The 258,928-nt window shown below is 31.3% G+C and overlaps 31 protein-coding genes, 6 long non-coding RNA genes and 1 other non-coding gene across 75 annotated transcripts; 15 read left to right on the top strand and 23 right to left on the bottom strand.

Moving 5' to 3' along the window:
- Window positions 1-6: 6 nt before the first annotated feature.
- LOC128386949 (all trans-polyprenyl-diphosphate synthase PDSS1-like) lies at window positions 7-826 on the top strand (the record flags this gene model as incomplete). Its single annotated transcript, XM_053346065.1, has 1 exon — window positions 7-826. A coding segment is annotated over one exon (561 nt), but the record flags the coding sequence as incomplete, so codon positions are not given.
- A 1,395-nt stretch (window positions 827-2,221) lies between these two features.
- Window positions 2,222-5,819, bottom strand: LOC128387049 (protein glass-like). The gene is given in 5 exon segments (XM_053346185.1): window positions 2,222-2,723; window positions 3,273-3,433; window positions 3,436-4,681; window positions 4,876-5,205; window positions 5,452-5,819. Coding segments are annotated over 5 exon segments (2,226 nt in total). The 5' UTR covers window positions 5,610-5,819; the 3' UTR covers window positions 2,222-2,392.
- Window positions 5,820-10,012: 4,193 nt separating this feature from the next.
- LOC128387195 (S-phase kinase-associated protein 1-like) lies at window positions 10,013-10,933 on the top strand. Its single transcript, XM_053346377.1, has 2 exons — window positions 10,013-10,440; window positions 10,635-10,933. The coding sequence occupies exons 1-2, from the start codon at window positions 10,123-10,125 to the stop codon at window positions 10,809-10,811; spliced, it is 495 nt and encodes a 164-aa protein (XP_053202352.1). The 5' UTR covers window positions 10,013-10,122; the 3' UTR covers window positions 10,812-10,933.
- LOC128387196 (uncharacterized) lies at window positions 10,875-11,533 on the bottom strand. The gene is made up of 2 exons (XR_008324992.1): window positions 11,205-11,533; window positions 10,875-11,112 (listed from the first exon to the last, which is right to left on the bottom strand). It is a non-coding gene; the product is annotated as an uncharacterized LOC128387196 (long non-coding RNA).
- A 14-nt stretch (window positions 11,534-11,547) lies between these two features.
- On the top strand, window positions 11,548-13,063 carry LOC128387194 (charged multivesicular body protein 4c-like). Its single transcript, XM_053346376.1, has 4 exons — window positions 11,548-11,763; window positions 12,043-12,457; window positions 12,607-12,712; window positions 12,779-13,063. The coding sequence occupies exons 1-4, from the start codon at window positions 11,678-11,680 to the stop codon at window positions 12,838-12,840; spliced, it is 669 nt and encodes a 222-aa protein (XP_053202351.1). The 5' UTR covers window positions 11,548-11,677; the 3' UTR covers window positions 12,841-13,063.
- A 51-nt stretch (window positions 13,064-13,114) lies between these two features.
- Window positions 13,115-15,036, bottom strand: LOC128387191 (beta-catenin-like protein 1). The gene is made up of 3 exons (XM_053346373.1): window positions 14,448-15,036; window positions 14,152-14,369; window positions 13,115-14,079 (listed from the first exon to the last, which is right to left on the bottom strand). The coding sequence occupies exons 1-3, from the start codon at window positions 14,917-14,919 to the stop codon at window positions 13,168-13,170; spliced, it is 1,602 nt and encodes a 533-aa protein (XP_053202348.1). The 5' UTR covers window positions 14,920-15,036; the 3' UTR covers window positions 13,115-13,167.
- A 97-nt stretch (window positions 15,037-15,133) lies between these two features.
- LOC128387189 (ABC transporter G family member 23-like) lies at window positions 15,134-18,079 on the top strand. Its single transcript, XM_053346369.1, is given in 3 exon segments — window positions 15,134-16,290; window positions 16,293-17,864; window positions 17,947-18,079. Coding segments are annotated over 3 exon segments (1,923 nt in total). The 5' UTR covers window positions 15,134-16,028; the 3' UTR covers window positions 18,036-18,079.
- On the top strand, window positions 18,035-20,226 carry LOC128387190 (DNA-directed RNA polymerase III subunit RPC3-like). 2 transcript variants are annotated; one of them, XM_053346372.1, is made up of 3 exons: window positions 18,069-18,209; window positions 18,296-18,546; window positions 18,632-20,226. In XM_053346372.1, the coding sequence occupies exons 2-3, from the start codon at window positions 18,338-18,340 to the stop codon at window positions 19,911-19,913; spliced, it is 1,491 nt and encodes a 496-aa protein (XP_053202347.1). In that variant the 5' UTR covers window positions 18,069-18,209; window positions 18,296-18,337; the 3' UTR covers window positions 19,914-20,226. The 2 variants fall into 2 exon arrangements, with proteins under 2 accessions (XP_053202345.1, XP_053202347.1); XM_053346370.1 differs by having other exon boundaries at window positions 18,035-18,546.
- A 49-nt stretch (window positions 20,227-20,275) lies between these two features.
- Window positions 20,276-20,348, bottom strand: Trnaa-agc (transfer RNA alanine (anticodon AGC)). The gene has a single exon. It is a non-coding gene; the product is annotated as a tRNA-Ala (tRNA).
- A 222-nt stretch (window positions 20,349-20,570) lies between these two features.
- On the bottom strand, window positions 20,571-22,315 carry LOC128387193 (5'-deoxynucleotidase HDDC2-like). The gene is made up of 2 exons (XM_053346375.1): window positions 21,876-22,315; window positions 20,571-21,432 (listed from the first exon to the last, which is right to left on the bottom strand). Exons 1-2 carry the CDS (start codon window positions 22,180-22,182, stop codon window positions 21,062-21,064), a joined length of 678 nt encoding a protein of 225 aa, XP_053202350.1. The 5' UTR covers window positions 22,183-22,315; the 3' UTR covers window positions 20,571-21,061.
- Window positions 22,316-22,452: 137 nt separating this feature from the next.
- On the top strand, window positions 22,453-26,344 carry LOC128387192 (beta-1,4-N-acetylgalactosaminyltransferase bre-4-like). Its single transcript, XM_053346374.1, has 5 exons — window positions 22,453-22,979; window positions 23,075-23,307; window positions 23,956-24,143; window positions 25,212-25,430; window positions 26,013-26,344. Exons 1-5 carry the CDS (start codon window positions 22,619-22,621, stop codon window positions 26,146-26,148), a joined length of 1,137 nt encoding a protein of 378 aa, XP_053202349.1. The 5' UTR covers window positions 22,453-22,618; the 3' UTR covers window positions 26,149-26,344.
- An 11,694-nt stretch (window positions 26,345-38,038) lies between these two features.
- On the bottom strand, window positions 38,039-52,852 carry LOC128387149 (uncharacterized). Of its 12 annotated transcripts, none has more exons than XR_008324974.1 (7): window positions 52,685-52,852; window positions 46,466-47,022; window positions 45,609-45,924; window positions 44,993-45,518; window positions 39,465-39,505; window positions 38,819-39,341; window positions 38,039-38,515 (listed from the first exon to the last, which is right to left on the bottom strand). It is a non-coding gene; the product is annotated as an uncharacterized LOC128387149 (long non-coding RNA). The 12 variants fall into 12 exon arrangements; XR_008324975.1 differs by lacking the exon at window positions 52,685-52,852 and adding an exon at window positions 47,291-47,421; XR_008324973.1 differs by lacking the exon at window positions 52,685-52,852 and adding an exon at window positions 47,109-47,335.
- LOC128387142 (uncharacterized) lies at window positions 47,764-49,809 on the top strand. The gene has a single exon (XM_053346321.1). The coding sequence runs from the start codon at window positions 48,726-48,728 to the stop codon at window positions 49,545-49,547; it is 822 nt and encodes a 273-aa protein (XP_053202296.1). The 5' UTR covers window positions 47,764-48,725; the 3' UTR covers window positions 49,548-49,809.
- Window positions 52,853-53,149: 297 nt separating the features above from the next.
- Window positions 53,150-54,592, bottom strand: LOC128387153 (uncharacterized). The gene is made up of 3 exons (XR_008324984.1): window positions 54,157-54,592; window positions 53,692-53,979; window positions 53,150-53,567 (listed from the first exon to the last, which is right to left on the bottom strand). It is a non-coding gene; the product is annotated as an uncharacterized LOC128387153 (long non-coding RNA).
- A 282-nt stretch (window positions 54,593-54,874) lies between these two features.
- LOC128387152 (uncharacterized) lies at window positions 54,875-59,028 on the top strand. 4 transcript variants are annotated; one of them, XR_008324983.1, is made up of 4 exons: window positions 54,875-55,016; window positions 55,119-56,899; window positions 57,309-58,269; window positions 58,334-59,028. It is a non-coding gene; the product is annotated as an uncharacterized LOC128387152 (long non-coding RNA). The 4 variants fall into 4 exon arrangements; XR_008324981.1 differs by having other exon boundaries at window positions 55,119-56,331; window positions 56,441-56,899; window positions 57,309-59,027; XR_008324980.1 differs by having other exon boundaries at window positions 57,309-59,027.
- Window positions 59,029-61,497: 2,469 nt separating this feature from the next.
- LOC128387127 (homeobox-like protein HDP1) lies at window positions 61,498-67,007 on the top strand. Its single transcript, XM_053346288.1, is given in 4 exon segments — window positions 61,498-63,468; window positions 63,471-63,976; window positions 63,979-64,951; window positions 64,954-67,007. Coding segments are annotated over 4 exon segments (5,235 nt in total). The 5' UTR covers window positions 61,498-61,610; the 3' UTR covers window positions 66,852-67,007.
- A 5,049-nt stretch (window positions 67,008-72,056) lies between these two features.
- On the bottom strand, window positions 72,057-75,884 carry LOC128387131 (GATA zinc finger domain-containing protein 14-like). Its single transcript, XM_053346291.1, has one exon. The coding sequence runs from the start codon at window positions 75,379-75,381 to the stop codon at window positions 72,409-72,411; it is 2,973 nt and encodes a 990-aa protein (XP_053202266.1). The 5' UTR covers window positions 75,382-75,884; the 3' UTR covers window positions 72,057-72,408.
- A 10,978-nt stretch (window positions 75,885-86,862) lies between these two features.
- On the top strand, window positions 86,863-93,417 carry LOC128387145 (uncharacterized). The gene is made up of 4 exons (XM_053346325.1): window positions 86,863-87,430; window positions 89,807-90,028; window positions 90,394-90,492; window positions 93,151-93,417. The coding sequence occupies exons 1-4, from the start codon at window positions 87,296-87,298 to the stop codon at window positions 93,244-93,246; spliced, it is 552 nt and encodes a 183-aa protein (XP_053202300.1). The 5' UTR covers window positions 86,863-87,295; the 3' UTR covers window positions 93,247-93,417.
- Window positions 93,418-94,775: 1,358 nt separating this feature from the next.
- Window positions 94,776-95,314, bottom strand: LOC128387151 (uncharacterized). Its single transcript, XR_008324979.1, has 2 exons — window positions 95,129-95,314; window positions 94,776-95,016 (listed from the first exon to the last, which is right to left on the bottom strand). It is a non-coding gene; the product is annotated as an uncharacterized LOC128387151 (long non-coding RNA).
- Window positions 95,315-97,686: 2,372 nt separating this feature from the next.
- LOC128387139 (transcription factor Ken 1-like) lies at window positions 97,687-105,562 on the top strand. Of its 4 annotated transcripts, none has more exons than XM_053346318.1 (5): window positions 97,687-98,167; window positions 98,463-98,612; window positions 99,195-99,427; window positions 100,322-100,522; window positions 101,806-105,562. In XM_053346318.1, exon 5 carries the CDS (start codon window positions 102,576-102,578, stop codon window positions 103,986-103,988), a length of 1,413 nt encoding a protein of 470 aa, XP_053202293.1. In that variant the 5' UTR covers window positions 97,687-98,167; window positions 98,463-98,612; window positions 99,195-99,427; window positions 100,322-100,522; window positions 101,806-102,575; the 3' UTR covers window positions 103,989-105,562. The 4 variants fall into 4 exon arrangements, 2 of the variants coding, with proteins under 2 accessions (XP_053202293.1, XP_053202294.1); XM_053346319.1 differs by having other exon boundaries at window positions 97,687-98,185; XR_008324966.1 differs by lacking the exons at window positions 100,322-100,522; window positions 101,806-105,562 and adding an exon at window positions 99,503-100,259 and having other exon boundaries at window positions 97,694-98,167.
- Window positions 105,563-106,432: 870 nt separating this feature from the next.
- LOC128387132 (catenin delta-2-like) lies at window positions 106,433-113,606 on the bottom strand. Of its 2 annotated transcripts, none has more exons than XM_053346294.1 (5): window positions 112,860-113,606; window positions 109,786-111,968; window positions 109,359-109,613; window positions 108,447-108,680; window positions 106,433-106,853 (listed from the first exon to the last, which is right to left on the bottom strand). In XM_053346294.1, exons 2-5 carry the CDS (start codon window positions 111,955-111,957, stop codon window positions 106,659-106,661), a joined length of 2,856 nt encoding a protein of 951 aa, XP_053202269.1. In that variant the 5' UTR covers window positions 111,958-111,968; window positions 112,860-113,606; the 3' UTR covers window positions 106,433-106,658. The 2 variants fall into 2 exon arrangements, with proteins under 2 accessions (XP_053202269.1, XP_053202267.1); XM_053346292.1 differs by lacking the exon at window positions 112,860-113,606 and adding an exon at window positions 112,332-112,614.
- Window positions 113,607-113,808: 202 nt separating this feature from the next.
- Window positions 113,809-116,009, bottom strand: LOC128387140 (putative tRNA (cytidine(32)/guanosine(34)-2'-O)-methyltransferase). The gene is given in 9 exon segments (XM_053346320.1): window positions 113,809-114,150; window positions 114,243-114,406; window positions 114,409-114,535; window positions 114,662-114,715; window positions 114,812-114,943; window positions 115,038-115,134; window positions 115,199-115,268; window positions 115,344-115,651; window positions 115,731-116,009. Coding segments are annotated over 8 exon segments (891 nt in total). The 5' UTR covers window positions 115,465-115,651; window positions 115,731-116,009; the 3' UTR covers window positions 113,809-114,024.
- A 245-nt stretch (window positions 116,010-116,254) lies between these two features.
- Window positions 116,255-118,311, bottom strand: LOC128387144 (uncharacterized). The gene is made up of 2 exons (XM_053346323.1): window positions 117,221-118,311; window positions 116,255-116,679 (listed from the first exon to the last, which is right to left on the bottom strand). Exons 1-2 carry the CDS (start codon window positions 117,672-117,674, stop codon window positions 116,516-116,518), a joined length of 618 nt encoding a protein of 205 aa, XP_053202298.1. The 5' UTR covers window positions 117,675-118,311; the 3' UTR covers window positions 116,255-116,515.
- Window positions 118,312-123,366: 5,055 nt separating this feature from the next.
- LOC128387147 (putative tRNA (cytidine(32)/guanosine(34)-2'-O)-methyltransferase) lies at window positions 123,367-124,083 on the bottom strand. Its single transcript, XM_053346327.1, has 2 exons — window positions 123,802-124,083; window positions 123,367-123,709 (listed from the first exon to the last, which is right to left on the bottom strand). Exons 1-2 carry the CDS (start codon window positions 124,066-124,068, stop codon window positions 123,584-123,586), a joined length of 393 nt encoding a protein of 130 aa, XP_053202302.1. The 5' UTR covers window positions 124,069-124,083; the 3' UTR covers window positions 123,367-123,583.
- Window positions 124,084-124,783: 700 nt separating this feature from the next.
- LOC128387146 (uncharacterized) lies at window positions 124,784-126,123 on the bottom strand. Its single transcript, XM_053346326.1, has 4 exons — window positions 125,740-126,123; window positions 125,583-125,670; window positions 125,358-125,476; window positions 124,784-125,284 (listed from the first exon to the last, which is right to left on the bottom strand). Exons 1-4 carry the CDS (start codon window positions 125,876-125,878, stop codon window positions 125,124-125,126), a joined length of 507 nt encoding a protein of 168 aa, XP_053202301.1. The 5' UTR covers window positions 125,879-126,123; the 3' UTR covers window positions 124,784-125,123.
- Window positions 126,124-127,182: 1,059 nt separating this feature from the next.
- Window positions 127,183-131,441, bottom strand: LOC128387130 (retinoblastoma-like protein 2). Its single transcript, XM_053346290.1, has 9 exons — window positions 131,222-131,441; window positions 130,727-130,869; window positions 130,448-130,654; window positions 130,089-130,282; window positions 129,759-129,987; window positions 128,579-129,672; window positions 128,099-128,499; window positions 127,727-128,017; window positions 127,183-127,635 (listed from the first exon to the last, which is right to left on the bottom strand). Exons 1-9 carry the CDS (start codon window positions 131,357-131,359, stop codon window positions 127,252-127,254), a joined length of 3,081 nt encoding a protein of 1,026 aa, XP_053202265.1. The 5' UTR covers window positions 131,360-131,441; the 3' UTR covers window positions 127,183-127,251.
- Window positions 131,442-131,814: 373 nt separating this feature from the next.
- Window positions 131,815-132,351, top strand: LOC128387148 (DNA-directed RNA polymerase III subunit RPC10-like). Its single transcript, XM_053346328.1, has one exon. It carries the CDS (start codon window positions 131,905-131,907, stop codon window positions 132,232-132,234), a length of 330 nt encoding a protein of 109 aa, XP_053202303.1. The 5' UTR covers window positions 131,815-131,904; the 3' UTR covers window positions 132,235-132,351.
- A 274-nt stretch (window positions 132,352-132,625) lies between these two features.
- Window positions 132,626-136,418, bottom strand: LOC128387128 (FACT complex subunit spt16-like). Its single transcript, XM_053346289.1, has 4 exons — window positions 133,790-136,418; window positions 133,535-133,704; window positions 133,174-133,436; window positions 132,626-133,072 (listed from the first exon to the last, which is right to left on the bottom strand). Exons 1-4 carry the CDS (start codon window positions 136,298-136,300, stop codon window positions 132,777-132,779), a joined length of 3,240 nt encoding a protein of 1,079 aa, XP_053202264.1. The 5' UTR covers window positions 136,301-136,418; the 3' UTR covers window positions 132,626-132,776.
- Window positions 136,419-136,855: 437 nt separating this feature from the next.
- On the bottom strand, window positions 136,856-149,937 carry LOC128387133 (NAB transcription cofactor mab-10-like). 5 transcript variants are annotated; one of them, XM_053346300.1, is made up of 12 exons: window positions 149,231-149,937; window positions 144,308-144,409; window positions 143,800-143,937; window positions 140,303-141,192; window positions 139,313-139,489; window positions 138,751-138,870; window positions 138,467-138,600; window positions 138,229-138,400; window positions 137,940-138,145; window positions 137,803-137,879; window positions 137,580-137,702; window positions 136,856-137,330 (listed from the first exon to the last, which is right to left on the bottom strand). In XM_053346300.1, the coding sequence occupies exons 2-12, from the start codon at window positions 144,402-144,404 to the stop codon at window positions 136,945-136,947; spliced, it is 2,520 nt and encodes an 839-aa protein (XP_053202275.1). In that variant the 5' UTR covers window positions 144,405-144,409; window positions 149,231-149,937; the 3' UTR covers window positions 136,856-136,944. The 5 variants fall into 5 exon arrangements, with proteins under 5 accessions (XP_053202275.1, XP_053202272.1, XP_053202270.1 ...); XM_053346297.1 differs by lacking the exon at window positions 149,231-149,937 and adding an exon at window positions 145,868-147,629 and having other exon boundaries at window positions 140,303-141,150; XM_053346295.1 differs by lacking the exon at window positions 149,231-149,937 and adding an exon at window positions 145,868-147,628.
- Window positions 149,938-152,902: 2,965 nt separating this feature from the next.
- Window positions 152,903-154,961, bottom strand: LOC128387137 (26S proteasome non-ATPase regulatory subunit 3-like). The gene is made up of 2 exons (XM_053346312.1): window positions 154,376-154,961; window positions 152,903-154,239 (listed from the first exon to the last, which is right to left on the bottom strand). Exons 1-2 carry the CDS (start codon window positions 154,823-154,825, stop codon window positions 153,184-153,186), a joined length of 1,506 nt encoding a protein of 501 aa, XP_053202287.1. The 5' UTR covers window positions 154,826-154,961; the 3' UTR covers window positions 152,903-153,183.
- A 780-nt stretch (window positions 154,962-155,741) lies between these two features.
- LOC128387143 (uncharacterized) lies at window positions 155,742-157,249 on the bottom strand. The gene is made up of 3 exons (XM_053346322.1): window positions 156,252-157,249; window positions 156,012-156,173; window positions 155,742-155,927 (listed from the first exon to the last, which is right to left on the bottom strand). The coding sequence occupies exons 1-3, from the start codon at window positions 156,700-156,702 to the stop codon at window positions 155,911-155,913; spliced, it is 630 nt and encodes a 209-aa protein (XP_053202297.1). The 5' UTR covers window positions 156,703-157,249; the 3' UTR covers window positions 155,742-155,910.
- A 575-nt stretch (window positions 157,250-157,824) lies between these two features.
- Window positions 157,825-168,502, bottom strand: LOC128387135 (protein kinase C and casein kinase substrate in neurons protein 1-like). Of its 10 annotated transcripts, none has more exons than XM_053346306.1 (9): window positions 165,349-165,787; window positions 165,010-165,139; window positions 164,183-164,645; window positions 163,308-163,445; window positions 162,383-162,730; window positions 160,933-161,043; window positions 159,881-160,077; window positions 158,368-158,525; window positions 157,825-158,278 (listed from the first exon to the last, which is right to left on the bottom strand). In XM_053346306.1, exons 3-9 carry the CDS (start codon window positions 164,594-164,596, stop codon window positions 158,169-158,171), a joined length of 1,476 nt encoding a protein of 491 aa, XP_053202281.1. In that variant the 5' UTR covers window positions 164,597-164,645; window positions 165,010-165,139; window positions 165,349-165,787; the 3' UTR covers window positions 157,825-158,168. The 10 variants fall into 10 exon arrangements, with proteins under 10 accessions (XP_053202281.1, XP_053202283.1, XP_053202285.1 ...); XM_053346308.1 differs by having other exon boundaries at window positions 165,396-165,787; XM_053346310.1 differs by lacking the exons at window positions 165,010-165,139; window positions 165,349-165,787 and adding an exon at window positions 168,360-168,502.
- Window positions 168,503-168,714: 212 nt separating this feature from the next.
- On the top strand, window positions 168,715-175,809 carry LOC128387138 (protein kinase C and casein kinase substrate in neurons protein 1-like). Of its 5 annotated transcripts, none has more exons than XM_053346315.1 (9): window positions 168,715-168,928; window positions 169,504-169,779; window positions 170,062-170,526; window positions 170,982-171,119; window positions 171,261-171,608; window positions 172,504-172,617; window positions 173,310-173,467; window positions 173,763-173,920; window positions 174,005-175,809. In XM_053346315.1, the coding sequence occupies exons 3-9, from the start codon at window positions 170,107-170,109 to the stop codon at window positions 174,115-174,117; spliced, it is 1,449 nt and encodes a 482-aa protein (XP_053202290.1). In that variant the 5' UTR covers window positions 168,715-168,928; window positions 169,504-169,779; window positions 170,062-170,106; the 3' UTR covers window positions 174,118-175,809. The 5 variants fall into 5 exon arrangements, 4 of the variants coding, with proteins under 4 accessions (XP_053202290.1, XP_053202291.1, XP_053202292.1 ...); XR_008324964.1 differs by lacking the exon at window positions 168,715-168,928 and having other exon boundaries at window positions 169,038-169,779; window positions 174,005-174,400; window positions 175,177-175,809; XM_053346316.1 differs by lacking the exon at window positions 169,504-169,779.
- Window positions 175,810-175,884: 75 nt separating this feature from the next.
- LOC128387134 (inactive dipeptidyl peptidase 10-like) lies at window positions 175,885-180,980 on the bottom strand. The gene is made up of 13 exons (XM_053346301.1): window positions 180,140-180,980; window positions 179,173-179,287; window positions 178,890-179,074; window positions 178,561-178,773; window positions 178,369-178,489; window positions 178,000-178,294; window positions 177,806-177,932; window positions 177,495-177,727; window positions 177,019-177,423; window positions 176,745-176,939; window positions 176,521-176,675; window positions 176,238-176,449; window positions 175,885-176,156 (listed from the first exon to the last, which is right to left on the bottom strand). Exons 1-13 carry the CDS (start codon window positions 180,158-180,160, stop codon window positions 175,980-175,982), a joined length of 2,454 nt encoding a protein of 817 aa, XP_053202276.1. The 5' UTR covers window positions 180,161-180,980; the 3' UTR covers window positions 175,885-175,979.
- Window positions 180,981-190,017: 9,037 nt separating this feature from the next.
- On the top strand, window positions 190,018-192,017 carry LOC128386802 (uncharacterized). Its single transcript, XR_008324928.1, has 3 exons — window positions 190,018-190,685; window positions 190,774-191,382; window positions 191,587-192,017. It is a non-coding gene; the product is annotated as an uncharacterized LOC128386802 (long non-coding RNA).
- Window positions 192,018-193,050: 1,033 nt separating this feature from the next.
- On the bottom strand, window positions 193,051-194,295 carry LOC128386800 (putative methyltransferase DDB_G0268948). Its single transcript, XM_053345878.1, has 2 exons — window positions 193,927-194,295; window positions 193,051-193,815 (listed from the first exon to the last, which is right to left on the bottom strand). Exons 1-2 carry the CDS (start codon window positions 194,209-194,211, stop codon window positions 193,267-193,269), a joined length of 834 nt encoding a protein of 277 aa, XP_053201853.1. The 5' UTR covers window positions 194,212-194,295; the 3' UTR covers window positions 193,051-193,266.
- A 1,473-nt stretch (window positions 194,296-195,768) lies between these two features.
- On the bottom strand, window positions 195,769-199,247 carry LOC128387048 (target of rapamycin complex 2 subunit MAPKAP1-like). Its single transcript, XM_053346184.1, is given in 3 exon segments — window positions 195,769-196,953; window positions 198,924-199,118; window positions 199,238-199,247. Coding segments are annotated over 3 exon segments (630 nt in total). The 3' UTR covers window positions 195,769-196,528.
- A 481-nt stretch (window positions 199,248-199,728) lies between these two features.
- LOC128386807 (homeobox protein extradenticle-like) lies at window positions 199,729-256,636 on the top strand. Of its 2 annotated transcripts, none has more exons than XM_053345890.1 (3): window positions 199,729-200,203; window positions 255,301-255,554; window positions 255,668-256,636. In XM_053345890.1, exons 1-3 carry the CDS (start codon window positions 199,999-200,001, stop codon window positions 256,205-256,207), a joined length of 999 nt encoding a protein of 332 aa, XP_053201865.1. In that variant the 5' UTR covers window positions 199,729-199,998; the 3' UTR covers window positions 256,208-256,636. The 2 variants fall into 2 exon arrangements, with proteins under 2 accessions (XP_053201865.1, XP_053201866.1); XM_053345891.1 differs by having other exon boundaries at window positions 199,731-200,203; window positions 255,304-255,554.
- Window positions 256,637-258,928: the final 2,292 nt, after the last annotated feature.

Raw genomic sequence — 258,928 nt, 5'->3', positions numbered from 1 at the left:
GTCCTTTCTCAAGTGCTGCTTGACCTGGTTCAAGGTGAATTCATGCAAATGGGATCAAAAGGAAAGAAGACGATTCTCGAGAGATTCAGTGACTACATTCACAAGAGCTTCAAAAAAACAGCTTCGCTGATTGCGTACACTTGTAAAGCTGTTGCGCTGCTTTCGGGGGCAGACACGCGTTGCCAAGAAGCCGCTTTTCAGTATGGCCGAAACTTGGGAATAGCTTTTCAATTGGTGGACGATCTTTTGGATTTTGTTTCCAGTCAATCGGAACTCGGGAAACCAGCGGCAGCCGATCTGAGGCTGGGCCTCGCCACGGCTCCAGTTTTGTTTGCGAGTGAAAAGTTTCCCCAATTGAATGTGATGATAGAACGACGATTCTGTGAACCCAATGATGTCCAGGCCGCTTATGCCTTTGTCATGGAATCCGATGGACTACAATCAACCAGAATTCTGGCCAAACAACATGCAGACGAAGCTCTAAGATACATTGATCCATTTATCGATTGCCCGGAGAAAAGGGCGCTAATCGAACTTGCGAAAATGACACTTGAGAGGAAAAAATAGTGGTGCCAAAATCTTCACAAAATCAAATCATTTCAAGTTCCATTAGTCACCAGAATTAACCCATTGATTAATCAAAAGTAAATTTATGACAATTAACTTACAGAATGAAAATCAACTCTAACTTCATAATCTTACATGTTAAATATTTGGAAGTTTATTTTAATTGTTACTTTTTATTCAACAATCAAATTTTATTCTCAATCTCAGCTTATTTATTTGTGATAAAAATTTCAATAAGAAAACTTGTCCATCCAAACAATTAACTTATCGACTCAAATTGTTATTTGATTAAAAGCATTTCTTTTAAATTGTCCAATCAACAATTCGGGTAAGCTTAAAGCTAATTAATAATAACACAAATGAACAATTAACTTACCCGTTGGAAAACATTTCACAATCAGATCAATTCGAAAGGACGAACATTAAAATCACACTAAGAATAATGAAAGAATCACCGACAATTAACTAATTTCCCTGCACCGGCCCATAGTAAGCACCAAGGCTGCAGGAGTGAATTGAATATACCCATTTAATGTAAACACTCCTGCGGCGCTAGTACTTAGAACAGGGAGGTGGTGGTCATTGTGAGAGATCCTAATGGTCACGACGGAGAAAATGAACATTTCGAAGAAGAAAAAACAGTTCGAACTGGTGAAACAATTGAACTCGAGAAAAGAACAGAAAAAAAACTGAGAAACTTGAATTTCGTAAAATGAACAGAGAGTTAACTTTGTCTTGATTATCCATTTATACTAAACTATGATTAAATCTCTCACTCACTCACTCTCTCTCTCTCTCTCCATCACTTAGATTAGTTGATTGAACTAAATTAACGGAACGGGAGTCAATTGGTCATCTCCTAATCATCCTCCCATCAAAAAGAATGAAAGTAAAAAAAGAAAGAGAAAAATTAGTTCTCTTTGATTAAATGATAGAACCAAATTATATTTAGAATCAAGTTGTCCCTTAATTGTGATTACAACCGAATTGACGGTAATGAGGAAGTCGATAATTGGGAAGGTTGATTAGTTGATAAATTGTTAACTTGACTCTTATTTGATCAAATTGATCTTCATCTCATCTTCCTCTTTCTTTTTCTCTTTCTTTTCTCTCCTTCCCTTAACCTTATTCAGAAAATTAATTTATCCGTTTCCATATCTTATTATTATTGTATCAATGATCATAATCACAATCATCATCAATGATAAACCTAAATTAAGCGTCAAAATAAACTATTAAACATAATTAACCTAATAAACGTTGAACAACGCCCAGTTAATTAAACAGTTAACTCATTCACTTAATTAATTTTGATTGTTCAACATGATTTATCATTACAATGTAACAATCAAGTAAAAAACGTACGACAATTAAAGTTTAATAACAATTATCGACCATTAAATCAAAGTAAATCAATTCAGTGTCTTAATAAATGATAACAATTAGTTGATTCTAATTCAAATCGGTTGAAATTGAATAAGAATTGAAGATTTCTGATTAATCGAAAGTAATTATTAATAATTAATTGTAACTTCAACCATTTAGTTAATTTGATTTACAACGATGATGAGAAGACAGTTAAAAGCATGTTGAAAGATTTGAATTAAAATAATTAGTTAATTTAATTGATTGAAAAATAATAATCATTGTGACAATTGAAAGGAGCATTAGTAGCAGTTTAATTGTTGGTAATTAATTAAATGTTAATTGTTATTGACCAGAAAAAAAATGAAGTTAAAGGTTAACACACAGACTCAGGGAGTTGATTTGTTTTGTCTTGAAAAGTTAATTACAGTTAAATTGTTGAGAGTTAATGGTTAATTGATTAGGTGATGTTGGTATGAATTCTCATGTGTCTATTAAGATTACCTGATTGTGAGAATCGCAGTAAACACAATTTACATTGATAAGGTTTCTCTCCGGAATGAATTCGAAGGTGTTTAGTTAATGTCGACGAATCGGAAAATGCCTTCCGGCAACTTCCACAACGATAAGGTCTCTCGCCGGAATGAGTTCTCATGTGGGTTGTCACCGATGAACTTTGGGAAAATCGTCGATCACAAACTGGACAACGAAAAGGTTTCTCACCGCTGTGCGTACGAATATGAGCCGTTAGATTAGCGGCCTGAGAAAAGGATTTATGGCACGTGCTACATCTGAATTAAGAAAAGAATAAGAAAAAAAAATCAATTCCATCAATCGATCAATCTAATTAATCTTATCAATGAATTTAGATGAAAAATTTCATTCCAAATTCCTATCAACCAATTGATAAATTTACGATAATCAATTCTCACTCTAATTAGTTTCAATCAAATTACAATCTATTTCTAACTATTAATATTTACAATTTACTAACTAAATTGTTGTTATATTTTTAAAAAGTCGAGATGATTTAAATTATAATCAAATATCTGATCAATTTTTTCAACAATCAAAGTTTTTCAACTGATAACTAATTAAACTCTTGTAATTAACTTTCATCCTTTGATTAGTATTCAGCTTTCAATGAAGATAATTAATTAGTTTGATATAAATTAGTTTCCAATATCAAATTAACCTATAAAATGAACTAATAATAATAAAAGATTGTAACAGAATCGATAATGATAAAAGAAACAATCTGACCTATAATAATAATAGAACTGAACAATTTGAATCAACCTATAAAAAGGTTAGTTAATTGTTGACAATTTACTAATTACCTGTAAGGTCTTTCACCAGAATGAGTTCGAAGATGAGTTTTCAATGTGGATGGACGAGCGTAAGTTTTGCCGCAAATGCGACACAAATTTGGTGAAGATGAACCAGAATTATTTAGATTATGATTAGTGTGTTGATTAGTTGATAGTGATGAGGTTGTTGAAGAGGTTGGTGAAGATGAGGTTGATGATGAGATGATTCTTTGTAGTAAATTGTTTCATCTGATTCTTGGCTTATCTCTTGAAGAGCTGCTAATTCCTGGGCAATTTTACCTTTATGACGATAAACATGATTGTGATCATGATTTAGATGATTGTTGTATCTTGAATAATCAGAGTGATGATCGTTAATCTCATTCTGAGTTTGTTCAGTTAACGGGGAAATTGATCTGATTGTAGTTGAACTATTGGAGTTAAAGTTAATTTTAACATCATCGTTATCGTTAAGATTGTTACTGTTTCCATCATTGTGATGGTTTTGATTGTTAATTGAATCATTATTGAGATTATTTGTCGTTTCAATAATATCTTCAATTTGATAACTTTTATCATCTGATGAGATTTGATTGATTGTTGATATTTGATTGTTGTGATGATGATTATGATTGGGATCTTGTTGGTCTTGATTGTGGTGAGGTTGATGGTGAAAATGATGATTTATATTGTGCAATTGTTGCAGTTGAGATTGATGATGAGGATGATGAAGATTATGAGGAACAGGCTGATTTTGAATTAGTAAATTATCTGAATGATGATATTGAAGATGATGAGGATGTTGATTTGTTGTAAGAGGCGGTGGAGGAGGAGGAGGAGGAAGAGGTGGAGGAAGAGGTGGTGGAGGTGGATGGTGGTGAAATGATGAACCAGGAGATGTTGGGTAAGTCGGACTGTATGGATTATCAAAGAATCCAGTTAAATTGTTGAAACCGTTGCTGGTAATTAGCGGTGAACAATTAGTTAATGTTGAACAGCCTCTTAGTTGATTGGGATTTACTGTTGGAGTGGAAATGTTCAAGTGATTATTTACTCCGCCTCCGATTTCATAAGCTACAGTTGATTGAGATGTTGATGGTGATGATGTTGTTGTATTTGACCAAACAATTGGTTGACTTGATGCCGCTGCAGCAGCCGCAGCTGCGGCAGCGGCTGCTGTTGCCTCCGCTGAAACAGGGGAAGTAGCAAAGCCCATGGTCATGTTCATAGATAAATTAACACTCATTGAGGTGGGAAATAATCCACTCGCTGGTTGTGGCACTGAAAATCTATGATTATGATTGGTGTTATTATTAACATGATGATTTGAATTGTGATTATGACTAGTCAGATAATGATTTGAATGATGGTGATGATCAGAAACAATTTGATGCTGATTGTGAGTATAAGGGGTTGTTGTTGTGGTTGTTGTTGTTGTGATGAGTGAATATTATGATTCGGTAAATTGTTCATCTGATTAATTGATCCATTTGAATTGTGGAATGAGTATGCAATACTATTAATTGAGTTTTGATTGTTGGTCAGTTGCTGATTAGAGTTGATTCCAATATTTGACGTTGTTGCTGTAGTTGTTGTGGTTGTGGTTGTCGATGATGATGATGATGATGATGGCATTGTTGTTGTTGGGAGTGGAGGAGGGTGGGGAGGTGGTGGTGGTGGTGATAAAGGTGTAATCATGACTTTTGAAACAGTGAAACCGTTACATTGATTGAAATAATTCAAATCAACTGAACCTCCTCCTGATTGTGATGAATTATTTGTATTGTAAATATTATTATTCCCATAAGAGTAATTAGCATTTGATTGATTAGTGTTGACACTATTTGATTGTGATATCATTGGTTCTGGAAAAATTTCACTTGATTCAATTGGAAGTGATTTAATTGAGATATTATCAGTAACGTAATCATTTGATTTAACAAATGATGAACTTGATTCCATTCTTAATCATGGCAATTAAATAGGGGGAGGAAAAAGAAACACGATTAAATTATCATAATAATAATAATAATAATCTATTACAAGATATCATAAAATTAATTTAACTTTGTTGCATAATTAACTAATTATAACCAATTGATTTAATATTAACTTTACTTTTACAGGATCAAATCAACGTGCTCAAAGTTTAATTAAATGTTTGATTAAATTTAAAGTGAATAATTTGTATAATTATTAATTTTCTTACCTTTGTAAGGTCAGATTGTTGTGATTAAGTGTTGGACAATTAAGTGACCAGAGATCAAACTCCATTGAATTTAAATCAATCCCAGAATCACTTGGACAAGGAGTAATTGTATCATTAAGATTGTATCCAAGGCACGAAAGGAAATCTTCGTCATTCATTTTGATTAATTGCAATTAAAGATACAATATAATGAGTGTAATTGAAAGAAACGATTGATTGTTATAACAATTAACAGGCAACAACAACAATTAAGACAGACAGACGGACAGATTAACAAATGTACAATCAAATTGATACCAAAGATGCTGATGATTAGTAATGAACATTATTGTTTAATCACAATGAACGATAATTAAATTTCAATCCAAGAAAAGGAAACAATCACAATTGACAAACCTGAACTTTTCTGTAATTAAATCATATACATATTTAGATAATCAATCGATAGATGAAAATAATAATCAACTATTAAGAAAGCAAAGAAAAAGTTTGTTTTTTGTTGCGAAAAAAAAATATCGAGTCGAAAATGATTAAGTTGATTATGATGATGATTAAATGAGCTCGTCTATTGACTGATGACAATTAGAGATGTTGATTGTTAAAGGTAAGTCATAGGGATGGCTTATGTCAATTAGTTTTCATTAATGATTTTAAAATGGACACATAACAAGAAGGAGGATACAGGATGATAGAGGAAGATGAAAGGATGACAGAGAGAGAGAGAGATGATGATCATCATCTTTCTATCAATCTTGTCACTGGTCTTTGTCTCAAGAGGTGAAAATGATGAGAAAAAAGGATGAAGATAAAAATGCAGATGCAGATAAAGATGATGAGGATGTTGTGGATAAAAAAGTCTCCCTGATGCTCTTAAGCTACTTTGTTATCATCATCCGACGAAGATGATGATCCATTCAGCGGAAGTGCTCGGGAGAAGAACGAGGTTATGATAGTACAGTTAATCGAGAGAGAGAAAGAAAGAGTGGGAGAGGAAGTGAACATTTGGTCTCGTGGTAGATAGAAAGTGAGGTGGAAATGGATGAAGATCGAAAAAGAGAAGAAATAAAAACAATCGAAAAAGAGGAAGATTAGGTAAGATGATATTCTAAGTATCGCTTTCAACATCCGATCATAAATGTATCATCATTCTAATCACTTTGTCCATAATCATTTCCGATACGAACATTTGGTCAGCTCAACGATTTACATGCGATAATTAACTCGAGAAACAATTAATCAAAAAGATTATCAAGCAAAAGAAAAAAAGTTTAAAAAGAAAAATGAATCAATCGAAATGAACGCAAAGAAACTGAAAATTTAATCAAACAATTTACAACGAAAATAATACAATTCATGCAGAAAAAAATAATAACAATTAACAATTAATTACGAGAATATAATGAAATGATTACCAAGATATTAATCTCTCTCTTATTTGTTTTGCTTTTGATGGGAACCAAACTAAATCACAATTGAAACAAACAATTTAAAGGTTAATAGTTGATCAATCAGTTAAATCACTTGTTTGAGTAATTAAATGATGAGCATTGGAAATGAGAAAATTTATCAACAATTGAAACTCAATTTAAAAGATATTAAGATGATAAAATGGTCTGGGAGTTAAAAGTTTGTCCTGAGTTGATGATGATAATGAATCGCAGTGAAATAGTGATGATGACGAAGGATGAAAAGGTAAGAAAAGGTGAAGATGATGATAAACTAGAAAGGAGGAGTTTCGTTTATATAGAAAATAGTTAACAGATTAGCTTAAGAGGAGGAGCCAATTTGTGATAACTTTCAAGATAGTCCAATGGGAATGTCGATTCTCACGTGATTGGTTATGATATTAGTTGATATTTTGATTCCATCATGGATATTGGGAGTGGGGAGGGTGAAAGGAGTGTAGGTGGTGGTGGTGAATGAACAGTTACTTTACTTACCTAATAACAATTTCAATCGAAATGGTTAAAAGTAAATTTGATTTTCTATGGTTTCGTTAATTGACAAGAAACATTAGTATGGATTCAATTTCTTATTCTCATCTTTTCTTTATCATTTATTATTTCATTTCAAAGTATATATTGTGTTTTTAATTCAATTATTATTATCATAATTAACGTTTACAATTAAAGGTAAAGAATTAAATAATCAGTAGAGTTGATTAGAGAAAATTTCATTTAATTCAAATTATCTTATTTATCCTTCTCTTTGGAGTTATTATTTTTTTTCTTGTTTCGTGTAGATAATTAAATCAGTCTAGTTGATTGTGTTAATTGATAACAAGGATAATTAACTTGATTATCTAATCTTTTGATTAAAATGTAATTACAATTGATATTAGATTAAGGATTGAGTTTCTACTCTTCTATTAGTTTGATTATTTGGACTAATTGTTGGTGATTTGTTTGTTTATTAATTTGCAATTTCAATGGAGATACAAATAAATATCTCAATGAAATTGAAACCTTATAAATTAACAATCATCCATTTTTAATCAGATAATTGTGATTTTTTTTCCTATTTCAGGATGAATTTCAACATTCAATGTGTTTATCATGACCTTTAATCCTAATCAAGTAAAACAGTTTAGTTAGGAATTAAGGAGATTTTAACTCTTAATGTTTATGATGAAATCGGGTTAACAATTAACTGTTTCTTAAAGTATCGCAAGGGAAAATATCAATTGTTTTCTTTGCGTTGATTATAATGATAATCACTGTGTTTATATTAGTCGAGATGATCAAGAAATTTAGCTTTTTTAAAAAAAAAGGGAAATCAGTTGATTAACAACAATTAACAGCTTGATTATCTTCATTAAAGACAATTATATGTCGGCAACGACAAACAAACTTGATCAGCAGAATAGCCAATAACTGGATTGCTTGTGACATCAAGACTTTATGTTTTTGCATTTCGAGATCCTAATCAAGGACAAGAGATATTAACAATCAATTATTTGAATATCCTTAACGGCAGATTATCAGATGACACAAAAAAAACTGAAAGATAACATCAGATGATCAGGAAAAAAAAAGGTTGAATGAACACGAGAAAAAAATGACAGTCAGAGGATGAAGAGACCATGTAATCCAATATCTATTTAGTTGTTACTGTCTGAGAGCAAAGGTGAGCCTTTGTGAGGTCAAAGTTCCACTTATTTGGTGTCCATTTAATCCTAATTGTGTTTGAGTTTTTTTCCGAGACTATGGAGCAACAGAAATTGATTGAATGTCATGATATGATATGGAAAATGTTACCATTAAAAACCTGTAGAGATGATGATGAAAAAGAGGGAAAATGACAAAAAAAGAGATGATATTAAATGAGGATCATTGGATTTGCAAGTATAATGATTGAAAGTAAAGTATCAAATTGATAAACTATTGATTGTGTTGATTATTATCACAATTTGTTGATAAATACCTTTCATTTTCTAATAGAAGTTAATCCAGTTAAATGTGATCAGAATTTGAGAGTAATTCACTTATTTTCTTTGTTGCTTGTTCCATTTTGACATCAATACTCTTGCACCATGTTGATAGTTTTTCACTTATTTTCCACCTAAATTGAGGCAAATAAATCACTTGTTGTCGTAATTAAACTTTAAATCAGATCAATTACTTAACATGATCGCAAAAAATTGATCCAAATAAAGTGAATGCGTTTACACGTGTTGAGGGAACACGCGTTCTTAAAGGGGGTTAACAATCAAACCAGAAGCTTTTCAACAACAAACCATCAAACCCTTTACATCCTAAATTTGACCAATTAATTAATTAGTGGAAATTTTCACATCCAGTCAACAGGATGATTATGAGATAATCTTTTTGCCAATTAAACATTACAAAAAGCCCGTGTAAAGCCAAGTACCAGTGGAAAGTGGATGATAATAAACCAAAGGATCCATCCAAATATAAAATCGGCCAGTCCAATAAAACACCCAAATCAATTCTAAATAGTAAAAGAAATTTGAATTTCCCAAATGTAATTGGAAAAAAATTCACTTTTTTAAAAATACAAACAACATTTAGAAAAAGGATTTTTCTAGAACTTGTCATCATTGACAACCAATGATAAACCTTGAAACAGATATCATCTGAAGGACAAACATTGGGTTAGTTAAATTTTAGCAAACGATAGATTAAAAAAATGAAACAATTTACAATTAATCAACTTTAAACACTGGAAGATGAAAACAAGAAAACAATGCTAGAGGCAAGTAAAACATTTCCTTAGAAAAGAAATCAAATCTTATAAACTGACAGATACGAAGAATACAATCTGCTGATAAGGCCAATTCTCTTGTCCTTCATAAACAATTAGACAAATTATCACCAAAAATTATTAATTAAAATGCCAAACAGATACAATTTAATTCCGCCATTAATTAATCACTAAAATATTGAACGAGAAAAAGGAATAAGAAATTAATGAAAAAAAAGCTTAAAAAGAACAAAATTCAAAAAAAAGTTCTCCTAATTACCAACAGATGGAGTTACTTTCTATTCGCTAGAGGGCGTTGATTGTGTTTCTCTATTTAAAGAGTCGATATTGAGAGAGAAGAGTCAACAATTGTTTATGTTTAGAATTGTTAATTATTGTCTTACTGATTAACTTTGTCTCTTTTAAATTTAATTTTAATTTTCATTGTTCCTTACATTTCATTTAACCATGCCTACAATTAGATTGATTAGCTCGGATGGTGAAGTTTTCCCTGTTGATGTAGAAATTGCCCAAGTCTCGGTCACCATAAAGACCATGTTAGAGGATCTTGGCCTAGATGAGGAGGAAGGAGATGATGATATGGTTCCTCTTCACAATGTTAATTCAACCATCTTGAAAAAGATTATTACCTGGGCTACCCACCATCACAAAGATCTACCACCACCAGAGAACGATGACTGTCGTGATAAAAGAACCGATGATATCAGTACTTGGGATGCAGATTTTCTAAAAGTCGACCAAGGAACTCTCTTTGAGCTCATTCTTGTAAGTATACAATAAGTGTATCTCTATAATAGGACAGAATTTCTATATTTCATTGTAATCTCCTTAACAATGCGCATTTTCCTTTATTTGTGATTCTTTTTTACGTTTTTTTTTCTTCTCTCCAATACTAATTAATATTCTATTCTGTTCTATTTTTTTCCCTCTCCTTTTCTCAATCTCATTTCCAATCACAGGCTGCTAATTACTTGGATATCAAAGGTCTATTGGATGTATCATGTAAAACTGTGGCCAACATGATCAAGGGTAAAACTCCCGAGGAGATCAGAAAGACGTTTAACATTGTAAATGATTTCACCCCTGCTGAAGAAGAGCAGATTCGTAAAGAAAATGATTGGTGTGAGGAACGATAAGTCTCTAATGAAAAATCATCTCATGTAATTCAATTCAATGATTTATTGACAATTGTATTCCCCTTCAAAAGTCACCATTATCATTCTTTATTAAAATCATCTAATTTCGCTTTATCCATTTACATTTTGCTTGTTAAATATTTTTTTTTCTATTTCTCTTATTTACAACGACCTTTTCTCTTTAATTTAAATTCAAAAATCTAGAAAAACAATTACAATTTATTAGTAGAAGATGAAACATCCGTTGGCTCTAAATCATCAAATAGCTTTTCTTGTTTAATAGTGTAAATCGTGTAACCATCTTGAGAGAGAGAATAAAAAGAAGAACAAATGTAACAAAATGATTAGCAAATTGACCAACAATTAAAAGAAAATAATCAAAATTATACTCACAAATTCCAACAGAGATCATTGACAAAACGAGCCCAGCGATTCTCGCACGTTTCCTTTGCTGAACAAAAGCAGCAGCTCGATTTGCGGCCGATCGATCGATCTTACGGCGAATCAGCTCTTCTAATTGGTTGGCTTCGTTGTTGAGGACATAATTAACTATTTGCCGTTGAAGAGAGTAAATTAATTAAATAGCGAAAACAATTAACAAGAAAGTCAATAAGTGTTGCAATTGAATTTTCTGTTTACTCTTTTTCTCCTTTTCTATTCGATATTCGATATTCGAATCCAAGATCAGATACTTTGGTTTACGTTGTTTTCTATTGAATGTTTGGACTCACCAGAGTAATTGAGTCTCTTAGGCCTTGGTTTTGTCAATCATAATTTGATTGTTTTCTTAATTTACATTTGTCTTTGGCTCGATTTGATCTGTTTTGTTAGTTTTTTTTCTTTTAATTAAGTGTTAAATTGTAATTATGTCTTTTCTAGGTAAATTATTCGGTGGTGGTAAAAGTGAAAGTAAACAAGATGAAAAGGTTTCTCCATCAATAGCTATACAAAAGTGAGTTTTACAATTGACACTTTCCATCATTTTGTAAAAATGGTCTCATTTAGATTAATGAACAATTATTATTGGAATTTAATTATTATTTTTTAATTTTAGTTGTTCGAAAGAATTCCATTTTTAAAATGGTTACTGTCAATAGCGGTATTATCATTGAATTATTTGAATGAGTCATTTGATATGTTTGGCTTGTTTGAATTGGCCTTTATTCATCATTACTCTGTGTTAATTATTCAATTTTTGTTTCTTTTCTTTTCTCATCGTTCTATTTTACAGGTTACGTGATACAGAGGAAATGCTTTTGAAGAAACAGGAATATTATGAAAGACTTATTAAGGAACAAGAAGCTATAATCAAAGCCAATGGAACCAAAAATAAGAAAGTGGCTTTGGCTGCACTTAAAAAGAAAAAACGTCTAGAGAAACAAATGGAGACCCAGGAAGGGACATTAACTACATTAGAATTCCAAAGAGAAGCTCTTGAAAATGCTAATACCAACACCGAGGTTCTTAAGAACATGGGATTGGCTGCTAAGGCATTGAAAACTGTACATAATAGTATGGACGTCGATAAAGTGGAAGATCTCATGGAAGATGTTAGAGAACAACAACAAATGGCCGAAGAGATTGTTAACGTTATTACCGATAAATCAGCATTCGGACAGAATATCGATGAAGATGAACTCATCAAGGTAAATTTTCTCTTTCATCCAATAAGTTACATCTGCTCGATTATGATTCATGTTGAAATGATCAACCCATTCTAGATTTTTATCATCACGTATATGGTTGTTTAATTATCTTATCTTATATTTTTTTTTCGATGATAAAAATATTACAGGAATTGGAAGAGTTGGAACAAGAGGAATTGGATAAACAATTACTGGATGCTGGAACTCTCCCTGAGGCTCCACAAACAGAGCTTAAAGAGGCAATCGCTGCTACAAGTAAGTTAATTAACGATAATCTCTTGATATTTATCTTCTCATTGATCTTTTTCTATTCCCCTACAGGTTCCAAATCCAAAGATGCTGAAGAAGATGAATTAGAGGCTTTGAAACAATGGGCCACTTAAATTTATAATCGATTCAAATTAACTTTGTTCCCTTTTTCGATCAAATCCTTTTAAAGAAGCAAAAAATCTGGATTATTCCTTTCATTTCTCTATCGTGTCATCATCTATCCGAAAAAGCGTAAAGACACAACTTGTATTAATTGGAGAAGATCATGATGATGAAATAATTACTATATATATAAATATACATAAAATTCATATATAAAAACTGATTGAAAAGAAAGCTGAATCCTGATGCTGTTGATCGTTCAATGTTTTTCATCCGAATAATTAGTTAGAAAAAAAAATCATCACTTTATCTCGAATAACAATTAAGTTTTGTTTACATCAAAATTCTTCGACCAATTGTAAAATTCGTTCTTTTTCATCGTTATCTTGTTCTTCGGCCATTTCTTTCATTACACTTTTGATCAATTTGTAGTGATTAACTGATGAAGATGCATGAATATTCAACAATTTGATGACCGTTCCCTTAATCGATTGATCTTTAGGTTGTTGTGGCTGTTGATGACTCGTACTGGTGCTTGTTGATGGTTGATTGTTTTCGCTTTTACTTGAAGGTTCTTGGCAAATGATTAGAATTATTTGCTCGACTATTTGAAGAGTAAAAAGTCCTCCTTCAGTTAATCTTCGAATAAAAATCTGTTCTTCATCGATATTCTCATCATTCGCCATTTTCTGTGCTCTTTCTTTCCTGATTAACGAATCGCATCGAATTAATCTATCGGCGTATTTAAAGTGCAATTCAACCAATCGTTCAGTTTTCTCCATGTTGTTTTCTAGGAATTTATTCAACACTCTCCTTTTGTTTTCCACCTTGGAATGTTTCAGAAGTGCGAGAATAATCGAGCAACAATGTTCTTCTACATCGTCGATAACAACATTTGCTTCTTTCTTTTTTTGTCCTAATGTTATGGATTTCGGCTTGAGGAAAATGGGGAAAATCGAAGCGAGTCCAAAAATTTCGATGAATTTGTTACAACAATCTTCTAAAACACTATCACGTCCTTTGTCTTCACTTAGTAGATGATTAAGTACTTTGACAGTTCCCATTCTAAGAGAACCTGATGTTCCTTTTTTCTTTTCTTTCAATATTAAATTCATTAGTTCGATACCTTCACCATCAAAGAAAAGTTTCCTATTTGAGGAACAGCAAAGAAGAGCAGAACATAAACAATCGAAGACATTTTCCAAATATTCTCGCTCATCGGCACTAGAAACATCATGTCGCTTGAAATACTGAATCGAATAAAAAGAAAAGACAAAATATAATTATTCAGAGTTGACGAATCTTCGAAATGTTTAACCTACGGCGATTTGTTGAAGAAGAGTATCAATTCCCCCAAGGGATCCCAATTGTTTACGATTCTCATCATTGTTTTGCAACAGAATACATAATATTTCCGACGCATACAATTTATTACCATCGAATGGTAACTTCGCTTTCATCCGTTGAAGAAGCCATGACAATAAAGATTGACAGTCTTTGGAAAGCTCAGGTTTGTAGTCGAGTAAATTTTCAATGATCGCTAAAGTGTAAAGAGAACGGAAAAAGATTGATTAACACAAAACCGATCAAGTTTCATGAGATTGACAGAAAAACCAACCTAAAGAATTGTAAACTCCTTCTGATTCTTCTTTGACACTTTCATCGAGTCTTGTCATGTTAAAGACAAGTTGCTGAATAATTTGTGACTCAATAAGAGAATCAAGGAGAATTGAAACTTTCTCATAATCATCAGAATCATCGACATCACCCAATTCTTGGAGTAGAGAGACAACAGCACAGGAAATATCGGTATTCTCATGAACCAACAGTCCAATCAATGTAGTCAAAACTTTAAGCTCAATTAGAACATGATAAAGCTCTGGTTGAGTACTGGTTACTTGTAATTTCTTAATAATCTCAAACAATTCAACCTCAGTCTCCATGAATTTAAGAGCATCGTTAGAATATTTTATTCGATGTTCCTGATTCTTCAACACTTTCCTTTCAAATTGTAATATCATTCGTTTCAAAGAAATTTCGTCAAACGGAGCAGGAACATCAGAAGTATCCATGATAACATCATTATCCATTCTGTCAACAATTAAAACGAATCACAAAAATACGGAAAACAAAAGAAATTAAATAAAATTGAACATACAATTAATCCAACAAATGGAAACAAAATCAAATTTGTCAGATGAAAATTCAAAATCTCAAGCAGCTTGAACATCGATTGTTTCGATATATCGATTGACCATATGTTCACTTTTTTTGTTTTGGTTTTTGTTTTTTGTTTTGGAAAACATTTAAAGCGACAAAACCAATTGCAGGTGATCAGCTAATTGTTATTATCTTTTTTTTAATTGTTGTAAAATGACTAAGCAAACGATTAAACTGTGCTCTTTGTTATTAAAGGAATACTACCAACTACCATTGAAACCGAAGATGAGTTTAGAGCTATGCAGAAAAGTGCAATAAGTGGCCTGGTAAAGTCAGAGAATGAAACATCAGAACCTGCAACTAAAAGACAAAGGAAAGAGCCTCAGGCTAAAGAAGATGTTTACTATATGGTTAATCCCGATCAATTTCATCTTTATTTACGTGATATGACAATTTTAGAGGATTAAAGGCTCATTATGACGATGAGAAAGCAGCTCAATTGGTCCAAGTTATGCTTCGATTAAGTCAATCGTCTCCCTGGACAAAGGAAACAATTGCAATCAGTAAAAGCGATATTGTCTCTCATTGTCTTCGAGAAAATTTATTCCCATCTCGAGATATTGTTGATGAATATCTTCTCTTCCTTACCGATGATGATACTCGATTTGTTGTCAAAGTCGATGAAAGATCTCACAATTCGAAACTCACTAATCAGTTTGATAATCCGATTATTGGTATTGTGCTGATGCAAAAGCGGGAAAACCGAATGTCCTCCGTCTCTCTTAATCACTATTTTCTCCCTCTCTTTTTCTCTCTTTTTCTCCCTTCTTTAATCTCCCCTCCCCAAACAGCGTATTTACCATGAGATGAGAATCTTTGACCTCCATGTAAAGTGAATATCTTCTTGAATTTTCCTCTTTTCCTCAACCTCCTACTTCCTACTTTCTTTTACCTTTTATTTTCCCTCAGCGGGGCTTTCCCGCCTCTCAATTTTTCCCCTCTTCATCCATCGTGGACACAAAATTGAAACAAACTAACCATGAGTTCATCGGTAGATCCATCAGTGAATACAGTGACCCTTCAAGTCGTAGGTCGTCCACGTTCCCATACAATAGTAAGTATGGTCAACAAGTGTTTGGTCTTCGGTATCAACGCGATCAGCTCAAGTGAAAAATCAGCCGTTCAGGCTAAACAAGTTTCCCTCGTTCTCATGAATGGATTAGAACCCGTGCCAATATTAAATCGTCTTAATCTAAATGTTCAAAGAGGAACAATTTATGGGCTTTTAGGTCCATCAGGCTGTGAAAAACTTCATTCCTACGATGTCTCATCGGTTTCCAGGCCATTTCATCAGGTAAGATAAGTGTCTTTGGTTACCCTCCAGGCGATGAAAGATCAGGTGTTCTCGGGAGAGGTTTAGGTTACATGCCACAAGATTTGGCTCTACACGAGTACCTGTCCATAGGTGAACTGTTGACATACTATGGTAACTTGTACCTAATCGAAACGGAGACACTTAAAAAACGAATCGATCGTCTTATAACCTCCCTTGATCTTCCGGATAAAGATCGTCTTGTGATCAATTTAAGTGGTGGACAACGTAGACGTGTCTCTTTTGCACTGACCATTGTCCATAAGCCAAGATTACTCATCTTGGATGAACCAACAGTGGGCTGTGATTCAATACTTCGTGAACGTATTTGGGAATTGTTGACACACTTTTCAACCGTTGACAGAATAACGGTAATCATTACAACCCATTATATTGAGGAGGCTCGACGTTCCCATCGAGTCGGTTTCATGAGAACGGGGTCAATTCTAGTTGAAGATTCACCCACTGAGTTAATGGACAGAATGGGTTTTAATACATTGGAAAAAGTGTTTCTAGCTCTTGTAATGGACAACAAAACAAAAGACACATTTATTAATAATAATCAAAAAAATCAACTAATTGTTAACGTTCAACAACAACGAACATCATTTGTTAATGTTAATCTAGAAGATGAAGATGAAATTTCAAGTGATGAGATTAATTATGATGATAGTGATTCAAATGATTGTGCCAACGGTAAACAAAGACCTCGATCAGTTTCATATACCTTGACAATAGCACCGATTAAATATCCAATGTCCGAAGTGTCCGAGATTATGGTTGATTATAAGAAACCAATTCCCGTGAGACGGAAAAATTTAGAGACTCGATTACTATTCTGGTACTGCACTTTGATCATCGTAATTCAAAACTTCGCCATGCAAATTAAACGCACACCAACAACGATAATTGTTCAATTTGTGATTCCGTTAATTTCCTTAATGTGTTTCTGTATGTTTGTTGGTCAAATACCTTACGATTTGAAACTTGGTGTGGTCAATAATGAATCTACCGTTAATCGGTATGTTTTTACCCAAGTGCCTTTCGATTCGGCTGAGAAGGCGAAAATTGCAGGTAAAACTCAATCGATCGTCGGTTGGATTGAGATTCCTGAAAATTTTACTTCCGCTTTGATTCAACGTTATCGTAAACCCGATGAGTTTACCAATAAAACTCACGATGATTCAACCATCTTATTACATCTCGATGTTACTAATTGGCCGATTTCCTTGACCATTGAAAGATCGTTCCAACAAGCTTACCTTGATTTCGTTCAGAAAATGATGACCCACCTTGGTCGTAATCGGGCAATCACCAAGATACCTGTGGATGTACCTGAGGTTGTCTATGGATCGTTGGAGACCAATGATTTCTCAGGATTTCGAGAATTTGTTTCCGTCGGGATTTTGGTCATCATTTCGTATACGATCGCTTTTGATGTGACCATTTTGATCGTGCTTTTGGAGAAGGTCAGTCTCATATTCGAGAGAAACTTTTCCGCAGGTAAGAACAATTAATTAATCACTTGATCCTCAAAACAATTGATAGAAAAGTACATTTCATTCAATTTCGTCAAACGGAGCAGGAACATCAGAAGTATCCATGATAACATCATTATCCATTCTGTCAACAATTAAAACGAATCACAAAAATACGGAAAACAAAAGAAATTAAATAAAATTGAACATACAATTAATCCAACAAATGGAAACAAAATCAAATTTGTCAGATGAAAATTCAAAATCTCAAGCAGCTTGAACATCGATTGTTTCGATATATCGATTGACCATATGTTCACTTTTTGGTTTTTGTTTTGGAAAACATTTAAAGCGACAAAACCAATTGCAGGTGATCAGCTAATTGTTATTATCTTTTTTTTAATTGTTGTAAAAATGACCAAGCAAACGATTAAACTGTGCTCTTTGTTATTAAAGGAATACTTTGGTGAGATAATCTCAACTGTTGGTAGTTCTGTGATGAGTCTAAGTAAAGCTCCATTGAGATTGATTTGTCTTGAGTCTGGAGAGAGTGTTAAAAATGTGAAAAAATCTCTCGCCGTTCTCATCCACCATTGTTTAATTACTACATCTAAACATGCGAGAGGTTTCATTGAATATAAAGCTGAACCGGAGAGAATTTTATATTTACTTAGATATCCAAAATATATCTACATTGCCAAGAGTGTGTAAGTACTTTGATTGTGACACTTTTGTTCATCTTTACTTATTTTTTTTTTTTTCTCTCTTTTTGTTTTTACTTTGGTTTATTAGGTTTGGAGATTTTGGTGAACAAATAGTTGAAGAGATACTTGGTGAAGGAATTATGACCCCTGATGGAATAGTGAGCAAGGTTTATAATCGAATGAAAAATACTAGTGAAAATCGTGACACTGACAATTATCCAAATTTAATCTTTGAAGTTTTGGCTCGAATGGTTCAAGCTAAATATATTGTACGAGCTTGTGTCATATCAAATGAAACCAATGAGACTGATTGGTTTCCAAGTACCATTGAAACCGAAGATGAGTTTAGAGCTATGCAGAAAAGTGCAATAAGTGGCCTGGTAAAGTCAGAGAATGAAACATCAGAACCTGCAACTAAAAGACAAAGGAAAGAGCCTCAGGCTAAAGAAGATGTTTACTATATGGTTAATCCCGATCAATTTCATCTTTATTTACGTGATATGACAATTTTAGAAGGATTAAAGGCTCATTATGACGATGAGAAAGCAGCTCAATTGGTCCAAGTTATGCTTCGATTAAGTCAATCGTCTCCCTGGACAAAGGAAACAATTGCAATCAGTAAAAGCGATATTGTCTCTCATTGTCTTCGAGAAAATTTATTCCCATCTCGAGATATTGTTGATGAATATCTTCTCTTCCTTACCGATGATGATACTCGATTTGTTGTCAAAGTCGATGAAAGATCTGGTGTTGCCATGTATCGAGTAAACATCTTACTTATCCATGATAAACTAATCCAATCATCAATATCGACAATTGTTACCGATAGATTTGGATCACAGTGTGGACGAATATTTCGATTACTTTTATCACGAAAATATCTTCATCAGAAACAAATCGAAGAACTTGCAATGATCCCCGCTAAAGATGCCAAAGAATGTACTTATAATTTAATGACCAATAATTTTATTCGATTACTTCAATATCCCAAAGGATCAGAATATCTTCCTGCTCATACTTTTTTCATTTTCAACGTTAATGTTGAAGAAATTGTTCGATCCACAATCGAACGATGTTATCAAGCCGTTTACAATTGTATCGTTCGACGTAATCATGAACTCGAAACCCATAAATCACTAATTGAGCGTAAAGCAATAATCGATGCTGTTATTACCAATTTAAGATTATCAAGTGAACAAGCTGATATTGAACAACAAATTGAGGAACTCAATCAATCCTTTTCCACTCATGATAAAGATTTACTTGAGAAGTTGAAGAAACTTTCTCATCGTTTGGAATTATGTGAATTACAGGTTGATGATTCTCTTTTTCTATTCCAATCTTACCTTTCAATCTCCATGTTTTCTTGATTAACAATCAATTCTCATTTTATTCTGAAATCAACAAAAAACTTCTCCTCTTATTCTGTAAATTATTATTATATTCTCATCATTTTATTCCAAACAATTAACGGCAATAATTGACAGTCAACTTTATCTAATCAAAAATCCATCCCAACCATCAACAATTGAGAAGAAAAAAAAATTAAATTGTTGTGAAGAAGTAAAAAAAAAACTGAAACTCATCAATTAACTTTTTAAATGTTTCAAAAATTCTTGTGCTGTTATAATCATGCAATTCTTGATTTACCTGATGAATTAAATGTTATTGATTAGAAAATAATTTCCATGCTCAAAATGATTGATTAGAACGAATTGGAAAAAAAATTAATTGGAGATGCCGAGTATCGATCTCGGTACCTCTCGCATGCTAAGCGAGCGCTCTACCATCTGAGCTACATCCCCTGATATGAATTCTTGAGTCGAAAGTTCAATATTTAAATCTAAAGTTCGAGTTTTGTTCAATGTTCAAGCTTCATTTTTGTTTAGAATAAAATTTTGATTCAATTGGAAACTGGTTTTCATGTAATACTTTTTAATGGTGATTTTGAGCACGTGGAAAGCGAACGCATGCTCTCTCTCTCTCTCTTTCTATTTTTGAAACAAATGGATTGATAATCAATCTGATTAATGGAAAACGTCTGGACTTTTCACCTTCTTTTAGTAGTTGGAAAAGTTCAATTTTATTTAAAGGATGTTAATTATTTAGTTGACTGAAAAGGATACAGTTTTTATAAGAATCTGAATGATTGATTGAGAGTTTGGTTCAGTTTTTAGGGGGGAAGCTTGACCAAAACTTGTCGAATAAGTATAAAGGTGTAAAAAAGAATTTCTTTTTGATTTATAAAAGAAAATCGTTTTTTGTTGTTGTTGTTGTTTTCTATTAAAAATGATGGTTATTAGCATATTATCTTAATCCCATTTGAGGGTTTGGTGGTGGAAGACTTGATTTGAGACATTGTATCACTTTTTTTTGTTGCACAAGTTGATTTAGAGACGATCAACTTTAAGTTGGAATAGCTGATTCAGTCTTTTTTAGAGTTACCTTGTATTTGTTTAGATATTTTAATGATAATCCAGATTAGATAATTATGTTTACGTGGATATTACGAAAGTGGTTAAACTTGAATGTTGACAACTTGATCTCCTTCGATTTGAGTTGAATTATCTTTCTCCTTTAATTGATTTGGTAGATTATTTGAATTGTTCTCTTTCCAAAATTTGTCTCGTTGATTGACTATTTCACTGACCAGATCATTGACTTCTTCATTTTTTATCCGAGATAAAACTTTATTTTGGCAGAAAAATTCACTTAGATCAGGAATTATACCGGTTCGTACGAATTCAAGTTTCTCATACTCAAAAGCTTGATGAACCATATCGAAAATATCAAAATCTTTGGTTAATTGAGCTTCTGGGGTCTTCTGGTCCTCATATTCATCAAAAAGCTCTTTCAGCTCCGCTGACTGAGTATTAGGCAATAGAGAAGCTATGAGAAAAAAGTCAACAGAAAAGAAAAGAAGAAAAAAAAACGATTTTAATCATCATACAATAAAGAAAGTGTTCCTTGAGCAATTGAAACATTCAAAAGGTTAACATAAGCTTTTTTCCCAAACAAAAATAATCCCAGACAGTTTGACAAAGAAAGAAAAATAGGATGGAAAAAATTTACTCAGGATATTGAAATGATATTAGAATACACAAAAAATTCTATCGTGTATATTTTATCATGAAACAGACTACATGTGAGGGAATAAAAGAGGTAATCGATTAATTCTGTTTCAGTTAAAACCTTGGGAATGAAAACAAAATAACCTAATTCAACAGAGAAAGAGAGGGAGAGGGAGAGAGAAACATCTAAATAAACCATGAATAACTCAATTGATTAACGATTAGTAGGAAGAAAATAAATGAAAATAACCTCGTACTTACCCAGATAATTAATTGCACTGGTTTCCCTTTCATGTTTATCTTCTTTGGAAACATTGTCATGAGGAGTAATATCACCAACAATACATTCAGCCAGATCATGAATTAAGCAAAGTTTAATAATCTTATCCTTATCCATATCACCAAATTTGTCTAAAATCAAAAGTGGCATAAGACTCATACGATACATATGACCACTAATTGTCTCGGGTTTATCAATACCCTTAATTATCCAACCTCTTCTATCCAATCGCTTCAATTTTCCAGCTTCTTCAAGAAAACACAATTTACCAACAGCCATTGGAGCCATAATATCACCAAAAGAACAAAATAAAGATGAAACAAAACGAAACAAAAAACACTAATTAACTCGATTGATAGATAATTAAAAAAACGAATCAAATTTAAAGTTTAAATTTTGAATTTTGGTCAAAAGAAACAATTTCAAAATAGAAAAGAAAACAAGAAGCGAAAAACACTAACTCCATCTACCGATGAACTAAAGAGAATAATTTTTGGCTCAACTTGTGACAAGATTTCCATTCGGAATGATTCATATTGAGTTTGCTCACCATCATGTAAAGTTCAGTTTCTTGTGTCTCAATGTTTTCTTTTTGTTGATCGAAAATGAATTTATTGATTTATCTGTAATTTTGTGTTCTTTTTTTTTAAATATAAATTTATTGTATTTAGCTAATCAATAATAATTTATTAATCTCTCTGTTGATGTTAATTTTTTAATAAAAATGCTTGTTAAATTGATTGAGGTGCCGGTGCCGAGTAAGAATCATCCAGGTTATACAATTTTTGTAAAAAGTCATTTATGCAAATTAATTGCTGTTTTACTACTATTGTTAATGTTATCTTCATCAAATGTAAATAATAGTGCCTCAGAGACAATATTTCCATTGATTAACAACTATGGTTCCTCAACAATCAACATTTCTAGTCAAAAAAATCACCATCAACAACATTCACAACAACATTCCCAACAACCACAATCACAACCACAACCACCACAACAACAACAACAACATCAACAAGAGCAGCAATTACAGCATCATCAAGATCATCAACAACTTTGTCCTTTAATCCCTCCTAAATTGGGTAAGAAACGACAATTGTATTAATACAATTTAAACTAATATAATCATTTATAGTTTACCATTAATCTGATTGTCTTTTTTTTGTTTACCTTTTAGTTGGCCGTTTGAAGGTTATGACCGAGATTAAAGATTGGACTGAATTGGAAGATGAATTACCAAACATTGAACCAGGTGGATGTTTTCACGTTAAAAATTGTACAGCTCGTCAAAAAGTTGCCATCATAGTACCATATCGTGATAGAGAGCTCCATCTACGAATATTAATTCATAATCTCCATCCTATGTTACAACGTCAGCAAATAGACTATTGTATCTTTATCATAGAACAGGTAAAGTACATTCATTAGAGATTAAATTTACCTAATCTAATCTACTCCTCCCTTTTCATGATAAGAATTAACACCCTTTATAAATCAATGAATCAAATAGTAATCAACCTCTCCCTTTTTCTTATAAGAATCATCTTCTTCATTAATGTCACTTGAAAGTAGAATAAGAAGAAAAAAAACAGAAAGAGAAAGAGAAAGAGAAAGATATTGTAGGTTGAAGGTAAAAATCGAGTTTCGGGACAATAGTCACTTGACTTTCTCTCTTTAATTTCTCTCTCTCTCTCTCTCTCTAATTGTTATCTTTTCTGGAGCCTCTCCTACTCTTTACTACGTCAACCATCAAACACTATTATTTACTCAGTAACTCACTCTAATTTTCTCTCTCACTTGTCTTTCCAATGTCTTTTACTATATGGACCTGAAAAAATCTCTTACGCATAAATGTGAAACGCCTACAAAATGATACAACATCCACAATTAACGCAACTATGTGACTGCTGCTCGTTTCCAACAATTTGAAACAATTAAATTTATCATCATGGAATCACCATCATCATTATCATGTTATTTCTTACAATGGGCCGCAAAAAAAAAATAATACAATTGTCTAACCTTCACCATGCTGATTAACCATCACCGTAACAATAGATGAAAGATACGAGATTCAATAGAGCCAAATTGTTTAATATTGGATTTGTTGAAGCATCAAAACAACAAGATTATGATTGCTTTATTTTCCATGATGTTGATTTGGTTCCTGAAGATGATAGGAATCTCTATAGATGTGCTGAACAACCAAGACATATGTCAGTTGCTATCAATACGATGAAGTACAAGTAAGAGAAAAAGAAAAACAAATTCATCTTCCTTTTCATCATCAATTCACTTTCTCTCTTCATCTCTATCTCATTTAACATTCAATTCTACCAATTGAACTTACGACCTTTTTTCCCCTTTCCATTTAACAGCAACAACAATTATAGAATTTTAATTTTCTTCTTCCATCATCATGAACAATAATTGCGATACAATCTCACCAACAGTCTCATTTATCGTTGCTTCTTATTTTTTTTTCTCTTAGTCTATCTAATGATCATCTCTCCATTTGTTTGTATGCAAAGATGATTATGATTATTGTTGATAGTTAACTGTTTTTCTTTCCTACAATCAACTTGTTTAACTTTTAAGAACATGACCACCGGGCTTTGTGTTATTCATCTTCTTCCTCCTTCTCTAATTTCTCATTTTGATATTAGTAATAATAATTAGAAATCATCTCCGTCTCTTCATCTAACAGGATTGAAAGAGATTTAACTGTGAAATTAAAGATGCGGATGATCAATGTAATAGGGAAATAAGATCATCACAAGGCAAGAATTAAAAAAAGACAGTTAACAAAAATAAGAAGCATCAAGATCAAGGCTTGCCCAGAGGCTTTATAATCAGCAAAATGATGTTTACAATCAAATCATCGTCTTCCTAATGCTTTTGCTTTTTTGGTGATTATCATGATGAAAATGATGTTGGGTCATCAAGTAAAGATGAACCGGTTATACCTCTTGGAACTTTTTTTTTACTTCCCTTTCATTTCTCTCACTCTTTCAACTTCTTATCCATGTTTTCATCATCATCGTCATCATCAATCTATTTATCCTTTTTCATACTAGTTGTTGACTGTTTCAAATTGTTGAATAATCTCAATTCCTGAGTTACTGTAGTTACGACAAGTAACAAATTGGAATTTTCATCTCGACCTCTCATCATTTATCCCTCTAAACATCATCCTTCATGATATTTTCTTTCTCTCTCTCTCTCTCTCACTCACTCACTCTTCTCCATTCATCTTTCATCATCTTTTTTTCTGATTTTTTCTTGTTTCTAATTTTTTTCTTTCTTTTGTACAGACTTCCTTACAATGGTATCTTTGGTGGTGTCAGTGCTCTTTCAAAGAGTCAAATGAATGTTCTCAATGGGTTTTCAAATGAATATTGGGGTTGGGGTGGTGAAGATGATGACATGTCTCATCGTATTAGTTTTCATGGATTCCGAATAACCCGTTACCCTGAAACAATTGCTCGATACTCAATGTTAAGGCATCGAAAAGAAACACCAAATCCTGACAGGTTATCTTTTTCCTCTCTCTCTCTCTCCCATTATCAATCAAAATCTATTCATCCAATATAATAGAAACCCTTCTCATGAGACAAGTCACCTTATTGTGGATATTTTTTGCCTTAGATTTATCCTTTTTTTCTGTCATTATTATTATATTATCATTTTATCATTTTTTCTTTCTCATACCCACTTTCTCTTCCTGATGATGATGACTCTCACAATCATCATCATCACCATCAGGATGAGCGTCATCATAATCAATGAAACTCTAACAAACATCTCTCCTCTTCTTTCCTCATTATCTATCATCTCCATTTTTCTCTCACTTAACTTATTCTTCTATCATCATCTAGTATCTTCATCATCTCTCTCTCTCTCTCTCTCTCTCTCTCTTCAATTTCATCTCGTTTTTTTATCTCCCCGATTATCGTTATCATTTCATTTACTCTCTCACTCTATCTACTTATCACACGTTATCTTATCTGTTGTAAACATTGGCCTCTTCTCTTTTCCTCCCTAATCTCATCCATTTAATCTCATTTTTTATCTTCAATTGTTACTAATCTATTTTCTTCTTCTCCTTCATATAGATACAAAAAACTATACTCAGCTAAACGACGATTCAGAACCGATGGATTGAGTAGCCTTAAATACAAAAAACTTGATACCATCTATCAGAAACTTTACACTTGGATACTCGTTGATGCCCTACAACCCAAAAAATAATTGGTGATGATAATCACTTCTCAATAATATCTAAATCAAGCAAAAGGCAAAGAAAAAGTTTATATACACAAATATATATAAATATATAAATAATATAAATATTAATATGCATAAGATGTTTATGTACATGTAATTTAACATGTAATTAATAAGAGAAACATTGATAATTGATAATTAGTATTATTATAATAATTAATACCTATGGTCAATAAATTGATGAGAAAAAAAAACCAATAACATGTTAATAGAAAAATAGTTGAAATCAATCAATTGATTAAAATCATTTTTCTTTTTCTTTTCTCTCTGGGATAATAACAATCAACAATATATCGATTAGATTGTGCTAATTAGTTTGTTTCTTTTGTTTTTCTTGCCCTCGAAAATTGATTGTTATCCTTTAGATTTTTTTTTCTTCATTCTTCCCCTTTCGCCTCTTATACTTTTCCATTGAATTAACAATTATCTAATCTCAAGTGATTTGAGAATGAAATTGTAACAAATTAACTTTTAAACTGAAACAATTAACGATAGTAAGGAAATGTCATTAATGATCGTCCATCGAAGTGAGTTATAGTCTCACTCTTCCGTTGAAAAGGTTGCAAATTAGACAAGATTTAATTGTTCTCAATTAGAATTTGCTATTAACGGTTCGATGTGTCCTCGAGTTACTATCAAGGCTCTAACCATGTCGGACAAATTTTCTCACCAAAGTAAAAACAATGAAAAGGAAATTCAATTGACAAATGAGTTACAATTAATTCTAGAAGTTGATAAATTAGATTAATCATCAATTGTAAGAGAAATAATCACATTTTCATTAGTTACATTAACTTAACCGTGAAATTAAAATGTCTAATTAACTGATTTGGGTAATAAGAATTCACTTCAAGTAAATCATCTCAAATCGTTGAACAATTAAATACTATGAGCATGGACGAAGTTCAATTAGCCTATTAATTATTTTGACGATTTACTGTTCGCATTAATTGTTGTTGGTGTAAAGTTAATCACAGTAGAGAAATTTTTTCAGTAACGACAAGATTTTGATTCAGTTCTAATTTGTTTTTCTAATTTTTACTTCTTAACAGATAATCTCTATTTAATTGCCATTTAAAGATCGGATTATCATAATAATAGCAATGGTTAACAATTAGGATCAAATTGTTATGGAATTGGATTAATATCCAATTTTAATTGCCTTCGATTCATTTGTCGCCAAGATTGATTCTATTCTCATGAAACCTGATAGATTTTTACTTTGATTGGTTATTTGAAGTTGGTTTTTAATTAGGAATTCACATTGATCACTTAATTGTTTTCTTTCATTCCAAATTAATCTATTTAATTGTTGAAATAATTTCGCGCTCTGAACTTTAGTTCAGCCATTTACCCGATAGATGGAAGCAGTGACTTCGAAATTTTTTATTTCTAACCAACTTTCAACTCGAAACTTTCTTGACAATTAACTGATTATTATCATCTGTCAGCTTTAATTTGATTGGAAAGTAGAAATTATTACTTGAAATATCAAGAGTATACTGTAATTTGCTAATTTAGTCTGTAAACTTTTTAATTAATGTGACAATTTGTTTGTCACATAAAGTTTTTTACTTACCTTTGCAAATTAGAATCCAATCAATGTCAAATTAATTAGTTAATTTATTATTAAAAAGTAACTAAAAATGTAATCGTCAAGCTATCATAAAAATCATGAAGGTGATTGAGTAAAATTTTTAATTGAATTACGAAGAGTAATTAAAAGAAAATGAGTTAATATCAATGAACGAAATGAACGAAACCCGTTAAGCTTAATTTTCAAGCCTCTTGACCTGAAATCGAAAGGAATTATTATCATTACCTTAATCATCATTAACAATTATTAACTAAATATTAACTTACCTATCAAATTCCGACTCATTTAATTTCTATCTGGTCAGTTAACAATCAAGCAACAACAACAACAATCAAAAATCAAGATAAACAAATTGACTGAATAGAAAGCAAAAAAAAAAATAAATAATAGTCACCACAAAAAGCACAACAATCAACAGCATTTGATGATGATTAAAAACGGAACTGAATTAATAATTGCTACTGATTAAATATAATTTGCAATCAAATTATCACAATCATAAATAAATCAACAATTAAACCAATAAAGTCAATGAAAACCTTTTGAAACTTGGTTACACTTTTGTTGATAGTTTATTATAGTTAACTAATTGTTGGCCAATAAATTAGTTTACAGTTAAATTGTTAAAACTGATCATTTATCTTGGTTATTTATCAGCCTTGATTTGACCACCATGTTGACCTAAATACCAACAATCAAATTCAAATTGTTACCTCAATAATATAAATAAATGCTTATTGGAAACCGTTGATTTAATTTAGTCATTTTTATCATCAATCCAATACTTTATTACTGTAACTAAATTGTAATCATAATTTAAATGCTAAATACTGATGATTATGATGATTACAATGATAATTTGTCTCTTGTGTCTACAATTTAAAGGGGAAATGATTATAAAAACAGGAAGATTAAAATTATCATTCAACTGCAAGAGTAAAAAATTTAAATCAACACAATTTGCTTAATACAATTTTCAATGGAAATCACAATTAACCAAATCACAAAAACGTCAGTAACAAAAATCAGTACATGTTAATAAAGAAATCAATAGATTATCAATTAATGATTAATAACTTAATCATCGCTAAATTTACACTACATGGAGACAGTTAATTGTTGGTGAATTTATATTATAACTATTGGAAGATAATTAACTTAATCATGAAAATTTTTCGTTTTTCCTGTTAACCTTTATAATCTGAGGATAAATTTAAATGTGAATTTGTCGCACAATTTGTTAATTGCTGATAGTAATTTTTTTTTGTTGATTAAAATGACAATCGGTCTTTAACCCTCTCTACCTTATTGGACTAAATCATGATTTAATTAACCCTAAGGCTAATTTTAAATAAATGTAAATTTAGATATTAATTTGAGTGAAAAAATGATAAAACTTTTCAAGTTTTGATAATAAGTTAATGGCAAGCAAAAGGTAAATTACTTAATCACTCAACGATAATGATGTTGATTAAATGCAAATTAAGGATGAGGATAAAGTGATTAAAAGGGAAAATAATAATTCTTGCCCTGATTATCATTAATTTCATCAAATTCAATTGATTTAATTGATTGATTGAAACAAGAAACAAAAAAATTTCGCCCTCTTTTTTAATTATCAATAGTTTCAAGTTTTAATTACAAACAATTGAAACAATATTTCAATGTTAAAATAACAGTTAAATTGTTGTAGTTAATTAGTTTCGGTTGTGTTTATCATTATTATTAATCAAATGATTAACTAACAAGAGAAGAAAAAAAATATTAATTGATTGGCCAAATGATTCCAATGAGCCTTAACCATTAACAATTAAAAATAAACTTGGACAAACTTTACTTTCACAATTAATCAAAATATCAAATCGTAGTTGTAATCATATTTCATTAGCAATTAACTGAAACAAAAAAAAACAAATCTAATCATCAACAGGATTCAATTGAAAGGGAAAACAGTTTAATTAGTTAATTACAATATCTTGATTGTTACTTTACCTGTTTGATAACTTGCTTTTTGGTTACTACAGGAACCGGAAATACGTGCTAAGATATACGTTTCAATAATAATGATAATAAATTGTTATGAATTTAAAAAGATAAAAATAAATCAATCATTTCGTTTTCGTTGAAAGTTAAAAATAAACTCAATTCTCAACACCCACTTACAATTTTGACTTTTAAATTGTTGACAAACTTCCGGGAATAGTAATCAAATAAGTAACATAATTGTTGACCAACAGGGTGACCTTAATTAAATCATAATTAAAACATATGATTGGCTAATTTCAAAGGTAATTAGTAAATATTGTGAATGAAAAAAAAACTACTACGAGTAAACAATTAGATTGTTTTTAACTTGAACTTTTAGGTTTCAGTTTAATAGTTAATTTTGTTTAGTTTTCACAATTAAATTGATTTCTGTTTGATTAATGGATTAGTTTGATCAATCAAATTGTTGATTGTTAATGAATTGATGATTGTTGGTTTGTTTTGATAAACATCAATTTAGTGATTAGTTGATTTAAAGATTTTTTTTGCTTGTTGTTTGGGTTGATCTGTTTTCTTGTTTTGTTTTTGTAATAATAAATGAATTGATTGTTTTGACTTAATTGTGATTTATGTGAATCAAATTATCTCAATGAGATTCAGAGAGTTACAACAATTTGATTATCATCCTTGATGATTAACTTAATGTTCATTAATTTGATGAGATTTCATGTACCTGGAAAAAAAGTGTTGATCATTTTAATTGTGATTACGATTAAGATGATTTATCGTTAGTGATATGAAATGATTATCATGGTTAAATCGGTCAAGCAGTTAGTTAACTAATCAATCCTTTTGATTTAATTCCCATCAACATAATGTGTATATTAAAACAACAATTAACATCCCTCACAATCAAAGGATGAAAAAAAGCCTCTCAATCAATCTAATTGTTAATTGTTCAATCAAGAGCTAATCAGAGTCTCGTTTAACAATCAGTTGCACTTTTTTTTACACTTTCACTTTAATTATTACCTAATCAAATAATTAATCAATCTAATTGATGAAAGTTTAAGTTTGATCGTTGTTGATTAGGATTAGATTAGTTTATATTGTGTAAGGACAATTAATCCAATTGTGAAAAAAAATTAGTATAATGATCATTCAAGTTGAAAAATTTTCCCAATCAAATCAAATCAAATCAAAAGTAATGATTATATTTTTTTATCAAAAATTAATCTTTCAAATCAACAATTGTCCTAAATCATGTACTAATGATTAAGAGACACAATTTGTTACAATCAAGATTAAATTTACTCCCAATCTAACTCAGTTCAATTTAATCTCAATGATTAACCAAAATCACCACGAAAAAGTATCAACTTTGATTTGATTGAAACGATTAATGATTAAATAACTAAGGGAATTGTAAAAAATGATACCTAATGATGATCAGTTGATTAACAATTAACCATTGATTAAACTTTTACCTTAATCAATTAAGATGATAATGAATTAAAATGATTTAATGTCAAACCCGGATGTGAATATGAACTCAAATATAAACCAGACAGAGTAAAGTTAATTTTGTTAATGTTTAAACATTATTATGAATACAATTTAGTTAATTGTTGTTATCGGTTGTACTTTAAACAAATGTGTCAATGAAAACACAGTCATGATCATAATAATAACAATTTAACAACAATTTAAATGGTTAAATAACTTTATATTTATACTGAACATTATGATTACTGGAATTAAAAAACATTTCATCAATTTATGATTGTTGTAAATAGTAATTCAGTCAATGAATTAATTGTCACAATCAAAAACAAAACGTTAAGTGTAAAAAGTTGTGTGATTGATTAGTTAAACTTTTCATATTTATCAACAATTAATTAACTATTATTATTAATATCTGAATGGTAATCAATAAGTTTTCACCAAAACTATTAATATAATAGTTTTAATTATCAGTAACTATTGATAATTAAGGTTAACTTTCATTAATTGATTGGAAAGTTAAACATCATTATGATTGTAAATTAGTAAATTGTTGGTTAATCATAATTATCCGCAATGATATTTGAATAAAAATCATTAACTTTGTCTCGATTATGAAAATGAATTAATGAAAGTTAAACAATCAGGTTAATTGCTTGAGCTAAAAAGTTATAAAAACGTAATCAACTTTCAAATGATCACAATTAAGAAATTATTTTTTTATTTATATTGATAAAAAAAACTACAATTTAATTAGAAACTAAAAGTGTAAATGAAATTAGGATAATCAATAAGACAAAATCATCCTAGTTAATTAATTAATTACAATTATACAGCACAATCAGGGTACCAGGTCTATTTGATTATAATTAATTTAATAATTGTCATTAAAAACAATGATTAAGCGTTAAAATTGTAATTGATTATTCATTGAATTGATGATAAATTGCCCATCCAGAAAGTGAATCAACTTTTACAACAATTAACAAACTGCTCACCAATTTACTGGCAAAAATATCCCATACAATTAATCATCAAGTTAATCATTGAGCTTAATCAATGATGATGATAGTTAATAAGATCAGAATCAGAGTGATGATAATAGGATGAAGATGAAATTGATTCTTAATTGTTGATAGCTTGACGAAAAAACTTTCATCTTATTTAAGTGTCAGATTGTTAATGATTAAGGATGATAAAGATGAAGACAGGGTCATTTGACTCATCATCTTATCTTCATCCTCATCTTGATGATGGTTCTCTCTCTCTCTCTCTCTCTCTCTCTCTCTCTCTCTCTCTCTCTCTCTCTCTCTCATCATTAATGTCAACAGATTAATGACCTAAGCCCTTGATCGGACTTGATCCATATGATATAACTTTTAATTAGATAATTGTTACTAAACATAATCACGATTACGCCACTAATTGGACTCATCATGATATCCAAATAGAGATAAATTTAATTATTAGTTATTGATGAGAACTAATAAAGTTACGCAATTAACTGCTATTGATTGAATTTCGAGAAGTAGTTAAATTTAATGTTAATCATTGGATGTCAATTAATTAGTCCTTCTTATTAATCATTTCAAACTTTTTCCATTTCGAAACTTGAGTAAAAGGGAAAGTTGATGAATCGAATAAAGTTTCAAGTGATTCGTTTGATCGCTTCGATTTTAGTCCAAAACGATTGAAATTCGACCTCGACACAAAACTTTGCTTTCGATCGGTTGTCAGTTGATGGTCAATATCCTATTGGAATATCTTATCATTTCAAATCGACAATTTTTTCCCAATAATAATTCTGATTGACTGATTTTCGCCAAATCTCAAATGAACATCTAGATTTCTGGGTAATCTGTTAAAAAGTAATATTTTCCACCATTAGTTGATTGAATTTAATTGAATTGATTTGATTTTTATCCTTGATTTTACAAAAGATAATAATTAACAACAACTTGATTAGTCCAACTCTGAGTATCATCAAGAATTGAGTACAAAAAACATTAACCTTTATTTTTCATCCTTTCCTTTTTTATCTTCATCATTTTTTATTTGCTCATCCTCATCATCTACATCCTCATTCAGATGATGACAAATCTACCTGTTGAAACTCAAACAAGTTAATCCAAGGCCAAAGATCCTATTGACTCGTCGAGTCCTCGAAGGTTGTTGCCATGAGAAGATGAAGATAATGATGATAAACCCACCACAGAACGAGATGATTACTTTCATTGGCACACCCAATTATCATCTTCATCTTTCTTATCATCATCAGTTTCATTATCATCAAACAATAATCAGAATCAAGATTACCTTTGATTTTTGGATAAACTTTTTGATTGTGAAAATAAAAGTTAATAAACTTTCATTGATGATTAAATAACCCGTTCAACTAACCAGTTTAACAACCTAGGCAATTTAACAATCAATGTTCAACAATTAGTTGATTGTCTTCATCGCATTTAACAGTTTCAATCCTGGATTAACATGTAATAAGCAATCGGCTTGTAATGTATCAACAGTAATCAAAGATAAATTGTTAGAATGAATCAAATTAATCTTGCCCCCTTTTAATTTTTCACAATTTAACTTTTAACTGATCAGATTGTATAATACTTGGATTGATAAATAACAAGTTGATTAACTTTGTTTATAATATTAAAATTGATTATCAATCATTTGAGTTTACCAAAAATTTGATAATCAGTTTTTAATTGTGATTCCAAATTAAATCATTCATTGATAATCAAGGTTTGTCCAGTAATTACTTAACTGTAATGACCAGTTAACCTGAATCAAACTGGTTTCAACAATTTAACAAAAATATTACTGACCAACATTTAAATTGTTCATGTAATTATTTAACCAATTTTAATTTCCAACAATTTAGTAATCAAACAGTTGATCATTAAACAACACATAAAAGCAACACATAATCTACTTCCCTTTGACAATTAATAACGGTTACTATTAATAACAATTTACACAACAATCAATCTAATTTCCGCTTATAATAATATCCTAATGATTTCCATGATTTAAATTGTAAATATTGTTACGATTCTTATACCGATCAACCTTATTCTTAAAAAACTGTCTACCGTTGTGAAATAAACACCAACTTTGACTCAAAGTGACCTTTAACCGAAACGGTCTTAGTTAATGGCCCAAGGGACATTATCATCATGCGGCAAACCGGCATCATCACGACGAGAGTGACAGAAACTATTGATCTCTTTGGTCCGAAGCTTATTGAATTCTGGAGTTCAAATAATAAGATATTAGTTGGGGGAAGGCTTTTAATTAGTATTAATATTTAAATCTTGTTACAGAAGCAAATTTGCTTTAATTGTGCCTCTAAACTTTACCATTGATGTTTGAAGTCCAAGGCCACAATAAGGGACTATTAGCTATTATTAATACAGCAAATAATTAGGTATTTTCTTTAATTTAACTCTACATCTTTGTATATTTCTTCTATTAGGGTGATTCACTCAAAGGTACGGACGTTTGAATTTAAATGATTTTTTGAAAACTCATCTGATTCTAATTATATTGTACAATTTGTGTTCACAAGAATCTAGTTTGATAATGTAGGGTGAAATTCTCGATCTAAATTCACTAGTTTTCGAAAATTCGAACTTAACATAAAAAATCGAGAAAAATCACTTTTTCTGAGTTTGGAAGGGCCTAGAAAATCAATTAATCAGTTGATTTTTTTTCTGAAAGCTTAATTATAATCACCTAAGTCTTTTTAATAGATTAAGGTAATTAGAAATTTTACAATTGATAGAATAAAGATTTAGTGGACAATCGAAGCGAAAAAGTCCAAAAGTTTGCCGAGCAAATCAAAGGGGGGAGTATTACTTTTTTTGGAAATTTGTTATTTTTGAAAATTGACTTTTTTCGACTTTTTTACAATAATTAATTAATTGTTCGATTTATTAATATTTTTTTAATTAAAATAAAATTCTTACTATCTTCTCGCTAGTTTAAGATAGATATTAAAAAAATCGTACCACTAATTAAATCAAAAATCAAAAATGAAGTTCCGTAACTTTGAGTGAATCAATCTAATAGATAAACAATTCTAGGAAACGAAAAGTCCCAGCCTATAACCAAGAAGGATCTAAGAGACGGAGAACGCCACCTCAGGTCAATTCAACAAATCAGGTTTGGCTACATCTCATTCCTCCAAACATTTATATCATTCAATCATTATAACTCTTTCTTAACATTTTCTTATAGGGACCATCGAAAATGATCCCCGACTACGTCGAGAATCCAAGCCGTCGGCTAAAATTACTAGAAAATTTGGGATATGTGAAGATTTCAACAAAATTCGTTTTAGAAAAGGTATTTAAAAAAACCGCCGAAATACTAGATACACCACCTCTTTTAGAATCTCTAGTGTTTACATTGTGTTCTTGTTATAGCTCTACTAAAGTTCTATTATATTTCTAACTTAACAAATTCTATTTTATTTTATTTTACTAGATAAATATGACCTTTTTCATTTTAGGTCAAAACACCACAGTGAGTAGCAGAGTTTTCGATAACATTTCTAGATTGATTGTTGGTGTCCATGACCGCAAACCGGGATGCCATATTGTTGCTGCTTTTCAAGAGCTCAGTGTATCCCGCATCCAACATCTCAAAAGAGGAAAAGTGTTTTTACGTGATAATGCGATTCAGGATGTGCCTGGCTTTATCAAAAAAGTTTGGATGACCGAACTCATGACAATTTACGATGAAGACCATTTCGAGAAAGTATGGCAATTCGATACCGATCGCTGTGACATCCAATACACCATTGGAGTCAGTAAAAATGGTCACCGTTTGGGTGTTGTTAACGTTCATAAGCCATCCCATAATACAGTGGCCTTGGATCGAACATTTTTCGCCAATCTGTGTTCGGTCTTAGAAAGGGGTTATTTCGGTGGATTGGACAATACCCATTGTCATTAAGATCCAGTCGATAGTATGATTTTGGTGGGCGATTTCAACTTACGCAACATTTTCAATAAATGTGTTGAGGAGACAACTGAGAAAGAAAGACGTTTGTTGGCCATTTTACTAACATTCAGTTTGTTTCCTCATTCGGATCTTCCAACCAGAAATGGTCTCTGCATTGATTATATTTGTCATTCCAACAATATGGAATGTAAGAAACCTTTCGAAATAAAATCGAATGGATCTGATCACAAACCTGTTGCTGGACTTTTTCTGGAAATATAAGAAAATATCCACAATACGGGACTATTAGGTGATTTGTAGAGTAAATAATTAACATAATCAATTATCTGTTACTAGCAAACAATTAAACATAATCAGGTAAAAACTTTAATCGCTATTTGTACCGAATTCAATAACCTATGGCCAATTGATTGAGATTATTTAAACTTAAAGTTAATTTGTATAGTTAATTTCATAGAGTTTGGCTAACTATTGGTTAACATTGAACAATCAAACATTTAATTGTAATTTGCCTGAAAACCTTGAGGAAAAAATTAAATTAAACAAACAATTAGCCGAAAACAATGAGAAAAAATTTGATTAAAGTCAACATGTTATTATTACAATTACAATTAGCTAATCATTAATGAGATAAATGATAACCGTTATATTACAATTGACTGTCAGCAATCAAATAAGAGTTTGTATTTAGTTAATCAACCAGAAAATTGATCAAAAACTTAAACAATTTAAACTGAACATGAAGAAAAACTTTAAATTTTTCCTTCTAATTCACAATTTATTCCGGTTTTTTTTTGGTTCCTTTTTGATTATTTATATTTAATCAGTTAACCAACAATCAAGTAAAAAATATTAATTGTTGTGATAATAATGAGGTGAAACTGTTGACTGAATTATTATATTAAATAAAAATATCACGTATTAATAGTTGATATTATATCACGATTGTGAACGTGTTGGGTTCATGTTGCAATTTAAAGTTGTATCAACTTTAAGATAACAATTTAGTAATTGTTATGTTAATTGTTAATTGTTAAGAATCTGGTAACTTCTTCATTTGTATTCACATAATTATCTAATCATCAATTAACTTGATCCCTTTCTAATCAACTTGAGTTGTGAGTTTCTTGGTTGACATAAATAAAAGTTTTTCCTTTTGTTTTTTTTTTCTGGTTAATTTTTTCAGTTAATTTCCTCTCACTGATTCTCTTGGTGATTAAATGATTTTCTAATCAATTAATTGCACTCCGTTATTTATCAATGATTAATTAACACACCAGTTTTTGGGGCTAAAAACAATCAATTGATTGTTATTATGAGACGGATTGAAGAAAAGGTGTCATTATTATTATTAAATGTTCATCTGATTGTTGTTCTGATTAACTTTAATATCAATCAGATCGTATTGTTAAAATGTGATTAAGATGATTGTTTCACTGTCTATTATTTGGATATTGTTTAGTTGTTTTCACGTTGATTAGATTAAGTTAATTAGTGAATGTGTGTGCGTGTCCAATGTTTATATCAGTTGATTATAAGTAAATGTAATTTTCCAATACATATCATTGTCTTTCCCACTGCAATTAACTCAATTGTTGGCTATTTACAAATATTACGATTATAAAATTTACTGTCGTCATCAATTTCGTCATCGTAATTAATCATTAATCATTGATTAAAGATGAGAGAGAGAGAGAGAGAGAGAGAGAGAGAAATTAAATCAACAATTAACGTATACAGAACGATGAACTTGAAACAAGAATTAATAAATCATAGAAATAGATTAAATTAGTAAGAATACAATCAAATGACTGGTGAGTTATTAAAATTTATCTTAGTAACAATTTAATTAATTGGTATAGTTGATTTTCCAATGTAAATCAGCCATTGACAGTCAGATTTTGACACAATTGAGACACAATTTTTTTTTTCAATCAGCAACAATTAAACCTTGAGAATCACAGGATTGAAGTTTGAGAGACTGGGAAAAAACAGATTAACTGTATTAATGAATAATAGTAATAAAGATAATCAACTAATCATCATGATAGTAATGAGATAATAATAATGAGAAAATACAGATAATGTTATTAAATGGAGCCACTAGAAGACGTAATAATTATTACAATTACAAGGGATACAATCAATTCCATTGTTATTCAGTCAACAATGGCGATAATCATGATACATAATCAATGGAATCTTTCATCAGTTCCACCAGACGATTAACCAATGAATAACCATGAAATGGACAAAGGTCAATTCCTTCAGAAAAGAGAGAAAGAGTGAAGAATAAGAAGAAAACAAAAAAAAATCATAAGAATACAAATATAACTGTTACTGAGTTGGTTCAGCTTCAGTTCATTTATCTCGATATCATGTTAGCTTTTTCTTTCTCTCAGATTTGTTCAGATAATAACATATTAATATGTGTCCTTGTCCGTTCCTTACCCTGTTCATCTCTCAGTCTATGGATCATTGACATTCACTTTCCATTTTCTCATTGACACCAACACACAGTCAACGAAATGAAAAACAAGACAAGAAAAAAAGAGTAACAATTTTTACCTTTCAGATTCCATGAAATGAACTTTCAAGGGCCATAATTGTCGTCGAACGATCTCTTGGGATAGAGAAAAAAAAGTACACACTCCTAATTGTAAACGAATTAAGTGTTGATAATAATAATTCTCATCTTAATTCTGGTAAAATCTGGTTGAGTTAACATACAAATGATAATCTTGTCATCTTCCTTTTTTTTCATCATCATCATATGTTGATTGTCTTTTCCCTTGTTGCTTAATTTGCTTTTACTTTTTCTCCATTATTGGTTCCTTTTCATCAATATCACCATTTTGTGTGTCTTTCCATCATCAACATGTGAAAGTATTACAATTAATATAATCATAACCATCACAATTTGATGCTGTTACATGAATGCCCTTCTTCACGACGATCATCATGATAGTTGAACTTGTCAAAATTTCAACGTTAACTGATATAACTTGAAATGTGATTTACTTTCTAAATGATGATTATGATCACATTATATTCCATTCATTGGGTTAATATGATAGGTGTTGATATAAAGCTATAAAAGAAAGAGAAAGAGAGAGAGAGAGAGAGAGAGAGAGAGAGAGAGAAAATAAAATCACGTTACAAATCTGATATCAGGTAAATGGAAACAAGAAAAAGCTTCTTGAATTTACTATACATCTAATGGTAAGATATTGACTGTTGATTTAAAGGTTAATCCTGAAAGAGAAGAGAGAGAGAGAGAGAGACCAGATTAAAGAAATGAAATATTGTTACTGTAATTGTCCAATTTACTTTATAGACAAAAAAAGGTAATTAAAAGGTAAACAATTACTTACTTTATGATGAAAATAACAATTATGATCAAGTTAACTTGTCATATGTTTGAAGTAAAACAAAAGTGATTCACTTGATTCTTAAATATATTAAGTTCACGTCTATTAATTGGATCAACAATTGTGAAACGTGATTAAGTTATTACTTTATAATATGATTACAAGTTGATTATAACCAAAAAAGGAAGAAAAATGAAACAATTAAAATCTTTTCCAAACTAAGGTAATTAAAGATTTTTGAAAAAAAAGAATAAGAAAAGTCTTGGAATTAGCTACTAGGTGTCTCTATTGTTCCATAACATATGATTTTCTTTTCGTTTTTTTTTTCTTTGTTAATTTGTTTTTCTGATTAAATTGTGGGTTTAATTGTGATTCCTTTCCATCTTTCAATTTAAATTATTTCGATTTACCTTCTCTTGTTTAGGTTGTGTTTTTACCTTTCTACCATGAGGTAAATTTACTCGAATTCAATGGTCTTGAGGATTTGACGTTCGATGAAAATTGGTAACATTAACATTTCTGGTTTGTTTTGATTTGGAAAAACCCTAAACATCAAATCAATTAATCTAATGTCAGACCCTGATGATTATCAAGGTGACCCTTACTGTTCACCCATTGACCAATTTGGTTCTACTGATGATGTAAAATTTGAACCAGAAATGGACGTACCCAAATTCATGGAGAAACCTTTCATCATTAAATTGGATCTTAATTGTTTATAATTGTAAACATTGTTAACCAAATACCATTAGTACATGTACATGTGTATTTGTGTCTGTTTAATTGGCCTTTGTTTAATATATTTACTTGATTATGATTCGTATATTTAGTTAGCAAGTATAATATGCTTACTAATTATGTTTTATTTTGACAGTTTAAATTGAACACATTAAAATTGTCTCCCATAAATGATAACAATAATTAACCACCTCTGTATTGAGCAACATGAAACTTGTGATATCTTTTTGACAAACAAGAGACAAGCCAACAAATCAATTGTTTTAATCATCAACAGTCACAATTATTAGTCATGAGAAAAAGTTTCATTTCAACTAAATGAATTGATTAAAAAAGAAAAACAATTCGATTATATTCAATATAATTCTAATTTAATCTTAACGGAAGTTTTTTCTCAAATGAAATTATTACGATCAAATGGGAAAGCGAAATGAATAGTAAACAAACAATTCTAATGAAAACAACAACAAATTAACCTTCAGATTTGATTAATAATTAAGAAAGAGAACAATTAATTTAACAAAGCTAATAGTTAATCAAATGATACGATGATGAAAATTGATCCAGAAAATTACAATCTTCGTAATTATCAAAATCGAAAGAAAAAAACTTTTTTGTTATCGAATTAAAAAGTTTAAAAGGAAACCAATAACGAAAGAGAGACAATTAATAATCAATTAAATTTGATTATCGAGTCAAATGAAGCTGTAACAATCAAGTTAATGTCAAAATATAGTTTCAAGTGAAAACTATCAAGGTTAATTCTGGTTTCTTCCCAATATAATAATGTTAAAGTGACTTTTTGATTATCGTTTTTATTTCCACTTCGAAGGTTGAATAATATTGTTTCATCGTTTCATGAAAATAGCTGAAGCCTTGGTGAAAACCGGTTAATATGACGGATCAACAGAATCAACAGTAAACAAGTTAACAAACAGCAACAATCAACAACGAAATGATAATCATAATAAACAGCAATCAAGAGAGAGAGAGAGAGATAATCAACCATCGTTTCAAGATGATAATAATTCAGATTAACCAGAAAGAAAGAGAAAAAGAAAGAGGAAGAAGATGAAAAAATTGTCGAAAACTGAAATTGAGAAAACTTTCAATTCTTGAAAAAAACTTTTAGAAAACAACAAAGTTTAATTGTAGTTAATTAACTGAACATTAATCATCAATTATGCTTAATTTTGACTATCATTTAGTATTTTGTTTTCCAGGTCCGGATTCAATTGCCCTACAAACAATTTAAACGAATCAAATTAAATTGATATTTATTTACAATTAGTTAATCATTTCTCTTTAACTTGAAAGTTTAAAACAATCAACCCAAATGATTAAAACCGGATAAACTCAATTTATGATTATATTATTGTTGCGGGCTAATTGTTTAACATTGAAACAAAGTGTCACTTTTAATTTGGTTAAATTATCTGATGGTAACAATTAACAAATTACGAAACAAAATCAAGGTGAATCATTATTTAAAACCAAATAATCATCTGATTAATTCACCATTTCAATTGTCATTGGATTTTATTTTCCAATCGAAATCAAATCAAATGATTAACTGATAATTAAGCTTTAATAGTAAATCATTGCTCTTTAATTGTGATTTTTTTGTTGTTAATTCTCGTGATCAGATGATGATTTAAATCCAACCAAACCCCTTTGATAATCAATATAAATAATCAATTATCTTGTTTACTAATTATTTCACTTCAATTGAATTAGATTGTAATCAAAGTTGATTATATTATAATATGTGTGTGTGTGTGCAGTGATAATTAACTGATTAGCTAATTATTTGAGAGGATTGGCTGATTAATTTACTGATTACTATAATAATAGAAGTTGTAAAACGGAAAATTGAATAAACTGAGTTAACGGCGATTCTTAATTATTGACTGATGATGGTCACTGATTAAGTAAATATCAGGTCATCGAAAGGGAAAATTAGAAATCTAATTGCTAATCAGATTTAACAATAGATACGAAAAGGTAAATTAATTGTGTTGTACTTGATTGAAATCTATTAGATCATTTAAATTGTACAACCTTGTTTACCAGGTAGCTTTTTTTTTCATTTAATTTGATTGCTCAGAATGTGTTATTATGATTAGTGTGCTGATGTTAATTGTAGTGAACACAATCAAGGCTCTTCATCACAATCCAAACCCAATTAAGCTTAAACCCAAAAAAGTAAAAGTTGTTATCAAAAAAAACTAGAATCTCAAAGTCATTTGAAACTTGATAATTGCTTGAACAATTTAAATTGTTCACCTTCATTTTTAATCACTATCATCAAAATGATCGGCATCATTGTTGTTATTATTAACAATTAAAGGTAATTATCACATTGTTAAGGGTGATAATCAATATATTGATTCTCATCCAATACAATATTCAATAATCACGTTGATTTGGTTAAAATTGATTTGTCTCCATTTAAAAACCAAATCAAATTAAAATCAATGTGATTTAATTGTTACATATTCACATTGGAATTGAATATGAAAATTGTATAATTGGACGATGGATAATTAATCATTTTTCTTGATAACAGTAAAACTGTCAATCGTTTTAGATAAATGTAATTAGATTAATAATAAAAGGTTTGGTAATGTGTTAGTGTTAAAGAAGCAATTAACTTGATTAATAATGATCAAACAGCCAGCAAACAATTGACAGTTATAAGTTTAATCAGGTAATCAAGTTGTAATTATCATTAATAATTAAAACACTGAAAAGTTAATCAAAAAAAAAACAAACAAACAAGTGAGACACAATAAGACAATCAAGTTAATCAACAATCAATATTATCAACATCAAGAGATTCAAATAATATTTATAAAAAAAAATAGAGACAAAAACCAAGACACAATCAACTAATTACATTTTCAATTGTTTTCAACAATCAAAAGTTATTCAAGTTTATTGGATTCAAGTTTAAATACCAATGAACTTTCAATAAACTCATAGAGAGACAGAGAATTGATTATATTATTTGATTGTTGATGGAAAATAATATAATATTATCATTCAAGTAAATCAGTGAACATTTAAAAGAAGAAGAAAATAAATCTAAATTAATCATAAGAATAAAAATAAAGAAAAATCTATTACATGATAAACATGATCATGATTTAATTTCAAGTTCAAAGGCCTGAGAAAACCTTGGAATTGACTTTCAATAAACACCAGAGATCAACATGATTCATGTGATTTGTAGCAACTCTTTCTGATTACTTTTACCTTTATTTACCTGACAATCAGTAGATAAAACTGAAACAATTTACTAATCATAATAATAGTTAAATGCTAATAAACCAGATAAATTAAACAGAAATGGGAAACAACCTTTTTTTTTACACCGATAACAGGGGAAACAAATTGAATCAACACCATGGATGGAAACGGTTTCATGTTAATAACAATAACGATAATAAGTAAACAGAAAGACTAATAAACATCAACAGTTGATGATAATAATTTGTTGATTGTTTACAATTTTCAACAATCAATATATTGTAATGATAAATCCTTGAGGATCACAAGATGATGTTTGTCAATGTTTTCTCATTAATTTTACATTCGATTAAATATTTTTCCATCTCAGTTACTTAGTAACCTTTTATCAATTACTTTTTTTCCTCTCTCACTCTCTATTCACTTGGTGCTTGTGATCATGATAATAATTACTCTGATTGATTGATTATAATAATTAAGTGTAGTTCGCGATTCCAACCAGTTATGGTGAGAGTAAGAAATTCAATCAGAGCAACAGGACACTTTGGAAACATTTCGGATCGGTGATGGTAATTGGGTTATTATTGATCATGATTAGACCAACGAGCTGATTCATTGTGATTTGTTGATTTCCTTAAAATGTCAATTGTTGATAGAGAAAAGTAGTAAAAAGTGTGGGTGGTTGGGTGATTTTCAGAGCATTTATATATCATGGAAAGTGAAATATCTGCGAAACTAATTGTCTAACCTATTTAAGGATCTAAAAGTCTGTTGATTTACATCAGTTAATTTAGATGAAAAAAAAAACATCGAACTGATTTTCGTTGAACTTTTTCCTCTCTCTCTCTCGCTATCCCTCTGTCTCTGAATCTTTGATGATAAAGAGAAGAGGAAGAGAGAAAAGTCTTCATGTTTGGCTTCAATTTCATGAAACTGGCAACAGTAAAATTCTGACAAACACCAAGAACAAAAACAGTAAACATGCTGATTCAAGTGAACACGAGAAAACAAAACTGTCAAACTTTTCTATCCCTCATCATGTTATCCTCTCAGATTTTATCTCATCACACTCATCAACATTTCTCTTCTCATCCTCCTCTGTAAAAGTATCACAATTTAATAAACTTTCTGCTCTTATACCGATCACATTGCCACTATTCTTGTTTTTGTGAACGATATTTCCTAATACCAGAATTTTCCTCTCTCTCTCTCTCTCTCTTTTTCCATCTTTGTTTATCATCATCTCGTTCTTCTCGCTCTCAATTATCTTTCCTTTTTGTTTACTCCCCCATTTAAATCTCTCACATAATAATAACAGAAAAACTTGTAATCTCAAGGTAGTTTCAAATCACGTGACTTGTCACATGAAAATTATATTTACCTGGTGATGAAGAAAGAGATAAAATATTGTTACTGGTGAGATTACGGCTTTGTGGATGAATAAGAAGATGAAGAAAATGAATTGCATAAAGAGAAGAGGCCAGTGGACATTATTAATGTGTAACTTCATTCTGCTTCTTTCAGATGATGAATAAATATCTTGTTTTCATGAAGTTCACCTGAATGAACTTGAACAGAATCTCTAGATAAATCAAATCAGGTTTTTTTCTTCATTTAATTTTACACTTTGGTTGAGGGAATTTGATGAAGATGAGGATGAAGATGAGGACCTGTCTTTCATATATTATCTTATATTCACTCGTTTTGCATTTCCACAATTATCAGGAATAAATTTCATCAGATTGATTCTCTTTCTCTTTCTTCATCTTCTTTCTTCTGGTTCTCTACTTGAAATTAACATCATTTCTTTTTTTTTTCCTACGAAGTGGATCCACCTTTTGACAGAAAATTTCAGGAATAGGGAACATACATTTCCAGGGCGTGGATGATAGATGCTAAATAGATACCTTTAAAGTAGTTATAAACAGAAAGAGAGAAATTAAGTTCAATAGTAATCATAATAATAATCATCGAGTATAAGAAATAATGATAATTACTGAAAAGAAAAATGACCAATTTCAATAAGAAGATTATTTTGGAATAGCCTCTAGTTTCTTTCATTAGTTCTACTGGTTATCCTTGTATCATTTGCCATCAATTTACCTCAAGGCGAAAATGGTGAAAGGTCAAGTGGACAAGTTTGGAGGTCGATTATCGATGCGAATGCTTTTTTGTTTAATTAACCATTATCATTGAACTTCATCATCAATTGATTAAGTAACTGTTTTGTTGTTTTACTTTGCAAGTCCTTCGGTTGAGATTTTTTGTGAACGTTTTTCAATAATCATCATTTCAATGGCCATTTCCCTTGGACTGTTGAGAAAAAGAGATAAAAAAAAGTTTAAAAATCAAGAGAATAGAAAAAAAACATGATTGATACAAATTCAGGATAAAATATCCCGATAGTCCTTCATCAAGACAAGGGTATCGTTCAGTTCAATGCAAAGGGAAAACTCAACTGAACCCAGGATAAGGAAACAAGAGAAATGAGATTAGAGAGAGAGAGAGAAACAAAAATTGGCAATCTGATCAAAGAGATAGAGAGAGAGAGAGAGAGAGAGAGAGAGAGAGAGAGAGAGAGAGAGAGGAACATGTATCTATCTCACTATTCTGTTACTCTCTTACAAGGCACCAACCTTGCAAAGTGAATGTACATGTAAGAGAGAAGCAAAAAGTATCAACTCGATATTTGGGTTTTGAGAAAAAAAAGAAGAGAAAAGATGAAAAGAAAAAGACCAAAGAGAGAACATGGTAACAGATGAAGCATCACCATGAAATGTAGGCAATTAACTTAATCTTAAAACCGTAGGGGTAAAACACTCACTCACTTAGAGAGAGATAGAGAGACACTCACAGTGGTTAAAACGTTTGTCAATTCAATGATCATGATAGTTGATAGAGTAACATGGAGATTTGCCAGATCCTCTCTTTTATCTGGCTTCTTTATTCACTTTCTTTTCTTACCTTTTTGATGTTTTTTCTCTCTCTCTCTCTCTCTCTCTCTCACACACACACAGATCTCACTTCTCTTCTTAACATGATTGCAATATATGCATAAAATTCATCTTGCATATGTGAAGATGATGATACCATTGATCCCAAATGATTCTACTGAGTGAATATTATTACATGACTTGACAGAACATGAGTGGAACCTCAGACATCTCTTTGTAAATACTACGTTTTCCAATTTTCACTTTATCTTCACGATCGCCATTGTGTTGATATCGTTGTTTTTTCCATCTCATCTTATTCGTCTTTTCATTTTCTTCCTTCTTCCTTCTCCTGTTCGTTTACGTTGTGAGTTACCTTCATTTCTCTCACTCCACTCACTCTCTTCCTTTTCGTCTTCCTTCCTTCATCTCCAATCCAAGGTTTCCAATTGGTTCAAACATGATACCGTTGAGTAACCTTCATATATGATCATTTGCGAAACATGATTAGGAAAAAAAAAGAGAAACAACAAATTAGTGAGTAAGATACAGTTAACTACTTACTCAGATAATGGAAGAGAACATAGAAAAGATCAAAACAGAGACAACGAGAGTGAGACAGACAAAGAGAAAGACAAACAACAAACAGTCTAATTGCAATTAAATAAAATGAATAAAAAAAAATGATAATCGATCAATTGTCAAAAAGAAATCAAAGTGACAATGTATTGAAAAAAAAGCGAAACCTTGACGTGAGGTAAACACATTCAAAAGGTTAACTTAAGGTTGTTGATGATTTTACTTTCTAATTGTTTACAATTTATCAGTCACATTAATCTAAACAAATTAAATCAACAGAATAATTGTTACAACTAAATTGTAAATTAGAGATAAGAAAGAGAAAAATTAAAATATCAATTAAAAAGAGCAATTAAAAAGCAACAATTAACATAAAGAACCTTGGACAAGACGAAACCGGAATAAAATGATTCCATTAATTAGAAAAGCGCCAATTTCAAATTAACAATTAATCTCTTAATTATGATTAACTTTAAATGCGAATGGAACGAAAAAATTAACAATTATCTTTAGCAATTGTTTAATTATTACGTTAAGTTAAATAATTGATGTAACAATTTAAATATAAAGTGTAAGATTAATTAACCTTGAATTTTATTTTTAATGTTTATTATGTTTACAAATTGGATTTGGATTTAATTTGATTTAATTTGATTGATTTAAATTGTTCCCTATTGATTAGTTTAAATGAGTAAATATATTGACATACAATTGTCTTAATTGTTGTTTAAATACACACAATAAAAAGGTCAAAAGTTTTCAGATAGATTGGTCTAAATAATTGTAACAATTAAGTAATCGGATTTTCATATTAACTGATTAAAATGAAAATGTCAAAAAGTTAATCAAGTATTAGTTTTATTTAATTTGATTATCTTGCACTTAGTCAATTAAGAAATTAAATTTATCCTCAAGAGTCGGATAATTACATGATAATTGAACATTGTAATTGTTATTAATTGTTATAAGATAAGGTAAATAACTACAATTAAATTTACGTCAATGAATATTAATAATTATCTCGTTACAAGTTTATAATGAAAACATGTGACTTTTGATTAACTTTTTGATTAATTTAGTTTGCTAACCAATGAATCAACGAATTGTATATATTAATTAGTCAATAGACAATTAAAGATATTACCAAAACAATTAAAAAAAAAGTCCACCAATTTTGATTAACCAATCAAGGTTAAGATATTGATTAATCAATCAAATCCCAAGTTAATTGTAAACAAATAAACAACCAACAAAACTAATAATAGCTGATCAACAATCAACAACAACAATTTAAATAATTGCAAGTTCATCTCAACGTAAATTCAATTTTGTTGATTGTTAGGCCTTAATATTAATTGTATTAAATCAATGATCATGTTTTCACATAAGGTTATTGATTAATGATAGTAAATAATTGATGAAGAAAATGATGAAGAAAAATGGAAATTGATTTAATTGTTAACAAGTAAACCCAATGGTTAGATAGAAAAGCAAATTAACTTTGAAGCAATTAAACAGTAATTTAACTTTGTTATTAAATAAGTAAATTTGGTAAAGTGATTAGTTTGTTTGTTAATCAACAAGAGGAAGAAAAAAAAAGTTATGGAAATGTTTAAATTGTTAACAATAATTGTGATCATTGTCTCTTCCTGTCTAATTAGTGATCATTATGTTTCCACTCATGGATATCTAATCAGCCCGGCGGGTAGACCATCAGCTTGGCGGGTCGGCTATAAGACACCAATTAACTACAATGACATGGAAATGTGGTGCGGAGGGTTGACAGTTAAACGCGCTAACAACGGGAGGTGTGGGGTTTGTGGTGATCCATATAATGGTACACGTACCAGTGAAGTGCCATCAGGTAAATGGGTAACCAAACCTCCCACCTTGACCGGAGATTATGGTCAAGGTGATTGGATAAATGTAACAGTTAACTTGACCGCTGCCCATAAGGGTTACTTTGTATTCCGATTGTGTCCAAGTCAATCAGATGAAATTGAGGTAACCCAAGAGTGTTTAAATCAACATCCATTAGAAATTATAATTAACTCATCAACATTGGAAAAACGGTACAAATATCATCTTGGTAATCAAGGTCCTAATCTTTATAATTTGACCCTCGTACTTCCGGTCAACCTTACCTGTTCTCGATGTGTCCTCCAGTGGGATTATACCTGTGGTAATCAGGGAACTACCGACATGGAAAATGAAACATTCAGAGCTTGTGCTGATATTAGAATAACAAGTAAATTAACTTCTAATAAAACGAGTGAAACAATTAACCAAAATCAACTAATCAACTCGACTGAATCAACTATTAATATAAAACCATCAACATCATCATCACCACCGACAACAACAATCATCAACAATTATAAAGATATTGATCCAGCAGAAAATGAAATTGATCAATTAATTTAATTTCCATACAAATGAATTAATTGTTTAATCAAACATTGTTAACAATTTGTATGTGTGTATATTTTTTTTGTATATTATATGAAATCTGTACAGAAAACAAAGACTAATTGTCTTATTTACAATCTTAACAATCAATGAATAGAAATTGAGAAATAAATTTAGATAAACAATTGTTGAAACAATTAACTAATTGGTGAGTTGTTTTTTTTTTCTTGCTTCTCACTAAAACAATTTACCTTTCGATGGGACAATTAATTTCAAGTTTACCTAATAACAAACGCACGTTAAATAATCATCATCAAGCTAAATCAACAATACTTTGAATAGTTAATTGTTGATACGCTTAACCGATAAAAAAACATTTCAAACTTAATTGAAAATCAACACATTCCAAACAATTAATATAACGGTAAATCTTAATGTTCAAGTAAATGATGAATTAATCATGATAATAGTAATAATAATCTAGATACAAAAAAATAGTAAGATAAACAATCAACATGAGATGAAAAAAAAACAAGACAATCAGTTAATTGTTAAGTTGGTTGATATGATGAAAGGAAAAAGTTGTTCAATGATTAAGGATGATGACATTTTGCTTCAGTTGATTTGTCTTCTCTTACTTTTCATCATACCCCCTGAAGGGTATTCATCATCATCTTCATCTTCATCTTAATCATCTTAATCATTTTTGTCTTCCTCCTTCAAATCATAATTGTTGATATTGATTGTGAATCATTTTAATTGGTTAAGTTGAATAAACTTTTTGGTAACCAAAAAAAAAATTATCATTTCCCCAACAATCAACTAATATTAACATACAATTAAATGAAACATTTTTTTAATCAGTCAACGTGCTGATAATCAAAGTTAAACCAGTTCTGATTAAAAGTAACAATCAAGTAATTTTAATAACCAGAAACAAATGATTAACTTTCATTCACATTTCAATTGGTGTAAGTTGATCAGTAGTTGATAATTAAAACTAATTGTGGTAAAAATTACTTTTTCATTGCGACAATTTATTAATTGCTGATCATTTGGAAAATGATAATAATTATTTAGTTAATCGGATAATATTTTTAGATGATTATTATCATACTAATTAACTGACCATGGATTTAATTGTTAAATCAACTAATCAACAATCAGACAAAAATCTTGACCTCAAATGTTAATTGTAAACTGTTGATTTACTTTGAATCATTAATTAATTATTGAAATACTGTTTTTGATTCACTTTTTTCCCCTTGATTTTTAGGTTAATCAAATACACAATTAATTAATGTTTTTGTTTACATATAATCACAATTAACTTCATTGATTAATTCAATTGCAATCATTAATACCAATTAGTTGATCTAATTGATTGTTACAATTGAAAACAAAACAAAAAAGGTAACTATTAATAAATTGTTTCCTAATGAATAATAGATGAATTAATTTCTAGTAAAAGTTAATCAATTAACATAATTATCATCACAATTTAGTACAAACTAAATTAAAATAATATAAACGGATCTGAATTAAACAAAATTACAATTAAAGAGGAATGGAAAATGTTTATCACAATCAACTGGGTTAAAACAGTGACAATTGTAGTTAATTGTTACCACAATTATACAACAATTTAAAAAAAAACATCTACATGAAGACAACAATCAAAAATTAAACTTGTTTAAATTGATAAATGACAATGAAACTAAATTATAATGATAACAGTTAACGATAACTAGTTAATTTGATTATTAAACAATCAAAATGAAAAAAAGTAATTGTAAACTTTCACTGATTGTAATTAAATATAATTACTCTCAATTTCATTTGATTGTGATCTCTTTCATCACCTAACTAATTAAGTATTAATTGTTGAGTTAATTTTCTCAATTCTAACCCACCAGGTAATGGAAACAAATTGTTAACTAACTTTTTTTTTGTAATTTCTCTGCAACAATCAACTGATCAGAACAATTTTTTTTAATTTGATTGTATTATTATTACAATAGTGATACGTTGTTGACATTAATATAATTACATTGATCAGCATCGGTTAATTGTTTAACTTTCCAATCTCTTAAAAGCTCAATAAGATTCAAGCAATTTACTGATTGTAGCAAGTTCAACTTGATAAGTTTAATGATTTTGATCGTTAAGAAGGTAAATTGTTAACCTAATCAGAAAAAAATCACTTTTGATTGAAAGGTAATCAATTTTAACAATAATCATAAGAAATGATGATGAAAGAGATTGTGTTTTATATCATCATCGCTTATCCTTTTAACTTTTCAGTACAATTAAGTAAATTGTTGTATTATTTTTCCTCATTGACCAGGTAATACAGGTAAAAGTAAAAGTCAAGGTTAATTGTTGATATAATTTCTCTTCATTTTCTTTACAATTAATCCCTCATCTTGATAATATATTCTGTAATTAGAGCATAGATGAGACTAATTATCAATGATGACCAGAGATATAAACTAATCGGAAGATGAAAATGTAACGGTAAATTGTACCCAATGATAAGGAACAGTAAGTGAATCAGTTAATTGTTGAGAGACAAAATAAAACCTGAAATCAAGAGATATTAAAGGAGAGAGTTAATTGTTGTAAGATAATCATGCAAAGATCTAAGGTAAAAATGGAGCAAAAAAAAAAACATTGTCAATCAATTGATTGTTGGAAACTTTTCGACAAGTTGATCAATCATAAATACATTAGAATATAAGATTAACAATTCAACTTGATTACAATTAGATTTTTTCTCATATGAAATAGATACAACTCTCCTTCTCTCTCTCTCTCTCTCTCTAACCCTGACCGTTTTCAAGCTTACACTTGACAAGCTTTGATAAGCTGAAAATTAAGTTGATGATAATCATCTGATTGATTGTGAACAGCAATTTAAAGAGATGTAAATAAAATCAACAATCATCTAGAGAGAGAGAGAGAGAAACAAAATTACATTTCAAATTGATTATTATTATTTGTTCCCAATGTTATTTATCATGGTGAGAGATCCAGGGGAGAGAGAGAGGGAGAGGAATCAGCAAAAAAAGTGAGTAAATAATTATCAATGATCATTGATTAATAATATATGATAAACTATTCAATTAAGATTATTAAATGATTGGTATTACCTTGGACCAGATTTTTCCATACATATACAATATAAACATATCTCCATCTTTGATTGAATTATAATTTCAATAATTGTTGATGTTGATCCAGTAATTTGCGTTTTCTTTTTCAATATTTTTCCACCTCCTCTCACTCTCCACCCTCTCCCTGTCTCTCTCTCTCACACACACACACACTCTCCTCCTTGAAAATGGTTCCTTCGGCAAACTTCAATTGATTTGCAAAGCATAACAAAAAACAACAACAATAATAATAATAAGAAAAGGTAAGAAACAGAATCAAAGTGATAATGATAATAGTTTGATAATCATAATGAGAAAATGATAATATGCATAAAGTAATAATAAGAATAGAGATTTTTTTTTCTTAAATATTTTGTATTTTTTGTTTTCTTATAGTAGAAAATGAAGAAAAGTAAAAATCAACGAAAAAGAGACAAACGCTATTCCATCGAAAGATGAGAATTGGGTCGAAAGGTCATTTAATTGTTGCAAAACAACGACTCAATTATTCACTATCATCTATCTTATTAAACATGTACATGTATATATACTCATTTTCTAAGCGTACTTACACTCGCTCACTTTTGGTGTATATTCATCATGTAAGAGGAATTAGTGAGCGAGAGATTCAAGAAAAAAGTATTCACACTTATATGTGTATGTGTGTGTGTATTCATCAGGTAGGAAAAGAACATGTAAAACTAAATATATTTGAAATTCACTTGAAAACAGAACCTTGAGCATGATCCTCAGGGTGAATCGTCTAAAGATCATTTCGTCGACACGATGACTTCTGAATGAATATCTGATTGTGACTCAATTTGTATATTTCAGCTTTTTTTTCACATTAAAATCAACCGAGCTTGTAAACAGGTTATCACTGTAAAGTGGAAGGAATTAAAATTAATAGTGAATTAAAATAATAATAAACAAATTTCAATCTTAAATTACATGAAATTATCAAGACAATGATCAGAAAAGAGAGAAAAAGATAAAAGTTTTACCTGTTGAGAAGGAAAAGTTTTTCCTTTCTGACAAGTTGTCAAGTGAGAGTAAATTGTAGCAACGAGCCAACAATTAGAGTTAATCAATGTTACCCTTTCACTTTCTTCTACCCTTTAGAATGGAAATTAAATTTTAAAATGGTCACTTTTGTTTACACTGATTGTCCGAAGTGAAAATAAGATGGCACTAGTTGCTCATATTTCCTAAGGTAAATTTTCTCTTCTTTTCCTATTTGGTCTTCTTGTTTTCCATTTATGGATTTGGGTTCCTTGTCCATTGTGACGCTACTTTGAGGATAAAAGATAAAAGATAGGAAATCAAAATGGTTGACACAATAATAGAATGAATGGTTAATTGTGATAATCAGTGTATCTTGTTTACAAAATAAATTGTTCAAGTGTTTGGACAATCAAGCGAATTAAATCACAAGGTTAATGAGTATTGATGCATAATTAACGTTTTACCTTTTAATGGATTTTCCTCTTTTCTTCAATGTTACACCGACCATTAAAATAGCCAACATATTATCTTGTTTGAACATTTGTTATCATTAGGTTACCTTTCGCATTGTTTTACGACAAAAGAACAATTTATCAAATTCCAACAGGTAAATTTTAACACAATTAACAGCTCCTTAAATTAGACGTTAAAACCACCACTACTCTTGGAAAGATAACAAGTCCATGTTATTGTTTCTTTTTCGGTTATAAAATTTCCTATAACAAAGAAAGAAAATCTCATCTTATCTCAGGAATTGACCTTCTCTATTCAATCCATTTGATGACAGAAATTGATTAGAAAATTAGAATTCAAATCTAATCCAATTTAAGGACAAACCACCAAATTGACTATCAAAATATTGACCAAAAACAATCAACCAAAACTCAATAATCCAAGAAGTAAGATGATCAAAAAACGACAAAACCATGAGAAAGTTAAAAGAATTCACTTTTAAACCAACTCAGTACCTTTTAATTAATCACAGTCTTCATTTTAATTAATCAAAACAAAGAGACAATTAATTAAACTAATTGTCAACAAAAAGAAAAAAAGAAAATTATTAATCCGATCCAGAGAGTCAATCCCGATATCGATATTTTTAATTAGATAATAAATGTTGGCGGTCAATGGAAGAGATTTAATTGTTTACACTTTTCTTTATTAATCATTAGCTAATTTTTTCCCCAATTAAATTGTTTAAAACTTGAATTCTAATATTTAAAGTGATCAATCCATCAATCGAAATGCAAAAAGCTCTTGGACCAATCTTTGTGAGAATATGAGATTTTGTTTTGTTTTTCTTTTCTCTTATAGCTTCCGAAAGGTAATTAATTCAACAATTTGATTCTCTCTCACATTGATTGGCACGTTTTTCTATTATATAATTGTTTTATTCTCCTTGTTTTTGTTCTTATTTCTCTTCTAGTTGTGTGTTCTCCTTGGAATTCAATAATTTCCCTAAAATGTGTATTTATGAAGACAAATTAAGACACTTTGGATTTGGCGTGTAACCATATTACCTAACACTTATTTGATTACATAGACAGAGAGATACATGTATAGAGTTTGAGAGAATCAACAAGCAATCAAGTTAAACATTTGATAAACAAACGAATCAAGAGGGAAACAAATGATGAAGAAGAGGATAAAATCAAGAGAATCCAATCAAAACAAATATCTCTGGATAGTGATAAGAGTGATGTATATTTGATATACAGAAATGTCTTAAGTTACAATTGGTAAACAACTTACAATTTAAAGTAAATTCAATGGATTCAAATATTTGATTGAAATTGATACAATATCAACAGTTGTTGAAATAACAACAACAACAACAACAACAACAAAAGCTTTGTTACCAATGGAAAGGAAATTAAGTTTCAATATTCAAACAAATTTACTCTTTAACATTTCAATTCAATTGTGGATCAGCTGTTGATGGTATAACGATTTTGATACATTTCTCCTGTTGAAGAAAAATAATCCTGACGAAAAAAAAAGGATTCAGATTGAAAATTATATCCAATTGATCAAGGAAAATCAAGTCAACAAGTGAACAGATTTTGATACAAGTTAATTGTGTTAAACTGTAACGGATTTCTCACCAAAATTACCCACACACATACACACTTACATTGAGACATGAAGAAATGGAGGAGAAAACAAAAAAACTCTTACCTATTAAGTGCAATTCACCATGATACCAGTTTAATGATATCAGAAAACGATTTCAATTGAATCGTAATGATATTTGTTTCACTTAAGTGTTTATCTTCACCCCACCACAAACTGTTCACTTGCTGTTTTATTGGGGCTTTTGGTTTTGTTTTTACTCATTTTCTACCACAATACCTTGTTATTGTTCAATTACAATCAAATAATGTCTATTGATCCTGCTATCATCGCATCATCAACATCATCAAGTTAAACAGCAAGAAAAGTACAACAGTGGTCACAAAATATGAAAATGACCTCAATAAGTGATTAGAATTGTTGTTGTTATTCTTGTTGTTAAAATCGAAAGGTTTTACAAGATGGAGAGAGAGAGAGAGAAAAGTAAACGAACAAAGTAAAACAAGAAAAGAAGGTAACCAGTACCGGGTAGAATTATAAGTTCTTCAAAAGAATTGGCACAAACCGTAAAGTTTCTTTCTTTTCTTCTGTCTCTTTTTTCATCTTTTTTCTTATACTTTTCACCTTAATTTTCTTTTTTTTTCTTGTTAACTTATCTTTATTTTCTTTCTTCAGGTTTCATCTCCCCTGCGCTCTCTCTCTCTCTTTCTATCTCTCTCTTTTGCCGTCTTCCTCCATTTCACTTTCATCCGGGTCACTGAAGTTGTCTTTATTATTTACGAACTTGATCAGCAAAAGTTTTACGAATCAATTTGGGCTCAAGCAAAGTAACAAGAAAACAAGTAAAAGGATCAACAAGGAAAAGTTTTCTACACCTTTCGCTTCTAATAACTTCATCTTTTTCTCTCTAATTTTCTTCCTAAAATATTGGTGTGTCGAATAATGAAAAAGTAACTCTCTCTCTCTCTCTCTCTCTCTCTCTGGACCAAATAGGAAAGGTGATAATATGCTCTTTCACTATGCATTTGCAGGGAGAGAAAAAGAGAGCAAAGATATGAGTGGAAGGAAAATTCTATACCAGAAATGTAAAGAAAAGAGGGAGGAGGAGGAGAGAGAGAGATGAATAAGATTAAGGTACAGAGAAATAAATGTTAAAAGAGAGGGAAGAGACAAAGAAAGTGGAGAGGGAAAAGGGAAGAGGGAAGAGGATAAAACGTGATCTCTGTTAGAAGTTCAACTAGCAAGGTGTAAACGTTACATTTTGACCTCAGGATTCAACGGATGTCAAATAACAACAACAACGAGGAGTTTTAAAAGCTACTTCTTTAAAGACACACACGAGATTCTCATTCATCTTTAAAAAGATTTACTATTTTCCCTCTCTCGTTCTCCCTCTCCATCTCCCTTTCCCTCCCTTTCAATCTTTCCCTCTCTTTATCTCCCGGTTTCTCACTCCATCTCTCCTCTCTCTCTCTCTCTCTCTCTCTCTCTCTCTCTCTCTCTCTCTCTCTCTCTCTCTCTCACTTTACACGACTCAATCCAGGCCAATTTTAAACCAATTGAAAAGAAAGAGAAGAGCCCGTGCTCCCGCCGTTTCCTCCATATCATCATTCACTCTCCCTCTCTTTTCATCCTCTTTCTTTCCACCACCTCTGACATTCACATTTAAGCCTCGTGGCCTACCGATAGTCAACGTCTGTAACGTGCTTCTTGTTTATTGTGACCTCATGCGGAGGGGAAAAAGAGGAGAGTCAATGGAAAACATCTCGGGAAGGAAAAAGGAGAGAGTTCAACATAATTTTGGGGGGAAAAAGATAATGGACTGAGGGAGAATGAAGAGGGAAAAGGCCAAACATGTGATCAAAAACAAGAAAGAAAGAGAGAGAGAGTAAAACAATTTCCCTCAAGATGTCAAAGTGTGACCTTTTTCTCTGCGTATGACCTGTCGCTTGTTATGATGGCATTTGAATGGTGATGTTAAGCATCTTTATGATGATAAAATGATCTCGAGATGATATCGACCTTTCAAGACTTTAAATTATTGGAAAACTAATACCAAACAATTAAATCCGCAGGAAAAACACAGTTTTGTTGATTGTTTCCATTTAGAGGTCAAGGTTTACATGGATCAAGACACAGACACAATTACTGAGGATACGAGAGATTATCACAAATAGAAAGTAATTCATCTTTATCTTCATCTTCTCATTGTTAATTTAGATTAAGGACAAACCAACGTTCACATTGAGTTAAATGGATAATCAAAGAGCAGAAAATGTTATCAACTAGACTCATTTGTTTTACTTTTTTCTCATCATCATTTTTTCATTTTGATCTAAATTCTATTTGATCAGAAAAATTATATTTCCTTCCTTCCAGAGCACGTCGACTGTTAAGTGCTATTACGTGGATGGAATCATTCATAATCATGATTAACCACCAAACACCATCGAGAGAGAAAATGATTAACTACAAGCCAATACTGAACAATATTCCAAATACAAGTATGAACAACAATCTGAAGCTTAATCACAATTAACATAATCTATTGGTTTCAATGATTATTAGGTTACATCGTATGAACAATTTAACAATTGATTACAAAGATTCATTGGATTTTACAGTTATACTATTTACCGTTATTGTTTTGTGTGTTTCTGCTTTTATAACTTCAATGACAATTAATCAATCACTTGTTATTATTTTCTCTTTACCATTAATTAAATGATTAATATTATCATTTACTTGTTAGAAATAGTGACGAGATATATTTCAAAATAGTAATTTGAAATAATCAATTATCTCCCATGAAAATAAGTTGAATTCATTGATATTATAAATCAACAATAAATGAACTAAATTGATTACGAATTAAATTGTAGTTTTTACTTTCGAAAGGTAAATTGTTAAATCAATACACATTTTGAATGTTAATAATTTTTCATTGGGTTAACAATAATTAACATTCAATGATTAGTTTTAATAACCTGAAGCTTTTTTGATTCACTTGATTAACTGATTTGTTGATTAGTTGTAATCATTGTAATCAAATGATACGTTAACCTTTTTTTTTGTTGTCAAATGTAAATCCCAACGATTAAAGTGTAAATTGTTATCATTTTAATTGTTACAATTAAGCAAAAACCAGGAAAACAAAATGAATCATCATCATTATTAAATCACAATTAAAAAGGACTAAATTGATTGGATGCAAAAAAATGATCAATGGAAAGGAAAAGTAATTAAAGAAAAAGGGAAAACCAATGGTTCTAATCGTTTGATACAATTAACTAATGATAATTGTTGAAAATGGACTTGGGAACAATTAAAATGATACAGAAATTAACTGATTATCACGTGATACGGAAATGAAGATGATGATGAAACTATTTCTCGATAGTAACTTGATTTGGTTGATTAACTAAATTCAGGTGAAAAGACATTGAAGCCTCAAAGGGTTTACCTTTTTACTAATTATAATTAAACATAATTTTCCTTCCTTCCTGAATGAGTGAGAGAGAGAGAGATGATAAATAGTGAAAATCACCAAGGGTCATCAATAAATAATAATCATCATCATCATCGTTGGGAATCAACGTTATAATTAATGAATTGAAATGAGAATCATCAACAATCAAAACTGAAAACTGGAATCAAATTAATCGGAAATGTTTTTTATCAATGGAAATCAATGGAAATGAATCAATCCTTTCAATTGTCAGAAATTAATCATGATTATGATTTAAAAATTTTATATATGTCACAATGAGCAACACTAATTGTTTGGTAGGTTAAACTAAATTGACAACAATTTAAATTGATTAAGCAATCACTTCGTTACTTTCATGGTTCATAAGACATTGAATTAAAACCCTTTCAAAACTAAATCACTCTCATTGTTATTGGTTAATTTAAATTGTTACTTAATCATTACTATTAACTAGTAATTAACTTTTCGTGCTATTTTATTATTGTCTAAACATTTTACCTTTTAATTAAAAATCAAATTGACAAACCAATTAGAAAGTATCGAAAGAGTTTCCTAATTGTTTGGTTTTTTAATCAACAATCAACACTAATCGTTAACCCATAGAGTGTGTGTATACTTTTGATTGTTAATTAGATTGTATTTAAAGGGCATCACCATTCCGATCAACAATCATAAATACATATTAATAATTGTGATGATAAAGAAAAAAAAAGTTAATCAGTTAAACAGCAACAATCAGTTAATTGGGATCACAATGATCAATTGTGATCTCCAAGCATAAAAACAATTGACTGTCAGCTTTTTGTTGACAATTTATCTTTGGCAAAGAAGCCTCTTCAAGAGACTGATTAACTCACTTGTTAATTACAATTAGCTTAATCTGATTGTAAGAAAAAAATGATTCTTAAATTGTTACGTTAATCAAATTAAGGTAAAGGACAAGAAGAAGAATCAAATTTAAGTGAATGGAAACACCTTCGCATTTATAATACATGAAAATAATAAACTTGTAATTTAATTTAATCATAACAATTAAATGAGTAAGATGATTAAATTAATCATCAATCTATTGGAGACAAGGTTGTTTATGTATATTAGCAAGTGAATTAGTTAATTGTTGTTGTTGTTGTTTTAAGTTTTTTCCTTTCAACTTGAACCTTTTTCACTTGACGATTTAATCGTGAGTCTAAATTGATTGAAAGACTTTTTAATTGTTGTTAAGTCTTTTGTTTAATTATTAATCTGATTTAGTTAATCATAGATAATTAGTGATCAATTTAATCACCATAATTTTTATTAAATCTAATTACTTTTTGTTTCTGCTTCAATAATAACAAACCTTGGATATTTTAAATTGCCAATTTGGGTTTGGCTTGATGATGATTTGCTTTTTCACTATTAACTAAATCGTAACAATTTAATTCACCTTCAATAATACAATCAAATAAAGGAGCATTAATTTAATTGTGAAAGTGTTAAATGAAAAATGTCAACAATTAGATTGTTAATAATACAAAATTGATCATAAAAGTTTGAGTAACAAAAGTGTAACAACTTTGATCGTAACAATTTATTTTAATTGTTACAAAGTTTAAAGACATTAAAATGATAACCAAGAAAAAAAATACGAAAATTTAATAAACAAATTTAATTAATTAAAAGTGATTTTTTTTTACAATTATAATCATAATTAAATAACACTGATTATGATGTCGTACAATTTGATTGCAATATAATAATAATAATTTTACCAAATTGACGCAAATTGTAATTGATTAATTACTTAAATCAATGGGTTAACAATTAATCTAATTGTTAACCTTGTATATTTATATATTGTTTACTAAATTATCATCTACAATTAAAAGGCAAACGTAGACATTTAAATGTACATAACAATTAACTCAGGTAAATAATGAATTTTGATTTAATAGGATAGTCAGAAAATAATTAATTAACTGATTGTTTTGGCGATCAAATCAATCGTAAGTCACTAAATAGGATAACAAAATAATTAATCACAATTAGCAGAATGATCAAAGATGATTAGGATTGTGAAAATCAAAAGAAAAACAAAGAAAAATAATGTATACATATTTACGTAAATAGAGTAACATAGTTTTTAATTGTTGCAGCTGATCGCTAATTGTTGATCACAATTAGCAGGCTGATTGTCGATGATTAATGACCAATGTCAATTTCTATTTGGTATATAAGGTGAATCTCTGGTATTCCAAAGATCAGATTCACATTGACATTCGATTAATACAATTGAATTAAGTGGGTGAAGAAAAAAAAAGTCAAATTAACTCTCGAAAATATAACAAAGTTAATTATCGAAAGAAAAAAATAAAGATGAACAATTTAGTTATTACAATCGTTTTACTCGCCTCGGTGGGTTCCCTTCATGGTTACATCGTTCCTGGACAAACCTCATCTTCCTCATCTTCACACAAATTTGAATCAAGTTCATCAAACCTCGGACCCAATGGTGAAAAGGTTGTCACCTCTGAATACCGATCATCAGTTAATGGCTCACCTGTTGTCTCATACAGTCAATCATCTTCATCTGGTTCTGGTTCTGGTTCCTCACTTTTGAGTGTCGGTGGTTCATCTGGACAACAAAAAGGGTCATCATCCCTCTTGTCAGTCTCTTCAGTCGCTCCCGTCATCTCTGGTTCCTCTGGTTCCTCTGGTTCATCTTCAAGCCAATCTTCATCTTCCTCTTCCTCATCAGGCTCATCAGGATCTCCAAGACCCTTTATCTCCCTTCCCTTGATCCCCGTTGGAGGAATTACTAACTCTGGCTCAGATTCTTCATCATCTTCTTCAACCGTTTCATCATCAAACTCTGGATCTTCATCAGCAGTCAAAGATTCATCTTCAGCTTCATCAACCGCTGTTGCCGTTTCAGAAGAAGAAGAAGAAGACGATTTATCACTTGCCCCACCCCGAGGACCTCATGGACACCCTGGACCCTGTGGACCAGCCATTGGTTGTGATGATAAAGTTGTTGTTATTGTTGTTGGAGGAGGTAATGGACCACACAACCGATGGGGTCGATTTGCTCGAAATTCATTAGGCCGAGTTGGTGCTCGATTATCTGCCGCTTCTGATGATGAAGATGAAGAAGAAGAATACCGACGACGATTCCGAGGTTCACGACGATCAAACTTCAACTCCCGACGATCAGACTCATCTCGATCTGCTTCAAGTTCAGACTCATCAAACACCCGATCATCATCTGTCTCAAATAACTCAGACTCACGACGATCAAGTTTCGACCGAAATGATAACCGACGATCATCTTCATACGAAAACAACAACCGATCAGAAAACAACCGACGATTTGCCCGATCACACAGCTCAAACGAAGAAAATGTTTCATCAAATGATTCACGAAACTACAACCGACGATCATACAACTTGGACAACCAATACGATTCAGTCAACAATGTCAACAATGTAGTTAACAGAATCAACCGAATTAACCGAATCAACCACGTTAACAATGTAAACAATGTCGAAAACCAAGTTGATATCAACAAATCATCATCATCAGTCTCAAAAAATAGCTCAGTTAACAATATTAACAACGTTTCAAAGGTCTCAGATGTCCGATCATCAGTTAACAACCAAGCCTCATCTTCAAATGTCGCTAACACCAACAACGTTCACCGATCAAACAATGTCCACAATTCCGTAAACAACCAATCATCAAACAATCACGTTTCACGATCATCTGATGTTCGATCTTCAGTTAACAACAGTAACAATGTCCAACGATCAAACAGCAACAATGTTTCATCAAACAATGTCCACAAATCCTCAGATGTCCGATCATCAGTCAACAACCAAGCTTCATCATCAAATGTCGCTAACACCAACAACGTTTCACGATCAAACAATGTCCAAAACTCAGTAAACAACGTTCACAAATCATCTGATGTCCGATCTTCAATCAATAACTCAGCTTCATCATCAAACGTAGCCAACAGCAACAACGTCCAACGATCAAGCAATGTCCAAAAATCTGTAAACAACCAAGTTTACAACAACAATGTCCAAAAATCATCAGACGTCCGATCATCAGTAAACAACCAAGCTTCATCATCCAACATCGCTAACAGCAACAATGTCCAAAACTCAGTCAACAACCAAGATTACAGCAACAACGTTTCAAAGGTCTCAGATGTCCGATCATCAGTTAACAACAAGCCTCATCTTCAAATGTCGCTAACACCAACAACGTTCACCGATCAAACAATGTCCACAATTCCGTAAACAACCAATCATCAAACAATCACGTTTCACGATCATCTGATGTTCGATCTTCAGTTAACAACAGTAACAATGTCCAACGATCAAACAGCAACAATGTTTCATCAAACAATGTCCACAAATCCTCAGATGTCCGATCATCAGTCAACAACCAAGCTTCATCATCAAATGTCGCTAACACCAACAACGTTTCACGATCAAACAATGTCCAAAACTCAGTAAACAACGTTCACAAATCATCTGATGTCCGATCTTCAATCAATAACTCAGCTTCATCATCAAACGTAGCCAACAGCAACAACGTCCAACGATCAAGCAATGTCCAAAAATCTGTAAACAACCAAGTTTACAACAACAATGTCCAAAAATCATCAGACGTCCGATCATCAGTAAACAACCAAGCTTCATCATCAACATCGCTAACAGCAACAATGTCCAAAACTCAGTCAACAACCAAGATTACAGCAACAACGTTTCAAAGGTCTCAGATGTCCGATCATCAGTTAACAACCAAGCCTCATCTTCAAATGTCGCTAACACCAACAACGTTCACCGATCAAACAACGTCCACAATTCCGTAAACAATCAATCATCAAACAATCACGTTTCACGATCATCTGATGTTCGATCTTCAGTCAACAACCAAGCCTCATCATCAAATGTCGCTAACACCAACAACGTCTCCCGATCAAGCAATGTCCAAAAATCAGTCAACAACCAAGCCTACAACAATAACGTTCAAAAATCCTCAGATGTCCGATCATCAGTTAACAATCAAGCTTCATCATCAAACGTCGCCAACTCAAGCAACGTCCAACGATCAAGCAATGTCAACAACTCCGTCAACAACCAAGCTTACAGTAACAATGTCTCAAAGGTCTCCGATGTCCGATCATCAGTCAACAATCAAGCTTCATCATCCAACATCGCTAACACCAGCAATGTCGCCCGATCAAGCAATGTCCAAAACTCAGTCAACAACCAATCTTACAGCAACAAAGTTGCCAAGGTAAATGATTTCCGATCATCAGTCAACAACCAAGCCTCATCATCAAATGTCGCTAGCACCAACAATGTCCAACGATCAAGCAACGTCAACAACTCAGTTAACAACCAAGCTTCATCCGTAAACATCAACAAATCATCTGATGTCCGATCTGCTATCAACAACTCAGCTTTCTCAAACAATGTCGCCAAGAGCAACGTTCAATCCTCAGTCAACAATGTCCAAAAATCATCTGATGTCCGATCTTCAATCAATAACCAAGCTTCATCATTGAACGTTGCCAACAGTAACAACGTCCAACGATCAAGCAACAACCAAGTTTACAACAACAACGTTTCCAAGGTCTCCGATGTCCGATCATCAGTCAACAACCAAGCTTCATCATCAAATGTCGCTAACACCAACAACGTCTCCGATCAAGCAATGTCCAAAACTCAGTTTCAAACTCAGCTGTTAACAACAATGTCCAAAAATCATCTGACGTACGATCATCAGTCAACAACCAATCATCAAATGTTAACGTCAACAAATCAGTCAACAACCAAGCTTACAGCAACAATGTCTCAAAGGTATCCGATGTCCGATCATCAGTTAACAACCAAGCTTCATCATCAAACGTAGCCAACAGCAACAACGTCCAACGATCAAGCAATGTCCAAAACTCAGTCAACAACCAAGCCTACAATAGTAACGTTCAAAAATCCTCAGACCTCCGATCATCAATCAACAATCAAGCTTCATCATCCAACATCGCTAACACCAGCAATGTCGCCCGATCAAGCAATGTCCAAAATTCAGTCAACAACCAAGCCTACAACAATAACGTTCAAAAATCCTCAGATGTCCGATCATCAGTTAACAACCAATCATCAAACGTTAACATCGCCAACTCAAGCAATGTCAACAAATCAGTCAACAACCAAGCTTACAGCAACAATGTCCAAAAATCCTCAGACGTCCGATCATCAGTAAACAACCAAGCTTCATCATCCAACATCGCTAACACCAGCAATGTCCAAAACTCAGTCAACAACCAAGCCTACAACAGTAACGTCCAAAAATCGTCAGATATCCGATCAGTCAACAATCAAGCTTACAACAGTAACATTGCCAAATCATCTGATGTCCGAAGCTCGATCAACAACCAAGCCTCATCAAGCAATTTCGCTAACTCAGTCAACAATGCTTATTCATCAAACAATGTTGCCCGATCAAGTGACATCCGAAATGCCGCTTCATATGTTAACAATCAAGCCTCAAGTAACATCGCCAACTCAAACTCTGTTAGTCGATCAAGCAATGTCGCCAATTCAGTAAACAATGCTTTCTCATCATCTGATGTCCGAGACTCACGATCATCAATCAACAATGCTTTCAATTCAAACTCAGTCAGCAAATCAGTCTCTGATATCCGAAACAGTCAATCATCAAGCGATTACCAAAATTCAGTAAACAAATCATTCAACTCACGAAACTCATTATCTGATGTCCGAAACTCAGCCTTCTCTTCAGACTCTCGATCTTCCTATGATGCTTCCCACTCTGCTAAATCACACTCATCTTCCTCATCAAGCTTTGACGCTTCAAGCAAATATGCCGCAAGCCATTCAGCTCTTAACCAAGTCAATGGATTAGCAACTTCACTTACCTCAAGCACTGGCGATCTCGCTTCATCCGTAACTAACACCGCTTCCAACCTTGTCACTGGTATCACTGGATCATCAAACAGCAACGGTTTACTCGGTGGTATCCTCGGTGGAGTCTCAAAAGACGGACTTGTCGGTGGTGTCTTAGGAACCGCTTCAAACCTTCTCGGTGGTAATTCAGGATCATCTTCATACAGCTCATCCCGAAGCTCATCATCAGCCTCAGGAAATGGACTTGTTGGTGGAGTCTTAGGAACCGCTTCAAACCTTCTCGGTGGTAATTCAGGATCATCATACAGCTCATCCCGAAGCTCATCATCAGCCTCAGGAAATGGACTTGTTGGTGGAGTCTTAGGAACCGCTTCAAACCTTCTCGGTGGTAATTCAGGATCATCATCATACAGCTCATCCCGAAGCTCATCATCAGGTAACGGACTTCTCGGTGCTAATTCAGGATCATCATCATCTTCTTACAGCTCAGGAAATGGAGGATCCCTTAATGGCGTTGTCGGAGCCGCTTCTAACATCGTTGGAGGTGGATCACGATCTTCATTCAGCTCAAGCTCAAGCTCAGGATCAGGATCAGGATCAAGTTCAGGACTTGTTGGAAATATTTTAGGATCTAACTCAGGCACAGGTATTCTTGGAAATATCCTCGGTTAATTAAATAGTAGTAGAAACCAATCAATTCAATTGTAATGAAAAACCAATGTGATAAATTAAGTGAAAAATGTAATCCGTTAATCTTAAGCCTTTCATTTTTATCCTAAAAATGATTACCAATAAACAGACAGGACTGTAAACTCCTTTACAACAAAATCTCACTAATTGTCTCAACAATCAATCGGTAATCCAATGATTGGAAATCTAAAAATAACAATTAATCAACACCCAATAATCAATAACAAATCAGTAAAAGTTAATTCAAGTGAAACTGGTTAAAACTATCTGATCAAATTAAGTAAACTAACTGAAGAAATGAAAAGATTTACATTGAACATGCAACTTGATTAAGATAATACCCTGATTATTATCAAGATACAATGAGAAAAGTCAATCTTAATCAACTTTTACAATCACAAATTGGATAACAACAATTACCAGAAACAATCAGAATGAACCAGAAAAACAAAACAACCAAATCAAAAATGAAATATAATCAAAGTTTTTCACTGTTTCTTTTTGGATTAACATTTTTATTAGAATTAAAATTTTACCAACAATCAAAATGACAATAAAAAAGTTTATATAAAAGTCTACAACAATTAAATCAGTCAATTGTTGATTGAATTCATTTGTTTATCAGATTGTTTCCTTAATAGTGAAAGTTAATCAAACAGAAACGACAATTAGATTGAAAACTTTTTTTTTCTCAACTCAACTTTTTTTTCAGCTCATTACATGATTATAATTGAAGTGTAGACTTAATTATTGACGGTTTAACCAAAATGATTGAAAGTTGATTGTTGTTGATCAAGTAAATTGTTGATTAACCAAAAAAACAAGGAAGCCAACTAATTTAACTTTCCAATTCAATTTAATCAGTCTCAATGTTTTTCACTGTATCAACTTTTTATTTACCTTTAATCATAACAATTGAGTAAAAATTTGTTTAGTTAATTTAGTTTCAGCTATTTTTCATCATCCATAGATGATGATGATGATGATGATGATGATGATGATGATGATGATGATAACCTTGATAAATCAGTGAGAGTTGAGTTGATTCACCATTCAGATACATTATAATAGGAAAAAGTTTCATAGATAGAAACTGAATTCATCATTTAGTTAGCTAACTAATGTTACTATTAACAACAATTTAGCCTTTCAGTAAATAATGATAATGATACAAGGTTATCAAGATTAATTTTGACAGTTTAACAATTTGTTTGAGGTCACAATTAACTGGAAAGTTATTGTATTGTTAATCAACGCAGTTGATTATGGTTTACTTGATTTAGATAATAATAAGATTTAAGCCAATGTTAAGCTCGCTAATTATTGTTAAATTACAATCAATTAACGCCTGATTGTGACAGATTTACCTTTAATTTTGTTCTTGACAACACCTTAATCATCTGTCAGAACAATTTACTAATTTTACTTATAAAATTAAATTCTTTTCAATTGTTATTCAATTCAGTTAATTGAATTGTGATAATCATTTATATCAACTTTGTTCAATTTGAAATGATTGTTGGCTAATTGTTGCTAATACAAAATCATTATTACAACTTTGAAACAATGTTTAACTAATGATGATTAAAATCAAGTGATTAACGTGATTAACTAACTATTAACAATCATAATCACAATCAAAATCATTGGCATTAGTTTGTTCATAATGATTGTTGAATTGATAACATTTAATTTGATTAAGTTACGAGATTAATTTGAAGATCGACAATTTAAAATCGCATTAGGATAATCAACTTATCCTAATTAAGTCAACCAAATCATCATTAGGATTATAATGATAATTTTAAATGATTACAATTAAAATAATTGAATTGGATTTTTTTCCTACAAAAAAAAATCGTAAAATCATTAATCACTAATCAATAATTAATATCAACTGATTATATCAAAAATATAAGACTTAAAAAAACAAGAATTAAAAGGAAGATAAAAATAATCACAATAATGATTAGTATTATTAAGATAATCAACAGTTTAATTATTAGTTAAATATATCAAATCAACTTTTATCAATCATTATTATTCAGTTAATTTTATTTCAATTATCATGTTGGTACTTTTTTACCTTAATGTTTATTAGCTGAATCTCAGGTTTTCCCATTTCAAAACTGATACGTCATGAAGATGGATGAAAATCCTGGAATCAGAATGAAAGAGAAGATGAAAAGTAAGAGAGATAGAGAGAGAGAGAGAAAGAAAGAAAGGGAGAAAGAAAGGGAGAGAAGAGAGAGAGAGAGAGAGAGAGAGAGAGAGAAACTTTATCGAAACAACAACATCCGAACGAAAGACAAGAACCGTCAAGATGAATAGTCGAAGAACGAAAAGAAGGAGAAGATAAGAGAGAGAAGATAAGGAAGATAACGAGAGAGAGAGAGATGATAATGATGAGTGAGAGTGAGAAGTTATTTCTTTAAGGATAAGTAAAAAATAATAATAATCAAAAGCTTCTTGATAATAGTTTGAATAGTATTGATGATGATGGAGAAACCAGTTTTTTCATCTTTATTTACCTTCTCTCCCTCATCATTATCATCATCATCATGAGTTAATTTAACCTCCTTTCCCTCTCTGATTTTGCTTTCTTTTAACTTGGTTACTTGATAATGAAGAAGATGAAGATGATGATGGGGATGATGATGATGATGATGATGATGTTTGATTGAATTTGTTTCCTTTTCATGAAAAGATATTACGAAAAAAATATATAACACAAAATGAGTTACATATTATTGTTATCGACAAAACTGTTAATTGTAACTGTTGATAGGGAAAAAGGATCTTCACTCGTCAATTGATTAACTTTTTTTCTTGATTGCTGCTTCGATTAACACAAACAATACGATCAACGTCATTATTATCATCGTTATTATCATTATCATCCGTTGTCATCATCAAGTAAACTTTTTTTTTCTTGTTAATGACCAGAAAAAAAAATCTTACATTTGATTGCTTTTCTGTTATTGTAACTATTATATAATCAAATGATTATGTTAACTGTTTATGATTTAAAATGATGACAATTTATATAAATAAAAATGGGTGAAATTGGATTGTTGTTGTTGTTGATTGTTTGAATTGAACAATTATTTTAAACTCTTTCTAAATGATTTAATTGTAATGAGAAAAGCGCTGAAAACAATCAAGAGTAACACAAATACCCTGAAGGGTAAAACCAACAAATAATCAAATTAGACAACAGATTAAAGGGAAGTAGTGTCAAGATGATGAGAAGATGAAGAAGAAGAAGAGAAAAGGAAGAGATAAGATGATGATGATGATGACAAGAGGAAAAAAGAAAAAAAAATATTCCAACAAGTTGTTTATTCTTTTTTTCCATCAACAAGCAACTTCATTTTTCTGACCTTTTCCTTCCTCTTCTTTCATGTTCCATCTAAATCATCGTCGATTTAGTTAATCAATCAGTGATTTCAATGGAATTCTGCTGGTTAATTGTCGACAATTAACTAAATCAATAGAGAAAAGTGTTGAAAGGACAAAGAGTAATTTTCAATTATTCCAATAAAATGAAACCCATTTGATTGCTGATTTGTTTGTGTCTCTCTGATTCAATAAAACATTTACTATTAACTGATCTGTTTAATTGTTTAACCATTTGGTATAAAGTTGATTTAATTAACACAGTTGATTAAAGTGAAATTGAAACAATTGCTTTTAAAAGGTAAATAATTGTCAAAATAATAAATCAGGTAACAAACCAATTAGATTAGGATGAGAAAACAATTGGATAAATTATTAGCATATTATGATAATCAACACTCTAAATAAACACAATTAGAATGTATAATGTTGATTAATTGTTACCTTTCAAGGAACCAGAATATAATACAGAAAGAGTATATTTATAATTACTTTTAATTGTAATTAGTTAATTGATATCAAACTGAAAATAACAACAATTGAAAAGTAAGATGAAGATGAAGAAAGTTAAGAAAAGTGAACAGAATAATCAACAACAATTATAAAAGAAATTATTGAAAATTGACTGTTACAATTAAGATGAAAGTAATCAAATCGCAAAGCAATTAAAAAGATAACAATTAAAGTTTATCTTGGAATCTTAATTAATCTTTGATAAATCGACTAAGAACTCAATGGTTACCATGAAAATCGTTTTCTCATGCAACTGATTCCCTTTTGGTCTCAATTTTTTTCACTATTTTCTTTTCTTGGTTCAGATCCCTTTGGATTCTTGTTACTCATCCTCCTGATCATCTCCATCATCATCATCTTCTTCATCTTCATCTTCATCTTCTTCCTGATATTTGGCGAAAGAAACAGAAAGCAAAAAATTAGACAGAATTGATAAAAGAATCTTTTTCATCCTCATCTCTCTCTCTCTCTTCTTGATACACATTGAAATCGACACAATTGATTGTTTTTAGTTGATTCTTAATGATTCTAATCAATGGTGATAATATTATTGACATTTAGCGAATCAGCTGTTGATTATATTGACTTTTGGTAAATTGTTGACCTTTATACTAATTACAATTTGATACTTTTTGCTATTTTTTGCTTAATTTACTCCAAGAGCTTAACAGAACTTAAATCAATCACATTGATATTGATTCCTAATCCAATATCAATAAATAATATACGTTTTTTTCTTGATAGTTTAAAGTTGAAATGATAATCAAACAAACGACCAGAATAAAATTTGATGATAATTTAAATTTTCTCAATATTAGTCACATTTTCCTTCAATGTTTCCTTTCCTCTATTAATCATCTTCATTGATCATGCTTATTGTCATCGATTAATAATCAACTTGTTTTTCCCCTTATTCACTAAGGTACTTGATCTCCACCATTAGGGTGTAAATCAGATTAAATGTATAATTTAAAATGGCGATCATCAGATTAGTCTCTTTAAATCCCCGTTTAGAGAATTTTATCTTGTCAACCATTTTGATTGATTTTTGTTCACCAATGGAGATTGTTGTTGATTGAGAAAAACATTTTATAATCAAGTGTGTACATGTTGAAGAGAGAGAGAGAGAGAAAGTTTTGCTTTAATCATTTGTTATTAATTAGCGATGGCACGGTTTCGTTTTGTTGTTGTTTTTTACGCGATTTCATGTAAAATAAATTGGGTTAATTGAAAAGGAGAGCGAAATGAAAAGAGATTGAGCAAGAGAGAGAATGATTTTAAGTGTATATGCAATGTATATTATTTTTTTGTTGTTTTTTGTTTGCTTGCAGAAAGAGATGGGTAATAACTCTAATAAATACTTAGGTCATTGTGAGAACACAATGGCAAGAGAGATAGAGAGAAAAGCAGAGAGAGAGAGAGAGAGAGAGAGTGATAAAGGTAGAGAGAGAGAGAGAGAGAGAGAGAGAATAGAATTAATCCATTTGTTGATTTTTATCGCAGACAGTAGAGTGTGTGTGTGTGTGTGAGAGAGAGAGAAAAAAACAGAAAGAGAAAAAAGAGCAAAAAAAGTAAAGGGGAAGATCTCTTTTAACATACAGAAGTAATCAGGCAATGGTATTACCATTTATGAATGATGATTTGATTGTTGTTTGTGGTGGTGGTGGTAGTTATGGTTATTGTGGTGGTTGTTGTAGTTGGTGTGGTGATGAGACATGGTTGTTGTATTATAATGAGTAGAGCGATGCCCTTGTGAAGACTTGTACTCTTGGATTAATTTTTTAATGTGAGATAATTTCTCGTGTAAATAGGCAACCCGTCGTTTGGATTCCATGAATTTGTAATCTTTCTTGATTGTATCATATTCCTTGAAAACTTCTTCTAATGTTTTATTCCATTCGTCAGATCCTTCCGGTAAACTTTTCAATTTAGCTTCAAAGGCGGAAAACTTTCGTGCAACTTGGTCAATATTACGATGTAAACGACGATATTCTTTATATTCACTATTAAATTCTTCTTTATATTTTCGCGATTGATCATCACTTGTAATCTCTACAAATTTAATGGCATAATCAGGTAATTCACAATTTATGGAAGACAAGGACTTAGAAGAAATCGTCGATAGGTTACCATCATTACTACCTGTTCCACTGTCTGGACTTGAGTTTGGTGTTGAACAATTTGATCCGTTCACCATGGAACCGCTGTTCAATAAGTTGACCATTCCACTTGAATGATGAGAATGATTATTATTATTATTATTCATGTTACTATTATGATTACTATGGCTGTTGTTATTATTAACACTGTTGTTGTTGTTGTTGTTGTTGTTGTTGTAGCCATTTTTAAGCCTTTTCCGACTATTGAGACCGTTACCGGAATTTGAATTGCCACTGCCACTACTATTATGTAGATCACCATTATAATCACTTTTTGATGTGCTCATGGAATTACCATGATGATGATAATTATTATTACTATTGTTGTTGTTGTTGTTGTTGTTGTTGTTGTTGTTGTTGTTGTTTGAAGAGTAACGATTATTATTATTGTTGTAATGATGACCATTTACTGTTTGATTACCACCTTCACTGGAGTTTGAGTAACCATTGGTTGTACGATGAGCATCATGTGAGGAATGACCATTTCCATGACTATTATCATATTGGTCAAAATCCGAGAGATTGTTGACTGTTGATCGACCGCTATAATAATCACTGGCATTATGGCTTGAACGATTTTCATCACTACCGTTCTCATTAATCCAACTTTTGGACATTGAACCAGAATTATTTTCACCGTTGTTAACAGAATTGTCAACATTATGATTTGAGGCACTATTAGTATAATAATTTGGTTCCGGACTCCTTGGTTTCATAGACCACTCACTCATTATATCCGGTAGGTCATTTTTACCACTATTGTTAAAGTTGTTACTATTATTGGTAGAGTTGTTCATCATGCTGTTGGTATTATGATTTAAGGCGACATTTGGCGAAAGTCCTCTTTTGGAGGAAGATTGATTATTGGCATTAAGACGTTGCCTTTTATTACTAGAACCAGTTTCAGCAGACCTTTTACTTGTCGATGATGATAAAGATGAGTTGTTGTTGTTGTTGTTGTTGATGCTGTTACTATTATTGGTATTGGTGTTATTGGTTGATGAAGATGACGTTGCGACTGAACTAGCTGATGGTGACGAATCCTGGAGACAAGTTAAAGGAGATAAACCATATTTACCCGTTGATGACCTTTGTTGAATTTCAAGAGTTTTCCGCTTTCGGACAATCTCTCTTTGTTCGGGTGTATAGAATGGCCAATCGTCAACTTGTACCTCATGCCAAGCATGAGCAGCCAAATTGTATGCATTCTCTTTTAATTTGGATATTGTATTGAAAACTTGACTTAAATTTTTCTTATCTTTCTCCTTGATACCTTCCTTGTTTAGTCTTGCAAGCAGCTCCGGTTTCTTATAAGGTCTTAAAGCAAGTAAATGGATAACTCTTTCTCGAAGAGATTTCTTCATAAGCTCAGGATTGCAGGCCAATGTTACCTTTGAACCACTATTGGCATTACGACTATTACTGGCATTTATATTACAATTGGGTGTACTTGAATTTGAATTGTTTCCCTTAATTGCATCTCGGTTCATCGATAAATTGGATCCATTGATCGATGATGGCTGTGAGTTTGTTAGGGAAGAAGAAGTATTTGAAGAAGATGATGAAGATATATTGTTGGCCAGACTGTTTGACGAGGAAATTGATGAGGAATTTGTTGACAAGGAGGAAGAAGAAGACGTCGAGGTGGTTGTTGAGGTAAGACCAGTTCCAGAGGAAGAAGACAAGGAAGAAGAAGAAGAGATTGTGGTAGAATTTGATGATCCATGGTATAGATTATATTTATTCACACCACTAGAATTACTCTTTATAACTGTAGGTGAGCTAGATTTATGATGATTATGGCTGGATAAAGCACTTGAATGGTGAAGATGGCTACTATTATTACTAATGGTTCCACCGCCTCCACCCGAATCTCTAGTACCATTATCTCTGGAACCGTTAACAATAGATTGACTAAAACCAGTAATTTTCTTTACTTTACTTCGTCTTCCAACAGTTGAACCAATGCCCTTGATAACCTTTGTACAATATTTCTTTGATTCATTTTGACTTTCCGCCATCCTTTCCTTTGTTCTTTCATAACTATCTTCACTGGCATGAATCTGCATCTTGTATTGTATACTACCAAGACCTTTTAATACTCTAGAATCTGTTTGCCGTAAACATTCAAAACTACCTTGGGGTCCACCAGCTTCAGCATTTGATAAATTAAAACTGAAACGCCGTTCACTAGGTCCACCACCAGAGTTTTCATTGTTAACATCCGGATGTGAATGGTTTGATTTCGGAACAGGAAAACTAAGGACACCATTATTGGTATCTGACTTGAATGTAATACTTGGCAAGGCTAGAGAATTAGATGAAAGGTGGTTTTCAATTGCATTTAAAGCTGAATCAGTTAATTTGACAAGTATACAGGTCTTGTTACTATCACCATTAGAGTAGTACACATAATGTCCATTATCACTTGGTTTGGCCATTTTACTATTAATTACAAATCAAATGTGTGGTTTGGTATATGTGTGATCTGGAAACAAGGTTTATGTATATATAAATGTAGTAAACAAGAAATATTTGTTGGTGAGTGTGTGTATGTATGTGTGTGTGTTGTGGTTGTGAATATATAGGTATGTGTGAAACACAAGAAGACACAGATGAGAAGCAAGACAAAAAAGGAGCAGAAAAAAAAACACAATATACAATAAAGATTTGTTGATGATGATGGTTTTTAGGGCCAAAGCAGAAGAAGAGAAAATTAAGAAATAGAAAAAGATGAATCTCCTTATTGTGGTGTTTTCTATTTCTCGCGAATTAAGTTCAACTGATTTAAATTACATATAAACATACACCGAAATTATAGTTAATTAATGTACATGTGTCTGTAAATATTGGTTAAATTAAATAACAATTTAGAATACGCATTAAAGAAAGAAAAAGAGAGAGAAAAAAGAGGAAAAACTAAAAGGTAAATCTGGCTCAGAACATGATATGATATTTTGTTGTCTTCATCATTTGGATGAAGTGCTGATTCAACAGCTATTCCCACTTGAGAAGTGGCTCCCTCATTGGGAGTGGACACTTTGTGTCTCAACGAGGTTGATTCAATTTATAAATTCATGATTTATGATTTTGCTGCTTGTATATTGTTGAAAATATTTCCAATTAGTCTTTTAGTTTCATGGTAATTATTATTATTCATGTTCCAGTTTCCCCATTTTGGTTTATAGTTTGGACATTCTTTTAAGTGTGTGTGGGTCATTGGCATGGCACATTCATGAATGAGATAGTTAATGTTAATGTTAATATAATTTATCTTGTACATGAGTGCTGTTTCATAGTAGAAGTGAGTTTTGGTGGTTCCGTATGGATATAAGATCTTTAGGAGGTCAAGATTTCTTTTTCTGAATTGTTTCATTTCCATTGATTTTAGGAATTTTCGAATTTTGGTTTTGATTTGATTTAGTGTCATGTAACCACTTTCATGTTCAATGTCCTTTTCATCCAGAAGGCATAGTTCTTTGTCCATAGTAATTTCATATTCAATTTCATTTATCATCATTATGGTTTGGAGTGTCTTTAAATTGTATTTGTTGAATTGAGTTGGGAGTATTATTATATTTTTGGTTTTCTTTTCAACTGTGTTATCAATTATCTTGATCAGCATCCTTTCTGTATCAAATTGACTTCTCTTAGGGCATATAGTGGTTATATGTCTATGTAGATTTGTTCCAGTTTTTTGAATACAGAAGGTGTTGTACATGTTGGTAACTTTCAGGATCTTGATAATGGTCTTTGTCTGTGAAATTGTTCTAGTAGTCATCCCATCAATAGGTCTGTTTACTGTTTCAGAGTATTTCTCATAGTGCGTTATATATTTTAACTCATCTCGTCTGAATATCTCATCAAGAATGTAGATAATAGGAAATGATTTGGGTTCGACTTCATTCGTCATGCATTTAACCAGCATATGAGTCATGTACTTAATTGCTGGATTCGGCATGTCCAGTATGAATTCAAACCAGTAGTTTCTTAGTTTGGTTTGATTCATTATTCTGCATGTGATTTTCCTTCCAATTTTGAGTAGATGATTAATCCTGAAGGTGTATAGTTTGTTGTCTAGCCAAGGAGCCATACCTAGGTGATCAAGCAGGTGAGCTAGATGTGAGTTGTACATGATCTTGACTTGATCGAGACTCATTTGTTTCATGAGTTGTATTTGAAGTTCATTTAATTTACATCTCGATATGGCTTCATTAATTATTCGTAGTTCATTGTTTGAATACCATAGTTCATATCCTACCACCGGATTTTGCTTCTTATTCGTTGGTTCGATCGTTAGTGGCTTTGTTTTTTCCATGTTTAGAGCAAGACCAATTTTGCTCATTCTGATGTTCGTTTCAGAAAGAGTATTTATTTGGTTATTCGACATAATGATGAGGTCATCTGCATAGGCTAGGAGTCGTTGTTTATTTGGTCTATTGTTTAATATTTTTAAAGTTTCATCAAGTCCTAGAACAAATAAAAGTGGCCCAAGACTGAGTCCTTGCAGACTTTCAGGATCATCCTCTGTGATGAGCTTGCCATTTTGAAAAGTTCTTAGTTGTCTGCCAATCATAAAATTTTCAATAAGCCAGCAGGTTTGTTTGTCCATGTGCCTGATTCTTGACATGAAAGCTTCTCTGTCAATCTTATCAAAAGCTTTAGTTATATCAGATATAACAATAGAGGAGTAGTCACTAGAGTACTTGTACAGCTCCATCAGAAAATCAATTCGATCATGTTTCAGGTATGCAAATTGAAGATCCATGTCTATTCTGTCTTTCATCCATTTTTTTAGTCTTCTTGCAAGAATCAGGTCTATTATCTTTGCAATAAATGCTTGGGTTCTTATGATTCTGTGTCCCCCATTTGCTTTGGGGATTTCAGTTCCACCACTGATTTTTAGTTGCTTGGGTATAAAGCCTGTTTCGAAGATGTTGTTTATCAGTTCAATTACCGTGTCAGTGTTGTTTTCCCAGAACTTGTTCCATTTGTTGACCGTAAATGCGTCAGCATAACCCGATGACTTTTTAAAGTTCATTTTCTTAAGGTTTGTTATTTCATGTGGTGTTAGTGAGATGAAGTTTTGGTTATCATATCGTTGATTTTCATTGCGCCATTTGGAAAAGTAATTTCTGTTTTTGATTAGTAACGGATCATTTTTGTAAACAGGATCAAATTTTTTCTCGTTCATGAGTTTTTGAAGTTCCAGTGTTGATAGTTTAATAAGTTTGGTTTTCGTGATTTGGCACTTTCTTTGAGTTTGTTCATTACAGTATTGTACCTCTCATTTTTCTGAGGGATTTCAGTGTAGTCAATTTCTTTTTGAGTTTTCGAGTCCTTCGATTATGTTTTCCATGTGAGTTACGATATGATATTGGTATCGCATGATTTAATATGTTGCATGTCATTTGTTCGATGTCATGTGAGATTAGGAGAGTTTTATCATAGATCGGTATTCGAGGTGTCAGGTTTTTTAGTATATTCATGTTGAATTTGATGGTGGTGCGACACTTTATCATGAGATGATCAAGGTTCTCAAATTGTAAATATTCACATTCATTTGAAAAGACTTTCGCATTGGTAAGTATTATATCAATGTTGCTGCCTTTCAGTTTGGATTTTCTGTTCACCGATTGTCTAGTGTAGCTTAGTCTGTTTCTCAACGTTAGACTTTTGAATTTTTTGACATTTAGTGTAGTTTCAAGTTGAGTAACAGTGGCTTTCGGTAAGTGTTTTTCCAAACGAGGGCAATCAGTCCAGATATGTAGTTCCATATTTATGTCACCTACTATAAAGGTGGGATTATCAAGATTCATTAATAGTTCAGTTAGAGTTTGTAGTGGTTCAATTTTCGATGGTGGGCGATATATACAGATGAGTCTTATTATACATTTTCTTTTTTATATCAGCAACTATGATGTTGTTCACAAGTATTTTACTATTGATCATTGTCCACTCCTTAGGTATAATCAGGCTTATTCTCGAACCTTTAATCTTGTTGGTACCAGGTCTGTAGTCCTCGTCTTCTGAGGCTACAACTATTGAGTTGTGTTTGTTCACTAATTCATATATATGTTGATTGTTTTTTCTTGAGTGGCAATTAATACAAATAATTCGAACATCCATTTGAATTGCTGGGAATTTTATTATCGTTGATTTAGGAAACTGTGAAGGTACAATTGTAGTGAATTACAGATATTAAACGGAATATATAGGGATATAAGTATATTGTTTCAGTGATAACAGTAATAGTAAGTGTTTGCAGTAGTTATTAAGTGTGGTGTTTTGTGATGCTTCTAGTTCAATAAGAGTAGAAAAGTAAAGAAGGAAAATGGTGAGGGGAGTGAGGGCGGGTTGTTACATATGTCCTGTGAGTGAGAGCCAATCAGGGAATGATCATGGAGAGTGACCCACGAATCAGTTGGGTACAATGGCAGCGAGATGACGCTCGATCATTTCTCTTTGAACAAGTGATTTCACAAATAGACGGCCCGATCTTTTGAACCATATGATGTTGTGTAGTGTGGAGGCAAAGACGTCACTTCTGATTGTAACATAGATGTTGTTGTTGATCTCGACTTCGTGCCAATTCCATATTTTTTGAACATAATCATTATGTATGTAGGTGCCAAGAATTGCGAGTTGAGCTTCCGTCTCAGGAGGTATTCCAAAACCAATGTCTTCATCATCAGTGTCAATCATTATGACGTAACTTTTGTGAGTTAAATCATTTCTGGTCAATACGTTGTCGTTAATGATGTTATCATTTTCCTCGATTGGCACATTACATTCAAAAACTGTTTGTTCAGGTTGTTGGAGGTAAAATAGAACATGTTGATCCTCATAGAACATGATAAATTAAAGTTAAGGAAATTTTATAGAGTTTCAGTTCAGGACAGTTAAAGAGTCGCTAGATACTAGTGAATTTGAATTAATGGTGCTGCTTTTATATAATGTGTCTTATGTAATTTGAGTGAGAAGGGGGTGATTGGATTTGGTAGTAGCCAATCATAGTGTTTGTTTTAATTAATTGTAACTGTTTAGTTTTGATTATTTGTTAATCTGCGAATGTTGATTGTTTATTGTATGATATTTATTTAATTTAGAAACAATTGTGTAATAATAGTTTGTTAGTATTAGAGTTAGTTATTGATCGAAATATGAGCTAAATTGGTTATAGGTTAATGTAATTGAAATTGAGTAGTTTAGTTTTACAGAAATTTTAGGAATTGAGAGGGTCTGAAGATAATTAAGATAAGTTTGCAATTAGGAATGAGAAAATGTGAAAAGAGAGATTTTTCTTTAGATTTTATAGTTTTATGATCTATAGATAATTCTTAGTATAATTACTGTTTAGTTATTGTTGTTGGGCTTAGATAGGCAGCAGAGAATCTGTTTTATTGTTGTGATTCTCAAATCTTTAGTTGTAAATCATTGGTGAGAAGAGAGCTAGTCTTAGGCTTTGATAGTGTCTTCCTTTGGTTAGTAGGCATCGCACCACGTAATCTGAGAGGGTTATACAGGCGAAGTAATTACTAGGATGATTGTCATCAATTCTGGTGCCATTAAGAAAGTTCGCTCTATAACATAGTCCACATTTGGGCTGATTTGAACAGTAATTAGCTGTATTAGTTCTGCCATGAAAGTTGCCGTTGCATACAGAGCATTTCGGAATGATCATATTACAAGAGCAGCGATCATTTTTGAGACCAAACAAGTTACAACAGAATACACATTGTTCAAGTCCAATGTAATCTGCAATAATACAATTCTTCCCCCTGATTGTGATTTTCCAGTCCAACTGTCTTATCATTTCTCTTTCTTCACATTCGAATATAATAGAAAGTACATTATCTCTGGCTTTGTTTGTTTTAATCACTCTGGTATCCATGTTATTCCATTCTTCCGATGAACTGCTTCGAATAAACTCTTGAGCTTTATCATTGGTGTCAATATCTTCATTATTATGAAAGAGGATAAATTGTGTCGGTTCCTCACTTAAATTCAGTAGATTATATATTTCATCATCCCACCAGTCCTGATCCAGAATGTGATCTCTAACAGTGTATTTGTTTTCAGTTTGGGTGGAGTAGGTGACTGTGAGATTAGCCCATGATATGGCGATTTCAGAATCATAGCAGTTATCGGCAAAGAAGGAGTCATAGGTGAGAAGAGTGATGAGTCTAGTTAGATCAGCTTCATTCAATGCAGTGATGGCCACTTTGGAATATTGAACAAAATTGTCAAAATTGCTGAAAAATCTTAGACCAGGAGAAGCACTTCTAACACCGTCAACCATTACATCATTTTCACGAGCCATTTGGGTTGTAATTTGTATGTGTTGTTAGAGAACTACAATTATTAATTTTGTTCGTTTTTTTGAAGTCGATTGTAATTGATTTATACACTTTGGGGAATAGACACTTAATAACTTATAGTATTATAAGATGGATGCTTCTATTGGTAAGTCACAATTGTAAATTTAGATTTGATTTGATTTGGGGAGCTGTATATGATTAGTATTAGTATATGATGATATATGGTAGTTTTTATATTAGTCATTCAGTTCATTTGCTTGTTGTTAAATTAAAATGGGTTTAGCTTTTAGGTTAATCATGTGAGTGATAAGAGCGGGTAGTTTGTTGTTGATTATACTGTGATTGAGAAGGAAACATTTTTTTTTCATCAATATAAACGAATTCCGATTTTACACCCACTAGATTTACTTTCTCGATCGTGAGAGATCCAAGCATTATCTTGTGTTCATAACCGAATTTGATAGCAGCTTCCTTAATTAGTTTCACTCTGGTTTTTAAGTCTTTCTCCAGTATCTCTGTTGCTACCTCCCCAGGGAGTTTATCGATGGCCATGTATCTTATTCCCTTAAGCATGATCCAGAGATTCGTTTTAATTACAAGGTTGTTTCTCATGGTGATTGACATAGCTATCTCAATTTTCTGAAAATTTTTTGTTTTATATAATTTTACATTTGAGATACCATTACCAAATTTCTTGTTATTACCAACAACAGCATCCTTAACAGCCTTCGGATTTAACCTAGTAGATAGCGGAATAAGGAACATTACAATAACTTCACCAGGACCAGGCATCAGTGGAGTAGTTTCATAGTCTGTTTCATTGTATTCTTCAAATTGTATTATCTTCTCATTGGGTTGTAGGCCTTTGAGATTAAGAGCCTCAATGTACTCTTTTGCAGTTGGTTTCACTATTTTTCTGGAAGTAGAGAGTTCCTGATCAGCCATACTAATCAGTTGTACAAATTGATGATTTTATATAAGGTAATAATGAGTACTTTTAATAACTTGGTTTATTTAGTTGGATACACAGAGAAAGTTAAATGATTTTGGGTGATAAATAAGACAGGTAAGTGAGTTGTTTACGTTGTTTGTGTTGAGGTGTTTAAGTAATTTTACTTCAATTAGCTCCATCTGGCGAAGAGTGTGTGATGCGGTAAATTCATATTAATTATGGATTTCTATTGTTGACAATTACATGAGAATAGGTATGGTTGATTCTTTGTATATTGAGTTTTATTTGTCTCATTAGCTCTGGGCATTTCAATGACCAGACAGAGTGTCCAGTTTTCCATTGCATGCAGAGCATCGATGTCGTTCAGAATTGTTTTGTGTTGACAGTCTGCTGATCTGTGAGGGCCAACACAACCACAGCATACTTGATATTGACAGTTTTGATTTTTATGACCATATCTGTTACAGTTATGACACAAGTTCAGGCCAATGTTATCAGATATTTTTATCTTCTGCCATCCAACACTGAGCTCACCCTTGAGTTTGTTCGTTTCGAGGAGTGACCTAGTTTTAGAGTCTATTTCATTAGTATTCTCTTATGAGTGATTCTGTTGTCCACACTTATAACTTTGAGTTTGCTCTCCGCCGATAATGAATTCCAGATTTTGACTCTTTGTACCCAGGAGTCCCATTGTTCTTTATGCCAGTTGTCACAGTCCAGTTTTATGTCAATTGAGATAATTATGGGTGATAAGGTTGGTTCAGTTATTTTAAGATTCCATTTTTCCTCTTTGATGATTTTTTCAATAAGATCTTTTACCATTGAGCGATCCTGAGAGTTATCCGTGACGATCTTGCATGCGTTTTTTAAAACTGCAATGGTGCTTATTTTCCCGGCAGCAGGATCTTCAATTGTTTGAAGAGAGGTGGTAAGTTTGTGTTTAATTGTGAGTCCATTTTCCCGATTGTTCAGTAGAGTTGATCAGTAGTACAGGTTCAATTTTATATTTTCAACCCATATCCAATTATCAGGTTTGGTCCATGGAGTATCAGCTACTTTTTTAAGTTGTTCAGTGATTTCATTATCATTGGTTTTGGCCACAATTCTGACACTGTTTTTACGTTTGAGTTGTGTGTCATGAAAAAGTTCAGATCGATAGTAACCTAACGACAACTGAGGATAATCATTCACTCACCAACTTGACAGCTGCTTCCACTTTCTTATTAAGTGTTTCCATCTATTGGAAAATTAATTACTCAAAATCTTCGATGATTAATCGAAAAGCGGTTAATTTAATTTAATTTGATTTCTTTTAAATTCTCAATTGAAATTAACTTGGAAAATTTTCTATTCTAATTTCATTGTGATGATTGATTGATAATTGATCGAAATTTACTCTCATCTTGTTCAGTTCTTTTTCTCTGTCGATGTAGAAACATGAGTAACTTTGGGTTGTAATCTTTTCGATTCGAGTTTCAATTTGATTGTTTTCTAGTTTTCTCATCGTAATTTAAGACAATTAAGATAACTGACCATTCATTGTGTTAATCAGTTAAACTAATTAACTCATCATAACATAGTAAATCTTTAGTTTAATTAGTTTATTGAATGGATTAGTCATCCATTGGATTTTTTTAGCTAATCAACAAAATTTTTTCATCTTTTTGACTCATTTTGTATAATTGAACTTTTTCTTGATAGTTTTTGCTAGATTTTAATTAAACTCCAACTAAATGTTGATTAAATTACCACAGAGATAATTAAAAGAGTTTTTTTCTGAGTTTATCGTTTGAATTGAGGTTCAATTATTCAAAAAGTTCAATGTTAGACTAATCTTCCAATAGATGTCACCTTGAGGTGCGTCCATTTAAAGTTCACTTTTTTTACCGGTAAAATTGTCTCCTTGACCATTGTGGCCTCAGGGGACTGAAAGGATTAACAATTTAAAGAGAAACAATAATAATAACAACGGAAAAAATTAAAATGGATTATCTTTATGCTTATGGAACTTAAAAAAATAAATAATTCCCATTATAATAGAGTAAATAGCGATTATTTTTCCATCGAAATTTCATCAGCTCATTTAAGGTCAATGTTGAAGAAAGAAAGAAACAAAAGTAGAGAGAAAATGCTAACCAATGTTTTTGGCATTTTCGAACAGAAAAATTCTATAGAAATAATCTAATTGTCATCTTTTTCGATAGAAATATTAAAAATTTCCTACAAGGGAAATGTCCGCGATGTGAAATCGCTTTTGATTCATTATTGGTACCGATCGATGCTACAGGTCAAGATTAGCTAAGAATCAGTCCACAGATCTGCCCATAGCTCAATTTCCGACCGCTGGTGCTGTCCCAAGTTTGTATTTTCCATCATTTATTAGCGAAATTTTCAGCTTTTAGATGTCATATCTTCAGAATACAAACTCTGATTAAATTAACAAGCACACCAATCAAAAGATCTCAACTCGAACTTCATTATTGTTCCAAAAAAGTCCATAAATTTTTTTTTGTACACGCAAATGTACCACTTTTTCGACTTTGTGAGACTAGTGTTTCAAAATGACCTTTCTGGTGATTTGACTAATTACAGCACAAAAGACTTACACATTTTCTCTAAATATTAGCAAGAACAGATCACAATCAAGCAAGTAAGCTCGAAGAAATTAGCACTCGAAATGGAAACTGATGACCGGTACTTCCATTGCACGACTCAAATTGGGCAGCCCTTGTTACGATTTCTGCAATCCTTACAATAGCCATTCCAAGAAAAAATGGTAATTTGAATCAAATCGATTTCACATCGGGGAATGTTTCTTAAGACCTCAGATTTTCTGTATTCGGTTGTTCTAAGTGATTTGAAATTCGTATCTCCTGAACATCATAATGTCGACAAACCAATAGATGGCATTACTGGGATCTCTTTTTCCCTCTCTTTCTTTTTCTCTCAATAATCGTTGAGATAATCAAATGTTCAAATTCGCCATCAGATCAGCTAACGAACATTTTGTATATTCAAGAATTTGTGAAATCTTTCACATGGAAAAGTTGAAAATAACCGACGTTTAGAAAGCCGATTATCAAAGAGAAGATAAGATTTAATTTTCTAAGGATAATCAAAGATTATCATCAATTCTAATCCCACAAACAGAGATTTATCATGAGAATAGCGATGATGCGATAAGATGAAGTAAAAAATAGTCGAAATTACCAAAACTCCAAATCGGATAATCCAAACCATAGATCAAATTTTACTCTTTAATCTGTTAACCTTTTTATTTCGTTTCAACGAACGAATCTGTTGATATAAACCAAAGTTCAACTTGGAATATTGAGAAATCAGAACGATCAGAATGTTCAATGAATATTCAGAACAATTATGGTGATATAAGTGAAGAAAACAAAGAAAATGAAAAAGGTTCACAATGAATTTCTCTTTTTTTTGCATTTCAATTCTTTTATCTCCCTCAACTACTGTCAGAATTAAAGTTCATTGTAATTATCTATAATGAACAAGTCATATTATTTGATATAATATCATGAGGTCGTTGTACCATTTGACCCAGATCGTAAATGTATCGCTGGAGAGAGAGAGAAGGCATGAAAACAGCATCTTTCTACTTTTCTCCATCTTGTTTGCACTTCTTTTTTTTTCTTCATCTTCTCTTTCTTTTCTTTCTCTTCTCTCCGCACTTTGATAACTTCGAGTGAAGTTATTTTTGAAGGTTGTACCATCATAAATTCAGGTCATTCATTGAACTTATATCTTGGGAAGCGAAGAGGTAAAACTCTTAAAGAGCGAGAATGAGAAGACAAGAAACAAGAAGAACAAGAAAAAAAGAGAATGATGAAAATGATGATCAGAGAGAGAGAGAGAGAGAGAGAGAGAGAGAGAGATGAATTTAGGAGGTAAGAGGTAAAGAAATAAAAGAGACTGAGTTACATGTTACGATCCATTGAACTTGTCTAATATTTTCCCTTCTCTTCATCGCCATCACCCTCATCATCCTCATCATCTTCCTCTTCACTAATCTATTATTCTCGACATCTTTTCATTATTATCGTTATTATTTAAGGTACACACTTAACAAAAGGTATTAATACATTTTCCATTCACCAAGACAATTAACTAGATTCGAGTACGATCGTTAATTGTTAATCAATTAAGGTAAACCATTACATCATTTCATTAATAGAGTTAAACTCTCTTGATATAATTAACGATCAATGTATCAAATTGTTGAAATATGAAAATTCTGATCCAATAGTAAATTAAAATATCAAGATATCGTTAATAGGAAATACTAATTGTATCTTGATTGTTATATGAAATTTTTTTCAAAATTTCGAGCTTTGTAACAGTAAAAATAAAGATTAATTGTTTATCTTTATTGTGTTGATTACTTATAATTTATGAATCTCTACATGTTATTCATTGTAATTAACTCACACAGGATAATCATCATCATCATCATCGTCTTAATCATAACCATAATCATTTGTATGAAGGCCAAAAGCTAAAAATAATTTTCTGCTTCTTTTCCTATGAAGACATGATAAGGTAAATAACGATTAACGTTCATTTAACTCAACTAAATTTCATGGATTTTAATTATCATCCATATGAAGCAACAATTAAAATCCAAACCATTATTCTTAATGATAGTTAATAATATACAACAATATGAAATTCAACAACTTTCTAATTTAACTTTAATCAAAACGTTCATTGGGTTACACCTTATATACCAGTTTCTATTTTTTTTTTGCTCTTCTAATTGTAACTATTAATTTGATTATTCTGTTTCAATTTCTTTGAACAATGTTTACAATGTTTCAAATTTTCTTGTGAATTTGCTGGTTACATATTGAAGAGTACATGTTACACAACAACGGTAACAATTAACTAATTCATTAAACAATTAACGTGAACAAAGTACCAACAAGTAGCAGCAGATCAATGTTTTAACCTTAACCTTGATCTTGATTGAATGTTAACTTGTTCCTTTAGGTATTCAAATATATATATAATAATACGTAAGGTGAATACTATTTGAATTGTGAATTAATTTCCATACTAATTATGATGGAATCAATTGAATCAGGATGTCAACAATCAAATGAACCTTTGGAGAGTGTAAAACGCTGCAATAAGAAGCCGCTCATTGACACGGAGTTCGTCAATTATCGATATGGATTGTTGAGAATCGCTCAAGCGGTAAGAGTAACCCCAACATGATGTGTACTCTTTATTAGCACTATTATTACTCTTTGCTAGCCTAAAATGTGAGCATATTACCTTGTGCGTGCTTTTTAATTCTCAGGTAACAAACTACATTTTCTGTATCTCTTTTTTTCCCTACCAATTCTCACTCACAGCAAAACTTTTTAATAAGTTGTCAGGTTTATCATCATCATCTCTCTCTCTCTCTCTCTCTCTCTCTCTCTCTCTCTCTCACTCACCTTGCCTTGACTTCCTAGTTTCCCGTTAGTGATCTGCTCTGGATAAAAATTACACCAAGAGCAGGTTTCGTTTTCCATCTCACCTTTAAATTAACATAATCTCCTCATCATCTTCATCGCTCCATGTTAACATGAAGCTCTTAGGGTGATGATGACAAAATTCAGTAAAATTGAGGTAAAAAATGTCCCTCAACCAGTTACCGTGCGACATTGATGATAATGATGAGGGAAAGAATCAGTAAACCATAGAGAGAGAGAGAGAGAAATAGAGAGAGAGGTGGAAGATACCAGGGAGGTTGATGTCCGCTTAATTGAACAATGATTTTCCTGACTCTTTGTTCATTTTTGTATCTTCCCTGAATTCTGACACTCGGACCTTTGATTTTAATTGTTTCTCTTCTTTATTGTTCAACCTATTATCTTATCGTATATATAATTTACAATTTAACACTGAATCAGAATTTCAATTAACGATGCTTATCATGTTTCGAATACAATATTTTACCTTTGTATTTGTTTTATCATTTCTCTTTTTTATCAACTAAATTGTTACAATCAACTGTGATTTCTTGCTATTCAACTTTTTACTTTACTCCAAAGGCATTGACATGATTTGTAAACATTAATTTTACTGATTAGTTTGATTGTTACCATGTTAATTGTTGTGTATATACAGTTTCTGGTAACAAGGAAATTATATCAACAATTTATCAATGAAGGATAGGATTTTATCATTGGTCATTAACTGATAATAAATACTACATAGTTAATTGTTTACTTTGAATCATTGTTACAATAACGATAATAATGATAATCTATTAGCAATTTTATCAAATGATTAAAGCAAATACAACAATCGATTGACATTTAGATTGAGCTTTGAATTTTGACCAATATTAATTATTGGTAACCAATAGCTATTAAATTTAATCTAATTGTAAACTTGATTCTGTAAACTAATCAGTTGAAAAGTGTGCCTCATCTTCAATTACAATCATCATCAAGTTAATCATTATTTTCTGATCCTGATAATTTAAATTCCGTTATGAATGTGAACATTTTTTTACCGAAACCAGTTAAACCTGATAACAGAATTAACTAAATTGTTCAATTCCCCAACAATTTAGCTCCAAGAGAAATTGCTAAATCGTATCGAATCAGTTAATTGTTAGAACTATTAATATAACAGTTAACCTATTGGTATCACAATTATCAAGTATTATTTTCAGTTAGACTAACAGTTAATTGTTTATAATCAATTAATCTTTGCTAATCTAGAGTTTTAATCAACTTAATCATTGATTAATTGTTAATATTATACAATAAGTTGCCTTTGATTTTAATTCAATTATAAATAAACCACAATTTAAATTGTTTCCTAATATTGTTAATCTTGCTAATTAAATTAAATATGTTTACAATTTGGTTAATGATAACAGTTAAATCATAATAGTAATTAACTTTTGTTAAGTTAATTCATTTTCCAATGTTAAAACTTTGTTTAAAAAAAAATTAACTGTATAATTAAATGAATTTTTCTTCTTGATTAACACAATTAATCAAGTTAATTGCTATCTAATTATGATCATTATGATGTTGATTAGATTGCTTGTTATGTTTAAATCACTAATCATGTTTCTACCAATGTTGTTGTCATAATTAAATCCTAATTAAGGGAAGATAAAAAATTCATGATCATATTTAAATTCTGATTTTTGACCTAAATTGTTAACGATCAACAAGATGATTAACTTTGAAAAAAGAAAGAGAGAGAAACTTAATTCAATCTGAATTAAAGGAAAGTTGATTAACAACAATTAAAAATGAAAAAAAAAGCTTCTGAACTTTTTTGATTCAATTTAATGGGAAAAGAGAAAAACAAAATTAAAACTAATTGTGATTAATTTAAACTGTTAATCTGAGCATTAATGACACTTTAAGCTAATTGATTATTTAAATCAATGATAATTCAATTAGATTAAATTTTTTTATTTTAATTCTCAACTAAAAATAGTGATAACTTTCAGCTAAATTGTTGAAATTAACTTGATAATAATAACAGAGTATTGATTGTAAATTAGACAATTAGTTGATTACAATTAAAGTTGAAACTTTTGGCTTTTATTTTCAGGTCATTTCTGTACTTTGGCTTATGTTGATTTACGCTCGAGATGCAACAATTAATGAACAATCAACTGATTGCTGTTGGCTGTTATCCTCATCTACACCTTATGGTCAATCAGTACGAATCATGTTAATTATATTAACAATTTATTCATTATCATCAATATTAGTTTTCTGTTTCCGTTTAACTGAACCATTAGATTCATCGTGTATCAATTTACCGTTAACTGTAAGTTACAACAATTAATAACTAATATTGGAAAATATCAAATTTCCTGTTGATAATTTTAATCATAATTGTGATAACTTTAATTCCGGTTCCTCCTTTTGATAACTAGTTGTCCATTTCCTTAACCATTTACACATAATTAATTATAAGCATCAATCATGATTAATTATTATCAACATTTGCAATCATCAAAACCATCACCAGCAATCAATTGATTAATATAAATGATATATTAAAAAGCATTAAATTGAGAGACTATTAAGAAATCAGTTAATTATGGTTACCTGTTAACACCTTATGGGTTGATTTAATGATAAATTGTTGACAATTTACTAATTACTGTTTCTCTCCTTCTCTCTTTATAGTTTTGTGTATTTGAAACAATTGGATCAGTTTTTTTCTTGATTACAAGTTCATTCATACTAATTGTGATTAATTGTTATCCATTGGCTTTTTTATTATCAGTAAGTTGATACAGTTACAATTTAAGTTTCATTGATTTTCATTGCTGATTGTCAGGGTAATGAGTTAATCAGATTAAATGATTAAATGAAGTCATTGATGAAAAAGTTAAACAACAATTTAACCTGTGGTAACCTCTAAGTGTTAATCTCGTTAATTGTAACAATTAGTCAATCCAATAGTTAGAAAAAAGAATCGGACCATTTCCTGATTTAGTTCCATGTCTAGCAACACTAATCAAAGATTATTTTGTAGACATTAAATGACAATTAACTGATTGTTCAATTTACTTCTACCACCCAGACGATTGGTGAATCTAACCATTAGTAGGATCATTTGTTAATCCATGAAAATTTATCATGAGAAAATATTGATTCCAACAATTAGATTAATAGAAGGAATTTTTCCTTCCATTTTCTCATCAAGAAATTAAAACTATTACACAAAATCAGAAACAGAATCAGAATCAGAAAGTATTAACGAAAAAAATTCAGGTTCCCGAAATGAGCCTAATGGCATTTCAAATGCTCTCTGTGATTCTTATCATATTTCTGATGAAACCGATAACGATACCAGAAAGATAATGATGAGAAATGAGATAATCAATTGAGTATTAGAATCAGAATTTGATGAAAAAAAAGGGATGATGAGAGAGGGAGAAATAATTTCATAAGCTTGCGTGAGAATTGAAAAAATAAGATGAGATTTGAAGAGGAATCATAATATTATCGGAATAGACTAGGGATAGAGAAGATGAAGATAATGATAGAAAAGAGTGAGAGAGAGAGAGAGAAGGGTAAAGATAATGATGAAGATGAAGATTGAGGCAATGATTTTTGAGGACAAGATGATGATAAGAGGGAGAGAGCGAGTGAGAGAGAGAGAGGATTGGTAGGATTGTAAACATGGGCCGTCAAGCGGATCCGGGATCGATGAAACTTGACTCAATGCCTTAACCTAAATAAAATGAATTTCTTGTGTATCTCTTTCTCTCCCTCTTTCATCTGGCCCTAGGCCATTTTTATAGCATCATCATGTTCATCCTCATCCCCATCATCATCTTTAATCACCATTGAAACCTGTTAGAATAAAAAAAGAGAGGAAAGAGCTGCAATAGAAAGGAAAGAAAGATTATTGTCTTTTCTTTTTTCTTCTTCTTCTTCATCTTCTTCACATTCGCATCATCCACTGCGTGTGAAGAGTCAAAGACGAATTGACCTCGATTCACTGAGATAACCACTAATACTAAATGATGATGACGAAGATGATGACGATGATAAAATCCCTCTAATTCCTTTCTACCTTGATAGTGAAAAGAAAGAAAAAAAGAAAGATCCGGATGACAAGTGAACCATTATTCTTATTTTCTCTCTCTCTCATCCTTATGGACTCTGGATATTTACGATGATATTTTCTCTCCTGTTCTGATTTACCTGAAACTCTTATCTTCATCTTTTCCATCATCATCATCATCATCATCATGTTTCTCTTTCTTTTTCTCATCTTAAATTCTGTCATTGACATTGATTAACATCGTTCTTGTGTAATTGTTGATAATGATTCATTTTCCTCCTCTTTATCATCAACTAATTATCTTACCGCTCTCATAATCTTGTTTCTTAATTTTGTTAATTTACCTTAGTAAGTTAATAGGATTTCATCATTTTCATGATAACCTGTTACCGTTATTATCGTTTAATAAACTAATCAAATTGTTGGAGGAAAAAAAACTTGACCATCAATACAATTTACCCACTAAAAAAAAGGAGTAATCAATTGCCTTCTAATTGTTGCAATCAGTTAATTGCTCAGGTTAGATTAGAGATAGAAATTACAATTACAATTGCAAAACAAGAAAGTTAATTGTTATGCAAATCCTTTGGTTTAATATACAAATTGTGCTTACAATCAAAATAATAAAACGAAAATTTAGATTGCAATTCAATTTGATTACGTGTTTGTTGATTTGATTAACTCACCTTCCCAACAATCACCACCTCACTGAACTAGTTTACTTGTTAAATTATTTTTCTAAATAATTAATAATCAAGATCAATGATTATCATCATTATAATCATAATCGCGAGTATATTATCATCATTGTCTCAACTTTTTCCAACTCAATGCTGGAAAAATTGAACCTTCTTCATGGTGATGTTGATGATAATCATGATCATGAAGAAATCAATTGAATTGAGGTTTGAAAGTTTCAAGATTCAGAATGAAGATCAAGATATAAGAGAGAGAGAGAGAGAGAAAAATCTAATATCAAGCCAAGTATTGAAAAAGAATAAGAAAAAACTCTCTTCAAGTTTATCTTCTTATTATTTTACCTGTAAAGAAACTCAAGTTTATTTTCATCTTCTTCATCATGTTCATCATGTTTCCAAATAATATGACCTGAAAAAGGTCATATTTCGCATTGAAAAACGATCGATAACATGAGAAATTTTCTTAAGGTGAGAAATGCAAATTTTTTATAACCAATCGTTTCTATTACAATCATGGAAAGATGAATGATGGGCAACAGGTTAATTCAGTTTCTAAAAATGATAATAATTTACAATCACGGAGAATTAAACCGATAACTTTATCCGCATCATTTTATCTTCTCTCTCTCTCTTTTCTATTCCTTGTCATCCTCATCCTCTTTCTTACAGATATTTGGATTCGCTGGGTCATTTGCATTTGGTTACGATGCTAAAATATCATATTCTTGGTTCCATTCTGACATTTGCATAACTAAAGTTTGGTGATCAATTGATTGTAATCAATTTATTACAACGAAAACTCAATCAACCTAAATCATTACTGTTAACCCATTAAATTGATTATCACTGTAAAAGATATTGTAACATAATATTAATAATATAAATCAATTGTCATGTTTTCAACAATTAACTGATTAAAAGCATTTTCTTTCGCGATTTTTTTTTGTCTTATTCTGAATTTTTTTCTGTTCATATATTGATTAGTTATAAATGACAATTAAGTGTTTAAATTGTGATCATTGTGTTGAAGAAAATTGTTGTTGTAATTTGTGAGCACAATTCACTTGATTAATATTATTTGGTAAGAAAATCGTTCTGATCTTTATCAATGTTGGTCTATTGTTGTTGTTGTTGTTGTTTACTGGTAGTGGGTTTTCAGCAATTTAATTATCATTATGATTAACGTTACTTTTGGTGGAACGTTATTTTAGGTTAATTATGATTTTAGATGTAAAATTAAATAGGAAATTAGGAACTTGTTTCCGTAAATGAATAAAAAACAAGAAAAAAAAAGGTAAATATTAGAAGGTGAAATAGAGAAACTGGTTTTTCTGTTATGTTTTTTTATCCAATTTCATGTGTTGGTTTGATTGTTAATCAATTGTCTAACCTGTTTCTCTGTGGAAAGTTATTTTAATCATCAGTGTTTCATCATCATCATCATCTCTTGCCTTCTGATTGATGATGTGATCATATTGATGATAATACGATGAAGGCCACCAAAGGATCTAACACCAAGGTCATTGAGATTAAAGGTCATGGGTAATTGACAGAGAGGTAGATGATAAGTTCATTGGCTTTTAGAAAGAGAGAGAGAGATTACAAGATATTTCTCTTTCTCTTTGTAAAACCTGTCTCTGTTTGATCAAGAGAGAAGATGAGAGAGAGAGAGAGAGAGAGAGAGAGAGAGAGAGAGAGAGAGAGCCTCACAATGAGATGAGTTCGGTGACATGGCAATGAAAGAAAAGAAAGACTTTTCCACTGAACTTATACCGATGAAGAAATTAGCCTGAAACCTGAAGATGATTAAGGTCAAAATAGAGGAGATGAAATTTTGGTCCGTTGGAAGAGTAGAATTCACTTGTAATACCTTGACAATTAGAAGTAGAGATGAAGAGGCATTTTCTTTTTAAGGAAGATGAAGACAAGTTGATGAGGATAAAGAGAGAGAGAGAGAGAGAGAGAGAGAGATGGAGATAAATAGGGAGTTTACCTCTACGGCCTAGATCTAAGAAACCGTAGCATCTAAAAGATTTTCATCATAATAATCATCATTCTAAGCACCATCTTCTTTTTTACTACTTGCTCTTCACTTCCTGTTTCAAGATTTTTTTACAGTTCTTAACAAATATTTATTCTCCCCATTAGTTTTTCTCTCTCTCTCTCTCATCTTCTCTACCATCATTTTCTCAGTTGATTCCCAGGTTGACTGCTCACTAAGCCCTCACCTTGTTCATCTTCCCTTCTTGAGCTTCATGTTCCTTCTTGTTCTTTTCCAATGTTGACCTTAATAGTGTTTTTCTTTTATTCTTCTCCTTCTCTCTTTTCTCTCTTTATCATCATCATGTTCATCATGTTGATCGTCATCTTCTCCTTCTCCTTCTTCCCATAAAGTTTGTCCATAGCTGCTTAACCTTGAAATTGTAGTTGATCCAATTTATCGTTTTACGCATCATTTCAGTTCCTCTTGACAATTTGCGCTTTCTTGATTTCTTTTTTTCCTCCTTGACGATGATGGTAATGATGATGATCATTCTATTCACAACAGGGAAGCAACAATAAGAAAAAAAAGAACAGAAATTAAATCAACCGATACAAGAACCATGAGGTTAACTGTTAGTTAATCTCTTTGGAGGTTAACACATACAAAGAGTATAAAACTGGAAACGTTCAGATTATTACCCGAAATTTTGGAACCACATCCAAAGAACAACATACCAAAGGAATACTAATCTCCATTCAACTAATCACAATTGAAACAATAACAAAATTAATAAAAATTAGAAATTGGAATCAATAAAAAAAAAGAGTTACCAAAACAATTGAAGTTCAATTGGTGATGAAAAGAAATGAAAATAACAAAAAAAAAGAGAGGGAAAAATAAAAGGGTTGAAAAAAAATCGAAACCATGACAACCAAATAGCAGCTGATTCGCAATTTGATCAATTTTTACTCTTTACCCCAGACCCGAAGGGTAGGGGTTCTATAAGTGTTTACGTTTATCTATGTTAGATAAAACGTTAGCATTAAACTGTAGTAAAAAAACATTTTTTTTAAAGATAATTTGTTCAACTTGGTGATTAGATAAAAACATAATTTTTATATTAATTTAATTTAATCCATCATTTGAATTCCGCGCAAAATTAACAACAAATTCAATTGTGATTTAATTTTAAGATACAAGGCTTATTGTTTTAATAAATACAATTTTTATTTCATGAATTTTATTATGATTACAAGATTTGTGAATTGATGATTAAAGGATTGTATTTACTTTTAATTTTTTTATTCAATGTTTATTATGATAGTTTATTTCTTTAATTTTTTTTAATAAATGGATTAACAAAGTTACTATTCATAATGAGTACATGAAGAGAAAAGCAATGGTAATGTAAGAATATAAATGATTAATGAATTTTTGAATTGTACTTGAAATTTATGGTTAATGAGTTTAACTTTGAATCTCGCCTCAAACTGAAAGACTTTTTGTTTCTTTAGAAAGATGGATTCAATATTTTGAGAGGACGAAGTCAAAGTGATTTTCCCGCAAGTTAATTAGATTGTTTTCGTGAGAACTCACTCATTCTAATTGTTAATCTTTATGAATTCATTATATTTCACCCTTCATAAATCAAAATTTGTCATATCGTGGCTTTAGAATTTTGACAAAATTTTATATTTATCGGGTAATAGTTGGAGCCGATCATCATCAAAATTTCGTCAGTTGATTCATTTTTTATTCTAGTTGATTTATTTCTTTAGATAAATGAAGAATTATATATACATGTTTATTACTTATCAAAATCAATGTGAAATGTGTATGAATCTGAATTAAAATTAATTATAACAACCGGGAACAAATTGCGAACGTAAGTCTGTTAAGGTTGCTTGCCAGACCCGGAGTTTAGAAGATTGTAATATCAAGCGTTTTTTAATCGAAAAATTCAAAACGAAATTTCTTTTCTTTTCTCACTACTCTCTTTTACTTCTTCTCTTTCTTTTTCTACCTCGTTTCATCCTCATCTTTTCGTCTTTTTCTCTGTCTCGTTCTCTCTCTTTCTCATCTCTTCTCGTCTCTCTGTTCTCATCCTCTCGTTCTCTCTCTCTCATCTCTCTCGTCTCTCTTCTCATCTCTTCTCGTCTCTCTCTTCGTCTCTTTCTCATTCTCTCTTCTCATCTCTTCTCGTCTCTCTCTTCGTCTCTTTCTCATTCTCTCTCTTTCTCATCTCTTTCTCGTTCTCTCTCTTCTTCGTCTCTTTCTCATTCTCTCTCTTTCTCATCTCTTTCTCGTTCTCTCTCTTCTCGTCTCTTTCTCGTTCTCTCTCTTCTTCGTCTCTTTCTCGTTCTCTCTCTTTCTCATCTCTTTCTCTGTCTCGTTCTCTCTCTTTCTCATCTCTTTCTCGTTCTCTCTGTTTCTCATCTCTTTCTCGTTCTCTCTCTTTCTCATCTCTTTCTCGTTCTCTCTCTTCGTCTCTTCTCATTCTCTCTCTCTCTTCGTCTCTTTCTCATCTCTTCGTTCTCTCTTCGTCTCTTTCTCATTCTCTCTCTTTCTCATCTCTTCTCGTTCTCTCTCTTCTTCGTCTATTTTCTTTCTTTTTGAAATGCGCGCTTTAAAAATGCTTTACTGTTGATGCTTGCATAAAAATCTGTTAGTAAGAATTCCTCATGAACGGCTACTCAGATTTATTCGTACTATTTACATGGCTTTAGTATTTTCCGCTCTATTTTTTGGTACCTTAATATCTCTTATAATCCTTTTATCTTGAGCACAATCTTTACCCAAAATTTGAGCTTATCTTATTCAAGCGAGATTCTTAGCGAGATGATTATTTTTTGGAAGGATTTATCGAATCAACCATTTACGAGGCCTAAATATCACCGAAAAGTTTATCAAGATGTTAAACATAATTTCTACATGGTATCATGTCCTATTTGGTTCTAAAACCTCCACAACATCTTCATCTCAATCATCAACATCGTCATCTAAACACTTCTCGCGATAATTATTAGTCATAGTAAAAATCAATTAAGTACAACGTTAACTTAATTTTTAATTAAACTTTAATCATCTTCATCACCATAACAATCAACAAATTAATCACCATGTTAATCAACATCACAATCACTACCACTAAGTTCAAATACGACTTGCTCATCTAATTAACAATTAATAAATTACAACATTAAACATTTTAGTCGAAGTGTTGATTTACCTTTACTTATATTTTTGAATTTATTTGTATTCTAGTTGCTAAGGGGGAAGGAGAAAAGGAAGAAGCTCCTTCTTTACCACAACATCTTGGACCTTACCAAACGATCTAAATCAGTTTGTTTGCAAAAATTTCATTTGCCAGCATTCACTGGAAATTGAGATCTAAAATTCATTAAATCAATCTCTCGGGCCAAACCATGCCCTGTACTTTAATGATTCTTCAATTTTAGTGGTTGAATTTTCAGAATTTTATAAATCGTGGTTTTTAAAGACAAAACAAGCTGCCTGTCGGGTCTGGGGTTTTTTTTCCATAGGAAACTCTCCTTCACTTGTTAATTATTCACTAATCATTGAATTTAAAACAGTTTCTTATCCTTGAGTTAATTAATTCCAGTGATTACTAATCAAAAGAATCATCAACCTCATCGAATGTCCTTTTTTTCAACCAAATTTCTCATCCCAATTGTAACTTTGGTAAAGTACAAAGTCAATGTAACTAAATGAATGCTAATTGTTTGTTTAAATTATCTCAATCTAAATTGTTGCTTAGTTAATTGTTTCATCATCATCAGGACATTTAAAAAGATCAAAATTATCCAAATATACGTAATATTTATTGTGATATTATGTATCGTTGGCATTTCCATTTAATGTTCACTGACTTGAGATTTTCCTGTTTTCAAAAATAATCTTAAAATCATTCAACTAATTATTTCTATTTCCTTATTATTATTGGTGATACATCAATAATAATATTCACAATTTTCAGATAAACTCATTGAAAGAGACAAATAAAAAAATGGATCCATCTTTGTTAATTGTTACTCTTGGTACCAAATTGGGACTTTGCGTTTAATGGATTGGACAATCAACTAACAAGATATTGGTTCACATCAAGAATATATTACATTTTGTTGAGGTATAATTACATTTAAAAATGATGATAGAAAAATTGATTTTTTCTATACAATTTGATTGATTTAGGTTGTTAATATCCTAACCTAACCAGACAAAGAGAAAGGTAAACCTAAGAAAATTAGATTAATACCTTTATAAACATTACCTTGTTTAATTGTCTATGTGTGTGAGTGTTGGTCTTGTCTCTTAAACAATAACAATATACACAAATTCAATTTTGATTGAGTGAATGTTCAAATAATAATAATATCTAATGTCAATAGTTGAAAGAGGAACCAGAATTATTTAGTCAAATGAGCGAGAAAAAAAAGGTCAATTTAGGCGATTGACCCTTAGAGATGTTAAGTAGTGAAGAGCAAGATTAAGATGATGATGATGATGATGATGATGAGGAAGAGACAAAGATGATAGAAAAAGAAAGAAAGTCTTAAGGCCTTTTCTTCCTAGTTTTCTACCTCATGTTAATAAATTTGGAACATTTTGATTAATGAGAAAACAAGTAAACATAACAAACAAAACAAACAAATCAATTTCTATTATCATGATGATTAATTAAGATTCACCTTTCTATCTCTCACTTCAGGTCTAAATTTACCGTTGGTAGTAAAACAAACAAACAAATCACCAATGATGGTCAAGGAAAACCCCGAAAGTAATGGTCAAGAACCGATTGAAACATCAGCAATCAACATAACTAAAAATTAACCGTTACAATAACAACACAACGAGTTACCTAATTGATTTGATTATTCCCATAGACTGATTGATGATCAAGCTTTTATTGCTCTTCTTTTGGAAACAATTTAACTATTCAAGGTAATTAGCTGATTATCATGTAACAATTTCTAACTAACTTACATTTTCTTAATCTCACTTGTGTAATAATTAAAGACTAACCTGTTTAACCAGCAACAGAAGCAACAACAACAATAAATAAACAACAACAACAAAAATCAAATTAACCTGATTTTTTGTTTCTGGTTAACTTATTCACTTTGTTGTTGTTGTTGTTATTATCAAATTTTATATACACTCACACATCTTAAAGTCTAATGATTTAAGATGTTGATTAATTCTTGATAATATTTAACATAATGATCATCTATAAAAGGTAAACTTATAACAGTATTTACTATTAATTTAAAATGTTGATGTTGATTGTTGACAGTTTGTGTCTTGACCGTTTTAGCAAAAACAAACAAACAAACTTACAGAAACTAATTAACCTGGACTAATAGTCATTGGATACTTGACCATACCTGTCCCATTGACAACAAATGTTATATAATAATAAGAAAAATGGAAACAGATTAATAGATGAGATTATCAAGTTAATAATAATAAAATCTAATCCGTGATCAGTTAAGATTATTTTAAGGAAAATGAACAGAAAACGGGATTTAAGATTAGATTAGATTAGATTAAAATATCTGTACCATTCGTTTAACAATCTAACACATATGATTGTGTTTATCGTGTTTCTATTATTTCTTAATCATTTGTGTTTAGATTTTTTTCTTTCTTCATCTTCTACCTTGATTCATGATCAAGTTTCTGGTTGATCAATTTATCCCCTGCCAGTGGTAAGGTTCAATTGCTTTTCAGTTCAGTCTAAAAATCTTTCTGTTTTTTTTCTGCGACTATACTAATGTAATACAAATATAATGTTATGAATTCATTTTAATGTCTTTCTCATTTTCTCTTTGGCAGAATTTAAAATGTGATGATGATAATGATGAATAATATTCTGGATTCATGGGATGGGCTTGAATTGAACTGGAAATCCGGTTTTCTATTTACATACCAGAACAATGTGGAAGATTAAAGATTAAGAGGATAAAATAGCTTATGGATAAAATGAGATTGAGGTTCAAGGTGGAAAATAAATTGTTCAGATGAACCTGGTTAAAGGTAAATTGTTGCATCTTCATGGTGAATATAATGGACGGTGAGAAGATGGAGGAGAAGATGCTGATGATGATGGTGATGGTTGCCAATGATGGAAAATGATGACGATCAGTAGCCTCGCTTATTGAGGTGACCTGTTAACAGAAACTTAATAATATCATAAGAGAAAAAAAAGGAATCAGAATAAACAGAAAATTCTGTTTCTATTTATTTCTACCTTTTTTTTTCTGCATTAATCTTATCTTCTCAATCGCTTGAAGCTTGCAATTTAAGCTTTAGCTCATTAGTATTAACATTAATATCGTTGATTGTTGATGCTTTCCTTTTAAGGTTGTCCATTGTTGATCAATATCAAATATTCAGTATTTCTGTTCAGTTTACAGAAAGAGAGAGAGAGAGAGAGAGAGAGATAGAGATAGAGGGAGAGGAAGAAAAGTTTGCAGTCACAAGTAAAAGAAACAAAAAATTCATATGAAACTTAAGATCCCAGGTCAACGAATTGAGATAATTATCACCGACATGATGATCATTAACCAACATGAAATACATAACATTCAGTGGTGATAATCATATTTCTTACATTTCAACTATTGTTGATTGAATAATCATTTGTAGTTTGAATTGTTTTGAATAAACGTTGTACCAGATTATTGGATTGATTTATGTCTTATTTTTAAGCGAGACTGTCAAAAGAAGGAAGAAGATACAAGGTACTTGGAGAAGAGGAAAAAGATGAGGATAAGTACAGTTTGAAGAAGAAAAGAAGAGAGAGAGAGAGAGAAGAGGAGCATGATGATGATGGAGAGAAGATGAAAAGTAACCTGTTACCATTGGATTGAAACGGATTGTTAACGTTCCAACGTTAATATTACTAGAAACTTGTTCGTTCGTTAACCTTTCTCATCATCATCATTCAACATCTTGCAATGTTATTTTCACCATCATGTTATCATCATCATCATCTTTGAGAGAGGATCTTACAGTTGACTTGATGGTAAACAAAGGCCTAACCTTTCTTACCTTTTTTGATTGTTGTTTATCTTCATTCTCTCTCTCTCTCTCTCTCTCTCTCTCTCTCTCTCTCTTCATCTCTATTCTTATTTTTTTATTCTCTTTTCTGGAAAATGGGCTTTAATGACCTTTCCCCCTGAATAAAAAGATGAGAAGATTCATCGTGAGTTTCCAATGGAGGATGAACTTGAAAAAAGATATGAAGGCAAGAAAAGAGGAATTTTCTTCTTATACATTTATGTATTTATGTTATATTGTTATTTTTATGATGATAGAAATGAGGATCAAGATGAGGATGGAGTAAAAGGGATGGTGAAGGTAAATTAAGGGCAAAAGTCGGAGAAACAAGTAAACATTTTATATGGAAAAAAGTATCAAAAAGAAATGTAAACATTAAAGGATTTAATTGATGAAACTTAATCAAAGGAAATGGAGATTAAATTTCGTCATCGTTTCCCTTTTAAATGATTTCTGATTCTATCCCGAATTAGGTTTATCTTAATCAAACAATTTGATTACGTCTATTGTCTCAGGTAAGATTGTCTTGATTCCTCCTCCATTTGGAAGTTTTCTGAGTGAAACACCCAATAGAAGGAGAGACAGAGAAAAAGAGAGAGAAAGAGAGAGAGAGAGACCGAAAGAGAGAAAGATGAAGAAAAGGATGAGAAAAAAGCTTTTGACCTGAGCCAAAGCTCTAAGAATCAGGTTGTGAGGGAGAGAGAGAGAGCGAACGAGCGATAGAAAAGAAAGAGAGAGAATGATGATAACGAGAGAGAAAAGAGAGAGAGAGAGAGACCAGAGTGAGCTCGTCAGAACGGCAAGAGTTGTAGTTGAAATGTTATTCAATCTGATTCTGGTGGCGAATGCAAGTTGATGTTTTGTGTCGTGTTTGTAACGTTAATTTTGTTTCTTTCATTCAGTTCACAGAATAGAAAAAGAAAAAAAGTTTTGTGAATAAGAAAAGAGAGAAAATATAAAATAGAAAAAGAATATTCTTTTTTTTTGTTAATATTCCAATTGATTTTCTTCTTCAATTACCATCACCATGTTGTCCTCAAATGGTTCCGATGGTAATCACTCCAAACCTTTGCGATTACGTCGAGTTAATCATTCGGATGAAGTTGTGATCGGTTTTAGTAAACTTCTTAAAACCGAATCAATGACCGATGTAACTTTAATTTGTTCCGGTGGTCAAACCATTCGAGCTCATCGGGTTATCCTTTCAACATTTTCCCCCTATTTCCGGGCCATCTTTGAATCTCAACCTTTCTCCAACAATCCCTGCCAGTATCCGGTCATTGTAATCAAAGACTTGGCTCTTAGTGAATTAAGAACCATCGTTGAGTTTATTTACAAAGGTGAAGTTTCAGTGTCAAGGGATAAATTATCAATGGTCCTTCAAGCGGCCAAGGAGCTTGAGGTGTCCGGCTTATCGGATCTCAAAGTCGATGGTCATAAATGTAGTGTTCAAATGCAACTGAGTGATGACCAGTGTAGTATTAATAGTAGTGGTCGACGGAAAAGTAAAACACCAAGGAAAACAATTACTTCTGATTATATTGGATACATGTATCAAAATGGTGGCGGTGGGTTAACAGATAAACATGATAATGATGATGATACAATTATCTTAAAGTCAACCATTGATGATGTTAGTGATTATATTGATGAAGATGATATGAATGGTGATCATGATGATGTTTATGAGACAAATAATGGAGGTGGAATTGATCGAGATATGATCTTCCAACGTCAACAGCAATTACGATTACAACAATTACAACAACAATCTAAATATCATCATCATCATTCACAACAATCACAACAGCAAAAGTATCAGCAACAAATTCAGCTTCAATTGTTACAAGAGCAACAAGAGGCCAAATTAATTGAACTTCATCAACAATTACGCCAAGTATCTGGATTAGGATCTTCTAATGATACAATTATACCCGATCAAGATGATTCAACGCCAGGATTAAATTGCTCCGATGGTTATGGTGATGATAGTTTCCCTTTAATAACTGACCTTAGAACCGTTAATTCATCAACGGGTAATCATAACAATAGCCTTTTAACCAATGGTAATGGTCATCATGATAATAACAAAAACGCCTCGGGTAATAATAATAATAACAATAGTAACGGTGATGGGTCAAGTGTCACAGGTAACGGTAAACCAGCAACACCTGATTTCCTTCAACCTCGAGGTCCAGGTAGACCTCGAAAGGGAAACAAATCAAATGACATCAGCCCGTGTCCCGAATGTAATAAAGTTTTCGTCCGACCCGATGTACTTAAACTTCATTATCGAAGTGTCCATCTAAACGAAAGGCATCCATGTAATATGTGTCCCAAAATTTTCAAATGGCCTGGTGACCTTTCCAAACACAAGCGAACCAAACACTCCGAGCAAATGGCCGCTCTCAACGCAAAAATGGCCGCAGCAATTAGTTAATCATAATTTCACAACACCATAATGACACAAAAATTAACTATATGAACTATTGATGAACAAACCAATTTAAAAGAAGAGGAAGAAAAAAATTAAGACATAATTATAATTCATTGTTAACTTAATTGTCGTTAATGTTGACATACATATATTTTTTTCCTCTCTCTCTCTCCATCATCATCATTATCATCTCCATCTTCATCTATTATTTTTCTTGTCCACCTCAATCATCATCATCATTATCATCACCAAAATTACGGATAATTAACCTTCATCATTTAAATCAACAATTGTTAATTTGTGTTTCCAAAGCTTCACAATTTTTTAAGACTCACCAAAAGTGTTTTTTTTTGTAATATTATTTATCTCAAGACTAATTGCTAATTACCTCGAAAACTGTTGTTCAAAAAACGATTAATTAACTTTTTTTTGGGACACAATCACAATATATATCATCATCTCTCTATCGTACATATAAATATAAACACAATTTATTAATCATCATCTCATTTGGTTGGATTAGAGCCCAGAGATTATCCTGATTTGTTTGAGAATCAAAAATTTTGTATCTAAATTTATATCTTTTTATTTTGAAGGAACTGAGAAAATGACTACACACAAATGTACCTTAATTACTGCTTGAAATCCTAGTGAAAAAATCAAATCATTAAGTCAATTTAATTATTAACAATCACATTGACGATGTGTTAATTGTGATTAACTTAAATTCAATCACATTACCAATTTATATACAAAGTGACTTAATTGTTATCTGACCAAAAAATTGTTTCATTTATTTTATTATTATTTTTTTTTTGGTTTTCTTGAATCTCTGATTATTTTTTTATCATCAATATCATCACACTCACAATTAACAATAACAATTAATTCAACAATTTATATTTTGTATGACAATTTATTTTTTTTTAATTCAAAAGTCTATGATGATTAACTAATAACAATTATATTTAATAATCTCCCACCGTTCAAATTGCAAACCCTTTGAAAGATTAACTTTATTCATTATGTTGATTAACTAATTTGATTAAGTTGAATGAGTTTAAATCAATTATTATTATTAATTGTTGTAAATACTAATCTAGTAATTAATTTGATATTTTTTAACATCAACACTTAACCGTTGTTGTTGTTTATTTAATTGTCACTTGATCATCTTTAAATTAATTGAATCTTTAATTCAACCATAATTAAAAATTGATGCAAAATAAATTAATCAAAGTTAATTGTTGAAAGAAATTATATTTTTCATAACTAAATCAATCAACCAATTGGGTTTATTATTATCATTATTTCAATCACTTAATTGTCATTTTGATTATCTTGTAAATTGTTGATATCGCAATCATGTAATCAACTGGATTGAAAGTTTTTTAATCAACAATCAAAGTGACACATTGATTTAAGTCCAGTTCATTTTAATTGTTGGAAATAAATTTAAATTGTTATCATTTTCAATTGAGCGAAGTGATTAACTGTATCTTTAACTTTGTCGGTCGTTAATTGTTGATAAATTGCAACTCAGACCAGCGACTGATTAATTTTGTAATCGTAAATTGTTGCGATTATAATTGATTCTTTGTTTTTGTTTAAAGACAATTGAATTGAATTAAATTGAATTTTGATTTGAATTGAAAAGATCAATTGATAAGTGAACTGTGGTTTAAACTGATTGAATAATTGATTAAATTGTAAAGAGAAACAATTATTACAAAGATGAAGTGATTTGTTTAAATATAAGCAACTAATCAGTTGAGTTACACACATAATTAAGGGAACATGTCAAAAAATGAAACAATTAAGGTAAGAATGTAAAAAAAAGAGAGAGAGGAGAAACAATCAGGGATTGAATTAATTATGATTGAGTGGTAGAAAAATCAATTAAATCATGATTGATGATTGAGTGATTTAAATTAACTTGGTGCATTGATTATTACAGTTATTGTGATATTTGGGTCCGAAGTGTGTATGTTTGTATATGCAGGTAAAGGTAAAACATTTCAAGTGACATGGACAAACAATTTGAATGATTTTTAGGAATGAATTAACTAATTGATTCGGATTCTTGTCATCATGAAGAAATGGGAGATACGTTTGTTGGCACTTTGAATGGAAGGAGATAAAAAATAAGAGGTGGTAAAGATGGAGGAGGAAAATTGTGATGATATTTTGTTTCTTTGCTTCGTTTTGAATGAAATGCGATTTTTTCATGGTCTCTTTTAAAACTTTGCATCAATAATTTGATTTTGTTGATTGTTTCGTTTTGCTCATTTTGTGGATTTAACAATAAGATGAAGAAATATAAAGTTATCTTTAAGCAGCTTACTGTAAACTGTACAAAGAGTGAGTAAGATTAGAGGGTAAAGAGTTGAAAAGAGATATTGACAAGATTGATTTGGCCCAAAGAAATTAGTAAAAACTTTCAAACGAAATTAAATCACAATTATAACTTGTTTTGATTGATTAAAATCCCGTTACAATATGTGTGTGTGTGTGTTTGCTATGAGTTATTTGATGTAGTGTCAAGGTGTGTGAGTTTAAACATGTGAGTCGAGATAAGTAGTAAAAGAGAGAGAGAGAAAGAGAGTGGGAGGGAGGCCGAGAATAGGCTATTTAATCATTCTAGTCGTCGATATGGATAAATGTTCAATTGGTCTAGACCCATGAATCTCCGGCGGGCATTGAGGGAGGGTAAATGGGCTCATTGGTTGTAGGGTCGTAACTGTTGCTGGTATCAGATCCAAGGAGAGCTTGAGTGGATGAGGTAAAGTCTGTTCCAGGTCGGGAATGTTTCTTTCGTTCTCGATTAACTTGTGCATAAACAGGTTCCGTGCTGTTACCACGAATATACTTTATATCCAAAGGGATGAGAAAAGAAAATAATACAATTAGAAAAAAAGAATAAAAGTATAAGAGAGCAAAAAGAAAATAATCATGAGAGTAAAGGGGAAAAAGAGGACAGAAACAAAACAAAAGAAGAAAAAACAATAGAAAAAAAAAATGATAACAATGACCACTGGTCAGATAATAAAAGCAAAAGTATAAATAATGAGATAGAAAAAAAAAACACAATCAAGATAAGGATGGAAAGGAGATGCAAGTGAAGGAGTTAATTAGTTTGCGTGATTAAGATAAAGCTATTATCATTAACTGTGAATGATAATTGTCCTTCTTTGCTGGTGAAATGTGTGGCAAGGTTAATTTACTAATGAAAGCGATTACATTGTTTCCTCAGGATTGATTGTCAATGATTAACCGAGAGGTTTACTTTGAATCTATGGTTAATGTTGCTTTAGTTGACATTATGATCATTACCATTAATATAATAATGCATTATTAAGCATGGAAATGATTAGCAAACTCAGAATGAAAAAAGACCAATATTAAAGAAGGAAAAAAAATGATCTTGTCAGTAAGGTGATTAAGTGATTAAGAAGAGGATAAGAAAATTGAATTAAAAATTAGTGAGACAGTGTTAGCAGAAAGAATGTTATGTGTTATTTAATTACTTTCCAGAGGAAATGATAGAATGTAGGAGAAGATGGAGAGAGAGAGAGAGTTAATGACAGAAGAAAAAGATGAAGAGGGAGAGGGAGAGGGATTTGGAAGGGTGAGTGTGTTAGTGAGCAATGAGTGAGAAAATGAGATTCTGTGGCTGGGAGGATGAAGTTGTTGTTGATGATGAAGATGATGAAAGAGTTATAATGAAAGTGAAATCCAAAGGAAAAAAAGGAAAAAAGGTAAATGAGCAGAGTAAATCGATGAGAGACTTTAGTTCACTGACAAAGAGAGATGAGTATTAAATATCGAAAAGACGAAGATGCTAAATTATTTAGATTGTTTCCCTTGAGGAGAAAAAAAGACGAAAGAAAGAGAGAAAGAGAGATTGATAGAATAGAATTTGTGCCATTTCTTGATTCGAATTAATTGACATCTTCGCTTTTATAACGGGCTCCTCTCGACTTGGACTAGAAAACGTAGTAGTAGATTCATTTAGATTACTTGGATTACGAACGATTTATCATCATCGTGATTCTCTTTAACGATTTGTATTGATTGTTATTTATCATCATCATAAGTAGATGAGAGACTAGGATAATTTCAGTGGAAGGAGTTTAGGGGATAGGACAAAAGCGGAGCACTTGAGTTGAGATGAACTGGCTGGATGAAATTCAGAGATCAGATTCGGATTGAGCTTGGAAACACGTGAAAATTGAATAGGAGAGATTATTAGCAATTAACTCGACTGTTAATTGTGTCAGTGTTAAGGTTTTGGTATTAGTATGAGAGTGAGTGAGATATTAGTTCGCAATGTGAGTGTGTGTTAGCTTTTGGTTATGTTTAGTTGTTTGTTGATTACTGGTTACGTTTTGCTCTTGATTATTGTTTTCATTCTTGTTTTTGCACAATTTGTGTTGTTTATAAGTTATTGAAATAACTTACAACTCCAGGCGGATATATTTGTACTCCACCGACAGGCGGACGGTGTTGTTGTTGCTGTTGTTGTTGTTGTTGCTGCTGTTGAACGGCTGCATTTAATTGCTGTTGAGCCTGTTGTTGGGCTATTTGTTGTTGAGACGCTAATTGTTGGTTTTGAAGATGTCCAGGAGTATGAACAAGTTCAGGTCCACCTCCTCCTCCTCTGTGAACCATTTCCGCTAATTGATATTCTTCAGTCTGTAATTGAAAGCAAAAAGAAACGAAAAAATTAGATTCATAATTGTTAGTTTAACTCCCACAGATACCATATAGAGGAAAAATATGTATCTCATCCAATTATCATCTACATTTGTGGTTTTTCATCAAATCGGATTAGTTATTAAGTCTTCATTTAACTGAGTTTGAATAATTAATAACAACGACTTATGGATGTGAGTATAACTTTTCAACAAAGATAATCAGAATCATAAAGTTGATTTAGATTCATAAATCTGGAAAATAAACACAAGTTGAATGACAATCATAAGGATTTTGATCCAGTTTTCTCATCAAGTACATGAGGTAAATTTCAATGTTTATCAGTTTTTCATGTTGTCCACTTTCTAAGTGGATAAAATCGTTCTCTCTTTTTTTGACTATCTAAAGGAAAATCGATCTAAGAAGAAAATGATGATAATGGAATGAATACTAATGATAAACGATAAATGATAAGATGTGAAGATAATAAAATGAAAAGTAAATCATTTATTCATTTCACTTTATCTTCTTCTCTGCTTTTCCTCTGAACTGGTTGAACATTCGAGGGATTAGAAGAGTGAAGAGAAAAGGAGGAAGATAAAGAGACAGATTAAATGAAATACTGATTGTCTAGATGATTTTGTTGATTAATAATTTTGCTCGAAACAGAGGACGCACCCTATTAAGTGACATTTGTGTCATATTCATTTCCCGGCCTCCTCCTCTTGAGAGGGTGCGGTCTTCGTATCTGGTACCTCCTTGGGTGCTCATTGGACGACTTAAGGTGTTATTTGCACTTGATGTTGGCGATTGAAGCATCCCACCAGAGGAATTGCGACTAATCACATGACGAATCAAAAAGTGAGACTCCTTATAACCTGCTTTTCTGTAGACTTCTCGTAAATCTGAGTGTTGCCACATATTAGCCAGCAACTGATCGTAATCATTAAAAATAATCATTAAGGAAAAATATGATAGAGAGAGAGAGAGAGAGAGAGAGAGAGAGAGAGAGAGAGAGAGATATGAAAGTAAAAATAAATTACTTGTTGTTAAAAGGAAATGAATCAATTGAAATAATTAGGTTTTTTTCCATTCATTAAATTACCTGTGTAGTAAATTTGAATACCCGGGAAGAATATTTTGATTTGTTTTTTGTTATATACACTAATCGCTCCATTCCGTCAGCTTCTAGAAGTGATTTAGCGAAATCAGCGTTTTTTGATATTACTTCATTGAGAGTGGCCAGTACAGCGGCAATTGTATCATCTGATGTTCCCATATCATGTTGGGGATTACCCTCAGGTAATTTGGATACAAGATCTTTCATTGCATATTTTCCTATTAACTCTTTATTTCTTGGGTCAAGGGCCAAATTTCTAAGGGCAGTGGCAACAGCACAAACCACCCTGTCAACTTCCATCCGTAATAATTCAACCAGAACCGGAAGACCTTTCTCTTTACGAACTGCAGCTCTAATGTCAATTGATGGTTGCCAGTAACAAGCAGCAAGATTTTGTATTCCACCGGCGGCAGCTTCCAGTGTTTCTGGATTTGAACACTCAGAAAGTATGGCTAAATATGGTTGGACAACTTCCGGTTGCCATAATAATTCCATTCCAGTTATGGGTTCGTTGGGTCGACGATTGATACCTGGTATACCGGTTGTACTGTTAAGAGATAACTGTTGGGTGGCTTGGGTCAAACTTTTACTTTCGGTTGGTGTGGCGGCTGTTTCTTTAGTCTTCTTTTTACTGACACCAAAACAACCCAAATTATCACCAACCTTTGAACTTACTGAGCCCATGATGGCAACGGCTCTAGAAGAGGATGGAGACACTGAACGAGAATCACTTGTTACGGGAGCTGCGTGTTTATCATATTCAGGATCGATTACTTCTTGACAACGATAAGAGAGATTTCTTAAAATACAGACACAATTTTCAACCGATTTATTGTCGATATCATTTTTAACGATAGCTGATCGGATAAGGAATAATAATGCGTCCACTAGGCCATCACATTCACGAAGTTTTTTCCTCGCATATTCTCCAGCTGAAGAGACATTTCTCAAAATACCACTGGCATTACGGAAAATAACTGACCACCAGCCTTCAGGATGACCGGAAGATTGCAACATGGCATCACTGGCGTTGGACGAGGAATCGTTAATGGGAAAATTACTTGTCCACCCTGATTGAGGTATTATAACACGATTAATCAAAGTTCCAAGGGCATCGTCGATGATTGGCCTTTTAAGAGGGTCACATGAGCTAAGATTCCACAAGACACCCGTGATAAGCTCTTCAAGTTCATTGTCAACCGTTTTTCTGAGCAGGTTTACCAGAGCCACAAGGCCTCCGGCGTTTCTGATTGCTTTCTTGTTCTCATCATTACGTCTACCATAACTAATATTTCTTAAAGCTCCACAAGCGTTTCTTTGTATTTCCAAGGAATCTTGGGTTATCAGATTGATCAAAGGAGGAACAGCTCCAAGTGCACGAGCTTTTTGTTTCATATTATCATCACTGAAACAGAGATGTTGTAGGTGAGCGGCCGCATTTGCACGTATAACTGGATTCGGGTGCGAAAGAAATTCAATAACCTCATGAAGATCTGGGTCTCTCCATCTTACACTACCATCGCCGGTTAAATTTGATCCTTGATCGGTGAGATTATCTTCCTCTGAGAAAACTGCTCTCGGTGGTGGACCTCTTAATGGTCCAGTACTATAAGTACCATGGTCATCATAACTTGGCCGACGATCAAGATAACCAGAGGGTTGATGAAGTTCATACGGATTGTATGTACCGGTAGAAGCTGCTGATTGCATTGGTATTCCAGGTCCAGATGAAGGTGCAAGTGGCCCTGGGCTTGGGACTACACCTTGTAATTGATTTACAGATGGTGGACCACCGGTACTTGCGGCGTAACCATTAGGTGAAGGTTGAGCTTGTAGTAAATAACCATTAGAGGCTGATTGAGGTGTATGTTGAAATTGAGTATATTGTAAAGTTGAATCAAGCTCATCATAACCTGATTGTGGCATGTGATTGACAGGTTGCATAGATGTTGGTTGTGTTGGACCTGTTTGAGGTCCACCATGGATTGATGGTCCTCTTCTTAGGGTTGGAGGTGATTCAGAGGTTATGGATGGATTAATTTGATAATCCCGGTAATTGGAGTATTCAACATGCCGCTGGTAAGTTTCCATATTCGGTATATAACCATGAGATTCATAGTTGTTCCCAACAGCTCCATAGGTTTCATAATTATCCATTGAAAATGTTTCTACACAAATACATAAAAGAGAAGTAAATTATTTGAGAAATGACCAAAAATAACCAAATGACGCACAAGGAACAATAGAAAACAAAACGATTGGATAAAATACACCAGAATCCAGGAATAGAATAGAAAAGAGAAATGACGAAAATCAAATTTCTAACGTTAATAATGTGATAATTCTAAACAAACACGAGAGAAAGAAAGAAAAACTGAAAGAAATCAAAGAGAGAGAGAGAAAAAGATAGAGAAAGAGAAAGAGGGAGAGAGGAAATAAAGAGAAGCATCCAATCAATAAAACAGAAGACCGATCAGTGGATGACAATGAATAACAATTGATTCTAGAGGATCATAAACAAATCAAGTTACCTTAATGAAAGGGAAGATCTTGATAATTAATAGAATCAACAAATTTAAAATGGGCTTCGTAAACACTCAGGTGAAAATGTTGACTAATCAAGACCAAAGAATAACTAAAATACCTTTGGAATCATTTAACTACAAGAAATAAACGCAGTTACGGAGACACAATTAGATGGACATGTTGTGTTAGAATTGATGTTTTCCATTAAAATTGAGAACAATTAACGAAGAAAGAAACTGATAACCAAAGAGAATAGAAATTAACTCCGAACGGTAACAATTAAATTAGAGAGAGAGAGAGAGAGAGAGAGAGAGAGAAACATCAATGGAGAAAAGTAGAGGTATCATGAGAGAGAGCGAGAGGGAAAGAATTGAGTATGTGTATAGAAATGAATGAGGGAGAGAATGAAGATGAGAGTGAGACAAGTGATCTGAGTGAGAATAGAAGATAAAATAGACAGAAGAATAGAAAAGAGACAGAGGACACAGAAAGAAGATAAAGTCTATGGAGTTAAATTAAGTCATTTTATTTACCTCAGAATCAACTTATTGATGAAGAGGTGAAGGTGATGATTTTGTTAACGAAAATAGAAAAGGAAACCGAATTGAGAGAAAAAAAGAAATAGAATTCACTTTGTTATTAAAATACAGTAAACATTTGATGATGTAAACAATTTGGTCAATGGATAGATTATGATGACGAAAATATATTAGGACCAAGACGATGAGGGAAAAGATGATCACAAATTACACAGATGAAGATGGAGAAGAAGATGAAAGAAAAGGTAAAGAAGATGAAGAAAAGTGATGATAAAAAATAGAAAAAGATACCGGAAAGAAAATGATGATGATGGTGAAGAAGAAGAAGCAGAGGAAGAAGAATAGTGAGTTAGGAATTCTCTTCATTCCATTTTCAAGGGAGAGAAAGAGAAGACAACCAAGAGGAGAGAGAGAGAGAGAGTTGATAAGACTAAGGAAAGAAAGAGAAATACCAAAGAGAAAAGAAAGAGAAGGAAGAAAAGTAAGAAATTGTTGCTGTTGTTGAGAGTTTACAATAGGAAGTGTGAAACCTTTTCTCTTCAAATCGTTTCGCTTTCAATTATAACCTTTTTATTTTCTTTTTCTTTGTTTTGTCTAAATCACCTGAGGAATGCATCGAATTTGTCTAAGAAATAGTAACTATGGTTCGCAAGGAGAAAACAAAATAGGTAAAGAGGACGAACAAACCGAACACAGAAAAAGAGATGATGAGAAGAAAAGAATTGCTTCCTTTTAGAACATTGTCTCTCTCTCTCTCTCTCTCTCTCTCTCCTTTCGAGGTTTTGTTTCTTTTGCTTTTTTCTCCCGAAAATTTGCCTTCTTGGTTGGTAAAAAATTCGAGGAACCGAAAATAATCCAACTTTCATTTTGGTCTAATCTCCATCTCATTGTTAACAATTTATCTTCAACTGATCAGGTTTACTTTTTGATTACAATCAACTGATTTTTCTTTCATCATGAATTTAGAGATTTTATTTCTTTTTTTTTTGATCAATCCATTCAGGTCATTTCGGATTTCGTTTAGATAACTTTAATTGTCGGCGATTATTAGTCCTTTGATGATGGTTTATTTGTTCAAATAAGTTTTTTACTTTATTTCGTTTAATTGTTGTTGTTCTTGTTGTTGTTTAAATGAGGTTTTCCAATTTCATCAATTTGATTACTCATTTTCTTGTTTAGCTAATTCATCTGATCTCTTTAATTGACAAGCCTTTTGATATGGAGGGTCAATCGGTTTCTGAGTTGGTTCATTGTACTTGTAGCCAGAAGATAATCCGGTTGGAGTCTGAAATTTCACGAAGAAAAAAAGAAAATTAATTTAATTCAGTTGATTGAGAGAAATTGAAAGATTGTTTAATCAGATATTAATCCACTTACATCTAAAGGATAACTTCTATCAGCATCGAAACCAGACAAATCTCCACAGGCAACAAAAGGGACAATGGTCAAGTTAACTGGATTAGTTATATTATCAAAATATGATTTGGCTTGTTTGTCCATTAGTAAATTGAACATTGTTGGTTCGTAGCCCTCAGGGGTTGAAAGGTTGTGCATACAACGAAAGCCTCGATTGATGAGTTTCGACTACTTCGAGGTTTGGCCACGATTACTTGTTGGAAAAAGATTTTCAATTGGGAAAATAGTAAGGAGACATCACGACCTCGAAAAATCTATGGGGTGAATTAGAGAGAGAGAGAGAAAAAAAGACAAAATTACAATCATCAAGTTCTGAAAGTGAAGATTATCTCATTATCTCTACAATTACATTACAATCAAGTGATTATATTTCTTCAGACCTTGGCAACAAATGTCCCTCCAAATTTTAATATGTAAGTGGTTATGTTCAAGGCCTGTAATTAGATAGAGAAAATTTTGGTGATGATAATTGACTTTGGAAATTTTTTTGAAAAAATGAGAAACAAAAAAATCATGATTGTCTCTCTCACCGAAAGTAACAATTGAGCTTGAATATATTCATCAAGATCGTGAAGACCAGTGACATCAGGAGCTCCGTCACAAACAACCAGATCAGCTTTGTCACCTTCAAAGTGACTAATTATTTCCTTTGCAGTGTCCAACTAAATATATAAGAAAAAGATAAGAATGATTTACAATCTAATGACAATTCAAGTGACAACAACAACAATTAGTTTACAAGATTAATAACCTTACATTTGTAATATCACCTTGAATTTGAATTGTTCCAGGTATTGGTGCCATTGCTTGGATATCTACACTTATTGTTTTTGCATTTTCTTCACCATTTTCTCTGTAAATCAGAATAATCAAATCTATTAAATTAATTACGAACAAGTAACAATAACAATTAGTACCTTAATTTTTTAGCTAAAACTTGACTCCAACTTCCAGGGGCTGCACAGAGATCAACTGCTTTGGTAACTCCTAATGAAAGAAATGTAATTTTTTCTCTAGATTATCGACAATTAGATAAACGAAAGATCAGTTCATCATAATTACCGTTGAAGATGTTAAATTTTTCGTCAATATGGATCAATTTATATGCACTTCGAGCTCGATATCCCTCTTCTTTTGCTAGTCGGTAAAAAATATCACGTTTGTCTTTAGTTGATTTTCCCATAATTCTTGACTCTAAGTTGATTATTGTTGGTGATGGCAATTTAATAACAGCTAAATACAGAGTAAATGTTAGCTAATGTCCAGTTTAAGTGATAACAATCAGGTAAATACATAAACAGTGATTACCACAAATAGGAAAATGATATTATCAATATTGAACAGATGGTCACCTGGTAATACCAATAAGACTATAATAAAAAAGCAGAGAAACACAATTAAGGTTAAATGATATTGTATAAACATAACAATTAGCAACGAAATACTTACTTACCACAGCCTATTTATCACCAATTAATTTGAAAATCTATTGGTTAAAACAAACAAATTAACTCTCAGCAAATTTCAACGATTCTAATGGTAACTTGTTTTTTCATTTCACCCCACAAATTTTAAGAAACATAAAAGGTAACAAGACCTGATAACTATTTACGACCACAATCAATGAAATTAAAGTAATCAAATAAATTTAATTAAAATTAAACTTAAAACAAGTTAATTAATTTAATTACAATCAAGTGAAAATCTTAATTTGAAACAATTCAGTTGTTTTGTTTTCATTTTGATCAAAAAAGTGGTGCCATCTGTTGGTAGCTTTTTCAACTAAATTGATTTAGTCATTTTTTGATTTGATGAAATTTAATTAAATTGTTACAATGTTAATTTCACGAATTTAATTTATGAAAAAAAAAATCCGGTAATCTAAAAGTAAATAGTTGTAAGTCTCTATTGATTGATTAATTTAATGATTAGATGATGAATCTTCATCAATAGATATTTTCAGATGGTCAAAATTAAGTTAATTCAAATGATTTGAATTTGATTATATTTCAGTAATTATTAAATTAAATTGATACATTTGATGATAAAGTTGATTATCAAATATTATCCATTAGGTATAATATTAATCGTTTAAACAATTGGTCGTCATATTATTAGTTTGATGATAATGATCATTAAATTTGAATGTAATTAAATCACAGATTATTATAAAACCGATGGTACCTCTTAACCAGGATATGTATTGATTTAATTACCGTTAATTGTAACAATAATCAGTCTGATCGATTTTCTTTTGATTGTTTCTTCACAATTGGCTTATTAATTGGTAATCCATATTTAAGATAAACATCCTTTTCCACCTCAATGAATTGGACAGTTTTTTGCCAAGGTTTCCAAATATAATGAAAATTAAAGAAAAGATGATCGACCACAATATCTTTAAATAAGAATAGAATTAAAATATTAATTAGTTACAATTAATTGGAAATTTAGTTGAATGATTTACCACTTTGATATCTTGGTGAGGTGAAAATTTTGGTTCGCAAAAAGTTATGATCTAAAAAACACCTCAGGGCAGTTCCAATGTGCATGAACGACAGGAACTTATGTTGCACTTGACTTTGTGATATTTATGTTTGTGTGTGTGAATGTGTGTTTTAAGGAGCCATCAACTCACTGGTTAGACTTTTTATCATCAATAAAGATTTTTTGATTTAAATCAATTTGATTTGTTTGAGAAAATTAAGAAATTTTGTTTCTGCTGTTGTTGTTTATACAGCCACTAAAATTAAGTTTCGTACACTTTGAATCAAATCTGCGCATAGAGTTGCTTTTCTAATGTAAATTGATTGAAGAATCAACTCTATGAGCAACAATTATTGAAAGTGTACGAAACTTAATTTTCGTGGCTGTATATTTCCAATTAATTCATTGCGGATAATCATAAATATGACGAGAGCAGAGATAAGTTGAATTACGTTTATCTGTACTTGTATCAATGAGTATCTTTGAATAGGGACTGGCCAGTTTATTGATTGTTGTCACTCCTAGTGACCCATGCATAAGGGACATGGTTCGGTCAACAGTGTCCATCATGGGTGTGTTAATTAGGGAAAGGGTTCTATCTGATTCTGGATCACCATAGTCTGGACTTGAAGAGCCAAATGTTTGATGAAGAGGATGATGGATATGGTGAGGATGAACATGGTGTCCAGTTGAGTGTAAAGGATGGGTAAGCTGATGATGAGACCCATTGGTTGATGCTGGATTATAAGCAAGGTTACCTGCTTGATAAGTTTGACAAAATTCAAAACTTGTCTTTGCTGGACCCTTGGAACGGAGTTTACGTGAATATACAAATACTATAAGTAAAACAATCACAATAGCACCAAGGCCAATTATTATGGTCACTGCATTGGCAATTTCAGACATAACGGATAAACCTCCGGAATTATTGTTACCACCAGTACCTCGGTTGTTTGTACCACTTTCTCGACCTATCTGATTATCGGGTAGTAATGAGTCACTTCGTCCTCCTCCTTAAGTATCACGAACTGATCGAATTGTTTTACTAATTATTATTGAACTAGGATCGGAAATACCAAATGGATTTGAAGCGATGAAAATTAGTCATCAACATGGACGATGATGATGATGCAGAAGATAATGAAAATGATGACAACGCTGCAGGAGATGGTAATAACACTGAAGATGATGAAGGTAAATTTACATTTAACTTATATCCATGAGGTGAATAAGAAGGTGGTTGTTGTGGTTGTTGTTGTGATGGTGGAGGTGAAGCACTAATCAAATGGCAAATTGTTGACAATTGAACAAGTACTAAAAGGCACGTTAATGAATTAATAATAATCCTCTTTTGATTTGCACATTTTCTTGGCACATAAAGATCATTGTGATGAGGTGGTGGTTGTGGTGGTGGAGGATGAAATTGATGGTGATTTTTGTATCAACTTGTCATCAAAAGGATGCATAGTATACCTGAGGTATACACCTCTGTCTCTCTCTCTGCTGTAGTCCAGTGGTTAGCGACGAGGGCAAGCCTTCACATTGGCCTTGCTAACTCTGTGGCTCCGCGTTCGACAGAGGCGAGTATTGATGCTATGATCCAGCATTGGGGAGAGAAGCCTCTGGCGTGAGATTAGGCCCCTACGAATAACCTCTCACCCCTACCCCCGGGACCCGTAGTTTAAACTATATACAGCCGATTGAGTACGTCGGCTAAAATAGTCGGGTAGGTGAATACGCGAAAGCGTGGAATAAGCCGAGCTCCCCCCAACTAGTGGGGAAGCCCCCGAAGGCCGCAACAGCCATTGAAAAACAATCTCTCTCCCTCTTGGTTGTCTTCTCTTTCTCTCCCTTGAAAATGGAATGAAGAGAATTCCTAACTCACTATTCTTCTTCCTCTGCTTCTTCTTCTTCACCATCATCATCATTTTCTTTCCGGTATCTTTTTCTATTTTTTATCATCACTTTTCTTCATCTTCTTTACCTTTTCTTTCATCTTCTTCTCCATCTTCATCTGTGTAATTTGTGATCATCTTTTCCCTCATCGTCTTGGTCCTAATATATTTTCGTCATCATAATCTATCCATTGACCAAATTGTTTACATCATCAAATGTTTACTGTATTTTAATAACAAAGTGAATTCTATTTCTTTTTTTCTCTCAATTCGTTTTCCTTTTCTCTCTCTTAATTTAATTGTTACCGTTCGGAGTTAATTTCTATTCTCTTTGGTTATCAGTTTCTTTCTTCGTTAATTGTTCTCAATTCTAATGGAAAACATCAATTCTAACACAACATGTCCATCTAATTGTGTCTCCGTAACTGCGTTTATTTCTTGTAGTTAAATGATTCCAAAGGTATTTTAGTTATTCTTTGGTCTTGATTAGTCAACATTCGTAGTCAACAATTCTTCGCTGGTTGGTGATTTATTCTTAAAAAGAATGTTTGTTTAACAAACTCAGGTTAATGCTGAGCTTTGTTGTTGCATTTAATTACAATTAATCAATCATCTTAATCCTTTTAATTGTTATAAGTCTATTTCGTTGAAATACTACTCAGTGTTCACTAATTTTTCATCTCTTAAATTAGAGTGTTTTACTATTTAAATTGTGGTTAAATTTGTTCTTTTGTCTGGTTTTCCTTTTTTTTCTTGATGATGTAGATGTTAATCATTTGTGGATCCTTGATTGTTGTTTAGTTTCTATATTGTTTATTGGAATCATCATCACCTTTTTAGATTATTAACCTTTTACTAATTGTAAATTATTCTCTGAATTGATCATGTAAGTTAACATTTTATCATATCAAATTATTCTCCATTAATTATTCTCTTCGTTTTTGATCTCATTTCCTTTGTTCAGTTTTTTCCATATACATGTAAATGGTTAGAGTCTTGATGATGATACTTTCTGTTTATAGTTTTTTTCTTCATTCAATTGGTGTGATAATATTAAGATTATCCTGTGATTAAACTCTTTAGTTCTTATTGAGTGTTGATGTTTCTCTCTTTTTTAATTCTCTTTTATTATTCTCTTTCTCTATCTCTTTCTGTCCATAATTATGGTAACATGATCCTTGTTCAAAGTTGATTGAAAGCCTCCTACATGTGACGTTGTGATCATACAGCTACGATGTTTATCAATGTAACTCTTTTACCCTCTTTGTCGCTGAAAGAGATTTAAATTGTTAGAGAAAAACAAATTATAAAATTATCCAACAGGCTTTCTTTTTATTGCAGTGCTTCAATGGCATTTCAACAGCTAAAAGGTTAATTTTATTCTATTCTCTCCTTTCTCTTGCATGAAATTCTATGTGTAATTAGCCTTACGCTTTCTCTCTCTCTCTCTCTCTCTCTCTCTCTCTCTCTCTCTCTCTCTCTTGCTTCATTATCACCACCATAATCATTAGCACCATCAAAAAATATAATACATGTTGATGTTTAGAATATTGAAAAGCAATAAGGTTCATATAATAATGATTTAGAAAACCATTATGATTCTTTGTTCCTGTCTTCATCTCATAATCCCAATCACGATGATTATCATGATCACCATCCCTTTCATCCTCCAGTATCTCCTAATTCCTCTTTCTTGACCTTAACAGTGACTCTTTATCAGTATTAAATCAAATCACTAAATAAAACGAGTGAGTTGTTCGCAGACATAATCAGCGCAATCCGTTTCACCTTGCCTCAAGTCATTTAACTGATATTGAGATTATTGTTGTTGGTATATTATTTTGCATATACATTATTATTATTTTATTATGATAAGTTTTAATTTTTAGTGTAAACCGTGAAAGTTAAAAAAGTGAAAAACATGGATTCAGCGTATGAACAACTGTGTCAACTTCATAGCCGAGCCCCGAAAGCAGCGGCCCATCAAGTTGAAGATCTGATAAGACGAGCCTACGAGAAAAAGGATTCAGCTGAAGCCTATGTTAGGCAAATCATTCAAGATGCTTGGAATGTCTGTCACTTTCATCATCTTCCAAAATGGCCTCAAGATCATGATTATTTGCACACTGGTCATCGACCACCACTCCAATCATTCAAGGCCTGTTTCTGGTCAGTTTTCCGTAAACACACCGAGACAGGTAACATTTGACCCATGGAATCGTTTTCTCATCTTTTTCTTTTTTCAACCTTCTATCACACAGTTTCTTGTCATTCACCTCAAGTTAGCAGATTCTTCAGCAATTAAGTGCTTTCTATTTCGATTCATTCCATGAGTGGGTGGCTCTTATCATCTCCATTGTCTTTTGATTTCTCCATATCTCTCCTGATTGATAATGATCACAATTGTTTCACTTTCGATCAATTATCATTGGCATCTTATTATTTTCCTTTGTTTTAATTTTCCCTTCTCTTCTCTATCAATAATCATTTTCTTCTCAGATTGGATTATTGTGGAATCGGTAATTAAATCAATACATATCCTGGTTAAGAGGTACCATCGGTCATATTTTCCCATACATCTTCATACTAATTTTATAATGGAGGAGATAGGTTTTCGAAAAAACGAAAAAACCTAAAATTTATTTTTCGAATATCTTCACTGTCGCTTTATTTTAGACCATAAAATCGTCATTTCTAGATCACTTTTTCACAAGCTTTCCAATAAAGTTAGTTTTATTCATATCAGACTTTTTTTTGAAAAGATACAGAATTTTTAAGAAAAAAATAAATATAACTCGAGTAAAACTTTCGGTTACTTTCGACCTCAATAAAATCGAAGTTAAAGTTGAGAAACTGAATTTTTCTTGTTGACATGATCATATGTTTGTACTATTTGAATATAAAATTTAAGAAAAAAATTCATTATTGTTCAATAGTTATGGCGATTTTTGCGAAGAGTCTCACCTTTTCTGGCCATAGGTTATATAAGAAAAAGATAATAATGATTTACAATCTAATGACAATTCTAGTGACAACATCAACAATAAGTTCACAAGATTAATAACCTTACATTTGTAATATCACCTTGAATTTGAATTGTTCCAGGTATTGGTGCCATTGCTTGGATATCCACACTTATTGTTTTTGCATTTTCTTCACCATTTTCTCTGTAAATCAGAATAATCAAATCTATTAAATTAATTACGAACAAGTAACAATAACAATTAGTACCTTAATTTTTTAGCTAAAACTTGACTCCAACTTCCAGGGGCTGCACAGAGATCAACTGCTTTGGTAACTCCTAATGAAAGAAATGTAATTTTTTCTCTAGATTATCGACAATTAGATTTCAGTATTAATGAGATAAAACTTATCGATAACAAGTAATCAAATTCATCGAATTGTTGGAAGGATTTTCATCTGAACAAACCAACAATTAAAATTCGAGCGATTTCCATGTCTCTCTTGAAGTACCAATAGATGTCCTTTTAATATTTAATTGCGAATTAATTAAATTAGTTTAATATGATTGAATATTATCCTTCATTAGCAATTCTAATTGTTAATAGTTAATATGAATCATATGAATGAATGAATGAATATGAAGACGAGAAAGAAAGGGGTAAAAACAAAAACTTTTTTCACCTTTTTAAAGATTAAGAATGAAGAAAGATTATCTCAAGAAGTTGTTGCTCTAAAGGATAACGTAGGTTATCTAGAGGGTTGCCCATCGCCCCAGCCATAGACCGATCCGGCACTGGTTTCTTTGAGTGTCCTCCAGAAGGATTACTCACACTACTCCATGGGTTAGAGTTGCCAAGACCTTGACTAGAACCCATTGACCATTGGAGACCATTGATTGCTACGTGATGGCCATTGATTAGCTATGATATTACCGGTATTGTATGACTTATCCCACTGCATCCCGTTCCAGGCTAAACTGGGATAAGACTTGAATAGACTAGAAGATGATCCTCCAGCCAGATCAGACCCAGACAAGGATTTTTGCTGTTGTTGTTGATGATGTTGTTGTCTTGTATAATTATGAGATTGGTGTTGTTGATGCTGATGCTGTTGTAACTGTTGTTGTTGTTGTTGTTGAAGATGATTGAAGCTGCGATGAGCAGAAAGAGACTTGCGGCGATCCACCTGAAGAAGAGGATGAAGATTATGTTGATGATGTAGATGAATTAGCTGATGAAGATGTTGGTGGTGATAGAGATTCCCCTGGTTGAATTGATCCAGAAGCTCCAGAGGAAAGTGATTGTTATTGAACTGAAGCCTTTGGTGATCCTTGCTGTTGTTGATCCTGACTAACATTCATATTTTTGTTGTTTAAAAAAGACAATTGATTGCAAATTAATTAAATTAATTATCTTTTTTTAACAAAAAATTGACTAAGAATAAATCACCAACCAGCGAAGATGAGAAATAAATTCTCTGGTAGATTCATATTTGTTTCCAACAGCTCCATAGGTTTCATAATTATCCATTGAAAATGTTTCTACACAAATACATAAAAGAGAAGTAAAATATTTTAGAAATGACCAAAAATAACCAAATGGCGCACAAGGAACAATAGAAAACAAAACGATTGGATAAAATACACCAGAATCACCTGAGGAATGCATCGAATTTGTCTAAGAAATAGTAGCAATTTATCTTCAATTGATCAGGTTTACTTTTTGATTACAATCAACTGATTTTTCTTTCATCATGAATTTAGAGATTTTATTTCTTTTTTTTTTTGATCAATCCATTCAGGTCATTTCGGATTTCGTTTAGATAACTTTAATTGTCGGCGATTATTAGTCCTTTGATGATGGTTTATTTGTTCAAATAAGTTTTTTACTTTATTTCGTTTAATTGTTGTTGTTCTTGTTGTTGTTTAAATGAGGTTTTCCAATTTCATCAATTTGATTACTCATTTTCTTGTTTAGCTAATTCATCTGATCTCTTTAATTGACAAGCCTTTTGATATGGAGGGTCAATCGGTTTCTGAGTTGGTTCATTGTACTTGTAGCCAGAAGATAATCCGGTTGGAGTCTGAAATTTCACGAAGAAAAAAAGAAAATTAATTTAATTCAGTTGATTGAGAGAAATTGAAAGATTGTTTAATCAGATATTAATCCACTTACATCTAAAGGATAACTTCTATCAGCATCGAAACCAGACAAATCTCCACAGGCAACAAAAGGGACAATGGTCAAGTTAACTGGATTAGTTATATTATCAAAATATGATTTGGCTTGTTTGTCCATTAGTAAATTGAACATTGTTGGTTCGTAGCCCTCAGGGGGCTGAAAGGTTGTGCATACAACGAAAGCCTCGATTGATGAGTTTCGACTACTTCGAGGTTTGGCCACGATTACTTGTTGGAAAAAGATTTCATTCAAAGATATCATTCAATGATAAGCAAGTAAAGATAACTTTTGATATCAACCAGTTAACCCAGAGATATGATGAGTTTGTCCACTAGTTTAAGTGATGTAGTCTTAAAATGGTCAACTGGACATTAGCTAACATCTACTCTGTATTTAGCTGTTATTAAATTGCCATCACCAACAATCATCAACTTAGAGTCAAGAATTATGGGAAAATCAACCAAAGACAAACGTGATATTTTCTACCGACTAGCAAAGGAAGAGGGATATCGAGCTCGAAGTGCATATAAATTGATCCATATTGACGAAAAATTTAACATCTTCAACGTAATTGTGATGAATTGATCTTTCGTATATCTAATTGTCGATAATCTAGAGAAAAAATTACATTTCTTTCATTAGGAGTTACCAAAGCAGTTGATCTCTGTGCAGCCCCTGGAAGTTGGAAGTCTTAAAATGGTCAAATGATTAGATATCAAAAGTTATCTTTACTTGATTATCATTAAGTACGCGAATGATTAAGAAAGTGGTTGCAAACTCAAAGGCTTCGGTTGTATATAAGAAAAAGATAATAATGATTTACAATCTAATGACAATTCTAGTGACAACATCAACAATAAGTTCACAAGATTAATAACCTTACATTTGTAATATCACCTTGAATTTGAATTGTTCCAGGTATTGGTGCCATTGCTTGGATATCCACACTTATTGTTTTGTCTGTGTTGTTTGTCCTGTTGTAAGTCTCTATTGATTGATTGATTTAATGATTAGATGATGAATCTTCATCAATAGATATTTTCAGATGGTCAAAATTAAGTTAATTCAAATGATTTGAATTTGATTATATTTCAGTAATTATTAAATTAAATTGATACATTTGATGATAAAGTTGATTATCAAATATTATCCATTAGGTATAATATTAATCGTTTAAACAATTGGTCGTCATATTATTAGTTTGATGATAATGATCATTAAATTTGAATGTAATTAAATCACAGATTATTATAAAACCGATGGTACCTCTTAACCAGGATATGTATTGATTTAATTACCGTTAATTGTAACAATAATCAGTCTGATCGATTTTCTTTTGATTGTTTCTTCACAATTGGCTTATTAATTGGTAATCCATATTTAAGATAAACATCCTTTTCCACCTCAATGAATTGGACAGTTTTTTGCCAAGGTTTCCAAATATAATGAAAATTAATGATCCAAATGAGAGCTAAGCCTTTAATCAAGGCAAGGAAAAGGTAATTTCATTAATAATCATCATTTAATTGTGACAATTAAACAAAACTTACTGTTGAAAACAAATGGAAACAAGGTTGTCCTTTGTATTTGAATTGTTTTGTAAACAGAAACTTCAATTAGAAAGAGACTCACATAGGCGAGAATTGTCAAAATAGCCAATCTGGTCAATCTAATTGGAAAAGTAAAACATGATAATTAGTCGAGATTAATTAGCAATTAATCAACGATAGAAATTAAATTGTCAATTCCCATCGGAAAGGGTAAAATGATCTTACGGATAAACGTAAAGATAAATGGACGATTGCATCAAAATGGCCGCATTGATGAAAGAGTAAATCCCGAAAAGATGATCGACCACAATATCTTTAAATAAGAATAGAATTGAAATATTAATTAGTTACAATTAATTGGAAATTTAGTTGGATGATTTACCATTTTGATATCTTGGTGAGGTGAAAATTTTGGTTCGCAAAAAGTTGTGATCTAAAAAACACCTCAGGGCAGTTCCAATGTGCATGAACGACAGGAACGAAAGCCAGCCTCGGGTCATATAATCACTCCAATGAACCATAATCACTAATTTAATCCAATTTGATTACAATTAACTCATCTTGAAGTGAATAATGAAAAGATATCAAAGTTTGTTGTGTTCAAGTGGAAATTTAAATTTACTTCAAAAAGAGACAATCAAATTAACTTGAATAAACAAACAAAGCCAATGAGATGAAACCATATTATTGACAATCATGTTAATCAAATTGTCCACAATTAATTTAGTTAATTATGATAATAAACAAAATGAAAAGGTAAACAGATGATTAAGAGTAAAAAGAAGCAAGGACAATTAATAGTTAATTGTCATGATGTTGATTGTCAAAGAAGAAATTAAAAGAAAGATGAAAATAATTGATGAATGATTAACAATTAGCCAGAAATTAAAAAAGCAAATGATTTAAATTGTTACTTTTAATTCAACCATTTGAAAGTAAACAACATCCGAGAAGTAAATTTCATCCAACTGATTCTGACAGAACTTTTTATCCGCGGGTTAATATGACAATTCAAATTGTTAGAATTAACTATCGATAATGATAATAATAGGATAAAACTTATCGATAACAATTAACCAAATTCATCGAATTGTTGGAAAGATTTTCATCTGAACAAACCAACAATTAAAATTCGAGCGATTTCCAAGTCTCTCTTGAAGTACCAATAGATGTCCTTTTAATATTTAATTGCGAATTAATTAAATTAGTTTAATATGATTGAATATTATCCTTCATTAGCAATTCTAATTGTTAATAGTTAATATGAATCAATCAACAGAATCGGATACTGATTCAAATGGTGGATCATCAACCGGATGGATTCTAATTGTCGCTGTTTCAACCTCAATAATTGGATTGATTTCTTATTTTGTTCATTCATTTTATTTGATTTCTAAAATTTATCCATTTAATTGTAAAATTAATATTCCCAAGAAAGAAACGGTTGTAATGAAATCAATTAAATCAAGAATTCCAAAAATGATTCACAAGAGTCAATTACCAGTTCGAGGGAATATCGCTCGAAAATCATTTCTAATCGACGAAGCGGTTAAATCGGATGCTGGAGTTCCTCGAGTTGGAACATCGGAATTGATTCAAACACCTCATTCGCCCAAAACTGGTGGCAAATGAATTATGATTAATTGTAATTTCGTTTTTTATGTCAATTGTAATTTCCTTATAAATAATAATTACCGTCTTATTGTTATCCTTTTCTAATCCCATTCATCTTCTCTACATTATCATTATTGTTTCTATTAATCAATTATTACTAATGGAAGAGATTAATTTTGTATAATTATCAATATTTTATGAATAGAAAATGTTAGATTTTAAAAAGCTTTAATTGGTTGTTAATAATGATTGATGATTATTATACAATTAGTTTCCTCTTTTATTCCATATCCATGTCAGCATTGTCTTCGGTATCATCTTCTTGTCGTTCAGTGTAAATATTATCGATCATTGATCGAAGTACTGGTTTCTCTCCATGTCGTCGGGTAACTGGATCACTTTCGTTAGTATCATCTTGTAATATTCTTTTGATTACTTTCTTCTCATTACCAGATGAATTAAGTTTCATCATTGAATTTATGGCTTTAAGGTCTTTTGCTGGGCTTCGCAGGAAATGATAGGACATTGGACGTCGAGGTGATGGAGGGAAGGCACTCGCCTTCATGGGTGAGATAAATAGTGAATGTTTGTTTGAAATTCGTCGATAAGGTGAAATGTTGTTAGCAGCGAGTTTGGGAAGAGGTGAAAGTGGAGGAGAACCAGCCTAATAAAGATAAAGAAACAAAAGAGAAGAAACAATTTATTATTATTCATGTTTTCCTTTCTTTCTTGGCTCAAGTCTCAATTTTACCAACCTCAGCATTGAATTTCATTATGTATTGCTTGGCTTCTGGAATATAAATTTGATTGTAAAACATAATAAGATCGCCTCGTTCTTCAGGGAAATCGAAATTAGAACCTGCACCAGCTAATCGGGTTGGAGTGGGTGGTTGACTGTTAGGATGAGGAACTGGTAGAGTACTTGATGATCGAATACGTTCCTTGTTGTCCTCCTGATTTGGTGAATTAGAACCAGAGTTTCGGGAATTTTCACTACTCGTTGAGTTGCGTCGTTTACGATTAGTCAAAAGTACATTTCGATAGATCTAGTTTCATGAAGAGATAGAACGTTAAATATTGTCAGTTAGTGACCTTAAATTGAAATCTTTTTTTTTATAGAAACTTACATGACTTGAAGCTTGAGGTTGTTGTCGGTAACATTTCATTATATCTTGAAAGCTTTGATCGCGACCAACAACCTTACACATGGCATATACAGCGCACATTAAAATTTGATCCAAATGACGGTCACGCATGAGATCAGTGTGATTGCGAATTGAGGATTCAAAGCATGTCCAAATTTTACGTCGGAGGTCTTCATCGTTAATATTTAATTTATCACATAAATCTCTTAAACGAAGCCAAGCAAGATGATAAACCTTTCGGAAAAATAATCCAAGTGATCCGGCTTTGTTTATTTTCACCGGGGTTTCAGGTTTTGATGTAGTAGCATTTGATTCAGAATTTGTAGTTGCTTGTGGTTGAAGAGTAACATGAATAAGACGAACCTCTCCAGTTGATGTTTGTGCTAATACAAGTAAAGAAAAGAGTTGACATAAAAGGTTAGTAGTGAAAAAAAGGATGAAAAAATGAAGATAAAATCTTACTTGGTATAGCGACTTGTATGTAGCCTTGATCAGCGTCAAATAACCGACGACGAGTACCACCCATTGGAGACATAAATCGTTCATTCGTATTTGGGGGTAAAGGAGAAGTAAAAATGCCATCTAATCGTCGAGGTGTCGCAGGTGCGGGTGACATTGTGTTGGGATCATGAGATGGATTGGCAAGAGATACTTCTTGACATGCAGGAACTGACCCATGGAGCTTTATCAAGTCCCAAATTGCTGAACCTGTTTTCCAAGCTTTACTTTCCAATATTTGCTCCTCAATTGTGTTCAAATGTTTAACAATGTCTCTTGATAGACCATCTTCTTCACGGATTATCAATTCAATAACTCGGTAAAAGTATAATGGTTGAAAATGAAAATCACGATAATCACTCAAAATATCGACAATCCATGGGAATCTTTTCTCAGAATTGTAAGCAAATAAAACGATTTCCATGCAACAGGCAAAAAGCGAAAGGTGGAAAAGCTCATGAGATAATGAATTGGTGAGGTTACTCTTTTTCTCAACCTCGGACCATTTTTTCAATTCTCGGCCAATTATTTTCTCTAAACATTTATAATAAAGAGTAATACTTGAGTTCAACATTTTCTTCGCTGAATCATGTGGTGGTAAAGGAGAAGGAGATGAGAATCCATGATCATCAGCTGGTTGACAATAAGATTTTAAAAATTTATCCCCAAGTTCTTTGATTCTTTCGACGATTCTTTCATTGGGGTTGGTGGTACATTGGGTGAAAATCTCTAATAAAGTTGCACTTGGCTCCGATTTACAGTCAAGAAGAAGAGATTGAAGACGACTAACGGTTTGAACGGCGTTTGTGACAGGAGTAAAAGAGCCCATATTTTCTCGATTTGCCAAATAGTGACGATTACTAAGAGGTGTTTGGGGTGCTAAAGTTTTCGCCTCTTTGATTGTTTGCTGAACATTTTGCATTCTATTGTTGAGATAACTTTCGAAGTCACCTTGGGGTGCACCTAATTCCTCGTGAGCATTGTCACTAAGGAAAATTCTTTCATCAAAATCGCCAAAATTGAGAACATATTGATCATATTCTTTTGAAATCGCTTTCCTGTAATAAAATGGTCCATGTATGAGAGATTGTTAACACTTTGGGTTAGATCAACGGGATTAAAAAGTAAATTAAAATAGACTTACAAGTTAGCTTCGAAAAAGGCATTATCTAAGAATCCTAGAAAATGAGGTGGATTGCGACATCGAAAGATCTTTTTATCAATCATTCTTTTGATACAAGGTTTCAACCAGTGCTCTTTAATTCCTTTAGCATCGACACAAATACCTTCCCATTTGTTGCATAAAGTTTCAACTATGCAAGGTACTGGTTCAGGAGCAACAAATTCATCTGATGAGAATCCGGGAGGAAGTTCTGATAGACCAAAAGGAAGATAGAAAATTAGCAATTGAATAACTTCTCTCTTCAGGCTGATAATCCATATAAAGAATGAATCAAGGCAAAAATAAACTTACCAGAAAATTCTGAGTTTAGAAGGTCTTTCGCATTTTCACTGACGAGAACATTACTGAAGCAGAAATCAATGCATGCCAATAATAAGTGATATGAATTGACCAGATCGTCACTAATCATTTTAAAGTTTGCCTTTACATGAACAAATAATGTCCAACAAAAGGAGAATACGTGGCCAGAGGTTAAGCTCAATTTTCTTTAGAAAAAGAGAGAAAACAAATAAAAGTAACATTAAAGAAAAGAGAAGAGAAGAAAATAGAATGGAGATGAACAGACATTAAGAAATAAGATCACATGAGTAGGAATGAGAAACAAGAACGTAAATGATTTTGTCTAAAGTAAAAGCGTAACCATTATTTACCTTTGCTTTCGACTCCTATTTGAAGTTTGTTTGATCGGAGATAAAATTGGACTTTTAAACAAGTGCTTAAAGATTTTGCCAAATTTCCCAAAGATGATAGCAGAAACGTTAAAATTGCGTTCAAGTTGATCGAGTCTATCCCTCATTCCATGGGGTAGATTTGCCATATCAGACCATTTTTTCATCTTGTTAAAAAACTCAACCAAACTGCAAACGAAGACAAAAAAAATCATGATAATAAAGAAAATGGAGTCAACATTTTCAAGAGGTTATTTTTACCTTAATTTGCAAGATCTCAATAATCGAGTAAGAGAAACACAATTTCCACTAACGTATCCATCAAGTCCTCCACCAACAGTTGGTGTCATCCCTTTACGACAAGCAACATAGAGAGCACAGGCAAGCCAATGAAGCTTTTCCCCCTAAATCCGAGTAAATTAATTGAAAACAAGAGGGAGGGAGAAAATAGAGTAAGAGGAAAAAGAGACAAAGAGAGAAAGAAAAGAAAAATTATATCAATCAGACTTTAAAATGTATCAAATGTAATGATAATGACAAAGCCAAAGCTCAAAGAGAAAAGGTAAATAAAGAAAGAACAAATTTACAACTGAATTAATAGAGAAAATATAAACCAAACATTGACAATACAATTGATCACAAAAGCAGCGGGTTTTAAATGTGTTAACCAATAGTAACATTTATGGTGTAATTTTTTTCTCTAATTGAGAAAAAAAAGATGAGAACAAAAAATAGAGGAAAGAAAAAAAAACTTACCTCAAGAGTATAATTGATTTGAATCCTTTGGAAAGAATTGTAGGCCTCATCAGCAGCAGCTCGATCAAGGTTAAGGTCGGAACATATTTCACGAAATTTACGAGTTAATTGAACATTTAAAGATGATGGAGAAGCCATTGCTTTCTGATTAAATAATTAAATGATTAATTTGTCTTCCAAAATGGTTGTGGTTGTTAAAAGTGAGACTCCAAATGCACAAAGGAAAAGGGAGTAACTTCACTGATCATGTGACCAAAATCGCGGGAAAAATCGAAAATGTCAAGGCCGAAATTCGATCAACTCCACCTGGCGACCGAAAAGAAAACTAAAACTGAGAGAAAATTATGAAAACCAATTAACCAACCAAATAATTTATCTAAATAAACTCGATAGATTTTAATTTAATTTTCGAAGTCAAAACTTTATTTCAAAGTATTTGTCCAGTTTTTCGTCAAATATTCTCACGATAAGCAATCAACTGAAAGAGAAAAATAAAAATTGAAAACATTACCGAAAAGAAATCGATTAGTCTTCTTTTTTTTCGATATATCGAAAATTATTCTCTTTCTTTTGAAACCGAAAGATTTGTTTTCGTTTCTTTATCTCAGTCATATGTTTTGTTTGGAATTGTTTTTTAATTAAATTGTTTTCGTTTCGATTTGAGTTTTGTTTTAGAATAGAAAATGGTTCTTTTATTCTGTCATTTTTGTGGTATTCGATTGACTCTGGAAGAAGGACCTAAATGTTATCGGTTCTATTGTAAAACTTGTCCCTATGTTTACAATGTTAACCAGCGAGTAATTAACAGGAAATATCCTCGTCTGAAAGAGGTTGATGAGATATTAGCTGATTCCAAAATTTGGGACAGTGTTGATAAAACGCAAGTTAAATGTCCGAAGTGTGAATTTGGTGAAGCCTATTTCATGCAGATGCAAACACGTTCAGCCGATGAACCAATGACCAATTTTTATCGTTGTGCCAACAAGGAATGTGGTTACCGATGGAAAGAATAAATTAATTAACAAATTGTCTCATTTGTTGGTTTTTTTGCTCGTAAATAATTGGACGAAATTTTATTTACTAATTGTTAACAGTTTCAATTTTTGCTTATATAAAGGTGATAGACGAGACACACTTATTTGTTTATCTTTTTCAGAATTTCTATTAATCAAAATTTGGGTTCAGTTTTACTGTAACACAAGTGATACTTTTACTTTTACTTTTACGTATTCGTGTGGTGTTTAAATTTGAAATATTAATGGTGAATGATCAATTTACAATGGAGTTGAAAGGGTTAGCTGAATGATAAGGTTAATTGTGAAGAGAAAATTTTCAAAATTTATGAATATCTTTTTGTTGTTGTTTACGGATTAAATAACTAATGATGATTACGATGCCAAAATCTTTGTCTTTTGGTTATCATTTACTCGTGAAAAAAAAATTGGTTAATCCATGTTGATGTTTTGTTGCAATAATTGTATAAAATGCGTAAGAGTATCGAGAGAATTGTAATCATTTTGGTAGAATGTTCAACCTTTAAGGAAGATTTTTTTGTTCATTTTTTGAATTTCTTTTTCTTTTGATCGGATCCATGATCTCGAGGTCTTTTGGAGCCATTTTTCATTGGACTTTTATCCTTACTTGGTCCTGAACTGTGATGACTTTTACTGTGACCTGAAGAGTGACCTTTACTCGGCCCAGAACTGTGCTTTGATTTGGAAAATTTTTTATTTCGATGTGTTTGTTGTACCTCTCCAGTTTCTTCATAATCTTTTTCTCTATCAGCACGAGCAGCTTCTTCTTCCAATTCAGACCAATCTTTTCCACTCTCTTCACTACTGCCAAGATCTTCTACAAAATTCAAAAAAAAAGAAAAACAAGAAAATTAATTATTAGTAAATTACCAACAACAAAATATGAACAAAATTTTTGAAAAGAATAATTTGACTCACCTGAATAATCTTCACTTTCTGTAACATCAGAACCTGATGCATCAGATTCTGATTCATCATCATCGTCACTCTCTTCAGTTGGGTTATATTGTTCATCTTCTTCATCCTCATCATCATCATCTTCTGCTTCATCACCACTTTGAGGATCCAAGAATTTCCAACCTCCTTGGTCAAAGAAACCATTTGGATCATCTGTTATGGTCTTCATGATTTTAACCCAATTCAATGATTGAATACCTTCACTGTAACGAATATCACATTGACTGTGGAAATGAAGAAAACAAAAATCAATTAATTAAAATCATTAAGTTCTCATGAAGTTAATCATTAAAATATTAGAATATGTATTAAGTATACACACTTTAACCATTCTTTAACATGGTCTAACATGGCCATGGGAATGGAACCAATCATGGCTACTTTTCGGGAGTAATCTTTGAAAATGAAGACCATGTCAAAATTTTTAAGATGGAACTGAACTCTTTCAAAGTGAACTAATTCAACTTCATCGAGAGTAATAACAAACGGAGGCTAAAAAGAGAGAGAGAGAGAAAAAGAAAGTTATTAAAAGCGAAATGGATTGAAAAACAAAGAAAATAAATTAATCGAAATTTACCCAATCAGTGAGATTAACCAAACAGAAAGATGTTGGTTGAAGATTAACAATTGATCGATGGGGAACACCAGGGAAAGATAAATCTCTGAAAGGAGTGTCAAATTCAATGTCTCCCTTGGTTTTGGCTTCAACGTTGTCGCAAAAGTTTTTGAATGCAGCCTTAAGTTTACCTCGTAATTCACGTTCAGCTTGTTCGGCAGCTAAATCATCACGATCATGCATATGCTGATGTTTTCCAAGATCAGTAGTAATCTCACCAACTTCGGTGTAAAATTGAACATCAACATGTTTCTTTTTACCAAACATGATGGCATTTCTTAAAGTAAAGTGAATCAGAATAATCATCTCACCATCACAGGGTTGGAAGAATGCGTGTTTAATATTATTGTAGAGAATATCAACTTTATCACCTCGAATTGATGTAAATCGAAAACCATTTACATGAGCTTCCAGGGTACCAGAAATACGTTTAGAATAGATGTTTGGTCGGATGTACAAATCTTTCAATTTAGGATTACCCTTGTTGTTACTGATAACCAGAGTATCTTGTTTAACAATACCTTCTTTCTCTCTTTCCTCTGCTTCACGAGTTCGAAATTTCTTTTGAACCTCTTTGATCAAACGAAAAGCGGTATTCAGATTGGAAGATGGAGCTGAAAGTTCACCAGGTTCTTTTACATTGGTTGCTCGATAAGTAATTTCTTTCACAAAGGTAGCATCTAGATTGGAATACATTCCACTCTCGTTCTTGGTCAAAGTTGACCCTGGATGAAAACAATTAATACGAAGGTAAGTGTAATCACCTTCAACTGATTGTGAAATGTTTTTGATTGTTGATATATGGAATGGTACAGGTAAACCATAAATGGGTAAAATGATTGTTTCATATTTACGATCAACGAATATTTTCAATTCGGATATTTCAGGATCTTTAGGCATATGATTAATTGATTTGTAAGAGACATTCGATTTTCGAACTTTTTGTTGTTCTTTTCCACCCGATTTTTGAGCTAAACGTGCTTTCGCCGCTTCGTTAAGTTGCTGTGCGAGCTCTTTCTGATGTAATTTTCGCTTCTCCTCTGTTGATGCTTCGGTTCTCAATTTTGAATTGAGAATCGTTGTTCGTCTACCAGTACGTCCCAATAAACCTTCATCCAGCTGAGGTTTAACATCTTCTTCCTCTTCTTCAGATCCTTCTTCGTCGTCTTTTAAAAAGATGGCTGCACTTTTCAATTTTCTTTTAGCATTGGTCAAAATTTCAGCAGGTTTACCAGCATTAACCAAAACGGTATCAGCGACAAAAAGTGCATATACTTTTGATTCTTTGTCTTTTGCTGCTTCATTGATGAGATTTGATAGACCGATGGCTACATTGAATACCATTCCCTTTCTTGCAACAGCGGTCACTTTGGGTGCGATTAAAAGTGCAGGCTCACGAAATTCAAGTCCCATTGCAAAACCAATATTCTTGGTCATCTTATCATTAAGTTCAGGATATTTTTTCTCGAGCATATCTTGAGCCACTTTATAAACATCACAAAGCTTAACGCCATCTTGTAATTTGTTGATAACAGCATCAAGTGTGGTGATTAGGAAATCATACAGATCTTGTTGCTTTTGTGTTGGATTAACCAAAATGGTACGGACAATGTTTGAACAATATTGCCGATAACGAGCTCCTAGAGAACAAATGATTGATCCAAAGTGTAGATTATTTTTATCACTGGCAGCACTGAATTTGAGACTGTAGTTACCACCAGACTGTATTATTGGCAAATAACATACATCAACTGCATGAGAATCCAAATTTTTAATGTACTTTTTATCTTGCATGGCTTTGTCCACACCTTCAGTTAGTTTAGTATGTTTAACCTTTTTGTCAGAATCAATAATTTCAGTGATCTCTTCTCTCAGATATTTAGAATACACTTCAACAGTGATACCACAAGCTTTCTTGATTATTTCAATTTCCGAATCCTCTTTGGCAGCCATTATATAAGCAACTGAAGAGCTTACATCAGTAGTGTTTAAATTTGAATCATCAAATAACTTTTTCCAAGAGTCAAGGAATTCATTGGAAAATTTGTCCTTACTAAATTCACCAACCTTCTTGCCATTGGAACGACTTTTAGCTAAAGTATCCAATAATTTAGAGAAATTGGCCTGATCTTTATCCGCTTTATCACGAACCAAAAGAGATACTGGTGGTACATCTTTCTCATTTTCTTTAGATGATTCAATGGCTTTAAGAAATTCAACCTTCTTTTTACTGGCCAATATTTGTATAGACTTTTCCGATAAGACAATTATAGTGTCAGTCAACTCATAACCAAATAGCCATGTTTGTAAGGCAATTGATTTAGAATATGTAACATCATCATCAGAGCCAACACAAAAGACGATAGAATCAACATCATTTAGGTTTACTTCATTGGATGGATTTTTCCAATGCTGGTAAAACCTTTTAGCACGTCGGAAGAAGGCATCTTTATCCAAGGATATAGCAGCCATGTTGCTTCATAAGAAGAGTCACAAGATTTAACAAAGACTTAACCACAATTTAACTGTTTAATTGTTGGGGACAAAAAAACGCGGATTGAAAACATTAAACAAAAACAATTGAATCTCACCAACATCAAATTCCGATTGAGTGGGAAAAAGTTACGCCATCTCACGTTCGTTCATCGCATTTGCAGTCGAACGCGCCAAATACGAAAAGTTTCATTTTCGAGGAAAAAAATTCAACTTGACAGAAATTTAATTAAATCTAATTTTCTTCCTAAATTCTAACAATCAAATAGTAGTGGTTGTTTCTGATTTAATCGATTGTCTCGAATAGAATAAATCAATGAATATCATATCTTATATCTAAGGTATTACTTTAAAGATAGCATAAAATTTTAATTTATTTTGTTAATTTGCTGTTTAAATACATGATGATTAAATGTAGGGTATAAATTATTGAGGGTTAATGATGATGATTGATCAGTTAATTAAGATAATCAAGGGGGAAAGATGAGATGATTAGAGGAAAGAAAGAGGAAAAAGTTTTTTTTTCTTGATTCCAATTGTTTTAGTAAATTGAATTAGATTTGGATAGTTGATTTGGTTTCACTTTTTGTTTTAATTGTCTCCTTCATCCAATGTTAAAATTGTTAATTATGTGACCAATTAGTTGATTGTATTGATGTTGATTTAGGTGAACCATTTTCAATTTGTTTAACACGTAAATCAATTCCATTATCATTTGAGCTTCCATTGCTGTGTGAACTATGGTTATTAATTTCATCATTTGAATTGTGATCATTATGATTGTTGATATTATTATTTGAATCTTTTGAATCTAAATGATGATGATTATTATTGATTATTATGGTTTCCTTAATTCGGTTACTTAGATCACAATCTTTAATATGGACATCGGTAAATTCCTTGACCAAACGAAGTCCTTCATCCAATAACGTTTCATGAGCTAATTGTCGAGTTAATTGATTTGAGACAAGATGATTTCCCGTTTTGTTAGCTAAATGGATTAGAAATACTTTATATCTTTTAAGATGCTAACTCAATCTAAATTGATTTCCAATTAAAATCAATCATAGTCTCCAATCACAATCAATAGATAAATCTTAAACAACTAATCAAATATCGTCTTAATTGCTAGTATTTCTTGATAGAGTCTAAATTTCATCTTCGATTAGTGTTTAGAACTAATCGAAAAATTTAAGATTCATCTTTGATTACATGAGACTAAATCATCTTCTAATTTAGATTGAATGGATTAACTTACTTGGTAAAATGCGATTGAAATTATCAGAATTCTGGGAAGATTCATGAACAGGGGATTCATCAGGCTGACCAGGTTGACTCATGCATGGAGATAATTCATTGGAATAGACAGAGAATTGAGAATCTGAACAATTGAAAGAGACAGAGAAATTTGAATTGGATTAATTGATAAATTGGTCAATTTTCAAATGATCTGATTAAAGTAAATCGATTATAATAATTACCTGTATCATCAGTGTCAACTTTTTCATCTGATAATGAACGATTCAATCCTCTGTTGTTATTAATACCTGATTGGAATCTGATAATTAAGATAAACAATTAGTAATCAATGATATTATATTGATCATGATTAACTTACTTTTCCCATTTTTTTAATTGCTTGTTGATTTCACTTTGTTCATTGATTAATTGCATTTGTTGCGATGAAATATTTTCCAGTTCAATTTGAACTTGATTAATATGAGATAAATTTTGTAAATCATGAGCTTGTTGTAATTGTGATTTCAAATCCTTTTGTTGACATTCAAATGTTTTCAATTGATCAATTATATTTTCTAATCGACCCTAAAAATTTAGAATCAAAGAAAAAGGTAACAAATTAATAATTAACAATCAAGAACATTACAATTTACCGGTTAATTATTTACCTGTCGACGGGATTTCTCCTCTTCAGTACATTGTAATTTAACTTCGTAATTAGAATCATTTTCAGATAATCGTCTTCTTTTTCCTGATGATGATCCATTTCCCTCAATGATCATGGAATCAACATTATTATTATAACCAGAACCGTCCAAAATTTTGGGATAAAATTGAGATCTAATGGATGAACAATTAGAATTGGAGTTTGAATGATGATTGGAAATTTTTCTTCGAAAATCTTACCTCGAATGTCCTTTTGAATATTGATACCCTGAGTTACGAACTACCTGACGAGCAAGTGGAAACAGTTCATCTCGACGGGTCAGTAGAGCGGGAATATGTTTACAGATCTGAGCGGCGGCTTCGTTGACCGATACCTTGCGAGGAAGAAACAATTAACCAATTGTACAAAAATCAGGGTCAAATCATTTGCTAAAAGTTTATCATTTCCTTTTCCTTTTTATTCTTGTATAAATTGTTAATTTCCTTTTGTAAAAGAAAAAAAAATCAAAGTTAATTGTTCTCACCTCATGAAGAGTTAACGGTTTCTCTGGTTTTCGTTTACAATCAAATCTACCATAAATTGCTGCATATTTCCGTATCTCATCCATACGTTTAGGATCATCTTCAGCCATGTTGATTACGACCTGAATGTTAACAATTAACAGTTAATCCAATTGTTTACAAAGTAAATCAAAGTTTAATCAATTAGGTGACAAAAAAAGTCCAATTGAAAAATTTTAAGACTCAAAGTTTTTACCCCAGAAAATTAGCCAAAGGCAATTTTAATTGTAGAGTAACAAAACTGGTGAGTTGGTATATAAAATTTTTACTAATTAATTGATTAAAGTATTGATTAGTTGATTAGTTTCATTATTTGTCTTTCACAGTTTTTTTTTCTTCTTAGAATCAGTAAGAGTAATTAACCAAAGTAATTAACAATTGTCATCAAACCTTTACACAGAAAAGTTGATTCTGGTCAATGAGAGACACAAATGAGATAAAAACTCAATAGGAAATTGAAAGTAATCAACAGAAATTAAATTACTCTAAAAATTATTCCACATAATTAACCAACAATTAACTAACCTCTAACTCCTTACTGATTCGTTTCTTATTGGTAGCCAATTTAGCGTCCATTGGAGGTAAACTTTTGACCAAATTTTCAGCGGCCTCAGCTAATCGGATGATCTGATTATCAACAAGAACCGGGGTCAAGGATATTGGAGAAGCGGGTTGACCATATTCATTAGTAATCAATCTAGCCTATTAAGGAATTAAGGTGAAAAAAATCAACAATTAATCAAACAATCAAGTATCAAACATTTGCCATAACTTCAATATTGAGATTGTAACAACTTTTCAAGTGCTTTGAATTGTATTGATATTCAAAAAGCAATTAAAACTTCATCTCAAATTAAATTTACTTTTTCCATCAAGTAATTTATATGTAATATAATTTGATGATTAGTGATGATTGAAAAAAAATTAAGCCTTACGGTTATCATATCAATTTAATAATGTTATTAATCTGATGTCCAACATTTAATTTAAATGTTTACACAGATTCTCAAGTGATTTGAGTTTATTATTAAAAAGCTTTCTCATTCCTCGACATTACAAATGTCCAAAAATATCTCGAATCTATAAAATCGAAGATAATTAATCTATTAAATGAACAAAAAAATACGAATTTAAGTTGATAAGATTCAATTAAATCTATTGCAATGATAATGATACGATTTTGTCACAATTAAAGTTAAGGTAAAATGTTATTAAATTGATTGAGTTTTGTGGCTTAAAATTGTTTCTCAACTTGTAACAATTAGTTACAATTACTATTACTGCAACATAATTACAAGATTAGCTTAACAAATTAGTTTAATTGATCATAATTTGCATAATCATGTGGAAAGTTGTTCTTATCATGCTAATTGATTCAGAACTTTTTTTAAATACTTTGAATTTATTTTACCATTAGAACAATTAATTCACGATGAGAGATGTTTACAATTAACCTTTTTTGTTTGTTCGTTAGTTAATTATTACATTTACCTGAGGATAGATTGATTATCTTACCTGATTCTGTGAAGTGATTGAGGTTAAATTGTTTGGTGGACATTGAATGTTTCCATTTGATGTAATCGTTATACTATTATCTTTGGATGAAGGTGAGGGTGGACCTGAATGACTAGATGAATGATTGGATAGAGCGGTGATTCCAACGGACCCATTGGTTGGAGTACTTGATGATTTCGGATGAATAGAGAGAGAAACTGATAGAGATGATGAACCGGAAGAAGATGCTGAGGAAGAAGATGAAGATGAAGTAACATGATGGTGAGATGAAGGATGGACACTTGATTGTTGTTGTTGTTGTTGTTGGTGCTGTTGATGATGATGGTGATGATTTTGGTGTTGATTTGTACCTGAAGATGAAGATATAACTCCAAGTGATCCCATTGAGGACATAACGGTAACATTGGGCTGTTGTTGTTGTTGCAAAGCCATTGAGCCGATATTTAATGGTGACGATGATATTGAAGATGATGAAAGATTAACAGGATTAATTGATTTTACATCTAATTGTTCATTACCAGGAAAAACTGATCTGTTACCATTAGAAGATGAATTATTATTATTACAAAGATTACTTGGATTAACCAATGGAAACCCTGAGCTTGAATTGTTGTTTAGATTATTGATATTTGCGGACGGCGGTGGAGGTGCTAATGGTAACACCGATGGTGGAGCTAAACCGTGAAAGGTTGTCGCAGCTACGGCGGCTACTGCCGCTGCTGCTGCAGCTACTGCGGCAGCCGAAGATGAGGTTGAAGATGCAGTTGAACCGGAAGAAGATGAAGAAGATGAAGATCCAGTAGAAGAGGTTGGATTGGGAGGTTGTAATCCACCAGTGGGTCGATCACCTGAAGAGGGAAAAGTTGGTACCAAAGCTGCTTGAAACATAGCTAATGAATAGAATACCAAAGATTTAAGAAGAGAAAATCCAATTGATTCATTAAATTCTAATTATCATCAAATGTAGATTAATGAATCTCCCTCTCTCCTCTCTCAATTTACTAATCATTTACGTTGATTGATGCTCTTCTTTAACAACAATTAATTACATTTTTTTTCCTATTTCCATTGAAACTTTCATATTACAACCAAACGGTAAAGCTTTATAATGAGTTCCAGCTGATTACTGATAATAAGTTGACCATAATGATGATGGTCAGTGAGTCTTCAATCAACACAATCATTATCATCATGTTTCCATGATTAAATAGCCTTCATCTTGCCCTGAATTTCATTCTGAGGTTTTTTCTCTCATTCATTTTCTTCATCATTTTTACTATGGGTTTTTATGTTGATCGATTTTTCCATTAACTTTAATTCAATAGGGAATTAGCTAATATCTATTTTGTTAAGCTTCTTTTTCCCTGGATATTGTTAATCTAACAAGAATTGTAATTAATAAAATCATCTTTCCATCATCATCATCATCATCATCCTCATCTTTCTGATAATATTTTCTTTTTCTTTTTCGAACTTTTTTTTCTTCATCTTCGTTCTCATTATTTTCCATTCTCTCTCTCTCCATGTAATAATATCATCTTCTTCCTTTTCGCCACTCATGTTTACTTTTCAGAATCTTTTCTGACCCGTATCATCATCATTATCATCTTCATCATCCATTGAAAGTGATGATAAAGATGAGGATAAAATAAATAATCTAATTTTGATGAAGATTTATGGTTGAATTTGATCAGAATCTCAAATTCATTGAAACACCAACAATCAACTCAACTATCAATTCTGTGGGAGATGAAAAAAGTTTCATCGATTTAATTACATTAATATTTTTCTACTAATTATATTAATCATCGAATTGATAATCAACTAATTGTTGGCAGCAATTTGTCTAATAAAATTTGCTTCAATACATTGATTCAAGTTGACTGATTATCATCATGTTATTTGATATTTTTTCATCTGGAAAGATGAAAAAAATCGTTTTAATCTCATAGACAAACATAGGAATTGATAAAAATGTTTCATTAACATCATCAACTAATCACTAATTATAATTAGACAACAAAAAAAAAGATGAAAGTAAAATTATTACAATTACAATTGAAAAACAACGACAATTTGATTGTCTAACATTTAACATACAAACTAATAATTCACTAATTAAACGTCTTACAAATAATAATCAAATTAATCACAGGAACAAAAATCAAGGTATAATTATAAACAAGATACAATATAAATTATAATTCAATTTAACACAATCAGTTAATTAATCATCAAAAGTTGTTATCATTACAATTGGATTATAATGATTATTAATATAATCCCATTGTAGTGATAATTAGTTTGAAGAAATTGTCACAATCAAGAAATGAGATGAAATTAAATTAATTGCAATAGAAACATGATCATCATGAAATTGGATTGTAATCTAATCTGAACAATTAATGATTGAAAGACAAATGATAAGTTTAAATTGTTTCGAAAAAGTTTTTTTGTTCAATTGAATAGAAGAAGAAAAAAAAATTCGATTGGTGAAAAGATTTTGAGATCACGTGGATACGAATTGATAGCCCATTGGTCAGGATGATGAGGATGGAGAGGAGAAAGAGATGAAGGATGAGGATGATGAGGAAGAAGAGGAAGTAACATAAAAAATGTTGATAAAAAGGCGCAAACTCTTCATATCTTGATAGACTTTGGGTTCTCCTGGTTAATCATCCCTCATCATCTCCATCCTCATCCTCCACCCACCCTACATCCTCCCTCTCCATCATTTCCCATGAGTTTCAACAATATTTTGATATAAAATTGAAAATAAGCTTAATGAGCAAACTCAACAATCTTCATATTCAACTCGTTTTTTTTTCAAATCCCCAAAAAAATCCCAAACAATTAAAACCCAACAACCAAATCATCCAGAGCTCATTTGTTACTAATTAACAACAATTAAAGAGTTGCAGTAAAACAATAATTAACCACAATGATAAACAATTTAAATGGAAACAAGAAAATGGGAAAAAAAACTTTCCCATAACAAATGAAAAAGATATAAAAACTTTTCGATTGATGTTTTTTTTTTCAATCTCAACACAATCAAAATAAAAAGCCAACAATTTAATTTGATAAATAATCAAGTTAATTGTTGTAAATTTTTTGCTTTCTTCCCATGTATCCATATACTTTGAAAATGATGAAAAATGACAAAAAAGTAACACAAAAAAAACAACAAAGGTAAATCTGATTCACTCTAAAAGGATTGAGACTTTTTTGGTTACCTGTTTTTTTACATAGTAAACATAACGGTAAAAAACATCAACAATGTTAATGATAACAGTTGATCACAATGATAAAGGTAATTGTGATAATAGTGATCATATCAACTTGAATTAAATGTAACCATATGTTGATAAAGTTTTGAGTTTTTTTTCCTCATCAATTCTTGTCTTGAATTGATCATTTACAAATCTTAAATTTCAATCAATGATTAGCTAATAAATTAATGATTATAAAGTAATTATGATTAATGATCAACTTACCTGGATTGCTGACCCACTCTTGAAGGGCCTTCTGAAGACGACGGACATGTAAGGGCTTACTGGCCATTCCCACGAGCGCCATGATTTCAAGAAACTCTTCCTCCCCTGCATCACAAAGCTGCTGAACATCATCACCTCCTGAAATTGAAAATTCAATAAGAAAAACAAAACAAAACAATCAACAAATTGTTCCTCTAGATTCACAAGCTAATAAACTAATGGCTCAAAGTGTATATATGATGATGCACCATCAGGTTGCCACTTCCTCCTCCTCAAAACCCACCGCCTCCCTTTTTTTGTTCAGATTGTTCATTTTTTGCTTCATGGTGGAGGATCAGGAGTGGGAAATGCGCATCATCTTGATTTAGTTTCAATTAGCTAATGATAATCAATTGTGATCATGGTTTTTGTATCATCAACAATTAGTTTCTTTTGTGATGACTTTTCCTCTTACCAATCAAGACTAATCCTGTTTGTTGATTGTAATTAAAAAAGGTAATCAACTCACCTTGACAAATGAATGTATCATAATATGAGAGCAGATTAGATCGTTGAAGAACCCGATAGAGTTGCAGCTCAGAATCATTTGTTGGACAAGAAGTCATTGCAACTGATTAGTAGATGAATTTTTTAATGGAGGAGAAATAAGAATAGACAAAAATTATGATTAGTTACAACAATCAACAAACTGTGATAATCAAAATATCAATAATAATCAAATCTAATCATCATTATGATCAAGGTTCATTAATTATCTCTGGTAAAACTATACAAAGTTTTGTAAAATCCATTAGTTTGTAAAAATCAATTGTTATCATTTTGTTCATTATTATTCTCAATTCAAATATTGAATTTAATTCAATTTTTCAATCATCACCATGATGATCAAATTGTTCATCTAATGGTGATAATGATGAGGATGAGGATGTAAAAAATTGAATAGTTTGAGTATAATGGTCAAGACAAGGGTGAGTTAAGTCAAGAAGAAAGTTAAATCTTATTAAAAATAAGAAATTGGGATGAAGATGATAAGGATGATGAGGATGGAAAATAATGAATACAAATTAGTGCAGCCATCATCTTCATCTTCATCTTCATCATCAATACCCTTTTGGTTACTATAGTAATGATTTTCTGCAAAGAAGCAGGGTGAGATGTGGGTGTGGGAGAGGAAGATGAAGATGAAGATGGAGATGATGATGAGGAGGTTAGAGCATTGGAATAGACAAGAAGAAGATAAAGAGAGAGAGAGAGAGAGAGAGAGTAATAAGATCTTCCAATTAAAAAGTATCATCAGTGAAGAAGATAAAAAGAGGAAAGGAAAAAGGAAGATAGAAAAAAGAAAGAATAAGAAATTGAAGATAAGAAAAGATGATGAAGATGAGTAGATGATGTTGAGCATGATGATGATAAAGGAAGATGAAAATTCTGAACTTTTTTTTACTTCTCTCTTAATATTAACATTAAATCCAATGGGAAATAAAGACTATGAGTTTATAGGTATTTATAGGGACCGATGAATTATTAGAAGTTTTTTTTCTTCTTCTCATCATCAAGATGAAGATGATAATGACCAATACAAACACTATCTTTGGACATTAATGGTAAACAATTAAAGAGTTAAAGTAAAACAATTAGAAAAAAGATTCTGATGTTAAAGTAAAGCGAGAAAAAAATGATCACCTTTACATTATCATCTTAATCATCCTCATTATTTTTAATGATGAAGATTATGATTACCTGATAGCATTTTAAGTATTGAACATTATCATCATCATCATCATCAACCTGATAGTCAATGATTAGTATCATCCAGTTAATCGTTATCAACATATAGAGGATGACAATCAATTCTAATCAATGGATTTGGTTGAAGAAAAGTTTTTTCCTGATAATCAACTTTGAATTGAAATTTTCCAAGATAATCATCAGATGATTAAGACGAAATCGTGGTGATAATAATAAGGGATTAGGGGATAAGGATTAGGGGCAATGGAAGAGTAAAAAAATGGATCGAAAAGTTATATACAGGGAAGGTCTTTCAAGGAGGAATTACAGGTAGACTTACTTGTTCCATTTGAGTTTTTACTTAGCATTCGGTTTGCCGGAAATAATGGATTGCCCATTGATGACCCGTGTCCAGTGTGACTGGATGACCCTTGAGATGGCGATAATAAAGTTGGACTTGAGACACAGTTTGACCTTAAATTTGGTGTTGAATGGTCGATTGGTAGCATCGAGGAATTACTATGAAGAGCATTGTTAGTGTTACAATTTGATGTAACTCGAATTTCCATCTTTCTCTCTCTCTCTTTTTACTCTTCGATGGTCTCACTCTCACTCTCACTCTTTCTCTTATTTATCTTATTCTTTTTTACTTTCGAACAAAATTTTTAACTCTTTCTTTTTCTCTTTCTTTACCATTCAACGAATAGAATAAATCAATCGAAGTACAGATTAAAGTCCACAGTGGACAAGGGCGAGGTGGTCGGTGTGGAGGAGTAGGAAGAGGAAGAGAAGATGATGAATAAAACAAGGGAGGAGTTTAAATTAAAAACAAAATGGCAATCGAAGTAAATTCCACCATCAACGAAAGGATGATGATGATGAATATTAAACAAAGGCGAAGATGGAAACGATGATGACAAGAGAGAGAGAGAGAGAGATGATGAAGGCGGAGGATAGATGAGAATGATGATGATTTTGATTATGTTTCAAGTGAAAAATCAAAGCGAAAGAATCTGAAAAGTCCCTCGATGTTAAAACATTTCGGTTGTAACATTCACTTGATGATGATGAGTGGGTGGAGATGAGGATGATTAGAATGATGATGATAATGGAGATGGAGAATGAAACTTTTCAAGTTTAAGCTTCGATGCGATCGATTATAATGTTCACTTTTGCGTCGAAAGTTAAAAATTTACATCGAGGAAAAAAGAAGAGAAGAAAACTTTTGTTCGATGTGTTCGTTTACCCTCTTTTTCTCACTTTCTCTTCTATTTATCTTCCTTATCTTCTTTCTTCTTCCTCGATGTAAAAAAATTTAGAGAATATGTTATGTATTAACTCCAATATGGCACTTTACATGAGAGGCTGGACAATGGAAGATAAAAGAAGATGAAGATGGAAAATTGAACCTTCGAACCAATAGAAACTGTTCTTTGCTTCCTTCGAACAACTTGTCTTCGTCCCTCCTTTAAATGTTCCTCATCATCTTTATCTTCCTTATCTTCTTGTTTCTTTTTCTTCTTCTTCTGTTTTCTTAACCCTTTTTTTCCTCTTAAAGTCCAACCTTTCCCTCGATGCACCAATAATATCAATTATTTGGTGACAATAGCGACACTTACACAATAAGAAAAGGGGTTGAGAAGATGAAAGATGACAAAAAAAGGTATCACTTGCTGTAGACACAAAAGGTAAGTTTAGAACGAAAAAAAAGTTTAAGATTCTGATAAAAGGTGTTTAAGGCTCTAAAGGGTTAAAGGCGTTTGCATCGAGGCAAGATGATGATATTGAATGATTAGGGATGACAATGATGAGAGAGAGATGATAATAAGGATAAATACACTTTAGAATATTAAGAAAAACGTTTTTTTTCAATTTCTCTTTCTTCATTCAACAAATAACAACTTTCATCATTTTCTTTGGATTTGTTGTTGTTATCATATCATCGTTGAGAGCAACATTACACTTGAATATATGACCAGAGACTTTGATGATCACAATCTCAATCAGTATCATCATCATCATTAGCATCTTCACCCTCTCCTTTTCTCCTCATCATCATCAGCTCATCGTCATCTCACTCTCATAGAAAAAGCTTGAACCTTTTTGCTATTTAATAGAATATGTTGTTGAAGCCTCGATGCAAAAGTATGAGTAGAAAAAGTCGTCGGTGGTTGATAATATAGGGAAAAGATGAGGAGGAAAAGTAGAAGAGGAGGAGGATGAGGAGAGAGGGAAATGATGAAGAGGAGAATTATATTTCTCTCCATAGGAGCCATTTTAAACTTGCTTCGATGCTTCATTTTGATTCAGTTTTTTTTCTTCTTTTTGATGATGAAAAAGAGGAGAAAGAGAGAGAGAGATGAGGGAAGAAAAGAGAGTATTCTCTTATTCTTTCTCTCTCTCTCTCTTCTTCCCACTCTCTAGATCTTTTATAGAGCTTCGTACATTCGACGTTCTAATAGAGAGAGAGGGTATTTAAAGGGTGGAGAGGAGGAAGAGAAGAGGAGGAAAGATGAGTTGGAGGGAAGAGAAGGAAAAGAAAAGAACTGAAAGGAGAAAAAGAAGAAGAAACTTTTACAGAATAAAAACATCGAAGTTTCTTCTTTTGTCCAAATTAGAACTTTTTTATTCTCTTTGTTTCTTTGTTGATTATCATCATCATCTTCTCATCTTCTCTCATCCTCTCTAATGTTCATCATAAAAACTAATCATCATCTTCTCATTTTACTTGATTGTGTTTACATTAAACAAGGGGAAAAGTTGATAAATTTCATCTTTTCAACATTTTTCATTAAAAGCGATGAGGATGAATTTTTATCTTCTTCTATCATGATGAATATTATCATCGTTTTTTTTACTCTTTTTCAAAAATCTTAAAAATTTCAATATGTTGGCATTAAGATGAAAACGGTTTTTTCTTCATCCAATTTGAATAATACCTTTTGTTAGATTTAAGATGAAAAGAAAGGTAAAAAATGTTTATCATCCATTTATCTTCCCATTCATCTTTATCATCTTATTATTACATCTTAAGTGATGGGCTGATAACTTTGATTAACGGTTAATTTAAAAATCAAATATCATCGTTACCTTTTAGTAAATCATATTGATAAGAAATCAGATTCATTCTGATTTGATTTGATTAAGATTTTTTTCTTTCACAACATTGATTTCAATTGTAGATTTGAGCAATTAGTTGATTGTTGGGAGATTGTGTTTGATAAACAATCAATCTAAATATTGATGAGTTTGATACAAAATTGTTGATTTAATAGTAACAATTAGTAATCAGTTACCTTGATCAAGGGAACTTTTTTGAATACTAATTTAATTGTGGTAAGTTGATAACAATTGATTTGATTATCATTAATTAATTGTTACAATGTGATATTAAATGGTAACAAGTTGAGTTTACTAGAGTCATCGGGTGGTTGATATTTAAACTAATTTGATCATATTGATTATTAACATTAGGATAACGTTTCAATTGTTTAAATCAAGTTACAATTAACTAATCATATGTTGAATTTTCATTATTCTTGTTGTAACTGGTTGACTAACCGATTAGTAAACACGAGTTAGATTTAATTACTTGATATGTTGATAATTTTGTGGTAACAATTAGTGAGATTAAGTTATGGTTGTCCCGTGATTAGATTTGATTTACTATTAATATTTATGAAATTAAATGATTGTTACTTACATTTTAAGATTGGTTAAAATTTTAATCATTATCATTGATGTTTGATTAGTTGATTGATTGATAAAAAATGGTTTCCCAATCAAAACAAATCATGATTATCCAACATGGTATCCAAAGTATATCCAAGTCTGTGTGATTAACTTTTGGGGTTAATAAATCAGTAAATATAACAATTAATGTGTGAAAAAATTACTTTTTAATTACTACAATTATTTACAATCAACATGGACAAAAATAAGATATAACTACAAAAACAGTTTACCAAAACAGAGATGATGATAAAACTGAATTTTATCATTTGGTGGGAGGCAAAAAAACATGATTTTTATGAGAGAGAGAGAGAGATGAGGATGAGGATGAGAGGGTGGTGGAGGTAGAGTGAGGAGAGAAAGTAAAAACAGAGGATGAAGAGGAAAACTTAACGGGCGATGTTAATATTACACAGAATAAAAAAAGGGTTAAAAAAGATGTTGACAAAGTAGAGAAAGAGGAAGATGATGATGGGGAGGTGGTGGAGGAGGAGGAAAAGGAAAGAGGTGGGAAGGAAGATTTGATTGGCAAAAAAAGGATGAAAAGATGAAAAGAGAGATGATGATGATGATGTAGAAGAAAACTAAGGTAAAAAAAACACCAACCAAGAAAAAAGAAGGAAAAAACTTTAACTCCTTGGATGATGAGGAGCAAATAGCAAAGACCCCTAAAGGGAGAGATGAGGATGATAATGTAAGGGAAGAAAAATGATGATGATGAGAGCAGTGAAGAGGAAGATGAGAGAGAGAGAGAGAGAGATGAGGAAGAAAAAGATGAAAATGAAGAAAAAAATGTAACGTATTATACAATAATTTCCAATCTCTTCTGTTCTCGATCTCGATTTTGACAGAATGAGAGAGAAAGAAAAAGAGAGAGAGAGAGAAAGTGAGTGAGACTCACTTTTAACTCTTTCCTCATCTTCATCTTCATCATTTATAAAGCATCTTTTATCTTCAACTTCAAGTCCCACGGTTTTTTTTCATCTGATTTTATTCTGTCTTTTTATATCTCTGAGTTTTTTTCATTCACGATTCATCATCATCATCATCTCTCTAATTCTCTCTCTTTTTCATCCTCATCTTCACCGAGTTAATTGCTTTGTTAGGGATGCAAGAAGATTCCCAATGAAAGATATTATTAAAGAGACTTTTTTTCCATCTTATTACTAATACTTTTGTATTTGATGTATGATGAAAAAAGATGAGGATGAAAGTAAAAAATCACGAAGATGAGGAAGATGATCTAATGATCATGGTAATTATAATTACAACAAATCATTTGGTTTAATGATACAAATGAGAAATTGATTTCAATTATTTGCTTTTTAATATCTCATCATTCTCGTGGTTTTCAAAGTCAAATCAACAATTAACATTTGATGACCAATTCAATCAACAGTTTATTTGTTTACAAATCAAATTTCAAAATGTCATCATCTGTAAAATAATTGATTGTGTATCAATTATCATTGGCATCATAACCAAGATCAAATGAAACTGGTCCTGGTTTAATTGGCTTATGTAATTTAAAAATAATCTTCTCGATAATCAATGAGCCAATCAATGAAACAATGAAAGCAATTAGAGTTGCAATTATCCAATTGATATCGTAACGTTGAACAGTTGATGAATAAGTAGAGGCGATTGTTGAATTAAATGAATCGTTTTTCCAGACTGACTTTTCAATAACCATGAAAGAATTGAAAATCTCAATGATAATCATGACAAATAAAATGATACCAATTAAGGTGAATAGTTGATGATTTTGTGACAATGTCATCAGATTGTAACGATCGGTATCATGTCGTTTGAAAAAGCAAATATAAATAATCAATAGCCAAGTGTAAAGAAATAGAGAAGCCGATAAACCTTCAGCAATTCCAGCAATATAATGATTGGAATAAGATTCCAGGTTAGCAATTAACTTTTCCGCTAAATATTGAAACACGTAGATACCAATGAATAGCCTTTCGATTATGGTTAACGATTGAACTTTTTGTAAACAAATCGGTAGACTGGTTGTTAAATTGATTCGAGTCAAGGCTCGAGTCCAATCGTTGGAATCGGATAAACGGACATTTCGATTGTGTTGAAGGTAATGACTGTAGGGATAAACTTGTTGGAAAGCAGTGGTTTCGATTAGTAGGCCATATAAGTAGACCAACTTAGGTGCTAATCTTGAGTTTTCCCGACAAAAAGTGATCTCAATGTAACGAGGTTTGTCCATCGGTCGAACCGATTTGAAGAAGACAATTAAATCGGTAACATCGTTTGTCAATAAGCAACAGGTTGACCATAGAGTCGACGAGGGAATCGTAAACTTCCCAATCGACGAACCATTTGAACGTTTAAGGTCAACGTTAAAAGAACCAGGTAATCGATGACCAACTAAATGACCACAACGAAACTTTAATGAACTAACGAAACCACAAGCAACCGGAGCATCGGGCAATTCATATCTCTCAATTGAATTAACCTTTGGTTTTGAATAGAAGTGACAAATTAAATAGACCAACGGGAGAATTGATAAAATGGTAATCATTACAATTAAGAAATAAATTTTCCATTTAGTTGTTTCCCAGCAAATACAATGACTAACGAAATCATCTACGTAAGGATAACATGTTGATAGAGCTTTGTAATTAACTGTATTGCTTGAGTTATCAGCTGAATAGCACAAAGTGTAAGTAATTAAAGGTTTCATCATGAAAGAATCATAATCTACTGGAATTGATTTACCATCTCGAGTGAATAACAGTCCATATTGTTGACTTTTAAGCAATGAAAATAATGATGCAATTGTTTCATTTGATCCAGTTTGATTAAGAAAATTATCTGGTATCTTAAAACCAACTAGAAAATGTTGATCAAATTCACCAAAAAAACTGTTGTCAAAATAAATGTTCACCTCGCTTGTTGATTGATCGACATCCATAGTTTCTCGCGATTCCTTGTTAATTGTTAAATTGCTGTTGATTGTGATGAATTTTGATTTATCTTCACGCCAAATCACCGCTGGAGAAGTGTAATCAACAAATCCTGGGAACATTGTCTTCAGAAATCCATAGGTGACATTTATATTAATCGCTGGTAGATCAATGCTTATATTGAATGAAAGGTAAATTGATATACGACAAGTTGGACAATCAAATGGACGACGAGATAAAACATAAAGGAACCAAGTTAATTGTGAATTATCATCTAATTGGGTTGATTGTTTCTTCTCATAAATCATTGGTAAACTATTGTGAGTAAATGATGTTAACCAGAAAGATGAATTTCGAGTAACTGTAACTCGATCAGGAATTAAACTCTCATCGGATTCTTGGAATGAGGGATTACGACGCTTACAGAAATCGTGAATTCCTTCAACAACACTGTGATTAAGATTCGTAGCAATTAAATCTTTGATTAAATTATCCACTGAATCGTAGGTTGGTGCACAGAAATAATTAGCTAAATTACCGTTTACCTCGTTGATTGTCAACAGTTTCATCAACAGTGTTAATATCAAATACATTTGGATGGAGGTTAAATTGTTCACTATTCAGACATAATCATCGAGCAATTATTAAATTGTTGGGTAAATTAAAATTTAGAATGTACAATTGATTGTAGAAATTAAAAGGCTCCGGATTCTATATATAGAATAACAATCAGTTTTAATTGTTGCCTTTTCTTGGAGATTAATAGAACAATATTTTCCTGCAATTAAGGTTAATTGGAACAATTTTGATTGATTTAGATATTTTTTTTCTTGTTAATACCAGAAGCCATTTATTTAATTGTTTGATGTTGTTGTTTTTTTTCACTAACAAAATTTACCACTCGCTTAATTGTTTCAGAGGCTTTGCTTTTGTTTCTTATTATAAATGTTGGATATAATTATATATCTAAGAGTTAATAAATTGCATGGTAAAAAAATTAGAATTCATCATCATCGGCATCAGACATTTCCTTGGCATATTCCAAGTCTTGTTTTTCCCTTTCTTTCCTTTCTTCGGCGGATTCCAGGTCAGCGTTGTATGACTTAGGAGGGAATCTCATTGCTTTAACTGATTGATTATGAATATCTAAACAGAAAGTGATTCGCTGATGGAAAGCGGCTTGTGGTTCAGCGGTACAATAAACATCAACTGTTTCTTTTGACTGCATGTAACCCTTTTCGTGATCAATTGTTGCCTCGATTACTCGATCACGAATCGCTTTGGCGACAATGTATTCAGCATCTTCGGCACAGTCGAGCATCAACTTTTGTGCTACATCAGCTAAAGAAATACGTGAATAGGAGAGGTTAATCATTCTTACTCCAGTTTTGATTACATTATGACGAAGTCGAATAATCAAAGTGTAAGTATGATCAGCTTCAAATTTGGGTCCAAAGTTTTCCAAGACTTCATTAAATCGAGCCAAATTACCAGTTCTAACAGCTTGGGTTAGTTGAAAATAGGGAGCCAAAGCTCGTCGGAAAATTTGTTGACGAAAAACAGATCGATCGGGAATCTCTCCCAATAATAGCTCTACCGTGATTGCTAGTTTTTGGATAGTTTGTTTAAAACCAACAGCAGTTTGTTGGGGTGATTTACGTAACGCTTGAACCAGATTGGAATGAGCTTCAGAATAATCCAATTGAATTGCCTTGATTCTACCAAGATAGTACAAAAATCTTGCCCATTCATTGATGGAGGCAACTTCAGGGAAAACAGATTTTGAGACCAATTTAGCGGCTTGATCGTAAAGATTGTAATGCAAATATAAACGAAGTAAACAATTGAGATAAACAGCTTGCCCTTCGTAATCGTTTCTCAAAGTTGCAGTTCTTAGTCTACTGTGAAGTAAACTCTTGACAAAGTTAAATTTATTTGTCAATTCATAAACTCGACAATGGTAGAAAGTACATTTGGCTGCCAATAAATCCAAGGTTCGACGATTTTGAGAATTTGAAAGTTTAGCCATAAGAAGATCTGAACATTTGACAGCCTGTAAAATCAGACAATCGATTGAAAAAAAAGATTAAATTAGTAATGAAAGATACACAAATTGAAATGAGGGTAATCACATCATCTCTTATTTAAAGAGCTTAACATCAATATCAGATTTAGAAGGTTAGACTTACACTGTCGAGGTTACCAGAGTCAATAGAGTGAAGAAGCAAAAGTAAATGAAGGTAGACATCAAGTTCAATTAGAAGAGGTGATGAGGCTGCTTTACCAGTTCTCCCTTTAAAAGGTATTTGATTACAAGAGTCAACATCCATAGGCTCTTGTTCAATGAAAGCCAAAAGAGTATCTCTTTGAGCAGATGAAACCGTATAGAAACCATTGATTAATTTCATCAAAACTCTTGAATTAAGCTTCTTCCGGGTAGCAACCAAAGCACGGATAACTCGTAACATAAATCGAGGCTCTTTATTGATGACAAATTTCTCAATACATTTAGCATGTTCTTTAATTTCTTCCAAAACCGTCAAGTCACTGTTCCCTTCAGTAGGTTCATCCTTTTCAACCGGTGTTTCACTTTTACCTAAAGGTTTAACATTCTTCTCCTTTACTTGGGCAACAACCATTGTAAGAATTAACAAAATACCAAATCGATGAAAAAAATTTAAACTTTTCAAATCAAATTAATTTAATTAATTAAAACCAAACAATTTACGATTCTCAATAATCATCAAAGAAAAAGTCACAATCATTTGGATCCAATTCTTAGACCATAAGTGTCTCCATCTGGTGATAGAAAAAGTGACAACCTTTATGAGGAATTTTCGATCTATCGAACTGATTTTCTCTCGATAGATCGGAATTCGAATCCAATTTCGATCCTGATACCGATATTTTTCTATTGTTATTGTTTCTCTCTGATTGTGATTTAATTACGCGTCACTATCATCGTTTGTATTTTGACAATTAAATTGATTAGTTTTACAATTAATTAAGTTTTTCCATCTAAATTTAACCCATTTTTCACAAGGTAAGTGTTCAAATGTTAATGTGATTTTGTTTCAGAGCTTTTTGTATTATCCGATTATTTGTCAAATTCAAATTGAATTTGAATATAATTTTTTTTTTCTCACAAATTTTATTTTTGATTGATTTTTTCTTTTCTTTTCTGTTTAGTTTTTGTTTTATTATTGCTGTTATTTTATTTATTTTTTAATCAAGATATGAATTCTCAAAATGGTAATTATATACCAGTTAACCCAAATGATTCTTGGGATTCAAGAAAAACTACCAGAAGAATGAGACCAACATCAACAACAATCGATTTAGGAGATTATGTTACTCAAGAGAACACTAAATTGACTGGTTTCCATAATCAAGTAGATGAAATGTTGGCCGGTGGAATGGCTACAATGTCTAAATTACGTGAACAAAGGGATACATTTAAAAAGATTAAAACAAATTTAAGTGACATTTTCCAGCAACTTGGTATGTCAAGTACCGTCCTTAGGCTAACCGAAAGAAGAGGTTCAACTGATAACATCATTTTATATTGTTTAATGATTGTTTTCACTATCTTTATGGTTATAGTTTATCTACAGTTTACGTAAGGTGATGAATTTTTGATTTATAAAAGCGGTTTTGATGAGTTGACACAAAGTCAATAAAATTTTATAAAGATTCCATATACAATTGTTCATTCGTCATCATTTCAACAAGAAGCAGCGCCTGGAGGAGAGGAATCAAATAAATGAAGAAAAAGAAAAAGAATCAGTAAAACAAATCCAGAAATGAATTTAATTGTTTACTCACCAAGAATTCCATCAATACATCGGATCAAATTTCTACTAGAATGAGGATAACCAACAAAATGCGTCGAGGGAAGTGAATCACTGGTGCAAACTTTTGTCTTAATTGGATTTAAATAGTTGCTCCTCTGAACACAATATACCAAACATTTTCCTTGGCCATGATCTGATTGGAAAACAAGGACAACAATTAATATAATGACTAATGGAGAAAAATAAAGTTCGAAGATGAATTATAACTTACCAGTGACTCTCCCATGATCCCTTAAACATGGGAATTGTCCGAAACGTTCACCAAAGAAAAAGATGAATACAGTTGACGAAGATGATAGTGATGATGATCTAATTGCGAGCACATTACGATTCTCTGGACCAATGGCAGTTTTATCACTAGAACTGATTACCCTAAGATCAGTTTTATTTTCCGATTTGGCCCAATAAATGTTCATTTTGGTTGACAATGTTGCTGAGAAAGTTTCACAAACACTTGAATCAATTCCTAGGGATGTACAAGTTGCCGGTAAAACAATTGAACGATAAGCGATATTTGCAAGTGAAGCAACATAAGCTGATTCAGAATTTTTATTTGACGAAAAAGGTCCTTCATCATCAAATTGTAATGGTATCACGGAAGCAGCATCACAATTAGCTAAAAGCCACATTAATATAAAACAAGTGGACCAAAGGATCAACATTGTCCAGTAGAAAGGGAAATATTCACAGAGAAAGAGGAAGGAAAAAAAAAGAACACGATTTCCCGTTTCGACAAACTTGATGCTAAAAAAGTGTTTGTGTTGATTGATGTCCGATGTTGACTCGAGAGGAACTTAGGTGTACAGTCCGACACTGAAATAAATGTAAGGAGACAAAGAGATGAAGATAAAAATGGAAGAGGGAGGAGGAAGAGGCGGAGGAGTAGGAAGAAGATGACAGAGAGATGAAGAGGGAGGGAAAAAGAAAGTGAGAAAAAGAAGAAGAAAAAAAAAGTAAAATGAGAGAGAAAAAGGATGAAGAGGTCAAACTTGCGATGCCGCTTGTGATGAAGAAAAAGTCGGCTTCTTTTAACTTCTTTCATCACTCTAATCATCATCTCTTTTCATCCTCTTTCTTTTTTCTTCTTTATTCTTCTTGGTGACCAATAGCTTAACAACAATCAACCACCAAGTTGACTCTAAATATGAGAGAACCGCTTCCTCTCCCATTGTCTTTACTATTATTATCCTGTTAATCTCCATCCTCCGACTTGACCTTTTTCCAAAATTCTATTATCTCTCTTTCTCTCTCTCTCTCTTCCCAATTTACTATGTACACTTTATTTTCCTAATAATTACTATCGCTTATTCTCACACATTTTCCATCTTCTCCTGAGGTTATTCCTTCATTCTCATTTAATTCCTAGTATTTTTTTTTTCTTGTTAAAAAAAGAAACATTAATCCAATTAAGCGACATCTTTTTTCCCAAGTTAATATCTTTTATCCAGAGAATCAAATGTGTCCAAAGTTAATCTTCAATTTTGTATGTTAATTGTTTCCTTTGCCTCTTGAGAAATTGTTTCAAAATGTGACATTTGTTTCCCAATCAGATTAGTTAATCTTCTTCATGTGTATCGATGTTAATCAAATTGTGACCATTGGTTATTCTTATGAGAATATGTATTATTTGTATTCTTATTTGTTTTCTTGCTCTTTCTCTCTTTTTTTTCACTTTTTTTCTTAATAATATATTATAATATAATTAAGGTAATTAAGGTTAATTACAATATCAATACAATGTGTTTGTTTTTTTAGATCGAAAGTAAACAATTACGATAATAATATGATGATAAAAATTGATTAATTTTTAAGTTATTGTATAATAGTTATGATAGAATTTGGGATTGATCAGCAAAAAACGAATTGTGAAATTATCTTATTCACTTATTTTCATCTAATTAAAATGGTAATTGTTGTTTTCCATAGGCATTTTAGTAATCAGTAGGTCAGAAAACTAAATTTTTAACCAAATTAAATTAAATTAGTGTTCATTGGACAAAATGAACTAGAAAAATTTCCATGATCATCAATATTATCGTTGATGTTTTTTTTGGATGTTGATTGAAAAGGTGGAAGATGATGAATGTGATGTGATATAAGTTGGTCAACATTAACAATCGTCGACAAATTAACAAACTAATTTGACATAATTGGCGGGATAAAGGCCAACGCGTCCATCTTTACGTCCTTTACACCAACCTTGTTCATCTTCATCTTCTAATTTTTCAAATATATCACCTAAAAAAAACAAATGAAACAAGAAAAAAGCAAATTAAAACTCAATTCGACCAACAATTAGTTAATTGATTCACTGATTGAAAATGTACCTTGTTTAAAAGATAATTCGTCAGATTCAGCTCCTTCGTAATCATATAAGGCTCTTACAGGGACACCGGGCTCACCATTGTCCACTAAGGCATCATTAGCATAATCATCCCACTCTTCCCGTTCATCATCAAATGGATTGCTATCAGTTTTACCATTTCTGTGTAATTAAAATAATAATCATCTCCAATTAGTATTAAAATCAAGGTAATGATAATTGTTTTAAAAATGTATTTAGTTCAAATTGCTTCAAGCAAATAGTTTGAAACCAAATTTTTCCAGACTAATTACCGTAATTAATTTTGACATAAAATGATTGTTCAATCAGTGCCCCCTTATTTTTCAATTGGTATCAGGCTTTTAATTAACAACAATTAAGAACTTTCATTTAATTTGGTGAAAAAAAAATTGATATATAAAAAAACGATCAATTAAATTTTAAAGATTCACCTGATCACAAGATAATGAAAGTAAATCAATAGATTACTAATCATAATTGTAATAATTATCAAGTTGCGTAAATAATTGAGAGATTCAAAGCTCAATAATATTTGTTAGTTAATTGGTTTCATTTGCAATTAAATGGAAGTAAATTTAAAAAGAAGCTACAATAATAATCTCGGTCGATGATTTAAGATATGATGGTTATTGAAAGAGGGCTAAATATGATAAGTTAATTAGATCAATTTAGTTGCAACTATTTAAACACCACAAAAAAAAGATTTGAACTATTTAAAGAATCCTAATGAATAGTAGTAACACCAGAAAAAGGCTCAGGAATCAGGAAGCCTGAAACCAGAATCAGGAATGAATGAAAAAAATAGAGGTCACCCTGAAAACTAAAGGTCAATAAGCACTGGTCAAAATCATGATTATCCTTTTTTTTTACAAGATACAAATAAATAAATCAAATAAATTGTGATCTCAATACGAGATCTTGTTAGATCTGACAAAAAGTTAGCTCAACACTTAAAGCGATTACTTATTTTTTTCGTTGTGACCATTTAAAAGGATAAACTAATTGCTCTTTCCCTTAAATCATAAAAATAACTAAATTAAACAATTGTTACTAAATTAGTGGACAGTTGATTAAGCTAATTTTACAATCTAAACAGTTATATATACACACATACATGTGAGCATCAGAATTAATAATAATGTTGCTAATATTATTCAATTGCTGAACAAGTCACAAATAATTGAGAAAATGTAAGAAAACATAAAACAACAATTTAAATTACTATTCAATGATTTACATGATTAACGGATTGATTTAACTTATCACGTCTAAATTAGTTTATGACACTGTCTAGAAACGCGATAATCTAATTGATAGTGAAGACAGAAACTAATCAGGTAAAATTGATTAGCATCTAACAAGTAAAATCATAAATGTCAAAATTAATTACGATATTAAATATTTATAAGTCTGTCTATGAAAGTATAACAATTTAAATGATTATGATTAATGTTGTAACTTAATTGTAATCATCACATTAACCTATTGATACTTACGTGTTAATATGAGAATCTATTTCGGTATCATCGTTATTAATGTTATTGGAGTTTTTGTTGTTAATTTCATTTTGATTGTTCTGATTGTTGGTAATTCCATTGCTACCATTAGTTAAATTGTTTTGCTCCACGACATTTGAATTATCTCCTTTTAATTTCTTATCCTTATTACTTGTTGGTAAATCAGATGCATATTCCTGGTATAGTAAAAGTAATTAATAGAAAGAAATTAAAAACAAAACTTATTATTAATATGAAATATAAACAATTAGATTGATTGTATAATTTGGGATTGATTAGTATTGATTAATTGTTTTTCAAAATTGATTAACAGTATCAGTGTTAAAGGTTTGGTTGGGATACAATGAATGTTTAATTGTTATTAGTTTAAATATTTATCATCATCAAATTAATTAGATTGGTAATGCGGATGAAATTAAATCTCATCTTAATCAAAATGGTAATGATAATGAACTAATAAATTAATTACAATTTACTTATTTATATGAATGTATGTCAAGTTAATCAGGATTAAGGTTGATAAACTTTCCCATTAAATTTTTAATGAAAACCGGTAACACATTAAAACTGTTACTATTGTCAAACAAACTAAATTATTAACAATTAACATTCATTGTGGATTAAGATTAGTTTTCAACCATAATTGTTAGTAATTAACAAAAAAGTCGCAAAATTAATTAAGGTATTGGAAAAACAAGAGAGAGAAACACAAAACAAATTGTAACAATTTAAAGATTAATAAACATTCAAACAAATAAAACCATAGCCCGTGGTTAAATTAGTAAATTAATTGCGGTCATTAATTAATCGTGATAGGTGAATAGTGAAAGTCAAAAGAAATGGTCAGAAATTGAGACAATTAAAACAAAATGAGAGAGAGAGAGAGAATAATTATTAGGAAAAATTAGTTAATTAGAACAAATAAAACAAACAATCAACGGACTACACTGGTCAAGAGGTCAGACTAAGTTAATTAATCGCAATAGGAGGATATGGAAAGGTATTAATGATAATAGTAATGAGAAAATTACAGGTAATTCCTCGTTGAATTTATGTTGATTTACAAGAGTAATACCAGTTTCGGCGATGGTGCTTTTCTTGCTTGGTTTACCAATTATATCTCGAAACTCTTCACAATATTCCTATGGAAATGATGATGATGATGATGATGATAACAGGCAAAGAAGAGAGAGAGAGAAACGATATTATTCATCGGAATAAATCATTGTTAGTGAAAGAGTTAATTGTTTTAAATGAATGAGCAGATTGTTTGATTCATGATAAAAAAAATAATGGATAACAACAACATGGGATCAATGCAGATGGATATTGAAAAATTGAAGGACGATATTGTTGATTAGTTAGAGCGCCATGATAACAAAACTAACGTAATATCAAGTATCGCATATGAGGCAATTAAAAAGTTAACAAATTAATCAAAATTAACCATTTAAGGTGATGATACACTCAGATGAATATCATGCAAACACGTTCACCATTATTTGACTGATTATCATTATTCCTGCAGACATAATAACGACTCTATTGTTAAGATGATTTTCAGGATGATGGTTGATAAATTAACACTCACACACTTAAACAATCAAACAATATATAGTGATAGTAATTAAAATATATATACTATATTATACTTGTTAAATTATCTTGAAACGATATATTATATTAATAATAATTGTAACATTACAAACACACACGCAAATAAAATCAATTTTATGGAGAAAAAAAAAGTTACAACAAAATTAAAATCATCAAACAAATTAAACCATTTCATAGATGGTAAAGTATGTTAATTGTAGGATTGCCGAGAAAATAAACTAATTGTAATCAATTCTCGGCCAGTAGTTAACTGTAATAGTAAGATAATTATTGTAAAGGTAAATAGATAATAACTAAGGATAAAGTGAAACTGTGATTTAAGGTGAAAATCAAAACCTACGCAATTAGTTGATTACATGTTTCAATGAAAATCAGATCTGATTTGAAATTAAAGGGATGATCAAGATGAGAGGAAGATGTAGGAGAGAGAGAGAGAAAGAGAAATGATAGTAAACAACAACATAAAAGAACCTGTTGATTTAGTGAAAGTGAATTGGAAAAAATTTTCTTAATTGTGGAAAAACAGTAAATTATTAATACAATGGTTATTTTCAAGGACTAGTTGAGACATAATTTAGTTAATTTGTAGTAAAACAATCAAAGGAAGAAGATTCAACAATCAGAAACAAAAGCTAAAGCAAAAACAATCAACAAGAGCATGAATAAGAAAGAGAGGACAAATTCAATTGTTGTTAAAGTATCGGAAAAATAAATATTGTAACAATTAATTTGAATGCTATTCTAAAATTGAATGAATTATTATCATCATTAATAATAATGAGCATACAGAAAAAATATAATAATCAAGTGACAAATGAGTAAAAAAAGAGATGAAATTTCAATTCAAACAAATGTCAATCTTACCTCAAATATTGGCCAATTCATGGTCATTCCGACACCGTTATTATTTGACCATAATCTGAGGTCTTTACAGGCATCGGCGTTTTGTATTGTGTGTCTGTACTCTTCATAGATTAAAGGTAATTCGGGATTGGCGGAGATATTAAGGCAGTCATGGATGGCGAATAGCATCTTCTTGAAAAAATCGAGACGCTTATGTTCAAATTCCTGGCACTTATCAAATACAACGGTCATATCTTCAATATACTTGGCATTATAATCACTAATCTCTTTGAGAGACTGTTCATATTTTTCTTTCGTTTTTTGTACTTCCTCTTTACATTTAGCAACTCGATCTTGTAATTTTTTGACCTACGATAGAGAAAGAAGAGAAAAAAGATAAAAATTAATCAATGGAATCAGCTAATCATCATGACAGTAATTAATAAGGAACAGAAAAAGGTAAAGTTAATCAATAAGAGTAAAGTTTATGCAACTGTATATGGAGTGTACGAGTGTGTGTGTGTGTGTGTATGTTGTGGTGTTCAAATTAATGTGACAGATCAAGGTTGATTGGCTTATATGATGATAATGATTAACATGATGATGGAGGTGATAGTAACTGAGCTCATCTCACTAGTTGAGTAATGGTGAAGGTCGTGATTTGAAAGTAAATTTTTTACACAATTATTGTCATTAAAAGGAATCAACAGAAAAGAAAACAAGATTTTCTCTCTCAATCATTTCTTGTTTCTTGTTGAAAAAAAAAATTCATCTTCAGGGAGAAGATAAATATTCTCGGAGAAATTATCACCATCATCATCATCATGTTAATGGCAAAAATTATCACCGGAAGCCAAGCAAATCAGCGTATTTAGATTTATTTTCTTCTTCTTTTTTTCCTTTTCTGTCTGATATGAATAACTATCGACAGGTAAACCAGATTTACCTGGTCAGGTGAGAGGGAAGTGTCTCCGGATGCATTCCGCTCTTGGTTAACCGCTGATCGTTCATTTTTACAGGCTGTATGATAATCAATTTTAGCTTTGTTGACTTTTTCAAAATGTTTAGCCCATGTTTTTTGAGCCTAGAAGATGAAGAGAACAGAATATAAGAGAAACAAATTAGTCACAAATCAATAGTCAAGTAAAACAATAGGAAATTAGAGATTATGTAAAACAGGGATTAGGAAATAAGGGATAAGGAATATGAAGAAACAGAAAGAAATAAGGAAACTGTGGTTGAAAGAATAAGATTAATTCACTTTGGTGCATTATGATGACCTCTAAGTGTAACTCTTTTTAAAGAGGATAATTAAAAGGACTAACTAAGGATAAGGAGATGATTGTCATTTCGATGGATTCTTCATCAAGAGAATAGATGAAAATATCTTCAATTTAGAGTCAAAATTTGTGATGACAAAAAAAATATCCCTTTTCTTTTGTAAACAAAACAGCAAATCATGTAACCTGAGGTTCTGAGAATGAGATACTTTTTGAACTTGAAAAAGGATATCCTTTTGGTTGTTGATATTGTGGAATCAAGATGAACATCAAAACACTGATTAAACATGGAAATTGAAAAACATAACCAAACATAGAGAGAGAGAGAGATGAAAGATTTAAGAGGATTAATGATGAGGAAGAGAGAGAGAGAGAGAGATGATAGAGGATGAGTGGGTAATAATATGAACTAAAATGCTTGAATAATAACTGTAACTGGATTAAAGTGACATTTTTGGCGTTAAGGATAAAATGACATTAAGACAATAGTTGTAAGAGAGGAAAAAAGGTAAAATGTTGAGGGAGGAAGAGAGAAATTTACTTTTTTAAAGGCATCATCGAAATCTTTTTTCTCCTTTAATTGTATCATTGATTTATGGTAATTATCCTTTTGCCATTGTTTTATTTGAGGAACAACATCTTCAACTAATTTATCCTTAATTTGTAAATGAATATTACATCTCCTTTCAGCTTCTAAATTAACTCCTTTCCAAGCAGCTTCCATGGTTCCATATTCTGGTCCTTTCTCAATTTGTTCATTCCATTTCTTGGCCCATCCACGTAAAGATTTACCATAATTTTTCTCGATTTCACTTCTCTCACTAACTAATTGAATTAAATCATTACACAATTTGAAACCATCTTCCGTTCGTTTCGTTGTTCTTTTATAGTTTCCTGGTTCCCAGAAACTGTCACTACTGGAGACCAGCGTCGCTTCATCACTGTGTTGAGACATAATCCACTTGCGAACCGGATAAGATGATAATAAACGTCTTTTCTTATTCCTAAAATAGAAGATACAATTTGAATAACAATTAGTGACCACATCACCAGCGGTAAGAACATAGGTAGAGAAGGACATAATTGACGATGGGAAGAAATTAGAAAAAAAAGAGAGAGAAAAAAAACCAAAATTCTAAACAATCATAACCAATAACAACAACGACACAGGTAATCAACAAAAACTATAGTCATCATCATGTTGGTTTAATTATCAACATCATCGTCATTTATTGAAAACTAAATAAGAGAATAGAGAAAATGAAAAGTAGTAATAATTTTCCAGGTGAATTTCTGGTTTGATTGACTTTCTTTTAGACACTCTAACCAATGGGTCTATCAAAATGTGTATATGACATTCAAGAATACCTTCAATTATATGAGTCTAATTTATCAACAAGGAAAATCAAACATCATCATTTATAATCCCAACTGATTATCCACATAAAATATAAAGGCAATTGAAATGGAAGCTAAAAATCACTATTGTAACGATTATCTAAGAAAATAAAAGAAATAAAAATGAGGAAAAGAAAATAGGAAAATAAAGAAAGAGATAAATATAAACAACTAAATAGGAAAAGAGACAAGGTGAGAGAGACACAGAGAGATTAATAAACACACTAATTTAAATGGAAGATGATTATGATAAATGTTGATTAAGAAATAACATAATTAAGGTGAAAATTAAAGGTTAAACTTAATTACTTTCAAGTAACTTTCAAGTCTTTACGACACTGGAATATGATTTTTACCTGGTGAGAGAGAGAAAGAGAGAGACAGAGAGATAGAGGTTATAGTTGTGTATTAGAAGGAAACAAAAAAGTCACAGTAATCACAGTAAATGTAATAATCTACTCGGTGAATAATAAAACAGAAACACGACAATTAATCAGCACAATAATGACAACAATTGATAGAGAGGAAAAAGATATAAATTAAGGTGTAAATAAATTGACACAATTTGAAAGAATGATACATAGCAGAGAGAGAGAGAGGATAGAATATAAAAAATATCAACCGTAGACGTAAGAGAGATTGAGAGAGAGAGAGAAACACAGAGAGAAGATAAAGAAGACAAGAATAAGAAAATATCTAAGAAAAGAAAGGTTTGTGAAGATAAAGAGAGAGAGAGTGAGTTGGATGATAAGAGAGTTGAGGACAAGGCAGAAAATAAGCAAAAGGAAAACCTTAGGTTTCTTTTAACGAGACTGTAGGTTGTTTGTTGTTATGGTAAACAGTTTGGTGAACACAAAATTCAAATGGATTTTTGGTAATTAAACATTAATCGTGTGATGATTAGTTATGTTCAATGATGAGTGAGAGAGAAGATGATGATGTTGAGGATGATCCAAATTAAATTCACTTCTAGTAATCACAATTAACCGGATAAACTAAATCAAAAGTTGATTTTCCAATTTCAATAACATTGTTTTTCCTCTTGTTTTTTTTCTGGTTTCTTATTTACCAATGGAAATGAATCTCGATCTCTCTAGCTCTCTCTCTCTATCTCACCATTGATTACCAAGTGAAATGATTGAAGATAATCACAAAGTGGATTAATAATCTTACCAGAGAGATTAATTAACTGTTGATTGTTGGATTAACTTAAACCAGATGGACAACACATGAGGCTCCGATTTTCTGGTTTCCTGGTATTTTCTATAAAATCACTTTCTCTTGGTCGCTCACTCTCACTCTTTCTCTGTCTATGGTGATGACAAGAGATGATAATTACTATGATGATGGAACAAAAATCAAAGGATATTTACTGTTGATTATTTAATAACAATAATGATTATGATGAATGGAGAGAGAGAGAGAGAAAAGAAATTAATTTACAAGTTCAATGGACTCACTGATACATTCTAATGTTTTTACATGAGAAAACATGATGAGAAAAAAAATTCTTTCAATAATCAAATGAAGAGAGTGATGAGGATGAAGAAGAGAATCTCAATTCTCGTTAGAATTTTCGTTTATCTGTTCTCTCACTAACTCACTCTACCTTCTCACTCACCTCTCCCATTTCATCTTAACCTCTTCTTCTTCTCATCATCATCATCATCATTTTTTATTAACTAATATTCAAACCTGTTTACGTTTCCATACATGAAGTATGTATATGAGGTACAAGTTGTTTACTGTGTGTATGTTTGTTGTCCAAGCAAATAACTGGTCTGGCTGATGAACTATCATCTCAAGATCATCATCATTATCATCAGAATTAAAATTAGCTAATTGGTTGATCAATTCAAGTAATTCAATTTGTGGAATCAATTGTCAAATTATTTTGATTCTCGTTGTATTACTTTTATTCAATTTTGATCAATATCAATGAAGAAAACCTTGACTTCTCAATGTATTTGATTAGCTTGTTAATTGATTGACTTACATTGGATGGTTTGTTGTGTTAATTGTTGATAATCAAATAATTGTTGATTTGATTTCTCAGTCATCATCTAATATCCAGGAATCAGGTTAATCTTTTGATTGCTCAGTTTGTTGATTGAATTTTCATAGTTTTACACTCACACACATTAATACAGTATACATGTGATGAATTTACTAAAGAAACAATTTAAATTGTCATTGATTGTAATCTAATTAATTTGATTTTTATGTAAACAATTTTATCTGAAAATCAAGTTAATATCATTAATTGTAAGACAAGAAACAATGAGAATTGATTTAGAAGGGAAAACAATCAAATTGTTAATTTCTATCTAACTGTTGATGATTTAACCAGGAAGAAAACAGATTTAATGAAATGATATTATTGCGAATTTAAATTGTTATGGTTAATGATAGAGAGAAAAATTTGATTGACAAATTGTTCCATTTATTTGATACCTAAATTGTTAATAATCAATAATCATTAACAATAATAATATTGTTCACAATTTGTATTAACTAAATTGCAATAACACAATTAAGAATTTTTTTTCTTCACAATTTACATGTAAATTAATAAATTGTAATCGATATAAAGAAATGACAATTAAATAAATTACCTTTTTTCTTACTTAACCAGGTTAATATTGATCATAGAATCAATCAGACTGGTTACATAGTCTAACTAATTGAATTATATCAGAAAATGTTTACAATCTAAACGTTTTTTGTTAATTGAGTCAAAGTTAATCAAAAACAATTGAAAAAAATTTAACCCATAATCAAACAATCAAATTACCAGGACCAGGTATAAATCCATTGAATTGATGATATTTCAATTATGTTTCATGATGAAAGAAAATAACAATGAAAACCAGTCACCAAGTGTTAAAGTGTGTTCATGATAATGAGATAATTGAATTGAATTGTTTCAACAACAATCATAGACGATAATCAGTCTAAATACCTGCTACTGATATCGGTGTTGCATGATGACCATTTCTAAATAGCCATTTAACTACAAATCAACACGGTGAACGACTTTTTTTGTATTACATGAAGATCTACCTGGAAACTGGTTTCAGAGAGAGAGAGAGAGAGAGGAGATAAACATGGTGATGATAATGAGAAGATGAGAAAATGAAAATGAAAATGAAAGAGAAGACCCTGTTGGCTCTTTCTTTTTCTCATGAATGAAGTTTGTAACCGTAAGTACGTTGAACTTTTCATTAATTTCTGAAGCTCCATCATCTTCATTTTCATTTTCATCATCATCATCATCACCATAATCACCATGATCATCTTAAAAGGAAAGAAAAACTCACACGATAAAATAATTTAAGAGGAACCATTTTGTTTTCCAACATTGGATAATCCAAATGGACACAAACAAAAAAAACACCAAAACAAAATTCAACAATTTGACCAATTGAATTATGATCAAGATGAAAACAATTTACTAATCTCTTGAAAAGGTTAACACTGATTACCAATAAATAGAAAAATAACAAAAAAAAATTAATAAAAGTAAAAGGAATCAATTAATTAATTGAAAAAAAAGAAGTTTGAAAATAAACAGAAACAAAATGGAGGCAAAAAATGAGAAAAGAACAAAAAGAGAATAGAAAACGAAACCGATCACATGTTAGTCATTTGCTCTTCGTTAACCTTTGGGTTTGTTTCTTGTTTTTTATTCTTAATTGTTGGTAATTCTTTCAATTTGTTGTTCTCTTGATGGTTAATTGTTTAACCTTGACTAGTTAATCATCTTCTTCATTAATTGTAACCATTTCGAAAGAAACAACAATTGGATTAATCATTTTATGAGAATTTAAAGTGAATTGTTTTCGTTGAGATGATTAACATTTTCTATTCTAAATACATGTAACCATGAGTAAGTCTCTTTCTACCTTTACCTTAACTCTACCTTCCACCCACCCCACCCCTTCTTCATCTTTCTTTTTTCTTCTTTCTTCTCTTTCGCTTCTTTTCTCTCTGTCTTCATTTTCAGTGAACTCTTTCTCTATTCTCTTTGAGGTTTCATCTTTTTTTTTACTGTTCTTTTCTCTTCCTCCCAGTCTAAAATTCTCTTCTCTCTCGGGTCTTATTTTTTATTCCTCTTTACTTCATGTTCATTTCTCTCTCACTCACTCTCTTTCTTTCCTCCCTCTTTCTCATTTCAACTGAGCAGCAATGAGTGAATCATGATGATGGTGATAATTTTTGCTACTGTTAGTTTTCATTCATCTTCTTCTAATCTTCCTCTTCTCATGTCCTCCTCATCTCAATTTCTCTGTTGATATTTGTTTTTAATCTGATATTTTTGTTTCTCTTTCTTCATATTCTGGTTCTTGTGTCTACTTATTGTATCCCAACATCTCTCTCTCACTCTCTTTCTATTTATACTGTTTCCTTTTCTTCAACATTACCCATCATCATCTCCATCAATTTATTGTGATTCTCTTTCAGGACTATGTATGTGTTTGGTCAAGTGTAATTAAAATCTAATTGTGATCTGGGTCATCTGACAAGTGCAACTTAAATTCATCTTGTCTCTTTCTCACACACAAACACCATCAACATCATCATTATCTTCTGATTTTCCCTCTCTACAAAAATGTATCTCTCTCGCATTTCTAACTAGTGTATTGTCTTGTTATTGCTTTGAAAATCAGTAATCTCCGATCAGATAATTTGATTGAATTTCCACCTAATCAATTTATTGTTATCTAAACCAATTCTAAGGTAAGTGTAAAACACATTCTACCACTCGGATATCTGTGCTTCCAATGTTTACATCACCCGAAAATCTGATCCTTCTCATCTGGTCAGCATAAAATCAACTGGAAATACTCATTTTCTTTTCTTCTTTTTTGTTCCTTTCCTTTCCTTTCCATTTCACCTTCTTCTAATCTCATTGATCTTCTATCACCATCAAAAATCTATCGGCAAATCAACTAATCTGTGTTTCTTCTTGGGCATCTGTTTTCTCTTTACCATTTTTTTCTTCTTCTCATCAACCGGAAGAGTTTTGGTGGAACATTTGTTTCTATTCTTTTTCATGTTGGTCTAATGACTATGTCTCATCACAGTGATGAAGCGATGCTGGTCTCCAGTAGTGACAGTTTCTGGGAACCAGGAAACTATAAAAGAACAACGAAACGAACGGAAGATGGTTTCAAATTGTGTAATGATTTAATTCAATTAGTTAGTGAGAGAAGTGAAATCGAGAAAAATTATGGTAAATCTTTACGTGGATGGGCCAAGAAATGGAATGAACAAATTGAGAAAGGACCAGAATATGGAACCATGGAAGCTGCTTGGAAAGGAGTTAATTTAGAAGCTGAAAGGAGATGTAATATTCATTTACAAATTAAGGATAAATTAGTTGAAGATGTTGTTCCTCAAATAAAACAATGGCAAAAGGATAATTACCATAAATCAATGATACAATTAAAGGAGAAAAAAGATTTCGATGATGCCTTTAAAAAAGTAATTATTTATATTCACTATTTCCCCTGTTAATTGAACCTCCAATTTCACTTATAATTCATCTCATTCAGATTCATTTTCTTTACGGAAATCACCTCTCTCTCTCTTTCTCTCATCTTTCCCTCTCTTTTCTCTTCTTCTTCTACTAAAATTCTTATTTCTTTACTCATAAGCTTCAACCGTCTTGATGATTTTCCGCCATTTTACCCTTGAATTGTTTACAGTAGATTCATATGAATTCTTATACAAATTGAATGTATAACCTTTTCCTGTAAGAACAATAATCTTATCCCATGCATGTTAAACATTCAATAGATTGAAGGATTTATTGTACTCTGTGTATTTTTATTGTCACTTTTTCTTCTCAACAATTGATTTCGATTAATTATCATCTTACCTAATTTTTGCTTATCTTCTCTTTGCTTTCCCTTAACCCTTTTATTGTTTCGACACAGGCTCAAAAAACATGGGCTAAACATTTCGAAAAAGTCAACAAAGCTAAATTAGATTATCATACAGCCTGTAAAAATGAACGATCCGCCGTCAATCAAGAGCGAAATGCCTCCGGTGATACTTCACTATCTCCAGATCAAGTAAGTTTTTGGCTCTTTTCCAGAATCAAAACAAATTAACCACCTAATTTACTCCTTTCATTATTTTTCTATCTGGTTGGTTTATCATTGTTTTCTAATTTGTTTTTTTTCTATTACTCTTTTTTTTCTTACCTGTCTCAGGTCAAAAAACTTCAAGACCGAGTAATTAAATGTAAAGATGAAGTCCAGAAGACAAAAGAGAAATACGATCAAGCGCTAAAAGAAATCAATGAATACAATGCCAAGTATATTGAAGACATGACTGTTGTGTTTGAAAAGTGCCAAGAATTTGAGCATAAGCGTCTTGAATTTTTCAAGAAAATGCTATTCGCCATCCATGGCTGCCTTAATTTCACCAACAATCCTGATTTATCGTTAATATATGAGGAATACAGACACACAATACAAAACGCTGATGCATCAAAAGACCTTAAGTGGTGGTCAAACAATAGTGGTATCGGTATGCCCATGAATTGGCCTGTTTTCGAGGTAAGGACTCGAACTTCTCTCTTTCTCTTTCTTTTCTAGTGAGATGAAAGTTATCCAATTGATATTGATTTCTCTCCGGAACAGAAAATGGAAATTGATTCTGAAACAAGTTAATGATAAAAACAAATAATCAACTTCTCACACATTTACAATGGTTAATTTCTCTGAAATCATCATTTACATATTGACCTGTATTGAATTGCTTCATAGACATCAGTAATATGCATTAAGATCTGATAACTGACTAAATTCGAATTTTATTCATATTAACTCTATCAAATGATTCTATAATCAAGTTTAATAATCAAAGTTAAATTCATTATTTCTGAATATATATCAATGTGTCATGATCAAATCATGTTTATACTGAGCAATTGTTTAGATTAGCTAAACTTAATGAATATATTAATCTTGAAACAATAATTAATTCATACTTTAAATCATTCATCATTTCATTTATTCTTCAATCAGATGAATTTCATAATTGAATATTTTATTTCATCATTGATAAAATAATTATACAATCAAAGTCAATTCAATCATATATAAATAACTGATTGTTTGGAGAAAACAAAAATCGTAATCCCAATGATTAAATCAAATGAAGCCATTGAAATTCATTGTCTATCATGTTTGATACAGCCCATTGAATAGCCTTTAAAAATTAACTTGATTAACTTTTCTTTTTCTCTCATCGATCGATAATTACTAATCAATCTTTCAATAATTAACTTCTTTTTTTTATTTATCTTTCATCAACCAGTTTTCATTATCTTTGTTATTTTTTCTTCATCTTTAGGCATGATTGTCAATGAATATTTTAATTTTGCATGAATTAATTTAATTATTAACGCATTTTCTATCGTTTTTCTTTCCCTATCAATTATTATCCCAGGAATATATTGAAGAGTTTCGAGATATAATTGGTAAAAATAGCAAGGAAACCCGCAGTATGAGTGAAACTGGTATAACCCTTGTCAACCAACATAAATTCAACGAGGAATTGCCTGTAAACAATTAACTTCTCATCTTTGATTGCGATTTAATTTCTCTTTTGCTATGCTTGCATCACTTTACCTTTTTTTTACTCAATTCTATTTCCACTTTCATTATCATTCATCCATTTCAATAATAATAATAACCCAATTTCTCAACTAACTATCACTGAAAATTTCAGCTTCAATCTATTAATCAATTGCAATTAGTTCATCATTTGAGATTATCTTTTACCATCAAGGTTTAAAATTTATATTCCATAGAAAACTTGACATCTCTGCTTGATTCTCATCTCTAACCAAAGTAACAATTAACATTATCGCCAACACATCATCATCACAATTATCATTTTCCTTCTGTATTATTAACATCATCTCCATAATTTCTCGTTGCCTATTACGCTTTTTGATCTAGTTCTGTCTAATTAATTAATCATCACTGATCAACATGAAAAAAAAACAAACCGAATCAATTCAATAACCTTGATAAGTGAATTTCCTCTTTACAGGAAATTTCATGCATCATAGGTGGTGATGGTTAATGATTTTTTAGTCTATGATTGACAGTAATGATTAGCCAGTGTAATTTTAATTTCTTTTGGGCTTAAAGCTTATGCTACAATTGAATCATAATCACCAAAATAACATGCATTATCATGAGTGAATTGTTTTGATCACAAATTAATATTATTCATTTTTTTTCTAGGAATATACATCGGAATTACAATTATCGAAACGAGAGAAACGAAACATGAAAGGAGAAATAACAATAGAACAAGTTAAATTAACTAATGAGATGAACTTGGCGAATTCAATGAACAAATTGAACAAATCAATTAGCGACAAACGAGATTCACACGACTCGTAAGTGTCATTTACATTTTGAAACTAATTTACAATCATTTAAATCAATCAAACAAATGACTAACTGATTATCAAATTTAACTATCACTTTTTTTCATTATTAACTTTTTCTGTCGTAATTTGTGAATTGATTACTTATCAATTTTTTATTAATTCACTCATTGAAACGAAATGCTTCAAACTTTCACTTTGTCTGTTCATTCATAAGTTTATTTTACTTTCCATCAAGTTGACAATCAATTGATTTTAAAATGATTCAGAAAGTAATCACTTTTTTCCTCTCTTGTTGTAATAGAAATGGTAAAACGGAAAGTAATCCATTCGATGATGACCACGAAGAATGGGAAGACTATACAAATGATGCCTTAGTCGACAACGGAGAACCAGGAATACCCGTTCGTGCTCTTTACGATTACGAAGGTGCCGAATCAGATGAACTGTCTTTCAAAACAGGTAATTGTCATTCTAATTGTAGAAAATTTTCCCAACTTTTTTCAAGAGTTTTAATATCCTTTGTTTATTTACTTATTCTTCCAGGGGATATATTTGATAAATTGGAAGATGAAGATGAACAAGGTTGGTGTAAAGGTCGAAAGGATGGACGTGTTGGTCTTTACCCTGCGAATTATGTAACACCGATCGTAAAATAGACTGTTTAAACTCTTGATTGACCTTTTTATCTGTTAATTATCATCATCACTTTACCTCTTTTTGACCTTGGAGAACATCATAGAGAATCGAAAGTCAAATCAACATACTCTTCGAACAAAGAAAAAGCTTCCTCATCAAATCTTCTGCATCTATTTTGGAAAAAAAATTACCTTCGGAAACAAAGGAATCAGCAAATGTTTTATTAATGAGTGAATCAAATCAACCAAACAACAAAACCTCAGGAAACCTCACAATAGTCATCATTATCATCTCAATTATCATGTGATCATCTTAATCAACTATCATTCACATTGACATTTTAACTTGTTTATTTTCAAGTTTGAAGCCTCTCCAATAGTAAACAAACATCAACATATTAAAATACATTATCTATTAGATGTCACTTTTTAAACGAAACTGACATTTAGCACATAATGTATTTGGTGACAGTTCAATTTAATTTGATTAGTGTTGATTCAATCAAAACAAACAACCAAAAGTTTGATTTTTTTTGTAAAGTATCAACTTCAAATCTAATCTTTATTTAATTTTAATTTGTGATTGTCACCATTTCCATCTAGATAGTTTCTCAATGAGTCTCATGTTTTCTGTTTCGTTTTTCATGACACACAATAATTTTATTGATTTACATGGTCAATCGATTAATGAACTTTTACTCTGATCGTTTCAATGGCCATTATACATATATTTCATCTAATATTTATCATAACAAATCATAATTACTATTATGATTACTCATGATTAATACATTTTCTAAATGCAGGAACAATCATTTGATTGAGTTACATTGTTTTCTCATTATTTCCCTGCATTTTGATTTTATTTGATTCAGATTAATTTATTCAATTTTCGCTTATTGTTGCACATATATTTTATTTCAAACAATCATATTATTAGTATTTTATTACAATTTAATTATCATGATAATCTCTCACACTTTTATCATCAGCACATTCATCAATACAAACACAAATAAGCAATATGATATTTACCTTTTTCTTTTTTTTAATTGTCTATGTAAATAATATCTTCGCCAGAGTATTGTTATCTTCATCATCATCTTTACTTTGAAAGAAAAAGCCAAACTCGAAAAGCAATGGAACTCAAGGAAAAGAAATCATCCCGATAAATCAACTGAATTTCACTAATTTTATTATTATAACTTAATCTAAACAATCAAATCAATCTCTTTGTTGAACATTACGAATAATTTTTTTCGGGAGTTGTATTAATCTAAAATTTTCCCTTTAATCCAATATCTTTCATCACTGACAATTAATCCAATGGATAGAGAGAGAGAGAGAAAGTGTCATTCCCTTTACCCTTTCAGTTAATCTACTGTAATGAACAAAATTAATGTTTACTGTTAATTGTTGATATTTAGAAATTGTTGGTTTCACTTTAACAACAACAAATCTAATTACGTGAGAAAATTATTATTAATTATCTCAACTTTTTGATCTGATTTTCTCTCCTCAGATTAACCAATTCATTAATCTAATCTAATCTGAATTTGAAAATATTTTGTATCACAAAACAATTGCGAAAACAAAAACAAAAACAAATCTTCCACTAATTAACTTAATTATCTCAAACCACAATAACATTCAAATACCATTAATGTGATAACAACTCTTTCTATTGATTAAACATTGATCATTTTCCTTCAATTGGTTTTCATCTTTTTCCTTTTACATTTCTATTGTCCGATCTTCCAAAAATTTAAATTGTTCAATTAAATTCACTGATTTGTTTCAAATGATTTAATACAAAATTGGATTAAGTGGATACACAATTTATCTGTATAATATTATGTCTAAAATTGAACATTGAACATTAATTATTCTTCACCGGTAATTATTTTTTTCCCTCCTTTGAAAACTTTCGTAATTGTCAATTCCATTTCTGCGTCGTTTAAATTGTTCACTGTTTGGAAACACTTTGCGAAAAAATCTTCGAGCGTTTTATAAAGGTGAATCTGTTCATCATGCAGAGCATGTTCAGCATCAGGGTACAACTATAAGTGAAAGAAAATGAATGAATAATCAAATGAATATCGAAAATCTTGTTTGTACATAAATTCACCAGTTGAACTGACCTGAACGCGAACCGGAACATCGCTATCGGTTAGAGCTTTAATGAGTAGCATCGAGTGTTGAATATTCACTTTGCTATCAGCAGTTCCATGGATGACCATCAATGCCTTATCCTTTAAACCGGAAACTCTTCTGAATAAATCGGAACGATCGTAGTTCATGAAATTATCTTGTGGCCATGGGAGTCCCATTGTTTTCTCCATGAAAAAAGAGGCTAAATTACAGAGGAACACAATTAATATACCAGAAGCATTTCTCTAAGACAAATCGTATGAATTTTAATACCATAATTGCTCCAACTGGTGACTGGGGAAATTGCGATTCCACAATTGAAAGCGGAATCTTGAATCATTAACGATGTCACCAAATAACCGCCGATCTCTGAGCCCACCAAAGCGATTTTATCTTCTTCCACATAGTTAAATCGCTCTTTTAAAGATCTAAAATTGTATTAGAAATAATATCTTAAAGTTATCTGGAATCATCAGAATTTTATCAAAAGAGATTACCTGATCACCTTAACCAAATCGTTCGAGTCAATTACTCCCATTTTATGCTGAATTGAATGTTTAAAAGCGTTTCCTTGATAACCCGATCCTCGAATATCAATAAATGCTACAATATAAGCTCGTGTTCCAGCCAGATAATGATCCCAGGATAGTTGATTGATGTTCGATATCGATTGGCCTTCTGGTTCATTATTTCTGGGGAGAAAATATCAATGAAACTTTTTAGATCAGTTTATGTTTATCGAAATGATATCGAAGGAAAAAATCTACTCACAATTTGATAATCATTGGATATTTAATGCTATCGTTTTCATCCAGTCCTGGTGGAAGGAGTAACTTCACTCGACCTGAAATATTTTCCTCTAACGAGATTGTATAATATCTTATGATTGGAATCGCTCTCGAATCAAGATATTCCTGGAACCATGGGAACGTGTCTAGAACCTCTGTAAGCTCATTTGTTGACACGAAACGAAGCTCAGTCCTTGGAACTCCTGGACCAAGACATTCAAGGATATAATATTCAGAATCCGATGAGAATTTGGCTTCGTTGTGTGTACAGGAAGGACCAAGATTACAGGAAAGACAATTTATCACTCGAGGATTATCATGTTCGGTATCAGTTATCGAGAATATATGGCGAATGGAAGGATTCGTTTCGATTGTTGCTTGATAAAATCTGATAAAAATCATCATGAAATAAGAAAAAAATGAAATTTCATCAGTGTATTAACATTCATCTTCACTTACAGTGTATGTATATCAGCTCGATGAGTATATAACTTGGTGACAATGAATTGTCCATGTGTAAGATGATAACGTTTATTACCATTTCGTGTGAACATTACAATGTGATCGAATGTACCTGAAGCTCCATCAGCAACAGGTAATATCATGAAATAATATTCTAAATTACTAGTGAACAAAGGTGAAGATTTTATATCAAGCCATCCATTTGGAGCATTTAAATATTCCTCATGTAGCTTCAAGAATAAATTGAAAACAAAACATGATAATTTAATCTTTAGCATGATTGGAATATGTGATCATTAATAACTCACCATATTACACTGCCAGTTTGAATTTTCATCACACAGTGTAACGATTGAGTAGTTCTGAGTTCGTTCAGACCAAACAACCGAAATCTTATCAGTCCCAATCCAGGAAACAGTTTTAATATAATATTGCCTAGAACGTGATGATGAATAAAATTGGGTCACATTATCGAAAGTGACTTGTTATTATTATTACTTACGTTCCTATGAATTTATCAGGAGCTCGAATGTTCTTGATTTCAACTGAGTCTCCATGTAAAATGGTTATTCTCACATTCACAATTGGATTGTTTCGTCCGGGTTTTGGATAAGGGATGTTGACGATTTTCGGGTAACTTAATGGATCAGTTACAGTTAATGTTTCGGTTAAGTTATAAGGTGGCCCATAAAACAGAATAGGCATTCGGTCAACTGCTGTATTATCAAATGATAGAAAACAAAATTTCGTTCCATCTTCACTCCACCAAAGTGCTTTGTTATCACGAAAGATGAATTCTGAATGAGAATGATAATATGATGAACAGAATTATATTATCAATGAATGAAATTTTTCTTTTAAGAGAAAATACCTTGATACAAGATGTCAGGAACTCCATTGTAAATGTTACCATTAGCGCCAGAATTGGTTATAAAAATTGGCTTGGAATTGAACTTTGGAAACAATATTATATCTTTGGAAATGACGATGATCTGATCATATCGATATAAGTAAATACGATTAAACTACTGAGTTTTCCACAGAACATTATCGATTATCTTACCAATTGACTTCCAATTGGTCCCCACTCAATATAATCAATCTGATAGTCGTTATCTAATCCTGGTGCGGTGATTGAGATCATGTAGCTGTTTTTGGTATCGTAAACTTTGTAACGAGCTTTATAAGCGTAGTTCGTACTTTTTTTCACATCATGAACCAGAAGAATGTATCTTCCATCATTTGATACACTGAATCGATCGATTCTCAGTTTACCCTTAAGGTAGAAACATTTTGAGATAATAGATGGTAAAAAACACGAAAAATATTAATATTATAATAATGTACTTTTTGCGATGAATTTCAATGGCTAAAAAACTAAGGATAACTCACTATCGTCGCATTTGATGCTAAAATTGTATTCCATTTGGAGGAGATGTCATGTTTCATTAAACTTCCATCAGCATCTTCATAGACAATTTCTCGATTTGAAAGCCAAGTTATATTTTGAATTCGCGCCTTAAAACGATGGGAAAACACTTCATCAAGACGAATCCGCTCTTTTCCAACCACAGCTTCTGCTTTGCGAATATCAAATCCAAAGAATTCAAAAATTGAACAATTAATGTGCATTCAGTTGGAATATTTTGTTAATCGTTAGTTAAGACAAACTTACGTGGATTAAGTATTAGAATTGCTCCAGTAATTACTGTGCAAATGCTCGCGATGACTAGAAGAGCGATGAAAATTCCCTTCCAATTCTTTGGTTCGACTGTAGCTACAGTTAACTCCTTCGAAGTTCACAAATAACGATTAGTATATTCAAAGTTATCAAAGAAAAATGAATACGAATACGAAAACGAAAATGTAAATGTAAACATTAGAGTTTATCTGAACTAGTAGTTCAGCTCAATAAACTCCATTACAAAGATAATCTGTTATCACTTTTACAGATAAACAATGAGCTTTATCATTCTTCATTCTTGCTTCATTCTCAATTCATCTATAGAGCGATCAAATCGAGATATTGGTGAGGCAGTAAAGGTGCTAATGGAGTATCAATTAAAACTAATTCGTTAACTATCAACAGTTATGAACAAGACCATTTGCCGGTTTGCCAGAATTTAGTCAAAAAACAACATCAAAACCATCATTTTCACGTGTAGTATTATCTTCATCCTCATCAGCCTCATTATCAACAACAACCAAACCAATATCACCACATTCTCAGCCAACACACCAGAAATAGAACCAATTAAAAAATCAACAGAGTCATCGCTTTTATCATCATCTTCGTCAATTCTAAATCAAATGAAAACGCCTGAACCAAGTCTATGTTAACAAATGAAATCCTGGGCAACTGATGTTGACACTGACAATTGATAAAAAAAATGTAAAACCAACTACCTCAATCTTACCATCTACATTTACACCCTCATCATCACAATCAGAATCATCTGAAGCATAAACAGAAGTTATCTGATAACCCAGAGCATCAAGTTCTAGAATTTCAAACACAAAAATAGATAAAAAATCAAAAAATATAACCATTCTCACGTTTTAATCGGCAAAAACTCATGCACTAAATGTTGAATTTATTATTCTATTAACTTGATAATCAATGATTGTAATCAAATACATACCTCTTTGAATGAGTCCATCATTTGACCAGCCTGTCTTTATTAAGACAGATTAGCCTCTCGATAAGCAATTAAATTGAGCTATCAAGTAACGATCGTCGATGGATTTGATTTATTGATTGATCTATCAATAGTTGAGATAAATCAATTTCCAAATGAAATTATGTGTATGAACTTATTAAGAAACAGAATTCATAGAAAATCAATCAAGAGATTATTATAAACGATGATGATTGTAAATTAAGTTGAAATAGATTTTAGATTAATAGTAAATGTCTGTAATATTCATAAAATTATCTATTATTTCTTGTATTGTTAGTTGATTTAATCTACTAATGAATTAATATCAATTGAATTGATGAGATAATTAGGTAACGATTAAACTAATTAATTGGTAATTGGTAATTGTTGACATTATTTTTCTTGCTATTTGCACAAGTTGATGGGAATTGTTATGATGTAAACACTTGAGATTTTATATGAATAACAAGATGATTTTATTAGGAACATGAAAGAGGAATCATATTAATACGTTGAAACGATAATTGCATCATGAGAAGTTGATTGATTTTCATCACATCATTTTCTTTGTGTCACATTATTTTGAAATCTTTCAAATATTATATTCGATTGCATTGAAGAAAATCGTAAAACAAAAGATAATTCAGACAGAAAGAGTGTTGAATTCTATTATATCTAATAGATTCTGATGGTTGATTCGTTTTCTTGACAGAATTTTCATCCTTTTTTCTTCTTTACAATTTGTCTGTTTCTCTTTCTTTTTCAGTCTATTTTTCTCTTTCTTATCATAATTTTTTCTCTCTCATTACATTACTGGCTCATCCTTATTCCTTTGTGCTCATGAGTATTTTGAAAATTTAGTCATGATCAGAAATAAGGATTATGATGAACAAGATATAATGTAAGATGAATTCTAGGAAGGAAGGGAAAGGAATAAGAGAAGCAGAACTAAAACTAATCGGGTTGTATTTCAATTCTCTAGATTTTTATCAGCTCTTCCTGGTGGCATCGAATCAAAGATAAAGTTGATTCGCTTTTGATATGAAATCGATAACTTGACTCATCTTCCACTATACTAGATGTCCTTAGTCTCTATGATTGAAAAAGTTTTCCAATCTTCCAAAAGATGATCATTCAAAGTTCTGAGTAAATTCTTGAATGTCTCATATAAAACTAACCAAGATGACCAAGCAAATGCAGGTAAGTTCATATTTAGTATTATGTTATTTTCTAATAACAATTTCTGATCTGGACAACGGTTCATGAGAAATCCTGATGAAAGAATTACTATTCAGCACGAGCACAAATAAATTTATTAATATTTGAAGAGCCGAGAAAGAAAATGCGAAAAAGGTAACTAAGAGAGGAAGAGTAAAAAAAGAGAGAAGAATTTATTTTCGCTCGTTAATTTAGATTACATGATATTTCCAATAAATTGTTGAAAAGTTATCCAAGTAAAAGTTTGTCCAGTTTTCGAGTGATAACTCCTTTATCCTCATTGTTTACTGCTTATATTTTTGCGGCTGTGATCTTAATTGTAGTGTTGCTTGTTGTTATATTGCGGACTGCTTTTCTATTGATACTGGTTACCGTGCTGGGCATGATCGTTGCTGTTTTCGTCGTTTTGATAATACCTGTTGCTGTATTTGTTTTGGTAGTAAATAAGTTGATCAGTAATCGTCATTGTGAATACAACTTACTTCTTAACCTGGATCAACTGAACTGATTTCAATGGGAACGAGAGCCTTCCCTCCGTCACCTCGACGTCCAATGTCCTATCATTTCCTGCGAAGCCCAGCAAAAGACTTTAAAGCCATAAATTCAATGATGAAACTTAATTCATCTGGTAATGAGAAGAATATTACAAGATGATACTAACGAAAGTGATCCAGTTACCCGACGACATGGAGAGAAACCAGTACTTCGATCAATGATCGATAATATTTACACTGAACGACAAGAAGATGATACCGAAGACAATGCTGACATGGATATGGAATAAAAGAGGAAACTGATTGTATAATAATCATCAATCATTATTAACAACCAATTAAAGCTTTTTAAAATCTAACATTTTCGATTCATAAAATATTGTATGTAATTACAACAATGATTAATGTATCTCTAGTTTTGGATAGACGACGGTCATCACGATCATTAATAATCATAAGCTTAGATTAATTAGGGAGATAAAATTATTTAAAATTAAAAGTTGAACCAATTTGTTTCCTCAACTGTTCGAGGTAACCAATGTTTCATTTAATCATGAAAAAAGTATTAAAACAAATTGTGATCTGTGTGAGTGAGGTGAGGAAGAAAAAGATTACATATCATGTGAAACAGAAGGTATCATGGTAAAAGAATGAATGTGGAATATTGGTCGTGGTCCTGGTTGTGGTATTAGTTGTTCTTCTATTGCTGATGTTGAATTTTCGGTTGGGGGGTTAGAATGGTAGGCCTGCTCTCGCGTTTGTTAGTTGTAACTTTTGTTGTCTTTCTAAACCTCTATCCCGCGATAATGGCTTACGTCATAAATCCGGTCCAGCGTTTCATGCCTTGCCCGGTCAAATAACTCATCGAACCCTTCATCTTCAACTATCTGTTGGCGACTTGGTGAGGATTGATTGCTGCCAAGATCCCCTTTGATCATGGCGAAAATTGAAAAAACAGTTACAATTATAAAGATGAAATTCATTTTATGTTTATGTAAAGGGTGTTTCACTTAATAAGTTGAAAAATGGGAGCTGGTAATAAAAATTTATCTCACTTATTTTATCTAAGGATAAAAGGATAACTACTGTATCAATGTTAATAATAATGATGATGTTATAACAATTAGAAGATGAATATTTTTTTCACCATTGAAAAGATCCTTTTTAATAAAAAGTTTTTATGCGAAAACTTTACATCGTCAACGTTGCTATAATCTGTGTAAATAAGATACTGATTAACTGAACAATTATTCAATTGATTCTGATATTTACTTTTTTTCTTACAGCATAGATGTCAAGTTTCTGTAAATAATTCGTGATAAGCTTAATTCAACGAGATGGATTCTAATTTTATGAGGTTCGATTTGATTTCATCAATCAAATCAATCAATAATTTCTAATGGGACCTTAATTTCTATAACTTTATCGGTATAAAAAAAATAATCTAATATGACCAAGTAACAACATGGTGAATACAAATAAACCTTTGAAACTATAAAATTCAACGATTTTCATTAATCATTGAACTAATTGACTATTAAATTAGTAAAAATATTTGTTCAGATGATTTACCCTCTTAATTGTTTATTAGAGTTAAAATTTTTCAGTGTTTATAACCTTAAGGAAACTTGTTGAATAGTAAGAATGATTACCTTTTCTCATTTAATTGTCGATATCATGTGAACTGGTATAATGACTAATTAAACAATAGATCCGCTCAATAGTATATGTAATGATGGTAAAGATTAAGAAGAAAATTTGTTATCTTATGTTAAACATTAATATTCACTTTTGAATATTAATGTAAGTTACCTATTGGTTTAGGTATTGGCGTTAAACACTAATATTCCCTTTTGAATATTAGTGTCAGTTACTATTGGTTTAGGTATTATGTTAAACACTAATATTCACTTTTGAATATTAGTGCCAGTTACTATTGGTTTGGGTATTGATGTTAAGCATTAATATTCACTCTTGAATATTAGTGTAAGTTGTCTATTAGTTTTGGGTATCGGTGTAAAACATTAATATTCGCTCTTGAATATTAGTTTATCAAGAAAGAGAAGAGAGAGAAGGAGTCTAAACTTTGGATCTTTCTTTTGTAATATTCCAATTAATTGTTTTATAATATTGTAAATTCGAGGAAGAATAAGATAATTTTGGGTTGCTAACTAAAATCTAATTAATGTTGAATTATCCTAAAAGATATAATGACACGTAATGATTGTAAATGAATTAATTGAGTTTTAACTAATAAAGTGTCAACATTAATTCTTGCTGTTTTTGCTGCTGCTACTCAATTCCGCTGGTGATAACATCATAGTTATTACAAGTCGACAGGATAAAGATCATATCTTTTATCCATTCTGTGCTGATGATTTCAATTCAATTCCCTGCTGTTCAAATTAGTTATCATTTCTAGTAACTTCATTTATTTCTAATTGAGAATCATCATCAAATTCAAATTGACACAATGTTGAGTGGAGATGAACAACCATCTACTTCTCATTCTGAGTTTTATTCTGTTCCCTCTTCACCACAATTCCAACTATCACCGAACAATATTATCGACTCATCTCAACCACTCGCTCATCCACAGGTTCACAAACCAAGACTTCATATTTTTGATGGAGCTAAGAAAAGTGTCACCATCGAAAACTGGTGTAAAATGTATGAGTCCGCTGCAAGGCGATATAATTGGTCGGATGAAGATATTGTTGAATTATTAAATGAATATCTAGACGGTGATGCTCTCAACTTTTATCTTTATGAGAAAGATAACTGTGATTGGGTTAATATAAAATCCAAACTAATCAATAGATTTGGTATCAAGGCTATTGAACCACTTGAAGAGTGTGTTAGATTGAAACTGCATCACAAGAAAAATGTAACTGAATATTTTGAGGAGAAACGTCGTCTTGCTAATTTATCTCTTTTGTCTGAATCTCAAGCTGTAATACTTATGATTGAAGGTCTAAGTGATCAATTTAGAAACTGTTTTCTTGGTCATAGAATTAGTACCTATGACCAGTTTTCGCTATTGCTAAAGCGGCTGAAAATCACTTACCAACTCATTCTCATAATCAAGGTAAGTTAAATAGGAATCAAGGTAATCGATTCCAATATCACACTAACTACAAAGTTAATCATGCTGAAAATAAACAATTTGTCAAACGACCACCAAAATCTGCTTGTTGGATTTGTGCTAATGCTGGGAAACCTAACCAAATGCACTGGAAGGAAGATTGTCCTATTAAAAAAGAGAGACAACAAGATCATCAACAACAATCACATCAACATTATCATCAACCTCATCAACTTCATCAATCTAATCAACAACGAACAATTAACTATGTTGATCAAGCATCAAATTCTGTACTTGACGATCAACAGAACGACTCTCAGGGCGTTCATTTAAACTAAATTGTCGACTTGAAACGAAACCTTCTCACATCATTATCAAAGGGGCTATTGATTCAAATGATGTTTCAATTTTATATGATCCTGGATCCAACATTTCACTTGTTAGTGAATCAATCATACGAAAACTAGGAGTTGAATCAATTAAATTAAAAACACTAAACTTTTCCACGATAATTGGAGTGGGTGAAATTTCAAGTCTGACTAAAATTAAGTTAACCATTGGGCTAATTACAAATATTATTTATGTTTATATTACTGACTCACTTCCGATTGATATTCTTTTAGGGTTAGATTCAATTTGGATGTTTAGCCTACAATGTGACTCTCATTATCAAATCACCCAACAATCAACTAATCCTAAACAACCGACAATCATCAATTTAATTCCTCCACCAATTAACCTTCCCGATAATTTTCATATTAACATTAACAGTAAACTCAATGATGAAACCGCTAAGACTATTAACGCTGAAATTATTAAGTTACTTACAAGTTACCAGACTTGTTTCGCTGAGTCCAAATTCGATATTGGTTGTATTCCAAATGCTGAATGTGTCATTGAATTAACTACTAATATTCCCATCAATTCTAAACCTTATCGATCAACAAATTATGAAACCATCAATGCTGAAGTTCAATCTCTTTTGCTGAACAATTTAATTCGTCCATCATATTCACCTTACGCATCTCCGGTCACATTAGCTTTCAAGAAAGAAGATCAAGCAAAGACGAGATTTTGTATAGATTATCGGAAGCTTAATGACAAAGTTTTACCTGACAAATATCCAATGCCAAGGATTGAAGATATCATTGATCGTCTTTATGATAGTAACATTTTCAGTATTTTTGATATCAGGTCAGGATTTTGGCATGTGAAAGTTAGAGAAAGTGATATTTCTAAAACTGCTTTCATTACACAAAATGGGCATTATGAGTGGCTGGTTATGCCCTTCGGATTGAAAAATGCTCCAGCAATATTTCAAAGAGTAATTCGAAATATTCTTGAGAAATATTCATTAACTAACTTTTGTCATAACTATATGGATGATATCATTGTTTTTTCCCCTAATCCAACTATTCATCTAAATCATTTATCACAATTATTAACTGCTGTTCAAAAGGAGAATATCAAATTGAATTTTGATAAATCACAATTATTCCAATCGACTGTAAATTATTTGGGTTATCGTTTATCTCCTAATCATATTTACCCTTTGAACAATAATATCAATTCAATACTTGAACTTAAATCACCTAAGTGTGTAAAAGATGTTCGTCGATTTCTGGGAAAAGTTAATTATAACCGCAAATTCATTAACAATATTACTCAAATATTGGAACCAATTCACAATCTGCTGAAAAAAGACTCCAAATTCGATTGGAGTAGCGATTGCCAAAGTGCTTTTGATCAAATCAAATTATTATTAACTTCTGATCCTGTTCTTAAAATTTATAACCCAAATGCTGATTTAATATTGGAAACTGATGCTAGTAGAATAGGTTTGGGTGCTATTCTCAAGCAACCTGATGAAAATGATAAATTACATCCGATCGGCTATTTCTCAAAGAAATTAACTGATTATCAAATCAACTACCCTGTAACTCACCTTGAATGTCTGGCTGTTGTAGAATCGATTAAATTCTGGCATCATTATCTCTACAATAGAAAATTTACTGTTATCACTGATCATATTGCGCTGAAATCAATTCGTAAAATAAATAAACCAAATTGTAGGTTATTCACATGGGCATTTTTCTTGGGACAATATGATTTCGATATTAAATATCGACCTGGAAAAGAAAACGCTGAAGCTGATTATTTGTCGCGAGATCCTGTGGCTGCTGATGAAACTGATTATCCAATTAAGCTGATAAATTTTATTGCTGTTGCTGACCTTAAAGCTGAACAATTGACACTTGCTGATACTGATAAACTGCTGATCAACTCTGATGGACTTTATTATAAAATGGATAAAAATGGAAAAGGAAAATTAATATTACCTGAATCGCTGAGACTGAAACTATTAGAAGCTGTACACATCCAATTTGGTCACATTGGAATAAGGAAAATGATAACTATCATAAGCTGGAAATTTACCTGGTCAAAATTAACGGATGATGTTATTCAATTTGTAAGCAATTGTAAACCTTGTCAACTGGGAAAAACAAGGAGAATCAAATTAATCGCTGAATTGGGTCAATTTGGACCTGCTGATAAACCTTTTCAAATTGTTGCTGTGGATACAATTTGTGGACTGAACAATTATAAATCTAAGAAACGATATATTCATATTGCTGTTGACCATTTCACTCGTTTTGTCTGGGCTATTGCTTCAAAACATCAAACCGCTGCTGAATTCATTTCATTGGTAAATAAAGTTCTAAACTTCGGAAAACCTCAAACAATACTAGCTGATAAATTTACTTCCTTGACCTCTGCTGAATTTGCTGATTACCTGGATAACTTAAACATAAATATCGACTTCATTCCTAAAGCTGCACCTCAATGTAATGGGTTATGTGAACGTGTTGGTAATACTATTGTTGACAAAATTCGGATCAAAATGATTTCAAATAATTATCATTATGGTTGGGTCAAGTATTTACAACGATCAATTGATGAATATAATCATTCACCTCATGCTGTAACTGGGTTCACACCTTATTATTTGTTAAATGGAACAAAACCTGAAAACTGTCTGGATATTGAATTCGCTGTGCTGCCTGAAGCTAGAATAATAGCTTTCCAAAATTCTGTTGATTATCACAACAAGAATGCTGAAATTTTTAATAAGAAACATACTGATTATGATTTCTCTCCTGATGAAAAAGTATACATGAAGAATTTGTCTGGTATAAACAAACGAAAATTGGATCAGAATTACTTTGGTCCATTTCGCATTTTAAGGAAAATCGCAACTAATATTTATGATGTCGAAGTATCGGAATCACCACAACATGTTCAACAAGTTCATTCTAAACATTTGATTCCTATTCGCAATTTATATTAGAGTGAATCATCATTTGACACTATCCAGTTCCGTCCATTACTCTTAAGGGTGGGGATGTAATGATGGTAAAGATTAAGAAGAAAATTTGTTATCTTATGTTAAACATTAATATTCACTTTTGAATATTAATGTAAGTTACCTATTGGTTTAGGTATTGGCGTTAAACACTAATATTCCCTTTTGAATATTAGTGTCAGTTACCTATTGGTTTAGGTATTGGCGTTAAACACTAATATTCACTTTTGAATATTAGTGCCAGTTGCCTATTGGTTTGGGTATTGATGTTAAGCATTAATATTCACTCTTGAATATTAGTGTAAGTTGTCTATTAGTTTTGGGTATCGGTGTAAAACATTAATATTCGCTCTTGAATATTAGTTTATCAAAGAAGAGAAAGAGAGAGAGAGAAGGAGTCTAAACTTTGGATCTTTCTTTTGTAATATTCCAATTAATTGTTTTATAATATTGTAAATTCGAGGAAGAATAAGATAATTTTGGGTTGCTAACTAAAATCTAATTAATGTTGAATTATCCTAAAAGATATAATGACACGTAATGATTGTAAATGAATTAATTGAGTTTTAACTAATAAAGTGTCAACATTAATTCTTGCTGTTTTTGCTGCTGCTACTCAATTCCGCTGGTGATAACATCATAGTTATTACATATATAAAGATATCATATTTACACAGATTTGCTCTCTTTTATGAGGTGAACTGAAATTCAAATAATATGAACCATTTTTGGGATAAGATTATCATAATTCGAACAACCAAAGCTAAGCTAAAACCAAGCTTTCATCATTTATTAACTGTATCAAATATGATTCAGGCTCAACCAAGATATGGTATCTTGTTTAATGACGATAACAATAGTCTCTGAAGTGTAAATTCGAGCGTTTTAACTGGTTTGAAGTAGCTTGATCTTTTTAGAAGGGTTGGAATTACATCAGTTTCTCAAAGGGATATTAGGACATTCAGCATTTACTTGACTCGTTCTGCAAATATAAATTTTGTATTATTAGGAGCATCCAAAAGTCTTTTACCTAGAAAATTGCCGATTGAATTGAGAATAAAAAATTTGGGTGGGATTTGAAAGCTTAAAGACTGAGAACTTAGAAAACAGAATTTCAGAAAAATCGAAAATTGCTATAAATTTTGAGGTAAAATTCCCATTGAAAAAATCGGCTTTTTTGACCTAAATTGACCCCAATCTTGGAAATTTGACCGATCACGATTTACTGGGGAGCAAGGATTTATTTGTTGGTCCACTACTTGCCACAGGCAATAGAAAACTCTCCATGTATTTCCATCCTTATGACAATCAAACGTTTGGATCAAATTTGCGTCGGCCAGATACCAATGCTATTCTAAACTTTTTGGACAATTTGATTGGAACCGAAGAAGCCGAATTTACTGCCTGTTTCAATATAAGATATGAGACTGATAGATCTAAAAACAGTTACGGAAATTCAAATGGTGGCCTGGCTTAAACGAATTGCTCAGAACGAAAATCCTTCCAAATTAACAACGTGCTTTGATTGTTTCTTTGTAATAATTAGAGTATTTTCGTTTAATCTATTCCTGCTTTTACAATTATAATCATTAATAAAAATATCAACGAGTAGTAGATTTATAGACGAGTAATTAATACAATGAGTTATAGTCAATAAATAATCACTGATTAGTAATACATATGTAAGGCGAAATTTTATCAAAATAAATTGGACTTTTAATCGATATCAGCTTGTGGCGACATCTGGTTGATCCATTCGAAGTAATTTAAGAAAAGAGTTCAAATGAAAACAATTAACCGCTTTTTCTGGTTTCTTTGAAATTTATTCATTAAATTTTATTGTCATTACAATTTTGTTTTTCGTCTTAATTGTTCTTTTGGTTAATTGTGTGATTACTTTCAAGATTATTTTGGTGCCTTTGTAGAAAACAATGTCAATTGGAAGTGTTTGTACGTGGAAAGAGAAAGAGGATAAATTGGTAAATTGTTTTGTTCCATTGAAAAGAATATTTTTGATAAAAATGAGAACTACAAAGAATATCAAGAGTTGATTAAGGAGAGTTACACTTCTCTTTATGATTATATTAAATTGGAACTTGAGGATGGTGAAGATCCTTTGGAGAAAATTGAGAAGGAAGAGAAAATAGTGAAAGAGAATATTGAAAATGCGAAAAATGAGGTGAAAAGATTAGACGAAAGTAAACAAAATTTGAAAGTGTCTTGTAAAAAGCGCCAATTAAAGGAAATTGAAGAGATGAGATAATCCAAACCTTGGAATTGATATAAATTCTAAGAACAAATTCAAAGTTCTGAGTAAATTCTTGAATGTCTCATATAAAACTGACCAAGATGGTCAAGCGACTGCAGGTAAGCCCATTTTCTAAGCGTAAAGATTGATGATTTTTGTTTACTATTCTAATTGAAAGTTTATTATTTTCTCTTTTTTTTGTTAAAGTTCTTTTCAAAGATGGTAACCGACAGATCCGATTCGATGACCAAAGTCGATCCAAGCAACAAAAGATGAACGAATCTTGGAATATATTTAAAATAACAATCGAAAATAATCATGATCATCTTTTTATTGTCGTTTAAGTGTTTTGCATCATTAAATTACCTCAATAGATTTAGCAACAATTAGTTCTAATTCGGGTTCATTAGTGGACAACCATCAAGTTAATCCAATAAAATCTCTGACAATTAGGCTGCGAATGAGCGTTGTTATATTACAGCATTTCTCAGTAACTTTCACCGAGTTACCAAGAAGTTTAGTCGAGTTCCCATTTGGATTAGTCAACCCGATAGATGGCAGAATTTTTTTCAATTCTTTGTCAAAAATACAACTTAGATGTTTCCTTTTTTTTATCGCTCCTGATAAACTTTAATTTAATTAACTTTACCTGTGAATTTAAAATTTAATTTCATGTTATTATTGTTTATCTTGTCACACGGAACAAGTTGGTACCAAAATCACGATAGTTCAACAGTTAATTCAGTTGTTTTTTGTTACTCTTAAAACTGAGACTCTTGTTGCGTCGTAATAACTTCAACCATTTTTGTTCTCTTGGTAAGTTTTGTTGGTAATTTGATACAACTTTCTTTTCTCTAACTCATACTTTAAATTTTATACTTTAAATTTTATACTTTAAATACAATTAAACAAATTGATTAAAATTACCTCACATTTATAATCAAAATAAGTGTTTTCACATTTTAAAAGATTGAAATTCTAATTTTATTTTCTCCTTCTCTTCGTATCATACCTAATGAGTTAAACTTATTTGGACCTCATCTCCACTTCCATCTCAACCCTTGGTATTTACAATCATCAAATTGGACCTTTGGACAATCAAACTAACCACCAGTCAATTAATATAATTTATAAATTTTCTTTTGTTTTTACCTAATAATTTGTAAACCAAATCTATTGTAATTTCCCTCCCTGAAGTTGTCTGGAACAACTTTCCTCCACAGGAGGAGCTACAGAAATACACTGTAGTAATAATGTTAACTCATTGCATCCATCAGGATGTTACCAATAAAATTGTCAATGAGTTTCGCAGATTATCAATTCATTTGGTCAACTTCTCAGAACAATTAGTCAAGTAGCTCAATATTACATGAAGATGAATAAAATGAAAAAATTACTCAAAATTCATCAGTGATTACGAAAAAAATGAAAACAATTTTCTATCGAAACATGAAAAAGTTCAAACATGTTTACTAAATGGGTATTTGGAGACGAAAACAATTAAATTGTGATTTGAAACCATTTTTAATTGTCTTTAATGAAGCTACTTGACTAATTGTTCAGAAAAGTTGACCAAATGAATTGATAATCTGCGAAACTCATTGACAATTTTATTGGTAACATCCTGATGCATGAGTTAACATTACTACAGTGTATTTCTGTAGCTCCTGTGGAGGAAAGTTGTTCAGACAACTTCAGGAGAAATTATAGATTTGGTTTACAAATTATTAGTAAAACAAAGAGAAATTATAAATTATATTATGAATGAGTTTGGTTGTCCAAGGTCCAATGATTGTAAATACCAAGGTGAGATGAAGTGAGATGAGGTCCAAATAAGTTAACTCATGGTATGATACGAAGAAGAAGGAAAATAAAATTAGAATTTCAATCTTTAAAATGTGCTTATTTTGATTATAAATGAGGTAATTTTAATCAATTTGTTTAATTGTATTTAAAGTATAAAATTTAAGTATAAAATTTAAGTATGAGTTAGAGAAAGAAAGTTGTATCAAATACCAACAAAACAAAAAGTTGAAGGTTGATTACGACGCAACAAGAGTCTCAGTTTTAGGTAACAAAACTGAATTAACTGTTGAACTTTGATTTTGCCAACTTGTTCCGTGTGGATAATAACATGAAATTAAATTTAAATTCACAGGTAAAGTTAATTAAATTAAAGTTTATCAGGAGCGATAAAGGAAACATCTGTTGTATTTTGACAAAGAATGAAAAAATCTGCCATCGGGTTGACTAATCAAATGGGAACTCGACTTCGGTAACTCGGTGAAAGTTACTGAGCTAAGAGATTTAGATATTAACCAGTAACATTCACTTTGACGTTCGCCCAATAGATTATCATGTACAATTGAATAGTTATAATGTAATAATCAGATTTGCCATTTTCCATTTAATCCAATGGATAATGGAAGTAAATTTAACGGATTTTATAAGTTTTAACAATCAATTGAAAAATTAGTCAATTAAAATGAAATTTTATTAACGTTTCCAACTCAAAATAATCACGAGATTTGGTTCGTATTTAAAATTTTACAATTGATTAACTTTAATTGACTGGTTACAAAGACACAAGGTAGTAACTGGGTTAGTGTTTAATTGCTAGACGTTAATTTGATTCTCGGTGTAATAGTAATGAGTGATAAGTAAAGATTATATTTTAATGTCTATTGAATTGTGAACAGTTCATTTTCGTGATAAAAGGAGAAAAAATTCGAAATTTAGATTGATCTTAATAGAAGCGAAATCGTCGGTTCCAAGAATATTCTTCATCCGATTTACAATATCGTCAATGAAGATCGTCGCTTTTTCTGGACTTTTCAAGGCCAAAGTATTATATGCTGACCAGGAGGTAATATATTCGAGGAAAGTTTGACCATCGTAGGTAACTGGACAAACGATATCAGTTAATCGTTTACAATTACGATAAGGTAACTTTAGATTGTCATACTTTGAATGAAGGAAATTCATCATTGGCTGTTCCCAACAACCTAATAGTTCAAGATTATTAAACGCGTTTTCAATTACCGAGGCCATTTTATCGTTAACCGGACAATCATCTGGTGATCGAAGTGGATAACAAATGTAACCTGAAGCAGCGAAAACACCACCGGGGGCAAGAAGACGATCCACTTCCTTGTAGAATGAGGTTATGTCAAACCAATGGAGACACTGAGAAGCTGTAACAAGATTAACTGATTTATCTTCCAATGGAATCGATTCAGCACCAGAAACCTTCAAGTCGAACATGAAAATCAAAAATATCACAAATAATTAAGCTCGATAATTACCAGAAACACTCATGAAATATTCAAATAAGTGGGAAATGGTGATGACAATATTTACCTTGAATGAAATATTTGGGTAAGTGTTTCGTTTATTGGCCTCGGCGATTTGAGCGGAACTAATATCAACACCGAGAATCTCATCAAAATAATCTTTTATTAGAAAAGTATTCTGACCTGAACCTGATCCAACATCGACAGCTCTTGACCAGGTTCCATTTTCGTTCTTTTGATTACCAGCATCAACAAAATCGACGATTGAGTTAATCAACGAAAGTGGTGGCGATGGACGAGAACGAACATAAGTCGACGCGTGATCTTCAGATTCAAACAATTGGATGGGCATAATTGCTGTGATAGTTTGGACAATTTCAACTTCGAAGGAAAAATAAACACGAACACAAAAAAATGAGCGAAATTCTAAAAGGTACAAAGATATTTGAACAGTTCGAATGGTTTTTATTTCTTTTCAATGAATCTCAGCTTTTTTATCGAACTCAAGTGGTTCGATTTAAGATTTGGTCCAATTAATGTTGTGGGTGAGAAAAGTTTAATGAAAGAGTAGGTTGGTCTTACTAAGACTCTCCCATTCTCATCTTATTCTTTCTCTCTCTCTCTCACTCACCTTTTTCTCTCTCATTATCATCAACTTGTCGATTCCACTGGAAGATAAATCAGTTTATCTGTCAACCACTTTCTCGATTCATTGGTTCTCGATTCAACCTCATTTTATAAGGAAGTTAATTGTCATCTGGCTTCAGGTTTAGAATCATTTTCACTTTTTGATTATATCACATTGAGCAATAACATGATTAAGGGCTTGATTGATTTAGCTATCAAGTTGATTTTCCACTTAATCCTCTAATTAAACTGATTCTGTTGTTAATTCCTCTTGTTTACCTTCCGTTTTAAATTAAATTTTCATTCTCGAAATTGGTTTTTCTTTTCTCTTCATTTAACCTTCTCAAATGATTAAGAAAATTAGTTCCAATTGTTGTTAACAGAAATTCATTAACTGTCAGCATAGATTTGGACTAAATACATTGATTAGAGATTATCTTTACCTGTATTTATTGGTTATCGCAATTAAATCATCAGTATAATTGAGGGTTTGATTTATTTTGGTCAAGTTTCTTTCATTTCTCTTGATTACCTTCATTTAGATTACAATTTGTTTCACCCATTTGATTTTCGTAGCAATTGCTTGAAACAATCAAAACGATATTTATAATTAAAATTAACACTAACAATTAAGGCAATAATTTTATTCATTCCGTCATTTTGATTTCCTTAGATTGATTAGAATCGTTTGAGTTTTAATCAACCTTCCGACAAAATAATAATCAAATGATTTGAATTAGCGAATCAGCTAAATTTTATTACTTTTAGAGAATATCGAATTCAACTTTACACACCAGTTAGAGTAAACAATCAGTTAATTGTTGACGATCGACTTTTAATCTACAATTTACAAAAAAGTGTAAAGTCGTTGTTATGAGATGCCCTTGAAAGAGATTAAAGGTGAATCAATAAGATTTTATGCTTTAAATTGATTCGTCAAAATTGTTCAGATGTTAATTACTAAATTAGAGCAGTTAATTTATATGATAATTAAGAAAATCATCAATTATTAGTGAAAACAATTAAAAATTCGTCAATTTAACTTGAAAATGAATGGAATTTGTTTTTTTTCTTTGCCACAAGATGACGACACTTAGAAGGAAAAAGTTTGCGTTCACTTACAATTAATGTGATTGGTCAAACTAAGAATGAAAAATGCGCAAAATTTAAAATAATTTAATTTCCCATGGAAAAAGATAGAGGACGAAACTAAAATCCAGTAAATGGCAGGATTTTGCTCAAATATGAAGGTCTGACTGTACATTATCCAGTATATTGGAAATTAAATGATTTAATTTAAATCTATTTAATCAGCTTCTATTTCTAGTATCTTCTAAACCTGTTATTTATAATCTTCCTGGGTCATCTTCACCATCTTCTACCTCACCTCAATCATATCTCACGCCAATTTCATCTGAAGCTACCATGACCAAGAAAATATCACCTTTCCAAGTAAAATGCGAGGATTGTAAAGGTCATCCATTTGCCAAGGTACTAAGTTGGTCAGTTTCAATTAACAAAATAATTGGATGAATTAACTTTTTTTCAGCGATATCATCAATTAATGCGGCAACACTATGCTCTGCCAAAGGAAATACTAGACACAGATCAATATGCAGAGGAATTTAGTCAAGCTGTAGACGATGCGTTCGAAAAATATGGAATTCCAGGTTGTGGTTATTTGGGTGCATTTTTTTGAAAATCGCGCTTCCAATAAAAGCTAACGGATTCTATTCTACAACATTCAGCATTTTCATCATCTAAATCAATTGTTTTTTTACGTTCTATCATTAAATGTGTATCAACAAATTCTTTTTCGGCCTTCAATAGATTTTGTTAATCGTTTGTACGAGAACAAAGCCAATGTTCTTCTTTTTCGAGAAGTTTCTTTCAGCAATATTCACTCAGTTAGTAAATATACTGGACAACTTTACAATCGACATAGAGATTTCATTTGGTAAAAGTAAGATATGGACGAATGTTTAGATTTACGATTATCGGTGATGACGCGATAATTTTGATGAAAATCGATGTTTTTAGTTCTAGAAATAGAGAAAAGGGAAACGATTTGGTGGGAGAGCTTTAAAAAAGAGGTAAGAGAAATGGGACGAGAAATAATCGATGATCATCAATGATTTTAATGGTTCTAATTCGGGTTCATTAACTTCATTTGTGTACAACCAGCAAGTTAATCCAATCAAATCTCTGACACGAGCATTGGTAAAAATGACCACTTGGAGTATTTTGAGTCTCTGCTCACCGGCGATATTATGTAAAATGATCTCATAATTTCGGGTTCTTCGTCTATCACCAACTCGAGCATCGAACTTGGCAAATTCTTTAAATGGATTGTCAGGAGATTTTTCCACCGGTAAGGAAAGAATAGACTTTTTTGGAAGACTTTCTCTGGAAGATTCTTTTATCTCATCTTCACATTTTCTCGGGAATAATTCGGACAGTTCATCATCTAAAATCAACAACATCAGAAATTTGATGAAATTAGTGATTTGGACCTTCGATCGGTCGTTAGCATTTAATGTTTCTTTAATTCTCTTCGTTCTTCTCTTAACTCTTGTATTTTCTTTCGAAATCCAGTTAATAGATGAAAATGTTTCCTTTGCCAATAAGTTGATTGTAACTGTTGAAAATCTTTGAAAATTTGCTTTCTTACTGGTCTAACTTTATGTTAGAACTTTCATATCTTCTTAATATCATGATACATGCATTGAGATAATCAAATGTGTTTAATTATCAAAATGGCAAAAAATAACCTTCACACCAAGAAAAACTCAATAGTCGATCCTCATTAATTGTTTAACTAATCAACTAATAAATTAATCAAAATATTTATTCAGATGATTTCCCTCTTAATCTGTTAAAGTGAAAATGATTCAGTGTTTTTGACTTTCATCAAACTTGTTGAACAGTTAGAATAATTATCCTCTTCTAATTTAATTGTCGATATCATGTGAACAGTTATGATGACTAATATTAAAACAATAGATTCGTTCAGTAAGTTTATTATATTTACACAGATTTGATCTCTTTCATGAGGGATCTGAAATTCAAATAAAATGAACCATTTTCAGGATAAGATTATCATAGTTCGTTTATCAACTTTAAGCTACAGTCGTGTTTTCGTCATTTATTAGTATTTGTTATCATTATGCTAAAGTTAAAAAGTCTTTTCATCATGTTAGTGTTTTCATCGATATCAAATATGATCCAGGCTCAAGCAAAATATGGTAGCTTGTTTTATGACAATAATGATAGAAGTGTTAATGCTGACGTTATAACTGGTTTCAATAATCTTGATCTTTTTGGAACGAGTGGAATTTCACCAATTTCTGAGAGGGATCTTAGGACACTCAGCATTTACATATGTCAATATGCAAGTTCAACGTTTAGTTTAAAATTGCGTCAATCAGATGTCCAAACTATTCTAAGCTTACTGATAAATTCTTATGGTACTAACACTGCATTTAACATAGCTTATCGGAATTATGCTCGATTCATGCTTCAAATTCTTGTCGAATCTGGCATCACATTGGATAACCAGTATGTTCTGGGGGACAGGAATTTATTTGTTGGTCCACTACTTGCCGCAGGCAATAGAAAACTTTCCATGTATTTGCATCCTTATAACAATCAAACGTTTGGGTCAAATTTGCGTCAACCAGATGCCAATGCTATTCTAGGCTTTTTGGACAAGCTGATTGGAATCGAAGAAGCCGAATTTAGTGCCTGTTTCAATGTAGCCTATCAAAAAGAGAGATTTAATAACAATAACGAGGATCTGAATGCTGGTCAGAATGTTGGTGCGAATGTTGGCCTGGCCTAAATGAATTACTCCGATACGAATATCCTTACAAATTGATAACGTAATTTGATTTGTAACTATTGAACTATTTTCGTTTAATATATTCCTGCTTTTAATACATCTCTAATCATCAATAAAAAATATCAATTAGTAGTAGATTTATAGACGCGTAATTATCCTCTGAGTAGTAACCGAGCAAAATTTTGGTAAGACGATACAAGTGTTTGTTAAAAATGACCACTTGGAGTATTTTGAGTCTCTGCTCACCGGCGATATTATGTAAAATGATCTCATAATTTCGGGTTCTTCGTCTATCACCAACTCGAGCATCGAACTTGGCAAATTCTTTAAATGGATTGTCCGGAGATTTTCCACCGGCAAGGAAAGAATAGACCTTTTTGGAAGACTTTCTCTTGATCTTTTATCTCGTGGTCAGATTCTTTTGAGAATAATTCGGACAGTTCATCATCTAAAATCAAGAATCAAGAATAATGAATATTAAACAGTGAAATTGTTAGATTCATGGAAACTTAAGAATTAGGCTGAGAACGAACGTCAATGACAAAAAAAAAAGTAAAGATGATCATTAGATTAAGAAGAGGAAATTAGATATTAACCAGTAACATTCACTTTGACGTCCTCCTAATGAATATATTTAGTTTTTGCCGCTGATCTTTTCTCTTCCTTCAGTCTTTCCAACCTTTGGGCAGTATTTGAACGTCCTCGATGAGCAGTGATCATCTCAATGTCGGAAACAATTTCACATGATTGAGTGGCATCAAGAAGGTCCGATTTCGCTTCAATTTCGACCGCTAAAAAGAACAAGAGAAAACAAATCAGTTGAACAAAATTGATAAAAAAAGAAAACATCTCCAAAAGAAACAATAAGAATATCTTATTACATCGATAAAATGGACAAGATATCATTTACAAAGTTCCATATACAATCGAATAGTTTAAAGTCAAGAAAAAGGATAAATTGAAGAGATGAAATAACTAAGACACTAATCCATAGATTCCAAAAGATGAACTTACTTTCAAGCAAATGAACATGAACCAAGTTAACTCATGTAACATAATAATTTCTGTAAGATGAAAGATAATAAAATAAAAAAGTTCTGTCAACAATTGAACGATTCCCAATCAAAGAATGACTCAAATAGTAAGAAGCACAAACATATCTAATGGAAACGATACTCTTAATGAAATGAATGAAAAAAGAAACAAATGTGAAAGCGGCTACAAAAAAGGTGCAATATTGATAATCGGCTTAGAACCAGAAAGAAAATTCGAATAGGTGATTTACCGGTTTTAGGTAGAAAAGAGAAAAAGAAGAAAAAAGATCCACCAGATGGAGACACTAAACTCGTTTGGAATCTTTTGCTGAGCTACTGAGCAACTCGACTTAACAGCTGTTGAGAGCAGAGTCTCAATTCAGGTAATAGACTGAACCTCACATTGGCTTAAGTGATAAGAATAGTAAAGTGAGATTGTTTTATTTTTTTCTGGTGTGTTTTTTTTTCTTCAACAACAACAACAACAACAGGATAACAACCACAACACCAACACCAACACCAACGACAATTTAAATAATTGATAAGATCAGCGTCACCTTTACCACCATTCATCATCTTCATCATCATCCTAATCATCCCTCTCATCAAATAACAAAGCAACAACCATTTGTGAATAATGTCAATTCATCCATTCAACGAGACTCTTCATATTTCGGAAACTGATGAGCCCAGAAGAAATGACATTTCAGAGATTTTAACACAAATAATCAACATCAGTGACCAAAGTTTGGATGAGGCTCAAGCCAGAAAACATACATTAAATTGTCATAGAATGAAATCAGCACTTTTTGGTGTTCTTTGTGAAATCAAGGAGAAAACAGGTAAGTCAATGTGTTTTTCTTTCTCTCTCGTTCTCTTCCTTGTAAACATGCAATTTAAAAAACAAAAACGGAATCTCCAACCATTTTGATTCACTTCAATCAGGCTAAATTATCTGGATTAGTATCTTTCTTGTGTTTACTGTCTCCTTTCCAAGGGAATTTCTTGAAAACAGCTGACACCTTTAGGTGTTTTTTAGGTCGATGATGTTCCTGTGTACTTGTTGGAGTTGATATCTTGGGTTCAAAATAGAGAATCTTTGTTGAACTTGGTTGAATGTCGTGCAATCTGAGAGCTGAGAATGATGTTATGGGACTGAAAAGAGAAGAGAAGGAAAACAAATTAGATTAAATTGTCGCGAATATCAAATTTGAATACTTACATTGCTTCTGAATGGTTTCGCCACTTTCGACCATGGCTAAAGTACGAAATTCATATTTCTCAACTATATCGGCGGGCTTGAGAGCAGGAAAATTTTTATCAATTTCTTCATTATCTTTCGCTATTCTGAGACAATATTTATCAACAGCCGGTTCTAGTTCAGGTTCATTTGTGTACAACCAGCAAGTTAATCCAATCAAATCTCTTACACGGGTATTGGTAAAAATGACCACCAGGAAGGAAAGAATAGACTTTTTGAAGACTTTCTCTTGAAGATTCTTTTATCTCGTGTTCAGATTTTCTCGGGAATAATTCGGACAGTTCAACATCTAAAATCAAGAATAATGAATATTAAACAGAGAAATTGATAGATTCATGGAAACTTTTAAGAATTAGACTGAGAACGAACGTCAATGATAAAAAAAAGGTAAAGATGATTCTTCCCATGACATCTGTCACATTATGATGACAATAGTAAATAAGATCAAATAAAACGACCTCATCCACTTTCGGATAAACAATATTAGTATATCGTAATTTCATCTTAGGTGAACCCAAGAATTGATACTGACCAACAAGTGGGACTTACAATTGTTAGTAATTCCAGCGATAAAATGATTTACACTATTATTGTACCTGAAAGATGGAAACAATTAGTTGACCTCGAAAACCAATTAATTTCTCATTGTTAATTTACTCACTTGCAAAGTAATTGTTTAATTGTATTCTGATCGGATGCTGGAAATTACGATTTCAGTTTATAGTTAGAGGGCTCATCGGGTTGAGATTGATATGTTTCTCTCTCTCTCTCTCTTATCATCATCATTAGATTTTCCTTATCATCGAGCACACTCTCAGTGGTTTTTTTTCTGTGTTGTTGTTGTCACTTTAAACTAATAATGACAATCATCATTTGTCATAATTTACTTAAATTAATAGTAACAATAACAACTGAGGAAAAAAAATCATCTTATTGTTATATTTTTTTTTTATCATTTTCATGGTAAATCATCATTATCATAATCATCGTCATTATCATCATTCTGAAAGGTGAACATGAAACTTGTTTTAAAGTAAAGTTGAAAATTATGTCAAGGGAATTGACTGGAAATTACGATTCTTATCATCATCATTATATCATGATAATTATCAATACTGATAGTTGATAATATTGTTTATATGATAAAATTACGTGAATCATTTTCTACCTGATGTAATGAAAAATTATTAATAATTAAAAAATGTGATGATGAAGAAAAGTGAGTATGAAAGAGAGAAAGTGAATCTCATCATGAAATCATCATGTTACCATCATATGGATAAAATTTACGTTATATATTGTCATTTGATAACATTTGATGTTGTGTAACAGTTATATCATCATTAATACTACATTTATCTTGAGCTATTTGATATAGTATCTTTTGATGATGATCTTTCGGTGATTATGGCCTTGGAATAGGGAAAAGTGTCTAAAATTGGATTCTCTTGGCAACTTGATAATTAGTTATAACCTTCGAGTTTCGATATTTTTAAGATTTGTTTTTCTCTCTATCCAAAGATTGACCAAATTAATGGTTAATGTTTTCGTCTTTTCTTGTTATTTTGGTAGAAAATTTTTCTCTTCATTGAGAAGTAAAAATTATGACTTACGAATTGAACTTATCATCATGGTCATGGGAATAAGATAAATCTATTTTCAATGAACTTTCTGATCTCTTATAACTTTTGTGGTTTTTTCTTCTTCTTCTTTACTCTTTGGATGAACATTTTTCAGAGCTAAAAGTTTATATTCATTTAATTTAATCTTTGAAGGAGAAGAAGAAGAAAAAAGTGATTGTTATCATCTCAATTCTCTTCCGTCTCATCTTTCCTCTTTGTTTATCATGCCTATTCCCTTTCACTATCATCATTATTATCATCATCATCTTATGAGAGATAGTTTTTAAGGAAGGGAGAGTTGAGGGATGAGGATGATAGTGATGATGGTTAATCCTATGTTGCTTGAAATGAGCCAGTTATATAGCAAATGAGGTGTGTAATTTTTGTAAAATGATAGTTTACTTTCTTGCTTTTTACTTTTTTTATCTTTCTTTTTTCATCATCCTCTTCATCTTTCTCTATTTCATCCTCATCTTTATTTTTTACTATCATCTCATGTTAAATTTAATTCACTTTTTTATATATTTGATCAACTCTCATGTCTATGAATTTAGTCTCTTGTATGATATGTGAGAGTAAGAGTGAGAGTGAGAGGGAGTTAGTGTGTGTGTTTGGTGGAAAAGAGAGATAGTCTCAAGTCTTTCAGAATGTTGAAGACGTGAGATGATGATGATTATGACGAGAAGTGAATATGATGTGACCTATGGGTATTTGGTTGTTTCCCTCTTCTCACCTTATCTTGTTTGGTCAATTGAACTTTTTCAAAATTTGATAGCAATTCTTGCATCAAACTGACCTCTAATATTGAAAAAATAACAGAAAGTTATCATTTACCTTTGAGAATTGAACTGAATCCTTAAAGTTCAATGGAGCAGGAAGGAAGAGTGACTGAGAGAGATTGAGAAGGAAAGATAAATATGAGACTTGTGATGATGATGATGATGATGAAAATGATGAGCATGATGATGAGAATAAGGTATAAATGTGAAGATGATGATGAGTAAATAGGATAAAATTTATCATGATGATTTTTTGTTCTATTTTCTCATGTTGAAGCATTTTAAAAATGTTCATCAGTTTATCTCTAAGTTTTATCACGATATATTCATTCACATACTCATGATACCTTTCAAGTGTTAAATTGTATTCGGATGAAAAGTCATCACTTCTATACAGATAAATATAAATGTAGAAAATGAAATGAATCAAGATGAAGGTGAAAAATTCACTGAAAAAGATTGACATTTTCACCCTTTTTCCAGCATCATGCTAACCTAGTTCATCCTTTTGTTCATTTCATTCATACTCATGTTTCAAGAATTTTCATCTCCCTCATCTCTCTCTCTCTCTCTCTCTCTCTCTCTCGCACTCTTCTATCTTTCATTCATTTTCTAGTTGCTGAAATATATTTTTATTTATGTACATAATTTTTTTGTCTTCCTCGCCCTGCACAAGAGTGGGAAACATTGAATCACTTTTACATCCTCGTCCTCTCATCATCATTATCATCCCAAGCCCTTTGAGATTTATATATATGCAACAAGAGAGCGAGAAAGTGAGTGAGTGAGAGTAGAAAAAAAAGTCAAGCAAAAGATATGATGTTGTCAATGTTGAGAAAAACTTGCAAACCATATACATGTGGTTATGAATTTAGATTGAGATTCTGTCATCTCATTTTCTATCTTCTCTTTCTTTTTATTTATCTTCATCTTTATCCTTTATTTTTCTTCTTGTGCAAGTAACTCGTTCTTTCAACCTTCTCTCACTCTAACTCACTTATTTACTCACTCACTGATATTCTATGTGGGCTTATAATTTATATTTATGTATATAAATATATATTTATCTTATAGAGTAAAAAGACGGAGGAGTTGAGGTTTTAAGGATGATGAAGATGAGGATGAAGAAGAGGAAGAAAGAGAATGAGTGAATACAAAGATAATATAAAGAATTGGGATGAAGAGGATGGAGAGAGTGAGAGAGAGAGAAAGGGAATGTCTCCATGGGAATAAGCTCCGGATTGACGGAGGAAAAAGAAGCAAAAAGATGGGCAAGAAATGGATTGATATTAAACTTGTCTTCTTCTTTTGCTTCATCTTGCTGATGAAGGAAGAAAACAAGAAGATGAAGCAGAAAAAAAGGATGAGGATGCTGGATCAATCTAAGCAAAGTGGATGAGATTCATTTAAAGGACAATCTCATAGGGTTTCAATATCATTTCATAGAGTGAGATCTTTCCACTTTCTCTCTCTCTCTTCTTTTACTGTTCATCTTCTTTTCTCTTAAATTAACTTTCTCTTTTTCTCGCATCTTTTCATCCTCATCCTCATCTTCTTCATCTTCTGTAACAATATTTTTTTTTCTTCCAAAGATTCTCCAAGTTTCTTCTTCCATGTGTTGCAATTACTGTTAACTCTTGTTGCTGTTTTTACTTTTGTACTCAAGTGAATCAGTTATTTCCTTCCTTTCTCATCCATTCTTTTACCATGATACCTTCTGCTTCACATGATATAACATAGGTAATCTTTTTCTTCCTCATCTCACTCACACAGATCACAATTTGTTTTAATACTTTTTTCATGATTAAATGAAACATTGGTTACCTCGAACAGTTAAGGAAACAAATTGGTTCAACTTTTAATTTTCAATTCATCTTGGTTAAAGGCTATACAAATATTAGCCTGGCCATTCATGAAAATAGAGAGAAAGAGAGATATTGAGGTGGCAGTGGAAAGAGGAGGGATAAGATGAAGAGAGAGAGAGAGAGAGAGAGAGAGAGCATATAAACTGATGAGGAACATACATCATCATTAGAAGATCTCTTGCCTTTTATTCATCCTTCTCTTCCTTGGTTCCTTTTCCTGGTCAAGTTTCTATGTCTTTATTTGCAAAAAAGTAGAGGGAGGGATGAAGATGGAGATGTGAAGGATAGAGGATGAAGGAGGAAGATGAGGAAGAAAAAAGGAGAGGGAAGAGTAAAGCTTAATATATATTGTGTGATGTATATCGATTGATAAATTTTAATTGGAAAGGATGAGGATGATGAACATGTTGTTGGTAAATGATAGTGAAGATGATAAAGGAATGATAAAGACCCAAGAATCAATTTTCTTTTATTTTTCCTTCACTCTATCTCTTTGTTTTTCAATTTAATCACCGTGACCATCATCATCATCATCGAATCTCAAAATCAATCCTTAATCCAATTAATTAGCTTTATCTTATATCGGTTGATGATCAAAAGATGAGGATAAAAATGATGAATTTTCAAGTTGATTTTTCCCTATTTTGGAAACATATTGAACCATTAAATTGAAAACAATTGAATCCATTTTTGATGCTCAATTGATTTCAATTGTTATTCAATTTTGATTGTAATTTGTTATATTATTGTTTATGATGATTATGATTATGATGATGATGATGATGATGATGATGATGATAATCATCAAACGTCAAACAATAATAACACTGAATAGTATTGAGCAGTTTAAAGGGCACAAATAGATGATTAACTTTAATAATTAATCAATCTAATGATAATTTGATAATGATTGGATTTGATGTATTGCATGTTAATGATAATTTTACTTTAATCATTATATTGTATCATGATTATCATTAAGTTAATCAGTGATTTCTCATTATTTTGATTACTTACCCAAAATAATCAACATACACTCAAACTTTACTTATATTCCTGTGTTGTTTGTCATCATCAATGATAACATTTTCACAAAGTCCATCATTGATTAACGGTAATGATATAATCCAACAGTGATGAGGATGCTACTTTTGTTATATTTGTATGATGAGGTGGCGGTGGTATTGTTGTTGGTGGGGTTGCTGATCTACAACCTTTTGCCTGCTCCCTTTATAACAACATCCTAATCTTTATCAATGGTAGATTAGTGAGGTAAAGATAGAAGAGAGAGAGAGAGAGTGAGTAACTTGCACTCTCTCACCATGAAAAGATACTAGACAAAAATGAGAGAGAACCAAATTACTTTGAGAAATAGACAAAGAAGACATTTGGAAAGAGGAATAAAAATGTTGAATCTAATGATGATGATGATGATGAGGATGAAGATGATGTGATGATGATGATGATGCCATTGAAGCCACTCACTGTTATCCACAGAGAGATGCTTTTAAAGATACTTAAACAATCATTTTGTAGCCTCATCTGCTTTCACCTTATATTATTTTTATCATCATCTAAAAACTCATCATCATCATCAACCTCCTATCATCTGAACATTATCATTTTCATCTTATGGTCACATCTTATTTCACTCACACTCTGTTATCTTCATCATCACCTTTTCATCATCATTAAGTACATATAAATATAATATACGATTCAAGTATATTTATCAATTGTTGAGACCCAAACTAATCAGTATTATATTCATACAATTTAACTTATTTATTATTATCATTTTTTATTCATTATCCTCATCATACCCAATTGCCCAATGGTCATTGAGTTAAAGATTATCATCATCATCATCATTATCATCACAATTTACACCTCATAACATGTTACCTTATCTGATAACCTTTTGACTGCTCATTTTTTTACCATGATTTTTCATTCAGATCTTCAACCTCTAATGATAATGATCATGATGAAAATCTTGTTAATCATTAACCCTATTAACTTAATTTCCGTATTTACCTTTTTTTCATTGAGACTTAGTCAATCATTAACCGTTATCCAAATGATAAAATCAAACTTGATCAACTCTCACTTTCTCATCATAATAAACTTAATTTAATAAACATAACGAGCCATTAAAATGAAAAGAAATTCATTTCATATGAAAATGATGCTTCATCCGCATCCTTTTGTTGTATTCTTGTAAAACGATTATCTTAATTTGTAAATGATAAAAGGATTGAAATAAGGATGCAAATGATAACAATATAATGTTATTAGAATTGGAGAGAGAGAGAGAGAGAGAATGAAAAAAGTTTTTTTGAAGATGTAATTTCTTGCGGAAAATGATGATTGTTTACAATGTTAACCATCGTAAAAAAAACAGCATATTCAAGATGAAGTTAGAAAAGAGGATGAAGATAAAGATGAAGATGAAAATGATCACTGAGTAGAAGGGTAAAAAAAGATATAAGATATTTATGAATGTGTTGTTAGCATTTAAATTGGATTTGGGAAGATTTTAGTTGAAAGGGAAGATGGTGATGATGATTATGAAGAGAAGAAGAGAAAAATTTACTCATCTCTCCCTCGCTTTCAATGACTTTTTGTAGGTTCATTCATTTTTGCTATTCTTATCATTCTAACATTCATTTTCTTGTGTGTGTGTCCATGAAAAGTTTATGATGATTATTATTTCCAATGTAAAGAGTTATATTTATATGTTATTTTTGGGAAGAAGATGAAGAAGAAAAAAAAATAAGTTCGATAACTATTTAAAAACAGAGAAAAAGTAATTTCATCATCATCATTACCATGAAACTATTATGTTTACATTGAGAGACTGATTCATTCATAGATTCCAATAAAATTGAACTAATAGTTTTCTGGTTTTTTCTCTGAAAGCTCTTGATTAAGATTATTCAATCTATTCTGTTATTCCTAAGAGAAGAGGGTGGAAAAAGTAAATATTCCTTTGGATTGTTTTCTTTTTCTTCTTCTTCTCTTTCTCTGATTTCTCTTCCATTATTAACCATCACCATGATTTTCCACCTTTTCCATATCAGTTTACATGTAATCATTTCGCTTTTTACAATAATATTGGAAAAAAATTTCTTCTTGTTCATATTTTACATAGGGAATAGAGAGAAAATAGTAAATGCAAAATACAAGAAAATGTTACAATGCAAACTGAAAAGTAACAGCAGCAATGGTATTAGTTACAAAGGGAAAGTGCAGTTACTGCTGATGAAGTAAAAAGCAACAAACAAACAGCACAGTAACACAGTAGCTGCTGTTATTGCAGAAAACGCATAGTCGCATATGCATTGACTCCCACATTTTTGCAAAGGTGGAGGGAGGATAGAGGAAGAGGTTACATAGCAGTATTAAACCACATAGAATGAGAGTGAGTGAGAGAGAGAGAGAGAGAAAATCATTTTAATGGGAAAAAAATTTTCATACAATTGGTTTCGAATATAATTTCCTGTGTTAGATGAAAAAATGAGTTTTCACTCTCTCTCTCTCTCTTCTCTCTCTCTCTCTCTCTCTCTCTCTCTTCTTTCTCTTTCTTTGTGGTTTCAAATAATGCACAGAGTGAGAGAGATGCATTGAGACACATTCACCTAACCTTGTCACCCTTGGTCTCCTTAGTAGTTTCACCTTTGTGCTTTTGTGTTGAATTTTTTATTTGCAATTTTCTTTTTTACCAGAAAGTAAAGAAAAATTTTGCAGAAAAAAAATCTCTTTCATTATTGTAATCATCTTCTTCTTGTGTATGCAAATTTGTTTGCACAGAAAAAAAAGGTCACCAATGAACAGAAAAAGGACATTGCTGCAAGTATAAAGGTCAACGTGATCACTTTTTCACCTCCCAATTGGTGAAAATAATAATAGTAAATAAGATTAGTTTGTCCAAGGAAATGCAAACAAAAGGAGGTTACGAGATTTTCTCTTACTGTTACTATTGCGACTGGATGATAATGATGAAAATGACCAGAAGATGATGAGAATTCTGTGTTTGTTTCAGAGATTCATTTATCATATTTTTTTTCTCTTTCTCTTTCTCTTCTTTCATAATCATTTTCATCTTCATCACTTCTCTAATTAAGAGTCCAATGGTGTTACTGACAGTTGAAGACAAAATATTATCTTCATCTTCATCATCATTACATATAAATAATAATAATGATAATAAGTATGAAGAGTAATAACATTTTTATCTTGTTGCTTTTTGTTTCCTAAGCATTTTTATTGTCCAATGGATTTTCATCCTTTTCCACCTTCCGCATCCTCCTCCTCCTCTTCATCTTCATCTTCATCTTTATCATCTGATGATAGTTTTTTTTTCACTACAATCCTTTTTTCATCTCTCTCTCTCTCTCTCTTTCTCTTTCTCTATTTTTTTGCTTGTTGCATCTCCGCCGTAATGATAATGATAATGATGGTGGTGATGATGATGAAAACGATAATAATCATAAATATTATATTACATCACAAAAGACCAACGCCCTGTTGTTGCCTCTTCATATTCATCAACATCATCATCATCTCTCTCTCTCTCCCTCTCTCATTTTGATTTATGTACAACTTGATGTGTTATATGCATTTCAAGTTGTCTGTCCTTCCGTTTTCTTACTTCATTTATGGTTACTTTTTTCAAGAGGCCTTTTTTTCATGTTAAACATTCAAGTAAATGGATTCATTATAATGAGAACCATCATGAAGATAATGTTCATGATGACCCTGATGATGATTATAGGTTTTTGCAAGTTTTTCCTCTAGTCCTTTGTGAGTATTTGCCAGTCTTTACTATTGTCCATTTCTTGACCAATCCAACAAATAATAATTCTGATTATACTAAGATATTATCACAAAGATATTTTGAGTGATACTATTATCATCATAGTGTCTCTCTATCATCAGAATTGCTGAGATTCTAATCTCCATGAAAAGAAGGAGGAGAAGGTTTGATGATGATGATGATGATGATGATGGAGATGATGATAAACTTTATCATGTAAATGGTCAGCAGAAAATAACTGTGTCTGTAAGAAGGAAAAAGTTTGCCACTTTCCCCATGAGATTTTGGGTGAATCTTGTCCACCATCTGAGGCTTTGTAACTTTTCAACTGATTTACATGATAAAACCAGAATTTACAACTTTCCTGGAATGATTTTCTTTTTCCTTCTTCCTTGAAAACTTTACCATGATAATCAGAAATCGAGATAGAAATTGAATACAATCTATGAACTCGATCTGGTTTCAATTTTTTGTGTCCCTTTGTATCAATCCTGGTGTTGGTGATGATGATGACGATGATAAACTTACTTATCATGTATCGATCATGTTGTTGTATATAAATATATATTGTATATATTCAAGCCAATGAGTTCATACAGTGTTTTTTTCATGATGTTTTCATTGAATGTTCATGTTCATTTTTGCATCAATGAAGAAGATGAAAAAAAATTTTATGCTCAAATTATTATCCATCAGTTAACTTGGGCTTTTGTTGTGTCTTGCAACTTTTTTTTGCATAAGATTATACCTTATATAAGGATGATCAAAATGAGAGAGAAAGAGAGACTTTATCATTGAATATCTATGATGATAACATAATGATGATGATGATGATGATGATGATGTTAATGTATTTTGGTTCTGAAAAATAAAATTGAAATGCAATTTAAGTTAACATTTTTTTGATAGTTTTTTTTTCTGGAAAACATTATCAAGTGTATATGATGATGCAACTAGAAAAAAAAACTTGATTATCATCATCATTTTATCATCCTCTGCATCGTCATTATAGCCATTGATTGACAGTCTTGGTCTGGTCAATCAATATGACAACATAAGTCGTTATTTTTATGAATCATTTTTGTTGATAACTGACCATTTTTATTCAAAGGTACGAGAGATTTTGATGCAAGTATTTGATTTAATTGTTGACCATTAGAGTTTCTTTCTTGTTGTCGATTTTGTCTTATTCACAATGATTGTCTATCCATGTAATTGGCTGAATAAAATTGATTGTATTTTGTGAGTTAATCTGAAAACCTAAACTGAATATTTCATGGTAATAACATGATGATAGATTCAGTTTGAATCATTGCTGATACAGTTGCTGAATTTCACATTGAGATCAACATGATAATGATGATAAGCTTAATCACAATGATCATCAAGCATTAAGCTGAAAAATATATCATATGATTATCATGATATTTGTTATATATATTATTCGGGAGAGTTAGTTTTAAATGAGGAATAAAGAAGATAAATATTGAGAGAGAACGAGAGATTAACGGGAAGATGATAATAAAATCTTCTTTCTCTCTCTCTCTCTCTTTCTCTTCATTTTTCACGATGAAAAGAAAAGGATAAATATGATGAGGATGGAAAATAACATTCGAATCACGTAAAATCTTATTGTCCCTTTTTTGCTTTTCATCATTTTCTTTCGAACTCAGTTTATCAGAACAGATTCAGCTCTTTTCTTTTCACCATAATCATCATCATCATCATTCTGATCATCATACATAATATACTTACGAGATTCTGACTGTTTATTGCTCCATGTAAATAATATCATTGACACAGAAGTAAAAAAAGTGTAAACCATGTTACCCACCACCCACATAACCCACCCTGTAAATACCTTTATCATTATTACCTCATTCAATTTACAACAGTGTAACTGTATTTGTAGTTGTGTTGTTTCAATTTAAAACCATTTTCAATCTTATTTATGGGAATCACTCTCTAGTTATTCAGGCAAATCACATATTACCCTGAATCTATCTGTTGATATTAATATATATGTTTACATGTACAGTATATGAAACATATGATTGTTTTTCAACTGGTTTACCTTTTTATTTATATCAATTTTTATTCAATTTTCTTGTTGATTCAATTGTATCCTTGCAATTGTATTATTTACATTTTGCAACAATCAGCATCCTCATTGTAATCATGGTGATAATCAATTTATCTTGTTGTTGTTGTTTACCCAAAGACTATCAGGTAATTGTGATGATGATAATTAAGTTTACAAAACAAAAAGGTTATCAACAATTTAGTTCAAATAGTTACTGTGGTGATCAATGAATTACAAAAATTGAGTAAAAAACAAAATTTATCAATCAATTTCTTAATTGGTAATGTTAATAATAAAATTAAAACTCGATAGTGAATTTTAATTGTTAATTGTTCACCCGATAATTGATTAGCTGATTTTCCTTGTTTTTATTGTTTATTCAAGGTTTTTATTCAATTGAATTAAATGTTTATTTTCATCTGATTGTATTGATTATGTTAATTGTATTGCAATTGTAACTGTTGTTAGTTGATTCTGGTGTTTAAATGTTTGTCAATTCAGCCACTAATTCAGTCAATACAAAGGTTTCAAGATGATGATTAAAACAATCAGTAATCGTTTACCTGATTACATTAACCTGATTAGAAAAAGGGAAAAGCTTATATGAAGAGAGACTTTCTCATGAAAATAGCAAGTTAAACATACCCAACGGTATGTTGATTGTTATACCAACATTGATTTGATTACTGGTCAATTGTAGTTAATTATGATGATTAACTTACAATTAACTCTCCTTTCCTCATTTCCTAGCAAATTACCATGAGGATATTAACCAATTTCCCCCAATGCTAAGAGGAAAAACGTACTAAATGTAACAATTTATTTTCGCTTCAATCTTGATTCATATTTATTTTTTTCGCGCAAAAAAAACCAGACTTATATTCATCATCCCTCTGGTTTACTTGTCTTACTTGTCGTGAGGTTAATGATGATGATGAAAAGTATGTCATTATTTAGACAGATATACACGGAAGACAAGACGGTTGAAAATGATGATGTTGATGATAAGCAACTGAATTCAATTCATCATTGAAAACAGATGATTGAACAACTAGAAAACAAAATACTGAAACTTTGAAATTTTCTGATATTCCATTGATTAAACAATCGGTAATCAAGTTAATGATTATGATACAGACTCTCACATGAAAATAGTGTTTAAACATACCCAAGGGTGTGTTGATTATTTTAACAACACTGATTTGATTACTGGTCAATTGTAGTTAATAACGATGATGATTAACCTACAATTAACTCAGTTTTTCCTCATAGTAAATGACCATGAAGATATTAACCAATTTTCATGATGAAAAAGTGACATTTTAAATGTAACAATTTGATTCATGTTCCATTGACGAGAATGATAAAGATGATGAAGATAAAAATGATGATGACTGAAAATTGATTGGGAAGTTACCTGTCAGTACGATGTTTCCATCTTCTCCTCACCTCCCCCAAGATATTGGCAGGAAGATGAAAGGTTAAAGTGTTAAGGTCTTTTTCCATAGGAAAAATTTACGGTCTACTGATAGAGAATCAAAAGGAGAAGATGATGAAGATGAAGAAGAGAAAAATATTACCATAGACACGAATGATGATGAGGATGTTGACTTTGAAATGCTGCCGCCTCCCTTATCATTTGCTGATGATGATGATGATGATGATGATTTATCACTTATCCTCATCACTTGAAACATTTTTGATAATATATTTTTTTAACTTTCCTTTTTGTACTCTAACCAAAAAGCATTTTGAATAAACACTTGAGGAAAATACTAACAAACCTATTTGATTAACTGTTAATTGTTACTCTGTGTATTAATAGTATTACAATTGTTTACTAATTTTCATTGAAACTTTGTATCTCTTTTTTTTTGGTTACCTGATTGATTCATTGATTAGATATTTATTTATGTGAAGATGATAATCAATTAGTAGAAATGATTATCATTATGATGATGATTTTATTATCATTATAATCAATGATTATTATGTTAATTTTGTTTCCCCTAATTGTTAAGAAGCGTTAACTTAACAAAACAAAATACTATTAACACTTAATGATGATTATCATGATGATTATGAATAATTTGATTGTAACTTAAATTGTTACATCAAACGTTATCATTTGCACATATTAAGGTGTGTTTGAATTTTAAATTATCATTGAAGGTTAATTTTCATTCACCTTGATAGTAAATAGATTCACTTAATTCATATTCATTTGAATGTAGTATTTTTAATATTACATTGGATTGTAATTTAGCATCAAAGGTGATAGAGCTTTTTAGTTTTCGTTTTTTTTTAATCACGCAAAGGTTAAAATGATCACTTGATGCTGTAGATTATGATTATGATGATGATGATGATGATTATGATGATCAGAATTTATCATGGGTGGGAAGTGGCTTTTTACATTTATAGGGAATATGAGCATTTTTTGGTAAGAAAATGAAAAGTTCTGATTGATCCGTGAAAGTTTTCAACTTGGAAATTTGAAAATATGGTTATTCAAAGCGAGGATATTTTTCCCCATTGTATTTATATTCATATGAAGGTGTAGATAGGTGAATGATGATTTTGCAGATGATAATAATGATGATCAGAATGTTGATGATAATGGTGAGATATCTGAGTGAGTATTTGGTTGTGTGTGTGTTTGTTTGTTATAAGAAAAAAAAACCTGCATCTTTTGCCTGCATCACTTTTTTTCGGTTTTGATTGACAAGCTTCAAATGTTATTTTTTTTTCGGTGAATCAAAAATTTTCGCTCTTCCTTCATCATCCTCCATCTTTTGTTGATGTTGTTGTTGCTTCCCTGATCTCTCTCTCTCTCTCTCTCTCTCTCTCTCTCTCTCTCTCTCTCTCTCTAGTCCCACTCTCTTATAATCACCATCCCCACCTCTCCCACTTTTAATCACCATTAGCATCATTGTATCCTAATATATTTCATAAAAATATAATTGGCTAACATAAATTGCAACCATTTTCATCATCTGCAAATACTTTTTCATTTATCTTATTTTCTTGTTCACTTTTCCATCTTCCTAATCATCATCATCATCATATTCATAATTAATAAGATATAGATTTAGATATTGCAAAGTTTTTTTTCTCTCTCTTCTTGTTAATTAAGGTATTTTACTTGCAACTTATTCATTATCTTGCATCTTTTTCCATCATTTTCATCCCAATCCTTATTTTCATCTCTCTTTCTCTCTCTATTTTCATTTTTTTCATGCAAATTTTCATGTTTTTTCTTGCAACTTCTGATGTTGATGCTTTCACCTTCATCAGTTAATAAGTGTCAATCATCATCAACTTTTCAAAAGCTTCATATATAAATGTATATATATGTGTGTGTGTGTGTTTGTTTGTTATAAGAAAAAACCTGCATCTTTTGCCTGCATCACTTTTTTTCGGTTTTGATTGACAAGCTTCAAATGTTATTTTTTTTTCGGTGAATCAAAAATTTTCGCTCTTCCTTCATCATCCTCCATCTTTTGTTGATGTTGTTGTTGCTTCCCTGATCTCTCTCTCTCTCTCTCTCTCTTAGTCCCACTCTCTTATAATCACCATCCCCACCTCTCCCACTTTTAATCACCATTAGCATCATTGTATCCTAATATATTTCATAAAAATATAATTGGCTAACATAAATTGCAACCATTTTCATCATCTGCAAATACTTTTTCATTTATCTTATTTTCTTGTTCACTTTTCCATCTTCCTAATCATCATCATCATCATATTCATAATTAATAAGATATAGATTTAGATATTGCAAAGTTTTTTTTCTCTCTCTTCTTGTTAATTAAGGTATTTTACTTGCAACTTATTCATTATCTTGCATCTTTTTCCATCATTTTCATCCCAATCCTTATTTTCATCTCTCTTTCTCTCTCTATTTTCATTTTTTTCATGCAAATTTTCATGTTTTTTTTTCTTGCAACTTCTGATGTTGATGCTTTCACCTTCATCAGTTAATAAGTGTCAATCATCATCAACTTTTCAAAAGCTTCATATATAAATGTATATATATGTGTGTGTGTGTTGCTCATCATCATCCCAAGATGATAATAACTTTTCATCCAACCTTCATCTCGTATCACTTTTTGTTGCAATATATTTGCAAAATAAATGCAATTGCAGCAGCTTCTCAATTTCAGTGCCCAGACACAAGCAAAAGTTGTAATGAAAAATAATATCGACACTGAATGAGAGTAGACACAAAAAAGCAACTTATCTCATTTAAATCCTAATCCTTGATATATAACCAGAAGTGATGTCAATATGTTTGGTGTTAATTTAGTTATAATATTGTTAACAATCAACTTGACTTTGCAATTGATATTAAATTGCAACTGTAAGTGAGAAAAAAATGAAAATCTATCCACTAGCTAATCTTTATTGTTGACTGATTATAACTGTACTTGTGATATCCGTTTTCCGTTTTACTTTTCATTCATAAATTAGCTTGAATCAATGATGATGAACAATTTTCTCAATTAAATTGAATTGTTATATAACTAATTGTGCTTTTATTTTTCTTGTCTTCCCTATTCAGGTATGTCTTTGGTTATTTTTATCAATCATTTTTCAATTGACTTATTTCACCATTCAACATGAAGACAACAAACAATCAACAACTTGATGATCATATCTAATTGTCAACATGGACCCCTAAAAGTAATGAATGAAAGAGTAAAAGATTTTCGTTCGATATTGAGTGAGTTGCTTTGATTCAGATTCATCATCAGAAATGATGATCATCATCATGATGAAAATAATGTGAACACATGACAATATGTTCCCAGGTCACTGAGTAATCAATTTCTCTTATCGTCCACTTGCCACCCACTCTCACTTTCTTTTTCTCTGTCTCTCTCTAAATTGATAAACATTTTTCATCAGAAAAATTTATCTTTTTTTGCTTCTTCCTCAACAAAAAAGTGACTATTTTTTATCCTCCAAATAAACAACAATAGGAAAAGTCCTGCTGATCCAGTCAACACGAGTAATTGTTGTCTTTTGTCAGATAAATGTATTTATGTATGAAAAGTTTTATCATTGATTAATGTGCATCAATGATGTGTAGTGGTGGTAGTCGTGAATTCAACAGTTATTAGTAAACCTTGTGAGGAGGAGGAGTATGAGAGTGGGAGTGATAAGTAGGCATCATAAACATCATCAGTAGTAGTGGTTGTTTGTTGATAATAGTCACTGGCTCAAGGTTAGATTGATGATAAATATGATAATATAAACGAAAAAAGGACCAACTCTTTCATTAAAATTTTCGTCCTGAATTCATGGGGTGAGAAAAATATTTTTCAAGAGGAGAAAAATGTTTCCATCATGAACGGAACTCTTTTGTTGTAGTCTCTCTCTCTCTCTCTCTCTCTCTCTCTCTCCCACCTCATACCTCTCACCCACTCTTACAGTGGATCCTAAAAAACCACTTAGATTCATGTTGGTAAATATACTTTTCTGTCATATGGCAAGAGTCATATTTTATCTTTGAGCACGATGATGATGATAACAACCGGAAGATGCAGATTCATTTTCATGGTAACAATAAACTGTGATAATGATGATGAACAAAATTTTCACTTTTTTCAAAATGATGATAATGATACATCATGTTTTTAAATAATCATCATGTTAAAGACCAAGTCAAGTTGAGAGTATAATCTTATGATAGGAAGAAAAAAAGAAGAAGAGAGATTGAGAGAGAGATGAAAGAGAGGGAAAAGGGAGAAAAAAATCTCACTTTAATCATGATAATTGAACGTAATTCACTTTGATAATCAGAATTATTTGATTCCCATGTTTATCTCACTATATGTGTGTTATTTAAGGGATTCAGCTATTCAGGGTGGGGTTGACTGTAGTTATGAGAAGTGTTAAATGCATGTGTATTAGTTACGTTTTCAATGGTTGGTTTGTTTTTAACAATCAGCTGAGAGTGTGGGTGGTGGTGGGATAACATTGGTTAATCTCATTTCAACTTCTTTTGCTCATCTTATCCTGACAACTTGAAACTTTCATTGTATCTTACAGCTTTATCTTCATCATCATCTCATCATCTTCATCTTTCCAACGAAATTTCTCTCTCTCTCTCTCTCTCTTCATCTTACTTATTATTTGTTTCTCACCATTCTTATCTTTTCCATCTATTACGATCTTCATCTTGAGGAAAGTAATTTTCATAATGGTTATCAGGATAAGTGGTCTTATAATTGGGGGGCTTCCAAGGCTTTTCCACCCTCTTCCTCCTCCATCACTATCCACCCCACTCTCTCCTCCTTGTATCTTCATTCTCTCTCTTTCAGTTTTTTGTGTGAATATATCTATAAATATAAATATATTTGTGATGAGGACGAGGATGAAAATAAAGTCCAATGTTATTTTCTTATATTTCTTAACACTATGTCTATGGTCTGTTGAGATTTTCCTATTATTTGTATTTGGATGATGAACAAGAAAAAAGAGTCTGCATTTATTGGATTACATTTTGCTCCCTCATCATTTCTCTCTCTCTCTCTCTCTCTCTCTCTCTCTCTCTCTCTCTCTCTCTCTCTCTCTCATCTGATGTTTTTTTATTACAAAAATACATCAAATAATATCAGCTTCCTCATCATCATCAGAGCATCACTTAACAGTTAGTAAAACAACAATTATATATCAAGAAAAACAACAACAACAACAAACAGTCAAGTGCTAAAGGGACATTGGCTAAAAAATAAGTTCAATATCACAGGGAAAATAAGGAAGAAAAGATGAAAAAGATTCTGACAAAAATAAAGATGGAAGATGATGAGAAAGGCGAATGATGAAATAGAGAGAGAGAAAAGATTCTCATTTTATTCTTTATCATCTTTCGTCTTTCTGATGATGAGGATGTTTTCCAATCACTCCTATGAGAAAACAACGAAGGAAAAGAAGAATGAAAGAAGAAGATGATGAAAAAAATAGATGATAAAGAAAAGAAACCAAACAAGACCTGGAAAAAGCGAAAAGATGCAAGAAGAAGATATTGCAAAAAGGATAAGAGAATGAAGATAAAGATGAAGATGAAGAAAAAGAAAAAAAAATAAGGAATAAGAAAATACTTCTGATGATAGACAGAAAAAGAGATGAGAAAAAGAAATGGAAGATGAAGAAAGTGGCAATGAGTTTGAGTGTAACTTTCCTCTTCTTCTTCCACCATCATCTTCTTCAAGGTGTAGAGGTAAAGATATATGGATGGATCAAGAGAGAAAAAGAGAAAGAGAGAATGAACATTTTCATCTTCATCCTCATCTTCTTCCATCAGAACTATTCCTGAATCAAATTGTTAGACCTATAAGGTTGCCCTTTGAAGACCTTAAACTCCTTCGAGGATTTTCAGGATTCTGAATACCTTTTATAGAACACCTTATAGAGAAGATGAAGGAAGAAGGAGGAAAGGGGAAAAGTTCATCTTAAGAAATAAAGACAGACAGAGACAGAAGAGAGAAAGAGAGAGAGAGAGAATCAAAATCTCACATATAAAGAAAGTTTCAGAGCGCATTGGTTTTTATTCATCTTATTACTTTGTATGTAATCAAGAGACAGCAAACAATAAGTAACAATAATGATGTTGATGATAATGATAATGATAAAGTTGATGATGAGGGAGGTAAGAGTGAGTGAGAGATAGAGAAAGAGAGAGAGAGAGTTGGTAATGATTAGAATGGTTTATCTCAATGTTTTTGTATTTATTGGAATATTATGTTTTCTGTTCATTTGAAAAAAAGTAGTAACATTGTAAATGAATAGATGAATGAATTTGATGATATTACAGATTCGTTAGTTTTTTTTCCTTAGCTGTTAAAACCATATTTCACTTTTGACCAATTATCATGTTGTTTTCCTTGTTATCATCACTATCACCATCATCTTTATCATCTTCACCCCTTTGCAATGTTATCACAATCATCAATCAGATTCCTAAACTCACTTCAAGTTTCATTCATCTGTATTCTGTTTGTTATTGTAAGACTTTCATTCATTAAATACTCTGTTAGATACTCTCATATCACCTTAATCTTCATCTTCATCTCTCTCTCACTCACTCACTCACTCACTCTTACTCTCTCATCAGTTTGCAAATGAATCAATGAAACTGAAATGAAAGTTAATTACTGTTGTGTGTCAATCATTTGGTTTTCATTTATTTTCATTAACCTCTTTTAATCAACTTTTTTAATTGCTATGATTTGCAAGCTAATTGTTACTTTGATGCGTTAATGATGATCATTGGTAAATCATAATTAGATTTAGATGTTTCTTTTTATTTCTCTCTCACTTTTGGTGAAATATTGATAATTTTTTATATTCTTTGAGGCTATCAAAAGGCCTATATTGATGAATGGAACCGTAAATCATGATGATGACTTTGAAAAAGGAAGAGGAAAAAGAAATGATGAGGTGAGGATATAAAAGGAAGATGATGAAGTAGGATCACATCTTTGAAAAGATGATGATGATAATGATGCATTATTTTTGGAATGATTTTCCTGTGTATCATTACCTGTGGCTAAAAATTCTGGTACAATTTTCACTCAGTTTAATTATAAATTTCTTGAATGAAATTAATTAACTAAAGAACTTACCATTAAATAGATTGTTCAGTCTTGTAATAGATGCAGAAAATAAGTGAAAAAAAAGACAATTGGGAAATAAAATTGTTCCAAAAAAGTTTATTGAATTTGTTTTCATATTCGTTTCCGTCATGGTGATAAAACATTCGCACCACAATCAAGTTCAATTGAGCGACTCAGTTCCGCATCTCTTAAAGATTGGAAATTCCAATGATAATATTAATCAATGGAATCAAATATACATTGAAAGATTTTCATGATGATCATCATGCAAGATTATTTATTTTTAAATCATTTTACAAACACCACAAGGCTCCCATAAGTAACCTACTATCGGTTGGGTTGATGTTCACGAGGTGATTTGAATCTAAATCAAACATAATTCATTAATAAATTAAACTTTGCAACCCAAATTTGTGCCAGAATTTTAGCCACAGGTTATATATGGGAAAACTATTCTGATAAAAGTATAAAACTAAGAGTTAGTGATAAGTTGTCCAAAAGTCTGTAAAATTGCCTGAGGTGAAATTGTCGAATTGTAAATATTGATTGAGTGAAGTGAGAGAGAAAGAGAGTGAGTGAGTGAGAGAGAAGGAGAGAGGTGAGGATGTGATAGCTTGTTACCGGAAAGAAGCAAAGTAACTTTACCCCACCCACCCGAATGACAGAAATGATGATGATGAAAAGTCACAATTTATCATGAATGATATTTATGGTGTGAAAGATGAAATCTGATCACATCAACTGATAAATTCAAAGTTATGTGTTGATGAGGAGAAAAAGGGAAAAAATTCAACTTCACATTTTTTTCACCCAAAAATTTTGTTCTTTTCTCTCTCCCATCAAACATTTTCCACTCTCATCCGAAACACCTATTTGAAATTACTCCATTTTGAGTATTACAAATTCAACGGTAATGATTCTGGTTCAGAACTTTTCAGTTTTTTTCGTTCTTTTTCTTAAAATGATTTTTATGATCACAACTATTAGAATTTGAGAGTTTTTTTTTCACTACCTTTCGCTAGTTCATTTCTCTTCATTCTCAGGATTTCATTATCATCTTATCAATCTTCAGTGTCTTTCTATGGGAGAAAAAGAAGATGATGATGATGATAAAAGTCTTTGTTCTATCTGTTAGTCAAATCCCCAGTTGAGTTACCATCGTTATCTATCATGATTTAGGAATGAAATTGATGCAAAATTCAGAGGCAAAGGAAATGATGATAAAGAAGAAGAAGATGAAGAAGAAAAACAAGCATCTTTTATTATTGTATTTTCTCTCACTCTCTCGTTTCATCCTCATCTTCTTCTTGAGTATCCCAAAAATCTCAGAGATATCTCACAAAACTAACACTCGAAACACCCATAAGATATATAACTCTTATTTTACCCCTTTTACTTTGGATGAAAAATATCATCATTACTGTCTTACTCTTTCTGTTCCCATTGTATTTACAAGTGATGAGGATGCTAAAAGAAAGAGAAATAGAAAGGGGGTGGGGATAGAGGATGAAGGATGCAGGAAGATATCATTTTAATATAATGGGAAAACAAAATTAACGTTTTAAATTTATGTTAACTTTAGGGATAAGCTTTTCCTCAGTATTTACAATACATTTAATGTATTATAAGCCTGATTAAAGATAAATGCTTACTCACTCAATAGTGAGTAAGTCAATAAGAGAGAGAGAGAGAGAGAGAGAGAGAGAGAGATATTTTCTAAGGTGTTGTACTTTGAACAAGAATAGAAAGAGATGAAAAAAAGAGATGAGGAAGAAAAGGATGATTAGTATTATAAGCCGTTAACTTATGCTTCTCTCTCACAATATCATCTCTCTCTCTCTCTTATTGTAAACTAAAACTGATATGATGATTTGATTGACATGCATGTTAGTTTACCAGAAAAAAAATGATTCCTCTTCTTAAGTCATCCTCATCATCTCTCAATTTTTTTCTTCTTCTTCTACTTTTTGAGACCATGAGATGATGTATTTTATCATTATACACTTGAATATAAAGATGAGAAGAATAAGAAGAGAATGAAAAAAGTTCTTTTTTTTCTGGAAGAATTTACCTTGATTTTATATATATATAAAATGTTCTCTACCCACCAGATGAGGATAAACTTCAATATCAGGTTGATAAATTGTTGAATAAATTGTAATTATCTTTGGGAACATTAAATCGTTAACGAATTAACAATCTTCCATTGAATAATCACTTTTCCATCGTCGTTCTTTACTTTTTCTTGTTGTCTTTCTCATCTGCATCTTTTGCTTTCTCTCCTCATCCGTATCTTCATCAATGATCTATGTATTATCCAATGCTCTTTATCCTCATCTTTACCAGGCTATTTAATCCTCCCAACAAAATGTCAACATTATCTTGATTCAACATCCGGTTGGAAGAAGAAAATTTTTAGACATTGACCAGCTTTTGGTTCATTGGTATGAACAAAAAAGCAACAACAAGGTTAAGTTGTTAATCTTAATCCAGTTTCTTGGTTCATAGCCAACTAATAATCTTGAGCTTGCAATAATTTCCTCTATTGTAATGGTTCCAATGTTATCCCTCCATGTAAGAAGATGATAATTCACCATCATGGTAATATTAGATAACATAAAATTCAATCATAAAGACGATGATGATGATGATGATGATAAAGAAGAAAAAAATATTTTTTCTTTCCTCTTTTTCTGACATCTATTGAAAAGGAAGTTTTCATTTTCATCTCATCGACAGTAATAATAACAATCATGATAACATTATCATGTTGATAATGATGAGAATTGAAAAATATACAAACTAAGCATTTAATGTCTAATGGGTAATTGTTGTACTAATAATAATAATGTCTAATTGACGAAACGTAATCAACTCTAAATTGCTGCTCTTGTAACCAAACTAATTGAGTTTTTACTTTATTTTCTTGATTAACTTGATTGTTATTATGATTAGTCTGATTGTTTTTATTAGATTGTTGATATGTGCATTTGTATATTTAAGTGAATAGTTTTCTAATGTATATTCAATTAACTTTGATTGTTTGATTATTGGTTGGAAAGTTGATTAACTTTAATTTTTTTTACTCTCAACTTACTAAACAAAAACACCGGAACAAACTGTTTATTTGTTGGCTTAGAAGACTTGATTCAATAACAATTACAATTGATTGTAACGTTCAATTGTTGACTGTAGGTCATCCTAATTGAATAATTATTAAAATGGACAAGCAATTAGTTGATTGTTTAATTGTTGATTGATAATTCAGTCGAGTTTCAGTTTTTTCCCTCTAAATCTATATTTCGTTCTGGAGGTTTTTTTTGTTCTCTCTACTTTTTCGTGGGTGGGGTAAGAGTGAATTATATAAGAATGATGTTGATGATTCTGTTGTTTCTATTTCTTTCTCTTCCTTTTCTCTTTCCATCATCATCCTAATCATCCTCATCTTCCTTTTTTTCTCTCTACATCTTCTTTTTCTTCGTAAACTTGAGTTTTTCGTCTTCCTCATGCGACCATTAATTTGCATAGGAATGAGAAGTTAATGAAGTGTAAGATTGGAATCTGAAAGGAAGGAAAACAAAGCTCCCCTGAATCTGAGGAAGATGCTGAGGGAAGATAAAGATGATAAGATATTGATAGTGAATAGGGATGAGGATGAAAGGTGATGGTAAAAAGAGAACGAGAAAAAGAATGAAAAAAAAGAAGAAGATGCTCATATCTTTCATCTCTTTCTTTTCTTTCTCTATTACCTAGAATTTCATTTCTTTCGACATCATCATCATCTTCTTCTTCTTCTCTTGCTCTCCATCTCCTTCTCTCTCTCTATCTCCCATGTATTTATCTTCTTTCTCAAAGTTATTCTCATAAAGGAAAAATTCTTGGAATACCTTTTGTTCATCATTATTTCTGTATTCGATTTTGGATGTTGATCTGTAATAGAAGAGCATTTGGAAGATGATGAGAAAATCGCCTTTTTCGAAGAAGAAAAAGTTTAAAGATGAGCATCCGAATGAAAATGATGATGAAGATGAAGATGGGGGAGGAAAGAATGAGAAAGATGCTTAAGACAATTACAGGATTCAACTGATACTCTAATGAAAGTGTCTCTCTTATTTTTTCTTGTTTGGCTTTTCTCTTGACAAAATAAGAAGCTTCTTAAAGGGTAGAATAACATTGAAGAAAAGAAGATGATAAGAAGGAAGATTCTCTTCCAAACTAACATTATACAATAGCTAAAACTCATGAAGGTTCATCATCATGAGCTTCTTGTTTCTCAACTTAGAAATTACTTTTAATATGAGATGATGATAATAGAGCTGATGAAAAGAAAACAACATCTTCTTTTCTCTATCATTTTCACTGTTGAATTTTATCCTCATCTTCTTATTTTGTCTTTTCTAGTCTCTCTCTCTCTCTTTTTTTCTTCCTCTAAACTGTAAACTTACTTGTATGTTAGTTATCATCTTAATGTCCACTCATCTCCTGGACTTAACTTAATCCTCTAGTTTATGTTACATGTTAAATAGGGAGAATAAGTCAACTATTTCTCCTCTTTTATGTTTATTATCATGTTATTATCTAAATCATTTTGAATTTTTCTATGAGATCATTATTGATATTCCTTCATCAAGATGAAATATTCATTCTAGTTATTATGAATTAATAAATATGTTCATGACACACTTCACTCCTTAGTCCTCTTCTCTCCATTGACTTCATTCTATCCTTCAACTTCCTTCATCACTACTCTATCCACATGTTCTCTGAAAGTATTCATTATTACTTATATCATCTCTCTCTTCCTCCTTCCATCTCTCCTCCTCATCAACTCCTATCATCCATATATCATTATTCTACATATATCATGAATTATATTATGTGTATATGTAACGATATTACCAAAAATTCTGAATAACTGGACAGTTATATTCATATTTTTGCAAGAAACAGCAATAAGTTTATATATATTTGCTGTGTATAAATGTAGTAATAGTAATGATAGTAAAATGCGAAAGGGGAAAAAAGTTCATTTGATTGATTGAAAAGCTCATTGAAGCACGAAAATTGTTTCAACGCAGTTTCTTTACTCTTTTGCACTATTATTACAACTGGGATGCTAATGCGCTTTATCACTCAGTTGTAACTGATAGTCCACATGAAAATTGATGAAGAAGATGAAAGATGATGATGTAGATTTGTGGAAAACAGGGAAACGATATAAGAGAAAAGGGATTCGGATGAAGATGAAGAGAGAGAGAGAGACATATGAATGAAACCATATTTGTTTAACCAACAAGCAAATGAATATATCATATTATCATCATTATTATTTGTTGTTTTCTCTTCTTCTCATGAAGATAAAGATGATTTTTTATTTTCAATGTCCATTTTTTGCTCTCTTCTTGTTGTTGATACGATTACATGTCCAATGAAGGAGGAGGAAGAGGATGAGGATGCTGATGATGGAAATGATAAGACAGCATCTTTCAAACAAGTTTAACAATGTAAAAAATGTTTTTCATGTTCCTCCTTGAATAAAACTAATCTTCTCTCTCTCTCTCTCTCTCTCTCATGATAATATGTTTCAGTATCATCATTATTTGTTGGTCATCTGATGATGATGATGATGACAATGGTTTTTGTGACAATCATTATCATCCCCTTTTCATATGAGTATCATTTTAATACGCAGTCATCTTGATAAAAAAAACTATTACATGGAAAACTATTTGATGATACTCTTGATGGTCATCATCATCATTTGCTTGCTGGACACTTGAATAACTTTTATTTTGTATATTTGTATGTGTGTGTTTGGGTCATTGAGATGAAGATGATGAGTGGGATAGGAAGATAATGTTTCATAAAGATGATGAGATTTAGTCTGGTCATCTTATGCTTAATGTTTGTGGTCAAATTTTGTGATTTTTTTGCCGGACAATTTGAAATTTTTTTCCCCTTGTAAACAACGTTATCATCATCATCTGATGATGATCATCATCATCATCTTTCAACATCCACTTTATAACCAATCATCATTTTTTTCCTTTAAATTTTTCCTGTGGTTTTTATTCAATGGGTTTTACTCATCACCATCATCATTATCATCCTCTTACTCTTGTTTCTTGAGGTTGACCATCACCATTATCATTCAGTATCATTATGATCAAATGGATTCACCATTTAAAAATCACTGGTAACTGGGTTATTCATCCTCATCTTTTCCTCCTCTTTCCCTCACTTTTACCTCCTCACAGCATAGTCTTTGTATCATGTAGTTTATTGGTTCACAGGATGATGAAGATGATGCAGATAATGATGATGGAAAATTTTGAAAAAGCTTTTCTCTCCAAAGAGAGAACTTTAAAAGAAGATGAAAAAAAATTCGAATCCATGTTTAAGGTTTACCAAGTTTTCTACTTACATTCTCATTTTGGGTTAACGTTAATCTTAATTTTTGCAGATTTTGTCATCATCTTCATCATCATTGTCTCTCTATCCATTGTCTCTGTCGCCTTTTCAATCTAATTCTTTACCGTTATTTTCCTCATCCTTCATCAGTCTTAACCTTTTTCTCTTGGAAAACCATTACTCTTTCAGCATCAGTTTTTATCATCACCGATCATCTTCCTCTTTTATTCATCTTATTTTTCATCCTTTATCATCTTCTCTCTTTCTCTCTATTGTCCATTATATCTTTTTGTGTGTGTCCTGTCCTCTTCTGTCCACTGTTGATATTTCATTCATTACCCTGAATCTTTTCATGTTGTTGTTTATGTTAGTTGATCACTGATTGTTTATCATTAGGAAAGAGCAAAAATAAACTTCCTCTTTTGCATCCTTCCTCCTCTTTCTTTCCTCTCTTTCTTTTATTTTTATCATCATCAAACAATTTCAAATTCATCCTTTTCATGTCTTTTTGGTCATTTTCATCATCATCATTCAAGGCATCATCTAAGTTTCTCTCTCTCTCTCTCCCTCTGTTGTTATTCAATAATCATCTTCCGCTTTCATTTCTCATCACTTTCTATTCATCCAATTCTGAACCTGATTAACATACTTTTTTTCTGTCTTTTCCTTTCATTCTGATATATTAATCATCTTCTAGTGATCCGAAGATGATAATCATGATGAAATTAGTAAATTATCAGTTTCTTTCCCATTCATGGGCACATCATCTTTTCATTTCTTCATTTTTCTCACATTGATTCATTTTGTTTCAATTACTCTTAAAAAAATCATCATTACAGCTGATTGTTACTCATTTCATTGTCTCGACATCATCATCATCATCATCATCTCTCTCTCTCACTTTCAACTTTTCACTCAATTGTTTCCATCTGATAATAGCAACTTATTTCATAGTTTCATTATTATTATCTAACTCATCACCATTGTTACTTGACTCTTTTTTTATTCCACTTTTTTTTCATCCACTAATTTTTTTTGTCTCTCATCATTTTCATCCTCATCCTTATCATCTTATTCTTTCTTCCCTTGATGCCCAATTTTTTTTCTTATATTTTTGCCCTTGTTTTTTTTGTCTACTTTCTTGCTTGGATGACTTAAGATCCCCTTAAGAATTCAAAGTTGTCATAGCTGCTCTCTTTCTCTATCATCATCTTACTTTTTCATTGTATCTTCCATTGGAACTGTGAACAGTGTGTCAATGAGCTTAATGATGCGTACGATTCACATTGAAGCTCGCAAAGTCCAAGCAAAAGTCCTTTTCTTCCTATCGGATATTTTTGAAATTGTCTTACGGCTCTATGAGTTTCTCTCCTCATCTTCAATCGATTTTTTTTCTCTCCCTCTCATCTTTTTTTTCATCATGTTCTTTTCTTCATCCATCCTTATCATACTGGTCTTCTTCACATATATACGGATATCTCTCTGTCTCTCTTTCATCATCATAATCTTCCTTTTTCTTCTTCTCCAAGTTTTAACTTCCTCTGTTCTTTTTTTGGTCAATATTCTTCTCTTTTTTTTCGTGCCTCTGTTGCTGCTCTTCACAAGCAAATGAACATCCTCTCTCTCTCTCTCTCTCTCTTTCTCTCTCTCTCTTCAGCTTGAACTGACACATCGCAAGATGATAATGATGACTAGAATGATGAGAATAAGCATTAACATCATCATCATTAGATATTTACATCATATGTAGTCCAGGAGTAGGTCAATTTCTCTCTGATAATGTTGATGATAATACCATTCAAATTTTTCATCTTCTTTTTCCCATCTAACTATTGCATCTTTTACATCTCAATCAGCGTAAATCATCAATCTACTTATCAATATTTTCTTGCATATCATCATCACCAGCATCCTCATCATCTTGTCCTTCAATATTATCAATATCTAAATTATATATCGATAATAACATATACGAAAAAAAATCCTTACCACATAATAATAGGTTTTTGCCTTGTAATCAATGATTATAAGTGTGTGGCACAATTGGTCAACAGTTAGCATGGAAAATCAAAAGTATGACCAACTCTTTGCTTTCTTACAAAAACAAGAATTAGAAGGTTGTTTTTTTTTCTTCACCTTCTCTTACTGACCACTTAAAGTCTCACCTTTATACAAGAGAAGTGAAAAAAAATACATAATAAGATCAATGGAAAAACAAAAATACAAGAAGAGAAAAAAACTCCAACACTTTTTTCTTGTTACTACTTAACAGCTTCATAATAATATCATCATAATCATCATGATTACCATTCTCTTAGTTGGTTTTGCTCATTTCTCCTGAGAAATCATCATCTTACTCTCATCCTGATCAACAATACAATCCGTATAAACAGGTTACTTTTCTTGTAACTTGGTGCATCTTCAAATGCAATCCTAATCATCTTATATATCTAAATATAAGCTTTTAAAAGGCTCAGATAAACAAGTAGTAAAAATTGGAATTGCAGTTTCATTGCAAAATGATAGGTTACACATTTTCCAGTGTATCATTATTACATAAATGCTTTTTTTACATGGGCAAAGTTATAATCTTCATTGAGAAAGTATATATACTTTTGTGTTCTGATGATAACTGCAATTGGTTTGCACGAAAAAAAGTCACTAATGTAACTTAACTTTGTTGCTTTGTTTTTTTTTCTTATTCTGTCTCTATTTCTGTGTGTATTTCATATTGACTTTTTACACTTTAACTGGGAAAATGATGATGAGGGGAGCGAGGATCATTTTGTTGATCTTGTTACCTTGAAAAGAAAGCAAATAGTGTAATAAGTACCAATCATCTTGATCATCATTATCCATCCCTTTATCATCCTCCCCATATTATCATAATCATCATTTCCAACACACCAACTAACAGCATCCTGTCAACTCCACCTACTACTTGCTTCTTGTATTGTTGTTGATACTTTTTTTTTGCTCTCTGTGTTGCAAATATCATTTTCCAATCAGATTGGTTAATCATGATGATGATGATGATGATAGTTGTGATTAGGATGATTGAATTGATATGTATGCTTTTTTATTTCATCTAATTGAATTAAAATCATCAATTGGAAATGCATTTCGATTGATATGAAAGCAAACTTTTAGCTTCATCTCTTGAGTTAGTGTTTGTTTTCGTGATTTATATGTTTAACTAACTAATCCAATTAATGGATAATCCTTTTGTGAGTATTCTTGATTTAACTCCCACCACCACATCACTTTGCATAATAAGTTTGAGTTACAATTTCAAATAAATGCAAATTCAATTTGAATTGGAATAACATTTATTATCACCAAAGTTTCAGTGTCAATAAGGTTCAATAAATCTTAATCTCATTCTCAATGGTTTTCCAATTATTCATCTTAATTCTGTGGTTAACCTAATCGGTAAATCACTTTCCTCTCAATTAAGCTTATTCAATATTTATTATTGATTATTCTCAATGAATACCATGTAATTAATCAAATGATTGATTTTATCTCGGTAATAATTAGTATTCAGGTGATGAGGATTGTCAACTTTTTTTTGCCACTTATGAAATGAGAATCAGGAAAGTAACAGAAATTAAGAAAAACTTAGTGAATTTTTTGTTGGAAGAAAAAAAAAGTTTATGATTCAAATTGAAATGAAAAGTTGATCGTAGTTGATGAAGATGAGGAGAAGGAAAATTTCATCATCAACATGATTAAATTGATGGTTGGAACAAAAAATTCATGCAAATGATATGTTGCCGTTGTATCAGGTTCAATGATAATTTTGACTGTCAGAAAATTATTGCTCTAATCTTGAATTACATGAAACTATCATGATAATGATGATGAAGAAAAAAAGTAATTTCAAATTTCATTTTCATTTTTTTCTCTTCATCTCTCTCTCTCTCTCTTTCTCTCTCTCACTCCTTTCTCTTCATCTTTCCATCTCCCTCGACTCCCAAGCTTCTGATTGCTCTTAATTTTAATTTGGATTCATATATTCATTCATGTTATTGTTTCATCTCCATGATTATATTTCCTATAAGTTTTTTTTCCTTTTTTCGCCATCATTAACATTAATATAACCATTTTGTTTCACTGGCTTTCCCTCCCACTCCCTTCCTGCTCCTCCTTTTTCCTGAGATATAACTGTGAATGAAATATCAATGTTCATGAAGAAAAAGATGATGATGATAATGAATAATCCTGATATAATACTGAATGAAATCAATTTAATCATGATTATTGTTCAATTGCAAATGTTACTTTTCATGATAAACTTGAAACTTTAATCATATAGATGTTGCTGTTTATTATTGTTGTTGTTCATTGATTACTTTTACCATGCTACCAGATAATTTAATATTATGTAAACAATTTAAACTTGGTTATCATTGTTGTTTGAATTACATATAAATTGAGTAGATGATAATATTTCATCATCATAGTCTCTCTCTCTCTCTCTCTCTCTCTTTCTCCCATTTCTTATCCCTCAAGTTGTTTCATAAAGTATGAGATAAATCATGCAATTGATTGATTCCCATGTTTTTCAATTGTATCTCTTTTTTTACTTAGTCTTTTGGATAAATAATGTTGGTCACATCTTTAAATCTCCCGTGAGATTAATTTTAATCTTGTTACCCTTTTGAAGATGATGATTATTATAAATTGATATACAAAGAAAAATAGAAAGTGAGAGGAGGGAGAAGATGATGAAGAAGAAGAGAGAGAGAGAGGATGAAAAAGTTCGAGAAAATTTTCTTCTACATACAGACCACAAGCCTTTGGAACTGACCCTTTGACCATTACACATTCAACATTGAACTTGCAGAGCACGCATCATATTCATTTATCTCGGTAGATGAAAAGGTGAGAGTGAGAAAAGTTCTGAATAAAATGGATCATGAGAGTGAGAGAGAAGCAAAAAATATCACAATTTTCTCCTCTAGCAATTTCTCATCTTCTTTGGATTTAGATAATTTCTCATAGTCAAAAGATAGAAAAGCTTATCTTCCATTCCAAGTCTCTATTCTTACTTAGAAGATTTTCTATTTCTCTTTTTCTCTCCCTGAAAATGAGTAACAAAAACACTGGTCACTTTAAGAATTGAACTTATATAATAATAATTTCATCTTGATATTGTTATTATTTGCGATGAGATCGTTTCCCCTGCCATGTCCTTTGCGTGGACAACATACTCAATGTCTCATCATTAGATAACAATGTTTACTTGTGTGTGTGTGTGTGTCCAGCAATTTATTTACTTCTCCAGGGCCAAGACCTTTGTCCATTGTTATTTATTTTTATTTCATTACTATTATCAAATATTAAGCTGAAATGCTTAAGTTAAGCTCTGTCAGTTTCGCTTCCTCATATTCCTAGTTTTTTTCCTGTGATAAATATTATTTTCCTCTGTTATAATATTTTCACCTTATTTCATGTAACTTTTGTATCACATGGTTATCACCATTGTTGTTATTATTATTGTTACTTTTATCATTATTTATGAAATACATTATACGTATAAAAGGTTAATATTAACAATAACGGTAAAATGTTGCTCCTGGTATTCAGATGATTCTTTTAATATCATTGAACTTCAATATCAAGTGTCAATGAGTTTCATGAGGGTGGAGAGAGAGAGAGAGAGAGAGAGGCTCTTTTCATGTTGGGGTGGAAATAAAAGTTCTCATCAAAAAATGTCTTCTGAACTTTTTTCTCCTATTTTTCTCTCTCACTCTCTTTCTCTCTTTTGTTTTTCTTATCTTCTCTCTCTTTTTCTGGTGATCACCTTCATCATCATGTTCAGTGGATGTTTTTTTTTCTGTTTAGATTTAAGTAGAAAAAAAGTAACAATCTATTCAGCTAATCATGAAACCGTGAAAATTCATTCACCAAATCAGTTGATTCTATGATGAAATGAAAGTTTTTTTCTTCCTCATCTTCGTCTTCCCATGATTCGTGATTTTTTTTTGGTTCTTGATAGAAATTTTCTCTCCATTTCTCGTCTCGTCTCTTTTTCTCCCTCTCCCTTAAGTTGATAATCAGCATCCTCATCAATTTTAATCTTACTCTAATGTAAATGTACAATCAAAACTAATCATAACAATAATTTAATCTAAATTTGGTTCAATAGTTTATACAAAGTGGTTTTGTTTATTTCCTGTTTACAGTCAAGGCTCTTGTGTTTGCGCTTTTGCAACAATGTTTACAAATGCTAATCTTTGCAACCTTTGCATCTTCATATCGCACCACCACCTTGAACCAAACCCACTCCCACTCCCACTCCTCCTTTACCATTTTAAACCTCTCTCTCTCACTCTTTTGCATATTCTAACTGCTACTTATTTATTATATACTTTGCTTCAGTATTCATGAGGAAATTTATTGTAAATAACAAAACTCTCTCATCTTAATAAATGCAAAGTAGTAATTGCAGTGAATGAATAGAGATACGATAGAGTAAAGGTATTAATGGAAAAAAGAAACACCAACAAGTTAAATCTTGTAAAGAATGAGAAAAAGCAAATATCTAAAATATATACAGACGATTACACTATTTAATCTTGTTTCTGGATTGGCTCAGTTATCTTCATGATATATACATGAATCTGAATATAAGCAATGAATTAACATGAGGTAGATAAAAATTTCTGTGAAAAAAAGAGATCCAGCAAATTATTAAGCAGAAAAAAAAGAAAACTTAAAAATAATTTTTTTTCGCTGAAAAAATCAAAATAAACGAGAGAGAAAAGGTGAGAGATTCAATTTACTGTACAATCGCATGTTTATATATTTATTCATGCTCACTCATCTCTCTTCATGATGATCATCATGAAAGTAACTTTCTTACTCCCTCACCCTCCCACTTGCTAAAACTATCAAACAAGATTTACGTAAATAGCATCTCTAACATTCCTTAAGCTCATTATGATTTTTTTCCTCATCACTTTACCTTTTTTCACTTTCTTTTTTTTGTAGAGAAAAACCCCTTTTATCATCCTCATCCTCATCTTCTTCATCATCATCATCTTTCCTCATCATTCATTTCCATAGATCCTGTTGATTTTTAAGCTCTTTCCATATCATCATCTTACCTGCTCTCCCCCAACAATATAATTTATATAATATTAAATCTCACCCTTAATCGTGCCAATCTTCATCAGCTTTATCATCATCATCTTTAGCTCTCTCTCTCTCTCACTTTCTCACTTTCTCTCTCTTACATACTAGTATAAATCACAGTAAACACTTTCTTATGTTTTCTCATCATCATTATCATCCTCATCTAATCATGGATACATATCCATTATTTATATACTCTCTTCTCGTACACACAAAATGTTAATGCTTCTCATCATCTCTCATCTTCATCATCCTTTTTTTACAAAGTCTCATTACACATTTAAAAAGCTGATACCATTTAATTTGCTTTGATATCAATTCAAAACTTATTAGCTTTTTACGTTATCATTAACAAAAGAGATAAAAAAAAGTTCGAAATTTTTTTTTCTTTTCTCATGTTATCATTATTGTTATTATGTATTATGATGATGATGATGAACTGTATTGAATCAATATTGATCATCATAGATGATAATAGTAATAATAATCATCTGATTATTATTCAAACATGTTCGTGATGAAGAATTGAATTAACAAGGAAAAATAAATTATTAATACGCGATGAATATCAATGTACCGTTATTTCAAAATTTGGATTATTCTGATTATCTGAACTTTTCTCTCTCTCTCTCTTTTCTGGTGTGGCATTTAAGCTGACTAGGTAATCTAGGAGTCAATAAAAAGCTTGATAAGATGATGATGAGAGAGAAAGAGAGATAATGATGATGATGAGAGATTGTAAAGTGAGAAATAATCTCCTTTGATGATGTTCATCATCATGATCATCAGAATCTCTTTCTCTTTTTTTTTCTCTGTTAACATTATAATAGATAATAAAACTGGACTCTCTCTCTCTTTCTATGTGTGTGTTTGTGTGTCTGATATTCATCCCCAGGTAATCATCCATGATTCCCTATGATGATAATGGTGATGATGATGATAATATTTTTCTGTTATTATCTGGTTTTGATTCAGCAACACCCAATACAGAAACCATTTTGAACATATTGAATGACCACTGAATTCATCATGCAATTGACTTTCTCTTTATATGTTATCATGTTAAATATTTTCTCCTCAATGAAAACTTTCAATCTCTTCAGGGGATCCATGTGTGTGTGTTACCTTATGACCATCATTGTGTCCAGTTTGTCAATGGTGATAAAACTTTATCTTCCTCTGAATTTCAATGTCCCCTCGCCCTCGCTCAGTTTAGATTCATTGGCTCATAATGTAAGCTCATGATGATGATAATGATGTTGTTGTTTTTCCTTCCTAGAAAATTATCTTCTCTCATCTTCATCTCTCTCTCTCTCTTTTTCCCTCTTTCATTTATAATTAACAATAAAGGTTAGTTTCACTTTCCAACCAAACCATTGAAACGGTTGACACTATCAGGATTGATGATATTTTGTCTTCTCCTTTTCCTTCATCTTCCTTCTTCCAGTACTTCAATTTTCCTTTATTTTGATTATCTTCCACCTTCCACCATCACCACCACCACTACCATCACCTTCCTCCTCTGTTTTCCTTTCTCTTCCCACCTTCTAACCTCCTCTTATTGATTACAAGTCCATTCCAAAGGTTCTCATTGTATAAATTCATTTGAAATGCCAATTCCCTTTACTATCAATTCTTTTCACTTTTCATTAATTCCCTAGTTTAATTCACTTCCATCATATATATTAATAAAATTATGATTCTTATTATATTCCATGATTATTATTTCATGGAACACACCGTCCACCCCCAACTCTCTCTCTCTCTCTCTCTCTCTCTCTCTCTCTCTCTCTGCTCATTCGCTCTCCTCTGTTCATTGTTTACCGATCATTCAAATTTCATTTTTCCTTCATGTGTAATTTATATATTACAATATAAACTTTTCTCCCTCTTATCTTCATCTTCTCACTCACCTCTCACCCCCTTTTTGATCATCACACAGTTATCATCATATTTCCTCTCTAATTGTGAATCTCTATTATTATACAATTCAATTGATTGTGATGATTATTATTGATTAACACGTGACCCAACCCACAGTCAATGACAGAAATCAATTTATCTGGTTCATCATAATCATTATAAGTCTTACCTTTTATTTGCTCATTGTCAATATTAGTTAACCACAGTAAATACATTTATTTATAAATATATGTATTCAAATTAATGATTAAAATAATTTAATTTCAATAATCAATTTAAATAATCATTAATATCATTCGTTTGTTCAAACTGTTAATTGTAATGAAAATTTAATGATTTATAATAAGTAAACATTGTTATTATCTTTAAATTTTCCTCTCTCTCTCATTCCAATCAATTGAATTAATCTCTTTCCAACTAAAATTTCAAGGTAGAGTAAGAAAACGAGAAACTTTTTCCTCTTGCAAGTTTCTGAGAACGTGAGTTCAATATTATCATGGAAACTGATTTTCATGGTAAACAGAAATTCAATCAGACCTATGGAGAAGGAAAAAATTTTCTTTCGTGAAAGTTTCATGGGATTTTCATGAAACAAACTCAATGTATCTGTGTGTGTGTGTGTCTTTGTGTGTATTTTGAGATTGGAAAGAGAGAGAGAGATAAGAGATGGACAATAGGAGGATGAGCAAAAAGGATGAGGATGAATAAAAATGATGCTCAGGTAAACAGTAATCAATCTTGTCCGCTTGGTTTGGTCACAATCTAATATAATAACAAGGAAACATTGTCTATTTCAATGAGAGAAGAAGCAAAAAAACTGGAAGAAAATTGTTTATCCAGGATTTTTTTTCTTCATCTTCTTATCATCATCCCCATCGTTCATCATCTTAAATTATCATCATGTAAACTCACCAAAAAGTTTCCATATGAAATCTGAAATTCATTCTCATCCCAAGGCTCTTGAGTATATTTTTTTTCTTCCTCTCTCATTCTCTTCATGATTAAGATTAAATTGTTCAACTTGAGTAAATTACTGTGGTTAGAATATAATTTAATTTCAACTGAATCAATTTCAATTGTTGTTAAATGATTTTGTCATATTGTTTTTAATTCAATTTAAAAGGTTTAATTGTAAACACAAAACCAAACAAATTGTTCATCTCGTTAAATGATAAATCATATGTTTGAGAAAGTAAAACTTTTCCAAAGTTTCCAGTTGATTGTTACATCGTATTAATTTAAGTATAATCATTGTGATTATCATGATTATGATTATGAATTCGAGTCTCAATTTTCAATGTAACCTTAATTTACCGTTGTTATTGTTATTATTACAAGTTTATCTGATGAGTAATTACGTTTACATGTGTCTAAGGCAGATATCAGGTTAAGACGATGATGATGATGATTAGATTTTCATCCTCATCCTCATCTTTTTCTTTTTCTTTTTATCTTCATCATTATCTTCAGACTTTCTATCCTTTTCATCCTTCTCCTCCTCCTCTTTTTCCTCATCTTCATCACTATGTGACCTAAAGTCAGCCAATTCAGGTATAATTAGTATTGGCATTGGGATTTTTCTGGGTCTCTCTGTGTATTTCCGCAATGTTATTTGTTTATATTGGTTTTTATCAAATCTAATCAATCTTGATTATATTTTTCTTAACTTGGAACTGAACACTGAATGATAATAATAATAATGATGATGATGATGATAATCTAACCTGAATAAGGTTGATACAGAAAAGTCACCGAGAGATGTGCTATGCGTGAGTATTGCTCATTTTTCTTACTCTCTAGTTGCAGTTTGATTAGGAAGATGATGAGTGAGTTAGTGAGAGTCTCATTCTCTCTCTATGTGTTGCTTGATCACGTCAACTTTTTTATATTTCTCATCTTCTTTATCTTCTTTTCTTCTTATCCTCCATTGACTTTCACTTTTTCTCTCTCTTTTTGTTTCTTTCAGTTTTTCTTTCTCTCTCTCTCTCAACTCATCTTCACGAAACCTGCTTTGAATTCATCTCAATAAGTCATCTTTTTGCCACTCTGTCTCTCTCTCTATCTCTCTTTGTCTCTCATCTTGTTGAAACTCATTGAATGCTCAGAACTCTAAACGATAGATTATATTTACTCTTGATCTTTCAGCTCGATAACTCAATATCCATTATGATTATCATCATTATCTTCATTACTTGTTATTATAAGTTGTTTACAGAATGAGAAAAGAAAAAAAATTTCATCATCATTATCACCATCAGCATCTTTATCTTCATCTGATCCAAAGATATTCACAAGTTATATACTCTTTTCCCCCTTAAATTACCTTCAGAACTCTCAACAAACAAACAAAACACACAAGAAAACAATGAAATGTAAACTCATGATGACGACGATGATGATGATGATGATGATAGTAATGATAATGGTGATAATATGATGAAATGACAAAGAGAGAGAAAAAAATGATAAGGAAGAGAAGGGTAAACATCATTAATGGATGATTTCCTTTTCTAAAAGACTCTGAGGTTTTTCCTAGTCACTTGGTAGAGACATTTGTAAAAATCACGCTAAATCAACCAATTTTGTTACGACTTTTTTTCCCATAGACTTTGCTATCTAAATACATATAACAATATATACAGAGAGAGAGAGATGAAGATGCGGATGATAATAATAATAGTAATAAAAATAAACAATAATAATAAGATGATGATAGCAAGAGAACTGGTTAAAGATGATTCAACCAACCGTATACTCATCATGTTAGTCAACCACACAATAGTCAATAACTAGTTACTACTTTTACCATGATGATCATCATGCTGAATTAACATGATGATAAAACAAAGTGAATCAAAATTTTCACGATTCCATTTTCATTTACCTTTCTCATCATCATCATCATCATTGGATTATCCATCTTTTCAATCATAACAAAAAAGATTCACTTTTGTCAAATTCTTAAAGACTTTTACAGAATTGAATTAGTTGATTTAACTTCAATCACGATTATTATACGTGAATCATTATCTTAATCATCATCATCATCATCATTTTCAAAAGCATCCATCAAATAGCATCTTTAAATGTCTATGTTTTAATCTTGATTATCATGATGATCGTTTTTTTTTGTTCAATGGTGAAAATTGAATCAGTTTAAAATGAAATAACTACAATCATAATAACATTATCATTATTATTTGCTATTCATTATTTTTATCCAACAACCTGTCAACATGATAATCAGATGATTTGAAATCAATTTAATTTTAATAGTTTCCTTAACTTTTTCATGATGAGATAATGATTATCATCATGATGACCTCTCAATACTTACATTGTTAATCATTTCACTTGATAATGTTATAAGTTTTTGGAGTTAAAACGAATTTCGAAAAAAAAATTGATATCAAGGTAGAAATGATTTCCAAGTGGATACATTATAATTCAACTGATTCAGTTACTCAATTGGAACTTTATCTAATCATGATGATGATGATGATGATGATATTATTTATGATATAATATACATTGAGCTTCCTTGTGTGATTACTTTTGTGTGTGTATGTTTATTTGTATTAGTTTTTTTCCCTTTGTATTGAGATTTACATGCAATGTATTCATATTGATGTAAACTCAACATGAACACGCACATAATGATGATGTTGATGATATTATGATTATCTTCATCATCTTATCATGAGTTTTATCATCATCATTCAAGTTGTATCAATCTTGGTCAAGAGAAAAGTGTTTTTTTTTATATTATTGTTACGAAATTGATTCTGTTTAACTTTTTCAGATGATATCATCATCAAATTGCAATTATTTTCCTCCTTAAATTGTCAGCTTTGATTATGAGAATTGTAATTATCTAAATGATTTCGGTTTCGCTCGTTAGAACTTTTCTTATTTGTTTATTTGGTTAATTCGATAACTGTTACTTAAATTTGATTATCTAAATGTTTCTTTCCTTCATAATATTTACTTTCTCTTTTTTTCCTTGTAAGATGATCTCATGCTAATCTTTTTTTTTCTCGTTTTAAAATTTTGTCGATGAAATTTCATCTTCTCCATGGTGATGATCATGATTCTTTTTAATATCTTCCCTCGAATGGTTATAATGATGATCAGAGATGATTTCCGAACATTGATATTCAGTCTCTTGTAACAAAAGGATAAATGAGATTCAGAATGAAGATGAACAGGGAAAAAATGGATTAGGCTTCCTCCCACTTCCCACCCTCAACCTCTTGCTTTTGAATTATCTCGTTAACTCTTTTCCTCTTCCTCTCTCTCCATCTCTCCTTTTTTATGGTCTTCTCATCTTCCTCCCACTCCCATATCTTTTCATCATTAAATGAGAAGTTAATTTCTTCCTTTACGATGAAAAGATGATAAACAAAACCTCAATTTTTCATGCAAAGTTCAAGGGGAGGCAATGGATGAGCAAAAACTGAGGATAATGATGATGATGTCGATGAAAGTTGATCATGGTGATAGAGAGAAACAAAAGAGATAACTTTCTCTCTCTCTCTCTTATTCATTCAACTGTTCATTGAAGCACAGAATTGAATTCATGGTGATAAGATGAATCTGATCATACTATTAGCTTGAATTTAAATTAAATTATATTGAATTGAATATCTTATATTGATCATTTTTATTTTTCCACCATGAATGACAAACAAATACACCACAATACGTCAATATCATCAAGTTTTGTTGATATTATCAAGTTCAAAAGATGAAGAAAAAAAGTTATGAATATTTTTTCAATTTTATCTTCAATTCTGATGATTTTTTTTCTAATGAATTTTCATTTCTTTTCATCCTTCATTTCCCACCGTCATCATCCCACTAGTGTTATGATTATGATTAAAAGATATTATTTCACATTGCATTGAATTAAACATTACTAGAGGAGGAGAAGGAGGTGTGAGGAGGCTGATGAGAGAAAAAGAGAGTCAAAAGAGTAAAGATATTCCAATGATTTCTCAAATTTCCCCTGGATGAAGGAGCTAAAGTAGAAGATGAAGTAAAAAAATCATCATCTCTCTCTCTTATTTTCATCTTGCATTTGAATTAAGTGTGTGTGTGAGTCAAGATGAAGATAACTCTCTCACACTCTCTGTGTTTCTCTCTCACATCTCACAATTTTATCCTCTGCCTCTTTTGCATAAGGAAATTATGATTCAAGACTTTTCCCTCCATGTACTTTGCATATATTTTTTTTATTCTGCCACTTCAACTATGAATAAAATTGCATATAAATTCAATTCCTATTGTTGCCCGATTCAAGAAACTTCATTGATTCTCAAGCCTTTAAGGTGGTAAAAGTTTTTCCTATTCGACTTTTCTTTCTGTCATTTGATAAAATGAATCTTTTCATAAATTTATTTATATTCCTATTTTATTTTCATGGTAAAAATCTCATGGTAACCAATGAATAATGATAATAAAACGAAATGCGATCAAATGACAAGAAATTAAACTTTATCTCAGTTTTTATTTTCATCTCTTTCTCTCTCTCTCTCTCATTGATAATTTACCTTCAATCATTATCTCTCTGTCTCTATTTTCACCTGAGGGAATAGGTAACCATTTAACCATTGGTTTTCATGGTACAACTCATTAAGCTAATTAGCATGACCTTTGATTAGGGATTTACTGTTTATCCTCTTCAGGTAAAAATGGTTGTTTATGTTTGACCCTTAATGTCCATTAATATGGAGAACAGGAAGAAACAGCAAGATACAGGGAAGAACAACAAAAACACCTTAATGGTTTTGAGGTTACACTTGATTTTGTTAATTCCTTTTGTTTTGAGAGGTAAAAAAGAAAAGATTTTTACTCCTTTTGAAACTGAAGATTATCATGATTATCATAATCATCTAGAGGTAAATCCATAGCAAACTGTGTTATTGTTATTCAAGTCTGGATAAACTTTTTCTTCTTCCTCTTGGTTTTATGGAAAAAAAAGATGAGGAGAAAAAAATTGTTCTCTCTCAGTGTTGTCTCTCTCTCTCTCCCTTTCTCCTTTTTGGCTTATATCTTTTTCCTCTGTGACTTTTTCCAAAGGTTAGTCTTGAACAGTATGAGGTAAATGAAGGTCCTTGAGGTTGACCTTAAGGCACAAAAATCCTCTCTTATGAATTTTTGTACATATTGAGTAGTGGACAGTCAAAGTAACTAAGTAATGTTGACCAGTTGACAAAACCATATCCACTGTGTTTAACTTACTCACCAATTTTCATGGATATCTAATGAATGGAAATGAAAACAAAACACAAGAGTGATAACATCCAGCTCTCCCCCACTCCCTGTTGGGAGATAGAGACTTGATTATGTATATGTATGCGTGTTTGTCTCTCACTCTCTCACTCCTACAATCTTTCACTATCTTCCTCTTTTAGCTGTTGTTATATTCATGAAGGCTGAAGAAGTTGCAATAATAAAGAAGAAGATGAAAGTTAATTCCTTGATTACCTTTTATTCCTGCATCCATTTAACTTTCTCTCTCCCTCTGTCTCCCTTTACTCATCTTATCTACAACTTTCACCCTTCTCTCTCTCTCTCTCTCTCTCTCTCTCTCTCAAATACTCCATCCTATTTCCCTATCTCTCTTCCATGTCTCCTTGACAACTCACCATGACATCTTATCCTCTTCACTTCTTAACTCACCTAATCAACCGATACAATCGCTGCTCAGGCAAAACAATTTTCCAATGTAATGTAACCATCTCATCAGTTAATTTGATTTTCACTTGACCTTATTTTCTGGTCCAATCTTAAAAAGCTTCATTTACCAATCAAATGAAACCAATAATTGGGTTGATTAATTTGTATCTAAAAGGCAACAATTAATTTGAGTTAACAGTATTTCAAATGAATCTTGAAACATTTACCATTCATTACGAGGTGAAGGAGGAGGAAGATGGGGATGAAGATGAAGGTTGGGAAGATATAAAGCCAAGGAAGAAAAAATTTGCTTCTTTTTTTTCTTAGATTTTTCCTTAGTGATTCTCATCCTCATCTTTTCCTCTTCTGTCAAAATCTTCTCCTTTCTCTCTCTCTCTCTCTCTCTCTCTCTCTCTCTTTCTTGCTTCTATTTTCCATCCGTATTATAATTTCTATCATCATCTCTATTTATTATTAATAAATTATCATTATTATTATTACAATCTCACATTCAGAAGTTTGTCTTCCGCTTTTTTAAAGCTCTCTTCCGGTTTCTTTTTCTCGCTCGACTCTCCCAAAGTATCTCTCTCATATTCATATTAATGATTCTCACCCTTCCCTTCCTCAAGCATTGACAACATCCTCCAAAATTTTCATCCTTTTGCCATCATTATCTTCATCAGTATCTCAATAACAATATAATGTTGATACTTGAGTTAAAGAGCGAGAGAGAGAGAGAGAGAGAGAGAGGTTAAATAGGGAGTTTTTTTATCCTGTGGGTGAAAAGGGATAAATGATAACCTACAAATAATAAGCATCTTCCGGAGTTGATTGGTTTCATCGATTGATACTTATGATAATGATGATGATGAATATGAAGATAAAAAAAAACGTTCCAAGATGAACAATAATATTACATGGAGAAAACAGAAGAGTAAAATGAGGATGAAGAAGATAATAGAAGAGAAAGAAAAAAATGTTCTGAAGAAAATGATTATTGTATCGAAACTCTCAGTGATTCCCTTTTGTTCAGCTTTCAGGGGTAATCAGATTAATTCAATTGAAACTATTGATGAGGATGAAGATTCCAGAGATAATGTTTAGCTTTAGTGATTGTATATACAGAATATTATTATTATTCACTTGAAGATATGAACAGAGAGAAAATTGCGAATTAATCTTGATTGTTGATTGTTGTGTTTATTATTAACAGTTTACAATTGTGTATTGTTGATGATAATGATTATATCGATTGAGATTATTTGTCCATTGACGATGATTATGTTGATGATTAAACTGTGGGTGGGAGTGATGAGGATGGAGGAGGAGGAGGAGGTAATAGAGTTAAAGAGATGAATTTTATTCATGATATGATAACATAGCATATTTGCCTTTAAGATGAAATATATAAAGATGATGATGATGACAAAGAAGATGATGATGCAAGAAAAAAAGTCAATGATTTTTTTATATATTTTCAAAGGATAAGGATGATGATGATGATAATGATGAAGATTATTGTAGTTTCATATAACCACAGCTTATTCCGGCCCATTAGCATGAATATCGTTTCCCATTTTGACTCTGAACAATCATCATCATCCAATTTATTTTAACAATCATCCTGACGCCATTTCTTTTCATCTCTATCATCAACCTGCTCCTCCTTCATCATCTTTTTTTCATCATCATCTTTATTCATCTTTCTCTCTCTCTCTCTCTCATCAACATCTTCTTATTCATAAAGAGATATATGCATTATCATTATATTATATTCATTGATATAGATTCTTGTTTCTGATGAGGATGCGGATGAAGATGGAGATGAATAAGATGAGAATATTTTCTGCATTGTCGATTCTCCATCTATTTCCTTCTGTTCCCGAATGAAATTCATTTTTTTCCCCAACTATTCCTCATCAGTATCATCATTATCATCTTTGTATTCATTTTTAATGTGAAAATAGAAGAAAAAAAAATTATTCCATTCGAAAGTTGTCTTTTTTTTCTCTTCTTTCTTCAATCTTTTGGCACAAAATTTATTCTTTCCTACAGCATCCTCATCCTTTCCCTTTCCTTTCTTATCATAAGCATCATATGTGTGAGATTTCATTTTTTTATTCAACTGTTGTTGTTTCCTTGCTGATGAAAAATCAAATGATTGTCATATTTGCAATGTGATGATCAGGATCCGGAAATGATGTCGGTTTGTTACTTTTTTTATTCCATCTTGATATTAGTTTTCTCTCTCTCTCTCTTTTACTATTGATGTTGTGGTTAATTGCTACAATGGTGATTAAGTTGGTGATGATGTTGATTAGTTTAATTATTTATGCATTAATAATCCAATTTATCTAATGCAAATGATTAATGTTCCTCTGCTCAGTCAGCATCTTATATCATGTTGCTTGTATTTTTTTTTATTGTTGTTGCTTATTAAAAGTAAATTTATCAATATATCAGATTTTGTTTATTTGTTTCCAACGTGATTCATGAATTGAATTATCATTTAATCATCATCATGATCATGCAGTCGCAAAAATTGACATGATGACTACATGATTTGGGAAATATAATATTATCTCATAGATGAGGATGAATAAAAGATGCTAATTCAGTTTGGCAAAAGTTACAAGTATCAAAAGTATCTTTCTAATATTTTCCAAGTCAGGGCGTGAGAGAGAGAGAGAGATGATAATGATGAGGATGAGGATGATAAGGTGTAGGTAAGGATGAAGATAAAGATGAAGATGAGGTTGAAAGTATGCTGATGCATATATTATTATATGAGTATGTGTGTCACTCTATCTCTGTTTCCACCTCATCAACACAATCCACCAAAGTAATTTATCATTTTAACAAGAGACTTCTCTGTTTCTCTTACTTTCTCTCTTTCTTTATTTTTTCCTCCTCTTATCATCCTATCATCTTTCTGCATCATCTTCTGTGTATCTTTTTGGCAATAATATGGAGCTTTGAAACTTGCATTCCAAAAACAAAGTGCCTTGAAATGAGTTAACTTGTAGACTTGATGATGATCATCACCAAGAAAAAAAAGGATAACTGTACCTTTAGGTCTTCTCTTTTTCTCCCGCATCTTCTTATTGCTCATCATAGAAAAATTTTCATGTGGAAATGTTCAAAGGTTCTTATGAGAAGAGAGAAAGAAAGAGAATGAAGAGAGAGAGAGAGAGAGAGAGAGAGAGACAGGAAAAAATGGAATGCAAATGATGATTTTAATGATGTCGATAAGTGAGACTCTTTGTTTATTCATTTCATCTTGATGATGATGATACTCTGATGGTGTTGACGATGAGTCTCAATGTTACTAATCTCAGTTTCTACTTGCTCAATTTGTTGCCAGAATCTTGAAACATCAACAATCTCAATGAACCTTAAGTTACCATGTATCACTCATTAGACTTGGGAGCAAAAATACAGAATCAGTTTCATGATATTTGTTTCTCATTGGAAACCGTTAGTCCACCAATCACTTTCAAGAGACCATCATTATCATTATCATTATCATTACCATAACCTTAATCATGATAATGAAACATAATTCACTCTGGTTAAAATGTAAATTGCTAAAGATTAAAGATTAATCATGATAATGTAGATGTAAAAAAAATTTAATTTAGTTAAATATGTAATTGCATTTCTCAATTTAATCAAATTATCATATCTTTCATGATAGGGATGCATATGAGATGATGATGTTTATGTGGATTCTAAAAATAGTGTTAAAAGGTTTGACAAAGTTTCTCTCTCTCTCTCGCACTTTTCTCCTCATCATCATCATCATTTTCATCCCAGTCTTATCTGTATCAACCAGAAACTCATTCACCCACCATGAACAACTGAATTGACAAGAATAGGGTGGACCTAAGGGTGGAGTAGTTAATAGTAGCTTAGTAAACTCAAGTGGGAAAGGATATCAAAGAGTGTTACCAACATTTACATTGGCAGAAATAAAACCCACCACCAACACCACTACCACCACCATCATCATCATCATCATCACCACCTCCACCTCCTCGTCCTCATTCACTTTTTGAATAACATGATGATGACTGAAGAAAACAAAGAAAAGCTTTTCTCTGAATTATTCATCAATGTTATCCTTTCCCTTTTCATCTGATTACCTTTGCCACCTTTAATTGAATACAACAAACTAAATTAAAATCCAAAAGCATAGTATTTATCTTCCTACATCTTCTTTATCATCATCATCATCCTCTGCTTTTCTCCACACCCTCTCTCTCCTTTGGATTCATTAACTTCAACAAACTCTCTTGCATCACTTCATTAATTTCATCCTTTTGTTGATGAGAAGAAGAAGAAAAAAAAATTATCATCATCATCACTATTCAGCATCCAAATACCTCCTACACTAAATATCAAAATCTTTAGTAATTGTTGAAAAGCCGGATTAATGTTGATCATCACAAATGATATTATTATCCCTTTTTCTTGCAATTAGATTAATAAAAAAAAACGTTGTCCTTACCCTTTAATCAAGATTATTTTATGCAAATTTCACTGTTAATGACAATTTGAAACAATAATTCATTGTTCATTTAATCAACGGTATTATTATCCTTTTATGTAGCTATTATTTATTCATTATCTTTATTGAGCATCTTTCTTGAAGAGATGAGGGATGAAAGATGAAGATGATGAAGATGAAGAAGAGAGGAAACTTTTAAGTAAATATTATACATTAGATCTGATTGCCTTTATAAAGCCAATTTTTCATCTCATTTGTTTTTTAAACAATTTACTCTACACACACAATTGGTGTAACAATTTAATCACAATTTAATAATCTTTTAAATTGTGTGTGTGTGTTTCTTACCTTTACCAATTGTTTACCTGAAAGATTCATCATCATCTTTACCTCAATCAATTACCCAGGGATACAAGTAGATAAAAAAAACCAACAGCTTATCATAAATACTTGATATGTTTTTTTTATCATCCTCATCTTGTATCATCATCTTCAGCATCCTCCTTTAAGCATCCTCATCACTATTAGATGATGATGATGATGATGATGATCAAGAAGGTAAACAATTTAATCTTATCACACCTTTTTCAATGGGAAATTGTGTTGGTGCAAAATTAATTAACATTAATTATTGAAAATTGTTCATCTTAACCATGTGAAAACTTTATATTTACATACATGTATTAATATATTACCTTTGATTGTTATTTATGATTAACAATTAAGGACAATAAATTTGAAACATTATTGACAGTTTTAATGATTATCATTGTATTTCAATTGCTCTTGTCTAAATAGTTGATTGGATTAATTTTTATCATCATTCATTAAGATGAAGATGATGATGATGATGATGATGATGATCTTGAACCAAGGGTTATCATCAATATTATCATATAAGTGTATATATAGACAAGTTGATTGGGTTGATCAGTTGATAACAATATTACAAATTGGTGATAATATTAATGATACATATTGTTGTATCTATGGTGATAAATAATATTAATGATGATGAAAATTTCAAGTTGATTGTTGAACCAAATTTACTGGTCAATCTTGAATAACATTATCATCAACCAATTGATTATACTTTTTCATTAAGCTTTTAACATCTTAATGTCAATCATCATTTATTAACTTCAATGGTTGATTGTTGTTGTCGAGGTGATAATTGTTTCAATATGTTTTCGTCCATTGATTAGTCTTAAATACCATTGACCATCTATAGATGGTCAACACATAATATTGATTGAGAAAACTGATTAATCTTAAAATTGCATGATAATCATCATCATTATCTTTGTTTACTCTGTTTCTTTCATTTTCAATTAATTGGTCAGTCTAGTGGACAATTGGTCAACACTGATTGCAAGTGAAACCTTAGATCAATTGTTTTCTTTGTCCATCTCATCATCTTCATCTTCTCTCTCTCTCTCTTCCTTTTCTTTCATTTGCTTACTCAACTCATTAAGATTTTCATTATCTATTCGATTCTATTAATTAAATAACAATGATTATCATTGATTGTCAACAATAATCAACAATCAATATTAAACCTTTTCTGAAGGAGAAATTAACAATTTCCAGTTTTAATTGTCTCTTGTGATTAAAGGAAAAGGAGAAACGTTAATTCAAATAAAGATGAAGATGAAATTTGTCACAATTAAGACTAATCATAATTAACTTACATTTCATCTGATTGATAATGAGTTTGTTGTTCACCTTAATTAGCTTAATTTAATGATGAACACGTTATCCAATTTATTACATTATCTGATTTACTTAAATATCATTATGATTATTATCATCATCATATAGTTGTTGATGTCACCATGATAATCATCATTATCATTGATATGAAAGTTTTTTGTTAATCTAAATAATCAGCTAATCATTTGTTATATTTTAATCGTGATTAGCACACCAATACTAATCATGATGATTAATCAGATGAGACTGAAATCTCTCTCTCTCTCTCTCTCTCTCTCTCTCTCTCTCTCTCTCTCACCACAAGCTAATGATTATCGGCATTGATTATTATGTTTATTTCATATTCACCTGAAGAAAAAAAAAACTAAAAAACCTCACTGATTATCATGATTAAGATAAAAAATGATAAATGATTAAAACTAATTGGAAACTACTCAGTTTACCTTTAGCATCATAATTAAAGATGATGATGATCAATTGATACAATTCAGTCAATTGTGAGATAAGATTATGTTATTTTTACTTATCCATCAATAAGGTGAAAACATTAACAACATAATTTATCAAACAATTAAAACCAATAGGAAATGAATGTAACCAAAAAAAAAGTGAGAAACGCTCAACAAGTTAATTTAATTGTAAAATTTAGTTGATTACACTCATTATGGTTAATGAAGGAGAAGAATCAAGAAAATTGGATTAGTAAATAATTCAAATTTCGAGTTAATCCTTGATTATCATCTCGCTTTTCATTATAATCTCCCAAGGATAATAATGATAATCTATTGTGTAAAAGTGAATAGAGAAAAAGAAAGAAACTTTTTAATTAATTCTATCGATTATTTCGAGCATAATCATCACTGTTATCGGACATTTACAATCTTTTTGATGATTTTCTCATCATTATCATCATCATCCCCCCTTCTCCTGATGATGATGACCAGAGATTATATCGATTCATTCATATCGACCAAACAGCTTACGATCAATACGATGTATTTATAATTCTGTATTCCTTTTTGGGTGCGGTGATGATTTAGAACCCTGAATATATGGTGAAAATTTTGAGGCTCATTTAGATTAGATTGTGATGTTAAAAAAAGATAATCAACAATTACGGAATGTGTTTGAGATTAATTTCATTGATTATGGGGACACAATTTAACTTTTCATTTAATGTTTATCTCTAATCTTTAATCTCATCCCATTTAACTAGATGGTAAGTAGGATATTCATATAATTCAGGTTAATTCACTATTCACAGTGAGTAACATACACACTCACCACACACACACACAACATACAGTTTGCTAATCTAGTCAATGGGATAGTTCATGCAAAAAGTTAAATCTTTGGCTTTTTAATTGTTTTGTTGTGCAATTGGCTTTAATTTGAATAGAATAATCAATTTTTTTCTTCTTTAAATTATTCAGAATATGAAAGTAAACCCATAAACTATTGTTTGTATTCATTTTCTAGGATAAATTTTGCATTTTCAAACACCTCATTCTCAGTCCTTTTCATCATCATCTTGTTATATTTTTCCTCTATCGACTGACCCTGCTAGTTGATACAATCTCTCACTCGCTCACTGATCTCTCTCTCTCTCTCTCTCTGGTCCACCCTTAAGCCGTGTTAGCAATGGTCCAGTGAGTTTCTTTCGCGTCACTAACTTCAAAAGGAAAGTCAAGGCTCAAATGTCTTTGAAAGTTATAACCAAGAAGAAGAAAAAAAAATAATAATAACCAGAGAATGGAAAATGATGAGAGATTGAGAAGATGAGAAAAAGTCAAACATGATAAGAGAACTATTTCTTAATTGATTAATCTACTTTCGATATAATTAAAACATTAGTTAGTTGTCAAGTTGAGTCATCTAATTAGTTGAAATTATGGTAACATTTTCAATAATCTTTTTTTTTTGGGTTTTCTAATATTAATTTGGTTAAATGATAGATGAAGAAAAAATTGATTACTTTCTAGATTGAGAAGAAACTTTTTCATGATAATATGATGTTAATTGAATTGGAATAATTTGCTAATGTTGTCAAAGAGAAAAAAAAAGTTTCAATGAAAAGTTGAGAAAAAGTTCTAACTTATTGTTTATCTTTTTCTTTGAAACATTTTCGAAAAGAAGAAAAAAAAAGTTTTTCTTTCCATTGAACAAACCGGTATAAATGTTTTCGAGATTGAGAAAGTTATGTTGTTGTATCTGCCATCTATAGTTGAGAGGATGAGGATGATAATGATGATGGAGAGAGAGAGAGAGAGATGAGGATGTTGTTGATGAGAAGAAGATGATGAAGGATAATGTTTAACAAGGAAACAAGTAACTTGATTATTATTATTACAACTTCGTTACTAAAGTAGACATTGATAAATTAACTGTTCTAAGGCCATCGGTAGTATGTGCGTCTTTTTTTTAAGGTCAATATCCGTTGACCGTGTTTACGATGACAACCAGAAGCTTAGTTAGTGAGTAATGAATGAAATCTTGTTCTTGACACTCATCAACCTTTTTAGTGGCCATTTGAATTGTGTGTTAATTGTATTATTGCTTTTGTCATGTTTCTCAAATTATCTGCATCAATTAAATTGTAATCTATTTAGATTTAGATAGAGTAACAATAACTTTTTACAATCCTTTTTCCTTTTCCTGTGATTTTCCCTCTCAATCACCATGATCATGATGATTATCAAATGATTTATAATCAACAATCAGTAATCATGGTAATTATTTAGTAAACAATCAACTTTAAGTTGTTACTTCATCTCAATTATCAAATATATATGATAATTTAAATGCTTCTGTATAATTGTAAACCTTAATTATTATTATAATATGATAGCATTGGCTAATTGTAATAATCATGGGATGGATAAAGTATTAATTATGATAATTATTGGGTTTACCTTGTTAATATTTTACTTTATGGCCTGAGGCTATTTTTTTGATATTTTATTATGAGTCGCTTTTTTTTAACTACATTTGCATAGGTTTGTTAAATTGATTTGTAATTGATAAATTGATGTTTGTTTGATTGTTGTTGATGATGATGATTGGGAGGTAGAGAGGAGGAGGAGATGGGGTGTAAAAGTTAGAGGATAGGGATGATGGTAGCAATTGGGATGATGATGATGATTTGTCATCTAGTTGTTGACTTTTTTATGATACTTCTTGTCTTGGTGATGAGGATTAGGATGATGATGATGATGATGATGATGATTGTGGGTATACATTTTTATGGTACTTTTTTTTACTATTGGTAAGGTAATTTGTTGAGAGTTTATTTGTAAGTGTTAAAACATTGCTACTGATGATGATGACCTTTCACCTTGATGATCTTATCCCAGGTCAGCATTTATCACTTATGGAAATGATTTGTATTCAATTGATGATGATGATGAATATTAATGAATATTTTTTCCTTTCATCTTCACCTTTAATTGATTCAATTGGTTTTCCATTATGATAACTGTTGAAAGTAACTTTTTTTTATTGATTTGTTGATGATTAACATTAAGATAATGATGATGATGATGATGATAAGCTTGTAGGTTGTGTCAATGGTTATTGAACTTTCATGTTACCTTATTAAGATAATGAGAATTGGGTGAATTGTTTCCCAATTAATTTTGATTGGTATTAATTATGGATTTGATTTGCTGCTAATTTTGAGCTTTTAATATTTAACAAAGTTCAATTGAGTTTCATGTTATATACAAACTGATTAAGATAACTGATTACTAAGAAAACATGAAACAAACATTTGATTGATTTTAAAGTGATCCTGATTTCATGATGATGATGATGATGATCACTCTTTAATAGCCAATTAGTTGTGATTTTTTCTTCATGTGTAGCACAAATTTGTTTGACAGTTAAGTAGTAGGAATGATGAGAGAGAGACTCAACTGATTAGGATGATTAAGGGATGAGGATGAAAATCATGTTAACATATTTTTACCATGAAAAAAAAGTATATTGTATCAGTGAAAAATTATTTGACACATTGAATAGCTGAGATTGTGAGCATCCGATGATGATAATGATCATCTTGATGAAATCAATCTGTGACAATTTTAATAACGATAATGATTATGATTAAAGTGATGGTGAAAACTAAATTGGGCCAATTTAAGCATCAGTTTCGTCACATTTAGTTAAATGAGTGGAAGATGATGAAGGGGATAAATTGAATGAATGAATAGGTGAAGATAATGAAGTTAAACAAGCCTAAGGCATTGAGAAGATGATGAGGATGATAAGAAGTGAGAGAGAGAGAGAAATGATTTTCTATTGTAACATTTCGAAGCCTTTTCTTCAATATTCGAATTGTGTTTTTCTTTTTTTCTCATCATCATCTATTCTGAGTGTATCTTTATCAGCTTGAACCATTTTCGATCTTTTCTTTTCTCTCTCTCTCTCTCTTTCTTATTTCCTTTATATATTCTCAATCTTCTGAATGTTTCAAGTAATTCATCTTGAAGGAATAGAAGAGAAAACTTTTCGTAATCAACCCCACCCTCTTCTCTACTCCTTTTCTCCTCCTTCTTCATCCTCACGAACTTTTTCTTCTCTTTCTCTTTCTCTCGTATTTCTTTCTTTTCTTACGTTATTAATACTTCCAATTCGAGATTCTTTTCCTTCATCCTCATACTTTCTTCCTATTTTTCATTCTCATCCCTTCTCATTTCTTTCCAATGAAAAATCGAACTACATCAAACTAAATTTTCTTTTCGTTTTTTTTTCTTCATATGATGATGAGAAACTGTTCTCTTTTCTTCCATCTTGTTGCCTCTTTCATCCTCATCATCTTCTTTCTTGGATATCGTCAATATTCATCTTCAATTTTCCAAACTTTATTGTTAGAAAGAGAAAAAAGAAAATGAAAAAGAGAAATAGAAATAGAAAGAGAAAAAAAGAGCTCCCTTTAAAATTTCTCGTTCTTTCTTTTATCACCCTTCTCATCATCATAATCTCTCTCTCTCTCTCTCTCTCTCTCTCTCTCTTCTCTCTCTCTCTCTCTTACTTTTCCTCTGGTTTCGGTTCTATGATTTGTGTGTCAGAAAACTTGAAAGCTTTTTATCTCATCTCAATCATCACATTATAAGCTATTACATTTATTTCATTGCTTCAGTTTCATTCTCTCTCTTTTATCATCCTTATTCTCATCATCATGATCATCATTCAATAGAAAGAGCACTTTTCATCTTGTTCGTGTTAGTTGAGGTAAATGCTATTACTTATCACTGATAAAACTTGTTACGGTGAAAAAAAAGTATATATACATTTACACCATTGCTTATATTCAATTCATGTTGTTGGAAAAATACTCATATTCAAACCTGGAATCCTCATATTAGTGTAAAGAAACAGCAGAAGAAGAAAAAAATTTCAAGAGAACAAGAAAAGTTCAATATTTCCAGAGCCGCCCCAAGTCCAATCCCACCCTCTACACCATCAAATATTACACTCATGAAATAATAATATATCATGAATTCACTCTCTCTCTCTCCCTGTTAAGCAAAAAAAAACACTTTCATCTCATAATTTCATAGGAATGATAAAAAGCCTTAAAGTTGCATCAACTTTTTACCTTCACAATAGTAACTATAATAACAGGGCAGACGATTAAGTAACAGCTAAATGAAAAGGTAATAATTGAATAAAAGTCAACCTTTTCCATCTCTCTCACTCACCAACTCCCTCAGTCTACTACAGTTAATATCATTTCTCCCTCTCTCTCATCATATTTTCAGTTCTCATTATCATCTATTTTTTTCTCTCTCTCTCTCCTTCATCTGCAACTCCCTCAGTAGTAAAAAAGCAATAAGGTGTTTCTCTCATTCTTTTATCATCATAAGAGTTTTTTTTATCATCTTCATGATGATGATGATAAGTTTTTACTTCAATTAAACTCGTAAATTGAAATAGTTTTTTTCTTCTCCATCTTCATCTTTTTTTCTTCTTCTTATTTAACTCACTTTACTTTAACTCTGTTATTGTTATTAAGTGACTTTTGGATTATTATTGATGATGATGATGATGTTGATTAAGATTCTGATGATAAATTTTATGGATTAAGGATGAGAGAGACTTTTTTTTCTGGTCTTTATTTCAAATTGTTTCAATTACGTTGAAGTTGTCACTCTAATTGTCAAATTAATCAATGTTATTTGGTTAACAATTGTTTCATTTATATTTATCTCTCTTTCTGGTTTAATTGTTGATTTTAATTGTGTTTGACTATTTGTATTATTAACAGGATTGATTATTTGACTTGTTGTTTGTTTGGTCATCATCCCTTGACTGTTTGTTTGTGGTTGATAAGTCATATTGTAACAATAGTATTAATTGTTGTTGATTGTCATTGATTGATTGATTGGTGAAAACAAGTTAATGAAATAATTGTTAACAATTATCTTATTGTACAATTATTTAGGTTTTTCGACTATTCTAATATTAACAATTTGCTCTGTGTTTTCATTTTTTTTTCAAGCAGTTTTGAGCTTAAGAAATACCCAAGAAGAGGAACCACCCGATCCAGCGCTCATGAGGTTAGACAATATGCTAATAGCTGAAGGAGTAGCGGGTCCAGAAAAGGGCGGTGGTCAAGCTGCAGCAGCAAATGCTTCAGCAGCCTCAGCAACCGGACAATCAGGAGGGGAAACTGCGATTGAACATTCTGATTATAGAGCTAAGCTTGCACAAATAAGATCAATATACCACCAAGAGTTGGAAAAATATGAGCAGGTAAGTAGCTGTTTTACGATTTCATTTCAAGTTTCTCTTCGTTCATGGTTCAATTTCAATAATCGAATTATCAATGGAAATCTTTTTTATTCTTTTTTTTTTCGTCGGTTTAGGCTTGCAACGAATTCACAACCCATGTGATGAACCTTTTACGTGAACAATCTCGGACAAGGCCGATAGCAGGGAAAGAAATTGAAAGAATGGTACAGATAATCCATAAAAAGTTTAATTCAATACAAATTCAGCTCAAGCAAAGTACCTGTGAGGCTGTTATGATCCTACGGTCAAGGTTTCTCGATGCCAGACGGAAGCGACGTAATTTCAGTAAACAAGCAACCGAAGTTTTAAATGAATATTTCTATTCACATTTGTCGAATCCTTATCCAAGTGAAGAGGCCAAGGAAGAGTTAGCACGTAAATGTGGTATCACGGTGTCACAGGTATCGAATTGGTTTGGTAATAAAAGGATAAGATATAAGAAAAATATTGGTAAAGCTCAAGAGGAAGCCAATTTGTACGCTGCCAAGAAAGCGGCTGGTTCACCTCCTTACCCCGGGAACATGATGAGTCCACCTCCACCACCCGGAAGTGCTTCTAGCCAAGAGGGTTGGTTGATCAATGGATGTGAATATAGCCAAGGACATTACCAATAGGTCTTCTAGCTCTCTTTCTTTCTCTCTCTCTCTTTTGTCATCATCACCCACTTCTATCTTCTTCCCTCTCTCTCTCTCTCTCTCTATCTTTTTTCTTATTCTGTATGTCATATGTGTGTGTCTCTCACTCTCTTCTTCCTCTCATCTTCATCTTCCCTTGGACAACAGCATAAAACAAAAACGAAATTGTAATGAAAAAAATACACTATGAAAAAAGTCTCTCTCTCTCTCCCTGTTTCTTTCTTTTTGTCATAATCTCTCTTTTTGTTCGAGAGAGTATTTCAATCAATTTACAGATTCAATTCTCTCTCTCTCTCTTTATCATCCCTTTTCCTCTTCCTCTCTCGCGCTATCTTTCTCATTGGACAATGTAGATTAATCACTTTAAATAATATTTAATTCCAATAAAATTCCAATGCTATTTAAAAATTTTCTCTCTCATCATCATCATCATGATACATGGATAAAAATGATATCAAAAATTGTTTCGATTAAATGTTCAGGAAAGAAGAAGAGAAGGAAAAAAAATTCGAATCTAACAAAAATTCTGGTTTCTATTATGATTATTTCTGCTTCTATTACATGAATCTCATCATCCATCATTTTTCATCCAAGTCTAACATGAACAATATTCATACGTAGATATATTTATACATATAAATATACACCTCTGGTCACTTTTTTATATGATTTATTAACTGACCAATTGATTGTGATCCTCACCATCATGTATGTTTATCATGGTAAAATTGAATCATGCTAATGATTATAAATATAATATTCATTCAACATGAGTTTGGTTCTAGAAATATTATAATTGAAAACAGTATAAACAAGCGTCACAATTTTATCTTCACAACATCAATTTAATCAGAAATCATGAGATGATAATAATAATGAGATCATGATGTTGACCAGTTGGTTGTTAATCAACAGAATTTGAATTGTTCAATAAGAGTGAGAGAGAGATGAAAATGTTACAAGATTATCATTTTTATCTAATCATTTCCGTGCCTCATTTACCGGTTCCTTGACCAATGGTCAGTTTTCCTCTCTCTCTCTCTCTCTCTCTCTCTCTCTCTCTCTCCTCACTAACACTTTTTATGTGTTAACGAGATTTTTACAATAATAATCATATTATTATTATAATAGTTGACAGGTTACAACACGTTGTTGATATGAATGGTGATATGTATTTCTAAGGTAATTCACTGAAGAAAAAGTAATCAATCATTTTTTTTATCTTTCTTTTCTTCTCTTTCTTTTTCTCTGTCTATTTTTCTCTGTGTCTCGCTTTCTTTCATTTAAGCTCATATCATCATCCTCATATCATGTAAGTGGTCACTATCATTAGGTGCTAATGAAATGTTTCGCTTTACCTTTTTTATCAATTTTATTTCAATTTTTCGTCTTTCTTGTCAATCGTAACTTTTCAAACTTATTTATTATAATATAACTTTCGAACTTTTCTTTTTTTTTGTTCTAACGTTCAATTTACATGATGGTCATCCCTCTCTCATTCTCTACCCTCTAGGTCTCTGTCTTTCGTCTTCCATGTTCTGGTCAAGACAAAACAATATCAATTGATATTATGTTATTTGTTCTCATATTGAATTATTGTTTTGTCATGAATGATGAGGATAAGGATGAAGATGAAGATAAAGATGGAAATGAACAAGAGATAGAAAACATTGTAAAGATTAGATTGGAATGAAATTTTTTTCTCTTCTTCCTCCCCTTGATCATCATCATCTTTTCTCTCTCTCTCTCTCTCTCTCTCTCTCTTCTTTCTTTATCTGAAAGATGGAGATGAGGATAAGAAGATAAGTGTGGATGAAAGAAAACAGATGATGATGATTTGTTCATCTTCAACCCAATTTATATTGGAATAACAGTAACACACCGAAAGATAAAAGGCAAATCTACCACCTACTCACCCACCACCAAAAGGAACATGATAAAGATGATGAAAAAAAGAGATTATTTCTTCTCTCTCTCTCTCTCTTCTCATCTTTATCTTTGTCTTATTATTTTATTTTCATTTTATTTTCATCTTGGCCATTGGCTAAACCACATTAACTTTTTTAAATTGGATCTATATATTCAGTTCCAAGGGAAGAGAAAAACTTTTATAGGGTATTATAGAAAGTGAAAGAGATGATGATGATGATGAGAGAGTGAGTGAGAGAGAGTGAGAGAGAGAGAGTCCTTATCATCATCTTGTTGTTGTTTGTTGTTCAGTGTTACTTTTGTTTTGCTTTTGCTTTTTGATTCCATGGTTTCAAAACATGGTAACAAGCAGAAAGTGAGTTGCAAAGGATTCTTGTTATTATTACATTAACTCTCTATAAAAATAGCCCATAGAACTGGTCATTTTATTATTAATATTATTATCTTGCTCCCTTTTCTCTCTCTCTCTCTCTCTCTATGTGTGTGAGTCTTTTTTTTACCTTGTCTAATAGTTTTCTAAGGGTCAGTGGTAAAAAAAGAGAGAAAAAATTATAAGAGCAAAGGCGAAAAGTTACCAAAGGTCAGGTTATGGATAGAAACAGACAAAAGAGAAGCAAAATCAGTCAGAAGAAGATGAAGAAAAATAAGAAGAAGAAAATGATGATGATGATGATGAGAGCATCTGAAGATATAAGAGTTGACGGGAGTAAAGAAGATCGTCCATTCAATGATTTTTTTTTCTCTTCTTTTCTTCATCTTCTCTTATTTTCG

The sequence above is a fragment of the Panonychus citri genome, unplaced genomic scaffold (assembly GCF_014898815.1).
Source record: "Panonychus citri isolate SS breed McGregor unplaced genomic scaffold, ASM1489881v1 Contig00077, whole genome shotgun sequence".
In the NCBI taxonomy this organism is placed as follows: Eukaryota; Metazoa; Arthropoda; class Arachnida; order Trombidiformes; family Tetranychidae; genus Panonychus; species Panonychus citri.
This window is presented reverse-complemented; position numbering and strand designations above follow the sequence as displayed.

Bases quoted from the DNA above. Each gene is read 5' to 3' on its own strand.
- LOC128387195 (XM_053346377.1), top strand. From the start codon at position 10,123: ATGCCTACAATTAGATTGATTAGCTCGGATGGTGAAGTTTTCCCTGTT. The intron at 10,441-10,634 runs GTAAGTATACAA...TTCCAATCACAG, and splicing joins CTCTCTTTGAGCTCATTCTT to GCTGCTAATTACTTGGATAT.
- LOC128387194 (XM_053346376.1), top strand. From the start codon at position 11,678: ATGTCTTTTCTAGGTAAATTATTCGGTGGTGGTAAAAGTGAAAGTAAA. The intron at 11,764-12,042 runs GTGAGTTTTACA...TCTATTTTACAG, and splicing joins CCATCAATAGCTATACAAAA to GTTACGTGATACAGAGGAAA. The intron at 12,713-12,778 runs GTAAGTTAATTA...ATTCCCCTACAG, and splicing joins AGAGGCAATCGCTGCTACAA to GTTCCAAATCCAAAGATGCT.
- LOC128387191 (XM_053346373.1), bottom strand. From the start codon at position 14,919: ATGGATAATGATGTTATCATGGATACTTCTGATGTTCCTGCTCCGTTT. The intron at 14,370-14,447 runs GTTGGTTTTTCT...TTTACACTTTAG, and splicing joins AGGAGTTTACAATTCTTTAG to CGATCATTGAAAATTTACTC. The intron at 14,080-14,151 runs GTAGGTTAAACA...TATTCGATTCAG, and splicing joins CTCTTCTTCAACAAATCGCC to TATTTCAAGCGACATGATGT.
- LOC128387190 (XM_053346370.1), top strand. From the start codon at position 18,152: ATGTTCACTTTTTGGTTTTTGTTTTGGAAAACATTTAAAGCGACAAAA. The intron at 18,547-18,631 runs GTAAGTACTTTG...TTGGTTTATTAG, and splicing joins ATCTACATTGCCAAGAGTGT to GTTTGGAGATTTTGGTGAAC.
- LOC128387193 (XM_053346375.1), bottom strand. From the start codon at position 22,182: ATGGCTCCAATGGCTGTTGGTAAATTGTGTTTTCTTGAAGAAGCTGGA. The intron at 21,433-21,875 runs GTAAGTACGAGG...TTTTTCTCATAG, and splicing joins CAGTGCAATTAATTATCTGG to CTTCTCTATTGCCTAATACT.
- LOC128387192 (XM_053346374.1), top strand. From the start codon at position 22,619: ATGCTTGTTAAATTGATTGAGGTGCCGGTGCCGAGTAAGAATCATCCA. The intron at 22,980-23,074 runs GTAAGAAACGAC...TTTACCTTTTAG, and splicing joins TTTAATCCCTCCTAAATTGG to TTGGCCGTTTGAAGGTTATG. The intron at 24,144-25,211 runs GTAAGAGAAAAA...TCTTTTGTACAG, and splicing joins ATCAATACGATGAAGTACAA to ACTTCCTTACAATGGTATCT.
- LOC128387142 (XM_053346321.1), top strand. From the start codon at position 48,726: ATGGAAATGTTTAAATTGTTAACAATAATTGTGATCATTGTCTCTTCC.
- LOC128387131 (XM_053346291.1), bottom strand. From the start codon at position 75,381: ATGGCCAAACCAAGTGATAATGGACATTATGTGTACTACTCTAATGGT.
- LOC128387145 (XM_053346325.1), top strand. From the start codon at position 87,296: ATGATGGAATCAATTGAATCAGGATGTCAACAATCAAATGAACCTTTG. The intron at 90,029-90,393 runs GTAAGTTACAAC...CTCTCTTTATAG, and splicing joins GTATCAATTTACCGTTAACT to TTTTGTGTATTTGAAACAAT. The intron at 90,493-93,150 runs GTAAGTTGATAC...TCTTTCTTACAG, and splicing joins CATTGGCTTTTTTATTATCA to ATATTTGGATTCGCTGGGTC.
- LOC128387139 (XM_053346318.1), top strand. From the start codon at position 102,576: ATGTTGTCCTCAAATGGTTCCGATGGTAATCACTCCAAACCTTTGCGA.
- LOC128387132 (XM_053346294.1), bottom strand. From the start codon at position 111,957: ATGGATAATTATGAAACCTATGGAGCTGTTGGGAACAACTATGAATCT. The intron at 109,614-109,785 runs GTAATTTAATGA...GATTACGATCAG, and splicing joins TATTCAAATTTACTACACAG to TTGCTGGCTAATATGTGGCA. The intron at 106,854-108,446 runs GTAAGTTATTTC...TTGGATATAAAG, and splicing joins AAATATATCCGCCTGGAGTT to TATATTCGTGGTAACAGCAC.
- LOC128387144 (XM_053346323.1), bottom strand. From the start codon at position 117,674: ATGTCTGAAATTGCCAATGCAGTGACCATAATAATTGGCCTTGGTGCT. The intron at 116,680-117,220 runs GTAATTCAACTT...TCTTATTTAAAG, and splicing joins TGATACAAGTACAGATAAAC to ATATTGTGGTCGATCATCTT.
- LOC128387147 (XM_053346327.1), bottom strand. From the start codon at position 124,068: ATGATATCTTTGAATGAAATCTTTTTCCAACAAGTAATCGTGGCCAAA. The intron at 123,710-123,801 runs GTAAGTGGATTA...GTGAAATTTCAG, and splicing joins ATAGAAGTTATCCTTTAGAT to ACTCCAACCGGATTATCTTC.
- LOC128387146 (XM_053346326.1), bottom strand. From the start codon at position 125,878: ATGGTTCATTGGAGTGATTATATGACCCGAGGCTGGCTTTCGTTCCTG. The intron at 125,671-125,739 runs GTAAATCATCCA...TCTTATTTAAAG, and splicing joins CTCACCAAGATATCAAAATG to ATATTGTGGTCGATCATCTT. The intron at 125,477-125,582 runs GTAAGATCATTT...TTTTCCAATTAG, and splicing joins ATTTATCTTTACGTTTATCC to ATTGACCAGATTGGCTATTT.
- LOC128387130 (XM_053346290.1), bottom strand. From the start codon at position 131,359: ATGGCTTCTCCATCATCTTTAAATGTTCAATTAACTCGTAAATTTCGT. The intron at 130,283-130,447 runs GTAAATAATGGT...CTTTTTCTAAAG, and splicing joins AATAGGAGTCGAAAGCAAAG to AAAATTGAGCTTAACCTCTG. The intron at 129,988-130,088 runs GTAAGTTTATTT...TTGGTCTATCAG, and splicing joins TCTAAACTCAGAATTTTCTG to AACTTCCTCCCGGATTCTCA.
- LOC128387148 (XM_053346328.1), top strand. From the start codon at position 131,905: ATGGTTCTTTTATTCTGTCATTTTTGTGGTATTCGATTGACTCTGGAA.
- LOC128387128 (XM_053346289.1), bottom strand. From the start codon at position 136,300: ATGGCTGCTATATCCTTGGATAAAGATGCCTTCTTCCGACGTGCTAAA. The intron at 133,705-133,789 runs GTAAATTTCGAT...CTCTCTTTTTAG, and splicing joins TGGTTAATCTCACTGATTGG to CCTCCGTTTGTTATTACTCT. The intron at 133,073-133,173 runs GTGAGTCAAATT...TGAATTTTGTAG, and splicing joins AGAAAGTGAAGATTATTCAG to AAGATCTTGGCAGTAGTGAA.
- LOC128387133 (XM_053346295.1), bottom strand. From the start codon at position 146,096: ATGGAAATTCGAGTTACATCAAATTGTAACACTAACAATGCTCTTCAT. The intron at 143,938-144,307 runs GTGAGTTGATTA...TTTCAATTTCAG, and splicing joins TGATACATTCATTTGTCAAG to GAGGTGATGATGTTCAGCAG. The intron at 137,703-137,802 runs GTAATTATTATA...TCAATTGTTCAG, and splicing joins AGTTGACACTGATGATACAG to ATTCTCAATTCTCTGTCTAT.
- LOC128387137 (XM_053346312.1), bottom strand. From the start codon at position 154,825: ATGGTTGTTGCCCAAGTAAAGGAGAAGAATGTTAAACCTTTAGGTAAA. The intron at 154,240-154,375 runs GTAAGTCTAACC...CTGATTTTACAG, and splicing joins ACTCTGGTAACCTCGACAGT to GCTGTCAAATGTTCAGATCT.
- LOC128387143 (XM_053346322.1), bottom strand. From the start codon at position 156,702: ATGTTGATCCTTTGGTCCACTTGTTTTATATTAATGTGGCTTTTAGCT. The intron at 156,174-156,251 runs GTAAGTTATAAT...TTTTCCAATCAG, and splicing joins GGATCATGGGAGAGTCACTG to ATCATGGCCAAGGAAAATGT.
- LOC128387135 (XM_053346302.1), bottom strand. The intron at 163,446-164,182 runs GTAAATTTCTCT...TTCATCTTCTAG, and splicing joins TCGATGATGCCTTTAAAAAA to GCTCAAAAAACATGGGCTAA. The intron at 161,044-162,382 runs GTAAGATTGACA...TCATTTCCATAG, and splicing joins TGAATTGGCCAATATTTGAG to GAATATTGTGAAGAGTTTCG.
- LOC128387138 (XM_053346316.1), top strand. From the start codon at position 170,107: ATGACTATGTCTCATCACAGTGATGAAGCGATGCTGGTCTCCAGTAGT. The intron at 171,120-171,260 runs GTAAGTTTTTGG...TACCTGTCTCAG, and splicing joins CTTCACTATCTCCAGATCAA to GTCAAAAAACTTCAAGACCG. The intron at 172,618-173,309 runs GTAAACAATTAA...TTTTTTTTCTAG, and splicing joins AATTCAACGAGGAATTGCCT to GAATATACATCGGAATTACA.
- LOC128387134 (XM_053346301.1), bottom strand. From the start codon at position 180,160: ATGATGGACTCATTCAAAGAG. The intron at 178,774-178,889 runs GTGAGTTATCCT...TTCTACCTTAAG, and splicing joins TAGCATCAAATGCGACGATA to GGTAAACTGAGAATCGATCG. The intron at 176,450-176,520 runs GTATTAAAATTC...TCTGTAATTTAG, and splicing joins CACCAGTTGGAGCAATTATG to CCTCTTTTTTCATGGAGAAA.
- LOC128386800 (XM_053345878.1), bottom strand. From the start codon at position 194,211: ATGCCCATCCAATTGTTTGAATCTGAAGATCACGCGTCGACTTATGTT. The intron at 193,816-193,926 runs GTAAATATTGTC...TTCGACTTGAAG, and splicing joins ACCCAAATATTTCATTCAAG to GTTTCTGGTGCTGAATCGAT.
- LOC128386807 (XM_053345890.1), top strand. From the start codon at position 199,999: ATGTCAATTCATCCATTCAACGAGACTCTTCATATTTCGGAAACTGAT. The intron at 200,204-255,300 runs GTAAGTCAATGT...TTTTTTTTCAAG, and splicing joins TGAAATCAAGGAGAAAACAG to CAGTTTTGAGCTTAAGAAAT. The intron at 255,555-255,667 runs GTAAGTAGCTGT...TCGTCGGTTTAG, and splicing joins AGTTGGAAAAATATGAGCAG to GCTTGCAACGAATTCACAAC.